The 288358-nt window shown below is 33.6% G+C and overlaps 1 protein-coding gene, 1 long non-coding RNA gene and 1 other non-coding gene across 9 annotated transcripts; 2 read left to right on the forward strand and 1 right to left on the reverse strand.

The window, feature by feature from the left end:
* Positions 1–2365: 2365 nt before the first annotated feature.
* On the reverse strand, positions 2366–227719 carry LOC118199053 (uncharacterized). Of its 7 annotated transcripts, none has more exons than XM_035370851.2 (7): positions 227473–227719; positions 126297–126403; positions 64975–65197; positions 57528–60302; positions 37893–37973; positions 11572–12344; positions 2366–8856 (listed from the first exon to the last, which is right to left on the reverse strand). In XM_035370851.2, exons 4-7 carry the CDS (start codon positions 57850–57852, stop codon positions 8275–8277), a joined length of 1761 nt encoding a protein of 586 aa, XP_035226742.1. In that variant the 5' UTR covers positions 57853–60302; positions 64975–65197; positions 126297–126403; positions 227473–227719; the 3' UTR covers positions 2366–8274. The 7 variants fall into 7 exon arrangements, with proteins under 7 accessions (XP_035226742.1, XP_035226735.1, XP_085681756.1 ...); XM_035370844.2 differs by lacking the exon at positions 227473–227719 and adding an exon at positions 130086–130103; XM_085825630.1 differs by lacking the exon at positions 126297–126403 and having other exon boundaries at positions 59590–60302.
* LOC118199091 (uncharacterized) lies at positions 139767–206829 on the forward strand. Its single transcript, XR_004759892.2, has 3 exons — positions 139767–139824; positions 176929–176975; positions 200832–206829. It is a non-coding gene; the product is annotated as an uncharacterized LOC118199091 (long non-coding RNA).
* On the forward strand, positions 151046–151117 carry TRNAI-GAU (transfer RNA isoleucine (anticodon GAU)). Its single transcript has one exon. It is a non-coding gene; the product is annotated as a tRNA-Ile (tRNA).
* Positions 227720–288358: the final 60639 nt, after the last annotated feature.

Genomic DNA, 288358 nt, shown 5'->3' on the forward strand with positions numbered 1-288358 from the left:
TTGTATCCACAGGGAACTGGACACCTCATAATAAAAATTTTCATTGATTCACCTTTTAATAACACTTAAAAAAGCCAAAAGATACGGAGCTCAAGCGAACGCTGCTTCACAATGAATGGACGAGTGCACTCTCAGACAGCTTCACTGCAAAGCACCAGAGTATAGCTCCCGACTCTGCTCGATCGTTCTCGGAACTCCACGTACTCTCGAGACTCTCCACGCTACAACTCGCGATGCACTCGACGACACACAGAGCACAGCTCCCGACTCTTCGGTTCAGTCGTTCCCGGAGCTCAACACACTCTCTCGACGATGCACTAACCGCAATACACTAAAAGACTCTTTTGATTCACTCGACGACCCACTCGGCACTCGCTGTCCAGCTGTCAACTCAATAGATCCCGCACGGATTGACTAACTCGAGACACTAACTGCGGACCAGCAGGGTTTATATAGCTTTTCGGTTTGTGTTCGAGTACATTCTGGACTAAACTGGTAAGAATTCGTTCCATAAAGTTCTCCATCCGTCCATGGTATATCGCCAATTGTGTCGCCAAATGGGCGATTTCTCGCCAAAAGTGGCAACCCTGCCGTATATTGCCATTTCATGGCAACCCTAAAACTGCTTTGCGGGAAAGCCATCTTACCGCGCCTGTACATTTCGTAACAATAATAACACGCATAGAACTTCTTTGGGTATCCAAATAAGCCGTTCGTTTCGAATCGAACGAAATCGGAGCTAGTAATAGTGTTCAGCGACTTACCGCTCGACCGCTGGTGAGCTTGTCTAAGGAAATAGATGCTTTTGTCAAGGGCGTTTTAGGGAAAACTAGCTCATATTTACGTTACACACGGAGAAAATAGAGGTCATTAGTTTCAATCCATTAAAGAGCTTAAAATTATAAAAATTACATGATAACGATTTTTCTGTTTCACCTCTGAATCGTTAACAGTTACTAAAGCTTTTTATTTAGTTCGGCTGCTGGATTAAGAAAAAGCGTGCTAGTGCACACGTACTGAAGAATATAACGCCATTTTTATTGTTTTAAATGTTCTATTTGAAGACGGTATTTCTCAATACTTTTCAAAACTGAAAGATAGCAATCAAAAATTTGTTACGTGTAATAACAGGAAGTGAACTTTAGTTTTCTACTAATATTATGTATTATAATTGAAACTACCATCGCTTAAAAAGTAAAGAATTTCGGTAAGTACCTTCGGTATAGTCCATGCAAACATACTTCCTCGTATTTTATTATAAATTTAATATTTCTTTGAGAGAGGCTAATAAAAAAGAGTAAATTAATGCAAACATTAGTTAATGTTTAACCAATTATTTGCCTGTCTTCTCAACTAGGAACTTCTTCGCAAAAATTATTAAAATCTTTCCTTACGAGCTTTACATAACAGCTCATTTATTTTCATAAACTACCAAAGAGTAAGTGATTTTTGAATAATTCATTTCAGAAAAAAAAAAAAAAATAATAATGCATTATTTGACTATTCGATTTAAATGAACATTTTCGAAGACTTACGATATTAAAATACTTCTTACGAGAAAAATCATAGAAATTAAAGATTTAAAATAATTATTTGGCAACAACAATTATATTCTAGACAACGGATTTAAGAATGAGCAGTACGAAAGAATTTCTTTACCGAAAATGGATTAGTATTGTATGTATGAATTAGATGAGTTTACTTCAGAATGGGAGCATATCAAAAACGTTACGCAGCATCCTTCTTCCCTGTAGTTAACTATATTTTCTTCCTAAGAAGGTGATTATAAAATGTTAGTGAATCTAGCGTATTCTAGTACTGTTAATAGCTCTTTACCAATGTAATGATTGATAATTCTATGTTCATCTCATAACTTTGTCAGCGGAACTCTTCGCCTTCGGGTGATGATGCATCTTACTTTACATCACCATAATTGGCCCTAGGGCATAACCAAAGATACTGGTTAAAGCTCTATTCAATTGTATACCAGCAGTAAAGAAATGATCCGTGATAATAAAATGGAGGTGGGGGGGGGGTTAAAGTTAAAACTGAAACTGAATTCTGCGAGTAAGCGATTAATATACTATATTTTTCAAAATGGTTCTGTGTGTAAAAATATGCATTTATGGTGAACACGTTTATTTCTTTTTTACACCCTACTTCCGTACCTCCCCTCTTCCCCACCCAAAATTCGTTTCTCTGCAGACGTGAAAAGATCACGTCGACACTTACGGTCGTACATCTGGTTGCACTTTCTTTGTAGAGAATAACACACCCATCAGCGCATTTATAGTGTCAAAATGATAAATTAAATTAGGCTGGGGAATCCGATAAAAAATACAGATGCAAATAAAAAAGACAGAAATTTGACTGTAAATATAACTTTTATTATCTTTCGTGTTGCGACACAATGTCAACCATGTTATATATACATCAATTAAAACATATTTATAATTATTAATTTTTCACCAGGACAAAAAATGTACTTTTTGAAGGCGTTCACGCTTTCGCCTCAAAAGTTATGACACATTAAAACACATGCGACATGATGAATATTAAAAAATATACATCGTATATATATATTTATATATATATATATATTCTTATAATTATATGTGAACATTTGGCAATATCAACAACAGTAACAGTTAAAAAGCTCTGTGAAATAAACAATGAAGCACTAACAGTACATCTTACAATAACACATTTATATCTCGAAAATATAACATGAATTTCTTTAAAAAAGAAGATACATAACGTCGTATGGTCTCACTAACACGAGAGTGAAATTGTTTAACGTTTCTCATAAAGATTTAAATATTTTTACCACTTTTTTTTACAAAATAGCTAGCAAAAAATGTGGCATTGTTTTATTTCCCTTTTAATCTAATTCTTGTGTTCACTTCTATTCCAAACCATATTATAAAAATTAATTCCAGAAATTACAAAAACAAAAACTTGCCAAATATTAATCTAAGACAAAGCTGAAAAACTTTTTAAAAATAAAAATAGATTAATTTCATTTGCAGATTTTGATATTTTCCGTAATTTTGTAATTAACGTATTAATTTGACAAGCAAATAAAAAAAGTCAAAAACTCAAATCCGCCTTTCCTTCAAAGACAAGAGCTAGACAATAAAACATATCAAATTAAAAAATTCAGACTTTTCATAAACATAACTAATATCTACAAAATCAAATAACTTATATAATTTGAGTATATATTTTTAGTTTTTGATTTTTTTTTTTTTTTTTTGCTTACAAATGTTTAACAATACGTAGAATTTCTTACACTTCGACATAAGATTTAAAGTTGCGAGCAAAAGTACGAAAATATTTGAAAGACATAACGAACTGCTGATTTGAATCCGAAGAAACCACATTATCAAATTTTTGATTTTTTATGAAACGCCATAGCACAAATAAACATGTCGAACACAAAGAAGCTGTACAACAACATAAATGTAAAATAACTGCTGTCACACTATACAGCAACAGTGAAAACATCAATATATGAGACAATCACACCGATTAATCACACTTATTTTACATCAATAACGTGCTTTACCATCTGTACACAAGAGAACAATGATTTGTTTTTCATGATTGTGCAGGCATAGAATACGTACAAAACTAACGGTGATGAGAAGGTTCAGAAATGTACATAAATAAGACACAACTGATGGATTTCAAAAATAAACAAATTAAGTTTTGACATGATGGTATTATGTACAATGGAAATGGAGGAAAATAAATTCATATGGAACAGGACTACATTAATGAATTCAACCTTATCGACAGTTTGAGTAAAAGAAGGCCACCAACTTTGCTACACAAGAGATCACAGATATTAGTCAATTCCTAAAATTTTATTTTTTAATTAATTGTTTCATAAATAATTAGAATAAAATCCTGAAAATAATTTAAAGACACTACATTGCATATTTTTATGTAAAACATTTGTGAAGATTTAAAATTATTTAAAAATTAGGATAGCAGTTTAGTTTTCAACTTTCTCCTTTTATTTGATGAGAGCTATTAGAGATTGTTCATACTCCATAAAATCAGAATGCTCCTAAGCGTAACAATTCATAAAATATAGTAAAAGTAGTAGTCTAAGACTACTACTTTTTAGACTACTAACTAAATATAGTAGTCTAAGACGGCCACCCAAGATTCTGTATGATTCTGATCTTCCGAGGACGTTGGTTGTTTGTGAGAATTCATTATAAATGTTTATTTGTTTTCAGGAAAATCGGTCAGTTCCAGAGGTGGTCGTCCGTGGGAGGATGCCACCACCACAGGGTTCACTGCATTTTATTTGAATTATTTCGAATAACGAATTACGAACCAAATATTTCATTAATTTGTATTAAATAATGTTTCACATTTTTTACTTAAAATATTATTTGAAACGAATTAAGTTTCTCATCTTTTGAGATATTGCAGCTGGAGAATAGCTGGTGGTCTTCTTCGGTGGGGAAAAGTGACTTAAATTATGTAGTACTAGCTTTTCTGACATATTCTAGAAGACTTGAGAAAATGGGCAATAATTCTGATTGTTGGATATTCCATTTACGATAAAAAGAATTATAAAAATATGGTTGCAGTGAGCCTTGAAAGGCTCAAAGATGCTATAAGGCGCATTAGCTGCTAAATATGATTAAAAATAGACTATTTAGTTATGTTACCCTAAGCTTCTCTATTCCCATTAAATGGAGCACCCCTTTGGATAAGAACTTTGCGATTGCTTTCAGTGTTAACAAACAAACAAACAAACAAAAAAATCATAATTTTAGTTGATATATATCTAAAAATATTCAAATTCAAATGACATATATAATCAAAAACAATGTCATTCATTAGTGAATTGAAAAAATTTATAGAAGATTTTATAGAAGAAAACCTAATAATTTTCTATATACCTCAATAATATAAATTAAAAAATTTTTAATTTATTAAAATTTAATATTCTTTCCTACAAGACAAGAAAAAACTTCCGAATGTTTGCACTTTTAAAATGTATAAAATCGTTTATTTTGCTTTTAACGGATAAATTTTCGGTACTACTTTGGCAGACGGTTGCACGGATTTTGGCGATGTTTTTGGGGGCGAGCGATACGACTTATGGTAAACCCATTGCTGGACAATTTATTTATGGTAACTGATACTTTGTTGTCATTTTATTTAAAAAATAATGCGTTTTATTATGCATAAATTCCATGTTTTAAATATTATTTATGGCTTTTAAATATTAAAGATCAATTTAATTTTGCATTTTTATTTGAAATAAAACTTTTATTGTTTATGATATTTTATATAATTTTATGTTGTGGATGAAGTAATCAATGACGTCACCTTACTTTAAAAGAAATTGGTTTTAGTATCTATAAATTTAATCTAATGTTTTAAAAATTATTTACGGCTATTAAATATTAAAATACAATTTAATTTTGGATTTTTTTTTTGAAAAATGATTTTATTTTGTATGACTATTTAAATAATTTTAATTCTATGCGTGATGTAATCAGCTCCCTGATTGGTTATAGAATATTTGTGCATTAACGAGCTCTAATCGGCTCACTGATTGGTTACTGAATATTTGTGCGTTACCGCGCAATTTTAAAATTTTATTATTCATCTCTTCGAATTTCTTAGATTTCAGTAAACTTCCAATTACTGCCCTTGATATTACATTTTTCAAAATTTTTTTTGATATCTAAATTATGATTCCGTTTTTTTTTTTTTTTTTTTTTTTTTTTTTGTGGTACTTATCAACATACGAAGGTTAAATTCTCAAAAAAATGCTGTAAGTACATATTTTTTTTTTTACTTTATAATTGTATGCTTCAATTTTTTATTACAAAAATTAATACACTGTTTTCAAAAATTGCTGAGATATTTATTGCCACATATGTTTTAATGTTAAATAGTTATATCCTATAAAACTTATTTTAAAGTATTTGAATTTAAATAATATTTAAATTCTTTTAAACGTTGATATGATGCTTTTAATTGGATATTCAATTTAAGTGACATTTTAATCCAATTAAACGTTGGCGCAATGTTTTTATAGCGGTGTTTTTATTCTATTTCTTTGCTATATGAAAGTAATAGTTTAACCTTACTTTAGAGTATTTTATACTCGTAGTAAATGTATTTATTTACATTTGTCTGCTATCTTAAAAAATGACGTTTTCAACAAAAAATGAATGCATTATTTTTAACGATATTTATTTTTTTAAAGTTTCGAATACTTCACCTTGCATAAAATACGTAGAAACGGCGTTTTTCAAGATGGCTGACTGTAAACCGCACAAACAATTGAGCCAACGTAAATCCCCTAAAATACGTGCTACCGTCTACCAAAATAGCACCAAATTTTCATACAGTTTGTTTAAAAGTATATTAATATGAACGAATTTTATTCAAAGAAATAACCATGCAATTAAACTTCCGTCATATCCCTATAAAACGTACTTTTACTTATTCTTCAATCCCTTACAATAAAGGAGGAGAAAGAATAATAAACAAATGGTGAAATTTTAATTTATAAAACTATATCAATATTACTATTTTAAGTAGAAAACAAAATACTTCCCAAAATATTGAAAAAGAAATTACTACCTAAACATTTTAGTGTATGTTGTTTTTCTGTATCATTAACCGCAATGCTTCTAATTTTATGAAATTCAAAATATTCACTTATAATTAATATTATAGAAAATATATACATGGTTACTGTAAAACTGTAATACTCTGTTAAATTTCATTATATGCAGTAAAATAAATAGTTATAACGAAAGAATCATTACAAAAATTGAAATTAGTAACTGGTTATGAAATGCAATCATTTGTAGTAACTTAATAACGTAACAAAGATAATAAATAAGAAATTCAGTTTTGAATTAGGGAAAAGGTGCTTAACCTCAGTATCTGATATATGTAGCTTTCAACAGAAAGTCTATACAAAGTACAACATTAGTAATTTGTGCTGCAGACATACTCAAGAATAAAAGGAAAATTCACATCAATTTTGATACTTTAAAATAAACTTTAAAACTATCAAAAAATTGATTTCATTCGCGAACCTTGCAATAAAATATTCTAAAAATGCATGACTTGGCACTAATATCGACAAAAATATTAAAAATACATACATAATATCACGTAGGGGAAAACAGTTTTTTACATCGCGCTTATTTAATGCATTAAGGCGAAAAAATATGCTCAGCCCCTATTCTGAATTGCACGCTTAAGTTGCACGTTATCCCGATGAATTATCTGATAACAGCATTCGGTTTTGTTAATTAATTGACTCAAATGCAATAAATTCCTAGAAATTATACAATAATTATTTTTCGAAATTGAGTGGGACAAAAAATTAGCTGCCTTCTTAAAATATATATATAAATAAATATCATGTTCTATTATCGACATTTTATCAGAATAGGCACTGGCCAGGAAAATGTAAATCGTCTGAAGTTTATCACTTATTTGCGCGTGCGTGAGTTACGAAACAATGAGATATTTCACCATGAAAATATGTTAAAACGCGACGTAAATACAAAACATACGCGATGATTTTAAAAATTACACAACCATCTTGGATGTATAGAAAGTCGCCAGAACGGAAACTGCAGCCATTTTGATCGCAATAATAATAATAATAATAATAATAATAATAAACACTAAATGTTCAGTAAATATACTAAACGTGCAATTATCGTAGCAGGAAAGATATATTTATGATATTTTATAATCTCTTGTAAATTTCGGATACTTAACAGGTTGAAGGAAAACATTGGTTTCAAAACTTCTACGGTACAAACTTCTGGCGGAATAAATAAAAACTAGTATTTTAGTATTGACTGATAAGTTAAAGCTTTCAGATTCAATCGCTATACAAATATGCGATTTCAGAAAGACTATATTTTATGTAAGGTGCTTTTCAAAACGAATCTCAATTTCTTTCGAGGTGAACATGCTGATATTGCCAGAAATCTGGCAAAATTTTCAAATACTACTTCGCGTAAATGATACAGTGAGAGCAGAAGAATTCGTAATAAGCTAAGTGTTAAACAATAAAAATTATGAAACAAATAATTCAAAAAACAGCACAGATGTATCAGTTCCTTAGATATCACATATTTGAGATTTTTTAAACCGGGGAAATTAGGTTGAGCTTGCGTTCGGACGACCACACTGATACAATAAAACTTAAATCCCTCCATCTTTCTCACTAGACTCTGCAAGTCATCATATTCATCACAATCATCTAAGGGCAGTGGTTGATGTCGTGACCACCGTTGTAGCGAGTGGGCCGGTTAGGAGACTAGTAGCAGCGGTAGAAGGCGGAATGTCCAGCAACAACAGTCCACCCTGTTCTGGTTGTTGCTGCTGCTGTTGCAATGAAGATACAGTGGACGATGCCGCTGATGACGAGGTTGTCGAGGTCGAGGACGAAGACTGCTGACGCTTCGAGCGCTGCTTTAAATGAACCTTCGCGTGTCTCTTCTTTTCATCACTGCGCGCGAACTTGCGACCACAGGTTTCGCAGGTGAAGGGCTTTTCACCAGTATGGGTGCGAATATGCGTTGTAAGGTGGTCGGAGCGGCTGAAAGAACGCATGCAAATGCGACACTGGAACGGTTTTTGTCCAGTATGAATCCGGATATGCCGAGTTAGCTCATCACTTCGCGAGAACCTTCGGTCACAGCTATCGATGGGGCAAGCATATGGGCGCTCGTGCAAGGGCGTCTTGGAGGGACGGTTCGGATATTTACGGGGCTTTACAGGTAATAGCTTCAATGGAACGTTGCTGCATTGGTACGCTTGACTAAGAATTTCATGACCCTATAAAGATAAAATACAAAGTTATTAGTCTAAATGACACAGTAATATTACTGCCACTACTACTAATAATAAAAACTCAAGCTTGAAATTAAAGAAGATGGTTTAATTTAAAGCTTGTTAAGCTAAATGCTATTAAAACAAAATAAATTTAAAAAGTATTATTTTCATTAATATTAAGTTATCAATCTTTATCTATAATATAACTTTTCTATTTTTGTTGCCTTGGATAGCAAAATATATCGCATAATATCTGTGTCCTTTCAAATATGACATCTGCATTCTTTCTATAATATATCTGCATAGTTGTGGTGTTTATTATAGTATAAAAAATTTCAAAGCTATTCAAAAACATTTTTTATAAATTATTGTCAATTTTCTATACCTCATTTTCCTTTTTAGCTAGTAAATATTGAAAAATCTATAACTGTAACGTTATTTTTCACAAACCCCCATTAAGCATTAAGACAATGGAGGAAGGTCGCGAAAATTTGCATCTGATGAGATAAGGTCCTGAATGGAACATATTCAAAAATCCGTGATTTAATTAACCATTTAAGACTATATTACATTTGTGAGTCACCTTTAAATTACTGATTAAAAGGCAAAAACGGAACACGGCAAGATAAAATTTCTAAACAAAAGTAATCAAAATCAATAACATGTAAATACTGCGAGTTAAGATATTTAATTTGCTCTATGAAATATGGTACTGTAGATTGCAGACAATGAAATACGGAAACAGCCATTAAAACATTTGATCTTACACATGAAATACGGATTTGTTAATATGTTACAAGAGAGCAGAGGAGAGTCACCTTGAGAGCAGAGATACGAAGTTTCTTTAAATGATTATACGATATACTATTTTGCTATCCAATAAAAAATCATTCCGGAAATATAGCAGTATAAAAGAGAATTAATGTCATTCTAGCAAGCAACATAATTACCTAAAAAATTATATGGCATAGATACCTATTCAGCTGAAGATTATAGCAAACATTATTGTCAAAAAAAGGTGAATATTTGGAGCTGAAGATAGGAAGCTCACTTCAGGTTCGAAATATTTCATTCCACCAAAAATTATAATTTAGAATAAATGTTTGAACGCGATTTTGGGAAAATATTGTTTATGGTAAGAACTATTCAATTTGTTCTTTTCTCAAGAAATTGTAACATCATGCACTTGGGCTTATTCCCCGAGACAGTACGCCTAACACACTTATGTAAATTTTAGTTTTAGACTTATCAAATATTTTGATAACAACCATGTGGTATATTAGGAAATATACACTTCATAAATAGTTAAGATTATATGTCCAAACAATTATGATTGCTGAACACTGGTACTTCGAACCCAGGTAAACGATTGGTTACATAAGTGGTTCTCATGATTTTCGCCTTTCGCCCAGACGGTATAGTGGTTAGGGGAGTAAACCGTTCAGTTGGCTTCTAACCCAGGTATAGATACATCCAGATCTATACCTGGTTAGGGGATGATTAATGGTTAGGGGAGCGCACTACGGCACCGAAGGGCCCGGGTTCGAATCTTGGAGAAGACATGGATGTTTATGCGTGTGCCGCGTGCGGAAAGTCCTCTCGTTGGGATTAGTTGAAGGGGAGAGGAGTGTGAGACCCCCGGACCCCGGAGGATCGGAGTGCTCTCCCTCAAAATTGAGGGTGGAAAATAGAAGTCCAAACTCTCTTTGGAGTACTCTCTGGTAACCATTGTTCCATGTAATATGGACAAGACAACAACAACAACATAGTTTTCCCTTATGCGTAAATGTGAATATGAGTCAGTTTTCCCTAAAAGTCTTTCAAGGAGATATCTCTCTTTAGACAGGTAGCCCTCATGTGTTTTGGCATTTCCAAATAAGCTAATCTGGTAAGCAATACATAAAAGCAAGGATATTCTAAGCAATGATCACAAGATGTTCATCCACTTTCTAAAAACTAAATAAGCGGCGCCATTAAAGGCTACTGACGAATGAGAAACTGACAATGATAGGTTAGCATTAGCCGAAGTATAGAACTCTGGGGCTCAATTTAATAAGGAATTAACTCATTGTTGGGCAAGATAAGATAACTGATGTGACAGTATGCGTTACTATTCTTATGACGCTAGTGGAAATATTATTTGGCCTATTATTAAATTAGTCTATTTTTGCATCGGCGGCAGGCGTATTTGAAATTCAGAGAGTTACAGCATTTAATTTCATCGTAACAACATTTATGTGCTCTTATTTCCAAGGTATGCCAACTGACCAAGTATTACTTTTGTTTGAGATTATAATATTTTCGATTCCGAGGAGAACAATCATGTGATATGAATAGTGTATATTGTATTGTATCACAAATTTCGTTTGTACGAATAGGCTTTTTGTACTCGTTTTCGGATCTGGGAGGCTGTTAGACCTATTTAATGAAAACATCTCGTTAGTATTTACAATGATAATCTGTATCTGAAACATTGAAACTATTATTAAATGAATGGCGTTTCCTTTCGACAAGAAAGAAAAGGATCTATGATTCTCTAATGGTAATAACATCCGCATAAGATTGGGTCACTTTATAACAACAAAAAATCCAAATAAGACGAGTACAAAATGCCACTCTTCTATCGTTTAAAAAAATGGAAGAAGTCCACGACACTTTGCGCTCAAATGCGTGAAGTGTCATGAAAGAATGATAGATATCACTAAGAAACATACTTACTTTACTGGTGCTTTGATTGTACTCCGCCAGGGAGGCTGATGACTGAGCGCTCGTTAAAAGCATGCTGGTCGTGCCTGCCGTTGAGCACGAGGCTGAAACTGCCTCTTCTGCTAAAGGCTCCATTTTAGGTACTAAGATGGAAGTAGACGCAAGTTGCAGTCCACCAGCTGCAAAATCCGCCGTTGCAGTAGTCCAGTGATATTTTCCCACTTGTGACGAGGTGGATGGAGACGACCTATGGTATACAATTTCATCTGGAGACACTCCCATGAGGTCAGAAGCTGTGCCAGTAGAGGATGGGGTAGAATATGATGGTGACTGCTGCTTCAATGTAAAAGACACAGGGTCGAACTGTTGCTGCGAAACTGCGACAGCAAACTGTTCCAAAAGCTCTTGCTGATGTGGCGAAGGACTTGAAAGGAAAGTCTGCTGTTGCTCTTGTTGACTTTCTTCATAGGATGACTGTTCCTGGTGTTGATGGTGATGGTGATGCGGAGGGGTGGCTGAGGCGGAAGGAGGTGGTGGTGTAGAAGAACTGCCCATGATGTTGAGAAGAGGTGTGAGGAGGCTCTTCTCTGAAGATGATGGACTTTGCAACCAATCTGAGGGTGACAGTCCCGATGCAGATGATGAACACGCTGAGGTGACAGGGGTTGTTGAGGTGGTAAAGCTACCCCTGTAGCTGATGCGACCCACGGGAGAGTTGCTATGACTTCCCGGGAACATAGTCCCCACACACTCCGTCCGGTCATTTAAAGGTTCCGATGCTTCAGCTGTTGGTAGAAAAAAATTCTAATTATTATAAAAATTAAGTTCTGCTTAACAATAATAGCAAACACGATAAATAATCAAAAAATACACTTGCAAAATTAAATAAATTACCAAAATTAAATAAATGTAATAAAGAATACTATACAATGATTATGAACAAGCAATGAATAATTTGTACAAATTTTGGTCTAACCTCAAAAAAGAACTTCCTAACATACCTTCACTTACAAGTAGGTTACTATACATAAATGCCAATATTACCTGGATAATTTCATCAGCATGCCAGTTTGCTCATTCTAGCTTAATTAGAATATCAAGAATGACTTTTTTGGCATGATTCAACTGATGTAATTTAGCAGGATAACTATGAAATAGACATAAATAAAATCAAATTTTACTTGTTTAATACAGCAACATAATCTTAATTTATCAAAGCAAGTTATCCTAACAATCCAAAATCCATCTTTGCACAACTTCCTTACATTGGTGTACAATGTCCACATACACGGCTATGTATAGTGCCTACCTAAACATCACGAAAACATGTAGAAAAGTTTTGGGATTTTTATAAAAACCATCATTTGAATCGGTTAGTATCTTAACTATTTCATAGCATTTTATGAATGGAAATACATATTTAATCACCATGAAAATACGCATTTTTCATATTCTACATGCACAAAAAAAAAAAAAAAGGTATCAGTTTTCAGGAAAGTAATTCTCGAGGCGTTTGGTAGTTAAAATTTGAATTCAGTTATTTCTCAAATTTTCAACGGTACGTTTATACTTATGATGTATAACGGCTAAAATTTAAGGAAATTTAAATTAGTATAATTTGCTCTTTAAGAAAGTAATATTACACCCACTTTAACATCAATGGACTTAACAGAGCCGGTATTATTAAAATTCTGTTTTCATTTCAGATATTAAATGTGTGTAGTTCATTTATCGCAATGAAAATATAAACACCTAGAATTTTGATATCTAGATACAGAAAAACTCCGCTGAACACGAATTTAGTAAGAAGCGTAACTAAATTAAATAACATCACTTTTCGTTTTATTAGAATAATCGGTTAACGAATTTTTCTAACGTAATGCAAAAATTTTAATGCGATAAAAATGCTACGGCGATAAATTTGTTTTTAAATCCGAAAGCACTGTTATTATAGGTTAAAAAGATAATAATTGTATTGAAAATACACTGCTTAGGAGTAGACAATCTTGATATACAACTGGAAGTTCTCAATAAAATACTCAAACATTGCTCACTATAAACAATAATGTAATTTTCTTCATATCTTATGAGGAAAATCTGTTAACCTTCACAATCAGATTTTAAAAAACACTAAAGTTTCATTTTATTTGTAGTAGTCGATAAAATCATTAAAATACAGGACTCCCTTTTGTCTTTAAGTTAAAACACGACATTTTAGACTCTTTTCTCTAATTTAGTTTCAGATCTCAAACTAGTTTAAAGACTAAGAAGCTGGCTTAAAAGAACGTGAATTAATCGTCAATCATATTGTACAGCGAAGTACTACGAAAAGCTTCGAAGGTTCACTGAAATTTGATATCGCAATCGCGTGATTAGATGAAAAATGCCAAACAATCATCAAATGTTTTTGTTGTAAAATAATAACTCGGAGATATAGTAGGAAAATTTAGTAAAAAATTTAGAAATTCGTATTTTTTAATTTTGACAATTTTACCTTGTAATACAGACGATACTTTTTTTTTCAAATTTATGAATGACTGATGGAAGAATTATAACTACTGCTCTTGTTTATAGTATTAGCTTAACGCACGATTAGCTTAGCGCACTTTCTTTGACGGATTAATTAATCGTGTTAAGCGAGATTTTCCTGTACTGCATGACACCAGAATTTTTATTTAACAGACCAGTGGATATAAATTCTTAATAAATGATGGTTATAAACACTATAAGTCATCGTAAATATTAATATTCATATAAAGCATATATATATGAATATATATATATCATTCATTACAATATTTTAGTAACAACATGACATAAACTACCATGAAATTTCTCACGACGACTACTTCCCCTACATGTCCTCAAAACTGCCGTAAAGAATACTGAAAGGGATCAGTATTTTTTAAGGCAGTGGCAAAAAACTCGCGGGTCCGCGAATACATTATAACTATGTATTTGTCGTAAATACGATACTTTATAGATACGGACTGATAATGTTTTTAGAGACATAAAGATACAGGAACCTATGTGTGTGACTGCTATTGACGAAAAAAAGAATAAATGAGTGAGGAGATTTATCTTTATCACTGTATGTTATTACGTCAGACAGCAGTGATCGATAGGCTGTTTCAGCGACTTTCAATTTGAAGCTAAATTATAAATTATTTTCTCCCTCCTTTTCCGGTAGCACGCTCGGCGCGTATTCAAGAGGTCCAGGTTCAAGTCCCGGCGAGGGTATTGCATATGTTTCGCGTTTCCTACTTCAAAAACTTAATGACTCTACAGTGGCGCCCGAACTAAAATATGATGGACAATTATTCGTCACCACCATGATTTGGAGATCCCCAGTCTCCCCAGTCGGCCTTTAAAAGGAGGAGTATATAAGGCATTTTCTCCCAGCATGCCTTCATGGTGTAAAGGTAGCACGCTCGGCGCGTATTCGAGAGCTCCAGGTTTGAGTCCCGGAGAAAGCAATGCTCATTTTTCACGTATTCCTGCTTCAGGAAAACCTAATGACTCTACAAAGTAATTCGTTAAAATTCCGGAAATACTACTAAATTTAATAGCAATAAGTATCTTCTATTTAGGCAAAAGTAATGCTTCAGTTCGAAACCTGTTTTATTGTAGGTGTAAATAAAAACTGAGGGGTGGAAATGTCTTTTCATACATAATTTTTCATTGTCTTTCTAAGCATTTTAGAACTATCTTTGATATCTTAAGTACGTTGTGGGTTCTCAAAATCACCAAAAGTGTTCAAGCAGAATTTTATTTCAAAACGACAATCTTTAGTTGCTATTCCAACATATTTATTTCATTGGTCAGTAAAGTATAACAAAATACTCGAGAGCTATTTATATATAAAAGGAATAATTTAACTATAAAGACAATTTACCCGTAAAGGGAAACTTTCTAAAGGAAAACCGAATCGTATTCCCTTCATCAATAAAACTAAGCGTTACATATAATTATTATACAATGAAAGAAGGCCTCTATCTTACTATGCGTTACATATAATTATTATAGTGAAAGAAGGCTTCTATCTTACGATTGTTAAGAGCAGAAAGAGTTAGTACACATAAAAGAATAACATAATTCGTATATTTTTTGGCGCAACTTCTATAATATCCATTTTCCTATGATATGGAATACAAGAACAGTTTATAAAAAGACTTAAACACCAAAAAGTATAGGACGCATGTAATCTACCTCTTTCGGCATGAAAATTCGTTCCAAAACGTTTTACTCAGGTTCACATCGATATGATTATCTAAAGCCTCGTAGAAACGACTTATAAAAAAGAAACAAATAAAATTTATAGAGTATTATTAAAAAATGATTAAAAAATTTAAAAGAGAAAAGCAAAATGGCAAACTAGAATTGCTAATAATAGAATTTCTGTTTTTCTAACTATTACGCGTGTGGGAAGGGGAAGCACGCACATAATTTAATAACAACCTATTCGTTTCTAAAAATCAACTGCATAATAATGTTGCAACGAAAGTTTCAATTAATAATAATAAATCTCTAAAAGGATCACCCATGGTTTCATATAATTTTGATTTCTGCGGAGGTAACTGTCTTACAGGGGTTTACACTTAAAAAAGTACTGCTCACTTCCAGAAATGGTTGACATTAGTTGCTACGTGAGGGTTCATTGTAATTAATCAGGAACATAATTTTATAAACAGAAATGTAAATAGCTAAAGTGAAATAAGCGTAAATATAATGAACCTTTACTTTCGACCATCTCCCTAGGAAGACTAGTTCTGAAAAAGACCATAATTTCTGAGAATATCAACACTGAAAATCATCTTTCTAAAGCGACCACTTCCCCAGAAGACCAAAATTCCAAACGCGGAATCATAAATTGTTGTGTAAAAGACTGCTCACTGTACTTACTTAACCATATATGATGATGAATTAGTAAAATGGTGATCTCATGGACACGCCTTTTCTGAAAGTGATTATCATTATTTCACACTAGAACACTCGTTATTATTGAACATGAACTCTTCGAAAAAACTACCTTCACAGGAAACAGAAATCGTTTGAAATCACGATCTAGGGAGGTTTCACTATAATTGCGTGTACATTTTTTTAAACACTTATCTCACTGCTGTAATTTTGATACAATTTCTAATTTTTTTCTAAATTTCTAAATTTCGTAAAAAAAAAACTTAATATAAAAATGGAAATAACTAAATAAGTAAAACCTGTTACTTTTAAGATTCGGAAGTTATTAAAAATGTAAAGGTTTAAAAAGTTATCATATTTAAAAATTTACTGGCATTGCATTTGGAAGTTAATATTAGGCTAACTAATCTATCTATTCCTTTATAACTTTATATTTCATTATATTATAAATATAAATAAATAAACATTTTTAAAATAATGTGAATTAAGAGCTGATAAAAGATGATATTGTTGACCTTATACAAGCCCCATTTCTTATTTTTCAAGAAAGTTTTAGGAAAATGTCGCATTTGTAAAATCATATATTATGTTATCTTATATTCTTATCGGATATCGTTAAGAAAGGGTTATACAGCGGACATAAACAAAATTTCACTATTAGTTGGGAAGGGATAGACATCACTTTAAATTTTTCAGCCTAACCTTTTTTGTTGTTTAATTTGTAAAACAAGTTAAAATTTTTAATTAAAAAGAATTTATAGATACATTTTTCGAGTTTTGAAAAAAAAAAGGGGTAGCAATGCTTCTAGCAATGCTGAGAGGAGTGCATGACACTAGAAAGGTTAGAGAAGCACTGTTGTGAGTAATCTCTCTTGTCTGAATCAGAACAAGTTAACAAATTTCATCGTGGCAAGGAATACAAGATTACATCTGTCGTTCGCAAGAGCCTTGTGCACCATACAGGTTGTAGAGACATTAGGTTATTTCGGAAGCAGGAGAGACGAAAAATGAGCAATGCCCTCGCCGGGACTTGAACCTCCGACCTCTCGAATAGAGTAAGAAGGCGGAAGAAATACCTTATAAGGTGACAGTTCCACAAATAGAACTTGAGGGAGAGCACTTTAGGAGATGGGTATCAGGGTCTCCAACTCCTCTTCCTCTACCACCAAACTATACGGGAGGACTTTCGTCTCGTCATATACTTAGAGTACCCCCATGCCGTAAAGACACTTACTTTGACGAACATCCATGCCTTTTCCGGGATTAGAACTCCGGCTATTCGGTACGGGTCACAGTCACTAACTACATCCCATGTGGGCTGCTGAGAGCCACTAAAATAGATAATAAAAACTGCCAAATGACAGAGAAAGGTCGCCCCATTAGGGATTAAGACGTCAGTCAGTGCCATTGCTACCACCAATTTCAGTTCATTGCGACCACAAATTTGAAGGATATTTTTTCTCATAATCAAATGTTATCAAAATAGCCGTGGACAAACGAGCACAGTTCACATTAAGCAGCGTCACGTTATACATAATTAGTTTTTGTTTATTAAAAATATACATATAAAATAAAAATTCAGAAAACAAAAGAAAGGATTTATTCGGTTTTTCTCGTAATTTCTATTGCCTCTGCTGTTGACTGCTGAACATGACAGATTCTGCTGCTATTTTACGCGCTGCTGCTGATTGGTACTTCATCTGCTATTACGGTCTGCAGTTCTTTTCTTTAACGGTCATCTTTAAAAATCATTTCCTGTATCATTTATGTTAGGACTTTAATCGGGTGAATTTTTTTTTTTTTATCCTTTGATTTTTTTATATCATAAATTGTAAACTTATCGATGTTATCTGCTATCTTTAAAACAATGCAGTTCTTACTGCATTTTTATCTTCATGGCTATCTCAATTTCAGCTTCTACTTTAAAATGTAATAGCTAGTGTCTTTACATACAATATTAAATTTATTACTTTAAGGGCAATCGTTAAAGGTTTATAAATACATATGTAGTTCGTAATATAGGTGTATTATACTCAAATTAATTCACAGAATTATTACACCATTTCCCTTGGCTTAACATACTATATTTAAAAGTTTGTAAATAAGACTAGATTATCATTTGGTCTTTGAAACGTCTGATTTTTTTTTTTTTAATGGCGGGCACTAACTATTTTTTGCCTCTATTGAAGCCGGTAGCGGTGGTCATTTTTTTATGGAGGCACATAACAGGCGGCCACCGTTACTTCCTATGAAGAGTTAGACAATTTACATCCATGCCTTCTCCGGGATTCGAACCTGGCCCTTCGGCATGGATGTCAAAGTCAAACAACTTTTTCTTTTGGGCGGCGAAAAGCCTGAACTTTCTAAAACAAAATATCTATCATAATTTTGAGATTTCAAAATAAGGCGCAGTGGATTTAAGAGAAACATTGTTGTATTTAACAAATAACCAGGAAAGAAGGATTTTTCTACAAAGCTGCATACATTTTAAAAAATATACCTTAAAATACAGGATCATAAACAAATCAGTTTTAATACAGTTTACATTTATTCACACGAAAGTTTATTAAATAGAAAACCCGTCATTCATAATTTCCATTTATTATGAGTGTACATATTTCCATGGGGAAACCCACAGACCTTATACGCAATTTTATATTTAATAACAATTTTGAAAAATTCGCGTTCTTTTTTACACAATTATCCAATCAAAATTATAATTCGTGTTGTGTTTTGGTTTTGAATGTGATGATATAAAATTTTTGAATTTTCAGTAGATACATTAATAAGTCTTTGTAACAGTGATTGATATACATGGACATGGATATACATGGATGTTGTGATACAGATGTACGTAGTTATTTAACTAGAGATACACTCTTTCTAGATAAAAAAACTCACATGCATCCCTTTGGATATTTTTCTTACACATGAAATAAATCACTTAAGACCGAGGTAACAGTTTTCAGGCTTTTTTTGTAACTCTTCTGATTATATATGACAGAAAATTGCACCATCGAATTACACTCATGAAAAAAAATTCCTTCTCTAGGCAGATAGGGAAAACTACTCAAACATTTGCAGTAATACGGAAATAATCATTACTGTGAATAATATACGAATGGAAATAAAATTTTTGTAGCTTTATGCATTCATCTGTTTCCTTCAATTCCTCAATAAATTAATTGAAAGTGGTGAAAAAGCACTAAGCAATTTAGAAAGACTAATATAGTAGCCTTAGAATACGATACAGTGAACCGTCGCATAGTCGATACTTCTGAAAATAACCAGTGTTTCTAAAAACATAAATAAACATCGGCGGCACTGAATATGACTTCCCTAAGACGACTATTTCTATAAATGATCAAAATTATCTGAAACAGCCGGTGGTCGGTTTAAGGAGGATTTACTGTATTTGGTTCGTTTATGAATATGGTCTAATATATATTTATTTTTATCAATTTACTTGAAAGTTCTGTAAGTGCTATACTATAAGCGCTATATGTTTTCTTCTATAAATAGTTGTTATATTGTTCGAGACACATAATACAACTATAGCACTTTTCTTGCCACTGTTATTTAGTAGCAACAAGATCTTTCACATGAATTTATTTCTATGAACAAAAATAACAAGCAGGCACAGCGCTCTCTAAGATGCTTACCTCTACACGAAACCAAGATAATCCGGAATCATGGGTGGTCGTTTTAGACACGTTTCATTATAGCTGCATGTTTCTGCTTTACCTTAATTTTTTATGTTAATACGTAAAACATTTCAGTGTGTACAAAGATAAATGTGTTACATTTAAGAACGTTCCAAATGTACACCATGCAGCATAAATATTTAAAAGGATTTACTTCATTAATTAACAATGATACTTAAAGAACTGAACCATTATATTTCTTAATAAAAGAAATGATTATGATATTTTGGATGATTAAGATCAATATTTTTAATTAAAACTTATAAAACAAAAACATGCATCCTTTATAAATTTATAAATAATTTAGTAAAAATTGTAATTTATAATTAATTAATTGCACACTGCTGTAACATTTAGAAAATTCTTTCTTAGTTAATTTTTGTAAATTTCGGTATTTACAAAAAATTGTCAATAATATCTGAAATTGTGCTTTATAAATATATGTATTTAAAACAGCAAGAAAATATCAAAAAATTGAAATTAATTTAAGACATTTTCCCGCTGTAATTTTATTTATTTGAAAATGCTAATAATTTCAACAGAATTTGTATTTTACTTTAATAAGTGAATCTTTAGTTTCAACTCGCCTTTTATTATGTGCAAATTCGTCTATGTACATATTTAGTTCATACGATATTTATTCATTAACTTTTCAAACAGCTATAAAGAACTATAATTGGAGCTGGTATCGATATTAAAACTAAAGAGAAACAAAAATATATCTACAAAACATTTTTGATTATCATATTTCACGAATTAATCAGAGTGTATTCTGACGTTTATCGTTATGAAAAGAAATTCCGATTTTTTTTATTATAAATTTATAGCCTTTTCCAAAAGATTTTGATTTCTTATACGGATTTTCACTGCCTAAGAAAATTTAAGATTACAAAGCGTTTTCAATGTTATAGAGCATTTAAAACTAATATTTAAACTGATAAAATTCTATAACGAATTTATTTTCCGTTTCCGCTCAGCATTATATTTTTAGAAATGAAAACGTTAGCAAGACCAAGGAATATTTTTTGTTGCTTTAGTTATTCTGTAAGAATGATATATATACTGAAAAATAAATGAAACGCAGAGTACTACAGTTAAAAGATAATGAATGGTAAAGCTCTCTGAGTTCATAAATTTTGAATCAGCTTCGTTTAAGATGGAAGGCACTGAATTGTGCATAAAATGCATAAAATTAAAATGATACAGTAAATAAGGCATATAGCAAATCCAAATTTATTATGTGTATGGTGGTAGTGGTGGAGGAGATGTTACAAACTCTTTTTTTAAACATTTTTAAAAATATTTAGTAAAAGTAAATTAAATGAAATAGTGGCACTGAGAAGTGCTATGATTATTATTTAAAACACTACATTTGCTTCTTAGCTCAACAGTCAAGGGACTGAGATAAGGAAATATTTTGAAGGACCAAAAAGAAAAAAAAAAAAAAAAAAAAAAAAGAAAAGAAAAAAAAAAAAAAAACTTCAGCTAAAGTTCTAAAAGTTTAAATGATTTAAAAACATACGCACACAGATAATATTTTAAATATTATCAATAGATAAAAATTAAGACATTGAATAGTACAGCATTTTTAATTATTCATATTCATCCTAACTCAGAATAGATGTATATATGCATATAATAATACATGCTACAATGAACACAATGATGTGATAGGAAGCACTTCATCTGATCAAACTAGTTTCTTTTACAATACTTCTAAATTTTAAATACATTAATAATGTTAAAAAAGGTAGGAATTTGATAATAGGGGATAAATGTTATATTGCAACATGGATAACTTTCCTTTTCTTAAGTCTTGAGAAGCTTGTCATTTCTTTTATGGTGATCTTTTATTAATTAACTGACATATTAAGATCAACATTGCAGCTTTCTGTGACATATTTAAAACAATATAATAAAAGAAAATAAATCGAAGACAACTATTAAGTGACAAATAATACTATAGTAATTCAACAGAAGTATAATTAGAGAACTACTAAAATCATGTGAATAAGCGTCCATTGATAAGTAACATCGATCAGCAGTTACAGTGTTTCGGACATATTCTAAACATTACTAATTTAAAAAATATTTTTTAAATGAGAGTAAAACTATGAATTTTCATGTTATTGTCATGTTACGTTACTTCACAGGTAATAAGGTATGCTGAATTCATCATTAAATGATACTCTGATACCTTTTTCTGGGTAAGGTTATTGAACTCACGTCACATAAACTCGCTTTCATTAGAAACCGCCTGCAAGTAGATACATAAATGGAAGATACAATTGACAAAAAGTTTTTTGTTATATGGATTTTAGAATACATCAATATGCATTTGATTCCTTAACAGTTATTGTGTTTACAAGAAGTGTACATCCACCATTAATCTATCGATTGAAATATGGGAGGAAAAGAAGATATCTCCTCACAGATAGAGCTAAACTGAGAATAGCTCATATATCATTCACATATGTTGCTTACGTGGCATATGACAAAAATAAAACGCAGAAACTACAAGGTGGCAAGAAGAGGATAAAAAATTTATCATACCTCTAATGACACTCGATTTCAACTACGAGTTGTTAAAATGCATTCCTGCCGGGATCTAATGGCCCAACATTGCCAACAAAATGGATCATCGCAAGAACAAAACAGCAAGATCCAGATTTTTCCGGGGCGAAAACGTCCCATCCCTCTGACAGGAGTTGGGAAATCCAGGAACGCCTTCGCGCGTGGTTTTCATTCGACGTCAAGCAGGCTGCCTGGCCCGGTAGCCAGAGGACTCCTACGCGCTTTTGGAGCGTGGGAGTTTGGAGATGGGATGAAGTGGATACCAGGGATGCGCGGTTGGGGGCGCTCTAAACGTCTCGCACGAGGACGAGTGGGTGCTGCCACCAACAATTATTAAACAACAGTTAATTTGTGGTTGAACACTACGAAAATCACGAAATTTCAAAAGAGTCTATATACACTATACAAAATAAGTTTATAAATACTATACTTTTTTAATTATGCGCAACTTTAATCAGAACGCATGTCACTCTCTTAATATTTCCTTCAATAAATTAAACAATTTGAGAAAAAAGGAATAAAAGATATCTGTCTCTTCTTATTTTAAATTCAAAATACAGGAATATTATTTTAAATTGGCTGATGGAAGTGATTTAATTAATTAATTAGTTAAAATGATCATTTCTTTCGCCAAAAGAACACCATAATTAATTCTTATTAATACTAAATTAAAAACGCATTCTTATTTTTCTTTCGGAAATATGATTTTTAAACATAATTTATTTTATAGATTATTATTATTTATAATCAAAATAAGAGTTGAAAACCAGTCGTATTGTAATTCTTTAGCTTGCTCATTATTATTTAGGAAAAATAAAAATTTTTAAATAAAAAAAATTACACATCTTTTAGAAACATAATTCACCGCACTGTTTTAGATTAGTTTGTAATTTTCACCGCCATACAAGAGAAGAAATTTCTGCTGAAGTCTTATGAACTAGCGCATAAAGAAATTAAGTGATAAACTATTCATCAAAAACATAATGCCCATCGATTACCGAATCTGAATGAAACGTTTTTATGAAAAATATTTTCGCATAATCTTATTTGAGAACAACAGAATACATTTTTTTAAAATAACTAATGTTTCAGCATTTTTTAAAAACTAAATATGGTGGGAAAAATCCCCTTTTGATTGTACATTATAGCCCGTTTAAATTATGATTTTTCGTACTTATATTTACTTGCTGCACATTTTTTCGTGCATTCCTACAATTCATTAGAGTATCTCAGTGGTTGACGGTTAAAAGAGTAATAGATCATAGAGCTACATCCATTGTACATTTGGAAAATCATAAGAAAATATTTTGTTTTAGATGAAGGAAATAAATCATAAATCTCTATCAAAATTATTACTTGTGATTCAGAAGTAATAAATAAATGATAGCCGAAATTTGCTGAGTTCATAATTACAAGAAAGTTGTACTATATAAGAACACTAATTAAAATTTATATAACAGAATGTTATGTTGCCTTTGCCTGTCACATTGAAAATATGTTAATGAGTTACTTTACTGATGATTCTCTCAAAATTGAAATTATTTCGAGACATATTCGGCTAGTTCAATCGGTTAATTTAATATTAAATGACGCAAAACTGCAGCCGTGTAAAGAATCTGACTATCGTCTTCAACTTACCGTTGTACCGGTTCATGTAATGTCCGCTTCTAGCTCTTCTGTAATAATGCGCATCCTGCGGTATTGCCGGCGTCCGACGAGGGACAGGACTAGGCCACCAAGGGCCGTAGCCAGCATGGTTACTTGGATGGACGGGACTTTGACAGGGTGCAAACCGGCGACAACAGTTGTCTACCTGCGCCATAGGCATGGCGGATCGTCTGTTTGGAGGGCTCTCGATTGGAGCCCACGGATATGTTGGGGCACCAGCACGGGGACCCCTATGCTGGTCCAGTGTTAGCAACTTTCAGTCCGTATTTGCTTGCAGCTACTAATCCGAATGGATGATTGAAAGTGTTTTCTCTTTTCAACATACATTCACCTTTTTTCCGAAAGTAATAAGACTTCAATATGTTCCCCAAATAGGTAATTTTTCTGTTCGTTACTTTCTTGCCTTGTTTGAAAGATGAGTCTGTAATGTCATAAATACAGTGACATAAATATCACAGAATGATGAAAAATAAATTCAGCTTGTTGCTGAATCTTTCGTGCAACGTCAAAATATTAAATACAAAATGTTCTTAAATGCATATCACAACTAGAAAGCTGTTTTGTTAGGGCATCACAAACAAGCTACGTCTTCAGCTTGGGAGATACGGGGGGACTATGCATACCTTGAAATACACTGAAAATAATCTCTCGCAAGTTTTAAATCTACTTCTGTAAAACAGCGGGGAACTCACTAGTGTTTATCACGATGCTTTGTTTGCTTCGATATTCATGATACTCCAACACTTTTTTTATAAATTTGAGATCCACTTTCTACAGCTGCTCATAAATTCTAATGTAAAACAAATATTTCTGCATTTTAAGGTTGGTAATTCTTCCAAAGAAATAAAATTAAAACCCGAACGCTACTTTAGACAAATAACATATACAAAGATATTGCTTAAATGTTCAAGGTCAAAATCATCTTTCGAAACGGCCATTCCAAGTGAAAGAAAATTTCACAACAAATATAAATTCACATTTCGAGCAATTTTTTTTACGTATGCTTACATCCATAAAGATTTCTTTCCGAAACCCACTAAATAATTGCAGAACAGTTAGTACTAATCTCTATCCGCTTAGCCTAAAACAAAATTCTCAAATTTGATGGCTTGATTGCGAATATTACGCGTCTTCTTTGCTGTATTAATATTAATTATTAGTTTTACAGCAGCTGAAATATTTTCTCATAATCAGGTTAAAACATCTGCATTTCCTCCTTTCTTTTAATCTGTGTAATATAATACCGCAACTTAAGCCACTGTGCATGATAACAATTGCAAAGAAATTAACAGCTGGAAAGCAAAATTATTGATAGCGAAATTGTTTTTTTAAACTCAGTTTTAGGCTTTCGTATCATATGTTCAAAATTTAGTCACACCAGCTACAAGATCTAAACTAAAGTCACAACTTCTTCAGATTGGATAATCTTGCGCAGCATTCAATAAATTAAATTTGCCATATCAGCGCACTAAATCCATGCTGTTTGCGAGCATCCATAAATAAAAGAACATCACTACAATTAATGATTTCAAAACAGCAAATAAATCAAAGTCTACGCCGGCAGACGCTGCAGTGTCGGGTTAGGTGGCCCCATTGTGATGGGCGCACTTCACAGCCGAACGGGGGAAAATACTTCGAGATGATGGCGCGAGGTGCGAGACGGTGGCGCAACAGGTTTCCAAGCGCGCTTGGATGCTCTACCTCATCCTTCTTTCACTAAAAAAGCACGTGTGACAACAGGTATCGGAACAACCGACAGAACCCGTCTTCTTGGGGCATAAACCTGAACTCATGAACATCTGCGATTGGCCAATAAAGCCCAGGCCACTCCTCCTCCTCAAACTTTAAACGTCTTCCTTTTTTGTTCGTGTTGTTGCTTCCTTGGGCCCTTTACGGTTGGTTCGTCAAATAAGGAACGAGTTGGTGGAAGCATGAAGAAAAAGAACAGGACAAATAAACAAATATAATACAATAATGCAAGTGAGATCATCATCTTCATGGGACGTGGGAAGATTTCCAGATAAAAATAAAAGAAAATAAACAATCCCTTATCAGAATCTCAGTCGTAGCGGGTGGTTTAAAAATGCTTGTATTCCTGGGCATTTTATCTCAGAGCATCATCGGGAAGAGTTATAATAAATAAACCGCAAGATAAGACTAGCGGAAAAGTATCGCGGGACCACGCTGTCTGCTCTGGTGTATCTTGCGGTTTCAGCACCTTGCGCATTCACATTTCTCGTTCACGTTCTGTTTAAACACTATTTTGTCACCCATATGCTGAGATTGCACGTCAAAGTAAGTGTACTTGTTCTGTCAGCCAACTATTATTTTTCCTTGGACGTACCTTAGTATTCGCGAATAAGTGTCTCGACAATACACAAATATCATGTTTAAACTAGAAGCACTAATAATAATTTTTGCCCTGGTAAGGAAGAAATAAATTAGTTTTGGTTTTCATTCATGCTCAACAAAAAATTAGCTATTCCCTATAATATGAATTTACCGATTTACTTTGAACTAGACTTTTACCATTCTCCCCAAATTAATTTATCCTTTAAATGTAAATGAAACCAGTAAAAACATTCATCAAATTCACACTATCGAACTGCAAAACACTTTTTTCGATCTCTGTTTAGCACAGTAATCACACAACTAATGGAGGAAACAAATAATAATTTTCTTAATGCAGTCTCGATATGTGTAAGACGTTTTTATTAATATTCTTGAAAGCAGAAAGTGTGATATTACATTATTATATTTATAGTGTTTACAAACAGTTAATCCGAAAATAAATTTTAAAACATAAAATTAAAGCCTCTTTTATTATTTTTCATCTTTTTAAGCATTACATTTATGTAAAACTATGCTTCCCTAATTTTTTTTTTTTTTTTATTTTAAGAAAAATGAGAATTTACAATTAGAATATCAGTAACTTCAAACATAATACAGTATTCCATTTTATCATCGACTAATTAATTTGCTTTAAATTTAAATTCCAGCGCTTTATTTCTATGGCTGAATTTATGATAACTGAATAAATTAATATTAAGTAATTTAAACTTTTTCAAATTATTTCTTTAAAAATAGGATAATATACATTTAAAAAAATGTTTCTGAAATTTAACAATGTCTTCTTTTAATATAATTATATACACACAAAAGTTTCTGCCATAAAATTCATGCTTTGAGATTTCGCAGACCTAAACAATACTGAAGCCATAAATTGCCGAGTAATAACATAGACTATATGGATTTAGGAGGGTGTAGGTGCTCCAAACGTTACTGTCAATATGTACTTAAAGAATTTATTCAAACTTTTCTTCAAGTAAAAAAGATATTTATAAAATAAAAACTTACCAGTCAAGAACAGTTCGTGTTTTTGAACTTATTAATTATCCGTTAAAAATAACTATTTGGCAATCCATTGCAGTTTAAATATCATATGCTAACCAAATAGTTTCCAAACAGGTGACAAAACTTTCACTTATTAAATTCTAATAGAAATTTTGGTATGCTTCTGCTTTGAGCTTGATTCTGCATAACTAGCTTGTTAACAGCGCAGACTGAACTCCAGATATTAGATAACCGCTGTCGACACATGTACGAGAAGCTCTTTGTTCTGCGTACTTTATGAACCAACGATACAGATTTCTCAGAAGAACAGACTATTTTATATTCGTCTGGAATAATATAACTTCAGAAATCAACTCCACCAGCATTTGTTTCAATCTTCCGTTCTGAAGTTAGGAGGTGAGTAAACAGAATTGCAGGTGTACTTACTTTCATGTTCCTATCACAGTTCTTCCATACTGGGTTCTTTTCCCTCACTCTCCTCCCTTCCCCTTGTACGTTTCGAAGAATAGGATAAGTGTTTGGTTCATCCGAAAAATCCCTCCAGTTGACATTTTACAATAGCCTATTTTCATTACACGTAATGTCAAAGAGCCACTAAACTCAACTCAGCGTTAAAGGTCAATGTATGTACATTTTCACTGCTTGTTCAACTGCGTAGGATAAATGCCAGATTGTTTTTGAGTCGTGGATTACGTTTATATCTACAGCCGTACAAACACAGAAAAATATAGGGCGGACTCGTAACTTGCATTATGAACTTTATGGCAACGTCTTCAAGAAGAATGAATCCTCTCTATCTCTGCTCAACGCCGAAAAATATTTTTGTTGTTTAAACACTCATAAATATATAAACTAAGCAAATCTCTTCATCCCCAAAGCTCTAATTATATCTGTTGTTTATTTCATAAATACAAGGTCAGGAAATAATAACGACAATAATTTAAAAAAAGCGAAGGTAGAAAATGAGCCTAATGATCTCATTAAAGAAAATCACCTTCCAGAAATCTTCTTGGGTGTTTAAGGATAGCTACAGTTAGCACTTCTTGACTACAGATGCGAATGTCTGGACATTCATTTATTCGAAATATTTTCTTATAAAACACTTAAGTCTCATTAAAACAAGATCTATGTAGTATTTATACTTCTGTGTATGCACATGAAATTCCTTCTGGTCAAAATTTTGGTTACAGCCGAAAACATCGCGGCAAAAACATCGCAGACGAAAATGTCGCGGAGAAAACAACGCAAGGCGAAAACGTCGTGCTACAAAACATCGTGGGAGAAAACATCGCAAAGAGAAAACATCGCAGTTCTAAAACATCGTGGTACAAAACATCGTCGTCGAAAATAAAGTGGTTCAAAAACATCGCAGTTTAAAAACATCGTCGTTGAAAATATCGTGGTAAAAAATAAAGTATCTACAAATCATCGCATGACAATAACATCGCAGACATGCTTTTTTCAGGCATGCTTTAATAAGTGTAAATGGATATTCCCACAATGATTTGTGAGCGCAAGATGGAAAGAAGGATAATTTTTACTTTCATATTTTTTATTAATTAATACATTTTTGCTGAGAAAATAAAAAGGAAACTTAAGCATAAAAAATTAATGCAACTTACAGCACTTAATAGAATTTTAAACCGACATAGTTAACTAACAAAGGCCATTAATAAATCATTTTTATAAAGTTTTTACTGGTAATATTTCATGAAAAGTATAATCTATAAGTTACATTTAATTTTCTATGCTTAAGTTTCCTTCTTACGTTTTCAGCAAAAATTGATTAGTTAATAAAATATGTGAATGTAAAATTTATCCTTCTTTACACCTTGCGCTCACAAATCATTATGGGAATATCCATTTACAATTATTAAAACCTGAAAAAAGCATGTCTGCGATGTTATCGTCATGCGATGATTTGTAGATACTTTATTTTTTACCACGATATTTTCGACGACGATGTTTTTAAACTGCGATGTTTTTGAACCGCTTTATTTTCTACGACGATGTTTTGTACCACGATGTTTTAGAACTGCGATGTTTTCTCCCACGATGTTTTGTAGCACGACGTTTTCACCTTGCGTTGTTTTCTCCGCGACGTTTTCGTCCACGATGTTTTTGCCGCGATGTTATCGGCGGACACCAAAATTTTAAGTGAAAGCTCCTTTAAAGACTATATTCAAGAAGGAACTTCGTCGTATATATTAGTATGGTACACAGCAATTTAAGTTAAAAAATAAACAATAAAGCCTCTCGTCGAAATCACCTCCATGACGACTAATTCTGATATTCACCCTTTTTTCTAAAACATAAGCAAATATCAGCATTGAACATGATCTCTATAACACGACTTTCCCACAAAAGACCAAACTAATTTGGAATCGTATTTGGTTGGTTTAGAAAGAATTCATTTAGGATGCTATAATGCTACTAAAATATTTAATTTTCGTCATAAGCTTCAATATTTTACTGTATCAACTGTATAATCCGAAATGTAAAAATATTGACTGAAAATGTTCGAACCTTACGGTGTACTTGTTATCATTATAATCATTGTATAACTTGCTGCAATAAAATTTCGGCAAGCTGTATAATTATTACCATGAAGATTATGACAAAAATGCAATGAATATTTGCTAATTTTGACCAAAATATTTCAGTAACTGAATAATATACTGCAGTAAGCTTCGTCTTCAATATGTGAAAAAATTCTACAGAATTTCCGAATCCCAGTCAGACAGAAATTACAGCACTCAATTTATTTTCCCCGAAATACCTTTATTGAAATGCATATTTGATCACCCGTAAACAGTTCTCCTTACCTAGTAATATATGTTTCCTAGCGATACCCTAAAGTATATGACTTTAAAAACACAGTTAATTAAAAGCTTAAACATTAGTAAACTGATTTCCTAAGTGACGTGACATAACAGTAAGGAAGAAGCAAAGCTTCAGTGGGTCTCAAAATATTTTGAAGTATTTCGGTTTTCGGTGTAACTAATAATTCCTGTTAAAAAAGAAGTGAATGAGAGCGTCAGAGAAGAAAGTAGCGTAATGATAAAACAAATTGTCATAACTAATTAATAATTAATTATACATATGCTAATTATACAAAGTACTCAGCATAACTAATATATTATATAATTCATTATTAATTAATTGTTAAGAATTCATTTCATTATTACATTATTTTCTTCTGCGACACACGTTTTTCACAGCAATTATATGCATACAACTTGCATAAATTATTGTTTGAATATTCGTACTGATGCTAAAACTTCTAGAAAGTATTGCGCTATAAGTTTAAGTATTTGAGCAAACCATAAGTGACTTTAATAAGTAGAGCAAAATATCCAAACAAATGATAACTCGAACAGATTTACAAGTCTTAATTAAGATTTTCCAGCATTTTAACCGCAGTAATTTTAAATCTATTGGCATAGACAGAAATTCAAGCATTAAATCCATAAATAAATAAATCTCAATAAAGATTTACATTTGCTACAGACTATTTGAATTCATTAAATCTGCATTTGCGTTATTTTATTATTTATTAACAGGCATTTGCGTTTATAAACGACATTAAATTACATTTTTAGGCTCCGCCTCTCTCATCTTGGGCAAATGTATCGAGAATTTTTCCTGTAGGTGATCATTTCTGAGACGGTCACTTTCAGAATTTAGGAATATTACTCATGTTTATTAATTTAGTTAATTAAAATTTTTATTTAAAATTAAACGTGTTCCATAACGTTCCGCAACTAAATGTCTCTTGAATAATGGATAGAAAACTCACGTTACCAAGTCAAAAGATAAATTAAATAAGATAAGCTTTCAAAATAGTCATATTTTTTAAATAAAATTATATGAAATTTTAATTAATATTGGATATAAAGAAAAAAAAAGGCTAAGAAGGAAAATATTTCCCCATAGCAAATTTTCAAAGGTCTTAAAAACAGATCTTATTAATTAAAATTTTTGTGGACCATGGAAAGTACAGATGTAAACGTTAAAACACATAAAATTTTCCAGCGTACATTTCTAAAAAATACCTTTCACATTAGGAAAACTTTTAATCAGTTGTATTGTTGCAACAACAGTTTCAAGTTAGTTCTTTGTGGAAATTTTGAGATTCGCAGTATTGTACATACCTCTGATTTGTCTCATTTTGACAATTATTTATTTATTTTCAGTGAAAGTGATTAATGGTTCATGGCATATAATTTTAAACATATAAATTTAATAATTATTTTCCACGGACAGTTTTCCATATTACGGATCCTTTTAATCCCTAAAAGATCTTTTATTGGATAGTAAACAGTTTGTAGGATAGTACTGGAACTTTTTTTGTAAACAGCCCAAATACAGATTTAAATTTTGTATATTTTTACTAAAAGATACCAGCTGCCCAGACGGTATAGTGGATAGCGCAGCCTATTGCGGTACCGAAGGGCTCGGAGGCATAGCTGTAATTGTCCGTCCTTTTATAGGAGGTAACAGTGGCCTACCTATTAGGCGCTTCTGCAATAAAGTGGCTACCACTATTGGCCTTATTAGTGACCAAGCATAAGGCGGCTAAGTGACGCCAATGGTGAAAAAACTAAAACTTGTCGCGGGATCAAAGTTATAATACGTCTTATCTCCTTTGATATGTTTCTTAAACAACCTATCTCCTTCAGTAAATTTCTTAAACTGTAATCATGAGTCTACGACCACACATCCAAGAGATACTTAGCTATGCGATCTTTTAAACCGCACTGTATTATCATTAAAGCCACCGAATTATAAACATCGCAGCTTATTCTACATGACTAAATGTATGATGCCGAAATCTAACGAACAGAACTTGCGTATTTTAAAGAAAATAATACAGGAAGCAAACCGAACTTCAGTAACATAAAAAAATACATTTTTATCGTAGGCAGAAAGAAAAACACAATGAGCGTCAAGATTGCTAACGCAGAAGGCAGTGTGTGGACCATCTGTTGAATAATATATTCCATTTGTCGACTTTTTGTTTTTAAAGATGGAGGAATTACCACATCCTCTTTTAATGTCGGAAACCCTGTACAGTCAGATTAGCATGGTTAAACAGCGATTAACATTTCTTTTAAAGTACGGAAATTCCAATAGCAAATAAAACACAACACAGAAAAAAAATAAGGTCGAATTCTCAGACGCTGATATGAAAACAAAGTTATTAACATTTGTGTGATTATTGATGCTAATGTCTTGCAAACTAGTCTCATAATGTATGAAGTACTTCAATCTTAATACAATGACATCTTTTTAATTTGAAATTGCACAATTTCCTGGCAACATTATTTGCCAACAGTTGGTTAAACTGTATAGATTTACGAATTGCAAAATTTTATAAATTTTCACAGTATTATTTAAACACAACTTTACAAAATTATTGCACAAGGATGATAAATTATTCAAAAGCAAAATGCAACTATTTTGCTTTTTCCGTTTTTTTCCCCGCAATAAAGTGCCGTGGTACGTGGTAAATTTATATTTTTTATGCCTACGAGGCGGGTATATCTTTGAAAATTTTTGGTGAATTTTTATTCAGTATTAAAAATATTCAAGAATTACAAGCATTTATAAAATATTAATTTATAAGGTATTTCTCCCGCCTTCCTAGCATGCCTTCGTGGTGTGGTGGTCTGCCCGCTGGGCGCGTATTCCAGAGGTCCGTGGTTCGATTCCCGGCGAAGGCGTTGCTCGTTTTTTACTTCTCCAGCTTTAAAATTACCTAATGGTTTGAGTACGTAGAACATGATATTTAATAAATAAAGGTAACACATAAAACATTAAAAAACACCTTTTAGGACGTAATTTAAAATGTAAAACATTTCAGGTGTTTTCAAAAAATTTTTGAAAATTAATTTGATATATTTGGAAAATTGATAGCATATCCATTTAAACATGTTTCCGTTCCTTCTTCATTTACAACAATAATTACAATGAAGAAAATTCTACAAATTTAGCATGTGTTTAAAATGCTTACACCTGCCTTACGAAGGGAACGACATAAAACAAGCAGCAAAACAAATTGCTGATTTTTGCTTTAAAGGAAAAAGGAAAAAAAAAAAGCACATTTTTTTTGGTCACAGATGAAAACATATTTTTGCTTATATTTCGCAAAGCTGAAAAAGAATAATCGGATATCGTTCCAAGACAAAAATCAAACAGAATATTCTTTACCCAGAACAAAACAAATCCAATCACTATGTAAAGAATAATCAATTGTTTAGAGAATAAAGGGTGATGACTAGTACTGGCGAATGAAGTCTGCATTTTTTACCTAAATGAGACTAATTTATTAACTTGCTTTCAAAAAGCTATCGCTTTACTCATGTCTATGTTGAATGATGAAAACAATGTCGCTTTTCTTTCGTAGCATCACTTTTATAGCCCAACGTCATCAAATAGCGGCACCTCTCATTTACATGCCAACAGCGAGAGATATTTAGGGTAAGTTATTGAGCTTTCCTGACGGTGTCAGAAATGGAAAAAAGCTTCGATTTTCGATTAATTACATTGGTGGGCCATGGAAAAATTACTGTTATGACGGTAACTACAATTTATTGATGTAGCATAGGTTACGTGCCCACGCAGCGAAGAAAAACGAAACATAATAATATATATTACTCGGTAAATTAGGATAAAACAAGAAAGTGGGGTTCTCGAAACAAATGAGTTGGATTTTAACAATTTTCAATATAATCTGATTGTTATTATCGTATTCAACCGAATAAGACAGCTTTTTTACTCTGAAATGTTCTTTCAGAAACAACAATGTTCTCATATAAGCCTTAAAATTTACCACAGACTCGTTCACTAAGCGCTCTTAAAATTTACGTTAAAAGAAAGATGCTTAAGTACAAGTACTGTTGTGCCTTCAACTATGCGATTACACCCCAACGCTGCACAATCGTAGAGGAGCTTAACATGAGTATTGCAGCGTTTGTTGGCGGTATATTTTTACTAGAATTTTTTTATCAACATTATGGTGATATTATACTCGAGATAACGAATAATTTTAAAACAGTTTAAAATTTCAAAGCAAATTATTATAATTAATTGTTTTTACATGCCTTAGGCTTGTAAAAACTGCAGTCAACGTTTTCATTTTTGTTCTCAGCTGTCCTTACCAGCGTTACTCTCAGTTCACAATTTGCACTTGAAACCACGCCACATAATCTTCTCTCTACACACATGTTTAACACGCACTAAGCAGGAACTAGTACTAAGTATTAACTATCAATTCATGTATTAGTTTTGAATTTGTGATATTGCCATACTTCTATACTATCATCCATCGCCTAGGCGGCGATTCTTATTTTCGCCCAAAATGTTTTAGAAATGGCGTGCAACTTATACTTCCATGCAGCCTATACACGGTAAATGTAATTACTAAATTTACAAGCGCTTAGTGCGTTCATCTAAGAAAGGTCAAGGTTTAGGTTCTAAGTAATATTTATTTTACTTTACGTCTACCATTTACAAAAAATAACCCTTGAAGCGTATTTGGTAAAGAAAGACACCGCAGAAATTCTCAGTTTGAGTCCTGCTGCCCGTAAGCATATTTCACAAGTGCACATCAGCGTAGCCACTGAGGGAGGGGTTTCGAAAAAGGACCAATGAGCTGCTATTGCTCTTGTGACGCTAAATCTTCGTGCATGTGAGCGTATGTTGATTACGTTTTAATTTGCATTTGTTTCGCAGTTATAAATATATGGCGTAATAGTAGAAAATCTCAACTTCAAAGGCAGCTGTGGCAACACTGCAGGGAATAAAACATTTTTATCTCCAGTGTGCGAGACTGTCTATCGAAAATTCTAAAGATACACTGTTTTTAAATATTTTTAGTCCAAACAGGCGTTAGCCCAAATACACTAGAAACGCGTATGTGTGTGTAAAGGAAAAAAAAAAAAAACGCCCCCTTTGGGCGTAATATAAAATCTGAAAGCTTGTAACTTCTTAAGATAACTTTCAGATGCTCTTTTCAAATGTTTGTATGCAAGTTTTGGCAAAATCAGTCTCTGTGCTTCTCTTCTAACTTTTTCTTTAATACGTGATAATTTTATAATTTAATTATTTTGCAAGAGAATACTTTTAATATGTTAAGCCCATATAGTAAAGTTGTAGAAAATTACGCTTACCGAAAAAACTAAAACAGCAGGCTTGTTTAATATGTGTGTCAATCATATAATTGGGCAACATGCTTTACTATAATCAAAAATACTTACTTAAGAGGATGTCGTAGACAGAACGTAATGAATGCAAATTAAAATTTGATCCGTTAATTTATCTGCCGTGTAAATGCATTAATAATAAGGGGCACGAGAAAAATATTTTTCTTCTAGGAAAACCTACAGCTAAAAAAACTGAATTTAGTTTTAAAAAATGGATTTTAAACTTCAACAACAACTAAGGGAAAATATCGCAAGCATTTATGTAATTATAACCTAAATTAGTGCATATGATTTAGGTTTTATTCCTCCGAATATGTATTTTTCGTTTTTTAGCCCAAAGCGCGTTAGCCCAGAAGGGCTATTAATTTTATTTTGGCATTTTGCGTCGATCCACTTTCTGCGTTGATTGACTTTTCAAACTGTTGCCATCAAATGTTAGTGCCCTGTATTATATTTAAAGAAATTAAATAATGACGAATCCGCATCTCGCATAGTGATAAAACAACGATACCTAGAGCCATCCAATTTTCAATAATGTAACCCATTACGAAATATGGACATCTGAAAGCCCAAATATGGAATTTGTTTCATTATATATTTCATATTTTGTCAGATATTAAAGAATGTTTTATTAACAAAGTCAACGATTTCAAAGCGAGCAATGGCAACACTGTACGGAAAAAAATATTTTTATCTCCAGCGTGCGACACTGTGTATCAGAAATTCTATATGTATGCTTATTTTAAAATTATTTTGTGATATTCCTGTTGAATTGAATTTTATGGTTTAGGTGTGAAGAACATGATATTTAATGAATAAAGGTAACACACAAAATGTTTAAAAAACGACCCTTTGGGACGTAATGTAAAATCTGAAATTTATTTTATTTTAAATTAAGAACTTTAGTAATGAATGGTACTGTAAATAAAAGAATAAATATCGCGCTATTAGAGAATGAACTTTATTATTTGTGGCAACGGAAATCTGCCTGGAAAAAAAAAAAAAAAAAAAACCTATAATGTCACCTAGTTGGAATGAAATCCTAAGTTTCGAAGAAAAAGATGCGCTTTGTATCTCGCCATCTGAGGGATCCTCGCTCGTCCGTATGTTCCACGTGCAGAAAAATACGACGCGAAAGAAACCACTCCACGATGCTGGGGGCTTAGGCAGAAAATATTTTCGGGAGGGAATATGATGCTTTTTCAGGGAAAGACTATGGCGTGTTTTGTTTGCAGTTTCACTAACGGTTGAATACAGAGTTTTCTGGAAAGATTTTAAACCATATCTGTTCTACTTAGGCTGAAAAAATAACTATGTCCACAGTTGGGTGTCCTTATTTAAATAATACATTAATTCTGTCTCGGATTCGACTATCGGATAAAAGCGCTGGCAGAGCGAAATTATCGTAACTTTTTTGTTACATTTTCTACAATTGGCAAACCGCCCTCAAATGTTTCAGTTCAGCTCAGCTCAGAGATTTCGTTTTGTATTTGATAACCGAACAAAATAATACATAATAGACTTCACTTGTTACAAGCCACGGAATAAAGAACTATTAAATTAAATATTTTATTGCACAAAAAGGTATTAAAATAGCATCTAATTAAAATAAATACAATATTACAGCATTTACAATTCCAAATTAGTACGTTTCATGAAAAATAAGATTTATTTCATGTTATTATTACTGTTGCCAAGCAGAGTATTAGAATCAAAGCCGTCAATGAAATTTTAAATAATTACTGCGATCCCGTCTCCAAAATAGTAAGAAATAAATGGGGAAATAAAGTGCAAGTGTTAAAAAAGATAAAAATAAACTTTATCCAGGGAAGTTTGTGAATAAAGAAAGAGGAAGAATAAGAAAAAAGTTGAAATTTCGGACAGGGGTAAGAAATTGATCAATACACACCAGAGTCCCATGGTGTTCGGTACGATTCGAGTAGGGCATCACAGCTCCGGAGAGTATGGCACATTTCAGAGTCAAACATGTCTAAAATAATAACCGAAGCTCTGGTTTTATGTTTACGTAAAATATATGGATACATCACATTTTTATTAAAAACAATTATAAGAAAAAGATGAAAACATTTTGAAAACATGTTTTTAAAATTAAACGAATGTTTATTTAGCAGTGGCGGCTTTTTTTTCCTTAGCACATGTCTTATTAATATTTTGATTTCATTATGATCTCTCAGCTTTTCTTTAAAAATGATGAATTCACATCAATATATTTTCTCCGGAAATAAAAAGTAAATAATCATCTCAAAAGTTAAGTTTAGATTTTCATTGAATGCACATTCGAACTTTGTTTTTCTTTGCGTAATGTCTACGTTTTCGAACTTCGTTTTTCTTTGAGTAGTATACCGTTACTTGGATGCGTTTCTAAATATTCCGATGCATAAAAAAATGAAACAGAAAAAGCTTATGTTAAATGTTTTTTATTAATCTTAAAATATTATTTCCTTCAATATTATCAAGAATTCTTAAAACTTTTAGCAGCAGTAACTGATACTTTACTTGTAGAAATTAGCTGCATATTTTACTAAAATTTGTAACTACCTTAAAACATATTCGAATGCTAAGGTCAGTTTTGTCAAAACAAATCTAATATTACTTGAAAAGTCTAAATTCAGATGAATGATCTCATATCAATTTTTAACGAAATTTTCATCGCGATTTTAAAAATAGAAAATATAAATTTTCAGAATGACTAGTAGGTTTTATTAAATTGCTAATACGAACAATAATATTGGGATCATTAACTTTCATTTCAGACAAAAAGTATTTATACCGTTGTCTGTAATGTTACACAATATTGAAAAGTGAATTTTGCAGTAAATAATTTGAATTAATTAAGACATATAAAATAAAAATTTGTGGACTATTTTGAAATATTAGAAACACTAATAAATATGCACTAATCACTAAATTAAAATGAAAATAACGTTTGTAATTATATTATACTACAGGAAACAAAATCTTTGGAATAAAGTTGCAGTCAAAAGAACATGTAAGGTTAAAAAAAAGGGCACCATTTTTAATTTTGTTTGTTTGCTTTTTTTTTTTTTTTTTAATATCAACTAAGGTAAAGAACACGAGGACTGTTTTTAATTCTGAACGGTGAGTACGGTTTACTTGAAGCAACTGCAATTTCAAAGAAATTTCCACCATTATCATTTCGTTCATTTTCTCCTCCCTTCGACCATTATCGTTTAGTTGATTTTCTCTTTCCCTTCCTCTTCTGTGGTATCAAAATAATCAATTACGAAAATAAATGACATGTAAATCATGAATTATTATGAAAAGCTGAGAACAATAATATTTCTGATATCACATTTTGGCATCATCTGAAAACATAATTTTAAAGTAATTTCAAATTTTACATAGTAGTAGTTTAGGAAAAATATTATTCTTTATATCATAATAGACAGTGGATTTGAATTTAAGAGACACATTTTTGTATTCAATTATATACTTTTAAAGATGACTGCCACGCCACTGCTATTGTGTAAGTCATCTTCTGTTTATTAAAAAAGTAACATATGAATGGCAGATGAGAATGTAACTGTCTTGTAAAAATAAAGATGTAAGAATATTAAAAACACTTGAAGCAATTAAAAATACATTTAAAATTACACATTTTCAAACGGAAATTATAGGTAACTTAAGACCATTGGAAAAAGAGTAACTGAGAGATACATATGTAAAAGTAAGTTCCAGAAAGCACGGAGTCAGATCAGTTTTAGACTATCGCTATCTATACATTAAAAGAATACCTGCAAAATTTCGTGTTAATACATTATAATATATTTTTTCACTATCGAAAATATAGTTCTTTAATTACAATTTATTTGGTTTTAAAAACTAATAACATTTCCTTCATGTTTCTCAATTAGAAACGAAAACGAAAATAGCAAACACAATAGAATTCATGGGACATAAAAAGAAAAAGGATTAGGAAGCTAAGTATACAGGAATATTACTTTAAGTCAACAGTATTTAAAATTGCTAATAATTAATGTAAAATTTCGATTTCAAACGAAATCCATAATCTTAAAATGTTATTTTATTATTCAAACACACTTATTTCATAAAAGCACCAACGCCTTCAAAATGTCAAAGTTAACGAATTAGTGTTGTTTATTTCTTCACATCACCTACGCATAATGCGTAGGTTGCTTAGTTGACAAAATTATCAAACCCACAAGAAACATAAAATTCACTTCTAAGTTAGTATATCTAAATTTTTCATGATCTAAATTTGCACGGTATCTAAATTTTTAGTCACACAATTTTTCGGAATGTTTAGGAATAAAAAGAATACTTCTTAAAAAATAAAAAATAAAAAAAATAAAAATAAAAAACAGACGAAGCAAACATTACTAGGAAAACGTTCTTTTACTTTCCATCCCTTCAGCTGCAGAAATGGTTCCTCCCTACAGCTGGAATAGTGCGAGAGATGTGAAGTGGTTGGGGAAAGAAAAAAAAATATGAAAAAGTGCCGGAATATGCTATAAAAATAATAAAAATAATAAAAAAAAATGCTGGCTCGTGTCTCGTAGCAATTGAAACGAATTGCATAAACGTTCGTTGAACTACAAATACTCGCATCAAAAATTTCAGAGTCGAGAGGACATAATGATACGCAAAATTAGGTCGTATTCTCGTAATTTTTTGTTACTCGTTACTATTACAAATTGGGTGTAATAACAGTTCTCATTCATTGCAAAACTTAACGGAACCTTTTGGACGTTCTTAAATAAAGCATACTTACGAGAATTATCCAGGCTGAGAGACATGAAGCCTACACAAACCCTCTCGCCCTGCCCGTGTTAGTATATGTACATGCTATCACACACTTTAGAACATTACGGTTATATCATCGTTCTTTTAAATCCTTTTCCATTAAATGTTTAACAAAACTGTTTCAAAATGTATTCGTATGCAGATATTTAGCAAATGAATTTTTTTCTCATAACTTTGAATAGCAAAATGCTGAACCGATATAATGATTTGTGATCGAATTCTGACAGAAATCAATAAACAAAACTTAACATAAACACATGATCTATTTTTCATAATTCTTCTAATGGCATTTAAAATAATGTACGAAATAAAAAAGCAATAAATTCTTCCGCAATTCACATGCGAAGGATAGCATCGAAAGCCAGATCTCGAATTAAAAAAAAAAGGTAAGTAATAGATTCGAAGCGCAACTGAAATGCCATTTCATGCGTGAAGGCTATGGAATAATCAAAACTATCACGCAGGGTCAGTCAAATCACGCGCTCCATTTTCTTTTTCTAAAGCCGGATATCACCTTTCCGACAAAGGGCATGGGCACCGGACATTATCCTCGGCCACGCGACCTTAGGGTTGCCGATCTTAAGTGATATTGCCAAGAGAACGTGGATCGAACTCCATGGTTGAAAAGGAAACAATGGCGGAGAAAGACGTAGCTTTATTTATTTTCCACGCCTCGATATTAGCTTCTTAATCAGCTGGTTTATTATACGTTGCTCTTGCTCCACATTCGTAAAACGGCCTAAGCAGCATCTCGAATTGGTTTCCTATTAAGTACCAGAAAGCGATTCAAATGTCAGGATTTAGTATCTTGTTGATATATATACGCTAATGTAATGTAATATAAGAGTGTGCTGCAGCCCTCCTGACCGATAATAACCGGCATCATGGTTAACGCAGCACACCCAACACAGATTAAAACAAAACTACAGTTAAAAAAGTGAAAATAAAATTCCCAGTCCCCTGTTGCCATTTATAAAGTTCATCAAATCCTTTGCAAATCTAAACTCTTCTCTACGGCATTAGAATTCCTTCATGTTACCATATTTTTACATATATGTAGGTATGGCAACTTAAATTGGATTATATTGACATAATCAGCGGTGAACGGAATTTTAGAACCTATCCTGTGATACTTTTTCAGCGTAAGATACCTTTCGGAACGTTCCATGTGCGCTTCAAGGGAGCAAAGCGTGCAAACACATACGAAAATACCAAAAACTGCAATTGCATTTCTTGTCTGTGTTCAACAAATTTCAAATTGTTCAAAAATTTGTATCTTCAGGACAACCGACTGAACCAATCAGTAATGGATAAAACACTATAGCTTTGTTCAGGCAATGCTATCATAAATAACAGGGCAAAAGTTGATTATAGGACCAATTATACAGAGCTTTATCAATTTAACATGGTGCCTTTTAAAATGAAAAAGAACTAGCTTATATATAAGAAACTGTCGGGGGAAAAACGAAAAAAATATTCGAACTGTTTTACTTACCATTAATGGATAGTCTAATAACAGCAATTAAAGAAGACAACGCATATTAGTCGCAGCAGATATTTTAATGATTTAAAGGCATTAAAATATAACGAAAAATTACGAAAATCTGAGACAGATAATTTATTCTCTGTATGAAATTAGGCACTGGAATGCATGTTACACGTTTCTGATGATTTTAACAGCGCAGCTTCGATAATTAAAGCTACAAATTTTCAAATCTACGACACTGTATATTGTTATTGTTGTTGTAATTTCGCTAATCTGATATCAGAGCAAGCCTGCGAAATTCATCGTGGCAAGGAGACAAGATTGTGCTTGTCGTTGGCAACAGCCTTGGGCACCATACAGGTGACAGTACGATTTTGCTCAATTCTACCCTCCCCCCCGTTTTGAAGGACAGCATGCCGGGGGGACAGTGTGTGCATAAAAATGTATTTAATTTTTTAAATATTAAGATTATGCTGAAAGGAATAGATGTTCATATAACTACTATGAAAAAGGTCTTTTACAAAAGAACAAATTTTCAAATGCATTTATTTGAAAAAAACGAATTATCCGATTTGTGGTTTTGATTCGATGCCGGTAACGTTAAATTTGCTGAAAATCTATTGCACCATATGCAAAAGGTTAATAATAAAGTAATCAATAAGCAAAAGGTATACAGTGAAATATATCCTGTGACAGTAAATTCCCTAATTTTATTCAATACTTCCAGAAAGAAAAATAATATCGGTAATGAAAACCATTTCTCTAAGGCGACTATTTTCGATTTCCTTCATAAATCTATTTACGAAGGAAATCGAAATAATCTCTTACCGTGGTTTATTCTGTCAAAAGAATTTTATTGGATTTATTGAAAACGGCGTATTTGTTTATTTTTTTACATAGAGAAAGCATATAAATGTTTGTACATTTGGGTGATCTGGTTTGTGGTACATGAAAGTTTCTGCGCAGTTTTTCCAAAACGCAAACGTAAGAATTAATAAAAATGAAGCGGGATGTATATAGATAAAAACATCAAAAATCATTTTTATCATGATCAAAAAAAAAAAAAAAATTAGAACAATTTGTATTCCTCAGAACTAGAACAAGAAGTAGGCAGCAAAGACCTCTAACAAAATTCTATGCTATGAAGTAAAAATAATCCAGCCTTCATCCAATTTCAATAAAACACAAAAATGGGTAAAAAATCTGCCAGCCTCTTTCTCTCCTCCCCATAGTTGAGAGTAAAAGCTTTTGCAGGCAAAACGCTAACGTTTTTCAAGCGTTTCCGTGAGATTTATTTTTGGCATCCAGGAAGATAAGAGAAAGCTGAAAGTCGGTTTCGAGTTCAGTTTCACTTAACAGTACAGCGTTATATTTAATTATGTCCTCCTAAAGCGCGACTTTGGGCTCCAAAAACAGAAGCTGTGTGTTAAGAGGAGGGCATTGACTTGGTTGCTATCACAAATACTGATGATGTATCTAGAATTTATGTGCACCAGGTTGTGTACAAGATCAAAGTTCATCTTCCAATTTTCTTTTTCGAATGTTAAGAATTAACAAGGAATGTTCCGAAATACTGTAAAATGATTAACACGTTAATATCTAAGAAATCTTCTTTCTTGCTTCAATAATCAATCATCATTAATTAATACCCATAGATTATTAATCCTTCAAAAGGAAATTTTTATTCGAAATATCCAGCTCATGCAAAATGGCTCGTTCGCCAAGCGATCATTTACTTTATGAATTTTCTCTTTATGTCTTTTATTCACTTACATAAATTTCATGCAAGTTTCTTTATGTTATTAGTCCAAAGGCGCAATTCGCCCAGAAGGACTGGCTAATTTCGTTTTGGCGTTTTGCGTCGATTCACGATAAGCGTTGTTTCACTTTTAAAATTGTTACCACCAAATACTATCGCCCTGTATTATATTTAAATAAATTAAATAATGAACAATCGTCATGAATGTAAGTATGTTTCTCGCACAGTGATAAAACAACGGTATCTAGAGCAATTAAAATTTAAATAAATATTCCATAGAATATGGGCATGTGGAAGCGCTAATTTGAACTTGAAATTTGTTTTATAATCGATTTCGGATTTTGTAACACTTCAACAAATTTTTGAGTAAAAACCTAAACAATTTCAAAGCCAGCAATGGCAACACTGTACGAAAAAAAAAAAACATTTTTATCTCTAGCGCGGGAGACTCTGTATCGGAAATTCTAAAGATAGCTCATTTTAAAATTATTTTGCGGATATTACTGTTGAACTGAATTTTATGGTTTGAGTACGTAAAACATGATATTTAATTTAAAAAAAAGGTAACACAAACGTTAAAAAAACGCCCCTTTCAGATTTTTCGCCAAAATTCGAAAACCTTTCAGATTTTCTTTTTAGTAGCTTTCTTAGTTTTTTTTTTTTTTTTTTTTTTTTTTTTTTCACTTTTTGATGTAGAGATATAGCCACTCATTTCATTCTAACATATCCTAGCTGAAATCCAGGCTTAAAAAAAACAACATGAAGTTCTGAAATTCGAATGGCATAAAAAGAACCATTTTATTATAAGAAATTTGTGTTCAACATAAAGGAAAGGAAGATGAACTCTGATCCTGCACGCAACCGGGTGCTTATAAATTCTAGATACATCATCAGTATTTGTAATAGCAGCCAAGTCAGTATTGAAGTTTTCCTGTTAAAAAGTAGTTACGTTTTTAATAACTTTACAACATTTAAACATTTGAATTTCTGTGACACCTTAAGTAAAGACCGTTAGCCTTTTTTGTCAGATTTTACTTGTACTATAAGACGTAACAAACATTTTAGTTAATTTCTATTTTATCTGTGTTTTTGCGCTACAGACGTCCAGTCAATCGGTCCAGTATTTACGAAGACGTACACTGCGGGGGGGGGAAGGACAGTTTTATATCTCCCGCTCTACTGGGCCGACTGACGAAATTCAACTTGCGGTTTTTATGTCTCGAAAGCGCGACTTAGGATATATATTAGATTTATATATAGCATTATTCTAATATGAGTATTTTGACACAAAATCGGACTTTTTCTGAAATAACATACCAATTTTTTTCCATATTTCGATTCTACGACTCAAATTACGCCAAGTTTTACCAAGTTTTGTAAAATTCGTACAAGTAGTTTTTAAAAAATTATGTCTCAAAATTTTAGCTCCTCAATGTTGAGTTTGGTATATATTTATTAATCTCTCTTTTTTTTCTATTAAACTGATTTGATTCTTCCTTTCACATTTCGAAATTTAGGTTTATCCCAAATAAAATTCACCCAATTTTTATGACTTATTTTCAAAATTTGTATTTTTAAATAATTTTTATAAATTTTTCAAAAAATTTTTGAGTTATAATCTATAAAATTTTTACCAGCATCTTAAAGTAGACGCATTTCCAAGCATACCTGCAAAAAATTACAGTTATTCAAAATTTCCGAAGATATACGTGATTTTATATATTGGTGCGTTTTGAAATTTAGCATATTTGTTGAAAGCGATAAAACATCAAATGTGGTTTAGACACTTTGCGAAAATTATTTGGAAGTAGAAACGCAGTGAATTTTTTTCCGCTCATCCACAATGTAAAAAGGTAGGAACGACGTACCTTTTTCCCCGGTCTGGCATAATGGAAGGGAAAGGCAAATTGGTTGCCACATATTAAGAGGTTCGCCAAGTGAATTATTCTTGGCGCAAAATAAAATAATTGTGCGAAGATAAATTTTTGAATTTCTCCGAAAATTTCGCACCAAATTTTACAAAATTTAATATCTAGGCACAATTTGAATCGAATCGTCGTAGAATCGAAATATGGGGAAAAAATTGGTATGTTATTTCAGAAAAAGTCCGATTTTGTGTCAAAATACCTATGTTAGAACAATGCTATATAAAAATCTCGAAAGTCACGCTTTCGAGACATGAAAAACGCAATTTGAATTTTGTCAATCGGCGCAGTAGAACGGGAGATATCGAACTGTCCCATTCTTTTTATTTTTATTTATTTATTTATTATTATTTTTTTTATGCGCAGTGTACATTCGTCTTAGCGCCAGAAAGTTAAACAAGTATAGCTAATAGCTCTTTAGGTTTAAAATTATATGTTAACTAAAACGTTTCTTCATATTAATATATGTTTGATAATGTTTGAGCATTGCTACACTCTTACCTTCTAAATGATGTTTTCAAATCTGAGTTCTGCCTGGGTTACAGAAACTTATAATTTTTCTTAAAAATGAGTTGGAGATTAAGAGCTTTGGGGATGCCAGAAATGTCCTTTTCTCATTCTCTATGCCAACAGCAATAATGAATCAAGGAATAATTCGTCTGTGATTGTTACAGTAATATTTAAAACCGGAAACCCGAAAAAGCATTAATATGTGAAACTTTATTTCATAATGTAAAATTTTTAACTCTACTCTTATTTCTGTTGTAAAAAATTATGGCATGTTGTTTTAGTTTTAGTCACCAATACTTTTATAACCGTATATATATTATTGTGCTATAAAATACTCCAACTTAACATTTACATTTAGATTTTAATCCTCTATCGAGTAATAAGCTGGATCCAGAATTTCATAATTCCACACTTTTCAACACGTTCAAATGACCATTCAACGGGAAAAATAAATAGTCCAGAGATAACACAGCTTTTCATGCATTCAGTTTGTTATCACTATTGAATTTGTATTTTCTTATAAGAAAACATTGTTTATTTCTCGGCTCTGCTTTTGCATTATGCATCAATCACATAGGCATAATTATAAATCCATTTATTTATATAAACTTTTAACATAATTAATAATCACACTTGGCGTTTCAGTAAAATATTAGCTATATCTACGTTCAGTATACATTTAACATGACTGAGGATTTTTTAATTTCATTTTAAGAGATTGAAAATAATCTCATTTTGTATGAAAAAGGAATCGCACGCTCAGTTTTACGTCAGAATTTTTATTTTGGCCTTCTGTGAAAGACCACATGGCGCAAAATGTTCTTTCATCACTTCCTGACCCTCTCTGCGCATTATCTCGAAACTAAACAAGCGTTCTCTTCCCTCCCCCCTCCAGCTCAGTCCCTACAAATTCCGATGAAGATTCCATGAAATGCCTCCAACAGCAAGAGGTTACCCTGAAAAAAGGCCTCTACACTTATGACCCACAGTAACAAAAACAATGTGATGCGGCTGCTCCCTGGGTTAAATTAAAGCATCTAAGACAGCAGCGGAAGGAGCCTAAGCAGAAAAATTAAATAATAGCAAAACAGAACGGATAATAACTCCGGAAACGAAAATACTAGAACACTTAACTTATGAGTCTTATTTGAATGAAGAATAACTGCGTATTCTTGGCTGCCACATGTAATTTTATTTGAATTTTTTAATTATTTCATTTAAATTTTGAGGTCTCATATAAATGATACGCGGGAAAGAACTTATAAAGGACAAAATAAAAAAAAATGTGGTTCTGACATCTTTATACAAACAGCGGATATTAATTTAGGTTGTTTGTCAGAATAAATGTTTGTAAGAATATAATTTATAATGGCATCAGATGCTTATCCTTTTCTGCATATACATTATATTGGATTTCTGTTACTTTAGAATAGGTATTTCAAAATGTTTCTCCCAGAGCATTGCTTTCAGTGTGTATTTTCTCACAAATAATGTCACAAATAATAAACTATCGCGTACCGACTGCTGCACAGAGAAGGTCGAATTCTGTAATTTGCGGAAATCTCCTAATTTTCTTTGTACTGTGATGGCAATACACGTCAGATCGTAAATGAAGGTATAATCGCTGTGACTGCGAACTGTCTATTTTAAAATTGTAGAGGTTATATTGTGCTAAAGACGTGGAAATTATGCAGCTCCCTTGCCGGGACTCGAACTATAGATTGTCGAGTGTGCTTCCAGTTCCCCCTCGAAGGCATGCGGAAAAGGAGGGAAAAAATATCGTATTCACAACCCCTTTTAATGGGCGACTGGCGATAAGGAGACCCAGTCGCCAAATCTTGGTTGTGACGAATTATCGTCCGCCACCTTTTAGTTCGGGCGCCAGTGTAGAGGCATTAAAATTGCTTATACTGGAGACATGAGAAATGTGCAGTGCTCTCTCCGGGACTCAAACTTCGGGTCTCCCGAATACGCGTCGAGTGTGCTTCCAGTTACACCACGAAGACAGGCGGAAAGGTGGGAGAAAATACCTTATAAAGTAACGGACTACAAGTTACAGGGCAAACCTTTCGACCTCTTTGAAAATAACCAGTATTTCTCATAACATAAACAAACATCGGTATTAAACATGATCTCTTTAAGACGACAACCACCCAAAAAGACCGAAATAATCTGGAATAGTAGATGGTCGGCTTAAAGACAATTCTTTGCATTTTATAATTTATTTATTTAAATTATCTAACTCGATTACTACTGAAAATTTCTTTTAGGTTTGTTATGCATTTTATTTGGATTGACATGAAATCTGACATGAAACAGTTTTCTCATAGATGACAATAATATGACAAACATAAAGAATTAAAAAAAACTGTATGATAAGTTAAAATATAAATATTAACCTTATATTTTTTCCCAATAGGAAGTACTTAACCTTTTTTTCATTATAAATGCATATATTTCTATCTTCTAACCGATCAAATCGTTAGTAATTATCTCTAACTTAGAGGACCGGATTTTAGTTTGAATTATTTTTAACTAAACGAAATTTATTAAAAGGCATTTTCTACATTTCATTTTCTTTCGGTTTGTTAGAAAAGTGAACTGATTTTATGATTGGTTTCTTTCACTGAAACTAAATGAAAACATTTTACAGAGACAATAAATTAATTGAAAAGTACGGATCGAAGTATTTTATTTTAAATGTAATACAACTAAAAAAATGGATTTTGATTTTTCGCTTTTCTTAGGAAAGGTAAAAAAGTTATAAAACGACTTAATATATTTAGAAATTAAAGAATTTATAAAGCTTTAAATAATTCACAAATAACAGTTCATATCAGATATATCAGAACGTGTTCTACAATAACATAATGGGTCTTGCCACTAAAAAAAGATATCAAACGGAATAACTATTAATTTTTTAAATAAATACAGTAGAACCTCTGTTGACGGACAGACCAATTTAGAGGACCCTCCCCATAAATGAACAGGGTTGAATATCGGGACTTTTGAAGTATGAGATTGAATACTCCCATTTAAAGCACACCCCCTGATAAGCCTTGGTCTCGTGAGTATCCGTTAATGGAAGTTTTGAGTGTAATGCGTGACAAAGTTTAAATTATATAAAAGCCTAATGCAGCATATATAAAAATAAGATCATATACTTGGTTTTAGAGCATACGCAGATAAAAATAAATTTTATTTCAATTGAAAGAGAAATCGATGGCATTTTCAAGGGAAAAAATATAGTTAAGAATTTCATCGCAACCACCTTCCTAAGACAATCAGTATTTCTAAGGGGGGCAGACTAGTATTTCTAAAAATAAACATCAGCAGTATAAATAAACATGAACACTGAACAATATTCTTTCCGAAACGACCACCTTCGTATACGACCAAAAAATCTACAACAGTGGATGGTCGCTTTAGAAAGAGTTCAATATGCATTAAACACGTGCCCGTGAATTTTTACTTCCTTTTACGAAGTAAAGAAAGTATTGTAATCGCGAAAAATTTCAGGTATTTATTTAAACGGAAATATCCATTTTGACCGCTTTGGAATCCGCCTGAACGATATTTCTCGTTCAGGTGAGAAACACTCGAACAATGTTTTTGCGTGACAGCTGTATGTACAAACAGAATAAAGGTCTCTTTTCTTCAAAACGGATTTAAAAATGAACTTGAAATGTATTCAGAAGAGATTTTTCTCGTGATGTCTGTATGTACGTATGTATGGTATCTCGCACAACTCAAAATGAGTGGCCTCAGAACGTTGAAATTCTGTATATGGGACTGCTATAACATGTACTTGTGCACCTCCCTTTCTGGCTGCAATCGGCAGCACACATTGTGTTTATATATATATATACATATATCGGCAGCCCCAATAGAGTGGGTATGTTACTCGACTCAGTGAGCTTAGTTTATTCTTATATGTTGGTAGTTAATGCCTTTTTTGCTTTAAAAGAGATTGAATTATGTTATTCTCATGTTCCGGCTGAGGCGTTTATGCCTATAATTAATTTGCATGCATACGATTATCAATAATCTAAAAGTTGTTTAGTTGCGACTAAGCCTAACGGAGCAGCTATTTGTTTACATCTGAAACTTAGCAGACTAGTGAATTAAGTCCGTATCTGCACCATCAGTGTCTTTTTGCCGATTGGGACCAAAAGTAAACTTTCAGTTTTGTGCACCGAAAAATCTGTTTACTGTATTTGGTTTTTTACGTTTTTGTATATTTTACAATTTTTAATGAAGGATGTTTTGAGTTTTTATTTATTTTTGCCTTGCGGGCAAGTAAGAACTGAAATAATTGAGAAATAGACCTTTTATGAAATTCGAGGAAATAAATTTAAATAAAATGCAGCAAAAATTGTGTATAATTTAATAGGCCGTACAAGGAAGTCATGTGTTGTACACATCAGATTTTCCTTATAGCACTCAGTTTTATCATTCAGTGTTTGAGAGAATTATTTTAATAACTCTCGCATTCAACTTGAACACATCTACAAAACGACACCGCACTTCATTTTCAGAAAGTAGCTTCGGTAATTTTAAGTGATCGAAGACTCAACGCGATATAAAAAAGCGGATATGAATTTGTGTAAAATTACCAACGGTCACTTCTGAGAAAGTGAGCTTTAAACTTGTCAGTATTCACACTTAAAAAACAAACACTTCACCCATGAAGACTTAATGAAATCGAAGTCCAGGTACATGACTTTAACTAATATTTTGATGATTACACCACCAGAAATTGAAGGGAACTTATAATTTCTGGTAAGAATTTTAACAAACTCCATTGTTTATTTAAATGGCGTATTAAAATACTTCTAGGAAACGTATTATTATAAATTACTAACGTCTGAATAGTTAATAATTAGTTAATAATACCTGCATTTTTAACATTCAGTTACAAAAAATAATTCTAAGAAATTTATAAGTCTGGTCTTCTGATGGTAACTTTTAAGAGTTTTTCTGATCATTGATGAATATTATTTGGCCATCAGAGGTTTAACCTGTTGACCACACAATACCATAATCATTTAGAACTCTTGGGGGTGGTCTTAAGAGACTTTTCCCTGCATTTTGACCATGATGTTATAAAGACATCAGGTGTTTTTCGGAGCAGAAAACAGAAACAATGCCATTGCCGAGATTCAAACTTCGAATCTCTCGATTATCAAACAGACGTGCTGCCAAGTCACGCAACAAGAAGGCACGCAATAAAGAAAGAGAAAAAAGCTCTCACAATGTGATTAAAATTAACAGATTTTATACAGAAAACTAAATTTTGACTTCCTAAATTTTTTACAGTACAATTTGTCTACTAAAAATAATTTGTAAGCTATTTTTTTGTTTCACTTACAATACGGTAAAATAGCTATTCTTACACTTTCACTATATAATAGAATCTACTTACAAATATGCAGTAAATACTCATTATCACTAAACTCAAGGTACAGAAAAATCAAAAGTTCGTGTTAAAAAAAATACGCGTTTAACGGGGATTCAAACGTTATTTTTGGATTACTGTTTTTCCACGTTAACCATATATAGTATATAGTAACATAAGTACTACAATATATTATGTATGTCGTCACAGAAATTATTACAATACCGCATTAATTATTAACTTGAAAAAATTCATTTACTAATCACCGATTTCATGGTCACGATTCACGGTATTCATGGCTTCTGTAAACCATAACTGTCAATTCCGATGTTGCAGCTAAACGTTCTACAGTGTTCAAGGTGTGTAAAATTTCTTGGCGTGTGGGCAGAACGATATTGTCCTCCCCACTCTTATGTTTCTTACATTTGAATACAACTGCTTGTACACTAGATTCCCCCAAGCACAGACGACAACTTCGTATCTGCACTAACAAACTCCTTAAAACCCATCATTGACGCAATGATTGCTACTGTCGAACAATATTACTCATGCTGGTTATGTGTTAAATTATGCAGTGTAATCTGTGAAGTTTTCAATTAAACAGGACGGATGATGGAATGGACTAAAACAATTCAATGTCACAATTCGTACTAGCCAACATTTGCGTTAAACAATTCAATATCACAATTCGTACTAGCCGAAATTTGCGTTAAACAATTCAATATCACAATTCGTACTAGCCAACATTTGCGTTAAACAATTCAATATCACAATTCGTACTAGCCAACATTTGCGTTAAACAATTCAATATCACAATTCGTACTAGCCGAAATTTGCGTTAAACAATTCAATATCACAATTCGTACTAGCCAACATTTGCGTTAAACAATTCAATATCACAATTCGTACTAGCCAACATTTGCGTTAAACAATTCAATATCACAATTCGTACTAGCCAACATTTGCGTTAAACAATTCAATATCACAATTCGTACTAGCCGAAATTTGCGTTCACTGGTAAAACTTCCTATAAGATGATATAACATCGTTGTCTGATAACCGAGCGTTCGCCTTAAGCGAGTTCATGTTAAGAGCAAGTTCAGGTTAACATACGTTCCTCTACGGTTTTAGACGGTCTTTTTTGGAAGTGATCATTTTAGAAAGCCGATGTTATTTTAGTTTTCGTGTACATACTACATAAGACAAAGGTGATTGCAGTAAAGGAGTTTTTTACAAGCTAAATTTGTAGAGTATAAACAATTATGTTCCAGCCAATTTGGCGTCTACAAAATAAAATGACTGAAATTTATAGTATACAAACATTTTACAATAGGGCTCACTAGTGGTCAAGTGAAAAAAACCACTCAATATTGGTAATTCGGTATGCATTTAAATTCTTGCGAACGGGATGCATGTGCGGTTAATTTTCCTTATGTGTAACGTGAATACGAGTTAATTTTTCCTTAGAAAGTCTTCCATGACGGCCCCTTTCTCGTTGGTCAGATAACCCTAGTATAGATTTTGCAATGATTTAATTAAATACAAATTCATTTTATAATGCTATATTTTCATTTTACTAGATAAGAATATTAATTATGTGTCATAAAATAATAATCCAATAAAGGGAAATCCACTTTATAATATTATGTTTCTATTTTACTAAGTGAATATATTTATTTTACGTTAATATTTGCCTTTTCTTATGAAGGTCAAGGTCAAACGGTAAATATTATAAGGAGCGAACGAAAAAAATATTCTTAAAGAACAACTCGAATGTCAAAGGTGGTACTGAATTGCCGATCGATAACCGTGTTGTCTTAATTTTTACGTTACAGTTCGTAACATATTTTATTGGCTGAAAAAGAATGAATGAGATGAATCAATGAGAATGAATGAATGAGAAAAAGAATTGGATGAGAAAGAATGAATAATTATATTATTATAAATTATGTTGCATAGTGCACATAGGAGCTTTCTGATACCATTTTTTCGCATTAGAGTAGGAAGCGTTATTAATTGAGATTTTATAACCAAAAATGTTATCACATACTCTATTTTAATTTTAAATATTTGCTTTTTAACTTAAAGTCAGTTATTCTCAGATTTTTTTACATCTATATACGACAGAAAGATAATTATAAAATAGAAAATCCAGTATACAATTTTAATCATAGCTGTCAATATTGTCCATATTAAGGCTTTACTGTTTCGTGATACGTCTTCTACATCTCTACATGTATATCGATTTCAGATCATATGTTAACGCCTTTTTATAAAACCTCGACACATAATCTAATGCAGGCTCTAGGCTGTGGCTCAAAATCAGCCAAAATGTGTGTATTAAGACGTTTCGAGTCGGTTGTATTTTCATTTTAGAACAGTCTTTCTTAGTGAATAATAAGATAAATTTTATTGAGAAAATAATTACAATACGCTTTAAGATTGAAACATAAAACTTTAAATTATATTTCAATTATTATAAAAAATAAACATAATCGAATGAACTTCATTTTCTTCGATAATAGTGGTTTCCCTGATGATTAACTTGTGACGTCGATCTAGTCAAGTCTAGGTTACAAATAGTCGTCTTAAGACAAGCATCTGAAGTTTCGGTAGTTAGGCTCCTTCAGATCTCACTTAAAATAAATTTGATGGGTAAAAATAATTGCTCGCATTTGTAAGTTGAACCGAATGTGAACAAAATGGCAAAGCCAACTTTTTGGAATTACGGATTGGTGTTGCCAAATTTTTCGATTTCTCATTGAAATCATGTTACAATTTTAAAAAAAATGCATGCTCGTTACAACAACTTTGTAATCAAACAAAAATATTACTGTTATTATTTATTTTCGGTTTATTTCTTTATGTATTCTTCAAGCGATTGTTTCATATTTATGTTTTATAACTTATTTTAATATATTGTACTTTATTTTTAGATTTCAAGTGATTTCAAGTGGGTCACTTGAAATTATGGAACGAATCATTCGGTGACTCGCGGGTCATAGGTTATGATCTAATGTTTTATACAATAAAAGGGAAGAGAAGAGTACTGCTGTTTCGAACTAGTACGAAGATAGTCTGTCTATCACAAGGGTCTTAACCAGGGGGGAATTTCATAGTTTCAGGGGAAGAATGTGGTCGGCCTTTTATTTATCTATTTAGCACTTAATTTATGAATGTGAAAAAACTACTTTTAATCAAGTTTAAGTGTTTATCAACATTTTTAATCCGTTTTCTTGTTTAATTTATAAAGTACATTAAAAATAATCTTTAAATAATTTTTTCTAGTTTTGGTAAAGAGAGGAAAGAATAATCTGGCAATGGCTTAAGGGCTGCATAGGGCAGAAAAGTTGAGAATCACCAAATCATGTCATTACAGTAAAACTCAATTCTAAACAAGAGCCAAATTAAATTCGGAAGGTCTTACTAACCAAAAATAAACCTCACGGTCTTAACTAAAAATATTCATATATAATATAATGTAGCAGATCAATTAAAGCAACATCAGTTTTCTATAATAAATTACAATAATTAAAAGGTAATCAAAGGTCTAAATATACGCATAATTTAATAACAATGACCAAAATTACTAGGAATTACTTGTTAAATAATGTATTTAAACAGAAGCCGTAACATTATTATTATTATTATTAAATCAATTGCTGCCAGTTGGTTACTTTATGAAATATGATTTCTTAAAAAATAATTTTGAAGTAAAATATAATTATGGTAAGTATGCAGCATAAGCAATCAGTTGTAACAAAAGACAAAAATCGAATTTAAAATTCATAAAAATGTGGCAGAAGTAAATTTCTTTAATTCTTAAAAATTAGATAAATTTAAGCTTTTATAAATAAATAATTACCAAATGTGAAGAAAATGTTATTTTATACACAGATCTCTCTCATTTCTGATAACGGTATTTATTTGATAATGTTCTGTTTTTTTCTATTGTTCTTTTAGGAGAATGAAACTATGTTATGTTAAATATTAATGTCTCTTGCAATCGATTTTTCAGAGTTTAATTCCATGCATAGATAGCTTTTTTTCTGCTTCAGTTTAAGAGCAAAATCAATGTCAGGAAATAATAGAACTACTACAACCACAGCAGCAATACAAATAATACGAGTAAAAAGAACAAAAAGACACGTCATATACAAGAAATAAATAAACAAAATAAATATTTAAACTTAAAATGATAACTCAATAAAATTGTCGCAGAGACTATATTAATGTACATTATATTATCAAAAATAAAGCATTTTGAGTAAAGTGGTTTACTTCATTATATTGCGTAATAATTAACACTGTCAAATTATTATTACTCTTCTGACATACGGATGTTAAAATAAATACCTCTGCTCTGCCTATAATAATCAGTTACATTCTCTTCTGGAATTTAATAATTAAATATATCATTAAATGTAAGATAAAAACCAATAATATTTTCAAAAAGCTATATAAATTTGTTAAAATGTGTTAGCTTTAAAATTTTACTGATAGTAATAATAACTCGTAGTATTGTGTTTTTGGAAGACGGTAAAATAAATATAACATTAATAATTTTAACATTGCTACATATCCCTAGCTAATAATGCTTGTTTATAAATTGAAAAAAAATAATATTATATAAATTTCAAATAACACTTTCATAGCATGATCATAGTCAAGTAAGGTATAACAACATCAATACACTATTGATCTATAATGCTAACAAAATATTATTAAATAACATAGTTTAGATGATACAATGATAAATTTTTTCATCTGAAATTAGCTAATTAACATAATATATAAGATATACAATGAATATATATGGTTTAATATGATCACTTGATTGAGTTATGTAAGAAAAGAACCATATAAAATAATTAACATCTTAAGAACATTTAATGTAGTATTGATGAAACTTAAACGCGAATAACTTGTGTGAAAATAAAATTATATGAATGCTATCTAACATAAGCATCATAAGAAAAGATTAAATTAAATTAATATGTGAAAAATTAAAGAAATACAAGATAATACAAACAAATCTCATTACCAAATGAACAAATGGATCTAAGGTTTTTTTAATTAAAAAAACCATAATAAATTTAATAAAATGCAAACAAAATTAAACAGTAAAAGTCATCACTTCAAATAGAAAACGTGGTTTTCTAAAATCTGGTCTCACTTGATAGAAATACTAAAGAAGTATTAGTTTTAAACAAGAGCTCTTTTACTAAAGAAAATCAAAGATAAATAATATAATCATAATAATATAATACGACTTACTGTTCAATTAAGCTATTTTAGCAACAAACTAAGGGAAATAACTAAATGTTCATGTGATAATATTGTCTAGAATTAAATCAAACCAAAATGTCAGTTAAATACCCAATCGCAAGCACATGCTTAAAAGACTGAATTAGCTAATTAATTTTTTTATAAATTAAGAAAGGAGTAAATACATAAATAAAGAAAGAAATGTTATGTTCATTGAATATCGTAAAAAGTTCTTAGGCGGAGTGAAAAACAAATTAAAAGCACGGCGACTACGGCCATTCAGAAAATCTCGAAATGTCAAACAGTCATGGGGCAGATGATCCGCCGTAAAAGGTCACAGAACCACACTTCGCTTAACTACATGGCAGAAAATCATGAAAAGGGTTTCTTACCTGTGATGGGAACAGGGTCCGAGATGGTGGTATCCGTACAGAAGAATGTACTGACATCAGCACTCGTGGAAACCGGCGTATTGAGAGTATCGTCCTCCATCCCTTCTTCCTCTTCGTTCTCTTTTTTGACGCGCGCAGTCGGGTTCACGAGGCGAATGTCAACAGTGGGGTAGTGGTGATGTGGTGAGGATTTCGACGCGGATGGATCAGGGGTTTCCATATCTCCCCCGATCAGCTTGAAGGTGTCGAAGCTAAGGCTGAACGGTTGATGGGGCCCTGTGTCTAAGGGGGCCCCTGTCAGCACACCAAGAGTGTCCATAATCATACTGGACCCCTGGTTTCCCAAGTCCGGAGTCACTGTTTCCTGGGGGTCGGACACTGTTCCTGGTCAGTTCTTGTTTATGTTTATAAATTGCTGTCACACGTCAACACTGACAGTGTAAACAACCCTCTTGACAAGTCAGGGATTGACAGTCGGTTTCGTGCTATCGAAAGCGAGGTTGAAACATGGCGTTTCTGAACCGTCAAGTCCAGCGCACGACGTCAAAATGCGCGTAAGCTCATTCAACCTGTACTCTTTATACGTCGCCGTTACTGAATGAAGGCCGCTTCCGTGAGCACTTCCATATTTGGAGAGCCGGAACCTGGTCGCTGTCCAATCAGAGGGTTATGCGGCTCTTGACGTCATTCGTTACGTCAGCGATGCTTGCGTTCATTCAATCTTCTGCGATGTTTTTTGTTTTGTTTTATTTTTTGGAAGATGCGACTTTTCTATTATTATACAGTATACCTTCCTTTTTTTTAACCACCTCAGAATTTCGTGGTTTCATTCTGTATGAGGCAGGTCTATTTTGAAAACGAGAGCATGTTTCCACAGATTTGTTTACATATTCCAGTTTCTATTCCTTCACATCTGACTCATAGTATATAACCTGCTCCGCCGGTTACTCGGCAAGTGTCATAAGCGAAACCTTGGTATATCGAATTATTTATATTATGGAGTTCAGTACATAAAGCTTTTCTTTTGTTTTCTTCTTAACGTAAGGAAAATAAATTTGGTTTTTCACAATTAAATATTTAATAAAACTATATATTTAATAATATTATTATTTAACAATATTTATTACTGTTAAGTACTGTTACTTGTTCAGAAATTTTCAGACAAAATTAAAATCTTATTAAAATATAAGAAATAAAAAATATCATAATACATTTATTAATCAACCAGGAACTTTTTTTTGTATTTTTATGTGCATCAGAAGAGTTTATTATCAGTGCATCAATGATACGCTAATAAAAGTCTCTTTATTCATATAGCATGTATTCAGAAATTGACAAGACCTCCAAAATTTAAAGATTTTTAAATCGAACACAGAGAAGTCAATACATGTAATTTCTAGTCCTGAAATTTTTCTCACAATACCATTCACTAAGATCAACCAATAAACACTTGTTTAAAATTTCGCTGGATAAAATTTAAAACAAGAAAAAATTCTTTCGAAGATAGATTTGAGGATAAAACAGGAATAGTAAACAGCAGTTCATAGCTGGTATTTGGCACAAGTAGGTAGTGGCACTTCAGTAATTTATAAGATAAATTTTGCACTAAATTTCTTTCCTAAAGATGATTTGAAACATCTTATGCTTTAATTCTGGCAGTGATAAGACTCAGAAGCTCTTGAGGTAAACATGATTATTTTTATAACAAGAAAAACTTAATTTTCGTATTATCAACAAATAGATATTTGTATAAAATTTTCAGATAAATTTTGCAGTTAGGTCAGATCTACACAAATGTTTTCATAAGCTCAGTATGAGTTTTGCAACACAAGAGAGGCTCGGAACCAGGACGGATAATTTGCAGATGACAGTCTTAGCCTCTTGAGCAACAGATCTGGTTTATTATTTTGAAACTCTTTTTTAAAATATTCGTAATTAAAATAATTTCGTTTTGTAAAATGCATAACATAACGCACAACAATATGGTTAATAAAAGTGATGAGTTAAAAAATTACAACTTTCCGTATCAAAAACATTAATTTGTTTAAAAAATAGTTACTACCTGAAACCGTCTGCAAAACAGCAAACAGGGAAAATGGAATATAATCCAGCCAATACGTCATTCGTGCTATACACTTTTTACTCTGCACGTTTCTGCACTTTCCTGCATCATGCACAGAACAAAAATTGAATGCAGATATGATTTTTTACCATTCGTACGCCTTGCATCGTAGCAAGCGTCCATATAACACCAGCCGCTCTCTCTGCTTTGCCAAGGGCTTCCAAAAATCCAAGGTCTCAGGCTCATGAATAATTCCGAGCTCATTAGCGATGCTTCGGCATTTTCATGACCATATATGGTAACCGAAGAATGCCGAACGCACCCGAATCGTGTATGACGTCACATCATCCGACATCGGAGACGGAGAGGATAATGGCGGCCTGTCAAGATGGGATGCCAAACGCTGCAGCGCTGCGCACTAATTTTTTTTTTTTAATGGCACGAAGGTCTTTTTTCTTCTTTTCTTTTTTTTAATCGCTTCTTTTTTTTAATCTTATCTTTGCTTTTATTTTTTGTTTCTTTTTATCCGAGTTCTTTTGTTCGCATTGTGATTTTCTTCTTGAGTATTTTACGTAACACTATGGAACCACAAGATCTATAATTGCTATTCCGACGACAACCGCGGCATGTGCTTGTATCTGTGTCGAAAAATACTCATCTGATGCCTACGAGACTTCATTCCGATTGTTTATTCTTCAGGCATGGCTGTCAACCTGAAAAAACTTTTCTAAGAATTAATAAGGCTTCGCAAATATAAAATATTACACAGATGTAATTTTAAAGAACAAAATTAATACGTTCCTAAAAATTTATTATTGAAAAGTGCTTTCTTTTTCCTTCAATAGATTTCTTGACACCCCATGAGTATAAGAATACACAAAAAAGTAAGTTACATTAAAATTCACCTCGAAACATTTAGACGAATAAGTGTGTAAACTTTTGAAGAACATCTTAATACATATTTTCAAATCTACACGGTAATCCTTTTCGATGTATTTAGAAATAAAATTTATTTTTTGAAAGTTCAACGAGACCAAAAAATGATTCCAATTTTTCGAAAAAGGTAAGTTATAACAGTAAATGCGAGTTTAGTGTTAGAATGTGTACAGAAATAGTTCCTTTAAATTCCAAGTTTTACTGAATTATTGCCATTCGATAATTTGATTTCATTTTGATACTCCTTTTTCAGGTGTATTGCGCATTATACAGTATATGCATTATTATGCATCCGGATGCTTAATCAGACTGTGAGTTTGTTTTTATTTATATGTTTGTTTATCTGACCTATTTTTGTCGGCATTCTATTTGTTATTTTAGAGAATCTTCATTTTATATTGAATCACGGGTAAGGTATTTTCTCCCTCCTTCCAGCATGTCTTCGTGTGACGGTGGCACACTTGGCGCGTATTCGAGAGGTCCCGGCGGGGGCACTGCATATTTTTCATATTTCCTGCTTCTAAAACCATAAAGACTTCATAGCATAATTAAAATATGTAGTCTGGAATTTAAAAATTAAAAATATCTTGAAAATGGAAAAGACGAAAGAAATATGATTAATAAATAATTTTACGATTCATTTATTAAAACACCTTATAATTTGTTGGAAGATAAAATTAAGAAAACCAAATGAATAAATACGACAATAAAATACAGAAATACAAAAATAAATAAAATACAATCATTACATAACACAAAATTGCAGTATTCCCAGCTTTTCTACCTGGGTATCTCAATACAATCACTATATTTGCATTCATAATATACTTCCTCTATTATTAAATGTCGTTTTGCTATTGCATTTTAGAGTCGTATTTTGCACTTTCAAGCACTCTTCTGATATACTAAGCCGCTCCTACTACTATTATTACGTAATTATGAGCATTTTTATTTTACATTTATGTGCATTTTAATGTAGGCAGCAGGCTTCTTATTGCAGGTCCATATGATTAGTTTTTGTTACTAATAAATTTCTGATTCATTTTATTAATTTGGCTTAATAAACAATAGAATAGAATTTGAGCCATTAAAATAAGTTTTAATTAAATTTTTGCTGTTACAAGAAGCCAAGCAAAATCGTTTTCAGACTTAAAGTTTTAGGAATTTTGTTGCTTGTAATTAAGAATTAAAATCATCGATTTCTCTTAGGGTTGTCTAACATGCAAGTTTATGCGTCAGGTTGACGCCGGAGATCCAAGGGCTCAGCGCCTACTCGAGGGCGTTAACAGCACGTGGGTCGAACCATACAAGCGACCCGGGAATGAATACTCCCACGGTTGATTTTTTTCATCTTCTTCCATATTCAGAACTGGAAAAAATGTAATTAATATTCCTATCTTTTTTATCGTTGTCCTTTTCGGCATCGATTGCGTTTTTGAAGAAACAGTAAAGGTGTACTGGAAAGCACAGCTTGAAAGAGAAGGCATCTATGGTGTATAATGACATAATGTAACTGCTTATTCTAAAGACTTTAGTCAAAACTTGTTAAAACAGATAAAAATGTAAAAAAAAAAAAAATCTGAAAGGTTTCAGATTTTAAATTACGTACGTCCACACGCACGTTTTTTTTTTTTTTTTTTTTTTTTTTTAAACATTTTGTCTGTTATCTTTATTTATTAAATATCACGTTCTTCTCACTTAAACCATAAAATTCAGTTCAAGAGCAATGTCGCAAAATAATTTTAAAATGAGCCTATCTTTAGAATTTCCGATACACAGTTCCGCGCGCTGGAGATAATTTTTTTTCTCCCCGTAGAGTGTTGCCTTTGCTCGCTTTGAAATTCTTGAGTTTGTTAATCAAAAATTCGTTAAAGTATTACAAAATGTAAAATCGATAATAAAACAAATTCCAAATTTTAAATTTGGTCTTCCACATGCCCATATTCGTAGGAAGATTACGTCATTCAAAATCCGATAACTCTATGTATCGTTGTTTTATCACAATGCCAGAAATATACATACATTTATGCAGATTTTTCATGATTTAATTTTTCCAAATATAATGCAGGACTCTAACATTGGGTGGCAACATTTTGAAAAGTGAAACGGACATTTATAGTGAACCAAATCAAAATCGCAAAACGGAAACAATAGTCCTTCAAGAACAAAGCCCCTTTGAGACTAATAAATCTGCAAATTATCTTTTGGCCTTTGATTTCATTTTCCTGCATTTTAACTGTTCGATACAGCAAGGTCATATTTTTTGTTACGTAAGAAATTATTCTTCTCATTTGCGTACCTGATGCTGAAGATATTCGATTAATTATTAACTTCAAACTGCTTCAGTTCGGAGGTTAATGGGAATATATATTGTATTTATGTTCCAATCTGAATTTATAATAATTATAAGAATGTGCGGATGTGAATATCGGGCTACACTGCTTTAGCTTAGAGATGCACGCAGCTTTCTATTGTCTTCGAGGCTACGATGCTAAACATTAATATGTCTTTATAACTTTTAGTACATTTTGAAATTTCGGAATTTCCCTAAATTTGTCTATTCACATATGGATATGAGACAAAGCTGTCGAGAGTTCCATCTTTATGTTTCGAGTATATTCATATATCTGAGTTGTTATTAAACACTACAAAAATCTTTAAATTACATAAGTTTTACAAAATTAATTTTCCACTAAAAAATTCTTTCTTATACGTTAAATAAAATATGAGAAAAATTTTAAGAATAAAGCATCATTTTCCCAACAGCATTTTGTTAGATATCGTTGCTATGTTAAAATTTACCATAGTTAAAATTAAATGGAACTTCTATGAATACTTGCATTCTTGAATTGAATAATCTTGTATCTGTTCCTACACAGACGTAATAATTATTAATGAAAATAGTTTTGGCACTATCTGCTGTAACGTTAACGAAAAAAAACCGAAGGAGACAAAATTATTATTTTTTTAAATTTAAATTATTTTTCTAAAATACATAAATGCTCTTGATGAAAGGCAATTTTCTCAAGAAAACTTTAGAAAGAAGCTCTGTGTCTCTAGATTTGTCCTATAGATTAGCCCATAGCATGTGAATTTTATTTTCCAGTTCTTGCTCATATCAGCTTATTTCTTAACATCTGATAATATGAAAGCTTTTACATTGGAAAAAAATGTGTCACGTTTCAAAGTTCATTTGACATATATTTAAGAAAACTTTTAAATAATACTGCATGCAATACACTCATTTACATTGTATTATTTGTTTTTTAACGAATGTATTAAATATTCAGCTAGCTTCAAACAAACAAGTTTGATTTAAAATAGTGTAGATGAGTGAATAAGTGTAGAATTAAAAACATAGAATCCAAGAGCTCCATAAATATTCCATATATGTCTAAATGGACATATTGCTATTAAAAGTGTGAGTTCTTAATAACATCTGAATTATCTCTTCAGCTTTAGAGTCTATTTTGCCTGGAAACAAAGCTTTGTTTTTAGCTTACGTGAGATCTGTAAGAGAGGAACAAATTTCCCAAAAATTGTTGTTTGTTAAATGTTTGGAAACTGATACGAAAGGTGAAACTATACTTACTTAATTAAAAAGACTATCGGATGTTAAATCTATAACCCTTGCGTTAATATCCTATCCGTTGCTACTGACAATGTTCCACTAAAAGGACAGGCCCACTAGTGGCCGAGCGGTAAAGTCGCTGAACAGTGGTAGTTCGATCTGAGGTCCGAATCCCGCGAACGGGCTGGCTGCATGGGCGTTTTCATTGTTTTCCCCATGTGTAATGTGTATACGAGATAGGTTCCCTTAGAAAGCCCTCCACGAAGGCATACCTCCCCTTAGGTAGATAGCACACGAGGCTTTGACGTAATTATATAAAACAACTCTCTTGCATACTTAAAATAACCTATATCAAATGCATTATCTGTAGATTGTGTTATTCATCGAAAATCTTAGTGAACGCTTGCTGACTCATTAGATTATGTTACTACAGCAATAAATAAAATAAAATCCAGTGCCTTAAATAAGAGGATTATTTGTTCAGCGTTTTTTAAAAAATAAAGATTTCAATCATTTACTACTCAAGGCAGTTCTATGGTTATCTAAAAGTGTATGTTTGGATCAATTTTATGCGCTATTTGATTCAGTGTTGGAATTCTTGGAAATTAAGACATGTTTTGCTATACATTCAGTATAGCTTGTTACGGATTTGTGGCTCAATATAATTAATACAAAAAAGGACACAGTCGAACGTAAATATATAAATAATATCTATCATAACATCAGGTTTACCCATCTCATTGGAAAAAATACAAAAAAAAAAAAAAAAAAAAAAAAATACAAAATACAAAATCGTACTTTAAAGCAAAAGTTATAATTTCAATAAATATTACTTTAAAAAGGTTTTATTTATGTTTTGTTTTTACGTCACCACTTACCATTTAACACAACAAAGGTAAATTAGTAATTTTTCTACCATGCAGTATATAGAGTTGTATCACTGGGGGGTTTAGTTCGAGCTTTTGCTGTAAGAAGGAGTCTGTGCAGATAGTAAATTTCAGAATCACTGTTTAGATGATTTCGGTCTTCTGTGGAAGTGGCTGCCAGAATTAACTGGTCACCTTCAGTGGTGGTCGCCAGGAGAATGTTCACTGTACTATACTGTAAAAAATGTAACTAATTTTAAACTATATTTATTAACATGTATTATTGAAAATATAAAATATAGCATTCATATTTTATAAAATAATTTTGTTCATTTGTGCTAATATATGCAAAGAATATATAAAAGAGATTTTTTTTGAAAAATTTCTCAGGAACTCTGAAATTTATTTCCATCCAAAGCTATTAAAACAAAGTGATAATTTAGTTATATATTCTTTTCTATTATTGATTAAAGCCAAGTTAAAATTCATTAAAGAACGCGAAGGAATTTAAGGTAAAAATGCTTTAAATAGTGGGAAGGAAACCAAATTTTCATTGATGTCATATTTATCATAGAAGTTGTATAAGAGTTTTCAACATTTTGACTAACTCAAATCTTTTTAGCTAATTAGTTCGAACCTTCATTACATTAAAACTAAAGTTACTAAAATTTTCGAAAGAAAACATAACTCTAATTCCTTTATTATTATTGAAACATATTTTACGAATGTCTTTTATTTAACAGATACTTTAAATAAATTTTAACATTTCATAATGCATTACTGTATTTCATAATTTAATAATATGCTTAGTTGTCAGCTAAAAACATACAGTTGAGAAAATTGTAACTATGCTTTATCACAACTAAAGAATATATTTCTACTGTCTAATACGATGTATTTTAAACATGAATAATCTTTCCATTTGACAATGCAATCTCAAAGTTTAATGCTGATAGTGTAAAAAAATACACTGAAATCTCTTTATGTTAGCCATTCGCACTTCCATATGATTTGGGGCTATTCTGAAGGGTAATCGTCTTAAGAAGGTCACATGCAATGCCGATGGATATTTAGGATTTCAAAAATAGTCAGTTTTAGGTGACCTTAGGGTGATTGTCGCTATTAAAGGGTTATTTGTATTTTATGTTATTTTAATATTAAATTGTGATACATACATTTTAAAGATATCATAATTTGCGAACTATAATGAAAACTCTTCGTTGCTGAATTACTGCCCAAATTCTGCTAGAAGTTCCCCCCTGTATTAAAGCTTCCTGCGAAGTTATTTGCTCAAAGGTGAAACCAATGTACAGGCGTAACGTAAAACTCGACTAGAGAATGATTGTCTCATTTTCTCATCACAAGAATTATTTTCAGATATACAGTGAGTTTTCTCGTGGAAATCACATCCCCAACGCGAGCTTTTCTGAAAATCACCTGAATTATTTTTTAAATATTAACTTTGGCATCATCTCTCTAATTATCAACTGATTACCGTAGAAACAAAATGCATCTACATCTGTAAGTAATCAACTTAGAAGGGTTAAATGTATCTCTTCTTTACTTCCTTATACTAAGTAAAAAGGAAGTATTGTAATCGCGAAAAGTTTCAGGCAGCATATTTCAATGAAAATATCAATTTTGACAGCTATCGAATGCAGTTTAACGATGTTTTTGCGTAATATCTGTACGTAAAGACAGAATAAAATACACTTTTCCTCCAAAAAAATTATAAAACTGCTTTAAAATGAATTCTGAAGAGAATTTTTCGTGGCGTCTGTACGAACGTATGTACATATGAACGTATGTTCGTATGTACATACGAACGTATGTACGTACGTGTGTACGTACGTATCTGGCATAACTAAAAAACGAGTAGCCTCAGAACGTTGAAATTTTGTATATAGAACTGCTATAACATGTAGATGTGCACCTCGTATTTTGGTTGCAATCGGCCGCACCAAACGTATATAAATATATTTATATATATTTCCACTCTGTTACCCGGCTCGGTGATCTCAGTTTCTTTACTCTTATATGTTTCTGCATTGTACATTTTTTGCTTTAAAAAAATGATTGAAATATGTTGTTCTTATCTTTCGGTCAAGGTTTTTATGCCTTTAGTAAATCACTATGCAATATGTTTAGAATCATCAACAATTTTAAAGTTGTTTAAGTGCCTCTAAGCCTAATAATTTTCTTGATGGCGGCCATTACTGGTTTACATTTGAAACAGCAGGATAGTGGATTTGTTGCCAATCTAGAGAAACTTAGCTTCGCAACAACAAAGATAACGCCATCATTTATTATTGAGAATTAAATCATGCTTAATCCTTTCTGGAATTTTTTCGTGGAAATAAGTGTTTAAGATTTATTTCGTAATTTTTAATACAGATATTTTGAGTTTTTATGTATTTTTTCCTTGTCGCAAAGAGAGAACTGAATTAATTGAGTGAGAAATACTCAATCGTCTGTGAAAAACTGTTTCTTTTTTGTTTTGTTTGCTTAATTTCTTTTATACATCGTTCTAGCTTTATTATAGTATTTGAATAGAACATGTGGCAACGATTAGATAATTCTTTAAATGTTGTAAATTTTGTGCATTCTGAGTTATAATATGAACGAAATATAATACTGTTAAGTGAACCTAGGGCCAGAATGTCGAATAGAGTGAATTTTAAAGAATACATTTATTCTATTGTCGTTTATGCGCTGTCGGTGAAGTAGATTTAATTCAATCCAATACGTTTAAATGAAATTCAAGAAAAAATGCGTATAATTTAATATTCCGTACAAGGAAGTCATGTGGTGTACACATCAAATTTTTATTATTATTTATGAAACTCAAACATAAATTTTGTTATGCACACTTGAATATTTTAAATTTTAATTTAAATCGAAGATATCTACTGAAAATTATTTCTTATTATTTAATCGCTAATATGTTCTAAAATGTCTTTAATTCTGCGTACAATAAGAAATTTAAAGAGTAGTTTAAAAAAATTACGCAAATAAATACCTCTGTAATTTACATTTACACACTGAGAATTTAGGAATGTGATATCTAATTAAAATTCCTCTTATTTCCTTATATAAAGTAAAGGAAGTATTGTAATAGCGAAAAATTTCGGGTATCATATTTCAAAGAAAATATCTATTTTGAGCGCTCTCGAATTCATTTGAACGATGTTTTTGAGTGATATCTATACGTACGCACAGAATAACGGATTCTTTTTCCAAAACCGATTATAAAATGGATTTATATGGATTCAGAAGAGATTGCTTCGTGACTTCTGAACGTATGTACGTACTTTATATATGTATCTCACATAACTCAAAAATGAGTAGTCTCAGAAAAATGAAATTTTGTTACTCGGCTCGGTGAGCTCAGTTGTTTTATTCTTATATGTTGGTACATTGTGCACTTTTCCTTTAAAAGTGATAGAATTATGTTGTTTTTATGTCCCAGATAAACGTTTTACGCCTGTAGTTAATATGCATGCAACAGTTATAGAACTATCAATAGTTTAAACGTTGTTTAAGTGGTACTAAGCCTAACGAAGCCGCCATTCGTTTACATTTGAAATTCTTAATAGAGTAGTGAATTAAGTCAGTTTGTGCATCAAATTCAGTGTCTTATTCAGAATGGAACTAAAAGTAAACTTTCAATTTTGTGCACTGAAGAACCTGTCTCACTGCCCACTTGCCGAATTGCTTCGTTTTTGCGTAATTTTCTTTAACTGTATTTGGTGTTTTATGTTTTTCTGTATTTTATAACTTTTAATAAAGATGTATTGAATTTCCCTGTATTTTTGCCTTGCTACAGAACCGAATTAATTTAATCAGTGAAAACTGCATTAATTGAATGAGAATTGAATTACTTGTACTGAATTAATTGACGAAGTGAGAACTGAATTAATCGAGTGAGAAATATATCTCTGATGAAGTTCGATAAAATAAGTTTAAATGAAATGCAACAAAAATGTGTATAATTTAATAGGTTGTACAAAGATGTCATGTGGTGTCCACATTAGATTTTTTTTTACATCTGCACCGGAACCGAAAAAGTGGGTGATAGCACTTCAGTAGATTCGGATTGCTCGAAGGAAGTCTTCCCCAGATGACTTATTTAGGGGCGAGGATGATAAGGCATTAAGACATCCTTATATGATATAATGATACAGAGAATCGAGTAGATTATTCAAAGATTGTCCTCCCTTCAGAGCAATATACTGTAATTCGAGATGATTTTGGTTTTATTTAGAACTGAGTTTGGGCATCTTTGAAAGGTTATATATTTTTATCTTCTCAGATACTAATCAGTATAAGAAGTCGTTTTCTTAACCTCTTCTAACCGAGTGAACAAAGATACTTCGTACAGATCCTGGGGCATACGGGGCAGTTTCCCCGGACCCCCACGTCAGAAGGGTGCCCCCAAATCGAATAGAAAGTTTATTTTACGTTTTCTTCTTTAATTAACGTTTCTTAAACAAAATATCAGTACAGTGTAAAATCCATCAGTTTTGTGTTAGCTTCTTCATTAATCTATCGTATGAACACAAAAAAATTTATATCGTATGAACACAAAAATATCTATATCGTATGAACACAAAAAAATCTATATTTCGAAAATCCATTGCTTTCTAAGACGAAATTCAGCTAAATTTTCGCAATTACGATGGACAAATTTGGCTAATTAAAGGCCTCTTATTTTACATTTTCTAATTATAAATTTAAATAGCATTTTTGTCAGATTTTGGCTCTTCAGATGTTCAATATCCTTTTAATGATTGAGTAACTTTCAGAAAATCAATAAAATGATATTTCGTCTGATCATTGGACTTTTATAGCTATTTTAGGTTTAGTCAATTTTCTTGTTGTATATCTATAATGAGGTGAAAATTTTAAATATCTCCATAAAGTTCGGTTCTTCATTACGTAAGTTGTGGAGCAGAGGAGTGTCTCTAAAGAAGTTTTTGCCCCGGGCCCCAATTAGACTAAGTCAATGCCTGCCTTCGTATGCCGTGGAACTCTGAACATTACTGTGTGCTCCAATGCATTTTGCAAATAAGTCTAACATGAGAAAATAATTACATTAAAACCTGCACTTTAACTAAATATTTGGATTCTTTTATATGTTACTCAAAAAATATTTCTTATAAAATAAGCATAAAATCCTAATACTTAGAATTAAGATAAAAATTCAAAATATGTGCAATATTAGTAATAATGATTATTTTACATTTTTAATTTAATTCTATGAATGAAGTAAAGAACTTCAGAATTTAAATATCAGTGCTTATTATATAATGTTGGCCTATTTAGCTACAAGACATTGAAGCCGCTTGCACTACGTGAAACATTTCTAAATTATGAACGCGCTTTGTTAGCTTTGAGCATTTTAATTTCGTAGAATAAACTAATAAATAATATTCATCACAAAAATCATAATACTCTAGAGATTCTATTCAGAAAGTTTTCGCAGTTTCCTGACATAATTTGTGCGAATTTAAAATATGAAATAAAACGTTCCATTTCGGCGTATAAAATATATTACTGTGGGTTATCAATGACACTTCTCCAATATTACATTTAATTCGGTGGGGTTGGGCTCACAAAGGGAAAGTGAGCCGTATCATATATGATACGCTAGGAGTAAGGAGGTTAATAGGATGATCACAACTAAAGGAGTCACGGTATTTATTTTCACCTATTTCTTGCTTTCCAACTTCTTATCTCCATAGATTGTCTGAAAATAGCTACAAAAGTAAAGATTTCAAAGCTGAATTTTTAAAAATCTCTAATTTACTTGTCATTAAGTTATTTTGAAGTAGGAGTTATGAGAATGCTCTCGCCGGGACTCGAATCTGGACCTCTCGAATGCACGCCGAGTGTGCTACCGTTACACCACGGACGCATGCAGAAAGGAGGGAGAAAATACCTTATATACTCCCACTTTTAAAGGGAGACTGGTGATTAGGGAACCCAGCCACCAAATCCTGGTGGTGGAGAATCAACATCCACCTTCTGTTTTAGTTCGGGCGTCACTGAGTCATTAGGATTTTTGAAGTAAGAAACACGCAAAATGAACAATGCTCTCATCGGGACTCGAACTTGGACCTCTCGAATACGCGCCGAGTGTGCTAACCGTTACACTACAAGGCATGCTGGAAGGATGGAGAAGATACCTTGTATACTAATAATATTACTGTGAAAGTTAACATGAGTTGGAAAACGTATCCTCTTCTCCATTTCCTTCGTGTTACGTCTTGCCGCCAAATCATCATTATTCGGAGACATATATATATATATATATTATTCAGTATACCATTATACCTAAAACGTAACCACTTGAAATCATACAATCAGTCCTTTCTAAAACAACACCCACGGTTCCAGATGATTTTTGTCGTCTGTGGAGGTGGATGTTTTAGATAATGTTTAACATTAATGTTCATTTATGTTCTCAGAAGTACTTTCAGAGGTGCGCGCGTTGACAGGATTTATTATAATATCATCGCAACTAAAATGACCATCGCAACATGACCTTCTCGCTTTTATATAACATATATGATATAATAAACCTTCTCATGACAACCACTGCTCTAAGATAACCACCTCTGAAAGTGACCATTTTTTTTTTTTTTTTTTTTTTTTTTTTTTTTGAAAATATAAATGAACATGATCTCATCAAGATATTTATCATAACAAAAATACAAAAATCCTATGTGACCGTTAAAATGTCTTAGACAAGCTTTACTACTAAATTATATTAAATATATTTAGGAAATAAGATAATTAAATCATAGTCCTCAAAATTTAAATAACTTTTGTGAGACTAAGCGGTACTTTAAAAGTTCATTTTTATCCAAATATTAGAATAATACTTTAAGTATCAACAACTTGCGTAAAATTCAATAATAAGTATCGTATTTTCCGGCATATAACGCGCACTTTTAATACAAAATATAAAATCGAAATTTACGGTTGCGCGTTATACGTCGGATATAAAAATGATAGATTTAAAAATAAGGAAAAGATGAGCATACGAAAGTTTATACATGTTTAGTTTATACGAAATACGTGAAAGTATATGAAAGTTTATACGAAAGATTTATACATGTACCTAAGTGCTGTTTGTTTAAAAGAAATGACATTTCATATGAAAAATTTCGTTACCTGAGCACATGAAAAGTTCGTCATATTCCTTTTCCATTATATCTTCAGACACATCATCGAATTTTGTTTCATCTTTACCACCACTGATATTCTGATCCATAAATAAATAATCATCTCCGTTCTTGTAGACTGTTAGGTACACTACATTTTTAATGACGTTTGAATTATATCGGGTTTAATTTCCTTCTGGGGTTTTATTGCCCCCTCACACACTATTTCGAAATAAGCATGACGCATTTGGTCTTCTTTTCCTTCTTTGCATTTGTTGTAAACTTCAAGATCACGGCTTCAAATGACTATAGAAAGGGAAAACATCTAACTGCTAATTCCGCCTGTTCATTCGTGTCAGAGTGCATTCTTACCTCAAATAATGTTCCTCTTCTCTTGAAACATTAGAATAACATTCTTGTTCACATTTGCATTGAATACAACGCATCCTCTTTGCGGAATTTTTTAACCCTGATGTATTTCCCCCACGCACATATTTTTCCCTCATCGCTTTGTTATTTCAGTAAACCGTTGTTCCAACGCCTGAGAAATGTCTTCGAAGGAATGATTTCAAAAGATAAGAGCATCGCACATGTATTTTTCTGGTTCCTTCGTAAAAAAAAGGGTGCGCGTTATACGGCGACTATATCTAAAAACTAAAAAAAAATGTAGTTTGAAATTACAGGTGCTCGTTATACTCCAGGATATACGGTAGATACAGTTTTATTTAGGATATAAGATTAAGTAATTTCGAAAGTTTTTTTTTAATTAATAAGTAATTTGAATTGAAGATTAATTTATAATTATTATTAATAATCCATTAATCCTTTTGAATTAGATAATTAATTTACAATTCTTAACAATTATCGTTTTTCTTAAAGTGTTATGATGTAATTTATCAATAAATGTAAAGTGAGATTAAAAGTCCAGTTAATATTCATATTGACATATAATTTTGTAAGGTATTTTGCAAATTTGCATTTTGTAAGCTGTTTCCTCCCATTTTAGCTCGTGCATTTGTGGTGTAATAAGAAAACACGAATCGGAGGGTCCGGAATTCAAGTAAGGGCATTGCACATTTCGCACGTTTCCTGTTCCAAAACAAGCATAACGATTCTGGTGCCTGAATTAAAAAATATGGTGCTGAATGATAAATTCGTCATCTCCAGTATTTGCCAATTGTGTCCCCTCTTCCCCAGTAGCCCTTTCAGTGGGGGGGGGAGGAGATTAAAAGGTTTTTCTCTGCTTACTTCCTGCATTCGTGGAGTAAATGAAAAGCTCGTCCGGCTAGCAACCGGAAGGTCCGGAGTTCGAGTCCTAAAGGTATTGCACATTTTTCATGTTTTGTTTCTAAAGCAATTCTAATGACACTTCAAAATTTGCAAATTACAATTTTTTAACCTTGAAAATTAAAGGTCAGTCATTCTGCAGCGAGCGGCGTGTGCACTAGCAGTCTAGCTAGCAAACCTAGAAGGGTTAAAAAACAGGTCAAATGAAATTTTATTTAATAATAATAATAAACAATGATTGATAATTTTCGAATACAGCTTGAGAATGTTAAAAAGATTCAAACCTACTGTGCTATACTAAGCTATTAATATTTAGTAACTGGGTTTATATTTTAGAATAATGAATGCTAATTTTTAGATGTTTGGCAATATCTTCATTTTCTGATAAGAAAACTGAGAACATCAATGGTAATACAAAGATGAATGCATATAACTCCAACTGCTTTTGCATTAGGCGTTATGTAACCTAAATATGTTAGTCCTTGAAATATGAATTCTTATCACAATTCATTTTTGCTACTATGTTAGAATTTCTCGAATCCCAGTGTAATAATAATTGCTATTTTAAATAAGTTTTAAATAAACTTGCTTTGTAATTCGACTAGGATCTTATCTCTGACGCAAAGATTTATGTTTTTTATCTTTTCCTTTGGAATGTACGGAGGACGCATGTGCTAAAAATGCTGCTTTCACAGGACACGTAAAAGGAATCGAGTCGAGAGGATAGCATGATAAGATTTATCTTATGCAGATAACCGTGCTGCAATCTCTTCGATGCTGATCTTTAACGGATCTGATATATTGTACTTTTCTATCCAGGTTTTGAGTGGCAGAATAAGAGGCTGTGTGTATTCCTTTGGCGGGTCGGTTTCACACTAAAGTGAGCAAAGTTCTGCAATAGCATGTTTCATTCGCTCGAAATATTTCTGATAAGAGGCAAGAATGTTAACAGTCCTTTAAACAGACTGCGTGGTTAGGGTAGATGATAAGACTATATTTTGATTTGCGCAATACAGTGATTTTTCGTTTAGGAATTAATTCTAAAAATAAACATTTTAAATCTATATTTATAAAATGAAAACAGTTAAAACTGGTAAGAAAGTTGTTATCACTATGTATAACAAAATAAATAACCTATAGTATAAAGTCCAAACTACTTGCAGCGGAACCATTTTCAACTAAACATTTCAGTTTCGCAAATGTATGAGTTTTTAATACATTTTTCATAAATAGGCTTCAAACGTTCCATCTTTAAGTTTTTATAATATTTTAAATCGAATAAAGTGAATAATACACATCTTTATTTGTAAAACATAGATTAATTTTTATTTTTAATAACTCTGTTATTTAAACTAATGTTAATTTAATAATGTCGTATAAATGAAGTCGCTAAAAGTCCTAATGCAAATCAGTAATGCTGCGTGAATATTTATCAAAAAATGAAAACATAAATTTGAAAATAAAAATAAAATCCCATAATTAATTATTGCTAGGTTTAGAAACATTTTCTTGAAATAATACTTACATCAATGTCATCACATTTGAAAATTTTTTCATGAAATAGAAATGTTTAAATAAAAGCTGTAAAGCAAAACATTTTTATAAACTTTGTTGAAATCTTTCATGCTTTCGTTTCCTGCGACACATTCACTTTCAAGAAACAGCTTTAGTAAAAAAGAAAATTATAATTGAAATAATCCGTGAGTAAATGCTTGAAAGTCATCTGTGCAAAATAAAGAGAGAATATTAAAGAAATATTTGTTTTATAAGCATAGAATTCTAAGCATGATACAGAACTGTGCTAATATGCTTCGTTTTTTGCATGCATCTAGATTGCTGCCATTCAAAAGTTTCTAAATAGTAAATGTTACAACAGAGATTTCGGGGTCCATTATTTTTGCAAACATAATTTATAATGATAATAATCTGAGATAATTTATTTTCATTATGAAATATGCACCTGCCACGAAAAAATGAGACAACGGACTAAATTTTATCGAAAAAGGGAAAGATATTTTTGCTTCAAACTTATTGATTCAATGTTCCATTTCACACCACTTCGGTTAAACATGTTTTCCTCTGTGTGAATATACAAAAGCAATATTTTATGCGAGGGTAAAAAAACATCTTGCAAGCGTATTTTACGATTTTAATTAATAGCAGCAAGTAAAACTTGCAGTAATTTCATTGCAATCGTATTGTTGTAATTAATATTCATCAGTACTAGCAGTAACTATTTGTGTTAAGTTTCACTGCGAAGGTATAGAGAGAAAGGTAGTTTTAATATCAGTGAGGTAACATGTATAATAAATTGTGTAACGTACGTGCATAATGTTGATTTTTGATTAATAAAAATCAGGCAAATTAGCATGCACAATTAGAAACAGGCAATATATTCGTAATATTTATTACAGGTTTCTATCCAGTTCAGTTTAAATTAATTTTGATCCTGGCTTTCTCTCTTTCTACGCACGCTACTTTAAAAGAATATGTAAATTAGTTGACGTGAATAGGAGGTTAAATATGCAAGTATATGCACGCATGTTTAACTGTAATAACGCTCACTTATTTAAAGCTTTTCGGTTGGAATAACAACATCCCAAGCTCTTTATTGTTTACTTCCGCTAGCGCTGACGGGAAGTTCTCGCTCGCGGGCCATGCAGCGAACAAATTTAGAAGAACGCGTTAGATTAAATAATTTTTAAATGCGTTAATTGATTATCTAATTATATTATTCCTACTTCCTTGTATAAAGGAAGTAGTGCAATCGCGAAAAATTTAGGTTATTATATTTCAACGAAAATATCCATTTTAACCGCTCTCCAATCCATTTCGATGATTGTTTTTACGTGAGATCTGTAGGTACGGATAGAACACAGGACCTTTTTTTCCCAAAACGGATTTAAAAGAGATTCGAAAGAGATTTTCTGCATGACGTCTGTACGTACGTACGTATCGTTTTCATTGCAGTTGGTAGCACAAACTTGTATATATATATATATATATATATACACACACACTGCCCTTATACCTCTCGGTGAGCTCTGTTTTTTATTTTTATATGCTATATGTTGGTAAATTGCGCATTTTTTGCTTTAAAAACTATTGAATTATGTTGCTGGTATGTCCCGATTAAAGTTCTATTCCTTTAGTTAATCTGCATGCAATAATTATTTATTATCAGCAATTTAAAAGTTTAAAGGGACGCTAGGCCTAACGAGGCCACCATTTGTTTGCATTCGAAACTCTTAGTAGAACAGTGAGTTAAGTCAGTTGGTGCACCAATTTCAGTGTCTTATTCCCCAGAAGTTAACATGGAGTTTTGTGCAACAGAAATTTTACCTTTCTGCCTACTTGCCGAATTGCTTGTTGTTTCGGTAGATTTAATTGCTCTAATTTTAATTGTAAAAACTGTTTTTTAACAATTTTCAACTGTATTTGGTATTTTAAGCTTTTCTGTATTTTTGAGTTTTTAATGAAGGTGTTTTGAGTTTTTTGCATTTTTGCTTTGTGGCAAAGTGAGAATTGAATTGATTAAATGAGAAATAGATCTCTAATGAAATTCGAAGAAATAAGTAAATGAAGTGCAACAAAAATATTGTTACGAATTTGGTATTTAAAAAGCTAATGTTAGTTCAATTATAAATTAAATGGTTTTATTTCTCGCGCAGTGCAGCGCGTGACGAATATTAAAAGAGAGCTAAGCCGGAAAATTGAAAATACAAGAGCGCGTGCATTAAATAAATAAATATCTCTTTTTGATTTCGAGAAAGTACTGGAAAATTCTAGCGCGTGATTTTAAAATCTTATAAAAGGAGGAAAACATCTCAGTTTGTAGTAGTTGCTTAGTTTGTTGTTGTTTAGAAAACTACTGTTGTTGATTGTAGCGAATTCGCGGATTAGCGTTCTTTAGCTGTTTTGAATTACGTTCTATTGGATATTTGAGTAGTTAAAAGATAACTACTGTGAGATATTGTAATACTGCATGATAATTTGAGAAAATTTAAGCATTTTTGTTGTGATAATAATAAATTTTTGTTCATTTTTCATCGGACTTGTGCATTCATTTCGTAACGAACCCGTACGCACGCAACAATTTTTGGTGTCAGAAGTGGGATTTGAATGCCAATAACAAGAGCGATGGAAGAACAATTCAGGCAAATGATGACTGCATTTGCTGCTTTCCAAGAAAAGATGGAAGGAGCCGTCAACTCCGTTAAAGAAGAAATTAAAGGCGAGATGAAATTGGGCCAAGAATCCGTTAAGTAAGAAATGAAGGGCATTCAAACTGGTCAATTAACTTTTAAAGACGAAATAAAAGTTGTTAAGGAATCTGTTAAAGAAGAAATAAAAGCTGTTCAAGTCAAGATTGAAGAAAGTCAATGCGAAATGAAAAGAGAAATTGCCTGCATAATAGAAACCAAATTCGATGCTATGTAAGGCAGAATAGATGTGGTTGAGAATAAAGTGGGACAAATTGAGGAAAATGTTTCTTCTGTTAAAGAAGAAATAGAAGAAAGAGTTTGTTCCGTTCAGAAACAAATCGAACAACAAACTGATGACCGGGTTTGTGCGGTTGCCAAAGAACTGGAAACTTTAAAGAAATTCGTAGCAACGGCTGGGAGTAAGAGTGATGAGGCCTGTCATCTCGCCGCTTCTCTGAGAGCAGACGCAGCGGATATCCTGCAGACGCTTCCCGAAAACAAAAGGTTAGATTTCGAAGCTCTGTCCGGCGCCTTGGAGTTGTGCTTTGGGGAGAAGTGTTTAAAAGACTACAGCAGGCTCCAATTAAAATCTCGTCAACAGAAGCCTACCGAAACACTTCAGGAGCTCGCCGCGGATGTTGAAAGGCTGTCCCATCTCGCCTTTTCGGAATGCCCGACAGAAACAAGGGAAATCCTGTCCTTGCAATACTTTATCGACGGCATCCGAGATACTGAAATACAGAAAGCTCTACGAATGGCGGATGTAAAAGATTTAAAAAGTGCTCTAGTGTACGCCATGAAATTTGAGGCAGCCCAGCAAGCCACTCGTCGAGACCGCCACCCAGTCAGAGCTGCTGAAGTCCAGGAGCCAGTGGATCAACTGATGGCTCGTTTAGATGATTTAGCCAGACAAGTCGAAGCTTTGATACGAAGTAGGAGCGAGAAGAAAGTGGCTCCAAGGTGTTGGAGATGTGGTAGTGAAGGTCACCTAAGACGGAATTGCAGAACGCCCCAGAGTACGGAATATAAAGCAGATGATTTTACCAGACAAGTCAGTGGCTTGAGACGGAACAGAAGTGAAAAGAAACTAGTTCTAAAGTGCTGGAACTGCGGAGTTGAAGGCCACATACGAAGAAACTGCAAAACACCCCGAGGTACGGAAAATAAGACCATTTCCCAGCAACGACGCAGTAAACAAATCAGTGACCATATCGAGGAACGGAGGTTGCCAGATAATGAAAAACCTTGTTTTAAAGCGCTTAAAATTTATACAGTGAGTGGCAACAGTAACGGAATGTCCATTAATGGGAATATCGATGGAGTTCCTTGCGATATGATCATTGACACAGGAGCTAATGTTACCATCATTAGGAAAGACTTAGCTGAACAGTTTAAAGATAAACTTATTTGGACGCCATCCTGTGTTACCCTTCAGACTGCGTCTGGTGATAAGATCGACATAGCTGGGAAGTTAAACGTGAAAATCACATGTGGAAGTGCCGCCTACCATCACACGGCATATGTGGCAGGTATTACAGATCCATGCATACTCGGATTGGACTTTTTAAGGAAATACAATTTTTCCTTAGACTTGAAAAACAACAAACTGCTTTCAGGATCTGAAGACATGACTATCCATCCTAAGAAGGGATCCTCACCTGGAAATGCCGACGCTTTGTCCGAAAGAACCAGCTCGAGAAACAGCCGAAATCATGCTAGGGTCGAAAAGAAACACCAGACTACCAGCTATTCTCCATCTCAGATGCTCTTCGGTCGAGACCTTCGTCTGCCTTGTGACCGCCTGTTTCATCGCCGTACGGATGCGCCTTCATCGCCTGAGGAACACATCCAAGATGTCAAGGTTCGTTTTGAAGTAATGCACCGTTCCGCACGAAAGCGAGTGAACTTGGCGACGAAGAAAGTGAAGACCAGATACAACGCGAGAGCTACTGCACATAGATTCAACAAAAGAGACAAGGTGTGGTTGTGGAACCCGATTCGGCGAAAAGGAGTCAGGTCTGAATTACAATCACCTTCGGATGGTCCATATACAGTCCTGAAGAGACTGAATGACGTCATGATTCGTAAGTCTTCGAACTCTAAACCTAAAGTCGTTCATTACGACAGGTTAGCTCATTACTATGGCCATAGTACGTAATGTAAATAATTGTAAATAGTATCAGACCATGGTCCTTTTTGTTTATAAATGTGTATTTAGTATTTGATTTGTATTTAGTATTTGATTTGCATTTAGTATTTGATTTGTATTTAGTATTTGTTTTGTATTTAGTATTTGATAGCATTTGATTTGTTTAAGTTAGTTATTGCATTTATTGTTTATATTGTTTGATATTGTAATGTAATGTTTATGCCTCAGTTGCATTTATGCCACAGTTGTAAGTTTAGCTTCCTGTCCAGGGATTGTACTGCCCGGGACGTGCAGTCCTTGGGAAGGGGGCAGTGTTACGAATTTGGTATTTAAAAAGCTAATGTTAGTTCAATTATAAATTAAATGGTTTTATTTCTCGCGCAGTGCAGCGCGTGACGAATAGTAAAAGAGAGCTAAGCCGGAAAATTGAAAATACAAGAGCGCGTGCATTAAATAAATAAATATCTCTTTTTGATTTCGAGAAAGTACTGGAAAATTCTAGCGCGTGATTTTAAAATCTTATAAAAGGAGGAAAACATCTCAGTTTGTAGTAGTTGCTTAGTTTGTTGTTGTTTAGAAAACTACTGTTGTTGATTGTAGCGAATTCGCGGATTAGCGTTCTTTAGCTGTTTTGAATTACGTTCTATTGGATATTTGAGTAGTTAAAAGATAACTACTGTGAGATATTGTAATACTGCATGATAATTTGAAAAAATTTAAGCATTTTTGTTGTGATAATAATAAATTTTTGTTCATTTTTCATCGGACTTGTGCATTCATTTCGTAACGAACCCGTACGCACGCAACAATATATTTCGCTGTACAAGAAAGTCATGTGGTGTCCAAAGCAGATTTTTTATGTTTGATGAAAGCGGAGAAAAATTTGAATGCCAGCATTTAAGTTATCTTTTAACTTAGGAATAAAGATTTTGCTCAAAAGTTTTATCATGAAAAATCTGCCATTTATCTGAACACGAATTAGTGTACAGTGTCAATAAACTTTAGTTACTTCGTAAGGAGTTATAATTCTTCTTCATGTACGTTCTTTCAGGGAAGTTTTTCAGCTATTGTTAGAAGATCCGTGGTTCGGTTATCGGAGATTATTTAACGGCGATGGCACAGTAGTTGATTTTTCACGTTTCATTCTACGGAAGAGACGCCGACTGATCCCGTCAACCTCATTAACTGTATTTTGCTTACTAATATTTCGTATCATTGCGAATAAAAATGCTCTGAACCTTACCTTCGTGACCACCTCCGTAAAAGATTACCTTTAAAAGTAATCTGAAACTACTTCTGAGAGCATAAAGAAACAAAAATATATTTGAATGCGATTTTTATTAAAACGGCCTGTTCCACAGAAGATCGAAATCATACGGGTGCTCGTTTATTGTAATTTTCCCCTCATTGCAAAAGATCAATCTGCAAGCTTTATATGATTTTAGTGAATAATTTTTAAACATTAATTACATATAGATGATACAATGATGAGATCGGGAATATTTTCATTAATTATTTAATATTATGTAAGCATCGATTTCATCAAATCTTTAACGTATTTGTAGGTATGGGATAATATTACTGCAGCTACTCATTTTGGACAATCGCAAAATTCTGAAAAATCTTGCTTTAAGTGGAGATAGTAGAGGCTTCGATATGTCATCTGCGCAATACTTCAAACAGTCAAATTATGATTTTTTTTAGTATGGGCCATCAGGAAATAGAAAAATTATGGAAAAAATTCCATTCTTATTCTACAACATTTGTAGCAGTTAGTGCAATGAAGCAATAAGTTAAATGCACAAGAAAACTCTATGGGTCTAATTTTTTGTATGTTTTTTAGAGGTTCTTTGAACTCAGATAACTTCATCTGTAACTGCAGTCGCTGTTATGGAGCAAAACCTGTGACGTAATTAAATGACCGCGACATTGCCTATTAGGGGTAGGAGTTGAAGAGGGACGCCTACGGCCGGCAGGTGCAAGTACACCCGGCCCACATAAGTTCACAATCTGTTGCCGAGCATTTTTATATTTTTTATGTTTGTGGTCGAAAGCATTGAACCCTACCAGTGTTTGTGGTCTTGAACCTTTTCTTAAAATATTTTGTTGATTAGGAGCGATATCCGCAAAACCCTCGTACGTTTTCAAAGGTTAAGGTAAATTATTATCGTTCACAGTTATTTATGAGCGAAGACTTTCAAAATCTCCTTTCTGCGAGTTTAACGACGTGTATATTCGTATGTTAGTGTAATATATTGCTAACGATTCATTTAGAGATATTATAAACATATATACTTTCGATAATAAACAAGGCTAGAAAAGATCAAGAATAATTTTAAGGAGTTATTGACGTTATAGCGATGTTAGAACACAGTTATTTTAATAATTTCAAAAAATCTTGACTTGTATTATTAATAAAATATCTATTTTAGGCTTTCTTTCAAATTATGGAAACCAATCAGGCGCTAATTACATCTTACGATCAAAGCGAAAAACTTCCATTTCATAAGCGAAGACATTACTACGAAGCCTCAGTAAGATTCTTATCTTTTCCAGCTGCATGATGCGACAGACTGAATAGTTTTAGGCGGATAATCCTTGCTGAAATTCGATAAGAAGTTCCACTTTCAACAGCAGTAGCTTATTGAAGCTCTAGATTATACAGTCCAACAGACAGCCCTAGTCCATAACTTGTATTAAACAGCATAAGATAATCATATTCTCTGCCCTCAAAAGTAAAAATTCTTTTAAATTTACTGCAATTACAATTTAAAGACCTTTATTACTATCACGAAAACTAAATAAAAATACTGGGAAATTTTTTCCAAATTTTAATCGCATATGCTTCTTTCTACGAAAACATATTTGCTTAAAGCTTTCTGATTGATAAATCTGTTGAAATTATGCATTAAGCATCAATACCTGTATATGTAATGCAGGTATAAGAATGGCGAGTGCCCGTCATTTAAAAAAATGCAAATATAATATCGTATGTATGGTTTATAAGGTATTCCTCCCGCCTTCCTAGCATGCATTAGTGGTGTGGTGGTCTACACGCTGGACGTGTATTCCAGAGGTCCGTGGTTCGACTCCCGGGGTTGCTCATTTTTCAAGTCTCCCGCTTCCAAAAATACCTAATGTCTCTACAGTGGCGCCCGAACTAAAAGGGTGGTGGATGATGATTCTCCACACCTAGGATTTGGCGATTTGGGCGTCCCCTAAAGACCCCACTCGCCTTTTAAAAGGGCAGTATATAAGGTATTTACCCCGTCTTCCTAGCATGCTTTCGTGGTGTGGTGATCTGCACGCTGGGCGCGTATTCCAGAGATCTGTGGTTCGATTCTCGGTGAAGGCGTTACTCATTTTTCAAGTCTTTTGCATCCAAAAAATTACCTAATGTCTCTACAGGTTAAACTGCATTTAAAGACTCACTAAAGAGGGTTTCTATTAACAGGTAAGTTGGTATGTACTATATTACAATAAGGAACCGAAGAGTTTTCTGCCTTAGAAAAGAAGACCAAACGATTATGAACGATTAATATTTAACATTAAAAGTGTCTTTTAAAAGAATGCTCATAAATTTATAAATTATGTACGCTATATATTGAATGTATTTTAAATTTTACTTTTAGATATATTGTTAAAAATAAAATGAATATTTAAATTATTCTAAATTGCTAAATATTTAAATTATACTAAATTTAATTCACTCACTTTCTTTAAGCAGATAGAGATCTATAAAATCTGAAAGATAAATTAAACATCTGTTTTATCAATTGTCAACAGTCTGATAAGTTATGCGCGAGACTGCAGGAAATATAACTATCTTATATTTCGCACAGGGCAAAACCTGACAAGGCAATGGATGATAAATGCAGATAACTTAAAATATGACAGACTAAAACTTTTGGAAAGATTGTCCTAAAACCCTTTTCAATGTCCAAAAAAAATTATGAGGTTTGTTGGTTGTTTAGAAAACACAGAAGAAACATAGAGAAAACATAGAAGTTTAACCATAGTTACTAATAATGAAACATCTCATGCATTCCCGCTAAATATCATGTAGATGTGAATTATATAAATTCCGAAATTGCTAAGGTTTAGTGAAGCATTAGCGGCTTCTTGATTGCCAGAAGCCCGTCCCTGCTTAAAAATTTCTATAGCTGAGGTTTGTCGTTCATTTTGCATCATTTCATTTACAAATAAAAAATGTGTACTTCACAAATTTAATTTTTAAAGTTAATTACTTAATAAAATATCTATTTTAGGCTTTCTTTCAAATTATGGAAACCAATCAGGCGCTAATTACATCTTACGATCAAAAATTAATCGGTTTAAAAATGGGAGATGTATCGAAGGGCATGCAAAACATTCGCATTCCTCTTCGATGCACCTTTCTAGATTGTGCAAAATAAAAGAAATAAATTTTGTATTCACTAAAATTCTAGAAGATTTATGTAGGCTTCAGTGAATTATACTATGGATTCACTTAACTGCGACACCAGTTTAAATAATGAGTAAGTCCTAGAATTGTAAAACATCACGATGTGAAGCTTTGCCAGAATTCAGGTTAGTGCCCACGATGTCTGCAGTGAAGTTCTTATTATCGGCTGTCATGACATTACGCAAAGTCACACTGACATTGAGCGTAAAACACAGGGAAGAGGCTTGTGAAAGACCCTCGGAGTATATAAGCATGTAATGTAATGGCATCATTGATTTCCGATATGAAATTACGATATATGTTTATGTGGTTCTGCAACAAACAACATATTATTAAGCACTTAGATCATTAAAAATGAGATAGCTGTGTTCGTATGGCGCCCGCAAATGATGCAATAGCGTATGCATTAGGTGAGCCTATTCAAATTGAAGATGGCTTTTCTTTCTTCTGAGTACTATTTTCTTGTACTTATTTGGGACCTTATTGATATGTGAGTGAAGAATTGCGTCTCAACGCCTCAACGCGATGGAAACCTTTTATTTTAAATTTCTTTCTTTCTCTTTTTTTTTTTTTTCCCAGAAAGGAGCGCTACGTTACAGATTATTAAAGATGCTTTATATGTGAATAGTGGTAGGAATATTATAACCGAAGAATATGTAGGAAGCGCTTCCTGAATTCTGAGTGAACTCGGTCCAGCATATAGGAACACGTTTGTCCACGCCATCTGCAACAAACAGACTTTCAGTCAATGTCATTCTTATTGCAATATTGTGCTTCTGGTCCACTGCGTCTTCCTTTGTTACAGAATATCAGTCTGCAGTGCAGATATGAATTGAAAGTTTAAGTAATCCCTTAAGTTATTTTCAGAAGGAGAGACGGAACAATAATATGCGATTTTAGGAGAATATAATGCGGATAATATTTTTTTGTATGGTAAGAAGTTGGTTAATAATTTTCGATGTGTTTTGAGATAATTTGATGATAACAAAAGTAAACGATTGATGACATTTTAATGAAATTTTTAATTTAAACAATGACTCTACAAGTGGCGTTCGAACTAAAAGGTGGTGAGCGGTAATTCGTCACTACCAAGATTTGGGGATTGAGTTCCCTAATGCCCAGTCGCCTTTTAAAAGGGGAGTGTATAAGGTATTTCTCCCTCCTTCCTCCAGAATGCATTCGTGGTGCAACGGTAGCACACTCGGCACGTATGCCAGATATCCAGGTTCGAGTCTCGACGAGGGCACTGATCGATTTTCACATTTCCTGCTTCAAAATAACCTTGATAACGTCATATAAAAATAATATAAATCTAAACATGCATGCTATTAAACTTTAATAGTGATGATACTGCCAGAAGGATCCAGAAGTTTTAATTTTTAATGAGACTAATGTACATTTAACACTATTCAAAATTTGCTTCTCTGTAATTCAAAAAATTATAATTTCTTAATGTGTACGATTTCAATTAGTTTTGCTAGTTATAAATTTTAAAACTTTTCATTTTTGTATTTCTTAAATTTCCTTTGAAAGTAAACTTATTTTGACTCTTTAATTTTGTCAACGTTTTCAAAAAATATGAATAAAAAGAACGTATTGGAAATAAAAAAATTTTATACTTTAGGGCTACTCCTGGAATGCGCTATTTTAGATTGCATGAGAAAAAGTGTATACCTACGAATTCTTAATTATCACAGTACTACTTAATTATCACAGTATTGAGCGACAGAATTGCATGCGACACAGTATTGGATGAGACGTTCGCCAAAGACACTGACCGATTTTTTTAATTTAAATTATCCTTTAATATTTTGCATGCGTTAATTCTAAATCAATGCATAAGATTTTCTCCCTCCTTCCAGCGTGCCTTTGTCCACGAGCGGCCGAGCGGTAAAAGTCGCTGAACACTGGTAGCTCGGTCCGAGGTTCGAATCCCGAAAACGGGCTGGTTTACGTGGGCGTTTTCGTGGTTTTCCCCACGTGTTACGTGTATACGATCCAGTTTTCTTTAGAAAGTCCTCCACGAAGGCATCCCTCTGGCAGATAGGCCTCGAAGCTTTGCCGTCATCACATAAAACCCAAAAACCAGAATCCAGTATGCCTTCATGGTGTAACGGTAGCCCATTCGGCGCGTATTCGAGAGGTCCAGGTTCGAGACCCAACGAGGGCATTTCACATTTTGTCTCCTGATTTAAAATAGCCCAATGACTCTACAAATGTGTGAAGGTAACTGCTTAAAAAATTATTTAAATCTTTAGTTCTCTATTTGTAGGAGAATATCTAATTGTCTTAAAATCCAGAAAATTATTTTGTCTTGTCACTAATCATTACACAGCGAGTTCCCAATACCGGTGTTATTGTACAGATATGTGCGAACAATCTGAAAACCCAGAAAATAAAAAAAATGGATTTGTAGAATTGATTGTCTGCCATAAAAAGTTAAATCCACCGAGATTTTAAGTGAAAGAAGAAGAATATATTATTTAAAATATTAATAAAAGTTACATAGATTTTTGCGTTTTTTTTTCATAAGTCTTGCACATTATTTTAGTTATGTACAGTAGTACTCTATAAGATGAACACTTATAGTTTCTATTAGGTTGTCGTGTTAAAAAGTATTCAATTTTTTATGTTTTTCATAAATACTGATCACTTCCAAACGTGATTGTCTTCATAAGAGGTTGCCATAACAATGTTCATAGCATTTTTAATTTTTAAGAGTATTGTTGACATTCTTTCCAGCAATATAATCCTCCATTAGGCAGATAGCTCTGGTATGCTTTGCCATATTCCAATAACTTAACCTTTGTAATGTGATAGACATTGCGCAAAACTATGATATCAATAAATTTAAGTCTGTTTGGTCACCTATACTGTATATACGTTTGCGTACACTATAAAAACGTGAAACACTGCACTGTCCGATCGAGCGATCATTCGATTGAGTATTATCAGTAGCTTATTAGTCCAAAGGGGCATTCTCCCTGAAGGACTATTGTTTTCGCTTTGCGATTTTGCGTTGAATCACTATAAATGTCCGTTTCACTTTTCGAATTGTTGCCACAAAACGTTAGAGTCCTGCATTATATTTGAAGAAATTAAATAATGAAAAGTCTGCATACATGTATGTATATTTCTCGCATTGTGATAAAACAACGGTACATAGAGCCATCGAATTTTGAATAACGCGTAATCCTCCTGCGAATATGGGCATGTGGAAGGCCAAATTTGAAATTTGGAATTTGTTTTATGATCGGTTTCATATTTTGTAAAATTTTAACGAATTTTTGATTAACAAACTCAACGATTTGAAAGCGAGCAATGGCAACACTCTACGGGAGGGAAAAAAAACCTTTTTATCTCCAGCACGCGAAACTGTGTATGGGGAATTCTAAAGATATGCTCATTTTAAAATTATTTTGCGACATTGCTATTGAACTGAATTTTATGGTTTAAGTGCAAAGAGCATGATAATAAATAAATAAATAAAGGTAACACACAAAACGTTAAAAAAACCCTCTTTGGACGTAATTTAAAATCTGAAACCTTTCAGATTTTTTTGCTGTTATTTTGGAAGTAGATGGCTGAACACTAAGAACATTGCGCAATGCGATTTTACGAAAATTCTGAAATATATATTTAAAAAATTTTCGGAATTGAATCCCGTTAATTTATTTGCCTTTTTGATCCAAATTTGATCATTTATCTTATCATTAGTTTGTATTCTAAAGTTAACAGAGTATTTCTGGTCACCATGATAATATCTACTTATTTTACCGCTTATATTTACAACCAAACGCAGCATTTCAAAATAAATTTTAGGTATAATTTCATTTGAGAGAAGATTTATACGAAAACTCAGAAATTTCTACTGTTAACTGTATGGGAGTTTTTAAAAAATACCCACGCGTAAAGCGGCTTAAAATTTCCACCTGTAGAAGATGTTCTTAAGCCAGTAAATCTCAATGAGTTCTAATAGCGGAACTTTCGCAACTACCTATGAAGTTACAAATCGTTACGCCCTAAAACCCCGTTACTAGGCTAGTAGAATAAGTCTTTGGAAAGAAGCGAGAAATGCAAAAAACACAATAAAAAATAGACGGCCACTCTGTCAGCCCAGGGCGGTGTTAAGTGTTCATTAAATTCATATTCTGTAACCCTTCGAGGGCCTCTTAATATAAACGTTGGCTTCCCCGAACATCTTCCTCCTTTTCGTAAAAGCGAGAGTGATTGTGTAAACGGAGACGAGATGAAATGCGACCTAATTAAAAAGACTTCCCCGCGAAGTTGAAAACGAAGTGGCTTTTAAAATAATGAATATAATTAAGGGTTATAAGAGTTAAAAATTTTGTGGCTCACTCTTCTTTTTGAATTTGCGGTGTATTCGAGTGCTTCCGTCGAGGAAATTGAAAGAAGTGCTCATTGGGTCGAGAGAGAAATGCATATCTTGCAGTTTGTTGTTTCCTGCTTTGTCTTTTTTAGACTGTTATAACTGAAAATAATATGAAAGAATTTCATGAGGGTTTTGACAGCATGGTTTAATATTCAGACTTATTTAACATATTATAATAAAGTTAATGCTCTCTAAGACGACCACTAATGTTTTCAGGCGATTTTGGTCGTATGTGGAGATGGGCGTCTTAGAGAGGTGATATTCAGCATCTAGGCTTATTAATGCGATCTGAAATACTGGCATGTAGGACGAATGAATGAGAATTTGAAGCTTTGTTTTCCTAAAAAATTGTTGCATTTTTAGACAGAATAAGCTTCTAACATTGTCGTCATGAAGATACCAGTTCTCATTTTTTCCGCTGTTCAGATGCATACTTTGTGAAGAATAACCTCTTTCAGCTGCTTCAGACCGTCACAATAAAATGACGCATTGACTATCTGAGAAAGGGACCACAGAAAGCGAAACGAGTTATTAATACTGTTTTCGCTGTTTTTCTCCGATTTCTTTTGTTTCTCTGTACTTGATTAATTTGGGTCTTTTACTACATGGCGTGTTGCTTGCATTGAAGGTAATGTTGTGAACTAAATTCTTGGATGCCCCTTGTGTTAACGATTAAGAATATTTAAACCAAATCGCAGAGGAAACTAGGCATGCTTTAGTTAAAAAGACTTCATAATGGCATCTAGGTATGGTGCAGGTGTAAAGATGGGTACATAAATTTAGAACAGGATTGCTTTGAAGGTGCTATAGACTAACTTTCACACAAATGAAATATTAACATTAACTTGGCACTGTCTTGCTTCTTTTTGATCAACTAACATGAGCAAGCATAAATACAACGTTTGACATAGGTCCGGTTTCAAGTGAAAGCCTGACTGCATGGTTGACTTTCAGGTTTTTCCTTATATATAACGTAAATACAGAGGATGTTCACATAACGATTTAGGGGCCTTTTAATTAAGGCTTAAAATATAAAGAGTATTCTTGTAAATGTTTGAAGGTAATTTGCAGGACTGTAATTTACAAAAAGTACATTTCCAGTACTATCCAGATTCCATCAATCGTGGTGGGTTTTCTTTTCAAGAGACCAAATGCATAACAGTCCAAAGTTGGAACATACGGGGACTTCTCGGGAATTCGTTAAAACCACATATACTAATTGTTTCTGGGAATGCAGTGGTACCTTCCGAAATATGACGTGTGTCTTTCTCTTGATAAAGTTTCACACTTTAAAAGGAATTGGGATTAAAAAAATGGATTTTCTGTAAATATCGGACGTAAAACTTTCTCTCGATATTACGTTGAGTTGATTTTAACATTTTTTCCCACTCTTCTTCTTTTTAATTTATTATTGTAAGAAAATATTGCGGCAATCATAAATCCATGACTGAGACTTTTTTTTTGCATTAACTGTACCAGATTTATAGAATATTTTTCTTTGTTCAGATAACAAACTGTCCTTTTCTATTCCATTCACATAGGTAAATCCATGCTTCATCAAGGATCACAGTGTATTTATTTTATTCCCGCTAGGTAGTTTTCATACAAGGTTCTAGAATTGTTCTGCATTTAGCCACATGCCTCAGGAAAATCTGGTTAACATTATGTTTTTTAACCTTTTCAAGTTGGGAATATTGGTTTATTATTTTATTTATTAATGTTATAGATGTATTTAAAGACTCTGCAAATGATTTCTGCTTCGGCGGAGTTTCTTTAATAAAAGCATTAGAAATACGTCCCTTTTTCTGGTATTGATTTGGAGTCTTCTTTCCATGTACAAGTAATGATTAATGGTTTTCCTCCTTTCCCCTTAATAAGGTTGCTTATTTGCAGTTAGAAATTTTAATACCTTGCATTTCACAAGAGTTTGGAAATATGAGAATATTGCGGAAAACGCTAAAACATATCATTTAATATAAGTTTGTTTATGTGCGACATTTTGAAACAAAAATTAATTTAAAAGTAGCAGACTATATTTCACATTTCAAATAATAAGCAAGAATCAGAAATTTTTATTCCAAAATATCGGGTTTTTAAAAAAGTCCTTTACTAAAATCGTTTTAAAAATCTGCAAACACATTCTGTACGAGCCAGTTACCCTAAGAAAGTTATCCACGAAGAAGTCCTTCTCTTAGGCAGGTAGCCCTAATGTGCTTTGTCATATTTAAATAGCCTAATAAACATAATAGCCATGATAACAGGTTTTAACATCGGAGCAAATCTGAAAACTATGACATAAACAACTTAGCTAACTCTTTTCAAATTAATATTAGATTTATCGTATTTTAGTTACCCGGACCCTCTCATAACGTCAGTGAGATAAGTTCTTCAGTTGCTCTTCCTCACCATGCCTACGATGACGTGCATCTAACTAAGTGACGTAACTAGCGCACTATAGATCGAAGTGTTATAGTGTATACTATAGATTACAGTGTATAGATCAATTCTTCCTTTCAAAGAGTTATGATGTTAAAAGGTTAAATTTCTACTTGAAAAAACAGAAATTTGTAAGACAACACCACTTAATTTACCGTAGAGTCTTCTGAGTTTTAAAACTAAAATTATAGATGAACAGAAAGAGCTATTATTGGTTTACAAATTTTGATTTTAAATTGAAGTGTATTTACGATAGAAACACTGCATTAGAGTCTAGTCAGAAACTAGTTTGTTTAATTCTAAATTAAATACTTATAAATAAATCTTACTTAAGTATAATTTACTTCAATAACCTGCCCCTTCCAAAAAAATCAATGTTTTTACACGTTTAACATTAACAGTTCAGTTACCTTTCTAAGGAATAGTAAATGAGTCATGAACCGGACAAGCAAAAATAAGAAGTCGTACTGTTAATATCCCATGTCAAATCAACCAAAGAATTTTTCAAAACCTTGTGTGTTTTCTCGTTTGCGCTTTTCGTGTCTAACTAGTACAATCTCTAGCTTTCTGAGGATAATAGTTTGCACAAATGGTGCGTTTACAAAAAGAAAAGTACGGTGATAAATGGGTTAAAGGTTTAAAACGTGGCAAGAAAAGTAAGATACCCAAAACGTCAAATTAAAAATTCCCTATGTATGTGTATTTGCTATCATCAAAGTCCGAGGACTAACCGTTTCTAGAAGTGGCTGATTATCTCTAGCGTTAGTCATGTGGTATGGCTTAAGATTTGAGCTATAGAGAGAGACTGGCCAAAGTCAGAAATTTATATTTCCGGATATTAATATTCTTGGCGCATAAAAGACGTATCGGCTATTTAGTGAAACAACGGTACCTAGAGCCATCCAGTTTCGAATGACGTAATCCTACTGCGAATATGGCTATTTGAAAGCCCAAATTTGAAATTTGGAATTTGTTTTATTATCCATTTTGTATTTTGCAATATTTTAACGAATTTTTTGATTAACAAACTGGAGGATTTCAAAGTTACATTTAATTATGAGAACTATTATTAACGAGTCAAAAATTACTGCGAAGAAGATCTTCCCTGTGTCATTAAAAATTAAATAATAATTTTAAAAAAGTTTCAGATTTTAAATTACGTCCAAAGGGGCGTATTTTTAACTTTTTGTGCGTTTCCTTTATTTATTAGATATCATGTTCTTTGCACTCAAACCATAAAATTCAGTTCAACAACAATGTTGCAAAATAATTTTAAAATGAGCATATCTTTAGAATTTCCGATACACAGTTGTTCCGCACGCTGGAGATAATATTTTTTTTTTCCACCGTAGAGTGTTGTCATTGTTCGCTTTGAAATCCTCCAGTTTGTTAATAAAAAATTCGTTAAAATATTGCAAAATACGAAATGGATAATAAAACAAATTCCAAATTTCAAATTTGGGCTTTCAAATAGCCATATTCGCAGTAGGATTACGTCATGCGAAAATGGATGGCTCTAGGTACCGTTGTTTTATCACAATGCGAGAAACAGAGATATATTTATGCAGATTCTTCATTATTTAATTTCTTCAAATATAATGCAAGACTCTAACATTTGGTGGCAACAATTTGAAAAGTGACACGCCGTTTAGAGTGATTCGACGCAAATTCGCAAAACGAAAACAATAGTCCTTCAATGACAAAGCCCCTTTGGGCTAAAAAAAAACCTGCAATCTGAAATTTTAGTTCACACTAAAATTTTTAAAGAGTTAAAATTGATTAGGAAAGAAGCAAAAAGAAATTGCAGTCTAAGTTTTAAGTTTGGTATGTATATTTCCTGGAATAAATTTACGTTAGGGGTTTGCGATAGGCCTATTAGGTTAAGAATTAGCTCTCCAGAAAATAAAGATATAGAACATAAAACCTTATGCTTTAAAATGGTAGGGGAAAACTATTAACGTGGAGATTTGTAAACTTATTTAATAAAGAAAAAGCTTATTCAAGAGGTAGCTGAGCATTTGTTTAACCATATCGCTTGCAGACGAGATTTGCAGCAAATATTTTCCTCAGGTGACAATACTTTTTAATTTGCCAGCACGCAATATTCGCTTTGTGGAAACAATAAACACCTCTTCGAAGAGTTTAAGAAGTAAAGAAATCGTAAAATTATAAGCAATCTCTCTCTACGCAAGATCACGTAAGTGGAAGAAACAAAGAATGAAGTCAATGATTAATCTTCCCTCGCGTTTGTTTTGTTTTGATTTGCTTGCGGCGGAAGGAAGGTATGTTTACTGCTTCGTGAATTCGCTTAAAGCAACATTTTATCATTAGTACCATCACTAATTAAGTTTTCGCCTTTAAGTTGGAGTTCAACTTGCCTTTCTTTCTGAGACTAATGTTTTTATTTTGACCCAAAATAAAAAATAAATAAATAAGTAAATAAATAAATAAAAAAAAAACCTCTCCTTTTGACTTAGGCATGTATGGGTTTGACTTAAAGATTTTAATTGCTCGAGAAACGGTCACTATAGGCTCTATTTTCTTAAATATTTGATCTTTGACATGTGCTTGCAGTAAAAAAAAATTCTTTAAATAATCTGTTGGATTTTATGAAATAAATTTGAGAATATAAAATCTAACTTCTTATGTGATAATGTGATAATTGTACAGAATCACTTCTGATATCGAATAATTTAGCTCAAAAACAAACAAGTATCCATAATAAACACAGTGGACGCCTGATTATCCGACGTACAACTGTAAGGATCCTAAGTTTTACTAACGTTTATTTTATTTTAAATCTTTACTATCACTTCTTATTTTCTACTTCCGGCCAGAACTAAAAGCTTTAACTTATTTATGCAAATTTGTCTTGCTAACGCCAAGTACTTAAGTTGTGGTTTTTTGCCAAGCAAGAGAGAGGAAGGAGTTATTGGAAGCAGGCTGCTTGCCATTGTCGTTTTACGAGTTTTCATTCGGTTGCTGTTTGCCTTCAAGGCCAGAGGTTTAGTCCTCTTGATAATTGCAAAACGTATCGTAGTTTTAGCAGCTCGGCGTACTACATAAGAACTTTGTTAAATAACGGCCAATCTTAATGCTAGGCACTTGTATACTAATACAAAGTTAGTTTTAATTAGAGTTTTAGTTAATAGTTTTTATATTCTTACGTTCAGATCATAAGTGGTTGGTCTCTGTATTCCGAAGTTCCGGAAATACCTGTAAAGATAGAAAAATAAAGGGTTTTGTATACCCTTCCTGCTTGTATTGTCTACTTCACACTTTTCTTGAACATAGCTTGAGTAAGCTCCCTGTTCCGAGTCAGGACAATTCATGTTTACAATGCAACTCAAGAGGAACACAAGTCCTGATACAACGAATGACGTTCAACGAATCCAGTGAATTAACTCATTTAATTAATACTAGAAATTAGTACTACTATAAGGTATTTCTCCTCCTTTCTTAGCGTGCCTTCGTGGTATAATGGTCTGAATGCTGGGTCGGTATTCCAGAGAGCTGTGGTTCGTGTAGAGATCCACTGTAGAGACATTAGGTATATTGGAAACCTTACATTAGGTATATTGGAAAACATTAGGTTTCCAATATACCTAATGTCTCTACAGTGGCGTCCGAACTAAAAGGGTGTTGGATGAGGATTCTCCACACCCAGGATTTGGCAAATGGGTTTCCTATAAACCCCAGTCGCTCTTTAAAAAGGGGAGTGTATAAAGTATTTATCTCGCTTCCTTAGCGTGCCTTCGTGGTATAGTGGTTCTGCACGCTGGGCCCGGTATTCCATAGGTCCGTGGTTCGATTCCCGGCGAAGGCGGTTGCTAATTTTTCCTCTCTCCGCCTTTTCCAATTAACCTAATGTCTCCATACTACTTCCCTGAACATATGTTGCAGCTACTGCCGTCCAGACGGTATAGTGGTTAGGGGAGTCGGACTACCACACCGAAGGGTCCGGGTTAGAATCCTGTAGAAGGCGTGTATGTACATTGTCTGTCCCTTCATAGGAGGCAAAGGTGGTCCACCTATTACGTGCCTCCATAATAAAGAGACCACCACATCTGGCTTTAGGAGTAGCCAATGCCGGCATAGGCAAGCGCCTGCCATTGGAAAAAAATTGCGGCTACTTCTATTAAGTTAGTTACAGCTGTGTGAAAACAAATCCTGAAATCGCATGCTAAGATTCCCACAGCAGCCCATTATGACACATAAGTATCAGACTCATTCATATAATTATTGCATCACTATTCTTAGTTTAGTTACGTTAGTTCAGACGTCCATAATTTAGCTTAGTATGCGTTTTCACATTGCAAAACGGTCCTTTCCTATTTGGACAATTTTTATATAAAATTATGTAAGTGAAGTTTAGTTTTAAACTAACCAATTTTGTTCAGTTTCTTAGCTTTCTCTCGTGTCCATTTGCTTCCAGAACATTGCTTCAGTTTCGCGTGATATGCAAAGTAGGGTAGAAAGATATTCTTTAAGCTGGTGTCTGAGATACTTCAGAAGACAGAGCGTGTTCTGCCTTTCTGCCACGTTGTTTCTCCGATTTAAGCTTGCTGTTTCATGGCCATGCATTTTAATTGTCGTTTTGTGTGCGTTGATGGTAGGGCTAATAGCCAATTCGCGTTAATTCTCTCTGTGCAGCTTCGGCTGATTATTTAACTCAGTTTTAATTTTATATTTCTATTTTGAGTTGCAGCCAAAAGTATTGGCTAAGCTTTTAAGCACCAGGAGTGGCATCTATAAATTCCTTTTTGAGTTAAATAAAAGGGTCTTTTCACCTTTCCCGCGTCTTGTCATTGGTACCGTTTGAACTTAGGAAACAGTCGTTTCACAGTCCATATGAAGATCTAGCCAGCCAGTAAAGTGAATTTAATTTAGCTGGAATCTTAATATAACTGCATATATTCTAATTGACTTACACTGCATAGCGAAAAGTCACTTTAAGTTTTAGACACTTTTCCCGTACTCCTAAAGAGATATTTGTGAAACGGTCCTCTAGTTGCGCCCATGTAAATAGTATGATTAAACTCGCATCTTCTAGAAAAAATTCAATCACGAGGCGACCAGCAACATCAAAGAAAAAAATGTTTTTGATCAACCTGTATCATAGAAACTAGCAAATTTTCTCTAACTTTTACATAATATTTTACATGCTGCATGCATGTTCGTATGCGTAGCATTTATATTTAAAGACTAGATAAATGTTTCTTTCAGAAATGCCAGTTTTATTTGCATGTGTTTTTCTGATAAAATGCAGAGCTTTCAGACAAATTTAACGAAAATTTGATAATATTAAACTGAAGTATCAAACAAAAACAGTAAAATAGTAATAGAAGAGATATAAGCATTAAAAAGAAGAAATTTTTAACTGCGTATGTGAGCAATGTTTCAACGATTTTCCTTTCGCAATTTCATAACCGTGTAAAAATTCCAGGTGAATACAATAGAAATTCAAAAAGATATCGGCTACATAATTAGCTTACTTTCTGAAAGTAGCTGGATGAAACTTCTACAAATTATAATTTTCATAATTTATCGGACACACGTTTGTAGCAAATGAACCAAAGCAATATTACATCGCAGTACAGTGTTATATATAGTTGACATTAAATACGATTCGGTTGTTATATAAGTGCTTGAGCACGAAACACATTTCTGATGGCAAAATGAATAAATGTTAAATTTGCAAAATGATAATTTGAAGAAAATCCCTTATCATTAAGGTAGCTTCAGAAAACAACTGGAATCCAGCTTATATCGTAGATTTGTTTTCTGAATTTGCGGAATAACTACGTGAAAGTTTTACATCACTTACTGCCAAACTATGAAACCAAAAAACATGATATATTTCGTGCATACTCAATTAAAAATTATTTCCTTTAAATGCTCTTTCTCATCAAATATTCATTGCTTTCATTTCAAATTTCAGTTAAAATTGTTTCTTGATTATTAAAATGTTTTCTGTAAGTTTCATTAAATTTAGTCAAAAATTCTGCATAGTATGCTAAAAACATGCTAAACAATTGGAACTTTTAAAAGAAACATTTATAGCTTCGTTACTAATTATATTATATTTATAAAAGTGCACGAGAACATTTCACATGCCATGCAAAATAGTTTATGAAAATTATGGAGTATTTTCTTTTTTTGTATGATATATGATGTTCTAAAATACTTTTTCTTCCCAAGTGGTTTTGTCCTTTTTTCACGAAACTCGTGACTAAATTTTCATTGGGGAATTGGGAATTTAAGCATTTTATTTACATAACCGCAATTACGTAATAATTTGTTAAGTATTTATCTGGGAACTTTTCCATTTTTAGCGATCCCATTTTCAAAAGACAGCTGCAAATTTTACATTAAATGCTTTTTATTTAAAACATTAATTTCCAAAATAATTAGTGCTGCAGCTCAATCTTAAATTTGGTTTCCGAAGTCTTGACTTTAAATCAACCGCCTTAAATTTTGTTTCTGAAGTCTTGACTTTAAATCAAACTAGCAAGAAAAATAAACCAGTAAATTAATTTTAGAATATTTCTATTAATTTTGCCTGAAAATACGAACCATTTTATTAACTAATTAAAGCATTATAATTACTTGAAAATTTGATGCTTACGGCTCACCAAAAAGTTAAATTTTGTTTTCACAGGACCTTTCACAAAACGTGTGGACATTATTTGCAGAATATTTTCAGTGTTATTTTAAGAAGAAACATTATAGCGTTTGAAAGAGTAAAACCTTTCGGATGTAGAAGAATACGGATCGATATTTTGACCTGAAAAAATATTCATGAACATTTTCGCATATTTATTAATATGTCAGGAATGGATAAGTAGGTAAGCATGAAGAAAATCTTCCGTAACAAAATTACATCGCTAAAACTTCGGTCTTAAATTATTTCAGCTGAAATCCAATCCAGTTACCCAAATCTGCTTCTATTGGCAGAAAAATATAATTTGCTAGAGAATGGAGAATACAGATTAAGGCTTTTATGAAAACTGCCATCTTCAGAATAAACATAAACGCTTCGTTACTTTAGCGTTAAAAAATTAAGATTGGCATATGAGATGGAAGAGTTAAGGAATCTCTGCTGAGGACTTAAATAAAGAAGCTTGGCGTTCCATTGGCAGTTGAGTGACCCCGGAAAGGGTCAGGTGCTACGGCCAATGCGACCAGTGGGTAGGCAAACAAGAAGTTCGAATGTACACCCACAGCGGGCACGCGACTTGCAGAAAACACGAGGCTTTTTCAGTGTCAACATCGCTTGTTCCTCACTTCCTTGTGTGGAATTGCTTCTTAACCTCTACCAAACTGGTTGTTCGAGTGTTCTGGGCAGAGACAACAAAATGGCGCAAAATTATCTCACTTTCGAAAGAGGGAAAGTTAGTCACGCTGTACTCGGATGGCGTTTACAGTTACACAACAAAATTCTGTTAACATTAAGAATAAAAAATAGTTAACATTCCTAATATGGCTCGTGAAGTTTTTACGAGCAAGTCCTACTGCAGACAGAAAAGACAAAGCGTGCTTTTTGACGTCTTTTGAAACAAACACTTTAAAGATAAATTTACGATATGCCAGGTTTAAAAAGATTGCCAGATCCAGGTACAGTAACGTTCTGGTTAACAGAACATATATGGAAGTGGACTTTAGCAGAATCATCCAGAAATACATAAATAAAATCATTTACAGGTTGTAAATAGATAAAGAATTATACATGTATTTACAACCTGTAAAGGATTTTATTTATGCTTTGCCTGATTAATTATTTATTCTGCCAAGGTTAACTTCCATATATACCCATTAATTAGGACTTTACTGTACTTGGATGTAATTTTAAAATCTGTCATATCGTAAATATAATGCATTTTGCTTTTTTAATGCAAAAAAAAAAAAAAAAAAAAACATTGATTTGCAGTATAAGATTTTAAGGCTCTTTTGCGGCTGATTAAACAGAGACAGGAGGAAATGAAGTTTACTGTATCTTATGAAATCAAACATACGCCTCGTGCCAAAATTTTAAGGCGTCTCGTATTTCAATAAAAAGTCGACAAACGGATGTAGGATAAATTATTGATGCGACATGAAAAGCATAGTGCAAGAAAATTATCAAGAAAATTCACAGGCTTAAAACATTTTTTAAGATACTAAGTCATATAATTGCAGTGTGTCAGAATGTTTTTCAATTATTCCAACTACCAGAGCTGTTTTTTTTTTTTTTTTTTGTGTGTGTGTGTGTTTTACGATAAATTTACTTTTTTGTCTTAAAATGGATTTTATTTACATATAATTTAAGGGGAGACTTAAGGAAAGTCTTCTTTGACTTGAAAGTAAAATTACGAAATTTTTAACAATTTTAAGTCACAGATAATATTGGTTCATAATTAAAAAAATGTATAAAGTTTATTAATTTACATAATAATTATTTTATGTTTGGAATCATTACTGTAACTTTTCCCTTTCCGTTTTCCCGCGAGAATGCAAATTAGTTCGCTTGTCTGTAAGTGATGGTTTGAGAGTGTTATGGCAGATCGTATTCTCCCTCTTGAAGGTCACGTTACTAGGTTTGCTATTCTAGATAAGAGTTTCTGTCTTTGCATTACTTCTTGGGGATAGTTTAACTAACGCCAGTGAAGTCCGAGCCACCTTCGCGATTAAATTTCACTGTGTAGTTGTACACTAAATTTCTACTTTGAGTTTCTCACCATAAATGCTGGAGGATTTGTAAACACTAAGTATGCCTTCTGTTCATCCATTTTAGTTTAAAACAAGTCTTTAACACCCTTCTTAAGTATCTGCTATACTTAGATTACCATGCATCGTACCATGCTTTATTTGTAATGCTAGTTACATATGTTAATGCTGTTCTCTAAATAATGATGGGCGTGGTGCTGTACTGATTAACCATTATGGTAAAGGGACAGTGCCCACGTTCCCCGTCACTTATCACTTATACTTAGTCTAGCGACAAGTCGCTTTACGTCTATCAAAGGTTTGGTCACAGTTTACAGTAGTGAAAGACCTTTAGTTCTTATAAATGGTTTGTTTTCGTCAGTAAAAGAAGCGATTAAGATTCTTTACTAACTACAAACGGCTTTTTGAAGGAATAAAAATGTGGTTCTGGAGAACTCTTGCATAGCCATTGCAGTTCTCTTGAGAAATTAAACATTTTAGTCACGTTATAAGTAAAACAAAACAAAACAAAAAAAAATGGAGACAGTAATTTCTGTATTTCGAACACATTCAGCTTTAAATAAAAACAACTACAGTTTAGAATCTACTGGGTGTCATATAATATATTACATATTGAGCTATCAATTTTAATGAAAAAGTAATAGACACAGCTAGTTAAAATTTATTTATAAATTAGATTATTATGCAGAAAGTGAAATCGTTTCCAAATATGAACGCCTTTTAATATTTTATGAAAAATTTCGTGTGACGATTTTCTTTGCATGTTGTTTTGTCCCTTTGTATCTCTTCATTGCACTCTTTTCTTCTGGGAGACGTTTTGTCGTGCCACATTTTGCACCGCGAAGGTTTTATAACTCCATCATTTTGTTTACTTCTCACGGTAAAAATCCAAATATACTGTCCTATTCTGAACTAATCCAAAACAATAAGAAGAAACATTAAATGTGAGAAATATGATAATACTTTAAAATAATTTTGTAAAATCAATCAAAAAAACTTTAATACTGTAGAAATTTTTTAAACAGAAGACAAAATTAGATAGTTTTTAAAAGCGCATTTTTGGTGGGTCGCACTGCAGAAATCAATCATAGTAATTAAGAACTTTACTAATGTATTGTAAAATATTCATTTATTTTATCTAAACCCTTATTTTACATTAAATATCTTCACTCATGTTCCTTTTTTTCGTTTTCTGCCAGAATCCTACTCGCGTATTCAAATGAAGTAGAAAGAGATCGTATTTAAAGTAAGGTTTAAGATTGGTAGTTGGAGCTTGCTGAAGGTCACGTTACTAGTTGAAAGTCTGTCTTCGACGTTGCTTTATTCTTGCCAGTAGTGCTTGTCAGCTGGTAAAAATTATTATACTATTATTATAGAGTCTGACCATCTTGAGAAGCATAAACTAATTTTAGACTCAACGTAGAGATTTTTAAGCCATAAATACTGTCTGGTTTGCAAGCACAAGAAGTGTCTTCTGTTAAATTATTGAATTCTTAATAAAAGGTTTTTTTGACTCTAAAAGTTAAGTTTTATCTTATCGATAAATCGCTTACACGTCTATTTAAGGATTTGCCACGTCTATTTAAGGATTTAAACTTAGTTACAGGCACAATCTCTAAAAAAATTTTAAAAATAATCTCTATTTTTTTATTTTAATTTAAATTTCCTCTAATTATTTTAAATTTCAGTTTCTAAAACAGCCATGACAGAGAAATTTAGGAAGGAGTTTACTTCTTTAGCAGATACAGATTTATTTACACAAAGGGTAACAGGAACCAAAATCTTAAGTTCTGCCTAACCTACGGCATTTTACATTTCCCTGTTTTCTTACAGCACATAACAATCAGTTCCTTAGATCTTCGTTGAGTATAAAATCAGTGTATGCGTCTCAAGATGGTCAGATTCTATAATAATAGTATAATAATAAAATATATATTAATAAACATTATAATATCCAGTAGTAATGCAGGAGTTATAGCTTTTATTGATCACGACGTGTTCCTCAGCAATTGCAAAATCTTACATAGTTCTAAAGATCTTTACAAAAATTTTTTTAAATGCGTTATTAATCTTTGTTATGGATAAAAGGTAAAAATATTATCTGAAACTATGCAGGGAACATTTTAGAGATGCTCTCAATGAGCTGATGATGACAACAAACCCTATCACCCGTGCCACTTTCATGACAGTTAGCTGTAAATGTATAAATGAACTTTCACGGAGTACTCTTTGAATCTAATTAAAATCGCCAAGTGATTCCATTCAGTTTCTGTTTTTGATAGGTGTAGTAGTTAGCTTTGCTGGTTGCCGTATCACTGGAGCCGGGGATGAATCCCGGAGGAGGCTTGAGTACTTGTAAGTGAATACGTATACAGTATTTTTTGGCGTGGATGCGCTTAAAATACCTTGCAAGTCGGAAGTCCTCTCGAATGCTCTTTGATGGCAGGTCCTTGGACTCGTCTACTACAGAAGACGCTTATGCCAACGACAGACGAAAATCCCGCTCTTCTTACCACAATAAGAATGCTCTTTGATGGCAGTTCTTTGCACTCGTCTACTGAGAAGTGCCCTTCAAAACAAGGATGGAAGTGGGCAAAGCTTTATTGTTACCTATAAGGTGCCTAAGGCTCATGCCGACGACAGACGCAGTCCTGCGCTTCTTACAACAATAAGAGTACTCTTTGATGGCAGCTCCTTATACTCGTCTACTGGGAAGTGTCCTTCAGAACTGGGACGGAAATGGGCAAAGTTTTACTGTTACCTATAAGGTGCTAAAGGCTCATGGCAACGACAGACGCAGTCCTACGCTTCTTACCACAAAAAGAGTGCTCTTTGATGAAAGATCCTTGGGCTCGTCTACTGGGAAGTGTCCTTCAGAACTGGGCAAAGTTTTACTGTTACCTATAAGGTGTTGAAGGCTCATGGCAACGACAGACTCAATGCTGCGCTTCTTACCACAATAAAAATTCGTGAGCTTGTTCTGATGTTACTATCAGACAACTGAGATAAGTTAACAACAATAAGCTGCAGTTTCAATGAGTTAAGCAAGTGACAGAATTCCCATGGGAATTCGGTAGAAGAAAATAAATTCCGACAAAAGGGTGATAAAGTCGCTTGAATCAGAGCGCATTTATAACAAAAATAATTAGATAGCTAAAATTTATATTAAATATATTTAATATATTTGGTTTGCTGCCAAATATGTGCATCTGCAGTTTTTTGGTACACTGGTTGGTGTTTTGGTTTTTTAAATTTCTGGGTACCTAAATTATAATTGAAGCATTCTTCAACTTATATTTGCACTTCAATTTTTGTTGATTTTGATTAGACATATAGTGCACCGTTTCATAACGAATACCGCTCTGAGATAATTATTTTTGAACGTAAAAAGTATTCCTGAGAATGTAAATAAAGATCAATACTGAATTTTACTTGTCTACGACGACCATCTCCACAAAAGACCAAAATCGTCTGAAGCTATGGATGACGTCTTAGCTGTGAATGTCGTCGGTTCACTATATTGAAGTTTCCGTGTTAACATAAGCCGAAATACTTATATTTTTTTTCTCTTTAACCGGTTATGTTATTATTTTCCTTTTACTTTAATTTCCACTTCCACTTGCTCCCTCCAGAATGCAGCCCACCGGCAGCCGAACGTTAAAGTCGCTGAACCGAAGATCAAATTCCGCAAACGGGCTGGCTACATGAGCGTTTTCGTGGTTTTTCCCATGTGTATCGTGTATACGAGCCAATTTCCGTTAGAAAGTCCTCTCCTTAGACAGATAGCCTAGGGAGGCTTTTCCGAACCAAAAAAACCAAACCATAAAACCATAAACCAAACCAAATCCTCCAGAATGCAAATTAGCTACGGAATTTAAGTGCAGAATTCTTGAATTCGCAGCTTTTGGAAACTATCTCTGACTGTCTCCCTATTATTTCTCCCAATTTGCTTTTATTTTTAACCGTAGCTGTGATATGGTAGCTGTTCGCGAAAGTTGAGGGCCTAAGCCAAAGCTTGCAAGCTTGAGTTTTCTTGTAATTGAATATTTGAATAACTTTTATTTCTACTTTGCCGTAAACTACGGAGTTTGGTTTTCTATTAATCCCCTGCTGTGTAACTATTAGCTGACGATAAAATAAAAATGTTTATTTAATTCTTTTTCTGAGTTGGAGTTATTTGACTTAGTAGTTCAAGAAAAGATTGGCTATTTTTATATGGCCAGGAATTAACAGTTTGAATATGAGGGTGAATCTATACAAAATCATACGCTACGACATCTGGCTTTATTTCATTTCTCAGATACATTTTTGATTTCTCTCCCCACGTGGAACATGTGTGAAAATTTTGACGTGTTACCAGTTCGATCGGGGTCGTTTTGCCAATTATATTTTCACACTCTGTATATTCTAAGTGGCATTCGTATTTCTTTCAATATTCCAAAAACTTTTCATTTTTATTATACGTAAAATAAATCAAATAAAAATCATATAAGGCAATCTAGTATTTCAAATAATTAATACTTCACAATATTTGAGTCTTCAAAAGACGAGTTCTTCAAAGATGAGGAATATCTGAATAACTGATTCTGAATTTTCAATGATTAATAAATTTTGCCTACTGTTCAAATTTTTCATTTAGCAGGCCATAACAGTATTTCTATATGAGTTTTCACTCTTTTAATACGTAAGTATTTCATTTCACCTACTTTCAAATTTTTTTTCCGTTTTTTATAGAAAGTAGGACTTTCAATAATCGTACAAAAGCTTCAACTGAAACGAATGAATAGTGCCTTTTTCACTTTAAATCGAAAGCTAAAAGTAATTTATGTTAGAAAGAAAAATACAAAAAACATACTTCATTCCTAATCCTAATCCTCTTTTACGATTCTTTCAAATTCGCTATGCTTTGCAAAACTTCAGTAGAAAGCGCTCTCTTTTTCGCTCTGGAAGCGAAGGCCACGCAAATTAGCACGATGTTTAAGTCATTCGAACTAGTCAAGAACGGCTGTAAGTTCAAGTTCTTCCACAAGAACTGCCGGTTTGACTTTCTGTTGTCTGCCTCTAAATTTTATTTATCTTTCATTATTTTGATAAGAGTTAAAAATTACGTCATTTTATACGAAGGAAATCTCATAAAATTGCAAATATGCCAAGGAACTGTAGCATTATGTGTTATTGCTTTATGGAAAGTCGTGTAACGTTTTGCTAAATAAGCAAACGGAAATAATGGTAAACAATATAATGGAAGAAAATAAATATAGGGAAGGAAATGCATTTTGATACTGAGTTTTATACTCTAGATGCACTATGAAACAAACTTTTCTTCTACTATTATGAAATTACAGACAATAGCTGCTTTATTCCAAGAAACAACAGTTAAGGATTTTTTAAACAAGAGTTAAGGTGGACTTTAATAAAATAGCTAAAAATCAACCTAAATATTGAATTTGATTTTTTACTCTCATAATATTCCAAATACGTAACTAAATCGTATGCAAAAAACTGAATTCAAATATTTTAACTTTTAAAGAAGTTACAAGCATTTAAAATGTATAAACAATATAAACTTTGCCCTTTAAATTTTGGAGAAAATATTAAAAAATGTATTTCAACAGTTATAATTTATACATTCGCCCAAAAGAAGTGTTTATTTCTAAAAAAAGGCTGAAAATGTCAGGATTGACAACTATTAATGAATTAAACTTTGGTTATGTAAATGCTATAGGCGTAGAGCATGGGGAAACTCGTTTTCCCTATTCGTTGCAAAAACGTCGGATCAACGTCGCTTGAACCAAAGCAAAAAGAGAAGTTTACCTGCTTGGAAAAAAAATAGAAGTAGTAAAAAGTATTGTAAAGCATTAAAAGATAATGTAAATGTGACAAATGAAGGTAAAACATAAGGTGCGGGTGAATTTTAAAAGTTTCATTGGATATAATGCATAAATCGTTTCTCCTTATAACTTTGAATCACATACCAATTTGAGATATGTTTATGTTTGTTACATTTAATATTATGAGATTAAAAATAGTTAAGTGATAGGAAAATGTTATCTAGCGTCTACAAATTCATATTTAAAGTTAATTTGCTGTTTCTCATGAGCATGTACTAAAGGTAAGTTTGAAGAAAAACTTTAATTTCGGTTTTCACAAAACAAATGTTTCCGCAATACCTATGTCTTGAAAATGCTCCATGCGACTCATTTTTAGTTCAAAATGAATTATATTTGGAAGAAAATTATCTTGTTATATGTTACAGTAGAACTGTGTATGTATTTTTGAATATGAGGTTATTAAGAAGTTTAAACATGTTATAATGTTTAACAAAAAGTGCGGTATTTTTCCGAAAACTGGGTTTAAGTTCACAAAAGTTCTTTTTAAAAATTTTTAATTCATTATATTCAATAACGGATACACAAAATCTTTTGTTAGGTCTTTATAACTAGCTAAAAGGAAAAATTAGGAAAAAAATATTGAAAATAAGAGCGCAAGGAGTATTTTTAATCTTTAAATAAAATAACGAATTATTTGTTTTAAAAATTTTTAGTTTAAAATAAATTTAAATTTTGAATATATATTTTATAAACTGACTGATGTAATAATATGTATATGTGTAAAATTCTTGTTGAAAACACAAAAACTTAAAAAACTAATTTTTAAAGTCCACCGTCCCCTTAAGTCCGAAATAATGAAAATTTTTTTTTACCTTGCATGTCATTTCAGTTTCTTAATTTGATCGTAAAAAAGATTAAACTTTGTAAAGCCCACAACACGTGGACACAATGTATTTTCTACATAAATTATTTATTAGCCTAAAGGGGATTTAGCCCAGAAGGTTTATCATTCTGGAAACGGCATTTTGCGTCGAATCGATTAAAAGCGTTGAATCACTTTTCAAACTGTTGCCAGCAGCTCTCTGTTATATTTAAAGAAATTAAATAATGGAGAATCTGCATGAACGTATGTATGTTTTTTGCACTGTGAAAAAACAACGATACCTAGAGCCATCAAATTTTGTATAACGTAGTCCTCCACCCCAATGTGCGCATCTTGAAGGCCGAATTTTGAATTTCAAATTTGTTTTATTATCTACGTAATATTTTGTAAAACTTTAACGAATTTTTGATTAACAAACTCGATAATTTCAAAGCGAGCAGTGGCAACATTGTACGGAATAAAACATTTTTATGTCCAGCGCGCAAGATTGTCTGTTGGAAATTCTAAAGATTTGCTGTTTTTAAATATTTTAACCCAAAAGGGCGTTAGCCCAAATGCTCTTGAAATGCCTATGTGTGTGTGTAAATGAAAAACCGCACCGTTGGGCGTAATGTAAAATCTGAAATCTTGTAGATTTTGTTTCCTTAGTGCAAAGGAGCATTATCCCAGAAGGGTTTTTAATCTGGAAAAGGCATTTTGCGTCGAATCACTTTTCAAATTGTTGCTTTGTATTATGCTTAAAGAAATTAAATAATAAACAATCTGCATGAATGTATGTATGTTCCTCACACTGTGAAAAAATAACGATATCTAGAGCCATCAAATTTTGAATAACATAGTCCCCACCCGAACACGGGCACCTGGAAACTTGAATTTGGAATTCGGAATTTCTCTTATTGTCTGCTTTATATTTTGTAAAACTTTGACGAATTTTTTGTTAAAGGAAATCAACGATTATAAAGCGAGCAGTGGTGACAGGTGACAGGGTCCGGATACCCGGGCGGCTTTAACTGACTATTCGGGTATCGTCCGAATCCCGCAACTGTCCAGAAAATGAATATTGCTAACAGGGGCAGATGGTGGAAATCAGGGGTATTGCGGATTCCTACAATAACAATGCTTATTATACAATATAAAGATACTTACATCAAAAAGTGCTGTTACTATGTTGAATTACCACAACAGTAATACATCGTATTACTTTATACATTAATAATGCTATATTATAAAAGTCGACGCAGGGACGATAAATTAATACGTATAATAATAAAATTTCCTGAACTCTACAGCCATTGCACAGTTTAAAGCGAGTAGTGAAAACACTATTGCGAATAAAGCATTTTTATCTCCAGCGAGCGAGACTGTCTGTCGGAGATTCTGAAGATGTGCTGTTTGTAAGTGGTGTTAGTCCAAATGCTTTCGAAACATGTATGTGTCCGTAAATGAAAAAAACGCCCATTTGGGAATAATATAAAATCTGAAAAGCATTATTATTATTATTATTATTATTATTATTATTATTTGTTCTTAGCTTTCTATGGAAGAAGACGATGTCAGAATTTCTAAGATCCAAAAATGATATCTGAAAATCTGAGAAGATTTTAAAATCTATTACGAGAAATGACGGGTTTGACAATATTCGGTTCTGACGATACTGAATTTTAAATCCATTTTCAGATTAATGAGAAGTGAGATCAGATTACAAAGAAGCGTTTGAATGAATGAAATGGTTGCGTTTTAGAGTGCATGATATACCAGGCTTCGGATCGTATTTTATTTCATGCAAATATCATCCGGATTTATTTGGTGATAGTGAAGGGTTGAACGATATTTATTGTATATTGTGAATTCTAAGATCGCCAGATATTAACTTTAATTAATAATTAATTGAAATTGATTCATATATTTAATTAATGACTTAATTAAACTAAACAAAAGAACTTTAATCAACATTAGACTGTCGAATTCAACATAAAATTGTCCTTATTTTGAACTGGATGTCAAAGAAAATTCTTTTGATATACCGCTAGTCTATACAATTAACACTTTCTTTTGGAAGCAGCATTCGTGTTAGAAATTAAAAACATAAACGAATTAAATAAATTAATCAGTGGTCTGATATATCAGCATTTTGTAACAGATATTTATTTTATCTATTTATTTATTTATTCATTTATTCATATATAAGTAAAATATAGAATGACGAACTGTTTCTTCGTCGGCCATCATAATTATACATGATTTTGGTCTTCTGTAGAGGTGGTGAGTTTGGAGAGAACATGTTTTGAATGCTGAGGTTGTAGGTATTTTCTTCCTCCTTACCTATCGTGAAGCTATTGGAAGGACGTGCGGTTGGGAATAGGATGGTCCGGAGTTCGGATTCAAACGCGGCAGGAAAATTCTCCCTGCTTCGATAAATTTAAATGATTCTGGCGTTTTGTTTTTATTCTAATAAATACTAGTGATTTTCATATATCTTCACGTTAGGAAGGTGGCCGTGACGGTAAGGTTCGTTGTTTTATTAACGAATGATAATAACATACAATTATTATTATAATTAAAAATAATTACTTCAATATGAATTTGCAAAGATTAAATAAATATTGCTTAATTAGTTAATTTCTGTAAAATAATTGTAGAGAATTTAAAACCTGTTAACTTGAAAGAGATATGTTGTAGCAGCCAATACAATCTTTTTTTCAGGAAATTTGTGTTATAACTCTTCTGCATTATTCTTTTTGCCCGAATCATTTAAAGAGCTAATAATTTACAAAAAACATTAATCTGTTTAATCAAGATAGGTTGAAAAGTAATTTACATTTTAAAATGTTTTAGAACATTTTAGATGAAATTATTTTTTCTGAATGTTATAAGACATTTTATTCCTACCTGGGTAGAAATTTACCCTTACCTTTATATACATATTTAGATGAAAAATTGTCTGAATATTTGATATATTTATGTATTTAATGTTGTGCTTAGATACTTATTTTATGTTAGAACGAGAAGAAGTTTCTCTAGAATGAATGTAACATTGAAACAATTTTTTATAATAAAGTTCTGTATCAGAAATACAGTTTTGACGTATAATTTTAAAAATATATTTATTAATGAATGGAATGATGAATTTCAGCTCTATAACGCTTCCTGGTAGCTTTAAGTTCTAATTATGTTATATTTTATATATTCTTTAAGTAATTTTGAAATAAAAATATATTTTATTCTAGAGAAAGGAGAAAAGTGTACTTAATATCTTGTAAAGTAGAACACAGGCCAAATAAATTCTCAGTATTTCCTATGAAACAAAGAATATTCGAAGGATTTACTAAACGCATTCGCTTAAAATTACTTAATTTCAATCCTTCTCATCATTCTAGGCAAACTTCACGAACCGAATTCTGTCGTTTGGTTGGAATTAAAAGACATTGCGTAATGAAAGCGCCCACACGATTTTAAGTGTCGAAAGATGTATTTAAAAATGACCAAATGTGGCATTTCGTCCACTAATCCCAAATGGCGCCTCCTATGCTGATGAACGTTCACATATGGTATGGTGCAACCTCGAAGAGACCAAAATGGTGGTAAATGTAATGTCAGAACGTGAAGGGGGGAAAATTGCTTCTGCAAATAAAGCGAAACAAAAAAGAAAAAAAAAAGCGAAAAATACAAAGAACCAGAGCGACAACGAATTTAATTACCAAAAGCAAGCAGACGACACTAAGGAAAAAAAGGGGGCAAAGAAATTACTTTAAAAAAACTGCCGTGTTGTTGAACCTTCGGGCTATGGGCGATGTGTACGAACTATAGAAGGAAAAGAACACGACTCGAATAGAAATCTCTTCCCCCCCCCCCAAAAAAAAAAGGCTAAGAAAATAAATGAAACAGTCTTAAGGACATCTTGCGTTAACATGGCTTTTATGTACTTAGTTAGCTCCACCCACTCTGTCCCACCTGTTGACAAAACACACCCACGTACGACTCAACAAGTCAGGAACTGATGAATACTTATTTTTTAAGATATCCCTTAACTGAAAATAGATAACTAAGTACTCAAGTAATAATTATATCGCTTCAGTGACTATTTAGCTAATCCAGATGGTACGCGCCGATATTGGGCAAGCGCCATCTTGACTAAGCGCGAACTGAAGATTCGAGCGTTTTTTTTTTTTTTTTTTTTTTCCAAGTGAACGGCAAATGCGTTTTCCCTATCTTGATAACAAAAAAGTCCCTATATTTCCCTCACTTTTAAAAGGTCTAAAATAAATATATGAAAATTCGGCATCCTGTTTTATTAGAAATTCTCTTATCACCTTACTAATTTTGTGGTTGGAAAATTAAAATTATTCTTGGATAATTCTGGGGAATATTAAATTATATTAATGGAAGTATAACAATTTCTGAAGATGGAGAATGTAATAATTTTTGTATTGCCGCGAATAAAACACACTTACAAGGGGAGAATGTACCTTCTACAGCTGAGCAAAGAGTGATGTAATTAATATTTGTTTCGCTAACAGAAGTGTTGATGATAACAACTAGCAAAAGCAATATTTGCTATTCAAGAAAGCAAAACTGAATTCCATATGGACAATCAGCTACGGTATTCTTCGATTCTTAAATTAAAAGCATTCTGAGGAAGGATTACCTTTACACTTGGCAGACTGAAATAACAGATTGGAAAAATTGTGAACCTTCTCCTTACGACTACTCCCGAAAGTGATAAGTCTTTATAGTAGAATATAAGTAAATGTCACTGTAAATGTTCGACAGCCTAACAAATTATCTGTTCTGGGAAAGAGTTAACCCGCTTTGTAAGAAATTCAGTTTACAAAACTCCATTGCTTATTGGTATAAGAATGTGGGTGATTTAAAACCAATACACAGAGAAACCTATATAAAAAAGTGAAAATATTAAAAGAAAAAAAATCTGAAAGCTTTCAGATTTTATATAATGCCCAAAGGGGCGTTATTTTAACGTTTTATGTGTTATCTTTATTTATTAAATGTGATGTTCTTCGCACTTAAACCATAAAATCCAATTCAACAGCAATATCACAAAATATTTAAAAAGCATATCTTTATAATTTCCGATACACAGTCTGGCGCCCTGAAGATCCTCGTACAGTGTTGTCATTGCTTGCTTTGAAATAGTTGAGTTTCATAAATTCTTTACGAAATATGAGACAGATAATAAAACAAATTCCGAATTTGGGCTTCCAAATGCCCGTACTTTGGTGGAGACATACGTTAATCAAAATCTGATGGTTCTACGAACTGTTGTTTTATCCCAGTGCGAGAAACATACCTATAGTTATGCAGATTCTTTATTATTTATTTTCTTTAAATATAATACAGATGGCTCTAATATTTAGTGGCAACAATTTAAAAAGCGATTTGTGTTTATAGTGAATCAACTCAAAATGCCAAATTGAAATTAATAGCCCTTCTGGGCAAATAAGCTGTAATAAACCGACAGCTAAAATCACGCAATGAATTCTGTTGTAATTTAATGGTAATAAATTAAACTAAAAATAAAAGCAAGTTAAAAAAATCATATTCAGGTTTAGCAAAGTAGAATAAAAAAGAAATTCACCGAGAACTGTGTAAACAGTCTAAGTGTAAGGTATTTGTTTATTTAATTTAACCAGTTATTTTATGTTTTTACTGTCATTCTCCCTTTTCGTTTTCCTTCCAGATTGCTAATTTTAGTTCGCATGCATTTAAATGAGGCAGAAAGAGATAGCATTTTAAAGGGAAGCTTTAGATTGTTTTAAACAGAGCGTATTCCACCTGAAGGCCGCATTGCTGGTTGAAATTCTACGATAGCAGCAGTGTATCTTCGGCTTTGCTTTATTCTTACGCGTTGATCCTTTCTGCGTAAACTTTGCCTAACTTACGACTTAACTTAGTTTAATTTGAAATTCTATCATTTGAGCTACGCCATAAATGGCGGCTGGTTTTGTAAGCACAAGAAATGCCTTCTATTCTAGAAATGCCTTAACTAATTCTTACATCCTTCTTACATTCTCTTTTTTCTTACAAGCTATAGCGATGATTTGATTTAATATTTCAGATAAGGACTTAATGTATGCGCCCCAAGAAGGTGAGACTGTATAAAATAAATAAAAATTCAAAAAGGTATCGTAAAATTAAAATCAAAATTAAAAACGAGACTATTTCAAAAGTTGTACTCAGGTACAGCTGTTAATATATTAGAGGAGTTATTAGAACGTTAAATATAATATTATAGTGCTTAATGTATTATACTAGATTAGACTCGTTTCATATTTTCTAATAAGATAGAAGATAATATAAAAGTTCTTATGCCATTTTGGGCGAAAACGTTCTGACAACGACAAATTTGGATGCGTTCTCAACTATACAGAACGTTACGAAGACAGGAGAAAACAAAAGAAAATTTTAAAAAAAAATTCAGTTCAGAATATAATTTAGGTAATGGATGTTTCGTTAATCATAGCTTAAAGATTTGTTGTAATCAAGACAGGAAATAATATATCATCCTTTTTCGAATTTAGGAGTAGAAAAAGTGCAGAAGGCCCACGCAACAGCATCAAACTGGAATGACCTGGTTTCTAATCATTTGTGACTAGTTTTAAGATTAAAGTTTTCGAAACGGAAATAGGCTGCGAATCGCTTAAATACGCCCTGGTGATCTATAAATTGCGTAATAAGAAGAATGTAAATTCAAACTTAATTTTACTAGCAAACCTTATTATTTATTTAAGTTGTTAAATTCCTTTTCTTGTGATAGAGTGTAAGAAAAGGAAGACTATAGGTTTTTATTTCTAATTTTTAAGGTAAGATAAACAACTATATGGAGTCAGTTTCAAATAAGAAGAATCTATCAATATAAGATATGTCTTTATTTGTTCTTTGCACGGCAAAATAAACAATTGGTGTTAAATATCTCTAACGCGACACCTACGATTCCGTTAGATGATTCTGATTTTCTTTGGGAGGTAATCGTCTGATAGAAGGGCTACTTAGTTCCGAAGTGCGTTTCTATTTTCAGAAATACTGGTAATTTTCAAAGATGATGGTCTTAGGAGGTGATCAACAGTAAAGGATTCACTGTAATATAATATTCATTATGTTACAATAAGTTAAATGCCAAGCGTTCCACTATATGAAAATTCCTAGAGATAATATAGTGATCCTTCTTTAAGATTTTGATCTTTACCGAAGTAAGTTTCATAAAAATTTCATGTTCAATACCCTTACTTATTTGTATCAAAGGTGGTCCTATCAGGAAGATGATCGCGATGAAAATATTCATTACTTGGATTTATTTGTGCTTATATTTCTTTTTGGCACTACGAGAGGATTTAGTAGAGTTCTACAGTCATCAGGTTATATCGATGCAAGAGACATGAAAAACGTGAAATGTCATCGCCGGGATTCGAACTCTGGACCTCCCGATTATGTGTCCGATGTGCTTCCAATTACACCACGAAGGTACTGAGAAAGCAGGGAGAAAATACCTTCTACAGTAATTAAGAGTTTTATGATGTGTGAGAGGTAATTTACAAAATACACTAGAATTAATCACCAAAAGGAGTAATTTATGTTCTGTATATTTTTTGCCTGAATTTGGTTAAATGGAGTCGAATTTCGCTCGATAAAGTTTCAAGTAGTTTGATTAATTTGGTTTATATGATTACGGCAAAGCCTCAAGGGTTATCTTCCTAAGAGTAGAGATGCCTTTTTGGAAGACTTTCTAAAGGAACCTGGCTCATATAGACGTTACACATGTGGAAAAACACGAAAACGCTCATACAGCGAGCCCGTTTGCGGGATTCGATCCTCAGACCGAACCACCAGTGTTCAGCTACTTTACTACTCGGCTTCTGGTGGACCGCATTGAAGTAGTTTGAAATGAACTATTCACTGTACTGTGTGATACTGTAAAGTGCTGTACGAGTAGTTTCTTGTACAATCTTAGAACTGGGAAGTGATTCTTTTGCTAAAATTAATTTTATCAAGCTGTTATGGTTAATTTTATCAGGCTAAGGTTCTGTGTGAGTTCAATCTATTACAAATCCCTACGTAGTACATAGCAGATATTTTTGTTTATATTATTCCTCTATTTCAATAGGAATCAAGGGTGGAAAAAATTGATTAAAGATATTTAATTTTACTTCATTAATTAAAGATATTTAACTTATTTTTACGATTTAGCAGTTTATATCTAACTGAAGATTTACCAATGTTTATATTCCAGATTTTGTATCAATGTGGATAAACAATTGCTAAGTGCTGTGAAAGCATCTACTATTGCTGTTGTTATCCAACTCATTAACATGCCTCCTTACTTGCATTTTCGGTAGAAATTTTGTTTTATTCGAACGAATTGTAATACTAATTTTTCCATCATTCCATAATAAACAAATTTATCATTTACTTCGCAAAGGCTTCATTACTGCGCTCATGGTAAATCGGGTGCTGATTATTCTCGTAAAAAATGTGAATTGTTGGGACACGAAAATGTGTAAATGTAAATTTCTAGAAAGCTGTATTATATCCGAACTGATCCGTTGCATCGTGAACAATCAAGCACGAGTTTCTTTTCTTTACTTCCATCCCCCTTCGGTAGAAAAAAATTTTCAGATGCCCTAATATTTAAGTATTTTGTTACAACAAAGGAAGAATATTCTAAACTTAAACTAAGATTAGAATAAAATATATAGAACTTTCGAAGATTGTTTTTGAAACATATGGGTAATAAAATGCTAATAACTCGAAGCGCTTCAAATTATTTTCTAAAAATATGAGAAAATTATCCATATACTATTTTAATAAGATTATTATTATTTCCAGTGTTCCATTACATTTACTAATACAGTCATTTTAATTTTTTAGCCTTTTTTGTCTTTTCTTGTTTCCCTTGCCAATGTGCACATCAATCAGGGTGAACGAGAGTGTATTTAAACCACGGCTTCCAGGATCCCATAATATTTAAGACCCCCTAATATTTATGAAAATTTTGTGGGACCTCGTAAACATTGCGGAAATCCGACACACGCGGGAGTGAAACTGTCAATTTTTTCACTTGTACTGTAACATACTATGTAAGGATCTTAAGTTTTACTAACGTTTATTTTATTTTAAATCTTTACTATCTTATTTCCTACTTCCGGCCAGAATTATAAGCGTGAAGGTATTTATGCAAAGTTCGTCTGGCGAACGCCAAGTATTTAAGTTGTAGCTTTTTGCCAAGTGAGAGAGAGGAAGCAGTGAGTCGAAGCAGGCCGCTTACCTTAGAAGTTACGCAGTTGCTTGTTGCCTTCCAGGCCAGAGGTTTTAATCCTCTTGATAAATTTTAAACGTATTGTAGTGTTCACAGTTCTCTGTACTACATACTCTTCCTGTTAATATAAGGCCAATCTTCCACGTTTATTATTCTAAAGTTAAATTAGAGTTTAGTTTTATTTTTATACTTTTACGTTTTGACCCCAAGTAGCGGGTCGGTGTATTCCGAAGTACGGAAGTCATTGTAAATAGAGAAAAATAAAGGGTTTTGTATACCCTTCTTGTGTATCCTGTTTACTTCCCACAGTTTTGAACATAGCTTTAGTAAGCTCTCTGTTCCGAGTCAGGTCCTTGCATGTTCCCGAAGAAGGTTAGAAGGAATATTGAACCTGATAGTGGCGCCCAACGAAGAAGAATAACCATGGCCGAGTTTCAAGAAGAACCTGTGCTGCCTGCAGAAACGGCTCAGAATCCAGAAATGCCAGCTGCCGCCCTGGAAGGATTTGGTTACATCGTCCAGACCATGCGCGCTTCGATGAAACCAGAAGCAACATTTAATGGAAACTCACCGGTAACCAGTTTTTTGGAAAAATTGGATGAACACTTCATGCTCTACCCCGTGCACGAGTTTCAAAAACTTACCTTAGCTACCAGCGCTTTGAGGGGCCAAGCGCTTAACTGGTTCAAATGTATAGGCAGAAGTCTCTTGGGTCAAGCAGGAAGTCCCACCTATACTTACGAAAATTTCAAGACTGCCCTTCTAAAAGCATTCCCTGTTGTAAGGGATCGTGCGAAATTAGAAACGGAACTTTTTAGTATATATCAACAAAGAATCGAAAACCTCTCAAGCTTTATTTTAAGAAAAATTCACGTCTTCAAACTCTTGTATGGAAACCGTCCGGATCCTGAAATAATTCAAGTGATTTTGCCGAGGTTACTGCCCCAAGTGCAAGACTTTATTGAATTAAGAAATCCGACTACACTGGAAAAGTTATTTGAGCTAGCAATCCAGTTTGAAAGTAGAAGAACGGCGGACGTCGAAAGAAGACGCCAATATCAACAGCGAAACCAATTTGGTGCGCCAAGAATACAGCAAACTCAAACACACGGCTACGGAAGCAAAGCGAATCAGTGGGCAAGGAAACCCGAGCATTCAAAAACAGCCGGCAAACGTCGACAGTTCAATAGCAACCCAGGAAAAAAGTCTCAAGGCCAGTGGATAAAGAAGGAAAGCATGGAAACAAAAAAGGATTTAAACTAAAACGGATTTCTGCTGACGGGAGGGTGCGGAAATCCGAAGGCCACAAAAACCCCTCTTCCTACAAGTTAAATACAGTAATGGTGAAAAATTTGACTCTTCCGAAGCTTGAAGTGTTGGCGAATAATATCCCAGCCACCGCACTCCTGGATACAGGCGCGCAGTGTTCCTGTGTGGCAGAAGATTTTTTTAGGAAGTATTTTCGCAAATACCGCATATATAATTCGGATAATACGACAGTGTTAGCGGCGCAAGGAGAAAAATGTAAGTGCATAGGTAAAGTACCGTTGTATATCCGTATCAAGGACGAACAAGTAAAGGTGATGTTTTTTATAGTAAAGAATCTGCAAGCACATATAATTTTAGGAATAGATTTTCTTTCAGAAGCACAAGCAACACTGGATTTTAATGAAGCGTCCCTTAAGCTGACAATGAAACCAGTTCGTGCAGAAAAGCCTGAACCGCCGATGTTAAAACTTGACCACCTCCCTAATGACGAGCAAGGAAGAATCCGACAAGTGGTAAGTGAATTTGCTTCGTTATTTAGTGATATTCTAGGATTTACTCAGGTTACTAACCATAGTATTGACACCGGAGATGCAATGCCAGTTCGCCAAAAACCATACCGGTATGGTAAGAATAAGGAAAAAATTATAGAATGGCATATTACCGATATGCTACGTAAAAAGATCATAACGCCCATCTCAAGTAGTTATGCTAGCCCGGTGGTTTTATGTAAGAAAAATAATGACTATCCTTTGACGCATCCAAAAAGGTGGAGATTCGCTATTGATTACCGTAAATTAAACTCCATAACTAAATATCCGGTATATCCGTTACCGATCATTGAAGAAATTCTAAGGAACATAAAGTCAACCAAATTTATGACGATTTTAGACTTAACGACTGGTTATTTTTAAATAGGGGTTAGGCCTGAGGACGTGCCTAAGACTGCTTTTATAACTAAGTCTGGCACTTATGCATTTTTGCGTATGCCGTTTGGCCTTTCAGGGGCCCCGGCAACATTTCAGCGATGCATGGACATTGTGTTAAGACCTGTTCTTGGAAAGTCCACATTTATCTATTTAGACGATATCATTATTACTAGTGATAATCTCGACCAACATGTACAGGATTTAAGACAGGTGTTTTCCTTATTAAATGAGGCCGGTCTAAAAGTTAATGTCGAAAAGTGCAAATTTGTAGCCCCTGAATTAAAATATTTAGGTTACAAGATATCTCAGAAAGGAATAGAGACAGACGAATCAAAAATAATCGCTGTACAAAAGTATCCGACTCCAAACACGGCAAAGAAGCTCTCTTCTTTTCTAGGACTTTGTTCATATTATAGGTCCTTTATAAAAGATTTTGCAGCTATCGCGGAGCCATTGTTAAAATTAAAAAGGAAAAAGGCAAGATTCTCGTGGCGGCCGAAGCCAATAGTGCTTTCGAAAAATTAAAACAAGCATTAACGCAAGCCCCTGTGTTGAAATTTCCTGAAAAGGATGAGAATTTAGAAATTTCAGCGGATGCTTCGGATTATGCGGTAGGAGCGGTACTTTCGCAAAATCAGCAGCCTGTGGCATTTTTTAGCCGAACTTTAAATCAAACACAAAGAAACTATTCCGCGACCGAGAGAGAGGCACTTGCAGTTCTGTTAGCAGTGCAAAAGTTCCGAGTCTATTTTGGAAAGGCGCCGATAACAGTGTACTCTGATCATGCGGCGGTAACTAGATTTTACTCAGGGAAAAATTTATCCCCAAGGTTAATAAGATGGGCACTCAAGCTTCAAGAATATAATCTGGTAATCAAGCATACCCCCGGAAAGGTAAATATCGTAGCAGATGCCCTATCAAGAATTAAAATAGATGAACAAGGTAATACCGTAAAGGTGGCAATGCTCACAGCATGTACAATAAATTCCCGAGAAACTGTAATAACCGAACTGGGTAAGGATCCTGAGTTTGGAAGCATTTATGAGTATTTGAAGGATCCTGAAAATTTTAGCCACCAAGATATTGTGGCGATAAGAAATAGGGCGGCCCATTACGAACTAATAGATGGTCTATTATTCTATACAAAAACTACGAATTCCAACAACGAATTTCGACCTGTTATCCCAGCTAGTCTTAGATTAAATATCCTGCAGGAGCTCCATGACAGCCCTTTAGCTTCTCATGCTGGTATTCGAAAAACTATCCAACGCGTACGCGAGGCAGTCTACTTTCCTGGACTGCAAAAGTTAACAAGGGCGTATGTCCAGTCCTGCCCAACATGTCAAGCAGTTAATTATAGTAATTTCCGCCCGGACGGGCTTCTAAATAGTATTAAATCCGAATTTCCAAATGAAATAATTGGCATCGATTTATTGGGCCTTTTCCCAAAAAGTCAGTTAAATAAAAGTCGCTATCTCCTTGTTATGGTTGATCATTTTAGTAAATGGACCGAAATTGTTCCCTTAAAACGAGCCTCCGCGAAATTAGTTACTGATTCTATTTTAAATAAATATATTTTAAAATACGGGGCGCCCCTAAAAGTTATATCGGATAATGGTCCTCAATTTGTAAGTAATATATTTGAAGACATGTGCCAAAAACTGGGCATACGTCATTTAAAAATGGTCCCGTATCGGCCGCAATCAAATATAGCGGAACGGGTCAATAGAAATATAGTGAAAATTATCCGTAGTTATGTTAAAAATTTTCATAAAAGCTGGGATAACTATGTCAATGAATTTGCCTTCGCCCTTAGGACCGCAAAACATGATAGAAAGGGCAAAACTCCTGCTGAGTTATTTCTAGGCAGAAAGATTATAACGCCGTTAGATAAATTATTTTATGTGCAACAAAGAGCCCCAGAATTTAAAATGGGTGATATAGAAAAACAAATTAAGGAAGCAAGGAAGAATACTGAAGTAGCACAAAGAAAACAGAAGCTCTATTATGATTTGAAACGACGGGGAGTAACTTATAAAGTAGGGGATGAAGTTTTAAAAATTAAGCATTCACTTTCTTCAGCACCAGAAGATAAGACTGCTAAATTGTTTCCACGATTTGAAGGACCATATGTTATAGAAAAAATAACTCACCCTGTAGTAGTGTTAAAAGCCAGAAATGGTGAAACCTGCTCCGCAAACATTGATCAAATCAAACCCTACTTTGATCGTAATAAAATGCAAATATTTTCAGATTTTTTGCAGGATCCGGCACGGCAGACACCGCAGGCACAAGCTCCAGAGGTGGAAAAACGACAAGTACAAGGGCAAGCCATTAAGAGGCAGGAGCAAGTGAAAAGAAAATTTCCCCGCGGAAAAATTGAAGGTAGCAAGAAAAAGAAGCCGTTCCACCGTCCAGAAAAGAGAGTTCACGAACACCCCCAGAATGAAGAAGGGAGAAGGACGACGTATGTGAAGAGAACCAGGAGAAATGACGGCAACTATAACCCGGCTCTAAAACGGAAGATCTACTCATCCGACAGTACGCTCCGCAGCAAATGCCGCCGAACTGCGGAAGGGCCATCAACGGCGGAGGAAAAGTTACAAGGAAAATTTGAACGGCCAGCAACGAGGTCCAAGCAGGAACACGAAAGAAGGTTCCCGGTTCCGCCAAGACCAGCTGCCATCAAACGGCCAAGACCACAAGCAGAGGAGAAAAAGAAGGTATTCAAGGGTGACCGAACTGGTGAAAAAAGGAAGTTTCCAGAGGAAGGCACTGAAGGGCGAGCCCGTACAAGAAGGAGGATAAATCAAACTACTATCTGCAATACCTTTAAGGACTGGGCCCAGAAAAGGATGTCCGAATATCACAAAGATAAGTAAAATTTTATGTTACTTTGCAAACTTAAGTTAATCTTTCATTCTTACTGCAAGTGGCAGATTTCAAGAAGTTTTACCTCATGCGAGGTCTACCTTTATCGCCAAAAAGGCGAGAAATGAGTTGTTACCGATTTTGGTATTATGTTTTTCAATTACTCGCGCGTGAAACTAAAGTTGATGTATAATAGCGTTGTGTAAAGACTTAAATATTGTAAAAAGTTATTGTATAAATTTTATTTAAAACATTCTAGCAAGAAAGAAGTTTAGTCTGAAAGACTTTTTGAAATGTATTATTTCAATGTAGAAAGAATTGGCACTTGCTTTGAAAAGAATAGAAGTTAACAATGTACTACTAATGTACGTTTTCAAATGTGTAAAATTAACGGCATGTTAATATGTTCTTATATACAATGTGAACTGTTATTTTAAATGTTAAGAAATACCGTGATATGGTAAAAGTGAATGTTAAATTTTTTTTTTCGTGTGACTGTAAAAAGACTAAATCATGGTGAATATGTGTTAAAGGTTGAATGATGTAGTTAGGCTCTCTGACGCTACACTTCAGAGTTAGACACTTTTAGAATAGTACCTCAGGGTTTAGAGTTGAAATTAGGGTGTGTCAAGAGGTCTTGTTATGTTGAATTTTAACACGTTAGTGTTTTGATTGTAGGAGGAAGTGTGGAACACGTAGCCAGAAACACATTCGTGTTTGGTGTTCTTTTACAACACATGTCAGAGAGCACGGGGAGAGATAATTAAAATAGTCATGAATGAAATAAGAATGTTAAGTGAAATATAATTATACATGTTACTTGCCATTTCATTGTGTAACATTTCATTAAACTAGTTTTCCTTCCAGATCTCTGGAAGGAACCAGAATTGAATAAAAGCTCCTGTTTAGATGCAGTACAGATGAAAAAAAATTGTGTATCCTGGGAGCTGCTATTGTAAAAACAAATTTCTTTCTTTTAAATTTCTAGTTTCTAGCGAAAAATATTTGTAAAAGATTGGCCTCCCGTTAGATTCTAGAGCTAAAAGTTTTCAACAAGGTCGTTTTAGACCTCAGTTTCAAACTAATTAACTCTGGCGGGAAGTATGTAAGGATCTTAAGTTTTACTAACGTTTATTTTATTTTAAATCTTTACTATCACTTCTTATTTTCTACTTCCGGCCAGAATTATAAGCGTGAAGGTATTTATGCAAAGTTTGTCTGGCGAACGCCAAGTATTTAAGTTGTGGCTTTTTGCCAAGCGAGAGAGAGGAAGCAGTGAGTCGAAGCAGGCCGCTTACCTTAGAAGTTACGCAGTTGCTTGTTGCCTTCCAGGCCAGAGGTTTTAATCCTCTTGATAAATTTTAAACGTATTGTAGTGTTCACAGTTCTCTGTACTACATACGCTTCCTGTTAATATAAGGCCAATCTTCCACGTTTATTATTCTAAAGTTAAATTAGAGTTTAGTTTTATTTTTATACTTTTACGTTTTGACCCCAAGTAGCGGGTCGGTGTATTCCGAAGTACGGAAGTCATTGTAAATAGAGAAAAATAAAGGGTTTTGTATACCCTTCTTGTGTATCCTGTTTACTTCCCACAGTTTTGAACATAGCTTTAGTAAGCTCTCTGTTCCGAGTCAGGTCCTTGCATGTTCCCGAAGAAGGTTAGAAGGAATATTGAACCTGATAACTATTGCAGTTTTAGGTCATTTACTTTAATTTCTAATTTTAAGGCATAGAACAATGTGAAAATGTTAAATAAGTAACAGACGAAATGACAGCGTCACGTGCAAAGCAAGGAAAATGAACGGTTCTATTATAAAAAGAATGCGTCGAAACGTTTTCCTTTTTTTATTTGTCTGTATTATCTTATCTTTATCTATTTTCAGATATGTTGTGTAAAAATATTTAGTAATTGTAAAATTATTATAATAAGTTAAAGAAATATCAAAACTGCTAAACCTTTGGCGACCCCCTGCTGACCCTAAACGCTGCCCTTTCAGACGGTTGTCCCATATACACATTCCCTAAGAACGTCTCTTACAGCCGGGCGTCCCATTCACGCATCACTAGAGATTGCATTCGGAGGACGGGTGATGCGCATTTTAAGCTGAAACATTTTTCTGAAGGCCTAGATAGTATATTTTGATATATGTCCATTACTTTTGAAATGAACACAGTTTTAGGTTCCTGACCTTGCGTTTGATATATTCTGTCTGACTTTGGTATTTTACTCATCAACTATAGCGGGGGAGAGGGAAAGTGTAAACAGAGGTGGTCTCTTTAAATCGCCGCGTGCTAATGTAAATATTCGCGTGTCTGATTTATATCCAATTCCTTTTTTATTCTATTTTTTTTCCAACTATATACTGTCTTTTAGGGTAATATGTGGAGCTCTGTTACGTTTTGCATTGCCTTCAGATATATTTTCGTTTCTTCTATTTACACTGGAGCCTCCCTTCCAGTCTATTATGGCGAGAAGGCGCTATTTATCAGAGGAAGAATACCCTCGTATGGTTTATGAACCATTTAACTAACGCGGATGAGAGTGATGATTCTTTTTCTAAAGAGTTAGAAAGTGATACTTTTTCTAAGAGTTAGAAAGTGGTACTTCTCCGTGCTTCGAGATTTACCACATTCAGTCTTCATTTTAAATTTTGTTACTTCTTACTGTAAATAGTCTTTATTGTCTTGTTTTATTAATTTTAAACTTTATTGATTCATTTTATCAATTAAAAATTTGGAATAATTTGAATAGCGCTTCCGTCAAATTATTTTACAAGATAAGGAAATGTTTAAGTATATTTTCATGTAAAGTAAAGAAAAAAACACGTGAATAACTGTCCGTTATTCCTGTTATACATGGGGAAAACAACGAAAAGCAACCGCGCAACCAGCCTTTTCACGTCAGATCGAACCCACCTCGAACTATCGGTATTCAGCGATTTTAATCACTCGTCTTCTAGTGCATAATATATATGATGATCCAGAAAAAAACTACTTCACAATATGTAATTTAAAAAATATTGCAGACATTTCTTCAGTTTCTGTTAATGCATAACACTGGATATAGCGGAACCGTTGGAGCTGAGAACTATAATACATTCTTCTACTACCAATTCACTATATAAAATATTATTAAGCACCCACTGCGCCTTGGTGAGCCTAAAATGCAGTTTCAGGTAAGCCGGGTATTCGTCTAAGATAGTGCTCCGCAACCGGTGTGCCGCGGCACACTGGTGTGCCATGAGTAGGATATAGGAGTGCCACAATCAAATACATGTATTTGGCATTTTGCAATTTTTTATCATGTATTTAATACACAATGACAATTTTTTCTTTAATAATGTCTATTTTAAATGTTTTTATATATTTCACTGTTGTGTGGTTGTGTGTGTGGTTGTAAGTGTGTCAGCATTTGAATTTTTTCGGCACTTCCTTGATAACTCGGAACTCTTTGGTGTGCCACGAAATTCCAGAAAGATTTTTTGTGCGTCGCAGGTGAGAAAAGGTTTCAGAACAATGGTCTAAGATAACTATGTACAGTCATTAGTTTTGTGAAAGCAAGTCACATGATAAATGTCCAGTGTTATGGCCGAGATTCTAACTCTGGACTCCCGATTGTTAACCAACGTGCTTCCAGTCACTCCACGAAGACATGTAATAAGGGAGAGGAGAATCCCTTAGATTACTTAAAGGATTACTCCACTTAAAGAGTGACTGGGGAGGTGACAACCCAATCACCAAACCCTGTGGTGAAGAGTTATCATCCGTCACATTTTAGTTCAGACCTTACCTTACTGTAGATTCATTAGGTTTGCCGAAACAAGAAACACGAAAAATGTGCAACGGCCTCGCTTAGATTCAAACTCCGGACAATCCGGAATTGTTTCCAGTTACACCTCGAAGACATGCGGAATATGAAAATAGAGAAAATACCTTACAACTAAGCTGAGTTTATACGCGTATTCGATCATAGCTAGTATTTAATTTAGTTTATTAATTCTGCCAGCAACATATGTTTTGTTTACTTCAGATACTTTGCTTAAAATTCTAAAACGAGAGTCTGTGGATTTAGAAAGCATGTGGATAGAACAAAACTGAAAAAAAAATTATTAAGAAACTATTTTGCATAAATTAGTTCTAAAAGCACTTTATAGAATACAATAGAACTCTACGCATATTGACTCCAAATATCCGGAAATCTGACCAGCAGAAACGCTTTTGTTTTTCTTTGTAGTCTATTCGAAAGATCTCCTGAAAGACACCCTTTCCTAAAATAGATTGTTCTCATATGCTTTCCTGTAAACAGTTAACTTAAATTGATTTAATTTCCCTAGTTGTTGGTAGAACCAAATAAGACCTACCAATGTTAAACACAATTATCTTTTTTATTTTTTATATAATTATTTTTTTCTTTTTGTAGATTATAATTGAATTCTTGGAAATTTAATATGGAACCATATAGTACAAAACAACGCTTTAAAATTATAGAGTTTTTCTATTCTTGTCAACAGTCAATTGTTATGACCCAGCGTAATTATCAGCAATATTTTAATTCAAGTGTACTGTTTGGTGCGGTGTTATGGCCAATAGAGTTATCGGCCCATATTTCTTCGATAATAAGGATAGAACGCCGGAAATGATTTCCGGAGCTTCTTACAGAACAATGATTGGAAACATTTTACGGTCAATGGCGAAGCAGAATCTTTTTTATGAGGATATTTAGAAGACAAAGTGTATGTTAATAACCCAGAGACTATTAGACAGCTGAAGCAGAATATTTGAGACAAAATACCGAGCCTTCAAACAGAAACATGTAATGGAAAAAGCGTTAAAAAGAGCCAATCTCTGTAACGAGAAAAATGATGGACATTTGTCTGATGTCATATTTCATAAATAATCTCCATAAAATATATTTAATACATAAAAACAATTAATCAAAATAAATGATTATTACAAGAGTTATCCGTGTTTAACATTAGTAAGTCTTATTTGGCCCACACTGTAGTTTAATATTTTCTTTGATTCAAATAATGTAAAAAAGATATATACTCGTTCAGCAGTAAAGGACATAGTTTTTCGAATACGTTTTTAAATTGATTTAGTTAAACAAAGCAAACGGCATATTTTGCCTCTTTTCTTCCCCTTGAAATTATTGTTACAGGTTTCATGAGCAAATAACAGGGTTTTGTTTAACAGGGAAAAGATATGATATATTTCTGTAATTTTACAGGTGCGCTTAAATTTAGAATCTATGGCTGAATTTTACGACATAATTAAGAACGAAATTATTCATTAATATTAAAATTATTCGTTAATATTAAAATATTGCAATTATTCGTTAACTATTTTATTTGAAACAATAACTGCGATAATAATAATATTAAACAATAATAATAAATATGTATTTTATACAAATAAAAATATTTCATTATTTAATATGAAAGGAAAAACGGTATTCTGCATTTCATTTTACCTAAACAAAAACATATCTCACCTGGCGATTCGATTCTTCTCTGGAGGGTATCGTCTTAGAAAAGCCATGGTCAGTACTGATGTTCATTTATGTGCTCAGAGGTACCAGTCACTTTCATAGGGGTCTCCCTAGGAAGATGGTCGCCATTATAGGATTAATTGTATTTGGCTTTTGTTAAAAGTCTGAATTATACAGGTTTTACGAACATCACATTGACTCTAATAAAAATCAATCCGAATACAACGAACTTTACTCCAGTAACCTCTCTTCGACAACCATCACTAAAAGTAACCAGTGGTTGTGAGAACCTAAGTAAACCTCGGCACTGAGCATGATATCTCTATAAGACCTCCACAGGAGACCAAAATCATATGAAACCTTGGATGGTTGTCTGGTTATCTTAGAGAGAAAGCTCACTACGTTTAAAGTTTTGCTATACAGTTGTTTATTTCTGATAGGATACATTTGAAATTTTTATTGAAATTAATTCATTAATATTCGCTTATAATGATTTAACTTCAATTAATTACTTAATGTTTATATTTACTTATAATCAAGTCACTGATGAATTTATTTCGAAAATACAATCCTCATAAAACAGTCATCAAATTAAACGACCTTTAAATAAATAAATAAAACCCACTAAGCTTTGAATTCTTCATTTCCGATAAATATTTAACGTTACAGACGAATACAGACTTCTAGAACTTCAGACTGAAAATCATGAATAATAAAAACATGTTATTCCCTTGAGATTAAAACGAATTTATGAGAGTAAATACAACAATGACAGTTACGACGTATGAACCTAGTTAATTAATTCCGAATTGTTTTCCTTCTCATTAGCAGAGAGCGATTAGAAAAAAAATCCCTAAATGAATGGAAAAATTCCCTATACCAATCAACTCTGTCATTCAATCAGCATCGTATTATGGAACACCTGTTAATACGTGTTACGTCACGATAATACAAACGGGGTTGCCAGAAAATGTTTTCGATTTTTGTCCATTTTTGGTTTCTCTCGTTGTCAGGTAGCTTTTCTTAGGGGTGTGCACAAACGATTTTCTTCTTCTTCATTTTTGTTTTCTTTTTTACAGATGATGTATGAATAGGTAGAAAAAGTTTCCTAGTGATAAAGTCTTAAACGTATTTAAGGTACTGTCAAATTTTATCGGTCATGAAGCAAAGCAAAAGAAAAAAGTAAGATAAGAATTTTTCTGGATGAAATATAGCCTTGCATTTTTTTGTTTTTGTTGTCTCCGAGGTGAAACGTTGTGTTTATTTGAGTGATAAAATGTCAATATGGTACAAATTATGCTCTATTGGCATTTTTAGAATGCTATTCAATACGACAGCAAGACTTTCAGGATTCTGGGTTAGTTCAAAAGTATTTTGGCATTAGAGTATTTCTCAATAAATGATGTTTAATTATCATCCATGGCTGCCAGATTATCCACGGCTGAGGTGTATAATGTATAGCATAAGCAACACAACTTCTTTATGTTAATCGAGTGACTTTTTATATAAATAATATAAATAGTATTCCTAAATTTATAATTATATATTTATAATATTTATAACTTTATAATTATATATTTGTAGGATTTATAATTTATAGCATTTATAACTTTCGTATTGCTTTTACATCACTAGATTTTTACGCTAACAGACAATCGCTGCTACAATCTGAGAGATAAAAATTATACAGAAGCTAAACAACGCTGTAAGAAGTAACTAACATATGATATAAATAAAAAATTTGATATGGATACCACATAGCTTCTTTGTGCGGAATATAAAATTGTACACTATTTTTTCCTGCATTTCATTTAAACTTATTTCCTCGAATTTCATCAGAGATATATTACTCATTTAATTAATTCACGTCTCACTTCGCGGCAAGGCAAAAAGACATAAACATTCAAAACATCTTCATTAAAAATTGTAAAATATAGAAAAACATATAACACCAAATGCGGCTAAAAACAGTTAAAAAAACAATTTTTACAATTAAAACTAGAGTTTCTACGGAAAAAACAAGCTATTCGGCCAGCGTGCAAGAAGACAGATTTTTCAATGCACAAAATGAAGAGCTTAATTATAGCCCACCTTCAAAATTTGGCGAATTTTTTTGGCGCCAAGGCACGCCAAATACCGTGTTTTGAAAAATGGTTGCTATCAAGATTTCCGACGAAACTCCGTGTTTCAAAAATGGCGACCATCTTGTTTTCACCAGAAATCATGTACGATTGTTATACATGACTTTAAACGCAAAAAAAAATCAGGAATGATTAACGAAAATATTTAAGATTAAAAGGATGTAATTTTGAAAACAATGCCGAAAACCTTCAGATATTTCCCTCTTAACAAATGATTCTGTAAATAAGAAATAATTAACTGTAAATTAAGCTTACTACAGGCGAACCAAGATCTTAGCCTAATCGATTTCTCAATCCTACATTTCTTGCATCTCCAAATACTAAAATTCGATTACTTTTCCTCACTAAGTAACCCGCATGGTACCTTACATTTTTCACAACAAACTCTATCCATCAAAAATTGTCTAAAAAATTCATCTCTTTTTAATTCATACATAAAATATCTGTTTGGAATGCCCAGCTTTCCCAAATTTTTAAGTTTGTTTGAAAACCCCTACCTTAAATTCTCCTTTAAGATCTCCTGAAACTTTATTACAACATCACTAGCAGCAGGTTTAGAGCAAGCCATGACAAAATGCAAAATTCTCACTTCCAAAATATTCAAAAATCCAAAACAGTATTCTCCACGATGTCTGAGCTTTAAAAATTCGCCGATAATAGTAGTCTTATGATGAATTTTTACGAAACATTCGCCGATAATAGTGATGTTTGTCTGCATATGTATGACGGTTTCTTTTTCGAACTTGATAATTCTTATATAAAATTTCCAAAAATTTCGATTTTCTGTATTTATGCTTCTGCAATTTGAGCTGTCAAACCGGTGATGATAAGTGTGAATACTATGAGCCAGTAGTGTTGTAGAGTAACTATATATACAGGTTTAACAAGATGCAAAAATATTATACAATATACTGGATAATATGGACAACTGAAAGTTGTACTTTACACGAAATCTCTAACAGTCTTTAATAGATTGCAGGATTTATTTTGGTAATTTTACATGAATCCCATAACAGCTTTTGAAGAAAAATTACTTTAAAACAAAATTCAAAAATTTTCAGTTTAAATTTGTAAATGTGTTATATCAATGGGAAGAACACATCAAACATGACAAACGGGAAATGATACCTTACTTGAAACTCTGACCAGACTTTCACAAAGGTATATTATGAGAAAAACTAAACCTTCTCAAATATGATTTTTAAAATAGACATGAAATTGAGAACACTGCCATGTGTATAGCCGAAGACATCGTTTCGGTTAATAAATGCAGTTTTTTAGTTTCATGCGTACTTTTGTAGATTATTCTTTTAGAAACTTGGAACTGAATGATGATTAAAGATACGCTACAAGTGCAAGAAAAGTTAATTTAATATTAAAAGAAACACTTACATTACTCGAGAGTTTTTAATGCGACGAATTGACCATAAAGCTCGTCCGTTAATCTCGAAACAACAGCGACTTTTGCTGAAACTCTATTGGACTTCGTCGATCAAAGCGGATTCGAATAAAATGATAAAACAGCACTTCGAAAAATACGCAAATACGCAGTGAAATTCGATAAATGTTTGAACGTTTTCAGGAACAAAATTACTGATTTTTAAAAAACATAAACACATACAAGATTCATCAAAAATGTAATTTAGATTACCCGTGTTTTCCAATTATCCGTTATCTGTTTACTTGGCATTAGCTTAGAGAGCTTCAACCGTCTGCGTTCGTTTTACTTTTGTGTTGAATAATTTTTCAAGTAAAAGGATGTTGCCACCAAATGTTATTGCTATGTATTACTTTTAAATAAATAATACAGTAAATAGAAATAATACACCGAATATAAAAAGAAATGTATGGCAAAAATTAACGCTATATCAGGAATTCTAACTGTATGCTACATTTAAAAATTTTGGCATTCTTAAATCTTTGATTTTTGAAGGCGAAACAGTATATGACCAGAGGATATACCTTTACGATCGATACACAATGAAGATTAGAGTTTGTTTTATTTTATTATTATATAGTGTTTCATCAGTATAACTCAGGAGGTGGTGCCAGGATTAAACACCCGTTGCAAGGTCGATCATGTTATGCCAGAAGAGGGAGTTCCAAAATGAAAAAGAACAAAGGAATATCTACGTAAACTAAATATACTGGGAATTCATGTATTTAGCAGCGAACTTCCAAATCATATTTTACGCTTTTCAATCAAATCACACGTAAGCAACAAGCAAAATATAGAACTGTTCAAAATACCATAGTCAGTACTTAAAAGATTAGTAAATTCGTATGGCTGTATATATGTACTCATGTAAATCTCACCATGTACGCATATTCTATAAAATTATTTTTCAAGAAGCACTGCCAAAATTTCAACATTAATTTCGCCTTTAAATTTCTGATCGAGATAGTTTCTTGCCTGTAAGTGAATGCCTCTAGGCTTCAAACCATAGCATTGTTATATTCACAGTATCTATCATCTGTTGATTTATTTCTACATCTCTCTTCATTTTCATTCTCGGCTACATTACCTTGGAAAAATTCTTACTGTTACGTTTTTGTGCTAGTTACATTAACTAGCATTCATATGTACTTTCCGGGATATACCTTCACCATACCATAGATGCTATACCTTTCGTATCAAAGTGTGAGAAACAATGATTATATGAACACATGTAGTATGGGAGAACAAAATTAAAAAAAAAAAAATGAAACCTTTCAGATTTTACATTACTACCAAAGGGACGTTTAAAGTTTTGCGTTTTACATTTATTTATTAAATTTTTTGCACTTAAACCATAAAATTCAATTCAACAGGAATATCGCAAAATAATTTTAAATTTAGAATTTCCGATACACAATCTCACGCGCTGAAGATAAAAATGTTTTTTCTCCGCACAGTATTGCCATTCCTCGCTTTGAAATCGTTGAGTTTGTTAAGCAAAAGTCCTTTAATGTCTGACAAAATATGAAATAGATAAAAAAAAAACAAATTCCAAATTCGGGCTTTCAAATGTCCATATCCGGCGGAGGGTTACGTTGTTCAAAATTGGATGGCTCTATGTACCGTTGTTTTATCACAATGCGAGAAACATACACACATTTATGCAGATTCTTCATTATTTAATTTCTTTGTATAATGTAACTATTCCGGCAGTAAAATACTTGGTTTTTAAAAAGAATCCCATGTCTTTCTGCGCTATTCTGCGAACTCCGCGTCGTTCTACTGTTTATACTTTTCAAATTGTTGAATTTTTACTTTTATTGTTACTTTTGGATCACCAGTATATCACATGTTTCTGGATAGCACCTTTTGAAATTTCATTGAAGTTGAATAACCTCTACAGGCACATAATATGAATTCACGTTCTTCTCAACTGAACTATTCTTCATTTGGAGAGAAAAACCTTACACTGTAAAATCAAACTCCTTATTGTACAGTTAGTCAATGAATTCCTCATTGAAAGCCAAACACAGAACAATGATAAAAAACCCAAAGCTAAAAATAAAACTCTCTTTGCAGCACCCTCTTAGTATCATTCGTAAGAACAAAGATAAAAAATCTTTGATTTCAGATCGCCTCCCAATTAAACATATAGTATTGAAAATTTAAAAATCTGGATGATCATTTTTGCTGAATTTGATAGCTTATTGTTTATTATATACAAAAACTGAAAACAAGTGATGTTTAAAGGTGAAGAAACATAAAGTAACATTCTTTCTGCAGTGAAATGTCATAAATTCCAGTGCTTGTCTTTCTTTCAAGTTAGAAAATATGCTATTTTTGATAAGTTAATATAATCTTTGTAGAGACATTAGGCATTTTTGGAAGCAGGCAAGATGAAAGATATGCAACGCTTTCACCGGGAATAGAACCGCGGACTTCTCAATTACCTCCTGAGCGTGCAGACCACTACACCACGAAGACTCGCCAAGAAGGTGGGATATCCTGACTGGGATTGTTGATAGTTTAAAATTAATACTTCGTATACAAGATTCCAGGGAACAGCTCCTTCTAGGAAATACCTAGATTAAACCCAATAGAAAATGTTGGATCAAGATAGAAGGGAAATACTGAAAAAAAAGAGAGAGGGTTTTTTTGACGCATCTAAGGAAAGCATTGACTTAAAATGGATTCCTTGAAATTGTCCATGAAGAGATTTACATTTTTGTTTAATCAGCATAACAATGCTCTCTACACACAGGGTTTCTTAAACTGTGGGGTCGCCACCCCTAAGGGGTTCATGGGACCGGCAGCAGGGGGTCGCCAAAACTTTTAGCAGTTTTGATATTTCGTTAACTTATTATAATAATTTTACAATTACTAAATATTTTACACAATGTATCTGAAAATAAATAAAGATAAGACAATACAGACAAAAAAAAGGAAAACGTTTCGACGCATTCTTTTTATAATAGAAACGTTCCTTTTTCTTGCTTTGCACGTGACGCTGTCATTTCGTCTGTTACTTATTTAAAATTTTCACACTGTTCTATCTCTTAAAATTAGAAATTAAAGTTAATGACCTAAAACTGCAATAGTATATTACAGTATAAGTGAGAAAATTGACATTACCTGCGAGTATCGGATTTACGCAATACTTATGGGGTCCTACAAAATTTTTGTAAATATTATGGGGTCCTGGGTATCACGAAACAAATCTCAGTGATAAAAGGGGGGTCGCGATTGAAAAACGTTTACGAAACCCTGCTCTACAGTGATCAGTAATGCCAAATTCAAACCTACAAAATATTAATGCCACAAGATATTGGTGCAATTTAAATTTTCACGTTCTCCCTTATTTGTTGCTAACTCCTCTTCTTTAATCATAAAAACAGCAGTGATTACCATTTCTCATTTATTTACACAAAGAGTTTTTAGTTAGTTCATGCAATAAATGTGTGTAGTTTAAGAATCCAAAGTCTCTAACGCTTGTTTTTCTTATTTCCAATTATTTGCAGGAGTGTCTACTGGTTTTATGCAGCTCAGTTATTGGCTTTCGTAAGAAAATATCGCGTGCAGTATATAACGCACTTATTTTGCAAACCATTGTACATATAAAATAGTAAGGAAAATATACAGTTTTTATATGTTTACGTGCAGACTTCGTGCAGACACTAAAATTAAACATTTTAAATATTTTTGACCTCCAGATAACTTTGTAAAACTTTCTGTGTTAACCACGATTTAACATCTTGTTACGAAATGTCCAGGCGCGGTAAGATAGCTCCTCCGCAAAGCAGTTTTAGGGGTGCCATAAAATGGCAAGGGACGTCAGGGTTGCCACATTTTGCGAGAAATCGCCCGCCCATTTGGCGACAAAGGTGGCGTTATACCATGAATGGATGGAGAACCTTCTGGAACGAATTCCTACCGGTTTAGCCCAGAATGTTCTCGAACACAAGCCAAAAACTATATAAACTCTGCTCGTACACGGAGAGTCAGTGCGAGATAGTCTCGAATTAGTCAGTCCGTGCGGAATCGATCGATTTGACAGCAGGGCAGCGAGTGCCGAGTGGGTCGTCGAGTGCATCGAAAGAGCCTCTTAGTGTATCTCGGTTAGCGCATCGTCGAGAGAGCGTGTTGAGCTGCGGGAACGATTGAACCGAAGAATCGAGAGCCGTGCTCTGTGTGTCGTCGAGTGCATCGCGAGTTGTAACGGGGAGAGTCTCGAGAGTACGTGGAGTTCCGAGAATGACCGAGCAGAGTCGGGAGCTGTACTCTGGTGCTTTGCGGGGAAGCTGTCTTCCCCGTTATAGCCTGATAACCTGAAGGCTGTGTCGCTGATTTTTCCAGCGAGTATATAGTAGATCTTAGACAACTGCAAAACGTGACTTTGGAGCTGTCCTGATTAATAAGGGTAAAATAAAGTGTGTTTTGATACTTCATCAAGTGTCGTCGTTATTCACTCCAAATCTACGAACCCCGTACGGATGTGAAGGAAGAAAATAACGTAACAACTGGTGTCAGAAAATAGCGTAACAATACTATGATGGGTACTAAAATATATTATTAACTCCAGGCGCACCGACACTGCCAATGTTATTCAAAAAGGTTGTTTATTTTGAGAAGTGTTAATCAGAAATTTTCGAGGAAGAGATCTATAAATAAAGTTAAATTTTTTAAAATCTCCTGAAAATGATGAAAGCCTCACAAAACGAAATATGTACCTTACTACAGAGTACTGTTAAGTGGATTATTCGTTTTGCGAATTACATTCCAGAAACGTGTATACTTGAAGACGAAATCTTATGACACTTTGGTGCAAACGTTCGATTTCTAATTGTCTGAAGTTCATCGTTAAGGTCTGGAATGAAATTAAATACTGAACATTAATGCATGACTAGAAAAATCTGGTTATTAATTTTGTAGATTCAGAGCGTTCTATTGAATAAGAAGTAATAACTGGCTTTTATAGAAATTATTTATAGTTTTTAACGTTTTGAAAATATACACGAAGAAAACACAGAAGTGAGTAAGATTACGTGACTTTTTAGGCCCAGACTTTTCTTCAGCATGAGTCAGTAGAAAGAAGAGATGAAACATTAAGACTGGCTAAAAGTGGGGCATATTTAGTATATGGATCAGTCGTATTTTAAGAATGAATAATCTTAGTTTTTATTTTATGATATCATAAGTTTGCGATGCCTACATTACCATATGAATAATTAGAAAATAAAATTCTGAATAATTAGAAATAAAAAACCATATGAATAATTAGAAAATAAAAAAATAAGCTTTATTATTTTAAATCATACATTTTATAATGTTTATGCCACCCAACCTGGATAATGGTTAATGACTCTGACTGCCTTACAGAATGGTCCGGTTTAGAATCCCAGAGAAAACGTGGATGTTTCTAAATGGATAATGACTGTGCGACATGGGGCAGTGTAAATAAGTGCCGAGACGAAAGTCCTATCGAGAGGTTGGTGGTTGGGGAAGAGGAGTGGAAGACTCTCAAACCCGTCTCCCTCCGGAGTGCTCTTCTTCGTAGGTGGGGGTGGTGGCGGAGCAAAGTAGTACTGTCACTTGTATGGTGCCCAAGGCTGTTTGGAACGACAGGAAAAGTCTTGACTTCTTGCCATGATGAATTTCGTGGGGTTGTTCTAATATCAGACTAGTGAGACTAGTCACAACAACAACAACAATGCCTATTAATTTATAACAGCTGCACAACTTCAACTATGGATTAACCATATTTTCCTGTCATCTATGTGTACTCATGCATTAATGAGCAGAGGTAAAATTCCAAAAACATAAACAGTCACGCAGAAAATCAGTTTTATGGAAATCGATTTCTTCCTTAGTATGTAGAAGATATGAGAATGTATCCAAACCTTAGTCAAATTTTTCATAATAATAACTTCTTAAGTATAGTAACTTAAAATGAATAAGTAAAATACGATGATAAATTTTAAATCTCCTTTTTAATGAGCAATGTGCCATAACTCTTGACCGTACTTTCTTTGAGAACGTTTTATCATTGATGGGCTAATGTTACTAGGTCGATGAACTCATTTTCTTAAAAAAGTACCTTATCGACAAAAAGATAAATGACATTTTCTTATTTTACTGATAATAAGGGTTAGTAATCTGTCTTCATAGATCATGTAACATTTATCTTTGCAAATAAGTGAAAAGTAATTGAAACCAGAAGAGATAAAAATAAATCAGCAAGAAGACAAACCGACTTCTTTCACTCTCTCGCATTTAGTATATTCTACAGAAAAGTGTCAGATTCCATTTCTTAAAATAAAGTGAACTTTCATACGGCTAACCGCTGTTCTACATGATTTTGATCAGTTGTGGAGCCGTGTTTAGTATCGATGCTTATTAATGTTCTCAGAAATACTGCTCATTTACGAAGGTATTGCTTTAGGAAGATAGTCGCCAGGAGACGGTTTACAGTATTTCGTACGTAATGGAGTTTTTATTTTTTTAGTACCAGAAGGGATATTAGTCTCGTTCCTAAAATTTTCGTTGTCTCAATTTTCAAATCAAAACTCGGCCATATATATATATAATATAATCAATATTTCTTTAGTAAATAAATTATATATATATATAGGCCACTCCTGTACATCAAAGGCGCTTATAATGTTATAACTTTTTTTTACAATGCTTATAATGCATGGACTCTTATGAGCTCAAAATACCATATTTATCATGTCAAATTTAAAAATATTTGAAAATGTAACGCATATTATTTTATACAATGAATATTTAAAATTGAACTCATTTTCGGAAAATGATATATTTTGCTTATAACGCATGTAACGCTTTTAAAGTTTTCTTTCTTTTTTTTTTTTTTTTTTTTTTTTGTCGAATCACTTTTGCAGTATACCATTTTTTAACTAACGCTTCTAAATTATCCTCATTTTTGCGTTGAATCCCTTTAATAATAATTAATAATAATACTCATATAGCAATCAATAATAGTATTCATGTAGGTTTTAAAGAATATTGGAAAGGGTATTTAATGTTCTAGTTTCGGGCTTGCAAGGATCAGTCATCATACAATTAGTTTACTTTCGTTCTACTGAGCACCTTTATTGGGCCACCTAACCTTTAGGTGAAAACAGTGCAATTTAATATACAAAAACATTGAATTTCGTGCATCTAAAAATAAACAGCAAAGATCTAAAATGCGTTTGCCGAGTTAGTTTCCACTGAAATGCAGAAACGTGGAGGCGCTTATTTATGTGATGATTGAAAAGATTCATAATGGTTTTTTCCAGTCCTCTAATTCGGCTGAAGATGTCCAGTTGATCGTTCGCAGGTACCTGGAAGAACAGAAACCCAGCTTTGATATAGAAGTTATACTAAAATTGCATGTACTATTGGTACTTTTAGTATACCAAAACTGAAAGAACTATTTCAAGAATCTCTACTAATGTTAAAAATTAACTGAAACGCGCCCATTTGTTTTCTGTGTGTTTGTTTTTACTTAGCTATTCTTAAAACTATCAGAAGGAAAAAAAAATGTTAGTTTCTATTCTCCCTTAGGGCCCACCAGCGGCCGAGCGGTAAAGTCGCTGAACACTGGTAGTTCGGTCCGAGGTTCGAATCCCGCGAACGGACTGGCTGCATGGGCGTTTTCGTGGTTTTCCCCATGTGCAATGTGTATACGAGCCAGTTTTCCTTAGAAAGTCCTCCACGAAGGCATCCCTCCTCTTAGGCAGATAGCCCTCGAGGCTTTTCCATAATCCCACACACCACCACCTATTCTCCCTTAGAATTATGCCGCTATTACGATAAAAGTATGTATAGATGTACTAGAACTACTTATATCATCCGAATCGATGATACGGAAGTAAAAAATCGTCTCCACTTTCACCAGAATGAATAATCATTACACGTTGCAGAATTTGTTAAACATAAGTTTTCAGGAACTGCGGATTGGAAGAAATAAACTTATTTTTTTGTCCTTAGGAAGGTGGCCGAGTGTTAAAATCGACGAATACTGGTCGGCATGGATTCGAATTCAGGCAAATAAACTGGCTGCATGGTTGGCTTTTCCTATGTGTAACATGAATGCGAGCCAGCTTCCCTTAAAAAGTCCACAGTGAAAGCATGCCTTCCTTTAGATAACCCTCGTGGCATTTTCAAGTAGCCTTATCTCACCTGGTTTTTAGGAACTGATTTTTTTATGATATTTGCTTTTGGCATCATGCAGAAACATTGATGCACAGTGAAAGATTTAAGCCGGAATTTATATCAGCTACTCACTGAAATAAAAAATATAACTAACCGTCTCTAAGGCTACCCATAACATTCCAGGTGATTTTCGTTTTCTGTGGAGGTATTTGTCTTGAACAGGTAATGCTCAACTCCGATGTTCCACAATGTTCTCACAAATGCTGATCAGTTACGAAGTGGACGAGTTTTATTCTCCGTTCATAAAGCTTTCTTTTTAGTACTAATGTATTTATTTATATTATAGTTTATGTGCAATCATAATTACTACAATATGGATATTAACAACATATAAATTACATATAAAATCTAAAATATTATACAGATACAGCTAGCATAATCTCTACAATATAGATGTACTTTAGAAATGCGTTGTTGAAACTTCTCGCTTGTCTAATAGTAAAGTGAGAATAAGTTCACAAATTCTATCATGGTGAGGAGTGAAGGAGTGCGGTTTTCGTTGATAGGCCTTGAGCATCTTACAGGGCAACTTTTTCCAGTTTCGACCCAATTTTGAAGAAGAAAATCTTCCGGGAGGGGGGGAGAACGGATCCCGGAGTCTTCTATCCCTCTTTTTCTGACACTAAGCTCCGACTTTCGCTTCGAGGTATAATTTAAGTACCCCCATGTCGCAAAGACATCTTACAAGCATCCAAGCCTATACGCTAACAAGTATCGCTGTCCCTTATACTAATCAATACGATTAGCCAAAAAAGTAGATTTAGATACACAGAAGGTAGCGGTCAACTGAAAACTGATTACTCACATTTACAGTACTGTTTCTTTACTACTGCGCATTTTATTTTACCTATCAAATTGGAAGAAGATGAGGAACATGAAATAAGTAGGCATAATTAGCAAAATTCTCTAGCTCAATGACTCGCCAACTTTCTGATATTTCTCGCACCCAAAAAAATATTTTATTAGTTTTCGCGCCTACTATAAAAGTAATATTGTGCCTACAAAGTACATCGTATAACTCATGACTGGTAACTCAGAGACAAACGTCACTCTTTATTCCATCTGTTGAAATTCAATCTCATGCTTCAGGTTCGGGCCTCTATTCTAGACAAAGCAAAATCAAAAAGTTGGAACCAATTTTCACTAGATTTATAAGGATTAGAAACATCAATCCCATAAAATATTACCATTAAAGATGAGAAGCTTACTACTTGTAGTTAAATCACCTCTATAAATATGTTTCAAAGCAGTTTATCGAAAGGCCTCAGTACTTCCAGCTTATTCAGGTTGTTAGAACTAGGCTTTAAATTGTTAAATTAAACTGCCGTTTCCTTTCTCCTCTCCAAATGGTAGCTCAAATTTTTAAATTTAGCTCAAATTTGTTTTGGTAAACAGTCTCATCTGCCTCAGAAACCCACGCTGCGTGTATCAGAGGATAACAGCTATTCTCAGCAGATCATTCCTTCGAGCTCAAATCGAATTGACAAAACTGCGTACGACAAGTGTGTAATCTATGCAAATTTGATATGGAAACACGATTACGAAAAGATGTTCGCCGCTTCATTATCTAGTCACGGACTTTCATGATGAACGAGCTGGGTTACATCGGGACAGGGTAGGAGACGTGGTGGGAATCTAAGTCTCGTGGGCGAGCAAAAAGTGCGGGGGCCAATACAGAATCTCTTTCGTCGCAATTTTGCTCACAGTCCATAGATCCACGGCGACGAAGCTAGAGGTGAGTAATCACTTTTTGCTTCACTTCTGTTCTCTCAGTCACTCTATGAGAGTGCATGGACAAGAATCCTTGCCTGACCTATCATTTAAGCACAAGCGATAAATGAATGCTAAACAAAGGGGTGATTCTGAGTAAATCGCTTAGGTACGAGGTGAAAGCTTTATGTAATTGTAAGGTCTTAATTAGATCAGCTATCACAGCTTAGCTCAGTTGAAGTCTGCTAGAAAATTAGTAGGGCTGGTAAAATTTGACACTGCACTTCCGCAGAACTGATACGTGACTAACTGATGCAACTATACCAATCATTTACAGTTTTAATCAGGAAACAATATGCCCTTCACAGATATAGTAAAGTCAAGAGTCATTACAATGAATCAAATATCACTAAATTTTAAAAGTTGTGTAATTTATAGTCATTGAGGCTTTGAAACATTAATGTAAATGTATTATTAAAAGTTGCTTAATGTATGTATTATGCTAATTGGTTCAATAAACATAAAGCATCGTTGCAAAAATACTTTGTAATAACAAACTTAATAAATTAAAAATTAATTTAATTATATTAACGGTTTTGCATTAAACCCACGTTGATAAACAACATACAGCGCATCTTCTTTAAGCCGACCACTCACAAAGTTGCAGATTGTTTTGATATTTCGCATAGATGATCTTCTTAGAGATAGCGTATTCTAAACTATTGTTTATTTACGTTCTCAGAAATACTAATCACTTTCAGAAGTGGTCTTAGGGAGAATTTTCAAAGGCAGTATTCATTGTATATTCTTGATAATTCTGAAAATTGTAACGCAGGCATTGTTAAATGCAGTGAACCTTCTCTGAGAACACTCACGTTTCTAAATAATTTCGATCTGGAGCTGGTCGTCTTAGGAAAGAGGTATTCAATACAAATGATTATTTATGTTTTCAGAAATTCTGAGAACTTCAGAGGTGACTAGCTTAGGAAGCGGTGGTTTTCCGCAGCCGGCTTAAGCCAGTGACTAGTAAATAGAAAAATATGTACGCTTATTTTGTATTTTCTATACTATTGTTCTTATTTATTATGTTATTAGTTAATTATTAGTTAATTATCGGAAATTATTAAGAAAATAAGTTCTCTGCTAGTTTAACAACTAGCAGAGACATGCATAATACGCAGACCATGATTTAAACTGTCTTATCACCTTTACAGGATAATATAAGATTCGCAAGTGTGTAAAAATTTCGAATTGCATTTGTGTTTAAATTCATTTTTTAATGAAATATATGAAGAAAAAACAAATTATCCTTGTATGTTGCATATTGTGAGCTAACGAAATTTCATTTTTCACTGAAAGCAATTCGGGAAATTCTAATATCCCAGTTAAATAACATTAATATTCTTCAGCGTGATAGAATTGCTCGAGATTCTTTACATTAAAAATATGTACAATAAACCCTGTATAAGTCGACCACCCGCGATACTAAATTATTTTGATTTTTTGCAAATAGAGCTGTTTTAGATTGATCAGGTTCATTTCCAAACATTATTTAAATTCTTATAAACAGCAGACACTCTTACATGATCGTAAGGATCACATGACTGTAAGGATTTCATTTTCTATACTTCCGAAAATTCTCCCCATTCGAATCCATAGTTTTGTGAATAAATTAGGTCAGAAGTGCAAAATTTTCATTTGCCCTCTTATCCAAATGAGTAATCAGCGCTGGTGAGAATACATTAATTTTTGTGCTAATGGCATAGCCACTTCTCAAATTTCATTGGAAACTTACGTTATACTTCTTAAAAATAAAAGAAATGAAAACTTTTTACATGTGCTTATAATTTATTCTTCTGAAAATAAGTTTAAAATATAAAGCCTAATTCCTAATTCAGTGAATTCCTAATTCCTGATTCAGTGAATTAAAGCAGAACATATGCTCCAGGTATATATTTCTCTTTCTAGTATTTTGAAAGTTTTCTTAACTGTCTAATTTGTGTAATATATCGGAAGGAAAGCTAAAGAAAAACTAAAGGAAAGCTAAAGAAATGATTGCAGTGCGACTTTCTGTCACTTTATTCAAAAAGATTTATAATTTCTTAAAAATAAAAGTGAAATATTACACACAATAACGTTGAAACCTCTGAAATGAAGACTTGATATGGTGTTTTGCGTTATGTTTGAAAGTTTTATTAAATTGGTTGCGTTGTATTTAAATAATGATGAGAATTATTTTTGGCTCTGGCCTGCCATCTTGCGGTCAAATCTGTAACTTGGTTTTTAGAAATTAAAATAATGAACGTTGTTTCTTTATATATTCGCCAAAAAGATCGACTGAAAGGACAAAATATATTGGAATTTTATATATCACTACTGAAAATTCCTTTTATACAAAATGGAATTATTTTACTTTAAATATCTAATATCCAAAAATAGGGATAAATTTATAATTTAAAACATTCTCCTTTTAGAATACAATTTACCTTCATCTTTCATTCTTTCTTTTCATTTTTATTTTGGTAATTTTTATTTGCTTTTATTTCTGTTCAGTTTAATCTTGCTAATATATGTTTCTGCATTAAAGTACATATAAATAATAATAATTTGAAACTTTTAATTGTTGGTGAATTAAAATGTTTCAATTGGCCAAATTATCTGTTTTCCAGTTCGTTGAAGTACTTAACATTAACATTAATAAATCAGTTAAAGTGACTAGACCGACGTTTTCAATATTTGAAATGTAAAATTTTTAAAGTACTTTACCTTTAAAGCATATCTTATTCTGAAAATTTATTTTAATTATTTATTAATAAGTAGTTTTCTTTCTTCTTCAATATATACTAACTTCCTTTCTCTAAGTTAGTAGTAATAAACTACTCTACTGATCAAAGAGGTTACATACCATAAAGAATTAGTTTTAGAATTTTTATTTAGCTTATAATTTTAAATATGTGCATCAAATGATTATTTCTTTTTCTTCCTTTAACTAATTTCGATTCAACGTCTACTAAAACAACAAATACTTTAAAACTGGATCAGCTGAATGCTAACCCCTCTGTGTCAAATGCAATATTTGAAAAGGCTGTTTTTTTTTAAAGAAAAGCAGTGGTTAAGAATGATCAATGCATATATTTTATTCGAAATTTTACCTAAGAAATAAGTTGGGTAGTAACCGACTGAAATTGAAAATCTCCTTGATCAAAATTATCAAAACAAACTTGAAGTAAAAGAAAGAGAAAAGTTTTAATCATGCAATCAAAACTTGTAGATCTACGAATATGAAAAATACAAAAGTTGGTGGAAAAGTAACACGCAGCCCACTGTACTTCGATAACGGTTAAGAACTAGTGAAATGAAATGTTGTGGATAGAAATTTTGGTCCTCTGGAAATGTCTCTCAGTATATGATCCATCTGTTTAATGCAGTGAACGATCTTTGTTTCGATGACATGAGCGTTATGTACGGTTCATCCTACTACCTTTTACTCACAGAATCAAAATGAAACAACTAGGTTTCATCACATTTGATGACTTCATGAAAGCATTCTTGACAATTTGAATAGCTGTGAAAAACTGTAAGCGCAAACGGTTTTGCATTCGAATTGTTGGACTAGCACTAACGCATATCTTTTTGCCATATCTGTGTGCTCCATGATCTGTTTCGTGATGACGGATCTGTCATTTTGGAGAGTTCTTAAATGACTGACGTGTTTCTGACGTGTTATTGTTGTCATTGAAGTTCTTCCTGACTGTGGCTGGTTCTGGGTATTGCAGTCACAACATATATCTCTTTGATTCATCGTCTTGTCTCCAAAGGCTGGGAACAGTTTCCCGTGAATTGATGTCTCTGAGTTTATTCCTGGATTTGTAGCTTACTTTCAATAACAAGACATAAAAGTTAGATTTAGGTTAGGTATTAAAAGACGAGTGCTTCTGCATACAAAATTTCAATTACCTAGTGTTTACTATTATCGAACAAATACAGTGGATTTTGCGTTACTTTTTGAGCAACTTACTCAATTTTTTAAGTCTGTGGAATCGAAATTCAAAGATGTCAGAATTTTAAACTAATTTTTTCTCTACTTAAACTAATTCTGATTGTTTGAAATCTCGATGATTATGAATAAATGACAATGGTAAAGAGACATTTACTCCCGCTAAAACATAGTCACACTACTTTCCTTTTTTGCCGAAATTAAAGAGGCAAATTTTGACAAACTTTTATCAGCTACTAATTCTAGAATTACCAGCACTAACATAACCATTTGGAATGCTAGTTCTACTGTCAATTTTGACATCGATTACTTCACCATTAAGCTAAATTCCGAGAATAAGCTGTATCACATATTTTTAATGACTTAGTCGAATAGAATAGATCCTCCATATTGAGGGCGTTCATCATATTTCAGAATTAACTGCAATTTAATTTGGGTTAATTACCCAAGTACCGCGAATTCAGTGCTCGTTTATTTCTACTTTGTTGCTGCTTCCTGTAATTATGGTACATAACCCGTGCTAAATAAACTATGCTTTATAATTACATCCCTCGTTTGGGAGTAATTTATATGAATATAAAACATCAAGTTAAAAACTTGTTTTAACACAAATGAAAATAAATATGAATTGTTGGTGTGAAATTAAATAGCAATTCCGATTGTTTCAGTATTCATAACTTTGACTTGACAACCAAGAGTTAATTGCAACAATTTAGTATGAAAATTAGATCTGAACTATCTACAGTTAGATATCTGGTAGGTGATTAGTGCAAACATTTCAGAGACTTTATTAAAGCACTTTCCTTCTTTTAATAGGCACTGCTTCGATAACTTCAGATTTCAGTTTGCGTGAGAACTTTGAACATGATAAAGTGAGACTTCGTAAACAATTACCGTGAATTCACTCATAGCAATTACCTCCCTGCGATGACCACCAATAAATGTTATCGGTACTTTTAAGAACACTGGTATTCAGCATCACCTCCTTCAGACGGTCACCTTCGCAAAATACCGAAGTCATCTGTAACAGTTGATCTTAGGCTTTAACAAGATTTACTAAAACTGTATAAGAAATTTTCTTCCTCTTTCCAACATGCTTTCATGGTGTAAAAGTAGCATTCTCAGCACGTATTCAAGAGATCCAGACTCGTGTCCCGGCGAGGGTGTTGCACATTTTTCACCTCTCCTACTCCCCCCATAAAGAAACGCTAATGACTCTACAACTGTAATAAATTAGGGGTGGCTTACTAGCTAGTTAATAACCTCTACAAAACACTCATCATCAAACGTTACTTTTGCTGTAAAGGCGAGTTATTTAAAATGACTATAGAAACAACAGATGCAGAAAATGTAAAGTATTAACTTTGTTATCTTACTTCTGGTAAGGGAACTAATTTTGATACAAACCAGTTTTGCTACATTGTGGTAATACAACACAAAACTTAAGTCCTCTAGACTTACAGCTACTAGGTGAAATGTACAACAAATTAAAGGGTTACAGTAACAGTGTTCCATTCGAAGCTACAAATATCAGCTGGATCGGATAATCTAAACTCTTCTATTAAAACTTCTATTACACTTATTAAAACATCGAATGTCAGTGCGCTGAAGGTCAGCCATTCAATTTTAATTTAACAGCTGCTTCCACTGTTAATTGTCCATAGGAATGAATTATCAGGACTTCAGATTTTCTTGTATTGAAAATGACAGTGCAAATATGAAGTGATCCTGTGAAGAAGAGTTTTTTGTATACCTATTTGTGTGATCATAAAACATAACTTTTAGTTTCTACAAACAAATATTTTAACTATGCCGAGAGGTTTACTAGGGAAATAGGTAGGTTATTTATAAATTTTCACGTTTTTGTCACTGAATTGGTCTTACTCCGTTTCATGCTGAAGTTCAATAATAAATTTGAACTTTTTTGTGTATATGCATGTGTATGTGATTATTTACGTCTCTGATATTGCAGTAAAAGCCGAGACGAAACTTCTTAAAATCTGAGAAGATTAACCCGAACTGAGTCTAACTTTGTAAACCATTTTCATTTATTTACCTCAAATTCATTAAAAAAACCTACAGCAACATAGCCAGGAATCTATCTTCATACGAGACATTTACTAAACAGTTCTACCAAACTTCGTAATTCAGTCGAAATATATCTGTAAAATAAATTGGGGTTTCAAAAACGAGAGAGCAGAAAACCCAAACAAGTGTTTTTTTAGCCTTTTAATAAAGACTACTTTACTCTCGGGTGCGGTGGAAGTTGATCCGTCGCCATAGTGTCCCGAGACCATAAAAAGCGCACTCTCACACATCCATATCCATTGCGAAATATTAAATTACAGTTCTTCAAACGTGACGCCCGGAGAGACGGCAGGAAGACAAGCGGCCTGTGCTCGTCACCCAGTTGGGAAAAGCATCGCACAGTTGATACCAACGGCAGTTAAAAAAACACGCCAAACTAAAAAAGAAACTCAAATTAGCTTTTTCTCTAATATTTTTTTCTAGAAACTGCAGCTTGGTTTCCCCATGGGACAACAGGTGTGTCAACAGTTGTGAATGAGATTCTTTTTTCTGACGAGAAGCGACGAAACTACAGCAAACTTGTTTCAGGAATTTATGAATTTATAAATAGTAACTCATGGTTAGGTATGTTATGCTAAACGTTATGCAGTTAAGGTTTTAAACATTATAGTTTCTAACGCAGTCTAAGCTAGTTTATTGCATAAATCATTAGCAATGAACAAATTAAAGAAATAAATTAATTTGGTTTTAATGTAGATCTCAGTTACTGACACAAACTTTGACGTTGAAATGTTTTTAACAAAGCTTTCCCGAAGCTTAGCATTTACGTAAAAATAACATCTCTAATTTATTTTCCCACGACGTTGAAAGTATCCAGTTGTTAGAATGCTGCCATTCGATATGACTTAAAAATCTTTTATCTTTCAAATTTCAAAATTTTACTTCATTGCTTGACAAGTTTAGTGATTTAAAAGCGTTGGATGCGCTTCTGAATAAATCAAACCTTGATTGTATTGTGTTTAAAAATATATTTAATTTATAATTTAAAATACAATTATCTACACTGGTGTGCAAAAATTAAGGACGAGACGGTTTTTTCAATAAAACTTTGTACAAAAGCTTTCCAAATCAACATATTTAATACCGTAAGATACCCAATACGTAAGGACATGAGTAATGCAAGCAACACTTACTAAAAGAGAAATCAGAGGGATAAAAAGAAGCTTTATTGAAAAAGTAGCATGGAACGCAATGCGATTGAAGGCCGAAACATCCCTGTGATGGGTGTCCAGCAAGAAACATCCGGTCTTTAATAGGAGATATGATCTCACCTGACTGTTAGGCAGGTTTCACAGCGTCTGCCCATGCTGAGAATGAGGGTGTCAATGAGTTGTTGAGGCATTGCTGCCCATTCGTCTTGCAGCGCCAATCGAAGTTCCGGAATCGTTACTGGTGGTAAGGTACGAGCTGCCAAGCGTCTGCTTAGAAAATCCCATACATGCTCGATGGAATTGAGATCCGGAGATCGTGCCGGCCAATCCATACGTTCAATATCCTCACTCTCTAAGAGCTGTTCGGCAGCTACTGTGCGATGACATGGTGCATTGTCGTCCATGAAAAGGAACTGCGGACCCATAGCGCCTCTAAAAAGACGCACATATGGAAGAAGATTCTCGTTACAATAAGGGTCCCGTTGACCGAACCTGCGTCGAAGATGTGAAGGTCTGTACGACTACCAAGCATGATGCCTCCCCAAACGAGAACACCGCCACCTCCATACCTGTCCCTTTCAATGATGTTCGAGGGATGATTGCGGCTTCCCCGCTCTTTCCAGATGAGTATGCGATGAGAATCGCTACTCAGACTGAATCTGCTCTCATCTGTAAAGAGTACTCGTCCCCATTCATTGCCTCTCCAATTCCGGTGTTCCCGGCACCCTAGAGAACGCCTTCTTCGATGGGCAGGCGTTAGAGGTACACACCGTACAGGGCGTCGTGCAAACATACCACCACCGTGCAGTCTTCTGGCCACGGTAAAACGCGATATCGGTCGTCCAGTCGCCTGTGTCGTGTGTCTAGCGATTTCTCCCGCTGTCTGCCGCCTGTTTGTATATGCCGGTATATTGCCTTTTAGGCCAAAAACAGACCGCTGTCTGCCGCCTGTTTTTGGCCTGTAAGGCAATATACCGGTCATCTGCGGGTGTGCTTCCTCGTGAACGACCTCTACTAAACCCCCGGATAGCTGTTCCTGTAGTTTGAAATTGTCTCCAAAGTCGTGAAACGATGCTGTGAGCAATTCCGAACTCTGCAGCCACACTTGTCACACTGCGGCCTTCCTCCAACTTCCCAATGATTCGACCTCGGGTAAAAAGCATCCAGATGTCGTCTAATAGATTGATTATTCGCCATTTCTCGCAGAAGCAGCAACTCGGTGTGATTTTAACTGCTATACGGCATGCAATCTCTTTGCCAGAAATACTGATCTTACACCGACAACATGCTTAATACTACTCAGACACTCTCCCATTACGTCTACCTGCATATCTGCTCATGTGCTACCGTACATCACCTTACTTAATCTCCTGATTGGTCTTTCTGTCCGCTCTGCCTCTTCTTTCAGCTGATATGCTAATTTTCCGACTTCTTCCTTAATTTTTGCACACCAGTGTATATATACGAGTATAGAAAGAAGAACGTTTGTGTGTTTGTTTGTTCGCTAATAACTCAGTCACTACTATAGCTATCGTCACCAAACTTTTTACAATTCTTTTCTAGGTCGTGGAAAAGGTCGACGTCCACTTTTTTCAAAAAAATGGTACGCGGCCATTGTTGCTGATGAGAGATAATTTAGTTTTCTATCGAAATTCTTATGTGGGTTCCATATCGCTCAAACTAATTCATTTTGCTCAAAATAATGATATATTTGTTTTTATTTTTGCTGACCCAAATAGCAGTTCCGTATGTCATATGGGTATACATACCATATGATTCTATGGTTACGCAGTCAGTTGTGGTACATATATTGAATATTACTTTGTGTCTTTGGCATTTTTTATGTATTACAATAACGCATCATATTATGACGTGCAATTATGCTATTATATAAATTTTTAAATGATGTCATGAGTAAAATAATACATTACTGTCAATCTAATGTAACTAGCATCGAATACTTCCGTTAGTATAAATATATTTAACTAATAATATTAATGACTATTCAGCATTATTTTAATTAATAAATGATGTTTTTAACATTATATATTACGTATTTCGGTACAGAAACATTTAGTTTTGCATGCATTATACACTAATGAGTAGCGAAGTGAAGACGAGAAATTAAATGATACGCTACTGTTTGTTCTTTTACGTGTGTGTGGCAAAACAAATAAAGTCCATTTAACTAGAAAGGAATGCCTTTTAAAGGAACGAAATTAATTTCCTTTTTGCAAAATACAGTGGACTCTGTCTAAGGTGATCACGATGTTTCTGATCTTGTATGGGGGTAGTTGTCTTACAGAGGTGATCTTCAGTAGCAGATTTTTTTTTTTATTTCTAGAAACATTGCTCACGTTCAAAGGTGATCATCTATCAGAACATCATTCTACAGCAAAATGTTCCTTGTATTTCTTTTTATGTAATGAAAGAATCACCACAAAGTATATAAGGCTATTATAGGGTCATTTATAACTTGTCTGCACGATAACTTACGATAACTTCTCCTTTCCGTTTCCTCACTAGAAATGTAAATGATTTAGAGAGTACTTAAGCTGAGGTTTTTGAATTTTAAGACAGAGTGTGTTTCTGCTTTTCGAGGCCACGTCACTTTAGTTCTCCCATCTCTGAAAAGTCTCTAATCCTTCGGCTTTGCATTATTGTTGCCACTATTTGAATTGTTACTCCGGCTGGAGCTTTTCAGCCAGCTTAGATTTAAATTTTAATTGTGTAGTCCTTGACTGCTAGTCTGCATTTTGAACTAGAACTTCACTGCTACTTCAGTTATGTCGCCACAAATGGTGGTTGATCCTGTTAGTACAAAGTTAGCATTTATGTTCAAACTCTGTGTTTAAATAAAAAGGTTTATTTTAAACCTTTCCATTTCTCTGTAGTTACTTCCGACACAGCGATAATTCGCTATGCGTCTACTAAAAGTTTAGAACTAATTTATAATTTCACACTTTCAATATAAATAAATCCTGTAGAAATAACTGAAAGAATAATTTATTTTTACAGCAACTAACTCTAGTTCCTCACACTTTCTTTCACAAATTTAAAACCGAAATTTAGTAATTTAACTTTTATGTATTTATGAGATGGTGTAGAGCAGGAGTTTCCTACTTTCCCTAAGGGCGGAATTTCATAAAATCAGGTAGGGGGAGAGAATGCGATCACGATTTTACTTATCTGTTATATATTTAAATTTATTTTATGAATATAAAAAATTTAATATGAGCACCACATGACTTTCTTACATAGCCTAATAAATTATACAGATTTTTTTCTGCATTTCATATAAACTTATTTCCTCGAATTTCATTATAGATATATTTCTCTTTCAATTAATTCAGTTCTTACTTCGCGGCAAAGTAAAAATACGTAAAATCTCAACACGTCTTCATTAAAAATTGTAAAATACAGGAAAACATAAAACATTAAATACAGTTAAATCAGTTAAAAAAACAATTTCTAAAATTAAAATCAGAGTTTATATGCAAACGCAAACAATTCGGCTAGTGAACAGGGAAGGCAAATTTTTCGATACATAAAACTAAGAGTTTACTTTTGATCCCACTCAGCAAAAGGACATTGAAAGTGTACAAACTGACTTAGTTCACTGTTGTAGTAAGTTTCAAATTTAAACAAATGGCGGTTAGTTAGGCTTAACCCGCCATTTTTTAATTGTTGATCGGCACACCAGCGGCCGAGCGGTAAAGTCGCTGAACACTGGTAGTTCGGTCCGAGGTTCGAATTCCGCGAACGGGCTGGCTGCATGGGCGTTTTCGTGGTTTTCCCCATGTGTAACGTGTATACGAGTCAGTTTCCCTTAGAACGTCCTCCACGAAGGCATCCCTCCTCTTAGGCAGATAGCCCTAGTGTGCTTTTCCGCAATTAAATGCACCAAACACTTCTACAGTAATAAATGCAGCAGTTTATCAACATATAAGAATAAAAATTCTAACCTCACCGAGCCAGGTTATAAGGTATTACTCCCACTTCCCTAGCGTGCCTTCGTGGTGTAACGGTAGCACGCTGGGCCGATATTCCAGAGATCCGTGGTTCAATTCCCGGCGAAGGCGGTTGCATATTTTTCATCTTTTCTGCTTCCAATTAACCTAATGACTTTACAAGTGGCGCCCGAACTAAAAGGGTTGTGGATGATGATTCTTCGAACCCAGGATTTGGCGACTAGGTCTCCTAAAACCCTAGTCGCCCTTTAAAAAGGGGAGTATATAAGGTATTTCTCCCACTTCCCTAGCGTGCCTTCGTGGTGTAACGGTAGCACGCTGAGCCGGTATTCCAGAGGTCCGTGGTTCGATTCCCGGCCATCTTTTCTGCTTCCAGTTAACCTAATGACTCTACAAGGTAACAGAATATATATAATTGGTGCAGCCTATTGCAACGAAAAAGAGTGGTACACTATTACATGCTATAGCAGCAGTCCCATATACAAAATGTCAACGGCTACTCGTTCTTGAGTTATGCGACATACATACATATGTACGTACGTGCAGATGTTAAGAAAAAAAAAAAAACCTCTTCTGAATCCATTTAAAATCCAATTTACTATTCTTTTTGGCAAAAGCTGTCTTTTATTTTGTCCGTACGTACAGGTGTTACGCAAAAACGTCATTCAAATGGTTTCGAGAGCGATTGAAATGGATATTTTCTTTGAAATATGATGCCCGAAATTTTTCGCGATTACAATTTTTTACAATAAAGGGAAGTAAAAACTACTTTTACTCAAATTTTGCTATTTGCCAGCATTTCCTATGCATGTTATTGTTTGATTTAAAAACATGTTAGGAAATAATCTAAATCTAAATAAACATGAATATGTAATTTTAAAGTTTTGGAAAGGAAGGGAGGATATGATTTTATAGCAATTGTGAATGGGATGCAGGGGGCATAAAAGGTTGAGAACAACTGATATAGCGTCATTATGTCGCTTGTGAGCGACAATATTGAAAAATTAACTGTATTCGCTTTGAAATTAAACCCGAAAGTTTTCGATTGCTAGCTGGATGCGATAATTATTATACGACATGAATACATGGGAGTCATCCCCCAAATCATTCCTAAATTCCCTAAAATGTAATTAAATAATGGTAATCATAACTATATTTGGACCTATATCGTATAGAAGAAATAAAGACCGACAGACCGACAAAATTTGTTTAGAAATGTGGGGATAGTCTTTTCAAAATTTATTGTTTATTTGTTTTTTAACGATAGCTAAAATTCCACTCTATAATGTACTCGTATAAAATTTATTTGAAAAATGAAAGACAAATTTTATTTACTTTAACAAAATTATTCTCCGCAAACTATCTAGCACTGTCTTCCCAAGACCTTTTTTCTAGAAACGCAGAAAACGAAAAGTTCTACAGGAGAGGAATTCGGATAGTTATGACAACATTTATTTTGGTTTTCCTAACTTATCATTCTAAAAACTGGTTCAATGACCCTTATGTATCGGTAGAGACATTTTCATTGTGAAATCAGACACTTTGATTATCAACGTATAAAACACGGACACCATGAAAGAACACTGGTTTGAACACATTTTTAAAAATTAAAATTTGTTTTTGAATGTATTTTTTTAAGTTTTGCCGTTACATCCCAAGTTTGCTTAGATCGTAAATACTGTTGAGAAATTTTCTCCTCTTGTCGAGAGCACTTTTCAAAATTTTTATATCTTCCTAGCCTTTTGAAAAAGTGTTTTTTCTCCGTCACAGCTTGATAAGTAAATCCATACTTCATCTAACCCAATTAAATTTCCTCATTTTTCACCAGCAAGAAGTGTCTCTAAAGACGACTGCAATTGATCAACAAGGCGGTGTTCTCCTTCCACGAGATGTATGCCAGGCCTGAAGATGTCTAGAGATCTAGATTGTTGGTAAATTACTTTGGATGCAGTTGGTTGGGGTTTTTTAATGCATTTTTCAAGCCGTTGTAGTCAACTCATTCTCTTTAATAGCCAGTATACAAACATTTTGTATCTTGGCCTGATTTCACACTTTTCTTTGATTTTTAGTAGCTAATGTTTAGAGCACCCTGACTCCTACACGATTCAAACAGAATTTACAATATTTGACAAAGGAACCTTTGAAAACCAAAATGGCACATAGCATAAGTTAACAGTAATTAGCATTGAAAGAAATTTTGAGCTCACCGAGATCCAAAATTTAACTGAGCTAATCCTACGAAATAAAGCATAAAACCTAAAACTGTACCAAATAGTTAACAAAAGCAAGAAATGTATGGTACACAAAGTAAAAATACATAAAGAAAAAGTGTGTACATAAAGTAAAAATAAGTTATTCGCTTTTCGATTTAAATGAACTTAACCAGAATCGAAAAGATAGCAAGCATTCTTGATAGTTTATGTATGTTAGTGTGAAAGATGGCAACGTCAAGATAAATTGTTGGAATTTTCGAAATTTTTAAACAGAGTGAATTGTAGAAGAGAGAATTTGTTCTTCCCAAACATTGCCATACTTTTTGACATCTCTTGAATTGAGTTGGATTGGATTGTTTAGACTATAGCAAAGCACATTATCTCTTTAAAGGGAGGGTGGATGTAGAGGACGATTTAAGAAAAGATGTGTCACATTCGCGTTACACATGTGGAAAATTCTATGCATTCCCGTGCGGCCGCCTGTTCAGCCGGATTTGAACCCAGTGGAACTACCATTGTTTAGTAATTTTATCATTCTATCGAGAATGAACTGAACATGTAATGAATTTTCCCTTATTTGTCGCGTGTCTTTGTGGTGTAATTAGAAGCAGGTTCGGCTAGCAGTCGGAAGGTCCGAAGATTACCCTTTAAAACGGGGTAGGGAAAGAGAATGTAAGGAATTTCTCTTTCCTTCCAGCTTGCCTTAGTGGTGTAATTGTATTCAGTTCTGTCTGCTATTGGAGAACGCCGGATTTCTAATCTCGACGAGGACATATATGACTTCTCATGTTTCCTGCTCCGAAGTAAACCTAATAGATACTAAAAACTTCAATTAAAAACTAAGCGTAAGAAAACTATTTGTGAAAGAGGAAGGATGAGTTCGTGAAGAACCTTCCAAGGAAAACTGATTCATATGTGAGTTTTAATGCATATATATTTGTATATAAGTATATATTGTACAATGTATGTATTGTTATTGGTAAAGATATCTTCAACATCTAACTAGATGAACAAAAAGGAATCTTAGTCACACGACTTAGAACTGAACTATTGAGTTAACTGGAACTCATGGCTCCAACTATACCAATAAACTAAAATACAGAACATTACAGAAGTATACAAAAACTGAAATAAAATCCAACAAACATAAATATTTACAGCACTGTCTTTTCTGATATACCTTACATGTACGATCGACATCTATTTTCATTACGCATGGAAAAAACAAGCGAAAACGAAATACTGCTAACCTAGGTACTCGTTGAGGATATAGCATCGGGCGATCGGTCGTTTTTTCGCGGCTTCACTCGGCTGCTGGTCAGCGGAGTAGTTGACGCATTAGTACAGCAGACGCGGCCTAATATGATCACGGTGTATTAAGACACGGATACTGTTGACGGATTAGCAGAATCCCTTCCGTTTGTACGTCGCTTATTATGATTAACAGTTTAGTTATTGTTATAAAAATGTCATAGAATATATTTTCCACACCGAAGTAAGTTCTAAAAATAAAGTCAGAATAAATTTAAAAAATATTAGATGACTGAAAAATGTTATCAAGTGATTGAGTTACTAAATTCCTTAATTTTTATATTAGTCAACCACTTAAAATTAGGCAATAAAAATAACCTTTTGTTTAACTGGCGCAGATTTTTAATTGTTGGTTTCTAGGGCCATCAAATATAGGTTTCCCTTCTTCGGATAGAAGAAGATGATAAAAATATTTATCAGTGACTTTCTGAAACAAATCCGAGCACATATGTAATAAAATTTCTGAAGAACTTAAAGATAAAAATTCCCTGTAAATGATGATATAAGGTCTCCGAGTATTAAGGCTAGTGATAAAGTATGGGTCTAATAATTTCCAAAAACATTATAAACGGATTAAAAATAAACTTTTTAGATTAAAATAGACAGTCCACCAATAACCGCTTATTTACTTGTTATTATGCTGTTACAGTAAATATTTATATATTTATGCTTATATTATTAGTATAAGATTAGTTAAATTCTATAAATATGTAATTAAGGAACGTTCTATTATTAATCCAAAGGGGCTTTGTACCTGCGGGAGTATTGTTTTCGTTTTGCGATTTTGCGTCGAATCACTCTGAATGTCCGTTTCACTTTTCAAACTGTTGCCATCAAATATTATCGCCCTGTATCATATTTAAAGAAATTAAATAATGAAGACTCTGCATAAATGTATGTATGTTTCTCGCATTGTGATAAAACAGCGGTACCTGGAGCCATCGAATTTTGAATGACGTAATCCTACTGAGAATATGGGCATCTGGAAAACCAGATTTGAAATTTGGAATTAAATTTATTATCGATTTATATTTTTTATTATTTTGTAAACCTTTAACGAATTGTTGAGTAACAAACGCAACGATTTAAAAGCGAGCAATCGCAATTCTACGGAGGAAAAAAAAAAAAAAAAAAAACATTTTTTTATCTTCAGCGCGTGAGACTGCGTATCGGAAATTCTAATGATATGCTCATTTTAAAATTATTTTGCGATATTGCTGTTGAACTGAATGTTATGGTTTAAGTACGAAAAACATGATATTTAATAAATAAATGTAACACACAAAATGTTTAAAAAACTCCCCTTTGGAAGTAATTTAAAACCTGAAACATTTCAGATTTTCTCTTTTTATGTAATTTTTTTTAATTAAAAAAAAATTAAATCAACGGTATTATTTACGTGTACATATTCGACTGTCAGAAACCAGTCTACTCCTTGATCCTCACTGGCCCCTTTAAAATTTATTGAACCCCATGTGGTCAGTACCGGACCCGTTGGGAACCCTTCAGCTAACTCATAAGATCCTACTGAAATGAAATAAGACAAATATTACGTATATTATTATTATTTTTTTTTCATTTCTGTGTAAGGTTTGAGGAGACAAATAAATCGGCATAGTAATCGGTCTCATACTCTGTCAAGACTGGAATGAAAAGAAATGTGGTAAGGTAGGACATTACTTCTCTCTCTGTCTTTTTCAGGTGTTCTATTATTTATAATGAAAATTAAAATGAATTTATTAATGTCAAAAAAAGGAGGTTTAAAATTCTGAATTGTTTTGTGGAAGATTTTAGACGAACCCTTTTGGCTAATGTAATGTAACTAGTATCCTATTAAAGAACATTTTTTTGAAAACATTTATTTTCGTTCCATTGATTCTAATGTAAATATAAAAATATATCCTTCGCTTAAGAAATTTTAAAAAATACGCTTTCGGAAAGACTGAAATGTGAAAAAAAAAGAAACATATGAATACGATAGCGCTCTTGATTTAAATACTTTTTAAACTGAAAAATTAAAGATCAAAGCCATTTAGACATAAAAATAAGGTCATAGAATTATTATTTGGTTGTTGCTAAGAACATTTTTTGCAGTCAAGAATAGCTTTTAAAATCAAAGTTATGTGTTTTACTTAACATGCTGGAAGGAATTATTTGTTGATCTGGTGAAAAGTAAAACGAAGAAGCTATAAAAAACGCAATTACTCTTAACCTAGTTCGAACCACAGATATGGAAAACTATTAGGATGATTTTTAAGAAAGCCAGTCGTTTCAGCATGAAACTCATCTTCAGTTTAAATAAGTGTTACTATCTACATAGGATTATTTATATAAATTAAAATTTGTTATGAATCGTGAGCTTTAATAAATACATTGTGGCAAAATGTTTAGAGGAAATCACAGCTCATATTAAAGTATGCGATTTTTCTGTTTCGTGCTAAACGATGTTCTTCAGATCTCTCTCTCTTCTATGTATATATATATATATATATATATATATATTAAGTGTGTTATTCTCATACCTTTAATAAAATTTAGTATGTTCTTCTTATACCTTTAACAATAATTGTTTACGATTCGATACTCAAATAGCGTCGAAGATGGATGAAAAATTTCGTTTGGAAATAACTTTAATAAATTAACCCTTTGACGCGCGCGATATTATTTTTATAATTTTTTTTAACTAAAAACTCTAGAAATTGAATATTATGATCCTAGAGACAAATAATATATGAATTTAAAAAAATCTACTCTTGCCCATTGTTTTGTGGGTGGTGGTCGCACTGTGAAACCACCGCGCGTCTAGGACTTTGAAACTTACCTAGGTAGTAAGAAAAAAAAACTTACCTTTTTCGTGTGCGTTTCCAATAAATGACGAAATTTACGAATTTTTTAAAACAAATGCATGTAAGAATTGCATAATATATATATTTTACATTATTTTACAAACTAAATTGTCAGAAAAAATTTAAAAATAAACATTTATGTAATTTTTCTATAGCAGTGAAAGTATAAGTATCTACATAATAAGACGTTTGGTTACATGGATTAAAAAAAACCTCAGTAAAATCAGGATACAAAAAAAGACTCAGTGTTTTTTTTTTTTTTTTTCAAACAAATATTTTTTGTGACACTGTTCAAAGCATGTTTTGTCTTTTTTTAGTATATGCATAGACCCACATTGCATGTTTCGCACATGTATCTTCCATGATGTTTCTTCCTTGTGCTACAAAATGTACACTGATTGGATCTAAATTTCCCCGGTTTATGTCCAGCGTTATTTAGTTTCTTTTCATCTGGCACATGACATTTGCGGTTTTTTTATGTTAATGAGGGGGAGGGCTTGGTCGTTTTGGCTTTGGTACGGATCATTCGTTTCCCATTCATACTTATTTTATTCGTATTCCGTCTCAAAATATTCAGAAAATATTTTTAATTTAAATAAAACTTTACGCGATTTCTATTTTTAATTATAGCAAAGTATATTTACATTAAATTTAAACCACAGGAAATAATTTATAAAACCACAATACTAGCTTTGGGAGCAAGTGTGTTGAGGTCAGAGAAAAGTCTCTGGAAAAGAAAGATCTTTTTACTGGGCAGGTGCGTATATTGTTTAGTAATAAAATAACTCTGTGATTTCAAAACCCCTTATCTATATCCGGGTAAAAATAAACATTCCTATTTGAGAAGCAAGCAAACGCCATTGTAAAGAGCAGTGGTTTCAAGGCGCGACCACCAAGCCTCTAGAGCATTGTGACACAATGTTCTAGTGGGGCAGTGGTCGCGACCTGAAACCACAAAGCAAATGCCATACATATAGAGGGTTTTTTTTTACATATGCAGTTTAATTATTGCTATTTTTTATTGTTTATGATAGAAATCATGATGTGCGATGAATAAATTTTGAAATTTAAAGTTGTTTATATTAATAAAAGTAAGTTATTTTGTGTCATTGAAAACGAATTTTAAAAGGCATCCGATTTGAAGTACTAAGACCTAAAACATGTATGATTATGTAGTCATTTTGTGTTATTTAGAGATCAAAGATCAGTAATAAATTTATTTTCACTCATAAATTTCCGAAGAAAGAGGAGAAAAAAATTCGAAAATTGGTGGTTTCAGGGCGCGACCACCGCGCGTCAAAGGGTTAAACTACTCTCAGTTTATACAAACCAACTTGTAAATACATAATAATTAAATATCCGTATATAAACATCTAATAAAAATCCGGCAACATAATTAAGTAAAAAATAAGTATTAAATCAGTTATAAGTCAGATACATTCTGGCGACTGAACTCCATCGACAACAATTCGAAAGCGTGTTGCCAACGTAGGGCAACAAAGAGATGTAAATTAATGATGAGAGGCGTGAAAGTAGACAATAATCTAGTTTCACAGTAAGTAATTAACGCACGTATGTGGTGAGCAAGAAGAATAGACGAAGTTTAAGAATTGTATCTATAAGTAACTGCATTTTGAATTTAATTAATTATAAGTTTTTTTTAAATAAACACAAGTATATTATCAACATGAAATTTAATGCTTTTTAAGAAACGATAAAGCCTTGCAATCAAAACTTATAAATGTCTATAAAACTTCGCGTTTAGTAGAGTTTTATAACTTTCTTTACGCTATATGAATTAAATATTTCTGAAAGCATTCTTCATAATTGTAAAAATGTAGCTATAGAGATAAATATATCGATAGAATAAGAATAGAAACTTAAAAGAAAAGCGTACGTAGATCCATATTGAAGCGGAAGAATTCTGATTGCGTAGTATGCTTATATGTTGATTTGGTAATATCTAAGGGAACTTGGCATTCGAGGCAGTTTTAATTCCATTTTTATTTTCCAGTTGATGTTTGTGGCCACAATCACTTCGCACTTTAGTCATGTTTTTTTGCAGAACATTTACATTTTTGATATTATTGTAACAGCAAGCAAGACTGCGAACTTATATACCTAGCAGGGTAGAGAGCGAAGCAGAAGTGCGTAGTTCCCCTATATGGAAACACACGAAGAGAAAAGTTTTGGTCTGAGTTAAAAAGTTTCAGTTTCCAATTATTACGTCATCAGCGCTGCTCAAGCCATGCAAAAAGGAATGATCTAGATATGACGCAATTCAGAGAAATTATTACGATTTTTAGAAACGAAGGGGAGAATTAAAGTTTTACGATTAGTTTAGATAATAATTTTAATTAACATATTTTTTATCTTACACATACACACACATATATATATATAATATTAAGAATAACTGGCGACCTCAAAATTAACTATTCTCGATTTTGTGCTCGCCCCCTAAATTCACCTGTTCTCCCAATTCGAGATCCTTCAATGTTACATAAGAACCTAAAATTAACCAATCATAACTTGTCTCTACAATTGCATATACTTCGGTATAAATACCGCTCGCAAGAAATTACGTCATTCTTTTCCTAGCTTCCGCCACTGCTAAAATATCCCCGCTTCTAATCCCACTTGCCTAAAATGACGTCGTATCCCTGATAATCTGTTTATATAAGAAATTATCGTAATTGTTTATTATCAAAAATTATATTGTCTACGAAGAATTATTCTGATGTGCCTAGAAATAAAGATGGTAATTAGCTGAACTTGGTATGGTATCAACATCTTCTTCCCGTCTTGTCACTCTGCCATCACGACTACGCATTAAAATATAACATATACATATATATATTCCATAAAATATTGATATTTATTTATATTTTTAAAAGTATTACTTTAACAAAGATTATGAAGGCAGTATACATTGCATTTGAAATTTTGAGCAGTGATAATAAAATGTGGTCATAGTCTTACATACCATAATTAACGCAAAAACAACATCTTTTTCAAATATCAACTTTGTTTGAACATGGAAAATCACGTGAGGCTTATTTGTCAAGGGAGGAGTGCCTTCGTGGAAACCTGTATTTACGTAATTCATGAAAAAAACTAAGTAAAAAAGAAAAAGAAAAGAAAAACTTGCACTCAGTTTGTTCCTAGAGATTCAAATGCGCTTAGAACTAACTACCAATCAGTATTAAGCAGTTTCATCCACTAGGCCAGTACAAATGTACATGTTCCGTTATATCCAAATTCCTAATATTACCAATTAATTTAAATAATCGACGATATTTATACTCGGTTTGCTGGCGGAGAAAGCTTGACAACAAAGGATTTTGTAACTGATGTAACATTTTAGAATTCTGCAAATTTTATAAATCTAGCGCAGCGTTCACAATTCATGCTCTGTTTATTGTTTGCTGAAGCGATGTCTTTTTTATATACTGTTCATTTAATTATATCTGTTACGTGCTGATGTTCTTGTGTGTTGTGGTTAGTTTGATGTTGTTAGTTCCGTTGTGGTTCGTTGGGTATTTTTGCGAGTGATTCTTCTTCTGTAGGTAATTATCTTAAATGTTTCTTAGAACAGTTTTACTTTGCACTTAATTAAAATGCTGTATTTCAAGATGCCTAAGGAAAAAAACGCATTGTGGCTAGTGAAACCATGTTCAAAAGATCTGATTCGTTCAATCACGAATCTTCTTTAAAATCATATTACATTTGTTTCTGTATAGATACATATATGTTAATCATTTATTTATATAAAAAGAAGGCAACTTCTGTACGCACAGTTATAGCAGTGTACACTTGAAAAGAAAAAAATCACTTGTATCAAAAGTAAAATAAAAACTGTTTATTATTATAATAAAAAAAACATAAATCCTGAAAACTATGTATTATAAAAGCACTTATGTCTAAGTTATTGAAGAATAAAATAAAAATGTAACAAAATTTCTTCTCGTGATCACCTTACTATGATGACCACTTCTGAAAATCAGCAATAGTTTTAAGAACAAAAGTAAACAAAGGTATAGGCCATTGCCTTTCTAAAATGACCACCTCCAGAGAATACCAAAATCATCTGGAATCGCGAGCCATTTTAAATTATTTGGAAAGTGTGTTGAAATGTTACGTAATAACGGTTACGTTTTGACCACTTCATATGCATGTCCACCTCTGAAAATGGCCAGCATTTCTACAAATCAGTGCTATACAACATCATCGGTACTGGAATCACTTTTCTAAAGCAATGTCTTTCATAGAAGACCAAAATCAAAACAATCTGGAACCACAGACGTTTCCAGAGATAAAATTAGCAGAATTCATTATAAACCCATAAGTTCAACATACAGTGAATCCTGTTGCAATGTCTACTCGTTCAGATGCGATCTACCCCTGAAAGTGATCAATAATTTTCGAACACTAAGTAAACACTCACAATGAACACGACTTCATTAAGCCAACCACTTTCATAGTAATCCAAAATTACCTGGAGCCGTGAGTGTGGGTGGTCATCTTAAAAAAGTTTCATTAAATTTTATTTTTGTACTCGAAGTAGAAAGAACAGTATTGCTTCTTTAATGCTATGAATTTTTGACGTTTTCGAAACTTTCGCTTAATCTATACAACATGAATTAAAAGAGAAAATGTGTAAATGGTAAAGTTCATAAGCTTTCTCCTTCCGTTTGACTTTTACCAACATATGTTATCTAAATACAATTAAGCTCTCACTATGTGGCAACTCTCCCAATGCGCAAGTTTATAACATGACCGTCTCTATTCTAATGTTAAGATGCTTCGTTCTTTCCGCGTTTCATCAGCACTTTTTTCGCTAAAGCTGTCTTCTGAAGATCCATCTATCCAGGTGTAAAGAACAATTACATGATTTAAGGCAAAAAAGAAGTTTTCAGTGGCTTTACGTTTCAAAGAATAATGAAGTACGTCTCGTGACAGCACAAAGAAACTCAATACATAGGAGCTGGTAGTCTGAAAGCGGTTTCCTTTTTGTGATCTGTTGCCAAACGCTGACGCTAACTTTAGAGTTTTCATAAACGTAAGATACGCTCGAGTTGCTGCTTTCGTCTCAGTTCCGCTTGCGAGAGTCTTACGGAAGGTTTGTTTTTTCTTTCTTACCGTTTGTTACTAACACAAAGCGCACTCGTTGGAATTCATTTCGAAAGAAATAAAATGTTTGTTTAATGTTATGTATGGAATTTTTTTAGATATGTTTGCACTAACGTATTTAATGAAATAGAAAATTAAATTCAAAGCAAGTATTTTAATGGTATTTTGTTTGAAGCATATTTAACAAATTTTATCTAATTCGATAACCCATGGTTCCAGATGATTTTGGTTTTCATGGAAATGGTCGTTTTAGAGATGATTTCTGTAGAGATGGTCGTCTTAGGTCACATTCTTATGTTCTCAGAAATACTACTTACTTTTATTCATTTTAGAGAAGTAAGAGAGACAAAAGAATTATGGATATGGAGAAGTGAGGTGGATACCCATTGTTTGACCACTGGCAATGTAAGTGTTGTCCCGCCACACTAGATATCCAAATAATTACACCCCACAGGACTTACAGGAGACCCTGCCATCAGGCGTTGCTTGCAATGTTTTGTATTTTACCACACCGCGGGCTGTGCCTTTCTTTTTCCCTTAAATATGCCTTGATGTTTTTACAGTTCGTGCCTTTCGCACTTACATGCTATGGAGAACAGCTCCAGGTCTGCTTATATACAATGTTTTAATTAATAGCTTTGTTATATTATTCTAGGCTGTGTTGCATATCTTAGTGCCTCTTGTGGACAGGAAGTTCATTATAATTATAATTTTTTTTCTGTGTGTGTGTGTGTGATTATGGCAAAGCTTCGAGGGCTATCTGCCTAAGGGGAGGGATGCCTTCGTGAAGGGCTTTCTAAGGGAAAACTGGCTCGTATACATGTTACCCATGGAGAAAACCACGAAAACGCCCAGGCAGCCAGCCCGTTCGCAGGATTCGAACCTCGGACCGAACTACCAGTGTTCAGCGACGTTACCGCTCGGCCACTGGTGGGCCCCCTTTTTTTCCCTGCGATGGTTGTTCTTGGTAGCGTATCTAATAAAGGGAATCCCTTCACTCTCTGAATTCGGGACTTTTAGATGATGTTCAGCTGTAAGGGGGCATTTGAATAGATAATGTTCGGGACTGCCTCTTTCCCCACAGTCACACTGATCTGATGTTGCTAATTTCCTTGCATAAAAGTACGTGGGTAAAGGGCCATGCCCTGATAAGAAGCACGTTATTTTTCTTGTTATTAAACTGGGTGCTGTGCCTGTTTTTTTCGAACAACTGATAAGTCCTTCTTCCTTGTTCAGCGTTATCCCACCAGTTGTGCCATTCTGCTTTAGATTTATTGCTTATGATTTTTTTTAAAGTGCGAGCCAGACCATGGTACTGATAAATTTTGTGCCATTTGGACCCCTAGCTGCTTCTTTGGCTAGGACGTCAGCCTCTTCGTTGCCTTTTGTCCCTGCATGTGCCTTCAGCCAGGTGACAAAGAAGTGTTGATTTTATGATGCTGAAGTTCTTCCTATAATCTCCTGAATTAATTTTGATCGGTGGCGCGTGTTTGTGATGGCATGCATCGCTGAAAGACTGTCTGTTGAACCTTTACGTATATGTTGGATAGCCCTCTCTAAGACGACAATCCATGGTTCCAGATGATTTTTGTGTTCCTCAAAAATGGCCATCTTATAAACTTGATGTTCAACAGTGCTATATATCTATGATCTGAGACACGATGATCACTTTCAGAAGTCATCATGTACGAGAAGTGGTGCCACAATAGAGTTCATTATACGCCAGTTATAAAACACTGGAACTCTTAGAAGTCGAGCACACATGTTTCTAAGTGATTCTGTTTTTCTATGAAAATGAGAATCTTAAGAGGAACATGTTCAATGCCTGTATTTACTTGTTTATGTTCTCAGAGATTCTGATCAGCTTCATAGGGAATCATCTTACGAAGAAGGACAGCACGAAAGGAGGAGTTAAATGAATTTCAGGTATAGAAACAGTAATTATATTAGAGACTGCATATTAATATATATGTACACATACAAAACCGTGGCTACATATTTTTTTCACCTGAAGCAAAGAGGTGCATGCGCGCACTTATATACAACGATATTTTTGATGGATATAACCCGGCCGCATATAAGCATTCTGTACCGCGCCTGCGCATAGGAAAACATCCGTACTTGTGATTGGACATACCTTCCGGTGACATCATTTTCTCTTGGCATAACGACGTTTAGACGGTATTCTTATGGTTTTGTTTTCGATGAATGACGTGCATGAGTAACACGGAAGCGTGAAAATTATCGTTTTTAAAACGAAAAAATTTAGCTGCAGAGCTCTGCAGATGGCTTCCTGTTTCATGGAATTATAAAATTATAAAATCTTTCAAAGATTCTGTTAATATCAGATGAAATCTTAAGCACTTAGGTTATATAAATAGCTGAGTTCAAGAATTTAAAGCAAAAATCAAAGCATGACGATCTCGATCCAACTATTAAGACATTGTGTGCTAGTAAGTATATTATTATTATTGCGATTTTGTTGCATTCTGTTTGTTTCTTTCATAGTGCAGAAAATATTTCCTTTGCAAATAGTATTTTATTTCCATATTAATGTCCATGTCATTTTTAACATTCTGTTGCCTTAATAAAAAAATGCATTCAGTATTATCGCTAAATGTAATAAACGTATATAAGAAAAGAAACTTCCTTCTCTAACAAACACTATTTCTATGCAAAACTATAAAAGATGTTACACATTAAAAAAAGGCCAATATTCCTTAAGTAATTTTATTCAATTTAAAATACGTATCTCTGTTTCTCTGTTCTATATCTACATTAGTTTAACTTTAAAAAAAATTTACTTTTTCAGACTAATTATAAATATTGTGAACTTACTATGTATTATGTTAGCTCCCAACGTCATTTTTGTTATTTCCGAAAACTGACTTATGCTTACGGAGATAGCATGTGCGGAGGATATTTAGATAATAAATATGAAATAATGAATTAATAATCGCAACACTTTTAATATGGTTTCAGATTAAGAATACATTTATTAAAAATCTATGCACATAGTAATAATACACATTTACGGAATTAGAATAAGAAGAAATAATACTTTTTCTCTCTAGGGAAAAAAAGACTGTTTTTATATTAAATTCATCACACTACAGTGTTGTAAGAGGTGTAATCTCATAGCAATAAAAATAGGACGCACGTAATAATCTCTTCGGTACTGCTGTCGAATGTAAACAAACGGTATGGAGGTGTAACCTGGAGCTCAAGAAAAGTTAAGGCGTTCCTAAGGGTAGAAGAAATAATGTCATCCGAAGCCATATCCAATCACGAGGAGGGATTTTCCCCTATGTGAGTGGCGCGGTACAGAATGCTTATATGCAACCCTGCTATTTCATTCCCCCCCCCTAAGCAATGGAAAACATAATATATACGCACACAGAACCGGGATAAACGCGAGGCAAACGAAGCCTTGCCTCAGATGGACGGCTGGCCAAATTTTAGCTAGCCAAAAGGGATTTAAGCCATAATTTTTTATTTAAGCCAAAAGTGTTGGCTTCTATAAGCACAAGCTCGTGCCATCTATTAAACTTTATTTGAATTTGGATTAATAAATGTGTCCTTTACACACTTTGACTGTCTTTGTGGTATTTATAAGACACGGTAAAAATTCACTGGCTGTCTTTTAGAGGTCTGGTCGAATTGTATGCTCCCGAAGAAGACCAGAACCTATAACGGTCACAGGAACTAAAAAAATAGAAAATTGTACTTAAATTCAGTAAAGGTGATTTTTTGAAAACTTTTACCTGTTTCATTTTTATTTCAAAATGGACTTTACGTAAAAATAACTCTCGTATGTTAAAATTATTAGCTTAAAATCATCGCAATTCTATCTTGATATGAAAATTTTATTTTAACTCTTGAAACAGTTTTAAGCTAAGCAATTACTATAGACTTACTGGTTTAAAAATGAATTCCGCAGACTTAAAGTTACAGACAATAAAATCTAATATTTTAAATGAGCAGTTTAAGTTGCGGAGGGATTGCTATGTTATCTTAAACTTACGATAGTTGGAAACTCGTGCATTTATTTATTATAGAAAAGTTTTAAGTATTCAAGCCATAGGTATGCATTTATTTAGCGCGATCGCACGTAAGTGACAATATAATGACTTTTTTTTTAATCTGGAGCAGAAATCCGCCATCTAAAAACATTCGAGATGCTTAATAAAACATTCTTGAGCACACACTATCGCACAGAAAATATCATTTAAAATTATAGAAGAAAGGGTAAGGTTGTAAGTACCAGATATCATTTAATTTTGTGTCAGAGCTCATTAGCCGAAATATACCTAAGGACTTGGAACTTACCATATTAAAATCCATTTTGCGCAAATGTAAAATTATGTTCAAGATTAAATGTGACTGCATTTTCACAGCCAAATGTTTGCTTTTCTATCTGGTTCAAAAACTAGAACTTAATCTTTTCACGCCAAAGCTCTAGAGAGGAAAATATTGCATAGTAATGAAGCAATGAAAGACTAAAGAAATTTAACTTAAAATTAGCATAAATAATAGGTAAATTGTAGATTCAAGTGAGCGCAGTTTGGCACGACTAGTTCAGCTAAACTGTTGATATTTCAATGGAAGCTGAAGTGTCTGAGCGGAAGAAAACGGGTAGAGTTCTCAATAGATTATTTTTTTGTTTTCGTCACACTAAAAAACCGGTGTAAATTCCGACGATATGACAAAAAGTTCCTGCTTCAAAAAGTGTGCAAATTGGAATATAAATTTGTGCCTGCAATTTTTGGGCATTGTAGATGATAATATTTTTTTGAGGTGGCAATAACTCATACGGCTTTCTTTTGATCTTCAATTTCCGAGAAATGTAGCTTCCACTGCAAGTGTTAGCACTAACGACAGCGTTTGCATAAAGCTGGAATGAGACCGGTGCCCGAAAAGTAAAATCAATGACCACGGGTAGTTCCATCCAAATTCACATTCCGAAGAACGTGATGGCCGCATGAAAGGTTTCATGATTTTCCCCATTGTAATATAAAACGAGTCTGTTTTCCTTTAAAAAAAGAGCCCTCTACGAAGATATTGCTTCTATCATGTATCTATTGTATTAAATTATAACCAGCATGAACTTTCATTTTGTATAACACATGGGCTAATTTTTACATTTTATTTCTTGATTTATTTTGTATATCTCCCCCACCTCCAAATACTTGCATGAAGGCAATCCATCAGTTATTTAGGCTTGTCATCGCCAAGAACACTGTCTAGGGCTCATCACTGAAGATAAACCGGCGAGAAGGTGAAGAACACAAACAACCAAGCTTAACGCAAGAGTGGAAACCACTAATCTAGGTATCATCCAGGGCAACGTCTTGTTTATAATTAGACTGTTTTCTTGTCATTCTTACAATAATTTCGCAACAAAGTTATAAGGTATTTCTCCCGTCTTCTTAGCATGCTTTCGTTGTGTGATGGTCAGCAAACTCGGCGCGTATTCGAGAGGTTCCGTGGTTAGAATCCCGGCAAGGGCGTTGCTCATTTCTTCAACCTTATGACATCCCAAATGATCGAATGACTCTACAACAGTGTTGCCAGATCGTGCGATGTTTCGCAAATTTGTGACTTTTGACAAACTTGTGCTACTAAAATTTTAGTATGTGCGATTTAGCAAAATTTTTGCGACCTCCATCATTTCCTTATGTTACTTTTAGCGACTTCCGAGATTTTTTTAATATATCATAAAATGCTTACATGTTAAAATAATATATCAATTAAAAATAATTTACATTAAAAAAATGATTTAGGCTTAAATAGAAGTTGGCGTCTGGCAATTCTGTTTACATGTGTGCTTGTCTTTTCAAGGCTGCACATCCTGACACAGGTATAACGTGAAGGGGGTAGGGGGAAGTGAGAAAAAAAAAACTGCTTCGGAACCTCTCACCTCCCCTCCTCGTCACCCGTACTTTTTGTTTTTAAGTCAGTTCACCGTTCCAGTTCTATGGTGATAACGAATCAAACAAAAGAACTTGCAGCTTGGATACCCAAACAGAGAAAGAAATTAAACATATATTGGGTACTAAAACAGAGAATAAAGCGAAATTCATTCTCCTGATTATAATATTACTAAGAATTAAGCAATGGAAATGACTTCCAAATCAAAGCAACGGTATTTTTATAAATAACAACACAAATAAACTTAACAGTGAAAGAACAAGGCTTTCTTAAGTAATCGGAATCTGAAATAAGCCCACCAGGCAGAACGGAAATTTCACTGAAGAATATAAATGGTTATTTAAACAACTGAAAATGAGCAATATAGTTTTAAAATTTTCGTTAATGCTGAGATACGTAATTAAAACGACTAAGAATTGAAAACAATCTATAACTTACGGAACCAATAGACAGTAAATTTGTGATGACATCAGAGGTCATGTGATCGCATGACTTTTGTAACTAGAACGTCACAAAAGTCATGGGATCTCTGACGTCATTTGCGATTTTTTGCGACATTTTGAGTCACCTTTTGCTACTTTAGTCGAAACTTTCTGGCAACTCTGCTCTAAAGTGGCGTCCGAGTTAAAAATGGTGGTGGATGATGATTCTACACCATCAGGATTTCGCGATTGGGTACCCTAAACCCATTCACCCTTTAAAAGGTTGAGTATCTAAGGTATTTCTTTCTGCCTTTTTAGCATACCTTGGTGGTGTAATGGTCAACACACTCGGCGCTTCGAGTCCCGGAGAGGGCATCGCTCAATTTTCCTGTCTCCTGCTTCGAAATAACTTAATGTCTCTACAAAGTGACTGAATTATTATTTAATTGTGAAACAACAGAGAATGTGTTGTTGGTAGTATCACTGACTACGTGTCAAAGGAATTTAAACAACTCCAGATACTGAATCGTTGTTATAAAAAAAATCTCATATAAATAAATGATCCACTTTATCATTTATGGGGATATTGAATATAACCGAAAGGGAGCAACTTCGACAACTTCAGTATATATGTTGCTAAATATAGCTGTACTTAAAGACTGACGTGTTCACTGTCTCACGGTCATGGCATACTGTTAAGAACGGCTGCGCGAATTTTTGCGTCATTATTTTTTTTTCTTTCTCAGAAGAGTTACCATAAAGAGTGTGTTGTCTGTGCTACCCCCTTACGTACCCCCCGTTGGGTCAAGCATATTTGACCTGACATACGTTTCGCAAGTAAGTCGCATGCCATTTTTTTCCTCCCGAGTTTTTTAACTGTTCTGCTGGCTCGAGTACAAGGCATAGCCTCGCAATATTTCACTTTTTGGAAACGTTGAAGTATGGATGTGATATATCAACTGTCGAGGCTAGTTCCACAAAAGTAATTCTTACCATGTCAGTGTACCAGATTGCTCTACTCTTTGATTCCGTATTACCATGTTTATCAATTAGTTAAGGGGTGACTATATTCTATACATTCAAGACCCAAATTAAAATGTTTGTTTGAAGAATGGGCCCAGTAAAATGCTTTGCTCAATTATTATTTAATAGTTTTAATAATAATAAACAAGAATTGTGTCGAGAGAGTATACGTAGATGCATTTCAATCTAAAAGGTTTTGAAAATAGAACATCGAAGTGTACGTACATAAAAAATTCAGAATGCTGTTTTGAATTATTTAATTTCAATTTTTTTCAATAAAATATATTGTATCTTCTTCAAATCTACATCGATCTTTACAGAGGATTTGGGTGTTTTGTGGAGGTGACCGTTTATAAAAAGTGAAATTCAATGTTGATATTAATTTGTGATTTCCGAAATACCGGAAATTATCAGAGATAGTCATCACATAATTTTTTAAGTATCTTAAGAATACGAGTATTCATATATAAAATACATTACTCTGGCCTTAGATCCGTAGGGCATGGTATTAGAAACACCCTTTATTAATTGCAATAACAATGCAAATGTTTGCAAAACTTATTAATTAGATATATCGTATGCCAGTTAAATGTGCTATAAATTACATCGAGCACAATATTTAGAGAAAGGACATAAATTATTAAAAATATTCATATTCCTTTTGAATAAATTAGTTATTTAGAAATTATAATTTGAAAAATGAAATGAAGGCATTATGACATGTCAAAAATTAAATTAAAACTCCTATATAGGAACATACCAAAAAATCTGTTATAATCACAGGAGTTTTCTACTTTTTGTAGAAAAGAGACCTCTATCAATCTTCCTCGACATCGATAGTGTTCTATATACAACCACTGAAATATAATGTATTATTTTATCTCATTTTCTATTGCACTCTGAACATGTTTGTTTCATGTGTTGTTACCAATCTCACTTGCCTGACAACGGTCAGCACAAGCCTACCTTATTCACGGTGGCATAAGTAGCTCAAGCCACGATGAATAACATGGCTCGATGAATAACGTTTGAAATACTTACATTATCACCTGATGGTCTGAAACAATTCAGAAAAGATATTTTAATTTTCTTCGAAAAAGCGGTTGTGTTTTATTGTTTGCCTAATCAAAACAAGTCCATGATTTTTTTCCTGGCAAGGAGTACAAGATTCCGTCTGTCTCTAGAATGGTCCACGAACATTATATAGGTGTAGAAGGTATTTCTCCCGCTCTTCTTAGCGTGCCTTCGTGGTGTAGTGGTCTGCATGCTGGGCGCGTATTCCAGAGGCCCGTGGTTCGATTCCCGGCGAAGGCTTTGCTCACTTTTCATCTTGTCTGCTTCCAAAAATACCTAATGTCATGTGACTGTAAATTAATGGTAGCGTAACTCTATCTACTTTATAATTGGAACGATTACATTGTAGATCATTCTAATATGTGTAAAATATAGCATAAAGAACTACTTATACTACTTTTAGACCTTTCCATTAGTTAATCAATATGCTTTTGCAATGATTTTTTCTCCTTCCTTACCACATGCCTTCGTGGCATAAATGGAACCACGTCCAGCTAGTGATCGGGATCTCCGGAGTTCGAATCCCATCTATAGCACTGTTAATTTGTCATGGTTCATGCTTCAGTAAATATCCAAAATCCCTACAAATGGTGTCAGAACTAAATTGTGGTGACTGATAATTGATTATCACCAGAATTTCGCTCCCCTCCTTCCAGTCATCTTTAAGTAAAGGAGAATGTAAGGAATTTCATGCTTCGTTACCTCGTACTTCGATGGTGTAATTAAAAGCAGGTCCGGACGGCAATCGGAAATTCGAAGTTCAAATCCAGAAAATGACATAGCCGATTTTTCACCTTACTGCTTCGAAATAATCCTATAATAACTTTAAGCTTTTTTTTCCCTACAAATATAAAACAGAAATTTTAAATACTGACAACACTTTTGAGAACTAATAATTTGTCTGTCGGAGTGGGTGTTAAATGCTCTGGCGGTGTAACATAACGATGGACACAAACTGCAGGATTATCATTTCCAATTCATTAGTAACTGTACACATTTTAGAAATCAGAAACTTCAAGAATTGCACCTGTTGAATTTTAAGTCACTCCAAATTGTTACGCACTTAACATTCAGTTCAGTTAGTTTTCCTGCGAAAGATTTCCAATGTGTCACTTTACAAAGTTTCAGTTCCTGCTCCCCCCCCCATTATTCAGATTGGTGGTGAAAAAATTATTTCATATTTTTAGTGATACATTGCTAACGGCCGTGTTGATCGTTCTACGGCTTTCTTTGTAATTCCAGTGGAAAGAAGGCAGTGATAGCAGTCGTGTCTTGTCGCGTAGCCTTAATTGCCGAAGAGACAAATTTCTCAGCAAGCTGTAATCGAATAAATGCTTTCCAGGGATGAAAAAAGAGCCAGGCTTGAGTGACGGAGGACTCTCGACTGGACACATCTGTGTTATTAATCTTTCAGACGTTTTTAAAGCACAGGGGAATGACATACGATGATGTCATGGCCGAAAAGCGAAAGGATGGGGAAAACATGTGATTAAACTGTAATAGTTTAATGAGGGATGGTAGCAGCAAATTTTGCAGCACATCCCGTAAAATACTTCGCGCGCGGACGGAAAAGAGATTCGGCCAAGGCCGTCTCGTGAGACACAAAAGGCTAATGATGGATTTGTTGACGGCAGTTGGCGCGACGGAATAGAATGAAAAGAGAATAAATAGTACATAACAGCTCCAATAACCTGGATTCTAAACATCTGGAATTCTGGTTATCCGAATCGAATTATTCTTTTTTCAGGCTAAGTAAAAATTAAACTTGCTAAATACACTAAAACAGTTTATTTAAAAAAAAAAAAATGTTTACTACTAATAAACCACATAAAAATTGCTTAACTGCAACAAGTGCTAAAATACAGCAATTCCTCACACTGTACGGGTAATCATTCTGGCAGTATTCCGGATTGTTTGAAACCGTAATGCTCAAGAAACTAAAAAACGTATAAAAATTATTAAAGGTTCTTTCCAGGAAAATTTCCTGTTTTTCAGTAGATAAAACGCAATGAATAAATTCGGAATTTAAGTACTTTCTCTTCGACCATGATTTTCCGGATATTGCGCCAACGATTTCAGCAGATGTTCGGGCACTTCGAAGCTTGAATTTTGAATTTGTTTTATTATCTATTTTTAGTCTAAAGCGGAAATTTAACCAGAAGAACTATTAATTTCGTTTTGGCATTTTGCATTGATTCACTATAAATGTCGGTTCACTTTTCAAATTGTTGCCACCCAATATTATCGCCGATTATTATATTTAAAGAAAATAAATAATGAAGAAACTTCATAAATGTTTGTATGTTTCTCGCATTGTGATAAAACAACGGTACCTAGAGCTATCAAAATTTGAATAACGTAATCTTCCATTGAATATGGGCATGTGGAAGAGTTAATTTGAATTTGAATTTTGTTTTATTACGTATTTCATATTTTGTCCAAGGAGGTTAGAATAGAAGGAGGGAAGGTTCAACTCAAACGGTGAAGCTTGGCGTCCATGTTACTGTTATCACTGTGACTTGTGCAAAGAAGTCTGTAATTGTAACATTTTTTCCCCTTTTCTTTTTGAAGCATGTCAGCTTATATTGCATATGGATGCACAAATAGATTTTCAAAAAATATTCCTGGGATTACTGTTCACTCGTAAGTATTGATTTTCTTTTTCGTGTGTGTGTGTAATTTCATAAATATGTTAAAAAATATCACAATATCATGTTGTTTTCTTTCCAGATGTGAAAAAAAACTTAATAATAGTCAAAACATGTTAAATACATTTTAATGTTTTTGCTTACAGTTGGTATCTTCGTTCCTTAACATACAATGATATGTGCTAGTAATTAAACTGTATGATTTGAACCCTTAGGTAAATAGTTTTATAATTTTCATGAAAAGTAAGAAATTAATTGTTACTATTTTTATGAATTGTAAAAGTGTTAAATAAAGCAACGCTTTCTTTATGCATTAATTATTATTCATTTTTAAATTTTGTGAACTGTTACGAATATAATTTGTGCATTTGATCGAGATAAACTGTTCACTTGTTAAAATGTTTTGCATAAGCTTACAAATTTCTGGGCAGTATTGCGATAAACGTAAGTAAAATATTTACACAATTGAACATGTGAAAAGATATATCCAAAAATTTATATAGGTACATTTCTGTAATTCAGCTTAATTCAAGGTAATTTCTTTGAGATTTATAAATATGAAACGCGCATAAACTGAAATCATTGAATTCACATAAATCTGGTTTATTTTATTAATATTTATTTGCTTGTTGATATAAGGTTGTTGGTTGTGAAAAAAAGCTATTTAAAACATTCATTTAAAAAAAAGCAACATATTACCATTTTTTAGATAATTATCTGCTATTAATTTCAGGTAAAATTATTCTAAGTGATTCTTTAATAAATTGTAATAATATTGCGAATAAATCAGAAATATCACTTCTTAAAGAAACAATTGGAAAGTATACCCAACAAGTTGATAATAAAACCTATACAAGTTCTTGAAGTTATGCAGAAACATCATTTAGATTTCGAACTATTTCTTAATGATTTTCTGTACTTAGTAAATTACGGATATCATCTTTATAACTTTAAAACAAAAAACTAACAATAGCGAAGCATTTCATTATAAATTTAAGATATTTTTACTGGAAAATCCCTGCATTTAACAGCTGAGAAACACGTACGTTTCACTACCGTATGGCAAATGTTTTGAAGTTACAAACATGGACGCCGCTTGTTCCGTGGAGCTTCATTCCCCGATAGTGGAGGAAACTGCGAACCCTCCCTCCTTCTATTCTAACCTCCTTGATTTTGTCAGACATTAAAGAATTTTTTATTAACAAGCTCAAAGATTTCAAAGCAAGGAATGGCAACGCTATACGGAAAAAAATATTTTCGTCTCCAGCGCGACAGACTCTGTAGCAGAAATTCTACAGATATGTTCATTTAAAACTTATTTTGAGATATTGCTGTTGAACTGAATTTTATGGTTTGAGTGCAAGGAACATGATATTTAATAAATAAGGGTAACATACCGAATATTAAAGAAAACGCTTCTTTAGACGTAATTTAAAATATGAAACCTTTCAAATTTAAGAACATTTTTTTTTTTTTATAGTGAAAAATAAGAAAGTTGTTTTGTGAAAAGCCCATCGACACTGAACAGTCGACACTGAGAGCGTTGCCCATGGTGTATCACAGCAGTTAATCGATACTACAACTATAATGTGGCATACGTACAGACAATGAAGCCTTATGCGGGATTCGAACTCGCAACGTGCAGTTCAGATGAGCAGTCAGTCTCTGATAACCGCTGTACCATCTAGGCGGACTAAGAACGAGAATTAGAAACAATAAACAATAAATACTTCTGAGGAAATCGAATTAATGCATACAAAAATTTTCTTTAATAATTTTAGTAGAAGATGAAAACGTCAACAGCAAAATGAAAGAAGATAAATAAAAAAAAATTAAGATGAATGATGCTCACAATATCAGATGTGAAAATTTAAACTTAAGAAAAAATGAAAAGACTAGAATTAGCTAATTAAAACCAATTACGGAATATTATGCATTTACCATGAACTCTGAACTGATAAATAAAGCATGCGAAACATTTTTGCTTCGATGTAATAAAGAGCTTCCCCTTATGATTTAGAATGTTCTTTATTTTTGCTTAATTTTTATTAATAATTGCCAAATTAAAAGCATAATAAGAATTAGATGCATAATGTTTTTACAATAAAACCTTTTTATTTCCTAGTACGAGGTAAAAAGGAAGTACTGTAACCATATTTCAATGAAAATAACCATTTTGATTGCTGTAAAATTCATTTGAACGATGCGTTCGCGTGACATCTCTACTTTCGGACAGAATAAAGTAATCTTTCTTCCAAAACGAATTATAAAATGTATTTAAAATGGATTCAGAAGGGATTTTTACTTTATATTTTTACATATGTATCTTGCATATGTATGTATGTATCTTGCATAACTCAAAAATGAGTAGCCTCAGAGCGTTGACATTTTGTATACGAAACTGCTATAACATGTAGTTGTACACCTCCCGTGTTGGTCGCAATTGATTGAATCAAACGTATATAAATGCATATACCCACTCTGTTATCTGGCTCAGTGAACTCAGCTATTTATTTTTATTTGTTGGTCTAACGAGGCTGCCATTTCGTGAATTAAGTTAGTTTGTGCACCAAATTTCAGCGTATTTTTGCTGAGTGGAACCAAAGGTAAACTTTCACTTTTGTACACCGAAAAATCTCTTTTATTGCCCGCTCTCCGAATTGCTTGTTTTCGCTTAGAAACTCTATCTTTAACTGCAAAATCTGTTTTTTAATTACTTTTAAATGTGTTTGGTGTTTTAGGTTTTACTCTTTTGCAATTTTTTAATTAAATGAGTTTTACGTATTTTTACCTTGCTGTGAAGTGAAAACTGAATTGATTGAACCGGAATGATATGTCTAATGAGATTCGAAGAAGTAAGTTTAAATGAAATGCAGCAAAAAATATGTATAATTTAAAAAGCCGTAGAAAAAAGTCAATGTGGTGCCCATATCAGACTTTTTTTAATAGGTTCACGTGACGAAGATTCCGATGTGTTATTATAAGCTATAACAAGTTTTATTTATTTTGGATATTATTTAATATCTGTATCATTTTATTTCTATGCGCCATAATACGTTTAAAAAAGCTGGTATTTTAGAATTTTTATAAAGTATTTAAATAATAAATACCAATTCCTTTTGCTAAATGCGCATGGGATGTTTTATTATTATCATGAACAAAAATAATACTCATAAAATTAAGTAAATGCTTTTGGTAAAGCATAATCAAATTGAAATGTATCAGAATTCGAGAATAAAATTCCTAAATTGCTGCCTTCATTTTTTTATATCGTGGCCAAAGTATGTTATAAAATAATAACTATCTTTTTCTTTCTTGCAGGTCATACAAAAAGATGGGTAAATGAAGATACCGAGTTCCAAATTTGGGTAATAAATTGTATTCCTGTTTTGATGAATTCTAACATGAAACACACACTGAACATCAATATTTGCTGTCAGTCAGGGAAATTAGCAAAAGAGATATACAAAATGAACAAAACTAGAAGGAACTGTTTCGACACGACCAACCTCTGAAAGCAACCAGTATTTTTGAAAACATAAACAAACATCGACATTGAATATGACCTCACTAAGATGACGGTCTCCATATAAGAGAGAAATCTTCTGGTACCGCAATAATGGTCGGTTTAAAGAGGGTTCACTGTATTTATGGAATTAGTACTTTATTCCGTAGTGATACATTTGTATGGATGTTCGATTTCGCGAGGGTAGAGATTTTGGATCTGTCCAAAGGAAAGGATGTCTGTCATTCGCTTGCTGAGCAGAATTCATTGTGTAAGACCATATCTACGAGAGTATAGCAGCCGAGATTTCTAATATGACAATGCACTCGGACACTCAGTACTGACTGTAGCACAACTCTTATAAAAGTGCAAAATTCCCAATCTCGAGCTGCTCTCATCAGTAGCTGAGCAGTTAAACATTGCTGAATAATGGTAGTTCCTCCTGGATTTGAATCAAAGTGAACAGATGGTTAGATCTAATTTTCCTCACATGTAACTTGAATACCAACCAGTTTCCATTAGAAAGTCTTTCATGAACCTAACCCTGTTACCTAACCCTGTCACGAACCTAACCCTGTCTTGTACTTTGTTGTATTAAAATTGTAGAGGCATTAGGTATTTTTTGGAAGCAGGAGAGATGAAAAATTAGCAACGCCTTCGCTGGGAATCGAACCGCGGACCTCTGGAATACGCGCCCAGCGTATAGACCCCCAAATCATCACCTATCGACAAAGTAGATTTAATTCGATCCAATAAGTTTAAATGAAATCCAAGAAGAAACGCATATAATTTAATATTCCGTACAAGGAAGTCATGTGGTATACACATCAGATTTTCATTAAAGATTCTAATAAATAAATAAGATAAAATAAGAGACAAAAGTATTTTAAAAAATCATAATTATAAGCATATCAAGCCCATTTACGCAAACTGGGAAACAACATGATTGTTTGAACTTAAAAATTGTAACACGAACGCGATTATTTATAATATATTCACGGGCATTCTGTGCTTGATGCAGATTAAGGCCGCCAGATAAAACGTGCTCTCATTCCATGCAAATCTCACTTGCCATAAAACACGAACAGCCAAACATCTCCACAATTCCTGTATCTTTTATATCTGTTGTTAATGATTCGAGAGCTGGACTTAACGTTAATGATGAGAAACCGGGCACTCTTAATCGCCGCTAATGGCCGTTGTGTGCTTGCTGCTTGCTTCTTCCTTTTCTCTGGGTTAGGAATTGCTGATTGGATCAAAATTGAGCACTGTTCTTTCGGTCTTTAATTTGAATCTCATTGTTTGAAAGAGAAAGAAATTAAGCTGGAACTCTTTCTTACCTTCACCTCCCATTTTTTTTATCGCTATTGCTATGAGAATTACAAAATTCGTTTTGCTTTGTAACATTTAAATTTTCTCGTACAGAACAATTTCTATTATATCCGGATTCCGGATAACTGGACCTGGAATTATCCAAATCCATTGTTAGTTTTTTCAACTTACAGCAAAATTAAAGTTTTTTGTTAATTTATTTGTGTGTTTTTATGCTAGAAACGTCTTTGTGAATTTTAGCAAAGTTTTTGGGTTGTTAAGTTACGCTACGTTAACGTGCATTTCCATCCAGCGACTTTGCATTCATTGCCATTGTTGGAAAAAAAGATCTTAAGTTTATCTTTCTTGTGGACTGGCAAGACATTTTGTAAAGTTTGTATTTGACAGTTTGTATTGCCATTCGATATTTAAAAAAATATTTGGTTTATTCTTTAATTATAATTACATTACATAAAACCTGAGCAATTTATATGCAAAACATGCACTTTTAATCAATTTTAAAAATGTATTTTATTTTTTAAATAAATCTGATTAATAACTTTTAAGATTATTAGCCCAAAGGGCGTTTGCTCAGAAGGGCTATTAATTTCGTTAAATTGTTGCCACCATATATTATCGCCCTGTATTATATTTAAAGAAACTAAATAATGAAGAATCTGCGTAAATGTATGTATATTTCTCGCACTGTGATAAAACAACCTTACCTAGAGCCATCAGATTCTGAATAGCATAGTCTTCCACTCGAATATGGGCATCTAGAAGCCCACATTTGGAATTTGTTTTATTATCTATTTCATATTTTGTAAAACTTTAACGAATTTTTGATTAGCAAACTCAACGATTTCAAAGAGAGCAAAGGCAACACTGTGCGAGAAAAAAAAAAAAAAAAAAAAAAAAAAAAAAACATTTTTTATCTCCAGCTCGCGAGATTGTGTATCGGAAATTCTAAGGATACACTTTTCTAAATATTTTTGTGATACTCCTGTTGAATTGAATTTTATGGTTTAAGTGCAAAGAACATGATATTTAATAAATAAAGGTAACACACAAAACCCTTTGGGCCTAATTTAAAATCTGAAAGCTTTCACATTTTTATTTTATTGAATGTTTTATAATGTGAATGGTAATAATACCATGGACTTTCCCATATTGTTTCAGTACTACCTAAACTTTTACGAAAGCATGACTTAATTATTCTTTAAGGAAAAAAAAACACTTCCTTAAGCAGTATGAAGAGAGTATTGGAATAAAACTGTATTGCGTGTGTAACAACTATAGTACTCAAAATACATTGACTTTTAAAAACATTCCATCGAAATTAGATTATTTTGAATACAAGCCTTCATGAGTTATTTAAAAAGTTCCATGATCAATTTAGATTTTGCTTGCTTCGGAAACTGTCTTAGTAGCTGTTGCACAAATTACCGTGAATCCTGTTGCGAATGTCGCCACCCTAAAATGGCCACCTCAGAAAGTGACTAGGTTTTTTGAGAATATAAATAAATATTATTGTTAAACATGACCTTTGTAAGAAAATAACCTCCGCAAGAAACTCAGATCATCTGGAAGCATGGCTAGTCATCATAGAGAGGGTTCATTATAAAAGACATTAAACACTTACATCACGAGAGGAACATCCATGGCTGGAACCCCAAGGAAAACACATTGTTTTTAACGGGTTTAGGTCCGAAATGTCTAATGGTCTTTAAAGCGGCGCCCAAATCAAGATTTGGTGAAAGATAACTTGGCATTATGTGCATTTGGTCGACTGGGTTTTTCGTGCTCCGTCCCAATTGTTTTTAAGTGAAAGATCTACAAGGATATATAGCATTTATGCTTGTTTTAAGTGGTTGCGCGTTCATTATAGATTGTGAACGCTGTAATTAAAAATCTTGTCAACAGCGTAACTGATTTTTTCATGTTCCTTTCCCTATATCTCTTGCGATCTCTAAAACATTATTTTATTTGAAACTTCCCTTTTATCAGCTCCAGAGTGTTATCCTTTTGCTAACAAATCTATAGTAAATTTTCGAATGTGTTCAAAAGAAAGAGCCCAGCATGTTTAAATGCTTACGAGCCATAAGCCGGGCATGATAAATAAACACAATTTGAATTTCCAACTTTGAAAATTTGCTAAACATTCACGGGTTGCAATATCCGCAGTCATTTACAATTGCAATAAAATATTTCTATAGAAACAGATTTTCATAAAGCGCATCGTAAGTTCCAAAGTAAGTGAAGTGGGGAGAGGGGAAAGGAAGACTTGATTTATTCCTCTCCAGGAGCGGTGATGAAGGATTAAACTTCGAACTCTGAACGGCAAATTAACTAAGATTTTTAATGTCTACCATCTGCTTCTTGAAGATAATAACCGAAAAAAAATCGTAATTATACGAAAAGAGAAAATAAAAGGAAGTTCAAAGGTGGAAAGAGGCAAATTAAAGCGGTAATTATGCGTTTAAAAAAAACATCGTTTGTTGCTGTCCTACCCTCACACGCTTCTTTTCGCATTTGTGGCTGACGAAGACTGGAAGGATCAGCGATCCTGGGTGGGGTCCACAAATCGGGTCTCGGATTCAGTATCTGATCACATGACCACGGCATCCACGCCTTTAATGACTGGGGTGTCGTCGGCACTGCAGAAACGTGCAAAATGAAAGAAAAAGAAAACGCGAATATTTCAAGTAGGGCATTTACTTGAGACGATGGTTCACCAATTATTGGCCAAACGTTTTATTGTCTAACAGCCCTTTTAGACTGTCTTCATGATGTCGTAAGCTGATCAGGTTGAGGGAAAAACTGACACTTTTCTTATTAAATATAAAACCGATGCAGCAAAACGAAACACAATGCTAAAAGGATAGTTACGTCTATGAATGTCCGATTAGGTTATGTAAGGTTAAGTGATCCAGACAAATCTAGAGCATCATATGAAGATGGTTGTCTTCTTGACGCCATCTTTCAGAGAACCTGGCTCGTAGTTCATCTAATGAACTTCAGCCTAATTCTGAACGGCAAATTAACAAAGATTTTTTTTAATGTTTACCATCTGCTTCTTGAAGATAATAACTGGGAGCGGACGAAAGAAAACAAAAACAAGTTTTCCAGTGACACCAGCAGACTAGAAGCGCAAGCTCATCTAGCACTGCGGGTTGGCTTATGAATGTCCAAGCAGATAAAATTAGATAAGAACAGGTAACTGACTGAGGATAAACCTCTCTGTTTTTATTGTTTTGAAATGTTATTCGTTGAATGCTAACGTTTTTTCTAGATTTCTTCACCATCAATGATAGCTACGTCAATTTTGAAAACTCGTAGCAGTTTATCTTGCAAAATAGGTATCCTTTAAATTAAATACTTCCAGCAAAGTCTCTAAAATAATATCAGACTATAGTGACTACAATTATCACTGGTGGGCTTACAAACCTACAGTTAACCCTTTGTGAAACGACCACCAAAGGAATTTCAGATGAATTTAGTCTTCTGAGGAAGCAGCTATCTTAAAAAACTGACGTTAAATACCGATGTTTCGCAATGTTTTCAGAAATGCTAGTTACTTTCAAAGGTGGCGTCTTGAGAAGGTACGCTATAGTTTTTATTTCTAACACCCAGATAGTTGTAAATACCGCCCCAGGTCACTGTAAACTAGCTACCGCGCTGTTGAGTTGGCATTCGAATCAAGAATAACGTATATTATTATTTTTTAAATGAGGGCGTTTAAACGGTATCAGTATAAAAGCTTTTTTGAAAGGCTGTTGGTAGGAAGAGAGGGTCACAAGAACTTCGAATTCTATTATTTAGATACTCTCAATAAAATTAGTAAGAAGCTGAACAAAATGTGTTTTTCCAAGACCTCTAGCACTGAAACTCCTACATTTCTCATGACTATTCACCACTTCGCATGGGGTATTATGGCTGAATGAGATCAGAAACAGCGAAAGCTGTCGATATTTACAGCATTTAGAATATAGTATTATAAAATAATGATTTGTTTAATGTTTTTTATGTTTGATAGCATTATAGGAAAAAATAAGTATTTTTATAAGTATCAAAATTAATCCGACAGACTCTAAATGGTTCTAAGGTTATCTTTTTAAGCATTTGTATTTAGTTTTAGTTATCATATGTGGCTCTGCAGTAAAAAAAAATGATTTATATTTCGGCAAATAGAATTAAGTAGCTCGTTTCGTAACGAAGATATCACATTTAGGATCTGGCGAACTCGACAACAATTTAACGACATATTCGTCTCGACTAGCTAGATGTTATCTTAAGAAGGCCAGAATTGAAGCACTTCTTTTTGTTTTGTCTGCGCAATAATTTAATCTGGCCATCCAACAAATTGAGCGTGTAGACATCAATCAACGTACACTTAATGTCTCCCTGTACCTTGATTCCGGGAAAAGCAGGATTGGGAAATTCTTGGGAAAAGGGTGTCATTAGCCAGATACGCAGAAAAATCGACATCTCACCTCGCGACATTTTGCGTAATCCAATTACTTAAGCCGCGCGTTTCTCTGACCTACATTGTATGTTACCCACGCAAAAGATCACCGTCTTGACAGTTCATTCATGAAATAATATACCTGGTTTCATTCATAAAAGTTGACACTTTCCCTGTTTTACTCGCTTTTTGTTCTTTATTACTACGTGCGTTTCATTCAGCATTTTCTCCGGCGCCGCATTTTTGATCACCTCACGTTGCGAATGAATGCGAAAAAAAGAACTTTTTTTTTTTGGTTGGCAAAAGGAAGAGACAATCGTTATATGTATTTTGAAAGGTTATAGCAAGAATATATTAAACGAAAAGCGACCTTGTGTCACTTTAGTTGACGTGAAGGATTTCAACAATATTTAATTAATTTAGCATATCCGTCAATGTGTGATAAATTTACAGGTATGTCTGTCTTGCCCACTATCAATATTCATTAATATTTATAAAAGTGGCATAGAGCTGTCAGTCACTGTAACCTAGAAACATTGAAAATTGTTGGAAAACGAGAGCACAGAAATTTCTTCTTGGGTAAACCTTGTTTTGTACCATTTAGTAAATATTCCACTGAAACTTGCTGAAATATTAAGAAAAGAATAAAATATTTGGAAAAAGGAGTTCAGAAGCTCTTAGTCATGTGTGACGTACATAAAGAGCAATCCCATTAAATCCTTACAAAACAAGTTCTGCAGATCACAGCAAAAATCATGTAACGCTTGTTTTCTCAAATTTATGTAAAGCAAAAGTCTGTAAACAAATGCTATGAGTGGTTAACCCTTCTTCTCCAAAATACGAATAAAATTAAGAGATGATGCATATATTATTTTTCAACCAACCGTAGCCGCGTTCGCAAATTCGCTTTAACTATGTAAGGGTAAACGACTTCACGTACCATTTTGCCTGCAGCTGTGTCCTGGAGCATGAAATATATGAAAACCCCTCCTCTGGACTGGTAAACAGACATTGAAATGCTTACATTATCACCTGATGGTCTGAAACAATTCAGAAAAGGCATTTTAATTTTCTTCGAGAAAGCGGTTGTGTCTTATTGTTTGCCTAATCAAAGTCCATGAATTCTTTTCGTGGCAAGGAGTACAAGAGTCCGTGTGTCTCTGGAATGGTCCATGAACATTATATAGGTGTATAAGGTAATTCTCCGGCCTTCTTAGGGTGCCTTCGTGGTGTAGTGGTCTGCATGCTGGGCGCGTATTCCAGAGGCCCGTGGTTCGATTCCCGGCGAGGGCGTTGCTCATTTTTCACCTTGCCTGCTTTTAAAAATACCTAATGTCTCTACAGTGGCGCCCGAACTAAAAACGCTGGTGGATGATGATTCTTCACCACCAGGATTTGACGACTGGGTCCCCTAAACCCCAGCCGCCCTTTAAAAAGGGGAGTATATAAGGTATTTCTGCCGCCTTCTAAGTATACCTTCGTAGTGTAGTGGTCAGCACGCAACATGCATCTTAGCATACCTTCGCTGTGTAGTGGTCAGTACGCAACATGCATCTTAGCATGCCTTCGTGGTGTGGTGGTCTGCACGCGGGGCGCGTATTCCGAAGTTCCGCGGTTCGATTCCTCGCGAAGACGTTGCTCAGTTTTCATATCTTCTGCTTCCAAAAAAAAATACCTAATGTGTCTACAGTGGCGCCCGAACTAAAAGGGTGTTGGATGATGATTCTCCACACCCGGGATTTGGCAACTGGGTTCCCTAAAACCCCAGTCGCCTTTTAAAAGGGGGAGTATATAAGATATTTCTCTCGCCTTCTTAGAAAGTGTGGTGGTATCTAATGTCCCTACAGGTGACACAGCTTTATTCCAGTTTTGAAGAAAACCTTCTTCCTAGGAAACGGGTCCTAGAGTCTCCTACCATTCTTCCCCTATCACCAAACCTCTTGAGAGGACTTTCGCCCCGCCTTGCATTTTGAGTGCCTCCGTGCAGGGCAGATACTATATACTTACAAAGAATCATGCCTGCCCCGGTATTCGAACCCGATCCCAATGATACTGTAGCCAAGATCACTGACCACTGTACCTATCACATCTTTGAGAAAGCTTGTGCAGACATTAGAAGCGTTAGATTAAAGAATTTTCAGAAACTACAGTGCGCCCTCGTTGAAAATCAATCTGAATCTTCAAATAGCAAATTGTTAATAAGTTATAAATTTGTTAACTAAAATTTCAACTTTCAGAAAATGGGTGTAAGTTTACTTCAAAGTGCAGTATCAAGATATAAGAAGCAATTGTAGGAAGATGTCATAATTAATCTTTCAAACAAATTAACGTTTAAAATTTCGTCTTAAGATTATGGAGCTTGAAGTTCCAAATAATATATTTCGTTGGGGTTAATAACAGGAAGCAGTTTTAGGATGAGCTGTGATAAATGATAGAAATGAAATACTTATCTTTTTCCTTTTAAACAATCTCGATGAGCGCAACGAATGTCTCGGTCAAAATTAATTTACACGTGGCTCTTTAAGCCCCGAGGTTCACTTAACTGTATATGGAGAATTTTTATTAATGACGTATCATAATATTAGGAGCAGAATATTGCAAGCATATGCATTTCTGATAGCTTCTCACACTTATATGCGCATGAAGTTATTCGAAGAATACATTAGGTTTTTTTTTTTTTTTTTTTTCTAATAACCTGACTTATACTTCTAATAACTGCATACGCACAAAATCAGATTCAAATTGTAAACATTGTTGATAATAAATAACATGTCTTGAATTTAGACAACCCGATCAGTGTGAGTTGGTCAAATCTTTCATTTTCGTTGCCTGTAGACAGGCCCGTAGTCGGAGGTGACAATACGAAATCCAGTTTTGATCGAAATCGTCCGAATTGAAACCTTTACCTTACTACCCACCTCATAAGAAAAAATTTCGATCGACGGATATTAAAGGCTTTAATTTCTGAAAGATATTAAATCGTCGATAACCTCTTGTATCTTCTGCATCGTCCAGTAGTCTTTCTGCATAAAAATACTTGGAATTCTCTCGTGGCCGCTATGTCCCCAAGATGACCAACTTTAAAATCGATTTTATTCCTGAGAATATATTCGCCACTGAACATGACCTCTATAAGAAGACCAGCTTCATCGAACGCCAAAATCGTCGTGGTCAAATGGTTACAATGAACAGCTTCTTCGCGATTAAATCCTTAAGACGACCATCTCAGGACACGACGGACCAGTATTTCTGAGACATATATTAGCATTAGTATTGATTATCACTTCTGCGAGTTGAGTGTGTATTCCGTAAAGCAAAATCATATGGAACAGTGCGTGGTTGTTCTTAAGAGGGTTTGCTATTTATTTATTTATTTGGTTTCTAATACAGCTGTTTACAGTTTTAACGGGCAAGGATAATTTCTACATTAGTCTAGGATAATTTCTACATTTAATTAATTTTCATAAATTTAATTAAATTAAAAATATATTGGACAAGTGCTAATATAATGTAGACTGAAAAGATTTTATAAAAAAGTAATTTGATAAGGTAAAATTAACGAGCAATAAATTTTCATAACATTTTAAAAAGCAAAAAAATTGAAAATTGGTCATCGTACTAAAGACTAGAAATTTTGTCTCAATTCGGTTCGCACAGGTCCGAATTCGGTATCTGCAAATGACACCCGTTCTCGAACACGCGTAAGGAGCAGAGGGGGTGGAGAGGAGAAGGGCAACAAAACTGAAGAAACCAAAGGTACGTGACTAGCATATCACCGCTAGACACGCGTTCTCGTTGAGAAGTAAGGGAAAAAAAATTGGAAAGAGTAAGTTTCGTTGAGGGAAAAGAAAAGCAAAAAAGAAATAATCTTCTCTTAAGTTCATAGGTTAGGCGGTCTCCGCCCCAAATTCGTACGACGGTCTACGACCCCTCAGGGCCTGATGTCAAAATAAAAGAAAAATAAATATAATCAAGAACCGAGGCGTTGTCCGTCCGAAAGCCACGCGCCTCGTCACAGGTGCCGGGCGAACATCTGCGAACTTTTTTGCTCGCCGCCCCCGTCCCAGACGATCTATCGCGTGGGGGGAGGATGGACTGGAAAGCCCTTGTCGCAAATGATATTTTAGCACCCCGTTCTTTGCATATGAACCACATTTTGGGGTGATTTTGGAGAAGGTTTTAAACCGACGTTTGAGTTCGATAACAGTTTTATAACTCGATCGCCCGAGGGCCGGAAGTTGGCGAGAAATATCTTATGATTATTTTTTGGCTGCTCGCTGGCATGCCTATTTCACATTACTTGTTTTTTTCGCGAGCTGTTCTAAGGAGGGGTTCTCATTCCTTGTGAAGGGGGAATTAAAAGGTTAGAGAAGGCTTAAAATTGGGAGCTGAAAGGTGTGTAGAATTTGACGAATGTGGATTGGTGTCTGCACAGGTGACAGTCATATTCTCCTTTCGTCTTCGAGTTAACGCTTAGAAGAAATACTATTTTCTTGGGAGTTCTGTCTCTTTAAACAAATTATCAGAAGATATGTCCCATTTTTAATAGTTGCTAAAAACGTCTTAATACCATTAAATACCATAAACATAAATATTATGTTTGAATATGTTGAATGCCGACGTTTTTATATTACAAAATTCATTAAAACCCCTAACGGTATCTATCTGTTTAAGAAAACATCCTGTAAAATTGATGAATATTTCTCAGAGCGTAATTAAAAAACAGTACATAGACAGATGTGTTTGCTTAGATTACCATGCCCACCAAAGAACACAACTGCCTGAGAGAGGTTTCGCTGCATTCTTTTACTGAAGTAATTATAAACCTTATTCTGTCTTAATTTTTATTGATTGGTATTAACATAAATAGCAAAACTCTCTCTAAGGCGACCACACATGGTTGCAGATGATTTTGATCTTCAGTGGAGGTTGTACCGAGATGATGTTTGTGACCAATATTTATTTATTTCCTTAGAAAATGAGATGGTCCTTTTAGAGAAGTGGTGTAATACTTCTTTGGCGAAATGAAGCAACTCCAATGATGGAACACAGCAATAACTTTTATTTAACACTAAAAAAAAATGGCGACATACAAACAAGAAGAGAAAACATATTCTAGCACTTAAAAATAAATTACATTCTTCGTGCGAGAGTCGCACGTGGCACTCGATCTGTTTTCAAATATTGCCATTCACAAATACCTTAATGTTCATCTATTTAAATTATTTAAACTACAAAATTTTAATACTATTTAAAGCTGTTACAACCTCTCCCCCAACGGAGAGACTTTTTCCGAAGGGAAAAGTTCTGTAAATTTCGAAAGTTTATAAGCTCGGCTTGCTCAATTGCTTAAAGAGAAAAGATAACTTCTCTCATAAGTTTCCAAATTTTCAGGCCGAAAATTTTAAATTTTAAACAAATATTTTTACACCACATTTAAATAGGAAGAAAATGGACAGTGTTCAAATTAGTCTTCTTTTTTTTTCCTTGACGGCGCCTAGATCTCTTCCATGGTGGACCAGTTCCTCGGCTATAATTCACAGCAAAGCCTTTCCTCAGTTCATCTGTGCCTTTCGGATAATATTCATTTGTCATTTGCTTTCGACAATTGTTTTCTTCGTATATTAGTATCGGCTTTGATATTAAATCAAAAGCCGAAAGATGATGATAACGCTGCATTGCAAAATGATTCTCAATATTAATTTCTTTATCGTTTTTCAAATTTTCGTGAACATCTTCCACGTTTAATTCTGGTGATTTAACTTTTTCTTCAAATACATCTCTGGATGCTTTATTTTCTTCCTTCATCGGTTCCAAGATCTGCTCATCAGCTATTTTTCTTTTCCTTTGAGCTCTAGTAGAAACGGCATTAAAATGGTATCACTAAGTTTACGTTCAAGTGATAAACTAATAAAATAAGGCAGTTCAGTGTTAACAGGAAGTAATAACCTGATATCACTAATATTACGTTCAGTGATGAACTAATAAAATAAGGCAATTCAATATTAACAGGAAGTAATAACCTGGTATCACTAATATTATGTTCAGTGATGAACTAATAAAATAAGACAATTCAATATCAACAGGAAGTTACGTTCGGTGATGAGCTAATAAAATAAGGCAATTTAATATCAACAAGAAGTAATAATCTGGTATCACTAATATTACGTTCAGTGATGAACTAATAAAATAAGGCAATTCAATATCAACAGGAAGTAATAACCTGGTATCACTAATATTGCGTTCAATGATGAACTAATACAATAAAGCAATTCAATATTAACATAAAGTAATAATCTGGTATCGCTAATATTGCGTTCAGTGATGAACTAATAAAATAAAGCAATTCAATATTAACAGGAAGTAATAATCTGGTATCACTAATATTATGTTCAGTGATGAACTAATGAAATAAAAATATGCACGATTATTCGATCTCGGTCGGTGCCTCCAAAATAATTAAGACTGTAATACTTCTTTGGCGAAATGAAGCAACTCCAATGGGAACACAGCAATAACTTTTATTTAACACTAAAAAAAATGGCGACATACAAACAAGAAGAGAAAACATATTCTAACACTTAAAAATAAATTACATTCTTCGTGCGAGAGTCACACGTGGCACTCGAGTCTGTTTTCAAATATTGCCATTCACAAATACCTTAATGTTCATCTATTTAAATTATTTAAACTACAAAATTTTAATACTATTTAAAGCTGATACAGTGGCCGCCATCAGGGTTTACTATTTCATGCTTGAACAAAAGACTGAAATCATCTGAAAAGACTTAACTGTACTTGCTGGACAGTTAATAGGAGCATGCTCTTAATTATTTTAATGTTCATTTGCTGATACTAACATAAATAATGAACCCTTTCTAAGCCGACCATCGATGGTTCCAGATGACTTTTCACCTCTTTAAGGAGAGAATCAGTTAAAGATTGTCATCTTGTAAAGGTAATGTTAAATATCAAAATTTTTTATGCTATTCTGAAAAACTGATCATTTTTAGATGTGGTTCTTTTAGAGACGTGGTAGCCACTATACAGGATTCACTATATTCTTTCATAGCCCACACAGAAGACGGAAATTGACTGAAAAAAAGAATTCAGTGGTATTTATTTATATTCTGTGAAACAGTAGCAATATCCAGAAGTGGTCATTTTAGGGAGGTGATTGCTATAAGAGAGTTCACTCTATTTTTCCATGCCCCAAATAAAAGCGAAATCGTCTGAAAGAGGTTTTTTTCATTTATCTATGTTCTCTGAAACAGTGGTCATTTTAAGACAGAGTCATTTTTGGATTTCAGTTCATTTTAGGATTCAGTATTTTAGTCATTTTAGGTCACCACATGAGGACTCACGGTATCTTTCCATACTTCAACAGAAGACCAAAATCGTTACAGAGAAGTTTAACTGTATATTCCTATGCTACTTAGAAATTTATTATAATCATTTTAACGTCCATTAAATGATACTAAGAGATATTTTCGGGAGTAGGTTGATGTTATATAAGAACAGTCAAACAGTTCACTTCAGTGAAGTCTGTTTATTTAATGGAATAACCTTGATTATGATAATATATGTAAATTGCTACAAAGAAGATTAGCCAGTGTTTTAAAAGGGGCATTATTTGAGACAAAAGAAATACCTTATAACGTTAACTCCCGCCTCCGGCAAGGGTTTACTGTACCTAAAGAAATGACACTACAGATAAAATAAGGCTAAAATATTTCGTACATCCGTACAAAAGTTTGTTTGTACGGATGTAGAGATATATCGAAATAAGGTCTAAGGTTCTGTAAATTTCCGTACTGGAGAGATATGCTGCCATACGCAAGGGTATACCTTTCTTAAAAAAAAAAACCACATTAAGTAAACACTAACAAAGGATGCATTTGAAGCAATGGACAGAAATTTCCGCAATAATTTTATATCAACGACTGAAATCATTATGTTGATGGTGACGAAATAGATTGTATGTGAATATGAAACAAAGTGTTTGCGAATAAGGTGTCATTCTTAATCAAAGACGTGGAACAAGCTATCCGAAACGCAGCATGAAAATATGATACAAATAAGCGTATATGCACTTTTTATGAACATTTTGGCAATAGCAGCGTGTACCTTTATGCCGGAAATCAGAAATCATCTTCTGTCGAATATTAACATGATAAGAGTTTGGTTACACTCTCGTAATCCATCATGATTTCGATATACCATTCCTCGAATTCAATTTGATAATATTTTTATCGCATTTTGAAACGGACAATGATAGTGTCATGAATATAACGTACTATATTGGCTTCATTTCTTATTCATCTTTAAGCAAGAATCGATTTCGACCACTAGAACATAATATCAGAACAGTCTCGTCGAGATAATTTGCAAAAGGATGATTTGGCCATAAGGTTACTCTGATATGAAACCGCCTTTTATTGCTCAAAAGAGACTATTGCAGCTGATGTTTTGCTCAGAGACCATAGCTAAGCTTCGACAAATCATTTCCTAGAAAAAATGATTGCGGGCTACCTTAAATGGGTAAGAGTTCTGTGCACCATTTACAGATCTGCAGCTTTAATGTTAATAGCATTCGCTTTCTCTAGCCTTGCATTATTTTACAATGGCACCTGTTCTAATATACAGCGACTACTCATTAGCAGCAACCTCCCCAAGACAAAAACTTCAGAAAGCGGCCAGTATTTCTTAGAAATAAATAAATATTGGTATTAAACATGACCTCTTTAAGACGACTACCTCCACACATGATTCGTCGAGTGCTGACGAGTGCCATCATGACTAGCGTCTCTGATCGTGTCACCGACTCGGGTACCTGTTAATGTTTCTAAATGTATGCTGACTGAATTTTGTATCAGATTTCCATGAATAGCACGGAAGTTTACTATCAGACTAATGCCATTCTAAGTTACAATAAATTACTTTCAAAGTTGGTTGTCTTCTCTTCTATCTTTTATAACTGGTTAGTTATTTTATCAACAATAATTACAACAAAAAAATTCTGAAAGATTTCAGATTTTATATTACGCCCAAATAGGCATTTTTTAACGTTTTGTGTATTACCTTTATTTATTAAATATCATGTTATTTGCACTTAAACTACCTAAAGTTCAGTTCAACAGCAATATCACAAGATATTTAAAAACAGCATATCTTTAGAATTTCCCATACACAGTCTCGGAAGCTGGAAATAAAAATGTTTTTCCCCGTACAGTGTTGCCATTGCTCGCTTTGAAATCATTGAGTTAGTTAATTAAAAATTCGTTGAAGTTTTACAAAATTTGAAAAAGATAATAAAAGAAATTCGAAATTCAAAATTCGGAATATATTATTCTTTCAAGTGTCTATGTTCGGTTGGAGGACTACGTTATTTAAAATTTGTTTGCTCTAGGTACCGCTGTTTTCTTACAATGCGAGAAACTTTCATGCATTCATGCAGATTCTTCAATACTTAGTTTCTTTAAATATAATGCATGGTTATAATATTTGGTGGCAACAGTTTGAAAAGTGAATCAACGCAGAAATGCCGTTTTGAGACTAGTAACCTTTTGGGTCTAACCCCTCCCCCCTTTGGGCTAAAAAGTATTAATACAATAATTACAATTAGTAAATCATAATGAGTGAGGTCATCTGCAAAGCTCTAAAAATATGTATATTTTTGGTGTATGTGCGTGTTAAGATTTAGAGGTAATTCAGTGAGACAATCGTACCATTTACAATAATATGTTTGCAGCATATGCCTTGAGCATTTTCATTGCGATCACCTCCATGAGACCACCACTTTGGAAAGCAATTAGTATTTCTGATAACATAAATAAATATCTGTACTAAACACTGAACATGGCTTCTTTAAGATGGTCACTTCCTATATAAACGAAAATCATCTGGAAGGAAAATGATCGGAATGGTTGAGTTCACTTGTAACTTAACTATTATATAATAAACAACAAATTACCAATGCATACAATTTCACACCATCAATGATGTGTACATAGACATCATATATATGTATATGTATGATGTATGTGTATATAGACATCATATATTATTTAGTACACGAGACTTGCTGTATTCTAAGCCTGAATAACTTATAATTTAACATAAACCTATTTGGTTAAAAGTTTAATCTTCAGTTTCTTTAAGAAAACATCTCTTTTGCTGTTAACAAAGCATTTTATAGTTATTTAAAAGAGTTGACTACAACTTTTTCTTGTTTCATACACAGTGTAATTGTGTCAGGCAAAATATAAATTGAATTATAATAATTAGGCTTGATTTAATAATTTCCAGATTACAAATAAAAGCTTTGCTTCGTTGACAAAAATATATTTCCAAGGACTTTCGATGATCGGGTAAAATAAACAATAAGACATACCAATATTTTGTACGCCCTAAATTTCAGTCTAAATACATGTTTGGTCGCTACAGTTTTTAACTCTGAAAGAATACATTTACTTTTCTAAAACGCAAAGCGTTGGTAGTCGATGAAACCAAACGCTCATTAATATGCGACGCAGTCAGGCATTCTCGCTAACCAGATATTCGACTTCTGCACCATCACAGTTACAAAATAAAAGCATTATTATTCGAGACCAATAACGTTTAAGTATAATAGAGTTTAAAACTTCTTAATGATGTTTTATAAAATCTGTAAATAAAATGGTCAGTTTTGCGAAGAAGATCTTGTTTGTTATAGATATAAATTAACTACACCTTAATTTCATGTTCTCTAACCAAAGTATTTTTATTCGCGTCAAACTAGTGACTAATGGAATATTAGGAAATCTGAACCTCATTTTTTCATAACATGTATTCATCATTACATATGAGATAAGACAGAATGAACAGGAGTTAACAAGTAAAATTTATTATTAATGTTTTAATAAAAGTACAAATGCCGATGATTCATCCCCAAAAGCCAAAACGATAAATAAAGAGGAAAGAGTAGAGATAAGTTAACTTTATACACATTAAATAACGGCAAAATAAGAATGGAAGTAATTACTGGCTTTTTAATTTCTTTTTTCCAATATACGAAGGACATATCAATATTTTAGGGAATATAATGACGCCATGAAGTTATATGATATATTAATGGTGGTTTCTTGCTCAGATATTACGCAAAATTTAAAAAGCGACGATCATTCGAGTAGTCCAGTTATAAGGTATTTCTCCTGCCTTTTTAACATGTCTTCGTGGTGTGGTGGTCTGCAAGCTGGGCGCGTATTCCAGAGGTCCGCGGTTCGATTCCCGGCGAAGGCGTTCGTCATTTTTCATCTTTCCTGCGTCCAATTAACCTAATGTCTCTACAGTGGCGCTCGAAGTAAAAGGGTGGTGGATGATGATTCTCCACATCCAGGATTTGGCGATTTACTCACTTAAAACCTCCAGTCACCCTTTAAAAGATAGAGTATACAGTGCTGGCCAAAATTGTGGACACTTTTGGAAATTTTTGTGTTTTTGAACTTTGTATGCTTATAAAAAACGTTACGTTTCACAAAATGCAAACTTGTACGAGTATATCATTTTAAAGAGAATTTATTACTGAATTCAATACAAAACACAAAATTCAATTATTTGCAATACAAAAAATGTTAAACGATAATAGTTATCGATATACATTAGATAGTGATGATTGCAGTGAATTATCAGTACTTAGTAGGGTACTCTTTATTTTTGATTACAGCTTCACATCGACGTTTCATTGAGCTAACAAGAGTTTTAAGCTCTTCTTTTGTTATTACATGATGCCAGGAAACAATTATAACCTCAATTAGTTCCCTTTAATTTGATGGGCGCCTCATTCGGACAAGAGTTTTCAAACGGTGCCACAAATTTTCGATAGGATTGAGGTTAGGACTGTTTCCTGACCATGACAACAATTTAATGCTCTTTGTACGAAGCCACTCTCGATATTTTGGCCGTGTGGCAAGGAGCAGAATCCTGCTGAAAAATAAACGAAGCATTGTTGGGAAAGACATCTCTGATGGAAGGTACAAGTTTTGGTTCTAGAATAGTGTCAATGTATTTTCTGGCATTCAGTGTCCCATGATGACATGAAGGCGACCAATACCATCTGCTGACATGCATGACCAAATCATAACACTAACTGGGTTCTTCACAGCTGCTTCAATGCAGTCAGGAAGTAGCTCTTCTATTCAACGTCTTACATATTTTCGCCCATCACTACCGAATAACGATATCTTAGTTTCATCACTCCATATAACTTGTGACCACTGATCATCTGTCCAATTAATGTGTTCCTTTGCCCACTGTAGTCTTTTTTTTCGTTGTTAAAAATTAAGATAAGGCTTTTTTCGTGGAATTCTATCTCTCAGTCCAACATCTGTTAATCTTCTCCTGATTGTTCTTGAACTGGCAGAAACACCAGCATCATTCAGATGATCACTTCTGATGGCCGCTGATGACATTTTTCTATCTTGGAGACATAGTCTTTTTATTCTTCTTTCATCAATAGATGTGGTGCACCTTTATCTGCCTTTTCCTTCTTTGTTTTTTATTGAATTTGTCTCCTGATATCGTAAACAAAACTTTCGGACTCCAGATGTAGTCACTGAACCACCCACCTGTCTTGCAATTTCAGCATAGACCACTTTCTCGTAACACAATAATATTACATCTCTTTCTAGGTGTCCAATCTACTCTTTTATTTCATGCCATTGCTTCTTGACTAAATATTAAAAATTTATACAAAAATTCTTACTTGTAATTGCAGTGTATAAGAAACAGGTCCTCCTTCTACAGAACAAAGCAAAATAATGAATTGTTTCAAGTGTAAACATGATGTCAGCTTCTACTGGCAGTTACTAACATTTGATTGGTTCTCAGAACAAGAACAGTGATTGGCCAGGAAAGCTAGACATTACAAACCACTTCATAACTGTGTTTTTCATTTATATTAAAGTACATACAACTTTTTTGTATTGCAAATAATTGAATTTTGTGTTTTGTATTTAATTCAGAAATAAATTCTCTTTAATAATAAGTTTGCATTTTGCGAAACGTAACATTTTCTATAAGCATACAAAGTTCAAAAACATAAAAATTTCCTAAAGTGTTGACAATTTTGGCCACCACTGTATAAGGTATTTCTCCCACCTTCTTGGCATATCTTCATGATGTCGTAGCCTGCACGCTAGGCGTGTATTCCAGAGATCCGTGTTTTGATTCCCGGCGAAGGCGTTGCTCATTTTTCATCACTCCTGCTTCGAAAAAAACCTAATGCCTCTACACAGTAACAAACGTGATTTAATATTGATAAGTATTTAAAATGATAGAGCTGATCAAGATATGAACATCTATTGGAAAACCTCATAAGCATTCGTAGCGTTTGAGTTATATATGGTGTTTTTCACTCAGTAGACAGCGGATCAATTTTCACTGAAGGGATAAGTACTTGTCTAAGTTGGTGAACAGTGCTGCAGACAGTTTGATAAGAAAAGAATCCTAACTGGAACTATAAATTTTCCAAACATAAAACGCATTTATTTGTTCAGAAGCAAGAAGATGGCATAGAAGAAATACTGTAAACACTCTTAAGACGTTTACTCACAGTTACCATCTCTGCCAGTAATCACGATTTATAAAAACGTCAATCAAAGGCTAATTTTCTTCTTGTTTTAAATAGAATGCATTCCTTTTTTAATGATTCACATATATATCACATATAGTAGATTTTATCGTGCCGACCGCCTTCACAAGACAGTCGCTTCTGGAGATAGCCAATATTTCTGAAAATGTCAGTAAACTTCTACAGTGAACATTCACTGAAGACCAAAATCGTCTATAATCGTGGATTGTCTTAGAGAGGATTACTGTATGCATTGCGATAGTTAGATAGACATATAATATTTTCTCTTTTTATATAATTTTTATGATAAAAAGCTTGGCTTGAGAATAACCTTACTTAACTCTTAAATACAAAAACTACTCTTTAGTATTCTGATTTTTCTCTTTTTATATGCCAGTGTTAGTGGTAGGAGGGTTATTTAAATACGTCTGAAAAAGCGCCCTTTAAATAACTTATTTAAACCGAAACATCTCGCATATATATCTGGGAAAAATTATATTTCTCTTTTGTTTGGCATAAACTTTTGATGCAAGATACTAGTCCTTACAAAACTTTCGTAGAGCAAGCACAATATTTCGTATGAGCCGACACAATATTTAAAGCATACGAAAAGGAATAATTTGCGTGTAATAACAACATAAACAATTTTGAGCAAGGTTCTTGAAAATTATTTTTGAACACCTTGGATGATCAGGAAACTAACAAACCATCACGTTGAATGTCATTATTGTAATTTATTGTGATGAGTATAAATGTAATTTCTGTAAATCTGTACAGGAAAAAGGGAGAAGAAAGAGCTCTTAATGAGCTAATTGTCTTAATGAGATATTGTCTTAATGATGATGTAGATAACGTAATTGATCAGCATTTAACACAATATAGACTGTGGATTTTAATACGTATATGTACAATAGAAATATTTTGAGAAATCCAGTTTTGAATAAACGAGATTTTTCTATAAACATACCTTATGATTTAAGACGAGTTTGGTCTTCTGTAAAGATGGTCAATAACATTCTCAAAATCGTTTACATATGTTTATTTACTTTCTCAAAAACACTTGTTACTGTCAGAGAGGGTCGTCTGAGAGAGACTTGCTGTGGCAGGGCTCACAATTCCTTTCCCTTATTCTACTTTGGAATCTTTTCAATACCTTCTTTCTTTTCCAGAGTTAAATACACAAATTATCTTACAATGTATAAAATGCTCAAATGACTGCCATACGCATTTCAGATGCAGAGCACCGAAATGCCAGGAAATGCTAATTTCAAATAGGAATAACATGGAAATTTCTTTACAATGACCATCCATCATTTCAGACTGAAGTCTTTCCCGTGGGCAAATATCTCTAGGAGTATTATACTGTAAGATATTTTCTCCCTCCTTTCTGAATGTTTTCGTGGTGTAACGGTGGCACACACGGCGCATATTCGAGAGGCCCACGTTTGAGTACTGGCTAAGGCATTGTTCGATTTTCGTGTTTTCTATTATAAAAATCCTAATGTACCGATGTTTATTTGTGTTTTAAGAAGTATGATCGCTTGCAGAGCTGTTTTTCTACTGGAAATGATAGCAAAGACAGGTGTCGCTGAGTATGCATGATATCCACAAACCGAAAAAAATTTTCAAGTAGAGTTGATGGTGGAGAATTTTCCTTTTTAGCCCAAAGGACGTTATCCCAGAAGGGCTATTCATTTCGTCTCGGCATTTCGCGATGGTTCACTATAAAAGTCTGACTCACTTTTCAAATTGTTGTCACCAAATATTATCGCCCTGCATTAAAGAAATTAAATAAAGAATCTGCTTGAATGTATGTAGGCTTCACGCATTGTAAAAAACCAACGGTACCTAGAGCCATCAAATTTTGAATATCATACTTCCCAACCCGAACATGGGCATTTAGAAGCAAAAATTTGGAATTTGGAATTTGTTTTATTATCTATTTCATATTTCGTAAGGCGAATTTTTGATTAACAAACTCAACGATTTCAAAGCGTTCCGTTAACATTAACATCGCATGCATCTTCAAGCATAGATGTTCTGTGCGTTTCTTTACATTTCGTACTGGTATTATGTTGGTAGCATAGCAACGCAAAGACGTAACAATGTCTAATTTGTAACAATGTCAATATTTTTATCTCCAGTGAGCGAGACTGTCTATCGGAAATCCTAAAAATATGCTGTTTTCAAATATTTTTAGTCCAATGTGGCGTTAGCCCAAATGCTCTCGAAACCTGTATGTGTCTGTAAATTTTAGAAAGTCCGTTTGGGCGTAATATAAAATCTGAGAGCTTTCAGGTTTTATGAATATTAAATATTATGATCATTATAAGAGTATAATATCCGAAGACATTAAGTATTCCTTTTTTAGAAAGAAAGCTTTAGATTATGTCAGAGATTAGATAGGCAGTGTTCTCCCAGTCTAACCACCAAAATGATCTAACTCCCAGGATATGCCACTCCACTATTTTGAATATGTATCACGGGGAACTTTAAGCATTTACTGCAATGTAATATCAGTAATATTATAAGGTATTTCTTCCGCCTTCTTAGCATGCCTTTCGTGGTGTAATGGTCAGCACGCTTGGAGCGTATTCGAGAAGTGTAAGGTTCAAGTTCCGGAGAGGGCACTGCACATTTTTCATGTCTTCTGCTTTAAAAATGATTAAAAAAAATTAATGTATCGACACTATAGGATTCATCCAATGGTAGGCAAGCTCTTCCATCTATCTGTTAATATACGGAAGTATATAGCTACTATTCTGTTAAAAAAGGTTTGTAGAGTTCCTCACTTTGTAAATGCTAAGTTACAGTTGAACGTGAAGAGTCTTAAGAAGTGATAAGCGAATAATCGCTTGAGTTCGTGTGACAGGAAACAACAAGATGGAAGGGTAAATAACCCTTTCTTATTCAAATAAGATTTAAAAGAACTCCGTCTTGGAGTGTACAAAAAGAGCCGACACTTGGGCTTGAACTTAAGAGCCTAAGAAGTAAACTAAAACTAATCTAATCTAAAAGAAATATATCAAGGGCCTAAAGTACGGCCGAGCGTAATAATAGCTTAAGAGGGAGTAGCCTAAAGAGGCGGACGCGTGCAGACAGAATACCTGGTAATTCTCTTCCTAAGATCGAATATCTTTGCGGTTAAATACCGCTCTTCCTCATTATGTATTCAGAGTGATTCCAAAACTACGTTCTGGCGGGAAGTAGTAATTTGAAGTTAAGAATTTGACAGGAAAGGAAATTTAACTTAAAATTTAACTGTTAATAAAATTAACGTAATCCTTACAGGTTATAAAGGTATTTCTACAGCCTTCTTAATATGCCTTCGTGGTGTAGTGGTCAGCACGCTCGACGCTTATTCGAGAGACCCGTGGTTTGGTTCCCGGCTAGGGCACTGCTCATTTTTCACATCTCGTGCTCCCAAAAAATCCTAATGTCTCTATAGTGGCGTCCGAACTAAAAAAGGTGACGGATGATGATTCTGCACCGTAAGGATTTGGCGATTGGGTCCTCTAATCCCCCAAATAAATTAAACATTTATTTGAAATTTTAAAATAAATAATTTAAAATAATTTAAAATTTTAAAAATATTTAAAAACAGCTCTTTAAAAGGGAGAGTATATAAGGTATTTCTCCCGCCTTCTTAACATGCCTTCGTGGTGTAGTGGTCAGCACGCTTGACGCGTATTCGAGAGGTCCGTGGTTCGATTCCCACCGAGGGCATTGCTCATTTTTCACATCTCCTGCTTCCAAAAAATTCTAATGTCTCTACAAGGTAACGAAAAAAAACATAGCACCTACGTGAAACTTACACTAATTGAATATGACTGTTAAAGGTCATTGAGATAGTTTCTACAGGTGATATGCATGATGTGGCATGATCTGAAAGCAAAATTTGTGTTGTAATACTGGAGCATTATTCAATAAGTAAAAAAAGTAACTTTAGCATTTTTCAATCATTTGACAGGCATCAAGTCATCTATCTCATTTGCCTGCTTTCTTACTTTCTAATCCCACTGTTATCTCTTATCAACGTGGTTCTACGGGGCAACGTTATAAGACAATTCAAGCCATTCGAAAAGACGTGAATGGCTAATCTATGGCAAAAGCCATAAGAGTTATATAATCATTGCTTTCAGTGGATTTCAAGAGCCCTGGAGCAGGCGTCCATGTGCTATTAAGTTTCATGTTTATTAATTCTATGACGTATTTAAGAATTTTCTTAATTAAAATTAGCATTCTAAAATTAATATCTACTTCATGCAAATAAAATATAGCATTAGTGTTAGAGAAATAATTTGTATTATTATTAACTTCTTTATCTTTCATAGGTTCCTTCAAGAAATTACATCGGTTGTGCGCGTGGGGCTTTTCCTTCATTTTTCAACATGGCTTCAAAAACGTATATCCAGGTAATTTCTACTTCGATGATACTCGATTCCTCGAAAATGTTGTTCTAAAGAACGCTGATATAAAGCTCTACATGAGACAGTTACGTCACGGCATCTTCAAGTTTCCACATCTTCAACAAGACCAATAGTGATTAAATGGAAGATTACGGACAAGCGCAAGACCCTAAAATAGAGCCTTTTCCGTTAAGTAATCTCCTCTCTCGTCTATTTTTATAGAAATCACTCAAGAGGAAATTCTGCTAGGATAGGTTAGTCATCTAATTGGTCTTGGTTAGCCGCAATGTCTCACAATTTGCACGTCGGGTGATCCTTCTAGAAATGGCGTTAAATTCCATACAAAAACAAAAACTAACGGCCCTGAAAACATAAATGTTTTCTAGAAGTCCTGATCAATTTTAGATATACCGATAGCTAGAATTTGAAGTCATCCACTTTTGGTGGCAGTGATGCGATTAATTTAAAGTGTAAACGAGACAAGCTTTTAATATTAAGGATGAAGTAAAGCTTATTGTGAATCGTTCCTATTTTCAAGGATAATTATTTATAACTTTTATATAAATATCATTAATTACTTTATAAAAATAAATTAAATTTACTCATTTAGTATAAACAGCATTTTATAACTCCTTTAATAAAATTTATTGGTATTTATTTAAGGTATTTCTCCCGCCTTCTTAGCACGCCTTCGTGGTGTGGTGGTCTGCCCGCTGGGCGCGTATTCCAGAGGTCCGAAGTTCGACTCCCGGGAAGACGTTGCTCATTTTTCATCTCTCCTGTTTCCCCCCCCCCCAAAAAAAAAAAAAAAAAAAAAAAAAAAAAAAAAAAAAAAACCTAATGTGTCTATAGTGGAACCCAAACTAAAAGGATAGTGGATGATGATTCTCCACACCCAGGATTTGGCGACTGGGTTCCCTAAAAAAAACCCAGTCGCCCTTTAAAAGGGGGAGAGTATATAAGGTATTTCTGTCGCCTTCTTGGCATGCCTTCGTGGTGTGGTGGTCTGCACGCTGGGCGCATATTCAGAGGTCCTTGGTTCGATTCCCGGCGAAGGCGTTGCTTATTTTTCATCTCTCCTGCTTCCAAAAACTACCTAATAGCTCTACAAAGTCCAAGGCAAAAGTTAAGCTTATTTAAGTAAGGCAAAAGTTTCTATCATTGATATTAAAAAAAAAGTTAAAATACAAAAAATGTCCGCTAATACATTGTTTATGAGGCCCTGTGGCTAGTGCGTCGCTCAGCAGCACCACAGTTCCTGGGCTTGATCCTCGGGCTGGGCAAGGTTGATTCAGCCTTTCATCCCTTGAGTGGGTCGATGAGATGAGTACAGAGTTCGCTTGGGGACTAAACACCAGGGGTCCTGCGGCAAGCTGACCACTTGTCCAGGCTGAGATGGACAAGCACCCTGGAGGCCACGGTCTAGAAAGCAGATGTCATGTCAGGGTTGTCTCTAAGGTCTGTTTGTGCCACCGAGTTAGTTTTAGAGTTAATACGTTTGTTTATAAATAATACTATTAACAATAATTGTATTTTTTTTAATTGTTAGAAGTTTAAAACAATTCGATGTTCATTATGTTGTTTTATATTAATTCTTAATTTATTATTATTAATTAATTACGTAGTTGACATTAAAAAAGTAAATAAAATATGCTTTATATAATTTTTTAACTCTTTTCGTGCATTAAGTTTTAAAAATTACCTAATGTTACATCATTTTCTCGGGATCGAATTGTTATAAACCCGTAGCAGAAAATGCTCTGTTTGAACAATTAACAAGCGATTGTAAACTGTACTTAAATACGTTTTACGTAGCAATATAAATACAATCTAGCGAGCATTCAAAATAACTTTGCAAAATATGAATATGAGTTGTTTAATGTATTGAATGTCTCATACCAAAAGTTAATTAAGCCCTACTAACATGTTACCCAAGAACGTACTAATATTCAGAAAAATTTAAAGAAATGCAGCTAAAATTATGAATATTTCATTCGAAGAGGTATTTTAATCAGTTTCAGCTATAATGGTTTAATAAGGTAAAAGTATTATTTATGAATATGGAAATTTCAAAGAAATTATGCTTACCAATTATAAAACTGCTTTAGATCATTTTGGCCGAGATAAAACAGAGCATATGATTCGCAGACCAACACAGCTGACTGACAGATGATTTCTTGTTTCTTTAAACCGTACGTAAAACACGTGTTCTCTGATGCAAAAATTTCAAGCTTGTTTTAATATCAGCAATGTATATTAGCCACACTGGCAAAAAATGCTATAAATTTTCCAACAATTTAAATCTGGTGTAAGACCTCTGAAACAGAATTGGACATTTCATTAATATTACAGAAGCATGGTTCTCGAAAATTGTATTTGCATTAAGTACGCAATATTTTGTAACTAATTAAGCTGTAGAGTTCCTCACTTTTTTAAATATTGACAAACCTACTGAACTGCTACTTAGTTAAAATAAATTTCAGAAATCGTAAACGCAAGAAGGGTTAATTACCCTTTATTCACTCAAAATAGGATGAACAGTCGGTCCTTTTCTTAGGGCTTACAAGAACGCCTCCACTTGGGTTTAAACTCAAAAATAAGAAATAATAACTAACTATTATGTAACTAAGAAATTTAACGAAAGCCAACACAATTCTAAAGCAGTTGGCTCTTAATTCTAAACAAGCCGATCAACTATCAAAAGGCAGCCGAGCGTATCAGCGGTTAGCTCAAAGGCAAACGCACGCTACTCAAGCTGCCTAGCTGTCTCTCTTGAGGGTAAGTTGAACCTTCCTTAACTACTACTACTTACTCATTTGCATTCAACTTTATACTCATTTCCCTGTTTCTGTAGCAATGTTAATATGGCTTCTACTCTACTAGTGCTTGCCACAGAGGAACAAATGTTATTATGTAGAAGCGAGCATAAGCTGACTTGAGTCGTTTGAAAGGTGATCGGACAAGCGTGCGCAAAGAGAGAGTAGGAGGCTGATTCATCGTCATTACTACGAAAAGATTCGAGAAGCTTGAGAACTGATACTGAAGAAGCGGTAAATGACCGTAGATGAGGTACGAGTAACATGTTTACTGCACATTATCGTTCCAACTTTCAAACCATTGGTGGAGGTTAGCTTCCATAAAATATGTGCAAGATGGGTGACAAGAGAGCTTACTGGAAAGCACAAGGTGGTTGAAACCATTAAATTCAAAGTTTTAAGACTTTTATTTGGGTTTCAAGGAGCTGAAATACCTTGTCTGTAGACCATAATTCGTTTTTGCCACGATTATCACATCTTTGGACTGTTCCAAGATGCTTTAAGAAATCCTTGATTTTCAGTGGACAATGAAATGTGAAATGCAGTGCGTGAATAATTCCACGACCAACCGAAAACCTTCTTCTCGAAGGAAATACGCACAATTGTGCATAACTGGAACAAATGCATCATAATGCCACGAGGCCATGCTGGTACTTGTTCAATTCCCTACTTCTGTATCAATAAATTGAGAAAACAAAAAACCGATAATTTTAAACTTTCCCGAGTTATTTGAGCTCTGGATGCGTCAGAAAACTTTGATCACACAAAAATAAAAAACAAAACAAAGAAATTTTTTCTCTTCCCTTTTTTGAATCAGAGGATTTAGCATAATGTAGAACTCCAACTGCAAAAGTTTCTTATATATTCTAACACCAAAATTAGAATTGTTGCTGGTAACATAAATGTTGGAAAAAGGAACAGAATGAAATACGTCTCGAAATGGAATTTTCGTTGATATCGTACATAAACTCTTTTAAGCTGATTTAACCCCCACGTCATTTTAGCTAATTTTTGTTCTCTTAAAAGTTATCAAGGATAAAAGAAATAGGCTAAATTCTAGCAGCTGTTTGTTTGAAACACAAGAGAACTTACTGCATATTTTCAAGGAAATTCCGTTTAACGATTAAAAAAGTGTTCCATATCATTATGACAAATGTAAAATAGAATATATGATTCACAGACCAACATTGTTGTTCGATAATGATTTGTTTGTTTCTTTTAACCTAACGTAAAACTCATGCTCTCTAATGCAAAAATGTTAAACTTGCTTTAAGCCATCTGCTGTGTTCGAGGTTTCGTATTTTTATTAAAGCATGAAACAATATAGCTATATAATAAATAAGAAATAGTTGTCTTTAAAAGGGATGTTTTTGTCAAAATTTTCTAAGGAAACCAATTCACATTTCACATGGGAAGATTTATGAAAACTTCACGCAACCAGACACTTCTGCCATAGAAAATCGAATCCAGGACGAATTGATTAGACATTTTTATCTCATCAATTACTTGAGATATTGCAAAGAGGATAATAATGCCTTTACCTCTCTTTTTCATCTAAAAGGAAAGTGTTAGTTATTTGAGTATGTCTATGGGATAAAGGTTAAGTTTACTTAATGCTGATTAGCTTGCTTTCTTAACTATCTGTACCTTGGTATATTAAAACATGAGTCGATAACATTTTGCAAGACTCAGTTCATTGTCGCCGTTGGAAACGTGGTGTATCTAACATGAACGTTTATACTTGTAAAAGGATTCGAATTCATTATTACTTACAGACAGACGGCTAACTGAATCATTCCTATTTCCATCACTTCGGAAATATGTGCCTTCATGAAATGGTTTTAACATCCTCTTCAAAGATTCCGACTGTATTTTAACAAAATAAATATGACTTTGCGTCTTTATTTTCGGCCACAGATGTGTAGTATTTGCAGCTGCGGGACTTTTGATAAACAAAGTGAGATATTCATCTTCTTGTGAATGAAGGAATTGTCATTGAAAGGGGTAAAGAACTTCCTCGAAAGTACACGGAAATATGAACACACCTGTCTCAGCATATTCTGAAATAATAAATACTTGTTTTATTTTTCAAGAAAGTATTTTATAGTTCAAATAAGAAGAAAGAAATCAAATGTCTCAGTCTTCGAATGTATGTGAAATATTTGTTTAACACTATGACAAGAAAATATGTATTGTAGAATAAAGAATTTGAAATTTATTTTAGAAGAGCTTGCTTGTTTTTTCCTTTCAAATTATTGCAACTAATTTTTATTTTGAAAAACACGAGTAGTGAATCTTGTGGTGCTCAACTCCGTAAGACTGCTACCTCTAAAAGTGACCAATATTCCTGAGTAAACGCTGATACCAAAAATGTCACCTTAGTATGATGTATGTTTCAGTGAAAACCAAAATCTTGAATCGTCAGCGGTTGTCAACCCTTAGAACTTCATGGACCACCACATATATAATTTTATATTTCGCGGACCACTAATGTGAATTAAAAAAGGTAAATACATTTATACAATAATAATCAGCAAACTACGCATATTTCGTCAACCTTTGAATAATTGCATGAAAAGTACAAAAATCTTACCTTCTGGTACAGAAAGCTTCACATTTCCATCACTGAAAAGGAACTTCACGAAAAGCAAGAACAAATCGCGAAACGCAAAGCAATATCAATAAACTGGTAGTGTTATGCCGCCATTTTTTAATTATTATTGTAAACATAATAATCATCGCTTACTCAGCAATGGCGTCATCGATCAACAGTTAGACAAAAAAAAAAAAAAAAAAAAAAACGGAAACTTCCAGTGATGGAATTATAAACAAGAATGCAGATGGTTCTCATAAAAATCCATCAAGTTGCCTATTGACACAGGGAAAATCTGTGCTATTAACGACTACAATAGCTTATGTTTGTAATTCAAATGGAAAGAGAATTCCAATTCGCGCTAACATTGATAAAAACAGAATATGTAAACTCTCACCTTAAAATGTTGCTATAGATACACCTGCAAAAGTAGCTATTTAGAAGGAATTTCGCTAAAAGTAGTAGCTAAAATTAAAAAAAAAAAAAAAAAAAAAAAAAAAAAAAAAAGTATAATCCATATTCTATAATAGGTTTTCCCAGTAGTCACTTTTTAAACTGAATCATTATAAAAATATAAATAATGTCCCCATTTTTCTGCGGAACAGCAAAATGTTATCACGAACCACCAGTGGTCCGTGAACCACAAGTTGGCAACCGCTGACTTGGGTAACGCCCTAAGATGTCACTTATTGGATGAAGCTAGTTAAGTTTCTCTCATAAGTGATAGCTATATCATGGTAAATTTGAATTATTTTATTTAATTCGTATAGGGTAAAAGCTGGGTTATAACCCTAAAGCTCCGAAAATGATGGGTCTGTTTGTATTAAATGACATCTAATTGTCATTTGTAGATACTGGTATTTCGAAATTAAGAGTCTTTTCTTCGTGTTAATTTTGGTGAGCAAACATTCAAAAATTATATGCTTTTGTGAGGTTCAGCACAGTTTTGTTCTCAAAATCTTCTGGACCTGTTCAGAGTTTTCAGTTTTGTTCTCAGAATAATCATCATCACAGGCGTATAGTTGTTAGCTAAATGTTTACCGAGGGGGTTCAAGGGATGGTTTTCTGTCATTGCCACTTCTTCATCTGTGAAGAACTCTGGGGTTCTATAAGAATATGAAAGCTACACTTAAACCACAGTGTGAGAAAGAATGAATAAGTTGTAGCTTTGTAAATATAATTGTCCCGAATTAGTATTCCGATTTGCCATCCTGCAGAGCAATACAAATCTACTTTCTTTTGGTACTACCTGGCTGGGTTTTGCCATGGTTGAAGAGAATAATTAATTTGCCTTAGCTGCCTCAGATTAAAATGGTGGTAATGCCTGTAAGTCGTAAAATATTGAAAAAGAGCAATTTACCGCCTTTGTTAAAATGTATTGGCATGCCTGTGCATTTACGATAATGTTTTGATGAGTAAGTTATTCAGAAGCCTAGGCATGCAGGATTCAAAACCTTGTAATGACCTATACTAGAGTTCTGTGGATTTACCCATCTGTCGTTGTTGTTGTATTGTGACTTATTTCACTTGTCCGACAGTGACATGAGGACAAGTCCCCGAAATTTATCGTGGCTTATAGTAAGATTGTGTCTGCCTTCGGCAGGGGCCTTAAGGCGACAGTACGAATTTCATTGTTCTGTCCCAATTTTGAAGTAGAATTTCTCAAGGGAAGAGATTCAGGAATCTCACCCATCTTTCCTTACTGTCAAACTACTCGAGAGAAGTTTCATCTTGCTGTGTATTTCGAGTATTCGATGTCGCAAAGACACTACATATTTACAAATATCCAAATCTTAATATAATTTTTTTAAAAATTTTTCTACAGATATCTGTAATAAAGCACTATTTTGTTTAGAAACATTTGAACAAAGGTTATGAACGTGAATTTACGTGTTTGTCTGCACACGTGGTCGCATCCTTCATTTCGTAGTACTTGTAGACTGTAAGAGACTATTAAATTCACAAAAAAAAAAACATGAATCCGAGCTGCACAAAACAAATCAAGCTTGATTCAAATATTCAAGTCATGTTAATCTCACCGTTCACCACCAGGTACACATTTGTTACAAAGAACCACCTGAGTATGCTAATTTTCCACATTCCGTTGCCTCAGGTAAGGAAATGCACACACACATGTATCCATTAAACGTCCCTGATTTTTCAACGTAATCTTCAATTTTATGAATGGCATTTTCTAGCGAAGGGATTAGAGGAGGGGACAGAGTCGATTCGAACTGTTTCGAAAGATATAAAAAAAGGGTTGGGAAGGGGAAAGAAAGATACGACCATGAAATACATCCAAGGAAAGTAAGTGTCCAAGGTGAATCTTACGCACGTCGGGACACGTGCGATCGTTTGCACCTGTGAACGTCCCAAAACCAGTCCAAGAGGGTAAGAAGTTAAAAAAAGGTTTTTTTTTTTTTTTTTTTTTCGCTGTCTTTGTTAGCACAAGGCGAAGTCGCTGTATTTTAGGAATTCCATTTAGAACGAATTGTTTTCTGAAGAAAGAAATGACTATCACTAAAAGGAGAAGAATTATTTTCAAAACTTTGCAACGTTCTTGGATAACATTTTTGCCTTTTGTATTTATTTAAGAGCTACCAGTTTCATTTGATAAACTACAATAATTTTATCAAATTTGGTTTGTGGAAGAACCCATAATAATATTCCATTTAAGTGCTTCATAAATGCGCAGTATAATTTTGTTTTGTGAAGAAATTAAACTTAGGCTGTAAATAAAAATATCAATAATTCTTAATTTAAATAATTTTGCAATGAGACTTTGCCATTCAAAACTTTTCTGAAAAACTTAAATGGCTCATTCTTTTATTCACATTTTATTTTTTAAGTCTATTTCAATAACACTCAATAGTATGAATAAAATTAATGGTATCAATATAACTATTTTGTTTTCATAAACGCTTTAAAATAAATTATTTTATTTTTTAGACTTGTTTTCAGAGGTCCAGAATTTGTAAATTGGAACTCAGTCTGTTCAAGAATAAAGATTTGATGATGCATAAAAATGTGGAATATGTTTGCAGAATCAGTATATCACTTGGAAATATTCTTATCTTTGAAAGTACACAAATCAGATGTTTAAGAGTTATTTTGTGCAATTTTCTGTCTACGATTTTTCTGTCTGCGATTACGGCAGTGTCGATGAAAATCTCAATCATATTCTTCCTGAATTTGTTTTTCATGTCGAACCAAAGAAGATATTTCAAGCCACTTTAAAGAATCTATCGGAATCTTAGTTTTTTCCCCTGAAATTTTTTGGATTAAAAAGAACTTTTCTGCTTTTCAGAAATTTATTCTCAATTAAGATTTAAGTATTTAAAATTTTTCTTTAATTATTATTTATTTTTTAATTCCTCTTTTGCAGCGGCATTATTCTTTATTTATTTATTGTGTCAGTGCTGTAACTTACTTATGTAATCATCCATAGTAATTTAAATTATCACTACCATTATTGTTGTTACTATCAATAGTAATATCGGCTTCAGTAGTCTCACCACTGTGACAGAATTTACCTATAAATAATTTTCGTTCTTGATATACTGCACCAGACGGTCAACACGTGGTGTTATGGCTGACAGATTAAAACATAGATCATCTTCAACATAAACTAGACTTCCTTGTGTTTAGATTTCAGTAATTTCATTACACATATACTGAAATATATAAATCTGGGAAACTGAAATATGAAGAGAAGTTTTTCTTGTTCTATTTGCGTTAGTTGTAGACGTACACGATATAGCCTATAACTTAAAATACGTGAGCCGAAGTGTCTAGGAATTTGTTTTCTAGAAGGAAGGTCTATTACAATTAATAATTAATTTCTAACAATTAATTTATTTCATTGAAGGTGAGCTTAATGGTGGTTTGGATGCCAGGTGTAATTAATATGATAAATAGTTGTTTGTTGAATTGACGAAAAATAATTAAGAGTAAAACGAAAAATAATTTTCGGAAATATATCTGTTGAAGTGAAAGAATGTTTTCATGAACAAATTTCTATTGAAAGACTGACTCGTATTTATGGCACATGTAGTTAAAGTTCTACTCAACCAACTTGTATAATTACCATGAATCAAAAATGACTTGGAATAACAATGTTCGATTATTTTAGATATGAGCCATTAGCTGATTAAACTGAATAACAAATATGTAATAGGTTTTGTGCGATATTTCACTGAATTTTGTAGCATACGCTTAAATTCGGAAATTGGATATGTAGCTCCTGGGGCTTCGTGTTACAGCAGTGTACTATAAGTTGTTGAAATATTCGAGGAATAAACATATTTCTTGATATAATTTTCAATAATATTTGAATTATTATCTGTATGCGAACACATTTAATATGGCAGGAATATCGAGCTGCGAAATGTTATGTTAATTATCCTGTAATGAGCGTTTTAGAGGTGGTAATGATAATTTTTGACTTTGTTCTAAAAGATATGAAAAATTAAAAAATTTTCTGCTTACAAAAGCTTTAACAGCAATAGCATCTTTTCTCTCAAGCTGAAAATATCTCTTGTCTTCTTTACACATTCATTGATCAATGGAGTTGTAAAATTGGATAAAATTTGCAGCATTAAAATAAAATTGTAAGGTTTATTGACTTTTGAATATGAATATATTGTTGCGTTTTCCTTTTTTTCTGACACCAGTTGTTACGTTATTTTCTTCCTTCACGTTCGTACGGGGTTCGGATTTTGAGTGCATAACGACGACACTTGATGAAATATCGAAACACACTTTATTAGCCAGTATTGTCAGGACAGCTCCAAAACACGTTTTACAGTCGTCGATGAACTACTGTAAACACGCTGACACGATCAGCGACACAGCCTTCAGGTTATCAGGCTATCACGGTGGAGACAGCTTCACTGCAAAACACCAGAGTACAGCTCCCGACTCTGCTCGATCGTTCTCGGAACTCCACGTACTCTCGAGACTCTCGCGTTGCACTCGACGATACACAAGAGTATAGCTCTCGACTCAGCACAGTCTAAGACAACACTCGACGATGCACTAACTCGTGATACACTAAAAGACTCTCTCAATGCACTCGAAGACCAACTCAGCGCTAGACTTCGAGACACTCGCTCAATGACTATCAGCTCGCTAGACGAGGCACACACTCGTCCTCGCGACGAGGCACACTCTCAGTGACTGACTATCTGCTCGCTAGACGAGGCACACACACTGACTGCGGACCAACAGGGTTTATATAGCTTTCGGCTTGTGTTCGAGAACATTCTGGGCTAAACGGGTAAGAATTCGTTCCAGAAGGTTCTCCATCCGTCCATGGAATATCGCCAATTTTGTCGCGAAATGGGAAATTTCTCGCCAAATGGGTAACCCTGCCTTCTCTTGCCATTTTATGGCAACCCTAAACCTTCTTTGCGGGAAGCTATCTCACCGCGCCTGTACATTTCGTAACAATACATTAAAAGTATAGGGTGGAGCAAATAAAAGTGGACCAGAGAACAGAGGTACAAGTTACAAAAAAAAAAAAAAAAAAAAAAAAAAAAAAAACACCGCAAAGGAAAAAAATGCAATACTAACTTGATTATAGCAGATGTTGAAATTTACTCTGAAGCATTTTCTACTGAACTGCAGCCACATATTCTGGTGCTCGGACACGTTTGGGTATGTTTTTTGACTTGTTCAAAACATATCTGAGGCCATTTTCTGACTAATGGCACTCTTTGCTGGCACTTTGACGCCATTAAATTTATGAGAAAACAACTGACCACACTGTTTCCACGACTCTGTTATAACGTAACTTTCCACAATGAACACCCTCTACTGCACCTTTGTACTGCTCCTCTCACATTCACACAGCCCTGCACTAAGCTCTGAATCTATTTGGATAACGTGGTGTGCACGTCACACGGTGCAATTATATGCATACATACACGTCCAGTCGTATCCACTCGTCCGGGCCACTTTTATTTACTTCCTTTTGCTGTTTTCCTTTGTAACCTGGAACTCTGTCCTCCGGACCACTTTTATTTGTCCACCCTGTGTAACCGAAATGAGATGCTAAAAATACCTAAGAGTTTAACAGAATATATTCAATATGTCGATATATATGTCGATTTTAATCAAAGGTCCTAACTAAAGGGTTTCTCTGAAAATCCCTTAAGGATTTCTGAGGCCATAAACAAACGCTCGTATTGCATATCACCCTTCTAAGAAGACACTTCCAAAGATAAGGAAAATCATCTGGAGCCACATGTAATCACTTAGAATGTTTTGTTGTGTTTGAAACATGTTATTTATAAAATAAATTATCTCTAAGTATTTCCAATTATTTGGTGACAGTTAATTTATACATAAATTTTCAATTACTTTTTTAAAACATGACATGGATACAGTGAACCCTGTCCTCCTGACCATTGCCTTAAGACCACCACATCTAAGAGTAAAGAATATTTCTAAGAACGTAAATAAATATCGCCATTAAACATCACTTGTCCAAGACGACCATCTGGAATGAGGATGAAAATTATCTGTAAACATGGGGGCGGGGGGTCGACTTGAAGAAAATTCGAGTACTCGCATTGCTCTATGTCTTCAGTATGTTTTTTCCGTCTTGTTACTTTTACAATAACCTTCTTATACATTTTATTATATAACTGTTTCTCAGATACAGTAAACTCTTTATAAGCCGACCACACACGTTTCTAGATGATTTTGATTTTTAAGAAATTGTTTTGTTTTGAGAGATACTGGTCACTTTTAGATCGAGTCATCCTAAACGAAGTGGTCAAAAGAAAAATCTTTACTTCAAAAATATATGCAGAAGTGCTTTGTTTAATATAATATCCTTAAAAAACGAAATATCGAGTCGAATCAGTTATCGAATGTTCAGTTATCAGAATATCGAAAGTTTAGAACAAAGAATACTTTGTACTTTTTCGTTACGCTCGTTTCGCTCTACAATGTTTTTTTTTTCGTTTAGTCATACGAATTTCAAACTCTGAATATAACATTTTTTTATCTAATATTAGAGGAGAAAACTTTCTAGTGTAAGGAAAAAACATGTACCGTCTATGTTCGAATCTCATAAACTGCGATAAAATTAGGAGAGGAGAAAATCATCAGGAAGAGCAGAGATGGAGAGAAAAAAAAAAAAAAAAAGAGTTCTGCAACTCTAGGAGGAGGCCTCCAGAAAGACATACACCGGCTCATGCGGCGAGATCTGAACTAGAAACATAAAGATGTCGCTAGAAAAGAAACATATACTGAAAATAGAGCTACAGAAACGATTGCTACAACATTTAGATGACACCTTATCAAGCAGAGCGAGCTCTTCATGAAGTTGTTTTATTGTGGGGAAACCCTTGGTTGTTTGAGTGAGACATAGTTTTATTTCTGTTCCTTTTTGTGCCGTGTTATTTTAAAGTTATATTTTTTTAAGAAGTTTGCATTTCTTGACTAGAAATATGTGTGTTTAAGAGTAGCTGATTGTTATTGTAGTTCACAATTTATTGTTCATTTTTTTCTCCTTTAAGTTGCATAACAAATTTTATGACACGCATTGCGTAGTAAATTTACAGGAATCTTGTTCACATGTCATATTTTATGAGAGGTTTTATTCAATCTTCTGGCAATGACAGCTTATTTTTTATTTCTTAATGCTGATTTAAACTTCATAACCTTCCCAAATTGGACATACAAAATTACTTCTTCCCAAAGGGATAATATCTTTATTTTCTTTTATCTCTTAATGCTGTAAAAAATTCATTTAGTCAGAATACATCTGGTCAGCTTTAAAACACTTACGTCAATAGATCAGATCGTTAAGGTTTAAGTTCTTGTTTAGTAGGAAATATATAAAATCCATCATTAACTCAACAGGTGGATGGTTCGTTCGATGATTTATTTCATACCAGCAGATTCGATTGAATCCCTCCTCCCAGGAAAACCACTATGTTTCTGTTCATTTAAAATCAGCTGATGAACCTTTCTAAATTATTTAAGTATAGCAGTTCACCCGAAAATTTTGAACGCCTTCTCGACGCACAGGCATTCCATAAATACATTAAGAATATTATAAATCAAACATGTAGCATTATAATTTTCGAATGAATTATTTTTATTCGTATATCATATAAGCATTCAAGACATTATTTCCTTATTACTTAGAATTGTACAAAATTAAAAGGACAGGAATAGGTTCTAAAGATCGGATCTCATCGGATGAAAAAATGCTCAGTTAAGAAAAGGGTAAAATGCTGTGATTCTGTGATTCTAAGCTCTGATGCTTCTTGTAGATGCTCCTGCACTAATATTATAAGATGCAGGCGGAGGAACAAGATGACAAAGCACATGAAGACTATCTGCCTAAAAGAAGGAATACTTTCTTGTTCCTTGAACTCACTCTTGTTCATATTACACATGTGGAAAACCACAAATATTAACAACGAAGCTAGCCCGTTAACTTGAGTTCAATCCCCAAACGAACTGTCAATATCCAGCAGTCTTAGAACTTTCAGCTATTGTGGGAGCGTTAGAACTTTGAGAGTTAGTATCAACGAAATATGCCTATAAACTTGGCCCAACAGCTTATCTACTAAAATTAAAATGTGTCATATTTCTCAACCTTTATGTTGAATATTTAAGTGTGGTAGTTAAAATTAGGGAATATACAAACGTGCTAAATAACATCATACATAGATAAATATACGAAAAACCAAGCCTGGACGAACCTTCATAGGTGAGAATCAATGCAACTTCATTGCTTCTCCATTTCACAGTAATACTAAAAGCGTAATTTGTATGCAACTAACCTACGCACAACTGTTACTTCAAAGAATGTTGCTGCAGAACTACCATCCGTTATGTTTCTTCGCTTTACAAATGTATTATAAATTTTCACCTTTTCGTAACTGTTAACAAACTGATATTGTTACGAAATGTCCAGGCGCGGTAAGTTAGCATCCCCGCAAAGCAGGTTTAGGATTGCCATAAAATGGCAAGGGAAGGCAGGGTTGCCACATTTGGCGAGAAATCGCCCATTTGGCGACAAAATTGGCAATATGCCATGGACAGATGGAGAACCTTCTGGAACGAATTCTTATCGGTTTAGCCCAGAATGTTCTCGAACACAAGCCAAAAACTGTATAAACCCTGTTGGTACGCGAGGAGTCCGTGCGAGATAGTTAATCTCGCGTTAGTCAGTCCGTGCGGAGTTGATCGATTTGAGTTGACAGCCGGGCAGCGAGTGCCGAGTGGGTCGTTTAGTGCATCGAAAGAGTCTCTTAGTGTATCGCGGTTAGTGCATCATCGAGAGAGTGTGTTGAGCTCCGGGAACGACTTAACCGAAGAGTCGGGAGCTGTGCTCTGTGTGTCGTCGAATGCATGGCGAGTTATAGAGTGGAGAGTCTCGAAAGTACGTGAAGTTCCAAGAACGACCGAGCAGAGTCGGGAGCTGTATTCTGGTGGTTTGCAGTGAAGCTGTCTCCACGCCTGATAACCTGAAGGCCGTGTAGCTGATTGTTCCAGCGAGTGTATAAGAGGTCTTCAACGACTGTAAAAAGTGACTTTGGAGCTGCTCTGATTGATATTGGCCAAATAAAGTGTGTTTCGATACTTCATCAAGTGTCGTCGTTATTCACTCCAAATCTACGATCCCCGTACGAACGCGAAGGAAGAAAATAGCGTAACAATATTCTAAACTTAAAAGGTTCAAATCCGTATCATGCTCTACAAGGAATATACTGAAATCAATGTAACAGTATATATTAATTACAGGAACTTTAGAAATATTCTACTTCATTCTATTCGGAATTTTATATCTTGTAACATTACACCAGTACTGGCACTGCATAATTGGATATGGAAACGTATTCGCTAACTTCTTAAGTATAATTAGATGAACTGAATTACATCGAGGAGACTAACAAATACAACAAACGATAAGGTTCATTAAATTTCTTCTCAATGAATATTCAAATGTCTCTAAATTGTAAAGGTTATTTGATCTTAACTTTTATTAAGGTTCTTTGTTATGTAAACGACACATTTTATTTATACGGAATGTTCTGCTTGCGGATTTAAGTAAAACCAATGGTCGGTTCATAAGCAAAACAATCATTAACATAAAAAATAACGAGCTCCGTTATATTTACAAATCGATCGACGTCGCAGTACTTCTGTTTCCACCTTATCAAAGATGTCATCTTGTCCTCACTTGTTTCCATTTATATCAAACATTACTGTTTCCATTTTGTGTCTGGTTCCAAAATTAAAACCATCTTGTATTTAAACGCTCTTGTTCTATGAGTTGCCTTAAAGTCACAAAGAAATTCACAAGTCTAATAGAAAACATATGAGCGTTAAACAACTCATACCTAGTTAAAAAACGGAATAATGTCACAGCTGTAAAATGAATCTAGGATATTAAATCATTTAAGCAGGAGATACTGCCAAGCCTTTTCTGCCAGCTTTTATGCACAAAGTTCAGGTATGAATCTTGCTAAATTCCCTATTCATGAGTATCCTAGCAGAATGAAAGGTTATTAAATTTCAGGGTTACTGGAGTAAAATCATTCATTTTTTGCCAGGATATCTGCATGACGGTTACCACAAAGTTTTATGACAGTAAACCTGTTAAAGGACATGGAAAAGGCACCGGCTATCCACTGCAAGATTCTAACGAAATCTTCCTTATTCATTATAAAATCACAATTCCGAACATTCAGAAGCAGAGAAAAGTGGCAACGCTGCGTTATATTTAAGTGTTAGCTAAGGTGCACCATCAAGAGACTTATTATTATAGTCCATTACATGTTGACAAGTGTTTATGTTTATATGTCCTAAGTACATATTGCTCCAAATAACAGTCTACGTATATTTAAAGAGTTTGTAACGATGTTTATTTTTTCTTTTCGTTTTGAAATCCTATTCTATCTAACACGTCTACCCAAACCAAAAGTTTTGAAATGAAATTACTGTAATATGCGCTTTTAAATACAACAAAATTACTGTTTCCGTTGACATTTTACATTTAGCAAAAATTAATGAAGATTAAGTAGAAGCATAAAAATAGAAATGTATATCATATCTCATTTGAAAGTAGACATAAGAAACACTATATTGCAAAAAATTCTAAAGAATTTTCTTTTAAGTAAAAAGAATTCTGAATTCAAACAGTTTCCAGAATTTAAACTTTTAGATGAATCCTAACATAAAAAGTTATTAACATTAATGGAGCTTGTTTAAAATCTATAAATCTGATCTATAAATGAATTGCGTCCATTTGGAGATTTTTTTTTATCAGAACTTCGTCATTAAAAATAACCACATAAGCAGGGCCGGATTTCCGTATAAGCTGCACAAGCTATAGCTTAGAGCCCCCACATTCTTGGAGGGAAGTAAAACATTAAAATATACTATAAATAGTATAAAAATATATTATAACAGACTTATAAAGGGTCCCATATCTCAAATAGCTTAGGGCCTTATCAAGTCTAACTCTGGCTCAGCACATGAGGGTTGTTTACCGATGGGAAGAGATACCATCATGGAGGACTTTCTAACAGAAACTGGTTCATATTCACGTTACGCATGGTGAAAATAGCGGTTTACCAACGAAGCTAAGCCGTTTGTAAAAACCCTGAGCAAGTATTCAAACTACCAGAGCTCCGTGATTTTATCAACTCGGACAATGCTGTGCTTTTCATTTTGTGAAGAAACTTTTAAAAATAACCTTAATACTGTTATTCGTCTGATTATATTTTTGTAATTCAAACTTCAGAACTTACTATATAATTTTCTCCTTAATGATGTTGCGTAATTTGGAATTTTATCTTGGAAGCGAACAGGAAATACAAAATTTACAAATACCCGCATTTTGACTTTTAGAGAAATCTGTATCCACAGAACAGAAATCTCTTCTACGTCACATGTTCGGCTCGTTCGAGTATCGTAAAAGAAAGTTAAGAAATAATGTTCCGAATGCTTTCCAGCTGCAACTTAACTTTAGCCATCTGTAACCAGCGCAAACAGTAAAACACAGGTACATGAGATCCAAATAGCCCACCGTATTACAAATGACGTCAGTCCCTCTCTGACGTCATTGCCGCACAGAATGACGTCACAAACAGTAAACGATAGTAATTTCTTTTTGCTCCACGAGAGGGCCTTTTCGCAACTTCCAACATTATCGAACGCAAACAACGTCATTTTCTACAATTTAACTTTCCATGAATGGAAACAATTTTTTTTATCTTGTTTACGAAAATACGCTATTTCGCAACCACTACAAAATGCAGACAAATTTTATAAAATTTTGCGCTTGCCATGCTAAACTAAAGGTGTTTTGCAAAAGGTTTGATATGTGTTTTTCTTTCATAGACTTGCTTATGGCGTAACGATAAACAAAATTTAGTTTATAAGCTTTAATTAAACTTTTAGCACTGCAGTACGCATGGGCAGTGTTGAGTTCGAAAACGAAAAACGACAAATATGTAAATGCTATGCATGTATTTTTTATACTAATCGTTACTAGTTTATTTAACAGTCTTAATTTTATTGTATTGCCATTACTGTTGTTAGAAGACATTCACGGGTTCAATAAGACACATATTTGCTAATCTTAAGAACAAATACAAATTTGTTAAAAGATAACTGCTTAACTGTTAAATAAACGGAAAGATGGTAGATTTATTTATTCTCGAGCGTTTGATACTCTGGCCTATACATGTATACTAAATTTCAGCCTTCTAAAGTGTTTATCAGACATGTAAGTATTTGCGGCAACCAAACGTTTAGAGCAGTTTTCCTATTGGAAATTCCTATTGGTTTTCTTATTGAAAAAATCCTTTCTCGCCCTCTTCAATAACCCTGTAAGTTTCAGATATTTCAACTAATCATATATCAGTATCGAGACCTTGTACACAAAAAGATAATTTAGCAACGCTTCTTTCATCCTCAGTTGGAAAGATGAAGAAATAGATGAAGAAAAGTACGTTTTTAAAGACAAAAAGTCGCCTTAATAGTGTGTAATATATTCTGGCAAAGTTTTGAAAATAAGAAGGGGGCATTATATAAATGTGTTCCTGAGGTTGACGGACATAAAATAAGTAAATTCAAAACGAAATAAGTTTGCTTCGGAAAGTAAATAAGGCCAGCAAAACTTCCTAAGTTTCCATGGGGGGTAATTATTTTGAAGTTTCAGGATAATACTCCATTTTGAAAAGTATGGAAACGTTACTTCAGGAAGAAAATATTTCCTATAACAATTTCTTTTTCTTTTAAAAATTTAAATTCTGGAATGGATAGGCATTTTGGCAAACGACATTATCTGATCCGTACTTTATCTCTAAGTGACCTTGTTGTGACCTTGCGCATACTTTGTGATAAGCTGTTTGGAAGAACTTACTAATTTACCAAACCTTTCCTACTTCTTAAGACAAAGAATTTACCCACAGGCCTATGTGAATGATAAAAGGCTGCCAACCACTGGTTATTAACTGGGTTAATTTTTTTTATCTTATTATAGATTTTGTGTATATTTTCATACTCCTGATTATCTTTGGAATTATTTCATGCAAATATTTTTTTAAATAAATGTTACAAGAATCTTAATTAACGTTTATTTTTCCAAGATTTTCCAGCCGGAATTATCCAAGAAATTGCAGTACTGACATTATTATAAAAAGCTGAGTTATTTTGGACCGTTTGTTTGGAATGATTGTTTCTAAACTTCTTATCACTTCAAATAGGATTGCATTGCTATAACGGCATTTCACATAAAATCATACTGATAGTCCGGAAGAAAGAACGTTTGCTGTATATTTTAATGTACCACAGCCTGTCTGAAATTTCACCGGTGATTATATGGAGTAGGAGAATGCCATTCGAGTGATTGGTAGATGCATTTTGAAATTAAAATGGGACTGTAAAATCCGATGAAGAAAACTATCGCTATCCATCATCTGTCTTTGGTCATTCATTTAATTCTTCAAGTCATCAATGATGAGTGACGGGCGTTTCATTCGATCTTCCATCGTGGAACGGCTTCCTCCCCTATCTTCGATCAACGTATTACTTTTTCACTTTTGTTTCTTTACTGTCTTATCACCACGCACCTGCTTTAATTGATCATAAATTTCAAGCGAATTGACTTTTGAGCGCATAAAACCCGAATAACTCTTCTTATTTCACAGCTAGCAAGATTTAGAAACTTAAAAAAAAAAAAAAAAAAAAAAAAAAAAAAAAGAAAGAAAAAGAAAAAAAGTTGTTCATTCTAACGAAGCAAATACCAACAAAAAGAAAAACTGTAACGGTACGGTACTCAGACGATATTGTGAAAATAGATTGCGTAAACTGACCGACCTTGAATTTGAATCCTCGTGTTTGCGCGAATGAACAAATGTTTTTATCTTTCTGAATGTCGTACATAAATTTACTGCTATTTGCAAAAATAGTGGACATTATCGATATTACAGCCTCAAATTTAAAGCAGTCGTCTGCTAACCTTGGAATAGTTCACTTCTGAAACATAGTTTCTTTTCTGCTTTGGTTGGAAATGTTTTGTCATCCAACCTAATCCAGGTAATAACACTGTTACGAATTTTGCACACATAGATTTTAGGGTAGTTAGATGTGAGATTGTATTTTTCTGTGAAATGATAAAGCGAGATAGACAAGCTATGCCGAAAAAGTAGGAATACAGGAGCAAGTGCGTTTAACATTGAGTAAACGAGTATCTCTATAATCTGCCGAGATATCGCCAAAATGGCATCGGATTTATTTCATGCAAATATTTTTTTTTCGCTAAATTTATCGCTAAATTTTTTCGCGACTAAATTTTATCGCTAAATTTGGAGAGAAATCGCCAAAAGTCGCTAAACCGGGTGACCGTCATTTTGCTCCGGTTCCTGTAGGTATTGTAATTGGTATTGTAATTGATCACTATAATTAGCTGTAAGCGTAATTCGACCCTCTTACTGCCTTCCAGTAATTTCGAGAGGAGAAAGTACTACAAATATCTCGGCGGCCAGGTGGTGAAAACTATGTAAGCCCGGTGAGAGGATCTGTTCTCAGTTGTTGTTGTTGTTGTTGTTAGCTCAGCGTGAGTTCAGAGCACTAACTCTAGTTTAGCTTAGCTTCGCTTTTTAGATGCGCTTTGCATTGTGTTGTGTTTAACGTTCATAGTAGTTTGAAGTTTAACTACTAATTGTACTCTGTGATATTCTGAAGAAGTTTTACAACTATTTCTGTTTAACCTTCCTGATCTCTGAAGTGTTTCTTTTGATAGAAATAAATTTTATCAACCTATCATCGGACCTGTGTGCATTCAGTCTATTACGAACTCGTACGCACGCAACAATGCTAAACCAAAATTTTATCCAATAACTTGAAGCTAGTGCGAAAAGAAGATTGTATGAACATAGGTTTTCAGATAATAAACCGATAACCTAATTAAGCGAAAAAAAGTACACATCAGCCTAATCAGTTCCACACTTTCAAATCAATCCTCTGCTGATGCTAGTGTATGTCGCGCTATGAGATATTTTTAAATTTCCTTTTGAAAGACAATTCTACTTCTTTGTTCTTGAATTTCACATTTCTCACCATGCGCTTTTGTAAATCGTCTTGCGAGTAAACTAAAGCGTAAGTAAATAATTTTATTTACCATGAAGTTAGGGCTGTTTACATGTGCATGGAGCATTTTTTCCTCTTTCAAACCACTGAAAAAGGTAAATAATTTGGATACTTTCAATTTTATTTGACTGTTATAACTTACTCGAGACTGCAGAATCGAACAAACGTATGTGCATTGAGCACATATTTTTATTCAAGTGCGCCATATATCCGTTTTATAAATGAGTATTTATGCGCAGCCTTCCGCTTACAGATTAAGCATACGTCATTTTGTCTCACAATCTATCCTTTCTTTTATTTGCTTTATTTTTGTATTTCGTTATGCATTTAGTCTTAAGACACACTAGTATATTTATTGCTATTTATTTTGGTTGCTGTTATAAGCTAATTGTATAAAGTCCAAATTCTACAGAGTGATCTTTTTAAAATGACAGTATTTGGAGCACCCTGTAGCGCGATCTAATAGCCGAAATGGGACCAAACTTGGTATTTAGACTAATCAAGACATGGGACGTCAAGACATACAATCGTACAGTTAAATTATTAATGTTCATTTACTACATTAACTTCCCCGGTGAGGAATTAGACCACATTCAATGTGAGCACCGTTCTCAGAAATAACACCGTGCATTTTGTGCACAACGTTCTCCACAGCCGTATGTAACATATCACGAGGAATATTCCGCACTGTCTTTGTTATGCTGTCGTTTAGAATAAACAAATTTGATACTCCCCCAACATAAACTTGAGATTTCAAATAACCCCGGAGCCAAAAATCGCATGGCGTGAGGTCAGGGGAACGAGGCGGTCATGCAACTGTAAAACTGCCACTTATGATCATCAGTGACGTTTTCGCGCAACAGCTGCTTTACCTTATTACTAATGTGTGGCGGAGCACCATCCTGCATAAAGATTGTCTGTTGGAGACGGTTTCTTTGTTGATGTTGTGGAATAACAAACTTTTGCAGCATTTCGTGGTACCTTTCTGCATTTATGGTGCACGTTTGGAGTCCTGTCGAGGTGATGGTCTCAAAAATGAATGACCCAATTACGAATTCGGCTGTGAAACCACACCAAATAGTGACTTTTGGGGAATTTAATGGGATTTCGTGCACGGTGTGGGGCTTCTCAGAAGCCCAAATTCGACTATTTTGTGTGTTTACGGACCCATTGAGATAAAAATGGCACTCATCTCCCCACAGAATGTGCCATGGGAAAGCATCCTCAATTTCTACCCTGGCAAGAAACGATAGAGCGAATGTCACTCGCTTATCATAATCACTTGGTTTCAATTCGTGCAAGCGGCTGATTTTGTAGGGGTAAAATCCAGTAAAATCGCATGGCGTGAAACTCTCCATACCGTGGAATAATTCATGTCCAATTGTCGAGCTACAACCCGGGCGCTGCTAGTACCAGCAACGGCTCCCTGCGATTCTTCGACAATTGCAGTTGCCACATCAGTTATTACATGTTCTGACACTGGTTTACGTCCTCTCCCAGCGCGAATGGTCAGTGACCACGTTTCCTCGAACTTCTTAATGATTTTCTTAAGACCATTCAGCAGCATAAGAGCTGCGGATGCATTACATTTATTCATGTAATACCAGCTTCACCAGTAACGCACGTTCCGGTAATGCGAGAGGCTTGTCCACCGGTTATGCGAAAGGCTTTACTTCAGCTGAGATTATTTGTCGGAGCTGTCTACTTGCTTTTATAGCCCTTATTACTGGCGCTGTCATTGCACAACATTGCACAACAACATCATAATAAGAATTAGTATAAAACACGGGTCTTTGATACCCGTGTTTTATACTAATTCTTATTATTGTAAGCTACAGCAGCGCCACAAATGCCCTAGCGGTGATTTTTGGAACTAAAAATTTTTCTCACGGAATGCTTTTTCCCATGTCGTGATTAGTCTAAATACCAAGTTTGGTGCCATTTCGGCTATTAGATTGCGCTACAGGGCGCTCCAAACACTGTCACTTTAAAAAAGATCACCCTGTATATCAAAGAATAAAAAAAAATGACAAACTTACTTTAGCATCATCAAACGCATTACTTCGCTGCACCTAATATCTTTCTAATGTTTAAAGGATAAAGCCTTATGAATGTAATACGATAAGAGCTGTGGTTCATAGTGAAATATTATCTACACGATTTTTATTTCTAAAAGTGTGCGGTGAATTGAAATAAGGGACAGAAAATATCAATCACTTCTACTGAGAAGCTACACTGCGATGGGGGGGGGGATGAGGACAGTTCTACATCTTCCGTTCTAGTGTGCCAATTAAGGAAATTCAAGTTGCGTTTTTCATGTCTCGAAAGCGCGACTTAGTATATATATTAGATTTATATATAGCACTGTTCTAATATAGGTACTTTGACACAAAATCAGGCTTTTTCTGAAATGATATGCCAATTTTTTTTTACATGTTTCAATTCTACGACTCGAATTATGCCTAAACATTTAATTTTGTAAAATTTGATGTGAAATTTACGGAGAAATTCATTAATTTATTTTGACGTATTTTTTTCAGTTTCCGCCAAGAATAATTTACTTGGGAAACTTCTTAATTTATAGCAACCTATTTTCCTTTTCTTTTTTTCATTGTAGACGAGCGGGAAAAATGTCCATTGTTCGTTATTTCAAATAATTTTAACAAAGTGCGTATGATAGTTTGGCGTTATTATCGCTAAAAAAAAAAAAAAAAAAAAAAAAAAAAAAAAAGATGCCAAATTTCAAAACCCTCCAATATATAAATTCATGTATATCTTAGGAAATTTTGAATAAAAAACTCTAAATTATTTTCAGGTGTGCCTACAAATACATCTACTTTAAGGTGATGTTAAAAATTTTATAGGTTATTATATAAGCGTGTTTTAGAAAAATTTATAAAAATATTTAAAAATACAAATTAAAAATAAATAATAATAAATGTGAGAATTATATTTGGATTGAGCCTAAATTTCGAGTTCTGGAAAAAAGAATCAAGTAAGTTTAATAATAAAAAAGATATTAATAAATATATATCAAATTCAATTAACATCGAGGAGCTAAAATTTTGAGAGCTAATTTTTTAAAAACTACTCGTGCGATTTTTACAAAATTTGGCAGTTTCGCATAATTTGAGTCGTAGAATCGAAGTATATAAAACAATTGGCATGTCATTTCAGAAAAAGCCTGATTTTGTGTCAAAATACCTATATTAGAAACATGCTACATATAAATCTAATATATATCCTAAGTCGCGCTTTCGAGACATAAAAAACGCAATTTGAATTTTGCCGATAGGTCCAGTAGAACGGGAGATGTAGAACTGCCCCCCCCCTGTTTTTTTAAAATCAGCTTTCAAATAATCATCCATTTTGACCAATTTCTTTTGGAATTATTCGCAAAAAATTGATACGTCTAGCGCTTAGGATACTACAGCGTTCTAAAGAGTAAACTAACATTGCGCCATGTAACGATTTTAGTGAAAACTGATAGCGGGAATGCAACAACAGAGACGTGAACCTAAGAGAGGTGACATGGTTTTAAAATTGAAACTATGTACACATTTTAATATTTATTTAAAAAAAATATGAATTCCTTGCTTAGGGTATAAAACTTCCATTGATAGTGGGAAAGCAACAGTGGCGATGTCCACCTAAGGTGTGTGATGTGACAACAATGTTCTAAGGTAAATGTCCTGAGCGTATATAGTATATAAATATACATATTGCATTTTTCCGACTGTTTTTATAACGCCGAGTTTTCTGATTAAATCTGAAACATAATTATCTCACGCTTTGCAGAATGGCAACATAAAGTTTTAAAGCGTTGAATTTAAAATCAAAATTTCATTAAATTATAAAATATTATGTACATAAAGACCGCTTTCTGAGAAATCTTGTTACTTTTATTTTGAGGGTCAATGAAACTTTAGATCTGTGCGAAAGGCAAACACATGGACACTTTTCTTTATTTATAAAGAGATAAACTGTTTGTTCAGAGTGAAAGTGAATTCACTTTCAGAACTTTATCAATACTTTATTTTTTTACCAAAAATGTTTTGAATAGATCAATAATATATGAGACAGAAAGTGAAATCTTCTCGGCAAAATTTTCTAACTGACATACTACTAGAAACACAAGTTTCCGGAAACAAATCTGAGCCACTGTAAATATAGGCCAATAAAAGAAAATTAAAAATCTTATGTGTACACCACATGACTTCCTCGTACGGAATACTAAATTATACGCATCTTTTGCTACATTTCATTTAAACTTATTTCCTCGAATTTCATTAGGGATATATTTCTCATTCAATTAATTCAGATCTCACTTCATGGCAAGGCAAAAATACATAAAACCACAAAATATCTTTATTAAAAAAATCTAAAATACCAAATACAATTAAGGCAATTAAAAAAAACAATTTTTTTCACTTAAAATTATAGATTCTACGCAAAAACAAGGTATTCGGCCAGTGGCCAATCAGGCAGATTTTTCGGTGCACAGAACTCTAATTTTTACTTTTAGAAGTTTACTTTTGGTCTCGATCAAATTCAAAAGACAAAAAGACACTGAAGCTGCAGAAACTGACTTAATGCACTATTCTGATCAGTTTCAAACGTAAACAAATATGGCTGCTATGCTTAAAAAATTAGGCTTAGCCGCACTTAAATAACTTTTAAATTGTTGATAATTCTACAACTACTGCATGCAGATTAACTAAAGGTGTAAAAACCTTAACCAGAGGATACGAGTAATATAACTCAATCATTTTTAAAGCATGAAATGCGTAATTTACCAACATATAAGAATTAAAAATAACCGAGCTCACGGAGCCGAGTAACAGAGTAGATATAAATATATATATCTATATTTATATACTTTTGGTGCATCCAGTTACATCCAAAAAGGGAGGTGCACAGCTACATGCTGTAGCAGTCCTACACAAAATTTCGACATTCTGAAGCTACTTATTTTTGAGTTATGAGAGATACATACGTACCTACACACGCCACGCAAAAATCACTTCTGGATCCATTTTAAATCAGTTTTAAATTCTTTTGGAGAAATAAAGTCCTTTATTCTGTCCTTACGTACAGAGATCATGCAAAAACATTGTTAAATTGCATTTGATAGCTATCAAAATGGATATTTTTGTTGAAATGTGATGCCCGTAATACTTCGTAATTACAATATTTCCTTTACTTCGTAGGAGGAAGTAAAAATTGGCGAACTATTGCTATTAAATGGAAATTTTGGAGTCTTGTAAATACTACTGAGATGACTGAGTGCATAATATAAGATAAAGATGATATTTAAATAATAAAAAAGTTGCTGTCAAGAAATTAGCAAAAATAACCGAATGACCTTTGTATACTTAACGATTAATGCTATGTGTATATACGTATATCACGGTCCCATTTTCTACTTCGAACTTAAAAGAGTTTAATGGAGAACACTCGTTCAAGATGACAGAAAAATGAGCCCTGCCAGGTTCAAAAGAGAAATTTTTAAGCAACAATGACTTACCGCTTCGACACATTCGTCTTTTCGTACCCTTTGCCGTTTCTTTAAGAATGTGAGAAACAAACAAAAGAAAGAAGAAGAATTGATACAAAAACATGTTTCTAAAAATAATTTGTTTTCTGTTCCTTTTTTTCGTTTCTTTCTTTTCCTTCTACACTTCTTATCGACTGACTGATAATACGTTTTTTTAAATGAAGGATAGAATAGCGTTATATGTTTGGCAACTTTCAGTACGTGGCTATCTGCTACAACTGCAGGAAGGGAGGAAGGAGCTTGTGCCACAAGAAAACAGGTGCTGGAGATCACGGTTAAAATTAGAAGGCATGCACAGGGTTGCCGTATTTAGCAATTTATCACAGCAGACGATACTTCTGCATGGTGAAATTTATGAAACCCGTTAAGCTCTCTCTCTTCATTTTATGGCTCAATAAAGATTCAATAAAAGGAAAGCTCCTCCAGAGCATATCATTTCTACACTCTTCGACACAGCTCAGTTAAAACAAAACGAATGAAAAACAGGACTTGGCTATAGAGTAAAGTATTAAAAACAACATTACACATTAAACAAAAAAATCTGAAAGCTTTCATATTTTATATTGCGCACAAAGAAGCGTTTTTTTAACGTTTCTTATGTTACCTTTATTTAATAAAGATCATGGTCTTCGCACTTAAACCATAAAATTCAATTCAACAGTAATATCGCAAAATAATTTTAAAATGAGCATATTTTAAGAATTTCCGATACACAGTCTCGCGCGCTGGAGATAAAAATGTTTTGTTTTTCCGTACAGTGTTGCCATTGTACGCATTGAAATCGTTGAGTTTTTTTAATCCAAAATTCGTTGAAGTGTTACAAAATATGAAATCAATAATAAAACAAACTCCAAATACCAAATTAGGGCTTTCAGGTGCCCATATTCGGATGGAAACGTTCAATATTCAAAATTTGATAGTTCTAGATACCGTTGTTTTATCATAATGCGAGAAACATAGATGCGTTTATGCAGAATCTTTATTGTTTAATTTCTTTAAACATAACACAGGGCGATAATATTCTTAAATTTTCTAATGCTAACGGACTTTTGGATCACCCGGTATATAAAAATGTAAATAAATGTTCAAAGATGCAATCTACATACTTCTCAGTTGTTTCATCATTGACGAATTTAGCATTCGAGGTTAAATAAAATTGCAATGATAGCTATCTGCTTAAAAAACGGATACCCTTTATATTTTCAAAGACGAATCTCTTGATTTGTTACAATTGCAAAAGTAGACCAACTTTTCGGTTTAAAAGACTACAGATTTCAAATAAACTTACTTTCCGTTTTCATGTATTGAATCTTTTCTACAAGGTGTTCTCTTTTCAAAGCAGCCAGTGTTTCCAAAACCATAAACAAATGCTGTAATTTAATATTACTTTTATACGGCGATTGCTTCTATAGCAGAACAAAATAATCTAGAAACATGCAAAATCATTTTAAAAAGAAATTAAGAAATCTTATATCTTAATTATTTAGATCACAATATTCCCATTTTCTTCACATTCCAGAAAGCGAGACTCATATGTGACACTACCAAATATTACTGCAGGATTATTCATTGAATTATTGTGTTCCTTACGTATGCGAATTTTTATTTTGCGTGGATGAGACACTGCAGTGATACGTCTTTTCAGTCATTTTTTTTTTTTTTTTTACAAAATGGAGGAATTCCTGAATCAGTAATTGATTTACGTTTTCCGATTCGCGATTCACTTTCAAAAGTTCTGAAAAAAAATGAGCCTGAAAAAAATGAGCCTGATGACGGTATAATTGGCGCAGGAGTTGAAATGTGATAGACAATAATTCGTCTCCACCTGGATTTGTCAGTTACAACATAGTCCGGATTTGCCAATACTACGATTTGTCAATTAGGACAACCATCTCCTCTCCAGCCACTCTTTAATTTGGTTCGAAAATAAGGAATTTTAGTGCTGCCTTACCGAGTGTCTTTCGTACTTTATTCGTGTATTGTTGATATAGCCCGGCTAGCAAGCGGAACATCTGGTATTGGAGTCCTGGTGAAGCCATCATTGGTGTATCACATTTCCTTCTCAAAAACAATGTAATGACGCTACACTGTTTTGCCAAGATGGTTGTTTTAGGGAGATGGTCGCGATGTAAAGCTGATGGATGAATTTTCGAAAACAGCCGTCGTCAAACCTTAGAACTGCACGGACCACTACATATATAATTTTGGTACTTTTCCGTTTTGCCGGCGCAAACGCTAAAGTCGCCAATAATGGTACAACTGATGCCAAACGGAATATCTTCGCTGGTAACCTTTTACGCCTCAGTTTCAAAACAAGTTGCAGACATTTTTTTATCAGATTGATTGTTTCTTTCAGTATTGGCATACTATTACATAGAATTTTTACAAAATAGTTGAAATTTATCCCCTAAGACAATTCGCGGTAGTTAAGGCAATTAATTAGAATGCAATCACACCGCTCATCCGAACGCGAAAATATAGAAAAGGCAAAATCAAAGGTTAAATTCATCCATTCTAATGAAAATGCACTAGCGAAGTAAAGCACTGCGGTTTTACATAATTTATGAGTAAGCTACTCGCACGAATTAAAATAATTCTTGCATTTAAACTTGTATTCCAAATTAAGACTTAACTTGAAATTAATGTAGATAATTACTAAGAGAATTAGATTTTTGTAGCGTAGTTTACATGAGATCGCTTGGGGTCACGTGATACGAACTGGCGAATCAGGATTTTGAACCATGAAAGCATAGTAAATTCTTAAATTAATGTCTTTTTAGAAATTTATTGTCTTTATTTATTGGCTGTTTACAAATTTTTAAACCCTATTAAAATGTTTATGCCTTCAAAATAAAAATTCTTAAAATTAACATTTGTTAACATTTTTTATGTGTATACTGCATGTTGTCGCCAACAAAGTCTGCTTGGCGAGATTTGCGCCGGTGAAACGGAAAAGTACCATAATTTTATATTTGGCGAACCACTACTATGAATTAAAAAAAAAAAGGTAAATACATAATAATCAGCAAACTATACATATTTCGTTCACATTAAAAAATTACTTGAAAAGTGCAAAATCTTACCTACTTGTACAAAAAGCTTCACATTTCCATTTCACTGAAAATGAACTTGACAAAAACCAAGAACAAATCGGCAGAAGCAAAGCAATATCAATAAACCGATAGTGTTATGCCGCCAATTTTTAATTATTGTAAACATAATCATCCTACTCAGCAATGGCGCCATCGATCAACAGTTAGACAAACAAAGACAGAAACTTCCAGTGATGCAATTATAAACAAGAATGCAGATGGTTCTCATCAAAATCCATCAAGTTGCTTACTGACACGGAGAAAAACTGTGTTGTTAACGACTACAATAGCGTATGTTTGTAATTCAGAAGGAAAAAGAATTCCAGTTCCCGCTAATACTGATAACAGCAGCATATCCATGGGTGCCAACTCTCACTTTCGAATGTCGCTAGCAGCACCTGCAAAAGTAGCTAAAAAGTCGCGGTGCTACTTTGGTAGACGGTTGTACGGATTTTGGCGACTTTTTGGCGATTTGCCATTTGGCGAGTAATACAACTTATGGTAAACCCATTGCTGGATAAGTTATTTATGGTAACCGATACTTTGTTGTCATTTTATTTAAAAAATAATGCGTTTTATTATGCATAACTTCCGTGTTTTAAATATTATTTATGGCTTCTAAATATTAAAAATCAATGTAATTTTACATTTTTATTTGAAATAAAAATTTTGTTGTTTATAATATTTTATATAATTTTATGTTGTGGATGATGTAATCAATGACGTCACCTTACTTAAAAAGTAATTGGTTTTATTAATATCTATAAATTTAATCTAATGTTTTTAACATTATTTATGGCTGTTAAATATTAAAATAAATTTAATTTTGCATTTGGTTTAAAAATGATTTTATTATAAATGATTATTTAAATAATTTTAATTCTATGCGTGATGTAATCAGCTCCCTGATTGGTTACTGAATATTTGTGCATTACCGCGCCATTTTAAAATTTTATTATTCATCTCTTCGAATTCCTCGGATTTCAAATGGAATGGATATCTCCGTTTCGAAGACGAATGTTGTTATTGGTAATTACCAAGAATTATTGGTATTGGAATAAAAAAAATTGCCCTTTGAGACTTTATTTTGGCCAACCTGTCTTTCCTAATCAAAGATTTATTTATAAATTGTTAATAGCGTCAGAGGAAATTTTGGAGGAAACCTCGCTAATTGCTTCTTCAATGAAGTGCGAGATATTTGGATAACAGATGAAGATGGTTAAAAGATCCGATTCAATTATGATTTCGATTTTTTTGTGGTACTTATCAATAAACAAGAGGTTAAATTACTCATAAAAAATGTAAGTACATATTTTTCTTTTATTTTATAATTGTATACTTCAATTTTTGTTAAAAAAATTAATACACTATTTTCAAAAATTGCTGAGATAATTATTGTCACATATGTTTTAATGTTAATTATATTTTATATAACGTATTTTAAAGTATTTGAATTTAATAATATTCTAATTCTTTTAAATGTTGGTAGGATGGTTTTTAATTCGATATTCAATTTCAGTAATATTTTAATCTAATTAAACGTTGGCACAATGTTTTTATAGCGGTGTTTTTATTCTCTTTTTTGCTATATGAAAGTAATAATAGCCTTACTTTAGTACTTTATACTCATAGTAAATGTACTTATTTACACTTGCCTGCCATCTTAAAAAAAAGACATTTTCAACAAAAAATTAATCCATTACTTTTAACGATATTCATTTATTTTTATTTATTTTTTTTTTAAGTTTCGAATACTTTACTATGCGTAAAAACAGCGTTTTTCAAGATGGCTGACGATTGTAAAAATCGCGCCAACAATTGCGCCAACGTAAATCTCCAAAAATCCGTGCAACCGTCTACCAAAGTAGCACCAAAGTCGCTAAATTCAGAAAGAATTTCGCTAAAAGTAGTAGCTAAAATTTAAAAAAAAAGTATAATCCATATTCCATAGTAGGTTTTGTTACTCGTCATTTTTTAAACTGAATCTTCATAAAAATATAAATAATGTCCCAATTTTTTTGCGGACCAGCAAAATGTTATCACGGACCATCGGTCGGCCACCGCTGTTCTAGAACTTATCCTTTCTCCCGTGGTAGATAAATTTGTCTCACAAGATTTTAAAACATCTGTCATTTATTCCAGTAATTTCGAAAACAAATCTGCAATAAAATTTCGTTCCAAAAAATTGATACGTATGTTCCTAAACATAAATTTCAAACTATCCTAGCCACGATTAAAGACAACTGATGACATCAAACAATGTTAGATTTTTTACAGTTTACTGCGCGAAGTAATTGCATTTCAAAACGTAGAAGATTAATGTGACGAGATCAAAGATGAAAATCACTTTCCAACTCGATTATTCTGTAAATATCCCAGTAGTTGCCCGAATGATATAAATCAGATCCGTATAGAAGAGAATAAAGTACTGAATGGGTTCCGTAATTGATTTCAAATCTAGAACAACCAATTGTGTTCATCTCTAGATTATTCCCTGTAACTTAGGGGATGTTTATCTTTTGTTTCTTGATATTCAAAAACGGAAGTTGAGATAACATATCCCTTTAATAATTCGCAGATTTCTATCAGGCTATTCTATTTATTTTAGAGACGTTCCCGATATTTTAAAATACATTTAAAAATGGATTTGACATTAACAAATTAAGAAATTTGTTTAAATTAAAAAATTAATAAATAACATAAGCTGACCAAATACAATGAACCCTTTCTAAGATGACCACCCACGGTTCTGAAGTTTTTATCATCACTGGTAGATGTCGTCTTAGAGAGATAGTATTTGTAGTGTCGCTTCAGTTCCGTTAAGTTTCTAATGAAATTTAGTTAAAGCGGAATGGCAACACCTTCTAGTCTCCGCGAAGAACGAAGTAAACAAACTTCGAGTTTTTGTCACGCGATGCTACGTGCATGTAAAATGTAAATAAATCTTATGAATAAGAATCTATAACATCGTAAGGAATAAAATATTGGTTCCATTGGAGTCAGAGAAGTGTTATTTTTCTATATTTGCACACCAGACACTTCACTGGTGTATCCCGGCGTGATCGAATTCTACAATGGCTGACGAAGACGAAACCGAAATTAAAGCAACAACTGCATCTGTCGCCAAGGTAAGCGTTAAAGTTCCTCCTTTTTGGAAGCCAGATCCTAAAATATAGTTTATTCAACTAGAAGCACAATTTAGAAATGCAAAAATTAGTGCAGATCAAACAAAATATGATTATGTTATAAGTTCCATTGAACCCGATATTTTGTCACAGGTATCTGATATTTTGCTAAGTCCAACACAAGATAATAAATATGAGGCAATTAAAAATAGAGTAATTTCATTATATGCTGATTCAGAGACTCAAAAAACCCGAAAATTACTGAGTGAGTTAGAACTGGGTGACAAAAAGCCATCTCAATTACTGTGTGAGATGCGTAATTTGGGTGGCGATAAAGTAACAGATACTTTCCTAAAAACATTGTGGCTACAACGTTTACCCGTTAATATGCGTAGCATTATATCTGTTAGTAGTGAAGATTTGTCAAAAGTGGCTACAATGGCCGATAAGATTTGGGAATTAAACCCTGTTACTCCCCAAATAGCTGCTGCATCATCCATAACGGTAAAAACGGAAGTGATTGAAAGTTTACAAAAACAGGTTAGTGAACTTAGCTTACAAGTTTCTGCTTTAAACAAGCAACGCCACAGTCGTCCCTATTGTCGTAACCTTTCCAAATCACGAGATAGGAGTTACAGTGGTAACAGATCTAGTGATATTTGTTACTATCATAAAAAATTCGGTGATAAGTCATTTAAGTGTAAACAACCCTGCTCATCAACTCATCAACATAACAGACAAATAGTCTGGAAAACCAGCTCCCCGTCTCTCATTGACGACGGAGGGACAAGGGGTGCAGCTGAGTCGTCTTTTCATCAACGACAAAGAATCGGCTACCCAATTTTTAATAGATACTGGGGTAGAAATTTCTGTCATTCCCCCCTTGCCTGCAAATAAAAAAAATCTCAAAATTAGAACTCTTTGCTGCAAATGATACGAAAATTAAAACATATGGCCAAAAATTACTCAAGCTTGATCTTGGACTCAGACGATCATTCACATGGCCTTTTGTAATTGCGGACGTAAACAAACCGATAATAGGCATGGATTTTCTTGCAAATTTTAACCTTTTGGTAGATTCTAAAAATCGCAAGTTGATTGATGGTACTACATTCTTAACAACCAATGGAACTCCTTGTTTTCAAAATAACAATAATAATATTCCGATTTTAAATGCCGTAAATGATCCATATAAACGTATCATTAACGATTTTCCGGATTTGTTAAAACTGAATGTAGTTAATACTAAACTTAAAAATCATAACATCGAACATTATATTGAAACCAGAGGTCCACCAGTTTTCGCTAAAGCCAGGAGACTGTCAGCTGAGAAACTTAAAGCAGCTAAAAAGGAGTTTGAATTTATGCTCCAAATGGGTTTATGCAGGCCATCCAAAAGTAACTGGTCGAGCCCACTACATCTCGCTATGAAGAAATCAGGTGATTGGAGACCTTGTGGAGACTATCGAGCGTTAAACAACGTCACGATTCCTGATAGATACCCTCTCCCATTTTTAACAGATTGCAGTTCCATTTTAGCTGGAAAAAAAGTTTTCTCATCCATAGACCTCATTAGAGCGTACCAACAAATTCCAGTTCGCGAAGAAGATATACCGAAAACGGCCATTCTCACCCCCTTTGGCTTATTCGAGTTCCCATTCATGAGGTTCGGCCTACGAAATGCGGCCCAAACGTTCCATCGTTTCATGAACAGTGTTTCAAGAACACTGAAGAAAATTCAGAAACTCATCATGAAACCAAGACTACTAGAACCGGCAGACATGTGAGGTTTCCCAGTCACTTTAAAGACTATCTTCCATAATCGCTGTCACTAGGAAGGGGGTGTGTAGTGTCGCTTCAGTTCCGTTAAGTTTCTAATGAAATTTAGTTAAAGCGGAATGGCAACACCTTCTAGTCTCCGCGAAGAACGAAGTAAACAAACTTCGAGTTTTTGTCACGCGATGCTACGTGCATGTAAAATGTAAATAAATCTTATGAATAAGAATCTATAAAATCGTAAGGAATAAAATATTGGTTCCATTGGAGTCAGAGAAGTGTTATTTTTCTATATTTGCACACCAGACACTTCAGTATTAAATACCAAGAATCATGTAATATTAATACATTGAACATCTGATTATCGGAGTTAACATCAGTAATTGAATATAAATATTACAAATATTGTCCTAAAGCATCCGAATTAATGCATATATTATAAGAAAGACATACTTCAGATTTTTTTATTAAAACGGTATACAATATGTTATTTAAAAGAGTTTAATTAAAGTAATAATAGAATTTACATAGTTTTTCAGTTTTTATTAATTAAAACTTTATTCGGTTTCTTTAAATCCGTGTTTTCTACCGGGTAATATAAACAGTAACATTGCAGAATGTTAGGATGCCATAAACTGAGCATTACTTTTCCTTTAGGCATGTTAGTGATACGTATTGTTTACTTTGACTTACCTTTTCCATTTTTGCTAGTCACCTTTCTGCTTTTCTTTGTTTCTTACAGACTTTTCTGGTGTTACTGCACATAAAAATGCTTTGATTTGATAAAATCACACAGCTTTTCTCGTTTTTATCTTTCTCTATCCACATTTATGTGTTTTTAGGCCAAAGGGGCAATTTGCCTTGAAGGACTATTAATTTCGTTTTGGCATTTTGCATCGAAAAAAAAAAGCTGTATCACAATTCAAATCGTTGCCACCATATGTTATCGCTCTGTCTTATATTTAAAGAAATTAAATAATGAAGATTTCGCATAAATGTATGGATGTTTCTTGCATTGTGATAAAACAACGGTACCTAGAGACATCGAAATTTGAATAACGTAATCTTCCATAGAATATGGGCACGTGGAAGCCCTAACTTGAATTTGAAATTTTTATTGTTATCAATTTCAGATTTTGTAACACTTCAACGAATTTTTGTGGAAAAACTAAACAATTTCAAAGCTAGAAATGGCAAAACTGTACGATAAAAAAAAAATTATCTCCAGCGCGCGAGACTCTGTATCGGAAATTCTAAACATAGTCTCATTTTAAAATTAATTTACGATATTGCTGTTGAACGAAATTTTATAGTTTAAGTACGTAGAACATGATATTTAATAAATAAATGTAACACACAAAACTTTAAAAAAAAAAAGCCCCTTTGGACGTAATTTAAAATCTATTATTACTATACATTCATATTTTTTCCCTTCATTTATGCATTTAAATCCTTCAAAATTTTCTAACTTAAGAAATAACCTAAAAATGGCTCGGTACTGTTAAATTTTCATGGACAAAAATCTTATATTACTTTATGATGCTACCGTTAATCAGAATTTAGCTTTTAAAAATGATTTCAGGTCTGAAGCAGTGAAATTCACTTCATCAAAAATTTTGAATTTCATTCAAAACGTCGCACATTTTCTCCTTTTTTAATATGGTAATCTAAGAAATATTTTGGGACAGTAGTTCACGTATAACACGCAGAATGAATATTCCGCACCCGAATGTGTAGCTAATTGCTCATGATGTTCTTTTCCTCTTCTCTAAAACGCACAACATTAAAACACAATGGATACTGTCACATTGATTAAATTCGTAAGATAACCCCTAATTAAACTCTAATAATAGACACCTACAGATAATTAATCTCTGAATGCGAGCTGTACATCTGAGCACATAACTTAACAATAGTATTAAATCTGACTTCTCTAAAACGACCACATTTAAAATCACCTTTAAAATGTGGGTGGTCGGCTTAGAGCGTGTTTACTGTATTTCAGCAGAAGAAAGATATAAGCTTTTGAAATAATTAAACTTTATACCTAGTATATAATTTTTCTTATTATATCGTTAGATTATTTTAAATAGCTACAAATGTTTGTAACAATACCCCAGGACTTTCTAATGGAAGTGAATAGTTTGGTAGATTAATTACTGAGTTAGGAAATAGAAATGAAAATCGGGGACTTCATTTGCTTAACTAGAAATAATTGCTGTTACGTAACTTGGTTATTTTAAACTCATAGAAGATATCATTGACAAAGCGTATACGGCACTGAAATGAAAAGGAAAAGTAGAAGAAGATGAAGAATAAAGAAAAAGAAAAATCTGATTCTAGCTCTTTGAAGCTTTCATGCTGAAAGAACGTGATGAATTCGAGGGTCTGGATTCCTCTGATGAATAAATTAGGATGGGAAAAATAAGAATGGCCCTTTTTTATTTCGAAGAATACAGAATGGCTTTTTTTTCATTTCGAAGGGAAGGAGAAACACTCCGTCAACTATGGAATTTAGGTTCTTTCAATACCTACAAAAAATGAGAGATTACAGTATAATATAATAGCTCATTTATGTTTTAATGAATCTAATGAAATAACTACGTCAACATTTTGATAATATTGAGTAAAATTAATAATTTGTTATTACACATCAAGCCCCTCACACAAGCTAATCTTTTTCATACTACCTCCTCTGAAAGAGATTACTATTTTGAAGAATATACATACATCACTACTGAATATCAACACTAATGATGGTCTACAAGTTGGTAACTCCCCAGTAAACCGAAATTACCTTGAACTGTGAGTGGTAGTTTTAGGGAGATTTCCCTGAATTGTCGGAGAAAAAGAAATTGAAAATTTTATGTAAAATTCATTTCTTCAACGTTGACTGCAGTCTTCTTACCTCAATACACATACTTGATACGTTGAGGTAGAACAAATGTAATGCAAGAAACACCCACGTTTCTTTCCAATTGTGTAGCATTTCTGAAAATTTTTGTCTCTTGGTATATTTAGTCCTTTTTATTTATCCTTTCTATTATTTGCCAGAGCTTTATTACTTTAAAATGAACATTTCTTTTTCTTCAATTTCAATACACTCTGCGTCGGAAAGGAAATAGCTTTTAACTCTAGCAATAACTACTGCACCTAAATTTTAAGATACTCTTATTTGAAACCGACGGGAAATAAAGAAACAGAGAGAGAGAGAGAGAGAAAAGGCCAAGAGAATACAGTTTGCTGTACATTAAACTCATTTTTTGTTTCGAAATTTTAAGGCAATATAATACTTACCAATATTTCGAACAACATAGATATTCGAAAATTTTGTCAGACATTTTATTTATGAAAAGCTAGTGAACCGCTAACCAATGGGGGGAGGGGAATATTTCATTTCTATAATTCCTTCTTTCTTCTGTCCTGACTAATGAAACTGCTTTGCGCATTTCGGCTCTAGAATCAATCTTTGAATTGAATAGTTAAGAGTGGCTCCAAATTCTGTATTAAACCAAAGCTGATTAAGTCTAATTGCGTCTTTCAACTTCTTTAGTGAGAGAATTTAAGAGACTTTGAATAATAATTTAAAAAAAAAAAAAAAAAAAAAAAAACTTAGAGTGGCTCCTTAAGTCTGATAGTGGTTTTCAACTTCTTTATTGAAAGAATTTAACATAAGGCAATACAGCGCTTTCGAATTGTTGCGGGCGTACGGATTTGTAATAGACTGAATGCTTACAGAACCGATAGTAGTTTGATGAAATTTATTTTACAAAACAAAACACTTTACAATTCTGGAACTTTCCACAAAATTACTCGAACAGCTCTTATCAGTATCACAGGGCACAATCAGTAGTCACACTTCAAAATACTCAAAACGTTGAACACAACGGAATGCAAAGCGCATCTAAAAGGCGAAGCTCTCACGTGCATTCCGATACTCCGAATTCAACTCTAAACTAATAACTACCCAGAAACTCATACTTTCCCCAGTCTCATATAGTTTTTCACACAGCGGCCGAGAAATCGCTGGTACTTTCCTCTTCCCGAAATTACTAGAAGGCATACGAGAGCCGGATACGGTTACAGCTACATATAGGATCAATAACAATTAGTCAGTTACGATGCCAATTAGAGTTATACAGGTACCGGCGACAAATGGTCGACAAGTAAGGCGACTTTTGAAACGCCCTAAAACATCAGGTCCTGCTGTTACCAAGAAGTTGATGTAATTTAATTTTTGTATATTTACTCAGTTTAGCTAATAGGTCTTTATATCTTAGTAAGTATACGAAATGCGGAAAAAATATAAATTACTCAGCATGTCGTTCTAAATTAATTCGCATTAAAATATGAAGCGAAAAAAAATTCTCATTTACGAATATCTACAGGCATATGTATACATAAGTAATGCGCTTTTAATTCAACTCGGAGGGGGACCTGTATCAATGTGCTGTAAAAGCAAGTAGAATGTATGTTTTCAAAGCTGAACGGGAGTGACAAAGAATATATTCGACATACATTGCTTTATCAGTTAAATAATTAATATATAGGAATATTAGTGCAATCTATGGAGATCGGGCAATAAGCGTAAGCCAAGATTTTTAAAAACTTTGTTTATCTTAATTTTTAAAAAAGAAAGAAGTATAAAAAACTCTGAAAGCTTTCAGATTTTATATTATGCCCAAAAAGCCTTTTTTTAATGTTTTGTGTGCTGCCTATATTTATTAAATATTCTGTTCTTCCTACTTAAACCACGAAATTCAAACATCACAAAATATTTAAAAAGAGCACATCTTTAGAATTCCCGATACAGTATCGCGAGCTGGAGATAAAAATGTTTTGTTTTTCTTACAATGCAGCTATTGTTTGCTTTGAAATCTTTAAGTCTGTTAATCAAAAATTCGTAAAAGTTTTACAAAACATGAAATAGATAATAAAACAATTTCCAGATTCCACATTTGGGCTTCCAGAGGCCTATATTCGAGTGGAGGACTACTTTATTCAAAATTTGATGTTTCTAGATACTGCTGTTTTTTCACAGTACGAGAAACATACATACATTCATGCAGATTCTTTATTATTTAATTTCTTTAAATATAATGCAGGGCTATAATATTTGGTAGCAACAATTTGAAATGTGAAAAGCCGTTTTATAGTGGACGACGCAAATTGCCAGGATTAAATATAGAAATTAATAGCCCTTCTGGGCAATAAAAATTCGCATTATTTATGGTATGAACTGCTACAGCATATTTGAAAAGCGGAACTTGCAATGCATATACTGTGTAACAGCTTTAAATAATATTAAAATCTTGTAGTTTAAATAATTTAAATAGATGAACATTAAGGTATTTGTGAATGGCAATATTTGAAACCAGACTCGAGTGCCTCGCGCGACTCTCGCACGAAAAATGTAATTTAATTTTAAATGTTAGAATATGTTTTTTTTTTGTTTGTATGTCGCCATTATGAGTGCTAAATAAAGTTTTTTTCTGTGTTCCATCATTGGAGTTGCTTCATATCGCCAAAGAAGCATCACAGTCATAATTATTTTGGAGGCACCGACCGAGATCGAATAATCGTGCGTATTTTTATTTTATTAGTTCATCATTGAACATAATATTAGTGATACCAGATTATTACCTCCTGTTAATATTGAATTGCTTTATTTTATTAGTTCATCATTGAACGCAATATTAGTGATACCAGATTATTACTTCCTGTTAATTTTGAATTGCTTTATGTTAATAGTTCATCACTGAACGCAATATTAGCGATACCAGATTATAACTTCCTGTTGATATTGAATTGTCTTATTTTATTAGTTCATCACTGAACATAATATTAACGATACCAGGTTATTACTTCCTGTTAATATTGAATTGCCTTATTTTATTAGTTCATCACTGAACGTAATATTAGTGATATCAGGTTATTACTTCCTGTTAACACTGAACTGCCTTATTTTATTAGTTTATCACTTGAACGTAAACTTAGTGATACCATTTTAATGCCGTTTCTACTAGAGCTCAAAGGAAAAGAAAAATAGCTGATGAGCAGATCTTGGAACCGATGAAGGAAGAAAATAAAGCATCCAGAGATGTATTTGAAGAAAAAGTTAAATCACCAGAATTAAACGTGGAAGATGTTCACGAAAATTTGAAAAACGATAAAGAAATTAATATTGAGAATCATTTTGCAATGAGAGAAGTTATCTTTTCTCTTTAAGCAATTGAGCAAGCCGAGCTTATAAACTTTCGAATTTTACAGAGCTTTTCCCTTCGGCAAGAGTCTCTCCGTTGGGGGAGAGGTTGTAACAGCTTTAAATAATATTAAAATCTTGTAGTTTAAATAATTTAAATAGATGAACATTAAGGTATTTGTGAATGGCAATATTTGAAACCAGACTCGAGTGCCTCGCGCGACTCTCGCACGAAGAATGTAATTTAATTTTAAATGTTAGAATATGTTTTTTTTTTGTTTGTATGTCGCCATTTTGAGTGCTAAATAAAGTTTTTTTCTGTGTTCCATCATTGGAGTTGCTTCATATCGCCAAAGAAGCATCACAACTGTAACACATACGCAAAGAGATATCAGTTTAAAATGAGTGATGTATTCTTCTTCAAATGTTCATAGTTAGTTTATTTCTTTTTTAGCGATTACATTACATTTTATATTATATTCTATAATTACATTTTAAAAGCTTTATGTGGATGGCATTTCTTCTTCTAGAGATTAAGTATAATTTTAAAATATATTGAATTATAAAGGCCAGTAGTCTCAAACTAGCTGCTTCCAAAGCTATTTTACATGGCCCGCAAATACTTCTTCCGTACATTAATCAACATTTCTATGGCATAAATTTGAAGAAACGATGAAAGGTTTAATGATTTGCAATCCAATTTTGCAGTATTTTCATTACCTTTAAAAGCAATGGTGAAATGCTATTCAAAGATTTCAAACTATTTATTTGATTAACTTTATTTGCGCTTATTAAAATATTAACAGCCTCAATTACGAATTTTTTAACAAGAATAATTACTTTGCTTGGGAGTACATTTAGATGTAAACAGTTTTTTGCTCAAAAAAAAAAAAAAAAAAAAAAAAAAAAAAAAAAAAAAATAACAGATATTAACTTATGAGTGCCATCAATTCCGTTATGAAGTTTCCATTTTTTCTCCAAGGTTACAAACAATATAAATTTTAGTTTATAAAAATCGAAAGGCTGAAAGATGTTTCAGGTGGAAATTATAATGAGAAAAAAGAATTTTATCATTTTTTACATATATATATATATATATATATCTTTTCTATATGAACGGAAGAATATTATTTAATAAATAAAAGATAAAGAATATGATGTTATTATTTATTCTTAAGTTTTGTCCCTCCTGGAAATATTTCGTAAATTCTTTTTTTTTAATCTTAAGGTAAGTTATTTAGAGGTAAATTAATATATATTAAAATTATTTGAAATAAATGCTAGGCTTAAAATTTAATATTTAGCTCTCAGACTTACAAAATGTAACCAACAGAACGTTTTTGAAGATACAAACTTTCAGATTTCAAACAGAAAGTAAATATAAATCTGATTGTTTTCTCTTCACATCATTATTACTTCTCTTTGTTTACATTTTAATTAATATTTAGTTAATAAAGTTTTTAATTTAATTAAAACATTTGAATTTGTTGATTTTTTTTTCATTTTGTTAAAAAAATTCAATCTCTCAGTTACTTCAGTTCGAGACGACAGATATAGGCTTTAAAAATTAATTTTCAGAGGACAGATACGTAGCCTTTGAATACGGCTGGTATTTAACAGTCAAAATGCATGTTTCAACCAACTAAGTGAATACTCAATATTGGATCATAGGCAGTTATTATCAACAAGTTGGCCCTGTTCTCCCGCAGTATACCTTCAGCGTTCGTCAGACATATATTCTTCACCTTGACAGCAAAATATATCAAACGGCTCTTAAATATTACCTTCATTCAATTTAGGTGCATTTAAGTCTTTGTTTACAGAACCCGCCACGCGATAACGTGAGACCATTCCTATTTAACCTCCGTGTCTCCGCGATAAACCCTACATTTATAGATCACCACCTCTTCCGAAAAAACTTTTTGTCCCCCCTCCCCCTTTTTTTTTGGAGTGCATGCGTGTATTATCTCCCTATTATATTCCCGGGATGTTTAAGACTCCATTAAACAAAGTCACTCTTTAACAAACAGGAAGGGAAAAGATACGTCAAATGAGTTTGTTTTTTCGGGAACCAAATTGGCCCGGGCCCCATTAAAAGAAAGCAAACAAACATGAAAACAAATAAAGGGAAAGAGATTGAACAAAACAAGAGCATAACAAAAGGGGAGCAGATGATGCAGTCTCGTGAATCGTGTCCGTCCGTCCACGCTATCAGATGATCCTGGGAGCAGAGAGAGCAGAACCTTCTGATGGGAGGGGCGGAGCTCCGGCGCGTCGTCATCATCATCATTTTCGCGCGGGTCAGGTTCACCAGCCCTGGAAGGGTTGCCGAGATATTTATACAGGGAAGGGTGGTGAAACATGTCGCCAAATGTGTTTGAAGAGATGACCATCAAGTGGAGCAACCACTGGTTGACTCCCTTGTTCGAGTTTAAATTATGGTTGAATTCCACTGGTTGAATCCCTTGTTTAAATTCTCAAACCTCAATACTAAAACTCCAAAGATGTATAATCACTAAACAAATCATTGCTATTTTACTTCAAGAAATTTAATTTTATCATTTTCTCAAGTATAACAAATATCTAAATTTCTACAACTGTGTATTCTTATCATTCGTCGTATATCTAAGGTGGAATTAAGTACTGTAAAGTAACATTTATGCGAACTTTATTACAACCATTTCAAATAATACTTGGTTTGGGGTCAGGTAGTCAGGTAATCTTTCATGATACATTGAAGTGACTTTTTAGGCATTCCAAAGTAATTGTTTTTAGGCACATCTTTTTCAACAAAGATATTACTTTATCGTGAAACAAGCTTCAGAATGTCCCTTTTAAATCCGTTCTTTCACTTTAATCAAACAAAGGGAACAAAGTACAACTGCAACCGCAAAAATGTAGAGCTGAGGCGATTCTTAAATTTCCTGAAATTAGAGTCCTCAAAATTTCTTGAATCTTTCGAACCTCAAATCTCTCGATTTTCGTCTTTCAATAATAATAAAAGAGAAAAAAATAGTTTGATGGTTAAAAAATTTCAATTACAGCAAAATTTTATGCTTCAGTGTTTATGCTTCGAAGTATGAGATTACAATGTTTTAAGAAAATGAAGCTCCGACAGTCAAATATGGTCAGTCATCCGATTTTTAAGAGCCAAAAGCATGAAAGCTGTGAATGTTTGAAGTATATGATGACAATCAATTGAGTTGCAGTTTAACGCTAAAAAAAAGATGAGATTGTTCGAGGAAGGTCTGGAGATATCCATGACGAATCACCCACCGGTTACCTATCTGTAAGCACTGACCATCAGGTGCATATAGTCCAGAACCAGATTTGCACTTAAGGATTTAAAAAAATGACATGGTGAAAGGAAAACCACTGATACAGAAATAAAAGTAACTAACTAGCTGTCAGAGGACAACAGGGAACTATGAAAACAGTATCTAAAACCGCCTTCTTCGTTTCAAGTTCCTTTAAGAAAGAGCTGACTTAGTAGAAAATTATTTATGAAAAAATATATAAGGTATTTCTCCCACCTTCCTAGCGTGCCTTCATAGTGTAGTGGTTCTTCAAGCTGAGCCGGTATTCCAGAGGTCTGTGGTTCGATTCCCGGCGAAGGCGTTGCCACTTTTTCATATCTCCTACTTCCGAAAAAATCCTAATGTCTCGACAGTGGCGCCCGAACTAAAAGGGTCGTGGATGATGACTCTCCACACCCAGGATTTGGCGACTGGGTCCCCTAAAAAAAAAACCAGTCGCCCTTTAAAAGAGGGAGTATATAAGGTATTTCTCCCGCCTTCCTAGCGTGCATTCATGGTGTAGTGGTTTTGCACGCTGGTTCGGTATTCCAGAGGTCCGTGGTTCGATTCCCGGCGGAGGGGTTGCTACTTTTTCATATCTACTGCCTCAAAAAATCCTAATGTCTCTACAAATAAATAAATAAATAAGAGCAATTTGTAATACCTTGTGTAATAACTGTCAATTTTTCCTTGCAAAATTCCTTTCCTAATCTGCTAACTGCAGTAGTAATTTATCAATAAATTTTCTTATAGAATGATAAAAATTAATCTGGAAAGTACTGTAGAATTTTTTATAATACACTGATTACTTTAATATCTAAATTTTTGAAATATATTAATTTTCAGGGAACTCTTTTCCTGTGAAGCAAACAATAATGAAATGATGAAAAAAATTTATTTAAAAATTCAGAACTGATTTTCGTGCATATTACAATTCGTTGCTCTAAAATGGGCACTTCAAGACCAATGGCAGGCCTTCCTATTTGCAGTCGTAACGTGTGTCATCATCATCGCACATCACTTATTTTCTTCACATCATGCAAGTCAATAGTTCAAGTCAGCTTTCATTCGAGCATTTTTCATGAAGCGAAACATACTAAACGTAAATGAAGTGGAAGAAAAAACCAAGACTCAAACCGTATGCTGTAAACTATCGGTCCAATGCTTACAAGGCAAATCGGCCGGCAGAAAGTAACCTCCAAGTTCCTATTTTTTAAAGTAACAGGTTATAATTAATTATCGTTTTCCTAAATCATTTAGATTAAGCTTGTTTAAGGTGAATCTAAATTCAGTTAGGCGAGACTTATCTATATTGAAGAATACCGGAAATTTTATTTAAAAAAATGCGAATCCTCTCCAAGATGGCCACCTACATTTTCAGATGATTTTGGTTTTCTGTAGAGGGGATCGCCTTAAAGAGGTAATCTTCAATGTCGATGTTTATTTAGGGTCTTTTATCACGAGTCATTTTTAGAGATGGTCCTCTATGGGAGGTGGTGGCCATGAGAAGGTTCATTTCATATGCATGTACTTCTAATATTTTACACATCGTGTAACACATAAGGACTATAATATTTGCAAGAAAAACAAAATATATTAGAATCACTTTTCGATATACGAGTATGACGATCATGAGATTTTCCTTGGCATACGTTATTCACGAGGTAACTCAAAAAAATTAATAGAAGTGTTAAAATAAAAATACTTAAACTGTAAATCTAGATAAATTTAATTGAAACTTCATGTGGAAAGAAAATTATCTCCTCACATACATCATTGATTTCTAATAGTTGAGTGTTGCGAATGCTTTCATCAGAAAAAAATAAATGATCTACTAAAGGTTTAAAATTACACTACTTTTCCTACATTTGTGTGCTTATTTTATTAACGGAAACACAACTACTGCTGTACAAATGTATATGCATTTCCAGATATTGCCTCTGTCTACAATATGGTCGGAACCAGAATAAATCCCAATGTCACAAAAATAGCCATCATATGAAGAACCGCTGAATTATACTAAATTCTTAGTTATAAGAGCTAAGGATGTTCATGTTTCTCTGTTAAAAAAATCTGTTGTATACACCACATGACTTCCTTGTATTGGAATATTAAATTGGAATATTAAATTATACGCATTTTATCTTGCATTTCATTTAAACTTATTAGATTGAATTAAATCTACTTCGCCAACAGCGGATAAACCAGAAAAGAATAAACGCATTCTTTAAAATTCACTCTAGTATTTGTTTACCATAGCGACACTCTGGTGCTACATTTACTTAACAGTATTAATAATTATATAACAGTTAACTTATATAATAATTATATAACGGAATCTAAGTTAACTGTTATATAATCCAATAATTATATAACAGTTAAAGTATATATTTCGTTCATATTATAACTCATAATTCGCAAAATTTATATCATTTAAAGAATAGAATTATCGAATCGTTGCCACATGTTCTATTCAAATACTATAATAAACCTAGAATGATGTATAAAAGAAATTAAGCAAACAAAACAAAAAAGACACAGTTTTTCACAGACGATTGAGTATTTCTCATTTAATTAATTCAGTTCTCACTTCGCGAGAAGGCAAAAATACATAAAAACTCAAAATATCTATATTAAAAATTACGAAGTAAATCTTAAACACTTATTTCCTCGAAAACATTCCAGAAAGAATTAAGCATGATTTAATTGGCAATAATAAATGAATGTGTTATCTTTGTTGTTGCGAAGCTAAGTTTCTCTAGATTGGCAACAAATCCACTAGTCTCCTGTTTCAAATGTAAACATCAATGGCCGCCATAAAAAAAGGCTTAGTGGCACTTAGAGAACTTTAAAATTGTTGATAATTCTAAAACTGTTGCATACAGATTTACTAGAGGCATGAAAACCTTAACCGGAAGATAAAAACAACATAATTCAATCATTTTTAAAGCAAAAAATGTACAATTTACAAACATATAAGAGTAAAGAAACTGAGATCACTGAGCCGGGTAACAGAGTGGATATATATATATAAATATATTTATATACGTTTGGTGCGGCCGATTGCAACCAAAATACGAGGTGCACATCTACATGTTATAGCAGTCCTATATAAAAAATTTCAACGTTCTGAGGCTACTCGTTTTTGAGTTAATCGAGATACGTACGTACGCACGTACGTACATACGTTCGTACAGACGCCACGAAAAATTCTCTTCAGAATTAATTTTAAAGCAGTTTTATAATTTTTTTGAAGGAAAAGAGTACTTTATTCTGTCCTTACGTACAGATATCACGCAAAAACATCGTGAAATTGCATTCGATAGCGGTCAAAATGGATATTTTCGTTGAAATATGCTGCCTGAAACTTTTCGCGATTACAATACTTCCTTTTTTCTTCGTACAAGGAAGTAAAAAGAGCTGAATTATTGTTTTCTATTTCTTGCGTCTATGATTTTTTTCGAGCTGATAATATCGAATTGTATAGCAAGACATTAAAATTTCCCGACACTTTACATTTTTCTAACCGCCTGAAATAACTTTTATTAAAAAAAAGAAAGTAAGAAAACTAAAAAAGGTATAAAGACATTTTCAATGAGTAAAACTCGTGTAAATTCTTAAAAATGTTTAATTCTTTTAAGTAGATATGTTACGAATTAAATGCATTTATATTCAAACCAAAAAGAGTAAAAAATTTTTTAAAAATATATAATTAAGAACTGTGTTTATTGCTTAAGTCGCTTAGTTTGTTAATCAATAACGGACAGATTAAATTTGAAAGTTAAATAAATATCTTAAGCTTTTTCGAATGACAACAAACTAACATGTGGAAGATAAAAGTATTTTATTTCTAGCAGTGGCAGCAGGTTGCTTTTAAACATCCTAATTTATTGGTTAAATGTGAAAGATTTTACTGGATTTGAGTACCAGTATTTATGCAGGTTGGTTATTCACTTCATTTCGATTCACCATTGAACATTGAACCATGCTAGTATTTTGCACCACGTTTTACTGTCAGGGCTTGAATGGACTGGATACATGTACTATTCATGATTTCACCGTATACAACAAAAATCTAAGCCAGCTTAATAGAAACACTTTCCGAAGTTATGCAGTCTAAGATAGCTATGTAAATATTCTCCTTAATAACCTAACCTTTTTTAAATAATCTTATCTAGTAAAGTCAAAATTTTTTTTTAAAATACAGTGAACCTCTTTAAGCTAGATGGCCACGGTTCTAGATGATTCTGGTTTTCTGTGAATATAGCCATCTTAGAGAGAGCGATTGCCACTGGCGATGTTTATATTCCAGTTATTCATGAAAAAAAGCGATGAAAAGATTGGGTTAGGTTAAATTGATTGATTAAGACAAAACAACTCTAGAGCTATCTGATTATGCGGAGGAATGTCTTCACGAGGAGGTTTTAAAGGGAACTAGCTTTTTATCCATGTTACATATGAGAAAAATCCACGAAATCTTCTACAGAGCCAGGTCTGTAGCTAGGATCCGAACCCGGGTTAAGCTGTCACTTTTTAGGCTACTTTACCTTTCTGCCGCTAGGGGATAGACATGATGAAAAACAATGGCTCATATACCAGAAACCAATGCGGAAGGAATTTTTCCCTTCCTTACCGTGTGTCTTCGAGAAGTAATTGGAAGCACGTCCGGCTGGCAATCGGAAATGTGGTACTTCGGATCCCCAGCTACGGCATCGTTGATGTTTTCATATTTCCTGCTCTGAAACCAATTTAATGACTCTACAGATTTTACTTTCATAGTTTGCAGGCCAAGAATATGTTTTATTTGATTTAAATAACGAATTTATTTAGTTAGCGGCGTTTTTTGCTTATTATCCTACACTGCTAGTATTTCAATTCGGACTAATTATATTTGGTTACATATAATTAAAAAACTTAATTTGGTTATTATTTTCATTTTTAAAGAAATTATATACTTAAAATTGAATAAACTGCTAAATTATTAGCTTTTAGATTGATTAATATTTTTCACTAAAACTCAAGTTTCATTTTTATTATTTTTTCGAAGGTAAGAAAACGTAGCATAGAGCTAGGTTTCTTAGTTCTTTTTAATATCATTAATAATTATTGATATATTATACAGCTGACACGAGTACAAGGAAAAAATTTAAAGACGCTGAAACTCTTCCCATCCAACTAGACCTTCAAAAATACACGTGTAACTTTTGATTTCTCAAAACCGAATCCGAGAGCTTTTCAAATTCATTGAATTCTTTAATAAACAAGGATTTCAAACCAGTTAACGCATTTCTGGCAAAATTTGGTTTTTTAAAACTCTATGCTAAAATATCTCATTAACATAAATTTAAATAGAATAATTTTTTGGTTATTTAATTTTAATGTTCTACAAGTGATAACTTTCTATAACAACATTTCCCATAGAATAGTAGGCATTCTTTAGTTTTAATTAATAAAATATGACTTCAACGCCACATGCCTGTTACAGTAATATTTAACATTATTCATAGTAATACCCAGGCTGGGTCAAACTTCAACACTTTGGGGTCATAGTTATCACCACTCGGACTACGAGGAGCAAAACAACTGCAATAACTTTCATCCAGCAGCTTTTAATCTCTCTGACGGTATCAGTATAAACGACCAACTAATTCAGAGGTACAGTAATAACCTTTTCACAGATGGCTCCAAAACTGAGAACGGCACGGGCAGCGCCTTCTGTAGACTAGAAAATGGAGTTGTAACATTCGAGTGGAAAAGGAAATTAGGCTTGAACAACTCGGTATACCAAGCAGAGCTTCTAGCTATCAGTGCTGCAATTAGATATGCGAACACATGTCAACAGGAGAAATTCTCCATACTCAGTGATTCGGCATCACGTCTGGCGGCTATCGCAAGTCAAAATAGCTGGAGTCCATTGGTATACAGAATTCAGAAACAGCTTCTGACAATGCCTATTTCGCAAAGACCCACTTTAAAATGGGTTCCCGCTCACACAGGGATTCAAGGCAATGAAGCCGCGGACCTACTGGCCAAGCAGGCAGCCAACTGCATAGATATATTAGAAAGACCAACTAAACTTCCTTGGTCTCATATTAAGCGAACAACTTTGACAAGTCTGCTACAAAATTGGCAAAGTAGATGGACAGAGGCAGAGGTAGGACGAAGGACATTTCGCTTAGAGATGGTCTTTATTTCCATGTTAACTCTTGGATGCCAAGAGTTAACATGGAAATAAAGACCCACTGTGCTAGCCTAACACAGTTCTTGACAGGTCATGGACCATTCCCAGTATACCTGAACAGATTCAGACTTAGGGATACTCCTTTCTGCGAATGCGGAGAAGAAGGCGACACGGACCATTATTACTTCCATTGCGTACATACAAGAACCTGGCACTTGAAGAAACCAGCGGACTGTGCCTGGGCAATGTGGACGACTAACACACTCAAAAACAGAATAGCCCTTGATAAAATAGAGAAAATCTCAGGACACTGCCTAAGCAGAAACAACCGTGGATAATATTATAATGTTTCAAAAGTTCAGAACTTAAAGCAGATAACCAGAATAACGCTTAGTGCCTTGCAGTTAACAATATGTAAAAACTGTTATTAGTTTATAATATTCAACCTTGTTACTCTGGAGTCTTCCCCGCCGTGATGGTGTATAATTCCGTTTGGTTCATGTCCGTGGTCGGAAGCCATCATAGCGGTGCACTCACTCACTCATAGTAATACCATATACAAGCGGTTCGTAGGCCTCATGCAGTAAATAAAAATAGAAAATAATGTCTACGTTTCACATAATACAAAATCTGATGTGTGCACCACATGACTTCCTTATACGGAATATTAAATTATACGCATTTTTTCTTGCATTTCATTTAAACTTGTTGGATTGAATTAAATCTACTTCGTCGATAGCCCATAAAATACAATAGAATAAATGCACTCTTTAAAATTCACTATATTGGTTTATCATAGCGACACTCTGGTCCTAGGGTCACTTAACAGTATTATATTTCGTTCATTTTTTAACTCAGAATGCACAAATTTATATCATTTTAAGAATTATCTAATCCTTGCCTCATGTTCTATTCAAATACTATAATAAATCTAAAACGATGTATAAAAGGAAATAAGCAAAGAACAACAACAACAAAAAAGAAACAGTTTTTCACAGACGATTCAGTATTTCTCATCCAATTAATTCAGTTCTCACTTCGCGACAAGGCAAAAATACATTAAAATTCAAGATGTCTGTATTGAAAATAATTAAGTCTTAAACACTTATTTCCTCAAATAAATTCCAGAATGGATTAAGCATTATTTAGTTCGCAATAATAAAATAAGGCGTTATCTTTGTTATTGCAAAACTTACTTTCTCTAGATTGGCAACAAATCTACTATTCTAGTGCTTCAAATGTAAACAAGCAATAGCCGCCATGGAAAAAATTATTAGGCTTAGCGGCACTTAAACAACTTTTAAATTGTTGAAAATTCTAAAAATATTGCATACTAAAGGCCTCAAAATCTTAACCGGAAGATAAGAACAACATAATTTAATCAATTTTAAAGCAAAAAATGCACAATTTAAAAACACGTAAGAATAAAAAAACTGAGATCACTGAGCCGAGTAGCAGAGGGGATATATATATAAATATTTTTATATACTTTTGGTGCACCCGATTGCAAACAAAATACGAGGTGCCACATGTACATTATAGCAGTCCTATATAAAAAATGTTAACTTTCTGAGGCTACTCGTTTTTGAGGTATGCGAGATATATACGTACGTACGTACGCACAGACGCCACTAAAAATTCTCTTTAGAATTAATTTTAAATTAGTTTTACAATTTTTTGGGGGGAAAGAGTCCTTTATCCTGTCCTTACGTACAAATGACACGCAAAATCATCCTTAAATTGCATTCGATAGCCGTGAAAATGGATATTTGCGTTGAAATATGATGCTTGAAACTTTTCACGATAACAATACTTACTTTTTACTTCATACAAGGAAATAAAATTAATTTTAATTTTGATTAGCTGCTTATCCTAAATTTATCAATCTAACTAAAAATTAATTTAATGGCGTGGAAACTTAATTTTTCTCATTTAAAATTTCAAACTGATTTTCTTCTCTTCCCTTAAATGTCACCTATAAAATTTTATACCTATTTTGGTAACATTTAATGGGCGGAATTTAATGTAACTTTTGTCTCATAATATTTAATCTAATGTTCAACATGCAATTTAGTGTTAAATTAACATGTTTAGCATTAATTTTACGTAAGTAAATCAATTTTGGTATGTAACATTTACATAAAATTTAATATAATTTTTGGTACGTGTCGCATACATAAAATTACACTTAATATCTGATACTAAAACTTTCATTCCTTCAAATGTCATATTTAAGAATTATTACTTCCTAAATGTGTTTTACATGCAAAACACATTTCAAGTACTGCTCTGTACTTATGAAATATGCACCATTTGCAGTTTTTTGTATAAGCGATTCTCCTGAATCTATTCTAACTGTAAATGACACTTTTCCAGATTTGTTCGAAACACATTTTATAATAATATAAGTATTTATAATTTAAAATATTACTTCAAAAGTAGCATTTCCTAATTTTTAACTATATCTAAAACATGGAATGTTTTCTAATCATAATTATTTGCATTTTACACGAATCAAATTTGAAGAAGCAGAACCTTAATATCATTGTCCTTTTTTGCTTGTAAGTCTAAAGCTGATTCTCTTAGGTAAGTGTCCAATAAGAATTAACCTTTATAGTATTTAAATCCTTTCTTATGACGTGAAAGGTTTTATCTGTATATAAAAACAGTTAAATTTTATGAATTGCATTTATTCTTACAGCCTTTATTTTAATACTTAAAATATACAGCGTAATAGTGCATTTTAAGGTTTTTTTGTCGCACCTGAATAGGAAATTTCTCTTAGTATTTTGGAATCGTTAGAATAGAAATTTATTCTAATATAGTAAAATTTAAATCTCCGTAAAAGAAATAAGTTATATGGAATAGCAGAAACATCTTTTATCAATTATATCAATCGTATCAACATTAAATATACTAAGATCTAAATATGTTGAACCCTTTGCTTGTAATCAGTTCTTCTGAAATCGGTTCTAATCAGTTCTTCTGAAAATGACCAAAGTCTCAGGGAGTAAAAATAAACCTCAATCGAAAAAATCATCAGGAACCGTCGGCAATCGGGATAGAAAATATATTGCTTTTTATGCCGTTCAGTTTGTTATAAACAGCAGGCAATTAAAATATGAAAAATTAAAAACTTTATCCTGTATAGAATGGCAACAACTAGCATAATTACATTGTCAAGATCAGCAGTGGATTACACTAGTCATTAAAAATCTCACCCAAAACTCAGCAACAATTCTTAGACTTGGCAGTTTGCCAATCCGTGCGCATGGTTAATACTATGGTAACGTAAAGTAACGAAAGTGTAAAATAGAAAAATAAACTATAGGAATTTCTATTTTGAAATTTCGTCTTAAATTGGATTTTGCTTTTATAAAATTTTCGTCTAGAACTTTTGGAATGTTAAATGTTTTGTAAAATTTCTTACTTACGCTTGAGAAATTTTTCAAGAGAAAATACAAGTTTGTAATTGATATATAAGGAATTAAACCCTGTAGCCTGTAACTCTGCTGAAAACTCTTCAGTCCAAAGTATACCTGTTATTGAACTTACAATAATCAAATCTTGCTAGAGCGAAGCTTTAAAATTCAAAAAAACGTTATTTGACTATTTTATTTTCAGGTGGCTTAGAACGTACAGCTGAACAGATCAAATTAATTTGTCGACAATGTCTTTAATAGCTTCGCAACTTGCCTTTTCATAATATAGTCATCACACTATAATTTCTCTCAAACACAATATCTACCTTTATTTCTCTCATCTAATCACTATCAGACTTAAAAAGGAAACGGAAAACATTGTAACTTTCTACAAATACAGATGGCCGTTGAAATCTTTCAGGTAGACAAGACAGGAAAAGAATGCATATGTTCTGTTTATGTCAGCCAAGTCTTCTGAGTCTTACTAGAGCGAATAACACATATTTCTCACATTTCATTATACATATGTTTCTCAATCAACTAATTCAGTTCTTACTTGTTAATACATAAAAACTCGAAACATTTTCATTAAAAATTGCAAAATACAGAAAAGATAAAGCACCAAATAGAGTTAAAACAGTTAAAAAAATAATTTTTACATTTAAAATTAGAGATTGGGCAGATTTTTCGGTGCACAAACCTGAGAGTTAACTCTTGGCCCCTCTAGGCAAAAAGCCACTGAAGATGCAGAAATTGACTACTAGCCTACTAAGAGTTTTCAAATGTAATGTCTGCTATATTAGGCTTAATGGCATTTAAACAACTTTTAAATTGTTGATATTTCTACACCTATTGCATTCAGATTAACTAAAGGAGTAAAATTCTTAACCGGAACAAAAGAACAACGTAATTCAATCACTTTTAAAGCAAAAAATGCACAATTTACCAACATATAAGAACAAAAATCTGAGCTCACCGAGGTGCGTAACACAGTGAATATGTATATAGTATATATATATATTTATACACATATGGTGCAACCGATTGAAACCAAAAAGGGAGATGCATAAGTATATGTTATCTCAGTCCCATATACAAAATTTCAACGATATACGGATACTCGTTTTTAAGTTATGCGAACTACATACATGCATACATACGTACGTAGGGTACAGACGCTATGTAAAGATCGCCTCTGAATTCATTTTAAATTCTTTTTGCAAACCGTTTGGGAAAAACGGTTTTTTATTTTGTTCTTACGTACAGATATTACACAAAAACATCGTTTAAAGTGTCCGAGAGCGGTCAAAATGGATATTTTTGTTTCAATATGAGACCCAGGATTTTTAGCAATTACAATGCTTCCTTTTTTTCGTTCAAGGAAGTAAAAACAAATATCTGATGTGTACATCACATGACTTTCTTGTACGGAATATTAAATTATACGCAATTTTTCTGCATTTCTTTTAAACATATTGTTACGAATTTGGTATTTAAAAAGCTAATGTTAGTTCAATTATAAATTAAATGGTTTTATTTCTCGCGCAGTGCAGCGCGTGACGAATATTAAAAGAAAGCTAAGCCGGAAAATTGAAAATACAAGAGCGCGTGCATTAAATAAATAAATATCTCTTTTTGATTTCGAGAAAGTGCTGGAAAATCCTAGCGCGTGATTTTAAAATCTTATAAAAGGAGGAAAACATCTCAGTTAGTAGTTAGTTGCTTGCTTAGTTTGTTGTTGTTTAGAAAACTGCTCTTGTTAATTGTAGCGAATTCGCGGATTAGCGTTCTTTAGCTGTTTTGAATTACGTTCTATTGGATATTTGAGTAGTTAAAAGATAACTACTGTGAGATATTGTAATACTGCATGATAATTTGAGAAAATTTAAGCATTTTTGTTGTGATAATAATAAATTTTTGTTCATTTTTCATCGGACTTGTGCATTCATTTCGTAACGAACCCGTACGCACGCAACAATTTTTGGTGTCAGAAGTGGGATTTGAATGCCAATAACAAGAGCGATGGAAGAACAATTGAGACAGCTCATTAGTGCTTTTGCTGCATTCCAAGAAAAGATGGAAGCTGGCCAAGCATCATTTAAAGAAGATACGAAAGACTCTGTTAAAGCAGAGATTAGATCCGTTAAAGCAGAAATGAAATCGGGACAGGAATCCGTTCACGAAAAGTTGGAAGCTGGTCAAAAAACTTTTAAAGAAGACATAAAAGCTGTACAAGAAAAGATTGAAGAAGGTCAAGACGAAATGAAAAGAGAAATTGCCTGCATAATAGAAACTAAATTCGAGGCTATGGAAGGCAGAATAGACACAGTTGAAGGCAAAGTTGGAAAAATTCAGGAAAGAGTTTCTGCAGTGGAGCAGCAAATTGAAGAAAGAGTTTCTACCGCCCAAGAGCAAATCGAACAACAGATTGATGAGAGAGTTTCTGCAGTTGCCAAAGAAATGGATACTTTAAAGAAATTCTTAGCGACGGCAGGGATCAGGAGTGATGATTTTAAATTCTTACCGATGCCTGCTCGTCCATCTCTAAAGCTATCCACATATGATGGGAAGACATCCTGGAAAGTGTATAAGACCCAATTTTCTATAGTTGCGGATGCGAATGGATGGCTAAGGCCATCCAAGCTAAGGCCTCGAGCTAAGGCATCTCAAGCTAAGGCCTGTCATCTTGCCGCTTCTTTGAGAGCAGACGCAGCGGATATCCTGCAGACTCTTCCCGAAAACCAGAGACTAGACTTTGAAGCTCTATCCGGCGCATTGGAGCTGCGCTTTGGAGAGAAGTGTTTAAAAGACTACAGCAGGCTTCAACTAAAATCCCGTCAGCAGAAGCCCACCGAAACACTTCAGGAGCTCGCCACGGATGTTGAAAGGCTGTCCCACCTCGCCTTTACGGAGTGCCCGAGAGAAACGAGGGAAATCCTGTCGCTGCAATATTTCATCGATGGCATTCGGGACCCTGAAATACAGAAAGCACTGAGAATGGCGGATGTTAAAGATTTGAAAAGCGCTTTAGTGTACGCCATGAAATTGGAGGCAGCCCAGCAAGCCACTCGTCGAGACCGCCACCCAGTCAGAGCTGCTCAAGTCCAGGAGCCAGGGGATCAAGTCACCGCTCGTCTAGACGATTTAACTAGACAACTGAACGCCTTGAGACGGAATATTGGTGGAAAAAAAAGAACCGTTAAGTGCTGGAACTGCGGTTCTGAAGGACACATACGACGAAACTGCAGAACACCCCAGGGTACGGATGTTAAGACCGCTCCTAACAAACAGCAGGGAAACTAATTAGTGGCCATCTCGCGGGGCGGAGGTTGCCAGTTAATGAAAAGCCCCAGTTTAAAGCGTTTCAGATTTCTGCAGTGAGAGGCGGCAGTAATGGACTTTTCATAATAGGACATATTAATGGAGTTCCCTGCAATATGACGATAGATACAGGAGCCAACGTTACCATCATCCGAAAAGATTTGGCTCAACAACTGGGAAACAAACTTATCTGGACGCCACCCTGCGTTACCCTCCAGACTGTGTCCGGTGAGAAGATCGACATCGATGGAAAAATAAAAGTTAACATCACGTTTGGAAGTGCCGCTTACCATCACACGGCATATGTAGCAGAGATCACTGATTCTTGCATACTTGGATTGGACTTTCTAAGGAAGTACAATTTTTCCTTGGACTTTAAAAATAACGATTTGCGTTCTACATCTGAGGACATAGCCCTATTCGGAATTAATGATGGAGTGAAATCTATCCACAAAATTATAGCTCAAGATGATATCACAATACCCGCGAGAACCGAGTTTTTACTTCCTGGATCCATAGCCGAAAATAGAAATTTCCGCTACGGCATCATAGAATATCCAAATAACTGTAATAGCCCAAAAGGAGTACTGATAGCCTCAACACTCGTCGACCTATCCAGAACGGTTATCCCGGTGAGAGTCGCCAATGTAACTGAGAAGGCGAGAGTTATTAAGAAAGGTGAAGTGGTTGCAACATGTACTCCAGTAACCACCGTTGAAAGAAAGAGTAACATCCAAGAATCCGTGTCTTCAGAAAGCATTACATCAGAGTTACTTCAGAATGCGCAATTAAACGATGAAGAGAAGAATGCTGCCGATCGCGTCGTTAAAGATCTTCAAGTAGTTTTCTCCCGCTCGTATTCTGACGTGGGTCGAACTAGTTTGATACAACATAGAATAGATACCGGTGATCATCCCCCGATCAAGCAACATCCAAGACGTCTACCGTTTGCTAAACAGAAAGAGGTGCGAACACTGTTAAAAGATATGGAAGAAGGCGATGTCATCGAGCCTTCAGTAAGTCCATGAGCATCTCCCATCGTCCTAGTCAGAAAGAAAGACGGCTCAACAAGATTTTGCGTCGACTATCGCCGGTTGAATGAGGTTACGAAGAAAGACAGTTACCCTCTTCCTAGAATTGACGACATTCTAGACACTCTTTCTGGAAGCAAGTGGTTCTCAACACTTGATTTAAAGAGTGGATATTGGCAGGTAGAAATACACCCTGAAGACCGAGAAAAGACGGCATTTACTACGAGACAAGGGCTTTGGCAATTCAAGGTGATGCCGTTTGGACTGTGTAATGCGCCGGCAACATTCGAACGTCTTATGGAGACTGTTTTAAAAGGCCTTTCTTACGAAGCCTGCCTGATATACCTGGACGACATCATCATCGTCGGAAAGAGTTTTGAAGAACATTTAGAAAATCTTAGGAAGGTGCTTCAGAAACTGAAAGAAGCCAATCTGAAGCTGAGTCCCGCTAAATGTAAATTGTTCCGAAAGGAAGTGACTTACCTGGGACATATCATCTCTGCAGAAGGTGTGCGCACGGATCCTGAAAAGGTATCAGCGGTTAAATCCTGGAAACATCCCGAAAATGTCCATCAGCTGAGAAGCTTCCTAGGGCTTTGCACCTACTATAGGAGATTCGTGAAGGACTTTTCTTCCATCGCAACACCCCTTCACAAGCTGACAGAGAGCAACCAAAAGTTCTTGTGGACAAAAGAATGCGAGGATGCATTTAACAACTTAAAGGAGGCTTTAACATTTGCTCCAATCCTGACGTATCCTCAGCTCGACCGACCATTTATTCTCGACACCGACGCGAGCAATGAAAGTGTTGGTGCTGTTTTGTCCCAAGAAATAGACGGCCAAGAACGTGTAGTGGCGTACTGGAGCAAGTGCCTGTCTAAACCGGAGAGGAATTATTGTGTCACCAGGAAAGAGTTGCTCGCCATAATTAAAGCTGTAGAACAGTTCCATCACTACCTATACGGCAGAAAATTCCTGCTCCGCACCGATCATGCATCATTGACTTGGCTTTTAAATTTCAAGAATCCTGAGGGTCAAATAGCCAGGTGGATACAGAGACTCCAAGAATATGACATCACTATCCGTCATCGTAAGGGATCATCACACGGAAACGCCGACGCCCTGTCTAGAAGACCTTGCCAAGAAAGCTGCCGATATTGTTCCAGGGTGGAAGTGAAATACGAGCAGCTGACTCCGGTCGCAAGACAAATTACAACATCAACATCGGCTGATCGAGACCCGTGGAGTGATGATGAAATCAGGAAAGACCAGCTGAAAGACCGCGACATTAAACCCATAATTGATTTAATGGAGTCATCAAACAGAAAACCTACTTGGCAGGACATTTCTATCTGTAGTCCTACAACAAAACAATACTGGGCACTCTGGGATTCACTTCACATTCGAAACGGCGTCTTATACCGAAAATTCGAATCGAATGATGGGAAGACGTTCCGATGGCAACTTATACTTCCAAGATCCCGCATTCCTGATGTCCTTAAAGAATTACATAGCAGCCCTACAGGAGGTCACTTTGGAATAATGAAGACCTTGCAGAGAGTTCGTGAGCGCTTTTACTGGAATAATGCAAAGGATGACGTGCAAAAGTGGTGCCGATCTTGCGATGCCTGTGTAGGTCGGAAAGGACCGAGGAGACGCAGCCGAGGCAAGCTGCAACGTTACAACGTAGGGGCGCCTTTTGAACGTATCGCCTTTGACATCCTGGGACCTCTGCCACGAACTGCTGATGGCAACAAATACATACTCGTTGTCATTGATTACTCCACCAAGTGGCCTGAAGCTTATCCTATTCCTGATCAGGAGGCTGTCACAGTAGCTGAGGTAATGATACAGAACTGGATTTCCAGGTTTGGAGTGCCTCTTCAGTTACATTCCGATCAGGGAAGGAATTTTGCCTCGGCAGTAATCAAAGAACTATGCAAACTACTCGGCATTGACAAAACTCAAACAACGCCATTGCATCCCCAGTCGGACGGCATGGTAGAGAGGTTCAATCGAACCATCCTTAATAACCTCTCATTAGTGGTTTCCAGAAACCAACAGGACTGGGACAAGAAATTACCACTCTTTTTACTGGCTTACCGCAGTGCTGTCCACGAGACTACCGGCTATTCTCCATCACAGATGCTCTTCGGTCGTGATCTTCGTCTGCCTTGTGATATACTGTTTGGCCGCCATCCGGATGCTCCTTCTTCGTCTGAGGAATATATTCAAGATCTCCAGACCCGGTTTGAAGTGATGCACAACTTTGCACGAGAGCGAGTCAACTTGGCGACGGAGAAGATGAAGACCCGATACGACACAAGAGCTACTGAGCATCAATTCCACGAAGGAGACAAGGTGTGGTTGTGGAATCCGACTCGACGGAAAGGACTTTGTCCGAAATTACAGTCACCTTGGGATGGCCCGTACACAGTCCTAAACAGGCTGAATGACGTCGTGGTTCGGATTCGTAAGTCTTCGAACTCTAAACCTAAAGTCGTTCATTACGACAGATTAGCTCATTACTATGGCCATAGTACATAATGTAAATGATTGTAAATAGTATAAGACCATGGTCCATTTTGTTTTTAAATGTGTATTTGATTTGATTTGTATTTAGTATTTGATTTGCATTTAGTATTTCATTTGTATTTGATAGCATTTGATTTGTTTAATTTATTGCATTTATTCTTCATGTTGTTTATTATTGTAATGTAATGCTTATTAATGCATTTATGCCACAGTTGTAAGTTTAGCTTCCTGTCCAGGGATTGTACTGCCCGGTACGTGCAGTCCTTGGAAAGGGGTCAGTGTTACGCATTTGGTATTTAAAAAGCTAATGTTAGTTCAATTATAAATTAAATGGTTTTATTTCTCGCGCAGTGCAGCGCGTGACGAATATTAAAAGAAAGCTAAGCCGGAAAATTGAAAATACAAGAGCGCGTGCATTAAATAAATAAATATCTCTTTTTGATTTCGAGAAAGTGCTGGAAAATCCTAGCGCGTGATTTTAAAATCTTATAAAAGGAGGAAAACATCTCAGTTAGTAGTTAGTTGCTTGCTTAGTTTGTTGTTGTTTAGAAAACTGCTCTTGTTGGTTGTAGCGAATTCGCGGATTAGCGTTCTTTAGCTGTTTTGAATTACGTTCTATTGGATATTTGAGTAGTTAAAAGATAACTACTGTGAGATATTGTAATACTGCATGATAATTTGAGAAAATTTAAGCATTTTTGTTGTGATAATAATAAATTTTTGTTCATTTTTCATCGGACTTGTGCATTCATTTCGTAACGAACCCGTACGCACGCAACAATATTGCTTAACAGTTAACGAATTTTGAATTAAATCTATTTCATGGATAGCGCATAAATCACAATAGAATAAATGGATTCTTTAAAATTCACTATATTTATTTACCATAGCGACACTTCGGGCTAGGTTCAGTTGACAGCAATACATCTCAATCATTTTACAACTGAGAGTGAACAAAAATTATATCATTTGAAGGATTACCACAAGTTCTATTCAAATACTATAATAAATCTAAAACGATATATAAAAGAAATTAAACAAATAAAACAGGAACAGTTTTTCGCACACGATTCAGCGCCGTTTACCTAATGCCCATGCTCTACTAAGTAATTCAGTTCTCACTTCTCGGCAAGGCAAAAATACATAAAAACTCAAAATATTCAGATTAAAATTCGAAAGTTATATAAAAACGTAAAACACCAAGTACAGTTAAAAGAATTAAAAAAACAATTTTTACTATTAAAATTACAGTTTCTACTCAAAAGTAAGCTAATAACTTAAATGATTGTTCCAGAATGATTTAAGCATAATTTAATTCGCAATAACAAAAGAAAACGTTACTTTGTTGCTGAAAAGCTTAGTTTTTCTAGATTGGCAACAAATGTACTATTCTGCTAAGTTTCAAATGTAAACAAACATAACTGCCATGGTAATCAAAAATTACTCTTAGCCGCGCTTAAAAAACTTTTAAATTGTTGATAATTTCACAATTATTGCACACAGGTTAACTAAAGAACTAACCAGAACAAAATAATTCAATCATTTTTAATTATATATATATCATATATAAATATTTACAAACTTTTGGTGCTGCCGATTGCAACCAAAATGGGAGGTGCACATCTACATGTTATAGCAGTTCTATATACAAAATTTCAACGTTCTGAGGCTACTCGTTTTTGAGTTATGCGAGATACGTACGCACAGACGCCACGAAAAATTCTCTTCAGAATTCATTTTAAATCAATTTTATAATTTTTTGGGGCTAAAGAGTCCTTTATTCTGTCCTTACGTACAGATATCACCTAAAAATATCGTTCAAATGCATCTGATAGCGGTCAAAATAGATATTTTCGTTGAATTATGATACCCGAAATTTTTCGCGATTACAATACTTCCTTTTTACTTATTACAAGGAGGTAAAAAAGCAAGAACTGGGTAATCACATAATGGCAACAGACGTATTTTGTAATTTATTTGTAAGTAATTTTCCGTAACAAGGGGAGGCAAGTAAATAAGTAAATAAAATCAATATTACTGAAATTTTATAAGGAAGGACTAGAAACAGTGTGACGTATAGTGACATCGTAAGTTTGAAGCACAAAGCGAAACAAGTGATGCCAAAGCACAGTTTTACCTTCTTAAACCCTTCAAACTATATGTTTAAAACAAAAGGTGAAAAATGAACAAATAGTACCTTATTATTATTCTTGTTTTAAGAGACAGAATAATTCATTTATAATCTGCGAACATTTTAAAACTTTACAGCAGATACATTTTAGATGTTGAAATTTTAAAGTAATAGATGTCAAATAGTCAAACGAATTTCTAATATTCGCCAAAAATCAGAAATTATGTTAAAAATTTTAGAATTTTCATTTACAAATTTCCCCGGTCTAGCTGGTGATGCGAATAGGTGGTTCATTCCGAGAATTTTATATTGTTAGCTAAACGAATGTACGTGTCAGATTTCATTTCAATATTAAATTTAAAATCTGTTAATTGAATTCTGAAAAGCTTGTGGAGATTTGTGGAGGGTAATTCTTCACGATATTACCCTCCCTAGAACGTTTTTACATTTTTCAAGAATTTTTTTAATCGGTGCAAATGCGCAACACGTGGGATTTCAAGTGCAGAAAATTAATAGAGTGTAGAGCTGAAAACCGTCACAAAGCGATATTTTTCATCACCTGCCGCTAAAATTGCAACACTCGCGATTTTTTAAAATGAATACTTGCATTGTATGTAAACAAAATTGACGTTCCTAAAATTTTAAGCTAAAACTTTCAACGGTTTTTTTAGGTTAAGTCTTTAAGGATTATAACAACAAAAAATTCCATTTTTCGAATATTGCATCTTTCACAAGATTCGTGAGATTTTAGGCTTCGAATATTCCATCCTTAATAGCTTTTTAATTTTGTAATATTTTCTTAATTATATTCATAACAAAGTTCAAATTAAATATTAAAATTCTCTTGTAGTTTATTCTCATCAAATGTAGTATTTAAATTGCAGTGCTCGAACCGATTTTATTTTCCCGTTTTTCAACATTTCTCATCCATATATAATTATGCTTTCATCATGCAGACCAGTTCACTTAGAGTTACGTAAGCTTAAAAACGTGGATTAAAACTGGTTTATCTCTGGAAAACCCCGAGTTTTAATAACTCGGAATATTTGTTCACCGAATGGGCAACGCCTTTCGAAACTTTTGATAAATGGCTAATAAAAATATTCTTATTCCTTGCTATAATTACGGTTTCCTGATCATCTGCATTCATGGTATAAGGAAGAATAAAAGTAAAATGACAATTTACTCTGCGTCGGATTCTTTTTTCACTTCTAAAGTTAACCAAAAGGAAAACATAAGCAACATAAATCGATAAATGTATTATCGTCGGCATGTACGTAACTTCATAGCCTTAGTATAATTCATTGAGAATGTTACTCGATAAATAATCATCGAAAAGCGATTCCTTATAATGAATAATATCATTAATTCTAGGCATTGATTTAGTAACAGGAAAAAGAGGAGAATTATAGTACAATCTATATATGATTTCTTCTTCATGTACTGCTTGCTTGTCCAGTCAATTTCCTCAATTTACTACACTGACCTGTGTGAACTGAAAATATATTTTAAGAAGCATTCGGATACAGATATCACGCACGTTTCAAATTCGTTCATCATCGTAATTTATTGCAGTAGAATCTCTTTTAGCCAGCAGCAATTCGCTGTAGATCTCACCTATTCCAAAGAGAAGTTTTTTTTCTGGATAATCGAATATATATTTCTAGAATTTACTTCTTGTACATGTTTTGTGATATTACAATATGCAAAACTCACTAATCGTTTACTTTTAACCTATCGGCAATAATTATGTAAATAATGATTAAAATTGCACTTATTACTTAAACTTAATATATACACACGAGATTATGTTTTAAAAAATTAAACAATATTTTAAAATTACTACATATATGTTATAAATTTCCCAGGGTGGCGGCATATAACTTTGAATATCTGACTACTTATAAAATTTTCGTCATAGTTTTAAAAAAATCGCTGTGTATATCACCATTTAATGACATCAATGAATATTTCTCGACAAGTTTTATGAAATCTGCAATCCTTTTAGCATCCTCCTGTGTTAATGTTCTTGCTCTGCGTTTCGTGTTTTCTTCATCCTCCCCTTCTCCTTCCCCTATCATGTTTCTACTTTTCCGGTGCATGTCTGATTATTTCGTCGTCATCTTGAGAGCTCGGACAAGACACGACAAGAATAAGCCTACTTGTCCCGAAAATTTTCCATATGGTGATACAGGTACTATTCCCGTGATGCTACTGATCCAGTGAGGCGTCCTACACAAGCTCCGTGGAAACTTTCAAAACATTTTCATGCAGTTAATCATTTAGAAGAATTTGTATATTAATATAAAGACCTTTTTCGTTACAGTTATTGCTCACAAACATCTCGCCCTTGCTTCGAAATGCATTTTACAATATTGTTGATTTTGTGATGAAGTTTTGGATTATTTATGATGTATCTTTGAACTCGAATTCGTTTTTAGTTGGTCTAACGCTGTGATGTGCTTGTGTTAATGGTCATGAGAAGAAGTGTTTTGGAGAGCCACTTTTACCGCAAACACGGTTGTCTAAGGAAGAGATATTTCTCTTGTAGTAACAAGTGGCGAAAGGTCCATGTCCAGATATTAATTGAATTAAACGAGGGTTATTGAAGCATGTTTTCCTGTTCATTACGTTGATTAGTTCATGTGTTCTCCTGCCTTGGGAAGCAGAGTTCCATTCTTTCTGTCAGATCTAATTTATTTTCTTGTGTGCTTCTTTTTTAGGAATGCTTAGAACATTTTAAGTTCATATCTTCGTAATCTGAAGGAGCAGCTGCACTTTAAGCAAGGAATCAGCGCCATCAGGCGTGACGGAATTAAATAGCATGCTGCTTTCAATTCTTTTCTATTATGGGTGCAATTATTTCGTAAGTGCAGCACAGCTGCTTTTATATTCTCTTTTCTGCTGCTATAAAAAGTGGTGAAATTTTAGTAATCTGTCACAATGCAGCATTCGATGGTGTCCTATATTGTGTCGTGTAATTGATAAAAGAAGGCCTTTGAATTGTTTGAAATTTTTTCCCCTTACGGGTACACATTGGGTATGCTCCTTATAGAGCTATTTTTTCCGTGACAGAGAAATAAATCAGCTTTTATATTTTCTTGTTTACCCAATTCTTTTCATAAGTTTGTTGATATTTTAGATATTTGTTTTTGACATAATCTAGATGGTCCACAAAGCTCATTTCTTATCTATAATAATTTCGTGATAGTTTATAGATTTCACGATTTTAATTTTTTTTCTGTGATGGTTCGTTGAAGATAACTGCTTATGACTTTTCATGAGATATGATTAATTTTTGCTGCTTGCATAATTAATCAAAGATGTTTAATAAGCTATTTATACTATTCTCAAGCACCTGTCGAATTTTGCTATCAACAACAAAGGCCGCATTGTCGGCAAAGGCGATGCATTTGGTGTTCGATAGCCATTTGTGTTGGGTAGTTTTATCAAATGCCAGATTCCAGAAATCCGAGCTAAGGCAAGAGACCTGCGGACAGCCTCTTTCTTCCTTCTTTTCAATTAGTCTGTTATTGGAAATAATAACACGTTTTCTGTCTGTTGGAAACCTTCGTAGGTATTTTTCGAGCATTTGATGTCCCTAAATGTGCTTAAGACCTCAAGCCACCACAAAGAATCAAATGCCTTTTTAGATGGAGACAGAGTAACACCGAGCGTAGATTCTGAGATTTGTTACTGGAAATTTGCTCTATTACTGTATTTATAGCATTAATGAAACTTCTGTTCGGAGTGACTCCAAATTGAAACTGGGTTGCTCACTTTCCTTTCTTTATGTGTTGCCTTAGGCGATTTGCAAGAGCTCTCTCAAGCACTTTGTAGGAACTTAGATTTTACTGTATGTCGTCTAGATCAGCGGTCGCCAACGGGCGGTCCGTGAAAACGTTTTGATGGTCTGCAGAGAAATTGAGACATTATTTATATTTTTAAGAAGATTCAGTTTAAAAAATGACGAGTAACAAAACCTATTATGGAATATGGATTATGCTTTGCAAGATTTTCACTGGTGTATTTCTTAGTTACTTTAGAAAGTAACGAATCTTAAGAACTATTTAGCGAATAATCGCTTAAGTTCGTACAACAAGAAACAACAAGATGGAAGGGTAACTAACCCTTTATTATTCCAATAAGATGTACCAAAACTCTGTTTTGGAGTGTACAATCACAGCCGAGACTTGGGCTTGAACTTAAGAGACTAAAAATTAAACTAAAACTAAGATTATCTAAAGAAATATAGCCGAAGCTATCAAGATTCTAATCGAGTTGGCCCCTTAACTCTATTTGACTACGAAGCTTATCAAGGGCCTGAGTGCGGCCGAGCGTAATAACAGCTTTCAGAAAGAGAGTAGCCAAAAGGCAGACGCGCGTAAATCAGAAACTCTGATTCTCTCTAACTCTGTAAGTAGACTTCGCAGTTTAAATACCGCTCCGCCTCATTAAGTATTCAGAAAGATTCCATTTCTACGTTCTGGTCGGAAGTAGTAAGTTGAAGTTAAGAATCTGACAGGAAAGGAACTTTAACTTAAAATATAACTGTTAATAAAATTAACATAATCCTTAAACTTTCTTGTTTTTTAAATTTTAGCTACTACTTTTAGCGAAATTTCTTCTGAATTTAGCGACTTTTTAGCTACTTTTGCAGGTGTATTTAGCGACATTTGAAAGTGAGAGTTGGCATCCATAGGTATGCTGCTGTTATCAATAATAGCGAGAACTGGAATTCTCTTTCCTTTTGAATTACAAACATATGCTATTGTAGTCGTTAATAACACAGTTTTTTTCCGTGCCAGACAACTTGATGGATTTTTATGAGAACCATCTGCATTCTTCTTTATAATTGCATCACTGGAAATTTTCGTTTTTTTTTTGACTAACTGTTGATCGATGGCGCCATTGCTGAGTAAGCGATGATTATTATGTTTACAATAATTAAAAATTAGCAGTATAACGCTTTCCGTTTATTGATATTGCTTTGCGTTTACCTGTTTGTTCTTACTTGCTTTACGAAGAGAAAGATTAAATGATAAACCTAGCACATTAGAACACTGACATAAAGATGCACTAATATTATAATATTGTTACGAAGTGTACAGGCGCGGTAAGATGGCTTCCCGCCAAAGCAGTTTTAGGGTTGCCATAAAATAGCATAAAAGGCAGGGTTGCCCCATTTGGCGACATTTGACGACAAAATTGGCGATATACCATGGATGGTTGGAGAACCTTCTGGAACGAATTCTTACCGATTTAGCCCACAATGTTCTCGAACACAAGCCGAAAGCTATATAAACCCTGCTTGTCCGCAGTCAGTGTGTGTATGCCTCCTCTAGCGAGCTGATAGTCAGTCATTGGGTGAGTGTCTCGAAGTCTAGCGCAGAGTTGGTCGTCGAGTGCATCGAAGTGCATCGAAGTGTATCGCGGTTAGTGCATCGTCGAGAGAGTGTGTTTTTAAATCTCAGGAAGGAAAGGAAAGTTTCCTTAAATAAAAATAATTGGTTAAAACAAAATATGGTCGTTACAAGTTATGGATAATAGAAATTTTTCTCAACTTACGTTGAAAATATATTCCAGTGGCTTTAGAAATCCAAGATTTAATGTAATGATTACACGAAAAATTACTAATAGTATAAATTATAACATTTCACTTCATTTCACCATGATTTTCTTTGTTTAAGGAACCTCTAAAACATTTCATAGTTGTCATTAACAGGAAAACAGTTTAGAACATTTTGTGGGGATTGAAATGTCGCATTCTTTCTTAGCATAACAAAAAGGCATTTAAAAATGAAAGTCTATTTTTGGAAATGATAAAAAATTATGAATAACAGGCTTTCTTAATAATAGCACCGTGATGATTATATTTTATTCTGATAACCATTGGGCTGTATCATTTTCACGGAGGTTATGTCATGTTCTGTTTCAGAAATAACGTCAATTCAGATTATTCTTATTAAAAGCAAAACTGGCTTAATACATTGAATTTGCGGTAGTGTATGTGTAGTAATGTTTTTCGCCAGTCATGGGCATTAAAGTTCCAGTATCAATAAAGTGCATTGTTGAATGCTGCAAATGATTATTCTGCACCCAGGTGTATGTTATATGGTATCAGAAAACTTCTTTTATTCAATACAATAACGATGAAAATATTCATAAAAATTGATTTTTGGATAAGTCATATAAATTAGTTTTAAACTAAATCAGCAAGCGATATCATTAAAAGTAAGTAGTAGTAATCGTTAAAATAAAGATAAAAATTATGAATTATGAAGGCTTACACATAATCCCTTTTTATAACTCTCGGTTAGTTAAAAAAAACGTACTATTGTAATTAAGAACAAATTTAAAAACTTACTGATAATCGAATAGCAACACCTATAAGAAGTACAATATGTCAGGTCATTTATACCTGGATTCAATAAATGGGGGGGGGTGATATCGCCCCAGTCGTATAACAGTTAGTCTTCCTGGTTGTTATATCGTTCGTTTGGCTCCAGCTCGAATCCCGGAGAAAGCTTGGGTAGCTACACTGTAAATGTACAGTGTCGGGGCGGCATGAGACACTTAAAATGCTAGGCTAACCGAAAGTCCTTTCGAGTGGCTGGTAGTAGGAAAAGAGGATTGGGGGAACTTCGGACCCATGCCTCTAGGTACAGCCCGTCAAACCTGGGGCGGAAATGGGCAAAGTCTTCTGAATGTTGCTCAATGCCTATGCCAATGGCATACGCAATCTCTCGCTTCTTGTCACAATAAAAATTGATGGACTTGTTCTTATTAGGTCAGACAAGTGTGATAAGCCACTGCCAATAAACCGTTGTACTGTTTTATTTTTAAAGAATTCTTTCTTAAATTGGCAACGACGAGTTTGAATTCTAAAGATACTATGGTTGGTTGTCTTTGCACCGTTTTTATACGTTTAGGTGCAAAATAAAGTATTTATATTTATTTTTAATTGCGTATTTATTAGATAAAAATGTTAATTTAACGTTCAACTAGACATGGAACCCATATAAATGCCCTAGTACATAAATACGGAACATAAAATAGCAATGACAAAAAAGGAGAAATTAATCAAATGAACCTAGCATCAAATGAATAGGATAACACGGAAATAAAGCAAATTGGTCTAAATAGAATAGAATCTATAATGATTTTTCATCATTAAATAAATCCTACAATTTGCTGTAGATCTGTATAACGTATCTTTAGCTGTGGAATTTGAAATTTATATGCAGAGGCTTCAGGCTAAAAGAAAAACAATGTAAGAGTTCCACCAGTGCAAAACAGAAGCATTGTTGTAAAGCAGTGGTCTTCCAACAAAGTTTTGTGGAACCCCGGAATTCCTCTCTGGGGTTTCACAAGTCAAAAGAAAAATTCGAAAATTTTCTAAGCTAAAATACTTACACTAGTTGACTAATGTAATTAATTAAAAATACAGAAACACATTTAATTATCTTTGAAATGCAAGCGCAACACAGCCACTAAATATTAATGCGATGGTAGATGACACCTGGAGCAGTTATTGCTATTAACGAGTAAATTATATTAATTTTATGTTACAATTTTCTTAAATAGTTTCTAAATAAAGTACCTATAACATATTGATATTCTTTAAATAATAATTTAAAATGTACTTTCTGACATTGAGATTTGGTACCCGAAAACACTTATGTTTCTAAGGGTTCCGTGAGTCCACAAAAATTGAAGACAGCTGTTGTAAAGGAACAAGACGCACCAATAGCTAATTATAAGAAGTTAATTCTAAGGAGTTAGTTCATCTTTATTCAAAGTCACTTCTCATCTTTCATCATAGAGTCTTCCATGAAGGCTCCATAAGACACACAGCTTTTTCGTATGTTTTCCTTACTATGTGGTCTCCGAGCTATGGACGACAAGGCTTACAGCATTTCTTGTTTACAATTCTCTTCTCGCGAGTCTTTATAACAGTAATTTATAATTGATTAATTATATCAATAATTTGAAATTGACTTCCATAAATATACCGTTTTCCCATACATATACCCGTTCCATAGACCCGCGTTGCATATCTTTTCAAGAAACGACTTTAATGGTAAGATTGCCTCTCTTCCCAGCGTTACATATCCTGTTTCACCTGCACACACTCCATCTTCTCCGTCATTACCTTTCTACTAATGCCTCAAATATGTCTCTCTCTTGCCTCAGGAATGTCCCTACTAACATACAGGGCATTGATAAATAATCAGGTTGGTGTCTTAATAAATTAATTTCTTTAAGCAATTTATAATTATTACACTTTTTCTGTACTTTTCAATAACGAAGAATCTGTATGTGTTTGTAAGTTTCTCAGTGGAAAACAACGTCCCCTATAGCCACCCGAATTTTGAATATACGTAGTTCTTACAAACATAGATACTCATATACTCGTACATACACAAATATATATAGACTACGCAAAAGAGAAAAAATATGGGACATCTCCCGTTCTACTGGGTTGATTGACAAAATTCAAATTGCGTTTTCCATGTCCCAAAAATATATATTAGTTTTATACATAGCTTTGTTCTAACATAGGTATTTTGACATAAAATTGGATTTTTTTTTTAAATAACATACCAATTTTTTCCCATATTTCGATTCTGTGACTCAAATTATGCCTAAATATTAAATTTTGTAATTTTTGGTGGGAAATTTATGGCGAAATTCAAAAACTGATCTTGTTGACTTTTTCAGTTTGCGCCAAGAAAACTTCACTTGGCTCATTGTCCACGAGAGGAAAAATTCATAAAAGTTCTTTTAAAATACAAATTTTAAAAATAAATTATAAAAATACAGGCAATTTTTTGAATGAATCTAAATTTCGAAATATGAAAGGAAGAACCAAATACGTTTAATAAAAAAAAGATATTATTAAATATATACCAAATTCAATTAATATTGAGGAGCTAAAACTTTAAGAGTTAATTTTTTAAAAACTACTCGTGTGATTTTTACAAAACTTGGTTTGGCATAATTTCGTTGAATCGAAATACGGAGAAAAATTGGCATATCATTTCAGAAAAATTCCGATTTCATGTCGAAATACCTATATTAGAACAACGCTATAGATAAATCTAATACATATCTTAAGTCGCGCTTTCAAGACATGAAAAACGCCAAGTTGAATTTCTTCAACCGGCCCAGTAGAACGGGGATATAGACCTGTACCATTTTTTCCCCGCAATGTTCCTCAAAGCCTGAATTCTGACGTTTGAATTTTTTTATTTATTTCCTACTTTGTAGGAATTTAACCAAATTTTTATCAATAAACTCAGAGGTTTTTTAATTTCCTATTTTGGGAGAATTTAATAAATGTTTTATTAGCAAACTCACCGATTTTAAAGCAATGTATTTCACTGCTCGAAAAAAGAAATGTTATCTTCCGCGCGCAAGTATCTTGCCATTTGACAAAACGTAAAACATTTCGCTTTCAAATTTAAGGTATACCAGCTGGACCTAATGAAATTGGATCAACGGGAATCATTATATATTTCTATTTTTATGATAATTATTCCAGGCCGGTGGTCACTCAAGCAGCTAGTGAAATAAAATATTCAAAAGAAAAAATTAGCTTTTTTAGTTTTTAATAAAAGTTTGTAGAGGCATTAGATTTTTTTCAAAAAAATATGAAGCAGGTGACGTGAAAAGCCAACAGTACCCTCGACGGGACTCGAACACTGACCTCTCGAATAGGAGTCAAGCATAATTCCAATTACACAAGAAGTCATGCGGAAAAAAAGGAGAAGACACCTTATATTTTCCCCTTTTTAAAGATCGTCTGAGGATTAGGGAACCCAATCGCCGAATTCTGGTTGTGACGAATTATCTTCCACCAACTTTTAGTTCGGGTGACACTTGTCGAGTCATTATTATTATTATTATTATTTTTTTTTTTTTTTTTTTTTTTTTGTGTGTGTTTTTTTTTTTTTTTTTTTTTTTTTTTAAGCAAGAGACCTGAAAAATACGCACTGCCCTCGCCGGTACTCGAACTCTGGACCTCTCATATACACGTCGAATATGTTCCCAATTACATGACGAAGGTGTACGGAAAGGAGGAAGAAAATTTCTAATCCGTAAAGTCATTTTAGAAAAAGGATAAAAAAGTTAGAATTTAATTTTTACATTAAAATTTCACGTTCCCATCTTCACTTTGAACATGTGTTAAAAACTACAAGAACAGTGAAAATGTGCATTTCGGATAAAATTTATATCTTAACAGTTCCAGATGAAATCGTCTCTAACTGTTGTAGACGAGTTAAAATTTTTAATTGAAAAAGATCGAAACTATTGTAAGCGAAAGCGGCGGAAGAGGAAGAAAAAAAAGGAAAATGCTCATATAAAACTTAAAAAAAAAAGTGCTTCTTAATAAAACTAATTAAAAGATCAGCGAGTCACACTTAGAGCGAGAAGTCGCCAAATGAGCCACAAACTTCCTATACCATCGTGAGTGAAATTCTGAACTTGAGTCAATTACCGTCCGAATTTCCCTTTCGAAGGTAGACCTTCCTTTTTCCCGCCAAGTTATTGTTGTTAAACTTTAACTCAGATGGCTGTTCATGCTCAACAGGCGGAGTTGCAAACAGGGTATCATCTGATAATGGAGGACAATGTTCTCGCAAGCCGTGAAGAGATCGGGTGATTTTTGAGTGAACTCTTTGCTCTTCTCGTTTCTTCACCGCAGAAAATTCGTGTGAATTCCGGAACTGTACCGTTTTCTGGATTATCGCAGCAATGGGGAACGCGTAACGTTTCCTTCCTTTTCCGCATAAATCTATTCTGTTTTTTTAGTCCAAAGGGGCAATTTGCACTGAAGGACTATTATTTTCTTTTTGGCATTTTGCGTTGATTCGCTATAAATGTCCGATTCACTTTTCAAGTTGTTGCCACCAAATATTATCGCCCTGTATTACATTTAAAGAAATTAAATAATGAAGAATTTGCGTAAATGTATGTATGTTTCTCGCATTGCGATAAAACAACGGTACATAGAGCCATCGAATTATGAATGACGTAATCCTCCTGCGAATGTGGGCATGTGGAAAACCGAATTTGAAATTTGGAATTTGTTTTACTATCGATTTCATATTTTGTAAAACTTTAACAAACTTTGATTAACAAACTCAACGGTTTAAAAGCGAGCAATGGCAACAGTCTACGAGGAGCGGGAAACTATTTTATCTTTAGCGCGCGGAACTGTGTATCGGAAATTTTAAAGATAGGTTCATTTTAAAATTATTTTGCGATATTGTTGTTGAACTGAATTTTATGGTTTAAGTCTGAAGAACATGAAATTTAATAAATAAAGGTAGAACACAAAACGTTAAAAAACGGTCCTTTAGACGTAATTTAAAATCTGAAATCTGTCAGAATTTTTTTTTTTTTTTCCGAGAAAGCTGAAAATATTTTGGGCGTTTCCTGCATGAAATTTTGCTTAATTTGGAAATTTGTTTATAAGAGTTTTTTTTTTTTTACTTTACTATTCCTTTCTCTTTGTAAATTTTCATTTAGCTCATACAGTATAGCTCACCTTTGGTGTTTCTCGCTATGGTCAGAAGTTTGTGATCGGTTTTTAAACAACTTCCTCCTAATAGAATTCAAATTTTGTACAGACCCTGTTTGTGGATTGTAGGACAATGAGACGATATTTTTAAAATTTGGCTTATTTTTTAATGAATTATTGAAACAATTTTTCGCACATAGCTTTGTTTAACGAGCAGAGTGAAGCTCTCAGAATTTTACCTTACTTTATCAGACAGAGCGGATGAAGACCTTTTCTGAATTTTTGACAAAATCGCAGAATTTCTTTCGACTGTTTGACGTAACAAAATTATTTCAAGTAAACAATTGATTATTCGGTGTCGAAAAATGACTTTTTTTTTAATATTTTGAGTGATAACCCGTCATTGGAACTAAGAAAATTAAAATTAAAAAATATTTTAAATTTTAAAAAATAAACTTTTATTTGAAACTTATAAAATAATTATTAAAACTCATAAAATATTATTATACTTTATTTAAAACTCATAAAATAATTATTATAATTATTATTTAATGACAACAAGAGGTTAATAGGTCTCTTTGTAAAATTCATTTACAGTTTTACATCAAGGATAATAAAAACGGGAAGGCCTAAATTGTTAAGTGTCTAAGTCACTATAAATTTAAATGGGTGCCAAAAATGTATTTAAGTTTGTTCTTCTTCGTACCAAATTATGGTTTACATTAGCAGATTAAACGCCATTAACTAAGGTTTAAGACCCAAGGCAAATATTACTTATATCTTATTTACTGTCTGTGCTATTGTCTACCCTGTTATTTGCTGCTAGACGTATGCTTTTTCCATCAAATAATTGCTTTTTACTTTGTTTTTATTCTTTTTCTGCTTCAATGTTTATATTGTGTAGCCTGTCTAAGTCAATTACCTGTCGTTCTAGAGAAATTTCGTGCTTTTTGGAGATAGTCATTTTGAAGAGTCCATTCCGAAAACTAATGTTTACAAATCTGAAAGAAATAATAATTATTTTCAGGTGTGATTATGTTTGAGAGATTTTCGCCAGAAGAGATTCCACAGGATCTAGCTCTCCTGCCGTTTGATTTCATTTGGGATTCAACGGCAACAGAGTAAAATTTTAGTTCTGAAAATGTACAGCTACTGTACCTTTTCGGTTTTAATAAAATAAATTTATGTTCTTTTCAATGCAAACCAAAATTCAATGTGCTGTTTCACAATCGAAATAGAACAAGAGTCATTTGTTTAAGCAAGTAAAAAATTATTTTATTGTTGAAGTTTGCCTCCTCCCAAAACTGATTTAAAATTTTATTTTAAGGCTTTCCTTTTTTTTTTTTTTTTTTCTTTTTTTTTTTGAATTAAATAATTCTTGGTAAAGTCATTAACATGGAAACAAGTAAATAATCAAAAAGGTTTTATAAAATAAACTTTTATTTTACACTTGTAAACTAATTAATGAATAAAGGAAGAAAAATACATAATTTATATCACAGTTTAATGGGAACATAAGTTTCCTTTCAAAATTCATCTGTAGTTTTATCATGAAGAATAAAAGCATGGGGCATCGTTGATAAGTTTATAAAGAAAATTGTTTACAATTTTAACAATGAAATTCGACTATTATATTTTATAATTCAGGTGTCCATGTCTACTCATGATTTACAAACATAAGCTTCGTTGAGAGATAAGTCACTCATGAAAGCAAACTACGATGGTCCGCTGCTTGATTTTTGAAGCAATGCATGAAAAACCTAGAACGTAAAAGTTAAAAACCTATTCGTGCTCTTAATTTCAGGTTTGTACAACCTAGAAATGAAAACCTTATTTTAAATGTTTCATATTTGAGTTATTACACAACGAATTTACGAATGAATTAACTTTTCTGAACTGAAGATTTGGGGTACATGTCCGTTTGCCGTTGCGCAAACTAGACCCTGTTTATAAAGTACATGATGGAAAAGAAATAGTTTGCCCACTTCTAAAAAATTTTAATAAGTTTTTCTTTTGCGTGTAAATCTCGACTTATTTTTTCAGCAATTTGATGATCACAGAAGATAACCTCTTTGTTTTCAAAAATCGTTCATCATTCTTAATTGTCACCGCTTTTATGAGACATGAACATTCAGAATCTTGAATTATCTCTCAAAAACATTTGACAATTTTGCTTAAATATTATCTCAGTCGAGTGAAAAGAAGAATATGACACACGAAGATATCAGAATGGAAGATTATGGAGGTAGCTAAAAATTGCTCTTAACTCTTTGCCATATAAAAATATCATTTATTTTGTCAGAAACAACGCAATGGATCTTGATCAAAGAGGTGATGCTGTTAGAAAAGAGTCTATAAAAAAACACAGTGAGAGCATGTGCCAGTTTACATGGGGAAAAAATACAGAACATCAGGAAAGCAGTCTTGCATTTTTCACTCTTCTAATTTAAGTTCCTGTGTTCTGTGTTTCTGACAACGAAATATTTACACTTAAAGATATATTTATATACGAGATTTAAACCTAAAATATTTCGGTAATTGATTTATCCGTTAAAAATGGAATGCCTTTTTTAAGGACTTTATAAAGGAAACTATCTCGTATTATGTATGAGGGAAAACACTAAACGCCAAAGCAAGCAAACCTTTTAGCTGGATGTCGGAGGTGGATCGAATTATCAGAGTTCAGCGCTCACATTCACTCGACCACTACTAGGCCAAATTGAGCCTTGACAAATCTTGGGGCCATATCATGTCATGAGAAAAAAAAAAGAGAAATGCTAAAAGATCTGTTCCGAAGTACTGCCATATTGTAGTGCATGCTCAATCATCTTACATCAATCGCAGGCACCTTTCAGACTTTCATAGTTACTATTTAAAGGCAAGTAGTCAAAGTATTTCATACTTTCCAATAGAAACTCGTATAGTATATCTTATAATCCTCTCAAATTTTTTTTGTTGTTTTGTCTTTGTGTTGTGACTTATCTCACTTGTCTGTCTGTAATAAAGAGTAAACATTTCTTTAGATTCGTCGTTAGGTACCTCTAGATACAATGGTTCAATTTATGGAATCTTAAAGGCAAGGTTTTTCCTCCAGCGTTCCTTCAGTAGTTGATTTTCTTCCAAAAAATCCTCAAATAATATCTTTAAAGTTCCATAAGCTGAACGATAGCAAATCCAGTGTAACAAAATTCTCTTTTTAGTCATCACGTTTATAAGGCTAATATAATCGTGTTTCTTCCTAATACAGGACAACGGATCTCCCAGCGACCTGTAGCCTGAAATTTGAGAGTAGGAAGACCTTTTGAAGGAGGAAGACGCCCTCAGACCTGTTCTGTATGACACATTGTCCAGATAGCATCGTACAGTCATAAGCATCGCATTTGGACTAAACACGACTAAGCTTCCATATCTGTGATCGGACAATAGACGCTAACTAATCTAGCATACGAGTATTCATCGTGCGAAACATATCTAAGAAATTAACGATATCTAAGATGCAGTATAATGGCATGGGCTGGCATCATAATCAGTGACCTCACACCACTACATGTGGTCGCCAAAGATCAAAGATATACTGAAGTTGTACAGCCTCAAGTTTGCCTTTTCCGTGGTGCTTTTGGTCATAAATTTCATTTCATCAACGACAACGCACCATATCATTGTTAAAGATTATCTAAACAGCGAGAATTTTCACGGTCTCGTACGGCCAGCACTTTCTCCAGAAACTGCCCTGGGTCGAAAATGCCCTTGAACAAACAAGAACTTCTTCCGTAATAAGCAGAAGAGTGGATAGTTGTCTCAACAGCTGCTGGATAATGTTGGGCGAAGCATGATATGACAACTGGAAAGTTGCATGGTACCGCATGGTGGATATATCCCCTACTCACACTTTTCTGAAAGGTTCCTGTATTTCTACCTGTACGTCTTCAGAAGACAAAGTCAGCCGTGAGTGTTTGTCTCATAAGAGATGACTGCATGTATGGCAGAGATACACACTATTTGTTTATCTAGTGTATTAAGTATTCACGTATAACACATTTAAGGTATAAATTAAACAATGAAAACTTATTATTTTCTTGAAGAATCTTACGTCTGTTAAACCTTCCATACTATCGATGCACCGTTTCCTTCTACCAGGTGTTCTGTATTTTATCGGAAGAGAGAATTTCGTAGTCTTGTTATCAGGACTTGTATTCCTCTTGATTTGCTTTGGAAACATGAATTGTCCTGACTCGGAACAGGAAGCTTACTCAAGCTATGTTCAAGAAATTGTGAAGTAGACAATACAAGCAGGAAGGGTATACGAAACCCTTTATTTTCTATCTTTACAGGAATTTCCGAAACTTCGGAATACAGAGACGAACCACTTGTGGTCTGAACGTAAGAATATAAAAACTACTAACTAAAACTAACTTTAAATTAGTATACCAGTGCCTAGCATTATGATTGGCCTTTATTTTAACAAAGGTCCGTATGTAGTACGCCAAGCTGCTAAAACTACGATACGTTTGCAATTATCAAGAGGACTGAACCTCTGGCCTTGAAGGCAACCAGCAACAGAGCGAAAACTCGTAAACTACAATGGCAAGCGGCTTGCTTCCAATAACTCCTTCCTCTCCCTTGCTTGGCAAAAAGCTACGACTTAAATACTTGGCGTTAGCAAGACAATTTGCATAAATAAGTTAAAGCGTTTAATTCTGGCCAGAAGTAGAAAATAAGAAGTGACATTACAGTTTTAAAATAAAATAAACGTTAGTAAAACTTAGGATTCTTACATTGTTACAGTTACTTTCTAGAGTTTTCTTCTTTTTGGTAACATAGCTTGCGAGAACTCTACCTAAGACTTAAGTGACTTATCACTATGTCTTTGAAATTACCACAGAGACTGAGAAGGATATAAAGGACTCTTCTATTCAACTCAGATACAGTTTACAGAAGAAACTGCTTCTGCTTAGAGCATTTATGGCGCAACTCAAAAAGCAAGAGAATTTAATTTAGACTAAGTTAATTAGAAGTTAGCCGAAAAAGGCCTGCATAGACAAAATACGCGTAAGTTGGTTTAAAAACCTAATGGCCTGACAGGCCTAATGGCAGAAATAACGCAACATCATAGATAACTGCTCTAAAGATAAATTAAATAGCAAACGTGGGCTTCAGGCAAAACACGCTCTAACTCTTCCTTCTAAAACTTTCCTTTTCTAACTCATTTGAATACGCGCGAGCTAGAAATTTTCATTCTGGCAGCAAAATGGAAGGCAAGAAAGACGGTAACAATAATTAACATAAATAACTGGTAATTAATATAATATTAGTAAATCTAAATGTACATTGTACAACTTCACGTTAATCCAGCAATTTTATTTAGATCTATGCTTCAAACATCGTTTTGGACCATTGTGCTTTCGGCTCGTGCATTAGTGGAGAGAACTCCCTCATGTAAATATAATATTTTTAATTTTCATTATAAGATTTAATAAGTTACATGATGCACTGCGTTGTAAAGAAAACTTTATACTAAATAATGTTGCTCAGTTTTAGTTATATCGTAAATTTTGCTAGCTCACTTAAAGAAAATAAGGTATTCTATAATTACTGAATGTATTATAAGATGCTTTTTTTTTATTTACGACTGCAGTGGAACCTCGAGATACGAGCACTTGTATATACGAGAAATTCGAGATACGAGGAAAGTATGAGCGAAAATTCGTCTCTAAATACGAGCATTGACTCGAATAACGAGCAAGGAGCCAGGCTGTGGGTACGCGTATCGCGTTTCCCGATCCGGCTCGACTCGGAGAATATCCTAGTCAGATCACTCTGTGTTCTTTGATCTACGTGTTTGTGCGCTTGTGAGTTAATTGCTTTTTACATTTAACGTGAAAATAATTATTTCACAATGCCTCTCAAGAAGATTGTTGCCTCAGATGGTATTGCAAAGAAAAAGAAGGAAGCCATGGCCGTTCAAATTAAGTAAGAAATTATAGATAAATGTAAGCGTGGTGTAAAAGTGACGAAATTGAAGATTTACGGCCGTTTGACATCGACGATCGCACTATTCTAAAGAAGAAGGAAGAAATTAAGAAACTTGATGTGGCCAATGTTACCGTTATTTACAAGCACCGTCCAAAACTCCTAGAAGATGTTGAGAAGCTTTTGGTGTGGATTAACCAGAAGCAGTTAAAAGGCGATTCGGTGTCGGAAGCTATCATTTGCGCTAAGGCTAAGAATTTGTACTTGGCCTTTCTCCGAATAACACCAAGTACGTCGACTGAAGATAAGATGGCAATCAGCTTTTTGGGGGGGTTGAACGGATTAGCTGGATTTCCATTATTTTCAGTGGGGAAGATTGTTTCTAGATACGAGAAATTCGCTGTACGAGCTCAGTGCTGGAACCAATTAAACTCATATCTCGAGGTCCCCTGAATTTTATGAGGACATAGCATAACCTCAAGTTAATTAAATAACATGCGTGATAAAATCACGGTATTTTAATTAGGGAAATGTACAAATTTTTTATGAACAATGTTTTTCGCTCAAAAGTTCACTTATAAACTGTTCATAAGTTTCTGAAAATTATTTGACCGATTCTGTACCCCTAATCTTAATACTCAAAATGCATTACTCATTGGAAAAGAACATACTAATGTAAAATTTAAGATTAGGGGGAAAAGTAACCTTAGTTTGGCAGGGATGTTTTTAAGGAAGTTTTAGAAAAAAAAAAATCCGCAGATATTTTTTATTCTAGATAAGAGGAGCTTGTGTCTAATCCTTCTCAAAATGAATAGAGTTATTGAAAATCTACATAAAAAATGCTGTCTTTTTGCTTAATTTTTAATGATTGACTAAAATCTAAAACAAGCTATTTGGTGACTTAATCCCTTACTTGGAGACATTTCTCTGTCTCTTGACAAATTTTATAATCTATTTTGAACTTATTTGGCGATTTTGCTTCATATTCTTTGATATTTTGACCATATTAATGTTATTGTTTATCACAATAAACGACGTATTTTCCATTTTCCATTGCACAGGAGGCATTTCGGCAATTTGATAACAATATCCTAATGACAACATTAACCGTTAACACATTAAACGGCGTCTACACCCTAGCAATTTCATTGAATCCTATATTAAATTATTTGTATGAAATGAATATCCAATTAAAACCGTTTATGTGCAATGAACATACGATCGAAACTAATTATTTGCAATGAACATACGATCGAAACTAATTATTTGCAATGAACATACAACTGGAACCATTCATGTAAAATGAGCATGCGATTGTAACCATTTGCGTGCAATGAATATAAGATGTAAACCATTCATCTGCAGCGAAGAATGCGTTCAAAATCATTCGTGTGCAATGAACATACTATGCAAAACGTTCATGTGCAATCAATGTCTGATCCAACTTTCCTTAGAAAGCCATCCACAATGTTTCATCACCTCTCAAGCTTCTTTTCTAAGCTAAAACCTAACGTAGGATGATATTTATGAACTTTCATTCATTCATGAATATGATTTCAAGCATTTATGAACAGGAATGAAGAACAAAATGACCAAGTTACTGCAATAAGGTATTAAATCTAGGAAGCATTACAATGTAATGTAGGAAGCATTGCAATCGTTTTAGAGAGTAAAACGATTACCCACAGTTACAGATGATTTTGGTGCTTTATTAAAGTTTCATTTTAGGGAGAAGATATTAAATAACGAAGAATATTCAAATGTTATCTGGAATTTATTAGTTAAATTGCATTTATTGAATACAGTGCAAAATGTACACGCTGTCTTTATGTGTAGTCATCTGGCATCGCAATACATTGGTTCCAGTATCCAAAAAGTTCTTAGATTCTAGAAGAATATAAGAATACCTGCATATTGACTCATGTTTGCACATCCTCAATAACCCCCTCAACAAACTTAAATTTCTTCTAAAAATTCTTTACCTGGATTGAAGCGATGAAAATCCAATTGGGCTGAACCTTTTTTTTTTAATATTCTAATAAATCTGAGACTCAATAAGATGTCCGCTAGTCAAAATCCCAATGATAACTCGATACGCAACACTCTTGTAAACCTCCTGCCCCGACAAACTAATTGTAACTAAATTGGGTGACGAGAATAAGAACTGGCACTCTATTGAAAAGTTCAATGTACATGTTCATGTTCCCCCACTGAGACACAATTACGCCAAATTATTTACAATAATGGAACATAAAAATTCCTGTTTATATTTTAACAGGAATTCTATTGTATGTTCTTAGAAATATTGGCCACTTTCAAAGAGAGTCGTCTTAGGTAACCGCCATGAGTTTAATGTATTTTATATGCTTGAGAAAAAGAATAATTAAAATTTCCTATTATTTAGTTTACGTCAAGCAAATAAATACGATACAAACATTAAGATTATTATAAAATTTACGGATATATTAAGTCCTAGAACACACTATAATTTAATTTTATTTAATTACATTTTATTTATATATTTCGGCGGAAATTCACGAATTTGCTTCAACAAGAACTTCACTTGACATTTACAAATGCCCTCTGAAATATGCGATTTAGCTGCTGCCAGAGCATTATCACTTTAAACGACAAAAGATTGAAATCTGACTGCATTTTCCGGGTCACAACTGATACCCGTGCTATGCATAACGAGACGGAAAACGCGTAACGAACATAACCCTTCCTCTCTCTTAGGAGTGGCGGCGGGGCATCTGTCGTTTCCATTCTTTTCCTAGATCTTTTATTCTTCTAATCGCACTCCAAAATTACAGTGATCCCATAATTTCGACTCATCCGATCTTTTCGAACAAAGTGCGGCATTGTAGTAGGCAATCTGCGTCGGTCGCCAAATGGACTTTTAATGCCGATTTCTGTCCGCCAAAGATCATTGTTTCTCCCATTACCAGTGACCGATAAGGTGCTTGCGGAAATGCTTGAAATCCTGCCGGATAATAATGCATGGAAGTAGCTCTCCGCTTCACCAGTCCCGAGTCGGATGAACAGACAGAAACCCAGAGACCAGTGAAGTTAAAGTAATTGCCCGAAAGAACAATAATGAAAAATGAAGAAGACTCGCGATCGACAAAATGCCAAAGAAGGAAGAAGAAACGTGAAGTCAAAATAATTTTTCTGAATATAAAGCTACTGCGAGCCCTCTGGTGGTGACCAGTAATTGAAGACAACCATAACTGAAAATGGAAAATGTTTCGCAGAAGACAAATAAGCATCAGTATTAAGCATTACCTCTCTAAAACGACCACTTCCACAGAAGACCGAAATTGGCTGGATATGTGTTTAGGAGAGTTGAAGCTTTTTTTTTACGGATTTTATTGTAGTTAGCAAATTATGAAAAAGTACTAATTTAGATAGAAATTAAATATCAATTCACAGTAGTATTTCACTTTGTTCAAGCTAGCTTGACAAACTACGAGTACTTAAAGTAAAAATTAGTGATAGTGTACTTTCTCTGTCTTGGAATTGGCCTATCTGTATTTTGAATGATAGGCATTAGACTCAAAAGTTCCACATTCGAATTGAGATTCCAATCCGGGACCTGCCCGAAACGGGTTCAGGCAGGTCTTGCTAATAAGGGAGTTACTGCAATAAAACATTTTAATGCGGTACGTAAATAGAGAAAGAAATAGAAAATTAATCATTTTTAAATGTTTAAAACAGATGAAGGAAATGTAATAATATTATTAAATTAATTTGAAATGTGTGTCTTTCTATCTTTCATAAAGCTTTTAATGAGACATTTTAAGAAAACTTGTCGAGACACTAGGCTATTTCGAAGCAGGAGACTTGGAAAATGAGCAATGCCCTCGCAGAGAATCGAGCCATGGACCTCTCGAATACGCGCAGAGCATGCTGACCACTACACCACGAAGGCATGCTAAGAAGGCGGGAGAAATAACTTATAAACTTAAAAACAGAAAATTAATAAAAAGTGAGTATTTGTTTGATTAGAAGAGTATGCCATAAAATACGCGAGGGCTTTTCTCTCTAAGGTACGAATGCCTTCTTTGAAGACCGTTTCAGGAAAATTGTCTCGTATTCACGCTGTACAAGGGAAAAAACAACTGACCTTATGTCTAATCTGATCACCCAAGGTTCAAGATAATTTTGGTCATTTTTGGAAATGGTCCTGTTAGAGAGATCGTGCTATATACTGATGTTTATTTAGGATTTCAGAGGCGATCGTCGTAGGGAGGTGGTCTCCTAAAAAAATATCTCATTCATTATATATAATTCGTCATATATTGCATATATTCATCCATAGATTGCATGAAATGAAGAGAATGCTTGCAACGCATTCAAAAGTTAATTTTTCAACCCGTACTCAGTTATCAACACTTAGAACTGTATTTATGATTATTATTCAATAAGCAGCTGATAATTTTCAAAGAAAATATAATTATATTACATTTCAGCAATTGCTAGAGAAAGAAATGAATAATGTTTTTTACCGGATTATTGATAATTCCTTTCGGAATTTCTAAACCTTATAATAAAATAACTATAAAAAATAGAGATAACATATGATGGAAGACGAGGAAATCTGACGTAATAAATTATGAATCATCATGTATAACTCATAAATATAAATATATTGGTACAGACATATAGTTTCTGTCCTACGTTTTTACTAAGAAATGCAAATGCATTTCGGTAAAGCAGTATAATAAAATAGCTACTATTTATGATCATAAAACTGGAGGCATTATTAAGGAATTAATTCAGCTATATTTCATTTCAGGCAAGACATTAACAGGATCAAAAGCTTTGATTTTTTATAATTTTGATGGAATATAGCTTACATGTGGTTATTTTGTATATCCCAATAACTCGGAAATTGAAAACGTTTCTTTGTATGCAGAACCTATTCAATAAGTTATAAGCAATAATCACAAGATAAGCAAATTTTGATGGCTATACATAAATTTAAAAATACTTGTTCGCCAATAAATGTACATTTGATAACCAGTATTCAGAAACAAATAAAAATAACAATTTATGTTGATTACTCATATTGTAAATATTTCGGCATATTTTAATGTTAAAATGCGAATACACGTTACACAAACACACTGAACTCTCATTAAATTCTCACTCGTAGCTCTAAATATTTTCTCTCTCTCACTCATTTTTACTTCCTTGTATGAAGTAAAGGAAGTATTGTAATCGCGAAAAAAATCGGGTATCATATTTCAACGAAAATATCCATTTCAACCGCTCTCGAAACCATTTGAACGATGTTTTTGCGTGACGTCTTCACGTACCGACAGAATAAAGGACGAATTTTGCCAAAAAGAATTGTAAAATGGATTCAGAAGAGTTTTCTTTTACATCTGTACGTAGGTACATGTACGTACATAACATAAACATGCATATATCTCGCATTACTTAAGAACGAGTAGCCGCAGAAAGTTGAAATTTTATATATGGGGCAGCTATAACATGTAGTTGTGAACCACCCTTTTGCTTTGCAATCGGCTGAACCAATCATATATAAATACATATATTCCCACTCTGTTACCTGGCTCGGTGAGCTTAGTTTTTTTTTTTTTTTTTTTTGGAAGGGGGGTGATCGGTGAGCTTAGTTCGTATCTGTTGGTAAATTGTGCATATTTTACTTTAAAGGTTTTTGAATTATGTGGTTTTTATGTTCCGGTTAAGGTTTTTGTGGCTTTTGTTAATCTGCATGCAATAGTTGTAGAATTATAACCAATTTAAAAGCTGTTTAGGTCTTGCTAAACCTAATGAAGCCGCTATTTGTTTACTTTTGAAATTTTTAGTAGACTGGTGAATTAGGTCAGATTGTGCACCAACTTCAGTGTCTTTTTGCATAGTGGGACCAAAAGAAAACTTTCAATTTTGTGCACAAAATCTGTCTTCTTTCCCGTTGGCCGAGTTGAGTGTTTTTGCGTAGAAACTTTAATTTTAATTTTAAAAATTGCTTTTTAAACTCTTTTTAATTATATTTGGTGTTCTATGTTTTTCAGTATTTTACAATTTTTAATGAAGATGCTTTGAGTTTTTATGTATTTTTGCTTTGCTGCGAAGTGAGAACTGAGTTAATTGAATGATAAATATATCTGTAATGAAATTCGAGGTAATATGTTTAAATAAAATACAGTAGTAATTTGCATAATTTAATAGGTCATACAACGAGGTCATGTGGTGTCCATATCAGATTTTTTTCAGTAGAGAGAGTCGCTTTAGAAATGTCATTTTGATACCGGTATTTATGTTTTATACAAAGAACCCAAAGGGTAAAGATTATTTACCCAAAAAAAGGAATTTCTTCGGGGAGGAATTCCAAAGTATATTGATTCGTATTCATTGTCACTTTTAAAGACGATTGCCACGAGAAGTATTGTATTTTTGAATTATTAAAATTAACCTTATTTAACTATTAATCTACGTCTTGTTAAACCTTACTAAGCTTTCCATTAATTCTCCTATTTGCATTTTTATTTATTAAGTTCTGAAAGCACAAGAACAGTGACAAGAGCCGAAACTTAACTAAAAGTTTTCTTAAAACTTTCGACTTGCAAATGCAATTAAAATTTAATTAAACTACTGATTGCAGGGTTGAAGCATCTTAGAAATGTGAATGCCTCAATATGTACAATGCAGTACATAGCTTCAATTTCTAACTAACACAACGCAAGTATTGCAATTATGCGAAATGCAAGGTCTTTAATTTATATTCTACGTGGATTCGCGTTTAATCAGCTTTAATAATGCTGCCATTTAAGAAAACATAACATGTCTAATTTACCTTTCGAATTCGTTATCTTTTCCATTATTCAATAATAAAGAATCTGTGTATATGCATATATGTCTGTACTTATAGGTTGGTCACAGTCGTATACTTCCAGTATAAAAACTCAAATATTCATTATAAAATGACTCAAATATGGTATTTTTTAATGAAATCAATTTTGCAAAACTACGAAATCTAGCTTTTTATACATTCCTCCGGTTTCAATTCTTATCTTAAAACTAGAAAGCCCGGAGGTCATACGAAATGACAGCTGTTCTAGATGTTATAAATTGTAGTTAAAATGATTTGTGCAAAAGTGTTTGCTAATTTAAACTGAATTAACCAGGGCAGACGGCGAGGACGCCCCTTTGCTTACTACCTCATGGGGTTTACCCCCTTCTACTTGCTTAATTGCTTAAAGTAGAGTACAATG

This window comes from Stegodyphus dumicola, chromosome 10 (assembly GCF_044657685.1).
Source record: "Stegodyphus dumicola isolate Sdum_Otavi_A_Nest chromosome 10, ASM4465768v1".
In the NCBI taxonomy this organism is placed as follows: domain Eukaryota; kingdom Metazoa; phylum Arthropoda; class Arachnida; order Araneae; family Eresidae; genus Stegodyphus; species Stegodyphus dumicola.

Coding starts and splice junctions, on each gene's coding strand:
- LOC118199053 (XM_035370858.2), bottom strand. CDS start 57,852: ATGATTATGGACACTCTTGGTGTGCTGACAGGGGCCCCCTTAGACACA. Junction 37,974..57,527: donor GGACCCTGTTCCCATCACAG/GTAAGAAACCCT, acceptor TTATTATTTTAG/ACATGTTTGACTCTGAAATG. Junction 12,345..37,892: donor CCGAACACCATGGGACTCTG/GTGTGTATTGAT, acceptor TTCTACCAACAG/CTGAAGCATCGGAACCTTTA.